Source organism: Aquarana catesbeiana, linkage group LG03 (genome assembly GCF_042186555.1).
Source record: "Aquarana catesbeiana isolate 2022-GZ linkage group LG03, ASM4218655v1, whole genome shotgun sequence".
Lineage (NCBI taxonomy): Eukaryota > Metazoa > Chordata > Amphibia > Anura > Ranidae > Aquarana > Aquarana catesbeiana.
Window position 1 is genome coordinate 497,189,113 of NC_133326.1, and position 273,200 is coordinate 497,462,312.

General features: G+C 42.0%; 2 protein-coding genes and 1 pseudogene across 3 annotated transcripts; 2 read left to right on the plus strand and 1 right to left on the minus strand.

The window, feature by feature from the left end:
- The first annotated feature begins 20,487 nt into the window (after positions 1 to 20,487).
- HMGXB3 (HMG-box containing 3) lies at positions 20,488 to 127,412 on the plus strand. Of its 2 annotated transcripts, XM_073621077.1 has the most exons (21): positions 20,517 to 20,582; positions 37,864 to 37,924; positions 40,473 to 40,614; positions 43,491 to 43,665; positions 55,177 to 55,647; positions 55,812 to 55,910; positions 61,479 to 61,610; positions 63,033 to 63,379; positions 75,133 to 75,302; positions 85,373 to 85,470; positions 87,367 to 87,462; positions 88,278 to 88,424; positions 88,909 to 89,210; positions 91,703 to 91,830; positions 93,152 to 93,283; positions 96,933 to 97,117; positions 98,022 to 98,241; positions 109,327 to 109,460; positions 110,045 to 110,161; positions 110,445 to 110,654; positions 122,616 to 127,412. In XM_073621077.1, exons 3-21 carry the CDS (start codon positions 40,475 to 40,477, stop codon positions 123,090 to 123,092), a joined length of 3,780 nt encoding a protein of 1,259 aa, XP_073477178.1. In that variant the 5' UTR covers positions 20,517 to 20,582; positions 37,864 to 37,924; positions 40,473 to 40,474; the 3' UTR covers positions 123,093 to 127,412. The 2 variants fall into 2 exon arrangements, with proteins under 2 accessions (XP_073477177.1, XP_073477178.1); XM_073621076.1 differs by lacking the exon at positions 37,864 to 37,924 and having other exon boundaries at positions 20,488 to 20,582.
- A 29,162-nt stretch (positions 127,413 to 156,574) lies between these two features.
- Positions 156,575 to 156,693, plus strand: LOC141135915 (5S ribosomal RNA; annotated as a pseudogene).
- A 13,794-nt stretch (positions 156,694 to 170,487) lies between these two features.
- CSF1R (colony stimulating factor 1 receptor) lies at positions 170,488 to 272,010 on the minus strand. Its single transcript, XM_073621078.1, has 21 exons — positions 271,833 to 272,010; positions 230,326 to 230,577; positions 227,507 to 227,776; positions 224,000 to 224,136; positions 223,760 to 223,919; positions 219,305 to 219,494; positions 217,473 to 217,588; positions 215,864 to 215,978; positions 214,066 to 214,247; positions 202,094 to 202,200; positions 199,658 to 199,784; positions 197,461 to 197,565; positions 194,661 to 194,771; positions 189,934 to 190,090; positions 185,274 to 185,353; positions 183,215 to 183,336; positions 179,487 to 179,609; positions 174,754 to 174,865; positions 173,884 to 173,983; positions 173,314 to 173,419; positions 170,488 to 171,683 (listed from the first exon to the last, which is right to left on the minus strand). The coding sequence occupies exons 1-21, from the start codon at positions 271,879 to 271,881 to the stop codon at positions 171,576 to 171,578; spliced, it is 2,829 nt and encodes a 942-aa protein (XP_073477179.1). The 5' UTR covers positions 271,882 to 272,010; the 3' UTR covers positions 170,488 to 171,575.
- Between the last annotated feature and the right edge of the window lie 1,190 nt (positions 272,011 to 273,200).

A 273,200-nucleotide genomic window follows, 5' to 3' on the forward strand; every position in this document is an offset into this window, starting at 1 on the left:
TGACTGAGACATTATGGCGGACAGATCAGACACTTTTGGCTCTATTTTGGGACCATTCACATTTATACAGCGATCAGTGCGATTAAAAATGCATTGATTACTGTGTAAATGTGACTGGCAGTGAAGTGGTTAACCACTAGGGGGCGCTGTAGGGTTTAAGTGTGTCCTAGGGAGTAATTCTAACTGTGGGAGGGTGGGGCTATGTGTGACACGACACTGATCACCTCTCCCGATTACAGGGAGCTGTGATCAGTGTTAGTTTTACTAGGCAGTTCTTCCTCTCCGTGAGACAATCGCAGGTATCCCCGCGGACATCGAGTCTGCGGGATCCGCGATCACACTCACGGAGTACGCGGTGGGTGCGCACGCCCACAAACCGCTTCTTAAAGGATATTTAAAGATATTTTTTTTTTTTTAAATAACAAACATGTTATACTTACCTCCACTGTGCAGCTCGTTTTGCACAGAGTGGCCCCGAACCTGGTCTTCTGGGGTCCCTCGGTGGCTGTCTCGGCTCCCCCCCGCAAGGACTCAACACCTTCATGCGAGCTCCTTCGCATGGTGTTGTGTGCTTGCGGGCGCGCTCCCGTGATACAGCCGGCGGCCACAGCTGCTCACTGTATCACTCGGCCCCGCCCCCCGGTGCGCCACGTCATTGGATGTGACTGACAGCAGCGCGAGCCAATGGCTGCGCTGCTTTCAGTCCATCCACTGTAACCAATCAACGGCCAGGCTGAGCGGCGAAGAGGATGTCGGGGGCGAGCGTGGGACTTTCGAGGGGTCAGGTAAGTAAAACGGGGGGGCGGTATTGTCAGATGTTTCTGGATGATGTGACTCTATCACGAAACGCCGCGTAGGGCAGAGCGACGTGTTCTCGTCACCTCCCATTGCTGCTGTTGTTTCCAGTAGGACGGGCTGTCTGTGAGCTTCAGGCCGGTGCTCCAGACTACACTACATGCCTACTATTGTCTACTAACATGTGAGTTTAACTTTTTACTTATCCAATAAAGTCAATGATTTTACACTATATGGAGCCTTTTTTTCCTTCTATGACCATATCTGCAATGCTGTGGGCTGATGTCTGAGCACCTGTCAGTGTGAACATCTTTAGCCTGACCCTGCAGTCTTTGATGTCCCATCTCGGTATAAGGTCTCTGATGCATTGGTCGTGGTTCGAAGCAGTATTAACAAACAGCTTTCTCTGATCCTCTGTAACGGGGGATCATGAGTTTCTGGTAAGCGGCCAGTCTGATTTCACGGTGGTGGAGCAAGCACGCTTTTTTCTTCTCACAGCAAGAATTTATGTTTTTTGGAACTTTTTTAAGATACTTTCATATCACTTGGGTGATTTATTTTTTATACATGGACTTTTTATTATCACTTTGAACATTTTATTTTTGGATTGATTATTCATTTGACATGTGTTTTGTATATTATGTATACACTAAAGGGGAACTCTTCACTTAGTTCTAAATATTTGGTTTGGTGATGATGTGTATGATCACCAATCTGTTTTAACGTGATTCAACCCCCCTTTTTTTCTTAAGTGGTAAACTCAATACACTTGCCTAAATTGTCCCCCTCCCACCTTTCTTCCCTAAATACTGAAATCACTTCTGAAGAACTAGCAGAGGTTGTTAAAAATCTCCCTACTCACAAGTCCCCAGACCCAGATGGGCTGCCGTACTCCTACTATAAAACCTTCCTCACAATTTTAAGCCCACACTTATTATCCCTTTTTACCTCGTTACTGCAGGGAACTGTCCCGCACCCTCAGTTCCTTCATGCCCAAATCATGGTGATCCCGAAAACCAGGGAAGGATTCTTCTAACCCTGATAATTATTGACCTATCGCACTACTCAACTCTGATTACAAAATTTTCACTAAAATCCTAGCCAATAGACTTTCCCATATCCTCCCTAGACTTATTCATGAAGACCAAGTCGGATTGGTACCAACAAGACACATAGGTGACACCACACGACGCATCATCAACCTCATAGACTTGCTTAGCAGAACTACCCGCTCGGCCCTCGTTCTAAGCCTAGACGCCCAGAAAGCTTTTGACAGGCTTAGATGGCCCTTCATGTTTGCTGCCCTTTCTAGATATGGCTTTTCTGGTCCGTTTATAGCAGCACTCAAAGCCCTGTACTCATAACCGACATCCCAAGTTCAGCTGTCTTCCTATCTGTCGCCATCATTCCCCCTGAGCAATGACACGAGACAGGGGTGTCCTCTGTCTCCTTTACTCTTTATTTTATGCATAGAACCCCTGGCTGCAGCCATTCGCTTCCACCCCGATATTCGTGGGGTTTTATGGAGACAGAGGGGATACAAACTGTTTTTGTTCACTGATAATATTCTCCTGACATTGACTAATCTCCTTACCTCTCTCCCGAATCTTCATGATCTGTTGACAACTTTTGGCTCAATTTCTAGCTACAAGATCAACGCTAGCAAAACAGAGGCTTTACCAAAACATATCCCCCCTCCTGCCCTCGCAACACTGGAACAAAATTTCTTGTACCATTTGCGCTCCCATTCTCTCAAATACCTAGGGATCCATTTGACTTCCACATATCACACCCTTTATCAGGCTAACTATCCCCCCCTCTTTAGGGATATTGAACGTCTCTTGTGCCAGTGGGATCCATATCCCCTTTCTCTCCTGGGGCGGATCAATGTACTCAAGATGTCTATTTTACGAGACTCCTATACCTAATCGAAACATTGTCAATTCCTATCCCAATGAAACAACTTAAGGCCACGCAGCGGCTATTCCTCAATTTTATCTGGAATAGCAAGGCCCACAGCATTGCTAGCTCAGTAGTATTTGCTCCCCGTTCTAGATGAGGCCTGGGTGCCCCAGACCTCCTTAAATACTATTATGCAACTCACCTCAGGGCGGCCATGTCTTGATCACACAGGTTGTCAGCTAGCAGATGGTCGGAAATTGAGATGAACATCACCCGCCCGGTACTCCCATGTGCCATGTTATGGTCAGCTCTGGACATGTCTATCACCCAACTAAGAAGCTTATGTTTACATCCTATGCTGTTTACCCTTAGTATATGGAAAAAATGCTCCCAACAGTTCTCCCTCACTTCTCCGTGCCCACCTCTGTTAAATGTACTATTTAACCCAGACATTCACGATAGCCTATCCTATAGTCAAATGCACCCTTGGTCACAAGCTGGCATTTTCCAACTCCGTAATATGGTTGATCCACTTACCCGTAGACTTCTCTCTTTCGCGAAGATTCAACACAAATTCCAGATCCCAGAACAATTCTTTTACTCCTACTTACAGTTTAAACATTACTTCTCTCCTAAGTCGCCGCCCCTAACATTAGACAAACCCACCCCATTTGAACTCCTCTGTGCCCAAGGCCCTTACCAACCTCATCTTATATCATCTATTTATAAATTTCTACATAATGCTTCTTCACTAACTGACTCACACCATCTCTATATGCAAAAATGGTCCCAACTCACCCAACAGATTACTCTCCCACAATGGCAGAATATCTGAGACTCGATATCTAAGGTTTTGAGATGTGTGGAGCAGAAAGAGATGGCCTATAAAATAATGCTTTTCTGGTATAGAACCCCAAAGGCCCTTCACAGGTATGACTGTGAGACCCCTCGGGTTTGCTAGAAATGCCATGGTGCCGTAGGCTCCCACTACCACATGTTCTGGGAATGCCCCATTATCTAACCATTTTGGTCCTCAGTCCAAACCTTCCTACAAAACCTCTTTGATATAACTGTTCCCATGGACCCAATTCACTACCTCCTAGGCCTGCCTATCCCTGGCGTCTCCAAGCCTTCCCGAAAACTGCTTGCATTTGTCCTTTCAGCAGCGAAACGGGTAATCCCCCTGGGTTGGTTGTCCACTTCCCCACCCACATTAAGCCAACTATTACAAGCCCTAGCTCACATATGCAGAAGGGAGCATCTCACCACCGTAGTGCGGTTAACCCTGATTCAATACCCCTAATGTCTGAAAATTTTTTGTCTCCTCCCCATCTCTTTACATGTCTTACTGAAATGTTTCTGGTTCTTCCATTTTCATCCCCATGGTGTGCCTCTCTTCCACCTTTTATTTCAGGTTACATGCCCCCTCCAAGGTAATTCCCCTTTGTTAAATAAATTGCGCTGGAAATGAACAATTATTAAGTGACACAAACTGGGGATAGCAAATATTGCAATGATGATCATTCAAATAAATGTCTATATGCACAGTTGAAATCAAACAGTGAAAAGTGCATAACTTAATAGGTGTGTGGAGAGATGAATATGAATGAAGAGCAAAGTCATTCAGGGTTGTGTATTCCAATGTCCATCACCATTCACTGAGGATAAGATTTTAAATGGAGAGAGGAAGACGGGACTCACTCTGACAGAATAAACTCCTATAAGTGGGAACCCTTACCAGAGCTGGTGGAACCCCTTAAGAGCAGAGTCAGACACGCAAGCAGATTGAGCCCTCTGCGGGGACAGGGATGTCTTCGGATGCCTCCGAACCCTCGGCGTCTTCAATGATGAACAACGAACGCTTCAGCAAAATGCGGGAGGGAGCCCGGCAAGTGGACACTCTGCAAAGAGGCACACTCGGGCCCGAAGCCACGAGTGCAAAAAACGAAGGGACTCCAATCGTGTAGTAATATTAAGAAAGGTAAGCCTTTAATACTAAAAAAACGAACGGTGACATCCGAGAAGTTACATGTACAAAGATATACAAATAAAAAGCCGGCTAATTAAAAACAAACAAACGAACGCCCGTGTTCCAGGGTCACATTTGGCATGGTGGCGTCAGCACAAAGCACCGCCCTACATGTTTCGTAATACCTTACATCTTCCTGGGGCACGGGCGATGTGCTGATCCATCACTTAAATAACAAACAACTACACCCAAGCCTCGATTTCGTCTTGGGCGCCATGTTGTGACTCTCAGATCCGATGCAACGCAAAACAGGAGCCAGACCTCGACCCGAAGCTCATAATGAACGCATACTAACAAACGAGGAGTCATACAGGTAGATATTACAATAAAAATGATGATGATAAATACACAGAACTGGTTAAGGCTAAATACCGTTCAAACCAATATGGTCCACCTAGAAAACCATATGGAGAGGACTAATATTTTGATTATACTATAGCCACTCAAAATAGATTTCAACTCCTTAGAGATGCAGATCAGAATTATGAGAATGGCGAGCAAGCATACAGGGAGGAACAATACACTGAATACCGCACTCCGTATAGGGGTGGGAGGACCGATAAACCCCAATGGTACCAACCACCTCACTCGCAGAGGAACGAGTATGAGTGGGTTCCTCTCAGTATTCACAATGGGAAGAACACCATTAACCACAACACTGGGGTTTTCCCAGGGAGGAACAAAACACACAAAGGCCTATAGAAAACAGAGAGGGGTCAGAGGGGGGCGGAGATCCAAAAGCAAAAAGGAAAAGGGAATAAAAGGACAGGGAATTTTCAACCTAAGTAAGGTCACCCTCACTGACGCTGAGACTTCTATTCTGGACAAAGGCCTTAAATTTGCACCCCCAAAGCCCTAAACAAATTTGAAACGTATATGGGAATACACAAGTATATGCAGAAACTTAACATCAAACAATATATGCTGTCAAATCCCATAAGTTCTAAAGGGATAAATTCCACAAAAATTAGACATACAGGTCTTACTAATGCTTCCCTGTTCAACCCCCCAAGCGGTTTGTCTCCATCAATTAAGGTATTCAGGAATGTACTTCTAATGCAGCGTACACCCGGTCGGACTTTTCAACCGGACTGGTCAGACGGACCGAGTCCGGCGGACAATCCGATCGTGTGTGGGCTTCATCGGACCTGCAGCGGACTTTTCCGAAAATCTGACGGACTTTAGATTTGGAAAGTGCTTCAAATCTTTACGTCATAACTCTGCCAGACCCAGAAATCCGCTCGCCTGTATACTAGTCCGACGGACATAAACCGACGCTATGGCAGCTATTGGCTACTGGTTATCAATTTCCTTATTTTAGTCCGGTCGTACGTCATCACGTACGAATCCGTCGGACTTTGGTGTGATCTTGTGTAGGCAAGTCCGGTCGTTAGAAAGTCCGTCGAAAGTCCGTCGAAAGTCCGTCGGACAGGCTGTCAGACTTTTGTTGCTGAAAAGTCCGAGCGTGTGTACACGGCATAAGGGATCTAAAGCTCTTGAGAGTAAAACAGGCTAAAATGGCTAAAAACCTACAATTAGGTTTGGACCAGCTATGTAAACAGAAGGAGTTGGTGATCAGGCCCGCAGACAAAGGGGGGATCGTTATCCTTGATAAATCTGATTACCTTGTAGAATTGAATAGAATCGTCGGTGATAGGGAGACCTATATGCCACTTCCCTCTGATCTGCGGTTTAGATTTAAAAAGGAACTTGAGCAAATTGTGAATTATGGGTTTGATTCCGGTATTGTTAATAAGAAAGAAAAATCATTCCTTGTACCGGTTTCTTCTAGGATTCCCATCATATATTACCTGCCCAAAATCCACAAGGATTCGGCCCACCCCCCTGGCTGGCCCATTATCAGTGGGATTGATTCCCTCAATTTGCGGGCAGGTAAATATATTGATGGGTTCCTCCAACCATTGGTAAGATCATTACCAGCTTACATCAAGGATACCAGACATACTATTAATCTGCTCAAAGACTGTGCGGACAGGGAGAGTGTCTGGTCACAGTGGACGTGACGTCCCTGTACCCCATAATCCCACATGATTGGGGGATATCTTCGGTGTAATATTTTCTAAATAAAAATACCACTCTGCCTTGGAGGCAAAAAAGGTTCATCATGAAACTCCTTGAGTATGCCACTACGAGCAACTTTTTCTGGCATGCTAATAAATATTACCGCCAAAGAAAGGGTGTGGCCATGGGGGCAGTGTTTGCCCCCAGTTTGGCCAACCTTTTCATGGAAAAATGGCAGGAGGACGTCATCTATACCAATAGAAGACCAGAATTAATTTTCTGGGCTAGGTATATCGATGACGTCCTCCTCCTATGGGATGGCACCCTTGAATCCCTACAAATGTTTATGGCCGGTCTAAACAATAATGATAGAGGCATAGAATTGAAATATGTAGCTAGTCAAAGTATAATCGATTTTTTAGATTTCACTATTAGGAGTGAGGGTAATACATTGGTGACATCTACGTACTTCAAAACCACCGATCAAAGCTCCTATATACCGCGGGACAGCTGTCACCACAGCTCATGGCTAGATTCGGTTCCTAAGAGCCAATTTATACGCATGAGACGGAATTGTACCCAAATTGAGGACTTTGATGTGCAGTCCAAAGTCCTCACAGATAGACTGTGGATAAGGGTTATGACATTTCTACACTTAATACTAAACTTACAGAAGTACGGATGATGGACCGTAATCTTTTTCTGGCAGATAAACCCACAGTATCGACACAGAATTCAAATAATTTTTCATGTCCTTTCATTACTGGTTATTCCCAACAGCATTTTTCTATTAAGAAATTCATACGTAAACACCGGCACATAGTCAAAAAAGACTATGTGTTAGGTTCCACTCTCCCTGAGAAGCCACAGGTGGTGTTTAAGGGGGCTCCCTCAATAAAACAGCTCGTAGCACCCAGTGTCTGCGATCCGCCTACCAATAAGCCAATGTTTTTTCAAAATCTAGTAGGCTTTTATAAATATAATAAATGTGCAGTCTGCTTGAATAATGCTATTAGATACAAGAAAACTTTACAATTTACCTCTGCAAGTACTAATCATACTTTTGCCATCAAGTAATTTATAACATGTTCTACCACCTGTGCTGTTTATCTGCTGACCTGCCCATGTGGGCTTCAGTATGTGGGCCGCACTGTACGCCCACTACAGGTCAGGTTGAACGAACGCATAGGGAACATTAGGAGAGGCTTTAAAGGCCACCCTGTGTCTAGACACTATCTAGAGGTGCATCAACAAAATCCTAAGGGAACTTCGATGGTAGGGATTGAAAAGCTGAGACTACCCTGGAGAGGCGGGCCAAAGAGGCGTGCAATTTCTAAGCTCGAAATGAGCTGGATCTATAAAGTTAGATGTCTTAGACCCCTAGGCTTTAATGTAGATATAGAGATCAATGCTTTTATTGACAACTCCTGAGAAATAGTGTTCTTCGAGATTATTTATTCTGTAAAATGTTAGTGTTTTTATGTTTGTAATTGTGATACCGGATGTTTTTTACTATTGTATGCACCCAAGATATAGCTCGACCTCGATGTGATGCTCATTGATTTTTTGATTTTTTTAATTTTTTTCTATATTCTATTTTTTTATTCTTTCTGGTCTTTTTTGTCCTTTTTTTTATTCCACATTAATAATTTACATTCAAATAGTGCCATATATGTGCATATGCGATTAACTCGCATTCTAATGCCCCGTACACACGGTCGGACTTTGTTCGGACATTCCGACAACAAAATCCTCTGATTTTTTCCGACGGATGTTGGCTCAAACTTGTTTTGCCTACACACGGTCGCACAAAGTTGTCGGAATTTCCGATCGACAACCACGCGGTCACGTACACCACGTACGACGAGACTAGAAAAGGCCGGTTCAGAACCAAGCGCGGCACCCTTTGGGCTCCTTTTGCTAATCTCGTGTTAGTAAAAGTTTGTTGAGAGACGATTCGCGCTTTTTCAGACTCGTGGCTTTCAGATCGTTTTCTGCCGTTCAGTTTGTGCTTGTGGGTTTGTATCTGCTCTTCAGTGCGTGCAAGCAAGTTCCGCGTGACTTTAGTCACTGTATTCTTGTTCGTTCGTTACTGGTTTTCAGGTCGCTCTTCACAGGCCTTGCTGTTCCTCAGTGCGTTCTGTTACTTCATTCTGAGCAGCCGACCGTTTTCTAGCCATGTTTCGTATGCGTACTCCTCGTAGAGTTTGTGCTGTGCGGGGGCTTGGTGTTGGGGTCCTGACCTTGACACAAGTCCAGTCCATGAACAGGGTGGGGAGGAGTTCATGGACCAAGAATTGGTTGCTTCAGCTTCACCAGTTCTGTCATATGCCTTTGCTCCGTGAGATCCGTGAGAATAATCCTGATGATTTCAGGAACTTTCTCCGGATGACGGACCCCGTGTTTCACCGTCTGTTGGCTTCGCTGACCCCCTATATCAGCAGGCAGGATACCTGCATGAGGTAAGCCATCACTCCGGAGCAGAGGTTGGTCGCTACCTTGCGGTATTTGGCCACAGGGAGAAGCCTGCAGGACCTCAAGTTCTCGACAGGCATCTCCCCCCAGGCTCTGGGGATCATTATCCCAGAGACCTGTTCTGCCATCATCCAGGTCCTACAGAAGGAGTATATGAAGGTAAGATTTTTATCCTTTTATATCACATTTTATGGTATTGAATGTTTGCTAATATATTGTATTTCTTTCCTCATTCCCTAATTACCATGATTGTAATATGCTGTGAATGTCCCCTTTGTTCTCATGCATGCTGGATTTTTATATAATTATTATTTTAGGTCCTTCATACATATTTGCCCTTCAATAACCTCCCCAGCATGGTGTCTCCTGGCCCTATATTCACCTCATGTAGTCACTTAACAATGTATTTTTTCAGCTCCATAGTAGTGCTTTACCCCAAACACCCCCTAAAATGTTTGGAAATGTTATTTTTGATTTAAATTCAGGCAGAGGGCCAGAGGCTTTTTTTTGTGGTGTCCCCAAATTTTTTGTAACCCTCCCTCCCCCAACTGCTAAGTCAGCTGATCCCAATTCTCTATCTATCCTCAATCATCTATCTGCTGACTTTGCCAAACCCATACACACTATACCCATCTCTTTAGTGCTCAGATTTATGGATGAATTGCCCAAAGCATGTAGTGCAAGGGCCTGCCTGTATACTTTCCAATGGTACTGTTTAAAGTTCTTGTATCCTATTATGATCTTGATAGGTAATAGCAGAATGTCCAAATGTGCTCAAATGTGTACAGTGTGTATTTATATCTTTGTATTATGACACTTCTTACCTGTCCAGTGGGCTGCCAATAGTGTAACTAAGGAGGGGCTGTTCCAAGTAATACCCATTATTTAGGCATTCATCTCTAAATGAAGTGAAGAGGGTTACCTGTCCAAGAGTTCCCCCCCTATAATGTTAGAAATGGCCCATGAGAGGGGGGGGGGGGGGATATGATAGGTGTACCTTATACTTTGTTGTTGTTAAATTCCCCTTAATAAATGCTATCTGGAGGTTGCCCCATAATGTTTGTGTCTAATCTGCTTGCCATGTTTCTGTGAAAAAATAGTAATGTTTATTGTTTTTTCCTCAACAGTTTCCTTCCACGCCACAGGAATGGCAGACTGTGGCCTCCCACTTTGCCCAGCGGTGGGACTTTCCTAACTGCGGAGGGGCAATTGATGGGAAACACGTCCACATCGTCCCACCACCCAACTCGGGGTCGTACTATTATAATTACAAGGGGTTTAATAGTATAGTGATGTTGGCGGTGGTGTCGGCTAATTACGAGTTCTTGTATGTGGACGTGGGGAAGAATGGCCGGATGTCTGATGGTGGAGTGATCGCCCAGACGGAGTTCTACAGGCGTCTCCAGAATGGCAGCTTGGACTTGCCACCTCCAGAGGACAATGTTGAAGGTCTCCCATTTGTGTTCGTTGCTGATGAAGCGTTTGCGCTGGGGGACCACCTGATGCGGCCATTCCCGATGAGGACCCTCACCCCGGAACAGAGGGTTTTTAATTACCAGCTGGCCAGAGCCCGAAGAGTGGTGGAGAACACATTTGGAATCCTGGCCAGCCGGTTCCGATTATTTCTGACACCCATCCATATGGCGGAGTATAAACTGAATCATATAATACTTGCCTACTCCATAATTTTCTACGGAAACATTCAGCCAACTATGCTGGCTCAGTTGGGCCTGAGGCCGGAATCCCAAATCCATCAACACTGACGGCGCTTGAAAGCGGCCGTCCTGGCTTGCCCTCCCTGAATGCCCGTGATGTCCGGTTACGATACCTGGAGTTCTTTGCGGGTAGGGGGGCTATCAATATGCCAGAGAATCTGTGACACCTTTTTCAAATAAAAAACAACCAAAAGAAATTCTTTGTGGCCATTTACTGCTTGTGTTTGTTTTAGCTGACCCTGACAGAAATGTGTGGAGTGCAGAAAATGATCGGGTAACCTTATAAAAAACACTGTTGGCTGGTACTTCCTAAATGCAAAAACACATTTCACTACAAGTGCACTTGCAACTGCACTGAACCTGCACTTGTAGTGCAAAGTGTATTTTCCCTTAGGAAATAACCCCCATTTTTGCATAAAACAGCAATTACATCACCCCAAAAGTGTTGTAGTGTTGAGACAATAATCCACACATTCTTGAGTAAGGCACTTTTTTATACCTGCACAATCACATGTGCATTTACGAAAGGTTTTTAAAACAAACCAACATGTTTGTTGTATAACAATTTTTGCAGTAGCATTATCAAAACTCGAAATAACCATTTCAGATAAAACAGGCCTGTGTAAAACCAACAAGAAAGCCAAAAAACTTGAACTTACAAAGTTCACATTAGGTAAAACCTGAAGGCTATATCAGACATCAGTATTTAGGAACTGGGTTTGATATAGCGTTCAGATGGGGGGAAATCACCCCTGGAAAAGCCAAATTTGGAAGATGCACACCAATTTACGAATGTCAACATGTGCTATCTGCCATCACGGGGGATCAAGGGACGTGTTTTGGGGGAGAAAGCTCTTCCTCACCGCTACTTTATAATTGAGGAAGGTGTTGCACCCCCAAAAAACGTCCATTGATCTCCCGTGATGACAGATAGCACATGTTGGCACACTGTGTGCATCCTCCAAATTTGGCTTTTCTAAACATTTAAAAAATTTTTGGAAGATTGGACCACAATAAAACATGTGATTTTGTGGGGTTTAAATTCACCCCAAAACATCAATGATGTTATTATTTTTTTTAATAACATCACTGATTTGTTTCTGGATGTTTTGCAATTGGAGATTACACCCCATGATCTCCCCGATCAGGATCTGGGCACTTTCTGAAGTAAAGCGTTCAGGATCCCTCACATCACGATCACCTAAAAAGAGATAAAGAACAAAAAAAAGGTCTCAAAAATCTGCCACCATCCATCTCGTTTACTTAAGTCTGTGGTCGCAGACACTCACCTGTTGTGGTGCCAATCTCCACCACGTCTTCTTCTTCCTCCTGCTCTTCTTCTTCGTTTGGGGGTATTTCACCTTCTTCCATAGGTGGGGGGTCTGTGGTCTCCTCAGATGAGGGCTGTCCTCCGAGTCTTTTCTCCCCTATGTAAAACAAAAATTGTATAATTAGCACACAGATATTTGATGGCAGAACTAGAAATAGGAAACATTGCTTGGAAGTGGGGTACAATTGTCTATTTTAGCCGAGTTCCAAGATGTATATTTTTTTTATTGCCCTTTGTCAAGCTGCAATACTTTACCTGTTTGGTACAAGCTTCACAGATGGAGACCCCCCTATAGTATACACTGGAGCACCTGTGTGCCCCCCCTAATAAAAATGGTGTTCTGGGGTCCCACACTAGTGCTCCAGTGTCCAGATGTGAAAACAGCTGCTCTGTGTCCTCTCCTTACACAGAGTCTAGTTGTCATTTCATTCTAGTAACAAACCCATCTACACAAACAAATATTTGGCATCCAAGTAGGCCCCAAAAAATGTGTGAAAATGCATATGGCCTAAACAATGGTGTTCTAGAGGCCGAAATAAAAATGTTTGATACGAACGACTAATGGGCCCATGAACATTAAAGTTGCCCTTTTTAACGTTACAATTAATAAAAGCATATGGAGCAGAACGAACGTAATAAAGACAGAAAGAATAGGAACACAGCACAACTACTTACTTTTTTGCAGCACTCTCCGGATCTTTCGGTACTGCTCTGGCTCTCTCAACTTCAGGTCCGACCACCGCTTCCTGAGCTGATCTTTAGATCTTCGTACCCCGAAATTCCTCTCCAGACTCCGGACCACTTTACCAATGATTTTGGCCTTTTGGATGTTGGGGTGGGGGTAAGGCCCATATTTTCCGTCATAGTCAGACTTCCTCATGATGTCTACCATCTCCAACATCTCCCCAAACGACATATTTGTGACCTTAAAACGTCTCCTTCTGGATCGGGACGTGCCTGGATCCGGCCTTTCCTCCTCCTCCTCGTTGCTAGAATTAGCATGCACCTGCTGTAACTCTGCCATCATGCTCTTCACCCACTGCGCCGAACGAAAAGGGGCGGGGAATACACTAGAAAGAACGTCAGGGGCGGGCGGAGTTACACGCATGCGCAGTGTGTATAAAGCGTAACACGCGTGCGTATTACGTACGATCTGTGAGCGGAGGAAGGAGCATTGGACGCGCCGATCGTAAGAACGAAGGTAAGAGACAAACTTGTGCCTATACTGCTTCTAGATTGAGGCCTATATTGTAACAAGATTAGGAGAGTTTTGTCTGACATTAGGCTTTGTCTTGTGTTGTGTCTTGCAGTGAACATGGATATCTTAATGAGAGATACTGACTTCATGTCACTATTCATTGATATGCTAAGTGAGCTGCCCTGTCTGTGGGAGATTACCCACCCCCATTTCAAGAACCAAGCAAAGAGGAAGGCAGCACTGGAGCAATTGTGTGAAATTGTGAAGCAGGTGATCCCCACGGCAGACATCACTTATTTAAAGATATTAATTGGTTGCCTGAGGAGCACATATCTGAGGGAGCACAAGAAAGTCCTGGATTCACAGAGATCCGGAGCACCAGATGACATCTATGTCCCCAGGATGTTGTACTACGACAGGCTGCACTTTCTGGCAGGCCAGACTGAACCCAGGTCATCCCTCTCCAGTCTTCCTTCCACGCTTCCTTCCCCCCCGGCTGAGGCTTCTGACGCCCAACCTGGGCCTTCCAGGCCGTATGTGGAGGAGCCCAGATTGAGCCAGGTATAGCATTCCTCTAAATATTTCTGCTTGTCCAATCAATGATGTTAACTAGATGTTAGTTGGGAGTACTAATTTAGGATTGTGATTGATGATGCAAAACATTACAACTATGTCCCTTTTTCACACACAGGGAAGTCTCAGCCAGGAGGTGGCCGGGCCGAGCCGGCTGGCTGATCTGCAGGTCCCTCCACCCCCCCTGAAAAGAGAAAGTGGCAGTAGGACGAGTGCCCTAGAGGAGGCGGCTATCAGATTCTTTTGGAGGGCTACAGAGGTCCTGGGAGCACCACACACCATGCAGGAGAACATTGCTGCATTCATAGCATATAAAATGCAGAGGATGGAGGAGGGCCAAAAAGCCATGTGTCAGGCCCTCATATCAGAGGCTCTGGAGAAAGGTATGAGGGGCCAAATTACACCTCACACACAGCTTTGGGATGGTCCTCCTCCTCCTCCTCCCTCTCCTCCAGGTCCTCCCAGTCCTCCTCCAGGTCCTCCCAGTCCTCCTCCAGGTCCCCCCAGTCCTCCTCCTCCTCCAGGTCCTACTCCTCCTCCTGCCACATCTCCAACTGCACAGCCACAGCCCAGAAGGAAGCGTGGAAGGAAGACTAGACAGTGATTGCCCTGGGTCCAGTCTGGTCGGCCAAAAAATGCAGCCTCTTGTGGTACCACAGCCTGGGGACGCAGATGTCATCTGCTGCTATCCGAGTCTCTGTGAATCCCGGACCAGACTGCCCTCCCTTAGATATGGACTCCTCAGGCCACCAATTTTGATGTTGAAGAATTGATGTCTGCCGTGGGAGTCCCAGGCTTCACTAATTTCTGCTGTTGATCCAGTGTTGCCTTCCTCTTTGTTTGGTTCTGATCCCTTAATAAAGGATTTTTGTTTTGAATTATACTCTCCTATGTGTTTTCCTTCAAAAATGACAGTTTGTTTGTGAGGATTCAGGTACATTTCAAATATACAATGTGAAATGAACAAGGGACACCAACAACAAAAAATCTCCTGGAGATTAAATAATAAAAGATATCAATGGTGTTGGGGTAACTTGACACACAAAACACACACAAAAATATTCTGGAGTAAAAATAAAAATAACATTGAACAAAGATCAGCCTTGGAAAAAATCCAAACATTAAAGAAAAAAAAAGGCTTAAAATCCAAAAAAAAACCCATAAAAAACATAAAACTGTCAGATGTGACAACTAATAACAATATATTGAGGGAATCCCACTAAAAAAACACAAAGAAAAGTTTGTGAGAAGTGTGTGTGAATATGAGCATCAAAACTACTTAATTCTTGTCACATTCTAAAGAAGAAGAGAGTGCGCTGTATTAAACCATTTTGAACATTGCAGCGTGACGAAAGTGCTGTATCCATTGCGAACGCTAAGTTTACCAGAACGAGCTGTCCCGTGTCGGAATTTCTTCTGAGCATGCGTGGCACTTTGTGCGTCGGAACAGGCCACACACGGTCGGAATTGACGCGATCGGATTTTGTTGTCGGAAAATTTTATCTCCTGCTGTCCAACTTTGTGTGTCGGAAAATCCGATGGAAAATGTCTGATGGCGCCCACACACGGTCGGAATTTCCGACAACACGCTCCGATCGGACATTGTCCATCGGAAAATCCGACCGTGTGTATGGGGCATTAGCCTTAACCAGTTCTGTGTATTTATCATCATCATTTTTATTGTAATATCTACCTGTATGACTCTTCGTTTGTTAGTATGCGTTCATTATGAGCTTCGGGTCAAGGTCTGGCTCCTGTTTTGCGTTGCATCGGATCTGAGAGTCACAACATGGCGCCCAAGACGAAATCGAGGCTTGGGTGTAGTTGTTTGTTATTTAAGTGATGGATCAGCACATCGCCCGTGCCCCAGGAAGACGTAAGGTATTACGAAACACATAGGGCGGTGCTTTGTGCTGACGCCACCACGCCACATGTGACCCTGGAACATGGGCGGTCGTTTGTTTGTTTTTAATTAGCTGGCTTTTTATTTGTATATCTTTGTACATGTAACTTCTCGGACGTCACTGTTCGTTTACTGTTCGCTTACCTTTCTTAATATTACTACACGATTGGAGTCCCTTCGTTTTTTGCACTCGTGGCTTCAGTCCCGAGTGTGTCTCTTTACAGAGTGTCCACTTGCCGGGCTCCCTCCCGCATTTTGCTGAAGCGTTCGTTGTTCATCATTGAAGACGCTGAGGGTTCGGAGGCATCCGAAGACATCCCTGTCCCCGCAGAGGGCTCAATCTGCTTGTGTGTCTGACTCTGCTCTTAAGGGGGTCCACCAGCTCTGGTAAGGGTTCCCACTTATAGAGTTTATTCTGTCAGATTGAGTCCCGTCTTCCTCTCTCCATTTAAAATCTTATCCTCAGTGAATGGTGATGGACATTGGAATACACAACCCTGAAGGACTTTGCTCTTCATTCATATTCATCTCTCCACACACCAATTAAGTTATGCCCTTTTCACTGTTTGATTTCAACTGTGCATATAGACATTTATTTGAATGATCATCATTGCAATATTTGTTATCCTCAGTTTGTGTCACTTTATGATTGTTCATTTCCAGCGCAACTTATTTTTATATTATTTACTTTCACCATAGGGATATTTGATGATTTTTGTTGCAGCTTTTTTTTTGTTTTTTTTGTTTTCCTGGTGCGTTATTTTTTTAATCTTTTTTATTTTTAATTCGCCTTTGTTGTTTCAAGCCTTCCCACTGGGAAGCTTTACTAGCTGTCAATTCATGGAGCTACCATTATCATCCTTGCGGCGAGGAGAGGCAGAACGGGGAGATGCCTATGTAAGCAAGGCATTTTCCTGTTCTGCCTAGCAAAATGATAGGGATCTACTGCTCCCTGTCATCGGGAGCAGTGATCTCTGTCATGTTGTAGTGAGCCCCCCCCCAGTTAGAACACATCCAGGGAACACACTTAACTTCTTCCTTACCAGTGTCATTTATACAGTAATCAGTGGCTATTTGTAGCTCTGATTACTGTATAAATGTCAATGGCCCCATAATAGTGTCAAAAGTATCCGATCTATCCGCCATAATGTTGCATAAAAATTGCAGATCGCCGCCATTACTAGTAAAAAAATAAAAATAAATAAAAAATGCCGTAAATCTATCCCCTATTTTGTAGACGCTATAACTTTTGTGCAAACCAATCAATATACACTTATTGCGATTTTTTTTTTACCAAAAATATGTAGAAGAATACATATCGGCCTAAACTGTGGAAGAAATGTGTTTTTTTATATATTTTTTTGGGATATTTATTATAGCAAAAAGTAAAAAATAGTTCTTTTTTTTTTTTCAAAATTGTCGGTCCTTTTTTGTTTATAGCGCAAAAAATAAAAAACGCAGAGGTGATCAAATACCACCAAAAGAAAGCTCTGTTTGTGGGGGAAAAAAAAGGACATAATTTTGTTTGGGTACAACGTTGCACGACTGCGCAACTGTCAGCTAAAGCGACGCAGTGCCGAATCGCAACGAATGCTCTGATCAGGAAGGGGGTAAATCCTTCCGGGGCTGATGTGGTTAAAGATTTTAACTACCAGCAAGAATAAGTCCTTACATTTAAAGAGCACCTGTCATTTCAGATCCATCATGGAAGCACCTGTTAGTGGGCATCCACTCACCTGCTGCCGCCACGTCCCTCACCTTGTTGTGTCAATGCCGCATCACCAGCCGTCCCATTAAAGTGAATGGGACTGTCTGTGAGTCAATAGCGGATCGGAAGAGCCGCCGCTGCGGGACAGAGGTGACAGTTGCTCTTTAAAAATTATGATTTAAATCAAGCCTTTTTACTAGTGATTTAAATCGACTTGATTTAAATCAAATCCACCCTGTCTACAGATGCCCCTTATCTGCATAGGTAGGTTTTTGGTAAAGGTGATCTAATTAGGATACTGCAAGTGAAAATGTAGATGCAATTCATTACTACAATCGTAGATTTCAGTAATTGATCAAATCCCCCCTCACTATTAGCAAACAAATGGGTTAACAAGTATAGATAGATTGTTCTTATCATGAAACCTGATGCACGTGAGGCCAGTATTACTGCTAAAGTTTTGACAGGGGGATGCCCCCCCCCCCCCCAGAATACTCTGATCAGTGCTCTCTGCCATTGGGAGTCTGGTTTTCCAGCATACATGTTCGACAGAAGCCGGCTAAACAGCCAGCTTCTGTCAGACAGACCGACATACACACGGGGAAGAATGTCGGCCGGTATTTTTTATACTGGCAAATGTCTCCCGACATTCTGTCCGTGTGTACGGGGTTTAAGTCATAAGGAATTGGGAAACTTTGCTAAGCTAATAATTATCCAAAAGAATGGGCAGAAAACATCATAGGTCTACAAAGTCATCAAGCTTAACAAAGCTCTGAATCTCCTTTAACCACTTCCTGCCGGCAGGTCCTCCGGTTTCAGTGGTTATACTGGGATGATGCCTGCACCTATAGGAATCGACCCGGTATAGTTTTTTTCAGCCAGCGATTCTGAACAAGGCAGAAGTGATCTGAGTGGCTAATTAACCAATCGATCACTTCTGCGGGTGGCGAAAGAGGGTCCCAGCTGCCTCTCCCGTGCTCTCCGGTCCCATTGTGGAGGCCGGGAGCGATGCGGACAACGGCAATGGCTGCCCTGTACAGAGAGCGAGGAATTGATGTCGTTCCCCTCTCTTTGTAACCTTGGAAACCGGGAGCGAGGAGTAGTTCGTCCCTTCCGGTTCCGCTCCTTTGTTTACCTGGCCACCAGCGGCCAGGTAAGTAGCCGATCAGACTGATCTGTGTCTGATCGGCTATGTGGGAGGCCAGAGGAGAGATATGGGGTCTAATAGACCCCAAATCTCTCCATAAAGAGGACAGGTCACGGCCCATGCTATCACAAAGGATGTTGTTCATCCCTTGTGATAGCAATAATTATAATAATAAAAAAAGTGTATCCGCCGGAATCCCCGCATCCAATTCGCAATAGCAGGAAATTTTGACCAGCTCTCTATGGAGCCGGATCATATATGTCTGCAGGAGGTCCAGTGCGTTTTGCAGAAAAACGCTGTGCATCTTTTGGTCCATTTCAGGTCTGAATTCAGCCCAAAATTCGGGCTGAAATCTGACCTGAAACTGTGAACCATCACGCACCGGACCACTGCTGTGAGCCGCATGTGCTCATATGTGAACCGATCCTGAAGCATCACCTATGGAGAATTTTAAGCACCATCGTTTGCCACCATTCCACAGGCAGACGCAATTTTAAAGCGTGACATTTTAGGTATTTATTTACTCGGCGTAACATCATCTTTCACATTATGCAAAAAAATTGGCTAATGCCGTGTACACAGGGGCGGACTTTGCGACTGGACTGGTCCGACGGACCGAATCCGGCAGACAATCCGACCGTGTGTGCGCTCCATCGGACCTGCAGTGGACTTTTTCGGTCGAAAATCTGATGGACTTTAGATTTGGAACATGCTTGAAATCTTTCCGCCGGAACTCTGCCGGACCCAGTTTCTATCGAGAAATCCGCTTGTCTGTATGCAAGTCCGACTGACAAAAAATGACGCTAGGGCAGCTATTGGCTACTGGCTATCAACTTCCTTATTTTAGTCCGTCGGACTTTGGTGTGATCGTGTGTAGGCAAGTCCGTTCGTTCAAAAGTCCCTCAAAAGTCCGTTGGAAAGACCGTCGGACCAGTCCGGTCGAAAAGTCCGCCCGTGTGTACACGCCATAACTTTAATATTTTGTTTTTTTTAATTCATAAATGTTTTTTTCCCAAAAAAATTGTGTTTGAAAAACAGCTGTGCAAATACCGTGTGACATAAAAAATTGCAACACCCACCATTTTCGTCTATTGGGTCTCTGCTAAAAAAAAATATATAATTTTTGGGGTTTTTTTTTTTTTAAAAAGTAGATTTTTACATGTAAGAGTGAAGTGTCAGAAATGACCCAGGTGGCAAGTGCTTTACCGCTGTTTAAGCGGAGCTTTTGGGATGATAGCGGGGCGCTTTTAACCCCCCCCCCCCCAAATAAAGGGTTGTCAGGTGCTTCCCATTCATTGCAATGGGCAGGCCGTTTTGGGAGCGCTGAATACAACTCTCCCAAACCGCCCCAAAGGTGTTGCTTGCAGGACTTTTCCTAATGTCCAGCAAGCGCACCGCCCGGGTGTGAAAGCACCCATTGCAATAAATGGGAGGCGGTTTTCAGGCTCTATTTCTAGCACTAAAACTGCCTCAGTGTGAAAGGGGTCTTAAGTTCCCCTATGATTTGTTGAGCTGGTACAGTTTCTTTTTTTTTTTTACCCCCTCCCCTTTGGCCCCAGCGCTCTTTCGTACAATCCTAATGAACTATAATGTAATGATCACTTTATCCGCCTTGCCATCCTCTACCTCAGGACACACGTGGCTAAAAGGCAGCTGCTGATTGGCCCTCGGCCTTTCATTCCCCGCTCCCATTGGTCGCTCCGCCCTAGTAGCGAGGCCGCCATCTTGGAGAGGGCATGGAGGAGAGAGGGTGACTTTCTCACCGGCGCTCGGCCTGGACTGCAGGTAAGGAGCTCAGACAGGGGTGCCGGGGCTCCGCTCTCCGCGGCGGGTGTGAATGGGGCTTGTAGGACAGCTATAGGGAGCTGCGGAGGGCAGCGAAAGGTGAAGTCCGGGAGGGAGTTAATAAGACGGCCGCTCATTGGACGTTGGGGAGTGCCCGAGTTAGTATGAAGGCACATGAATAGGCGGAGGGGGAGGGGAGAGTGAAGAGCAGACACAACATATACAGTTGTGCTGTGCCCTCAGACAGGGTTCTTGTGTATTGTGGGGGACAGAGAGAGGAGAGACTCCTGAGACACCAAAAGGGGCGGGAGGGATGTCATAGAACTGGTGGAGAGGATTGATATGTGATCAGTGTAGGTATAGACAGCAAACACTGACATCATTGTACACAAGCAGACAGTCATGTGTGCAGCAGCCAGGTCACGTGTCCATGGGACATCAGCAGGCTGAGATGTCATTTCTGCTTCGACCATTTCCAGTCATTTCTATTGTAGATTATAAAATATTTATATGGCTCTTTTCACAGGGGCCTTGTCTGTTTGTTGTTATCAGGAGATCTGTGGACACATCCTCTGTTCAATCAGAGCAGGATGGAAAGGATGGCTCCTGTGCCTGTTCACTTTCCTCCTTTACAAGATGTGCTCTCAGTTTAACCATTTAAAGACGAAATCTTTTCTGACATTTGTTGCTTACAAGTAAAAATCCTGTATTTTCTGCTAGAAAATCACTTAGAACCCCCAAACATTATATATATATTTTTTTTTTAGCAGAGACCCTAAGGAATAAAATAGCGGTTGTTGCAATATTTTATGTCACACGGTATTTGCGCAGCGGTCTTTCAAACGCAATTTAAAAAAAAAAAAATACACTAAAAAAAAACTAAGCAGTAAAGTTAGCCCATTTTTTTTTTCATCCAAAAGTTTTGATTACCTGTTTTTGTGTATTTATTTTTAAGATATAGTTTTTTTTTATATATTTTTCTAAATTCTACATACAAGTGAACTGATTGGAGGTTTGTTTTGTTTAATAAATGTTTAAATGTAAAAAATTTTCTGTATCACTTTAGGTTGTTTTCACACTGCAGTGGGCATGCGTTGACAGTAAAACGCTGCTAGTTTTAGCGGCGCTTTACCGTCATTTTAGCGGTGCTATTCGGCTGCTAGCGGGGAGCTTATAACCCAGCTAGCAGCCGAGGAAGGGGTTAAATGCGCCCCTGAAGCGCCGCTGCTGAAACGCTTTGCAGGCGCTTTGGCAGCGGTGCGCATTCATTTCAATGGGCAGGAGTGGTGGAGGAGTGGTATACACCGCTCCAAAGGTGCTGCTTGCAGGACTTTTTTTTAACATCCTGCCAGCGCATCGCCTCAGTGTGACAGCACTTGGGATATCACACTGACACTGCAGGGGAGCCGTTTTACAGGCGCTATTTTTAGCCCAAAAGTGCCTGAAAAACGCCCCAGTGTGAAAGGGGTCTAACTGTTAAATTTGATGAAAATAGATGAAGGGAAAAAAAGAAAAAAAAAAAAAAATCGGCCTAATATATCAGCCCAAAAAAATTGGCATCGCATATTGGCCATCGGCCACCGAGATTTCTAAATATCTGCATCGGCCAGAGAAAAACCCATATCGGTCGACCTCTACAAATCAGTGAATATTATTTGGTCTGTGTGAAAGTTTTAAGCCTCGTACACACAGTACAATTGTTGGCCAACCGAGCGTCTGATTTTTGTCAAAATGGCACGTGTGTCAGGATCTTGTCTTGCATACCAATGGTACACAATTGTTGTGCCACAAATGTGAACGTAGTGACGTACTACGAGGAATTTCAGCTCTTAAACGCCACCCTTTGGGCCCCTTCTGCTAATTTCGTGTTTGGTGAGCATTGATTCCGAGCATGGGTGTTTGTACTTTCGACTTTTGTGTGACAGACTTGTGTACTGACTATATGAAAATCTAACGTCAAACTGTTGTCCGCCGAAAATGTATTAGCCTGTCATCCAAGATTTGTTGGCCGAAAGTTGGACAACAATTGTCAAAAGGAGAGTACCAGCGGTAAGATTTTAGGACAATGGTCTGTCAACAGGCAATCCCCTGCCAACAAAGGTACCGTGTGTGCGAGGCTTTAGAGTCGGTTCACACTGAGGCAGCACGACTTGCAGCGCGACTGCCTCAGACGACTTGCAAAACGACTTCTATATAGAAGTCAATGCAAGTCGCCTCAAGTCGCCCCCAAATTAGTACAGGAACCTTTTTCTAAGTCGGAGCGACTTGCGTCGCTCCGATTAGAACAGTTCCATTGTACAGAACGGGACGCTACTTGTCAGGCGGTGTCAGGAGAGACTCCTGAGACACCAAAAGGGGCGGGAGGGATGTCATAGAACTGGTGGAGAGGATTGATATGTGATCAGTGTAGGTATAGACAGCAAACACTGACATCATTGTACACAAGCAGACAGTCATGTGTGCAGCAGCCAGGTCACGTGTCCATGGGACATCAGCAGGCTGAGATGTCATTTCTGCTTCGACCATTTCCAGTCATTTCTATTGTAGATTATAAAATATTTATATGGCTCTTTTCACAGGGGCCTTGTCTGTTGTGATCAGATCTGTGGACACATCCTCTGTTCAATCAGAGCAGGATGGAAAGGATGGCTCCTGTGCCTGTTCACTTTCCTCCTTTACAAGATGTGAAGCCTAATGGACCCATGTTAGGTCTAGGGGTGGGTGGATTTAAATGGACATCCTTTTACCTACAATCTGTCATGCTTTGTTTTTAAAAAAAAAACGTTGAAAGTGTGAAAACTTCCTTTCCTTTTCTTTTTTTTTTTTTTCCTACCTAGAAGGACTCAAAGGCAATTGGATGTAAACAGATGCAGTGGTTATCAGATCAGGTCAGCCTGACAGTTTTTCTGGTGGACCTGATTGGCAATCCCCTGCCAACAAAGGTACCGTGTGTGCGAGGCTTTAGAGTCGGTTCACACTGAGGCAGCACGACTTGCAGCGCGACTGCCTCAGACGACTTGCAAAACGACTTCTATATAGAAGTCAATGCAAGTTGCCTCAAGTCGCCCCCAAATTAGTACAGGAACCTTTTTCTAAGTCGGAGCGACTTGCGTCGCTCCGATTAGAACAGTTCCATTGTACAGAACGGGACGCTGCTTGTCAGGCTAAGTCGCCTGACAAGTCGTCCTAGTGTGAACCGGCTCTTAGAGTCTACAAGCTATGGTAGCAATCATTGAAAATTGATCACAGCTGATGTACTGACAGGCTATCATTTTTTTTAGGAATTAACAACACTTTAAGAAAGAGACAAACACAATGGTTCAACTCCAGCTAAAACATTTTAATAATATAAAGCAACAGGGCTTTCCTTTCTTTTGGGAAAAAATGTTTGTGTTGTAAAAGTGAGTGTTGTAATCACCCCTGGAAGTGTTATGTGATTTGTCCAAATTGCTGCAACTGTCAGTTTTGCTGTGATTATTGCAGAATGAAACTCTACTTTTTTCCCCCCTTGCATTAGCCCTCAGGAGGTGTTAGCAGAAAGAATTATTGACAGAAGAGACCAATAGGGCACTTGTGCTGCAGTGCTCATGTGTGACACAGGGCGCTATTTAGTTGTATAGGAGAAGCACTTTTTTTTTTTTTTTTTTTTCCTTTATCAAGTGATAGCTTCACATACATTCTTGAAGCAGACCTTCGGTCATTTTTTTTCAACTTTCCATCTATTAAATCTTCTGCTCTTGTTGTTTTAACTTTGGATAGTAAAAAAAAAATTCTGCCAGTAAATACTTTATACAGCCCACTTCCTATTTCTTGTCTGGTAAAAAGCCTAGGCTTATGACATCATGCACAGCTCTCTCTCTCTCATTCTCGTGAGAGTTTGCCAGGATAGGAGGGGAATGAGTCATAAGAGGGCCAATGAAAGCTGCAGGTGTGCCTCTGTATAAATCCAGGAAGTGAACAGGCAGCAGCTTCAGCTGCCCACAGTTAAAATTATTGCAGTCAAACTCTGGAGGGAGATTTCTGCAGCACATTTGGAAAAGTACAGAATTGCAGTATATTTACAAATTATTTGAGCAGACCGCAATTCCTCTTTAACCACTTGACATCCCGCCTATAGTAATATGACGTCTGCAGGAGGGATCTCCCATCCTGGGCGGGCGTCATATGACGTCCTGGGCTTCCCAGCGTCGCTTGGGAGCCAGTGCGCGTGCCCAGTGGTTGCGATGTCTCGCCGGGCACCCGCGATTACCCGGTAACAGTGCAGGACCGTGGATCTCACACAGATCCATGTCCTGTCAGGTGAGAGGAGACCGATCGTGTGTTCCCAGTACAGAGGAACACTGATTGGTCTCCTCCCCTTGTGAGTCCCCCCCCCCCCCCTACAGTTAGAATCACTCCCTAGGTAACACATTTAACCCCTTGATCGCCCCCTAGTGTTAACCCCTTCCCTGCCAGTGACATTTATACAGTAATAAGTGCATTTTTATAGCACTGATCGCTGTATAAATGTGAATGGTGTCAAAAGTGTCCGCCAAAATGCCGCAGTCACGATAAAAATCGCAGATTGCCGCCATTACTAGTAAAAAAAAGATAATAAAAATGCCATAAAACTATCCCCTATTTTGTAGACTCTATAACTTTTGCGCAAACCAATCAATATACGCTTATTGCAATTTTTTTTCTTTTTTTTTTTTTTTTAACCAAAAATGTACAAGAATATATATCGGCCTAAACTGAGGAAAAAATTAGTTAAAAAAAAAATTGGGATATTTTATTATAGTAAAAAATATATTTTTTAATTTTTTTCAAACTTTTCACTCTTCTTTTGTTTATAGCGCAAAAAATAAAAACCGCAGAGGCAATCAAATACTACCAAAATAAAGCTCTATTTGTGGGGGGGGGGATTAATTTGGGTGCAGTGTTGCATGACCGCCCGATTGTCATTTAAAATGCAACAGCGCTGAATATTGGCGATACCTCACATGTGTGATTTGAACACCGTTTACATATGCAGGCGCAACTTCTGTATGTGTTTTCTTTGCTGCGCGAACTCGCGGGGGCGCTTTAAAAAAAAATTTTTTTCTTATTTTTAAAAATTGTTTAAAAAAAAAAAAAAATTTGATCACTTTTATTGCTGTCACAAGGAATGTAAACATCCCTTGTGACAGTAATAGGTGGTGACAGGTACTCTTTATGGAGGGATCGGGGGTCTAAAAGATCCCTCCTTTGCACTTCGCAGTATTCAGATCGCCGAAAACGGCGATTCTAAAGACTGTATTTTTTTTTTTTTTTTTTAAACCGGCGCCATTGGCAGCCGAGTAAACGGGAAGTGACGTCATGACGTCGCTTCCGCGTTTACAATTAGGAGGCTGGAACGAAGCCGTACACGGCTTTGTTCCAGACTGCTGTCAGCAGCCGCCGGAGGCCCGGTAAGAGCGGCGGGAGGGGGGGGGACGTCCCCTCCCGCTCCTCCGGTATAACAGCCGAGCGGCTTTTAGCTGCATCGGTTGTTATACATGGATAGCTGATCGCCCGCTCTACAACATGGTAGCGGGATGATGCCTGCAGCTGCGGGCATCATCCCGGTATAACCCCGGAAAGCCGAGTACGCACATCTGCGTACGCTCGGCAGGAAGGGGTTAAGGTGGTTTCCCGATGATAACAGTGGATCATGTCTCTGTAATATGTTGGAATATCTTCCCGTAGTCTCCATCAGGAGGCTATGTATGAGAGTGACAAGACAAGAGCACAGTTATGCCCCGTACACACGATCGGACATTCCGACAACAAAATCCTGGATTTATTTCCGACGGATGTTGGCTCAGACTTGTCTTGCATACACACGGCCACACAAAGTTGGTCGGAAATTCCAAACGTCAAGAACACGGTGACGTACAACACGTACGACGAGCCGAGAAAAATTAAGTTCAATAGCCAGTGCGGCTCTTCTGCTTGATTCCGAGCATGCGTGGAACTTTGTGCGTCGGAATTGTGTACACACGATCGGAATTTCCGACAACGGATTTTGTTTTCGGAAAATTTTAGATCCTGATCTCAAATTTTGTGTGATGGACATTCCTATGGAATGGATGGAGCCTATACACGGTCGGACAAGGTCCCATCGAACATTTTTCTGTAGGAAAACCCTATCATGTGTACAGGGCATTAAAAGGCCTGAACAGAGCAAGGGCAGAGACTTTCAAGGCTGAATTACCAGGTGTTTTGGATTCAGTGGGGGAAGTTCTAGTACCCATCATGTTCTTACTGCCATCTGTTAGAGCTGCACAATTCTGGATAAAATGAGAATCACAATTTTTTATTTTTTTTGCTTAGAATAAAGATCACAATTCTTGGCATAACATCATCCTTTCACATTATAGAAAAAAATTGGGCTAACTTTACTGTTTAGTGTTTTTAAATTACTTGACGTATATTTTTTTTCCCAAAAAATTGCTTTTGAAAGACCACTGCGCAAATACAGTTTGAAATAAAATATTGCAACAATCTTCATTTTATTCTCTAGGGCCTCTGTTAGAACCCTCCAAACATATACACACACAATACTGATTTTAACTTGTAAGCGACCAGTGTCGGAAAAAGGTTTAGTCTTTAAGTGGTTAAACTGACCTCATTTACAGATGGAAGTTCACTCTTTTGATCTGATAGAACCGAGAGATACATTGGGGTTTATTTACTAAAGCCAAATCCACTCTGCACTACAAGTGCACTTGGAAGTGTAGTTGCTGTAGATCTGAGGGGAAGATATGATTTTTTTTTATTTTTTTTATTTTCCTTGCATGTCCTCAGATCTACAGCAAGTGCACTTTCAGGTGCACTTGTGATAAAAAGTGGATTTGCCTTTAGTAAATAACCCCCGTTGTTTCTCTGTATCTCGTTGTTGATAACCATTTGTGGCTGAGTTTTTTTTTTTTTTGTTTTTTTTTTTTTGTTTTCTTTTGACCGCTGTTTTTCTCTGCACTTTTCGGATCGTTCCTCGGATCAGGAGTCATGGTTCGGATTATTTTCGGATCAACAAAAAAAAAAAATCTCCCCCACTGTAATAATATCCACGTCATCTCCCCCACTGTAATAATATCCACGTCATCTCCCCCACTGTAATAATATCCACGTCATCTCCCCCACTGTAATAATATCCACGTCATCTCCCCCACTGTAATAATATCCACGTCATCTCCCCCACTGTAATAATATCCACGTCATCTCCCCCACTGTAATAATATCCACGTCATCTCCCCCACTGTAATAATATCCACGTCATCTCCCCCACTGTAATAATATCCACGTCATCTCCCCCACTGTAATAATATCCACGTCATCTCCCCCACTGTAATAATATCCACGTCATCTCCCCCACTGTAATAATATATTTGCCGGGTATTGCAGGGTATTGGCAGAGTATGGCAGAGTTTTGGCACTGCTGCCATCTGATCTCTCCCCTCCACTGTACAGATCAGTACACAGAGGGGAGAGAGGAACCGGCGTCATGACATGACGCCGGTTTGTTTACAAGTGATCGCTCCGTCAGAGCGATCACGTGAATCCATGAGATCAGCAGATCATGAGACCATCTGATCAGCGAATCCATGAGACTCGGCTGATCACAGATCAGAGTAAGGGGCCGATCCCAGCCCTTTACTACGTGATCTGCTGTCAGCCAATGACAGCGGATCACGTGATATACACGGAAGCCAGTAATCTGCTTTTTTTCTCAAATCGTCTTCCAGGGCAGCATCCGAGAGATAGGCTCCTCCTCCCTAAAACAGGAAACGCATTAGTCCGCCATTATAAATTTCACAGCCTTACCTGCGTGCCTCAGTTGTTTGTGTTTCCTCCGGACCCACAGGAGCTGCAAGAAACGTTTGTTACTTTTACTCTGTCTCTGTGCTTGTTGCAGGAGACCCCTTGCCAGCATCCCATACAGCCCAACGGGCCTTGGGAGGGCGAGCAGGGGCAGCAAAACTTGAGCAGTATTGCTCTGCCTGAGATAGAGACTGGAGCACCTTGCAACCAAATGCTTGGTCTTGGTCGGACAGCTGGCTTATACGGTAGTGCTTTGCGAAGGTACTGAAGCTCAACCATGTCGCTGCCCTGCAGATCTTCTCCGGAGTTGCCCCTGCTTTCTCTGTGACCGAGGTTGCCCAGGCTCTGGTTGTGTGTATCCTCTGATTCCACTTGGTGGAGTGAGATCCTGTGCCTCATAGGTCGTCTGTATGGCCATCCGTATCCATCTGCTGATGGTATTCTTGGAAGCTTGTTTCCCTTTGTTGACTCCTGCATAAAGGACGAAAAGGGAGGTCGTTCTACGCCACTCCTTCGTTCTTTCGAGATACGTTATGAGCGTGTTTCTTACATCTAGTTTGTTGTAAGTGTCTCTTTTCCTACTATCCATAGTTTTTGGAAGTGAAGGTATGACGATATTCTGGGTTCTATGGAACGTTGAAGAGACCTTGGGTAGACAGGCCGGATCTGGAGAGAGAATGATTTTGTCTAAATGTATTAGGCAGTATGGTTCTATTATAGATAGAGCTTGGATTTTGCTCACTCTTCTGGCAGATACCAGGGCCAGAAGCAATGCAGTCTTTAAAGTGAGGTTTATGTCTGAGCTTTTTTCCATTGGTTCAAATAGAGGGGAAAGAAAGCCCTTAAGTACTGTGGCCATGTCCCAAGTTGGAGTTCTATAAATTCTTGTTTGGTCTAGCTCTTTTAAGTGCTATTAGGAATCGCTTTATCAGCGGATCCTCTGCTAGTCTAGTATCCATGACCGAGGAGAGCGCTGCAACTTGTACCTTCAATTTTCCTGGAGAGATGTTTTTGTCTGCACCATCTTATAGGAAATCCAAAATTGTTGGGATTATCCCTCTGCTGGAGATCGGTTTGTTTCTGTTCCAGGAGACAAACTTTTTCCTTACTTTCTCATAGATAGCAGGCTTCCTGCTGTTTAAGATGGTATTGATCACTTTTTCTGACAGCCCTTTGTTCTGAAGTCTTACCCTTTCAGTAACCAAGCCGAAAGCTTCAGGATCTTGTGATTTGGGTGGTTGACTGGGCCCTGTGACAGCAGATCCGGCCAGTCCGTCAGTGTTAGCTGAGGTTGTATGCTGAGGTTTTTCAAGTGGCTGAACCATGCTCTCTGGGGCCAGTGCGGTGCTATTAGTATCACCATTGTTTTCTCTGCCTTGATTTTTTGAATCACCTTTGGGATTATGGCAGTTGGAGGGAATGCATAGCACAGTTGCTATCTCCAGCTTTGATTGAAAGCATCTACCCCGCTGTTGCCATCTGTGGGGTTCAGGGAAAAAAATATCGGTGATTTTGCATTTGCCTTGGAAGCGAATAGATCTACCTCGGGTACTCCCCATTTTTGAGTGATTTGAGCGAAGGTTGTTTGGTTCAGTGACCTTTCTGTTTGTCTTATGGTTTTCCGGCTCAGGAAGTCTGCCAGCGTATTGTCTGTTCCTTTCAGATGGATACCTGATATTGACCTTATGTTCGCTTCTGCCCATAGTAGGATTGACTCTGTCAGCCTCATCAAGTTTCGGGACTTTGTACCACCTTGTGTTTAGATATGCCACAGTCGTGGCGTTGTCTGATTGCACCTTTACGTCTCTCCCCTGTAACTCTGGCTTGAAAGCTTTTAGTGCTTCCTCCACAGCTTTTAGCTCTCTCAAGTTTAAGGAGGCTTGGGACCATTTGGATGTCCATTTCCCTTGTGAGCAGAACCCTTCCATGTGGGCCCCCCAGCCTAGGGCGCTGGCATCGGTGGTGATCCTGATTGGATCGGATTGAGCCCATCTGCGCCCTTCGATGTATCGAAGTGGATTGAGCCACCATTGGAGTGTTTGTTTGACTGTGGTTGGGACAGGAATGGACTTGTCTAGGGATGCTTGCCTGCCATCCCACTGAGACAGAATGTAGTTCTGTAGAGGTCTCATGTGAATCTGTGCCCAGGTGATGGCTGGAAAGGAAGACGTCATCAGTCCTAGTATGGTCATTCCTTGTCTGATTGTTATGTTATTGGTCCCTAAAAGGGAGGTTATTGCCTGTGTAATTTTTTTCGTTCTTTTCTTCTGTTAGAAAAATTCTTGACAGTCTGGAATCCAGCATATATCCCAAATATACCACTCTCTGGCTTGGGGTCATTTGAGATTTTTCTGCATTCGCTATCCATCCCAGGTTTTGCAGATAGGACATACTTGTGCGCAGATTGTTTTCTAGAATTTCTGCCGAGTCTGCAAAGAACAGTAGGTCATCTAAGTACGGTATTATTCCAATACCCTGCTGTCTTAGACCCTTTAATGCTTCCGCCATGATCTTTGAGAATATTCCTGGTGCCGAAGAGATTCCGAAAGGGAGAGCTGCGTACTGTAGGTGTAGAGTAGCTGCTGGCCCTTGTATTGCGAACCTTAGGAACTTTTGATGATCCTCCCTTATGGGGACATGTAGGTAGGCATCCTGTAGGTCTAGTGTCACCATGAATGTCTCCCGTGGCAGGATGTTCCTGATCGAGTGAATAGATTCCATTCTGAATCTCTTGTATTTTATCCCTCGGTTGAGTGGTTTGAGATTCAGTATAAGTCTTAGCTTGCCTGACGTTTCCCTTTTTGCAAAGATATGGGAGTAGAAGCCCCTTTGTTCCTCTTCTTGAGGTACATGGCGAATCGCCTTCTGATCCAGTAGGTTCTGCAGGGATTCCAGAAAGGCCCTTGCTCGATCGTTGTCCCTTGGCAGCATGGTTGCTAGGTATTTGGTTGGGGGGCGGGTGGAGAATTCTATTGCGTAGCCGTCCGCTATGGTGTGCATGATGAACTTGTTCTCTGTTGCCTTCTCCCATTGGCGGGAAAAGGCCGCAAGTCTGCCCCCCACCTGGTGACAGTCATTGTTTTTTGTTCTTTTGGTTAGGAGGCTTGAGGATGAATTCACCCTTGCCTTTTTTGTTTTGCTGACTCCAGTGCTTTTTTGCCCCCGGCTTGTTAAATTTCTTAAATTGCCGAAAGGGCGCCTTCCCTTGCTTCTTTTTGGTTTGGGGAAAACCTTTATTCTTTGCTGCGGTCCTGTCCAGGACTGTTTCTAGTTCAGGCCCGAAAAGTAGGTCTCCAGTGAATGGAATCCCGCATAATCTGTTCTTGGAAGAAATGTCCCCCCCACCAAGACTTCAACCACAGGGCTCTTCGGGCTGAGTTTAGTAGTGCTGTGGCCCTAGAGGATATTCTGACAGTTTCAGCTGAGGCATCAGCTAAGAAAGCTGCAGCTCTGGTTAACGTAGGGATGGTTTTTATTAGTTCTTCCCTGGGTGTGTCATTCTCCAGCAGTTCTTGAAGCTGGGTTAACCAGATTAGCAAAGTCCGGGCTGTGCAGGTGGACGCTATAGCCGGATTCAGGTTTGCGGCCCCTGCTTCCCACGCCCTTTTTAGGAGGGCTTCTATTTTCTTATCCATGGGGGTCGCTTGGGGTACCTGCGTCGTCAAAGGCCAAGTCAGATTTGTTTGTGACTTTTGCCAGAGAGGCATCCACTTTGGGGCATTTAGCCCAGGTTTTGGTGTCTGTCTCTGCAAACGGGTATCTGCGTTTGACTGTGGCTGGTATAAAGAGTTTTTTTTCTCTGGGTCTTCCCATTCTTTTTTGACTATGTCTTTGAGGGTTTGGTGTACATGGAATGTTCTTGGTTTTCTAGGCTGTAGCCCTTTGTACATTCTGTCATGTATTGTGAGCTCTGCGTTTTTCTGCCCTTTAATGCCTAGCGTGTTAGCTATGGCTTTAAGAAGACTATCCGTGTCCTCTGAGGGAAATAGGCTGCCCTCTGCAGTGTCATCTTCCTCATCAGAGTCTGAGCAAATTCCATCCTCCGATTCAGGTCATTCAGATTCATCTGAATCCTCTTCTTGTTCTGCCTGTTCCCTATTACCTGCAGGAACGCATGTTCCACTGGTAGATGGGGTACTGGCCTGACCGATACTTGATGGCGCTTCCAATATTTCAATAACTGAGCATAGTGGCGCCATGGTGCTCTGAATTTCTTTCTTGAAAGAGTTGAGCAGATCTTTCAAGTACCCCTGCGATTCTTTAGCCACCATTTTGTCTATACATTTCTGACATAGGGGTTTTTTCCATTTGGGGGGAAAGCGTGAAGCACATGTTTTGCCTTTCGCTTTACTTTCCTCAGGGGTCTTTGCCTAAAATCAAGCATAGTAAAAAAAGGTCACGAGGTAGGTGGTCAAAAACTGCCTGTAAGTAGGCAGTTTTATGGAAAGGTAAAGACAGAGATAACTCTTGAGTATTCTGGCTTACTTTGGAGCTGTCCTGGCTCGCAGGATCTGCAGGGCAGGGTGGAGAAGCGTCAGACATGGTCAGCCACCAGGATCCTCTGCTTAGAGGGGCCTTTTTAACTGCTTCCTGCATAAACTCCAGCCACGCCCCCAGCTGACCCCGTGCAGGTTGGTGGATATACCTGCACATGCCGCTGCCGTTGGTATTCTCCTCCCAGGTGTACAAAGCTAATCAGAGTATCTCCCTTCTGATTAGCTTTGTACACCTGGGAGGAGAATACCAACGGCAGCGGCATGTGCAGGTATATCCACCAACCTGCACGGGGTCAGCTGGGGGCAGGGCTGGAGTTTATGCAGGAAGCAGTTAAAAAGGCCCCTCTAAGCAGAGGATCCTGGTGGCTGACCATGTCTGACGCTTCTCCACCCTGCCCTGCAGATCCTGCGAGCCAGGACAGCTCCAAAGTAAGCCAGAATACTCAAGAGTTATCTCTGTCTTTACCTTTCCATAAAACTGCCTACTTACAGGCAGTTTTTGACCACCTACCTCGTGACCTTTTTTTACTATGCTTGATTTTAGGCAAAGCCCCCTGAGGAAAGTAAAGCGAAAGGCAAAACATGTGCTTCATGCTTTCCCCCCAAATGGAAAAAAACCCTATGTCAGAAATGTATAGACAAAATGGTGGCTAAAGAATCGCAGGGGTACTTGAAAGATCTGCTCAACTCTTTCAAGAAAGAAATTCAGAGCACCATGGCGCCACTATGCTCAGTTATTGAAATATTGGAAGCGCCATCAAGTATCGGTCAGGCCAGTACCCCATCTACCAGTGCAACATGCGTTCCTGCAGGTAATAGGGAACAGGCAGAACAAGAAGAGGATTCAGATGAATCTGAATGACCTGAATCGGAGGATGGAATTTGCTCAGACTCTGATGAGGAAGATGACACTGCAGAGGGCAGCCTATTTCCCTCAGAGGACACGGATAGTCTTCTTAAAGCCATAGCTAACACGCTAGGCATTAAAGGGCAGAAAAACGCAGAGCTCACAATACATGACAGAATGTACAAAGGGCTACAGCCTAGAAAACCCAGAACATTCCCTGTACACCAAACCCTCAAAGACATAGTCAAAAAAGAATGGGAAGACCCAGAGAAAAAACTCTTTATACCAGCCACAGTCAAACGCAGATACCCGTTTGCAGAGACAGACACCAAAACCTGGGCTAAATGCCCCAAAGTGGATGCCTCTCTGGCAAAAGTCACAGACAAATCTGACTTGGCCTTTGACGACGCAGGTACCCTAAGCGACCCCATGGATAAGAAAATAGAAGCCCTCCTAAAAAGGGCATGGGAAGCAGGGGCCGCAAACCTGAATTCGACTATAGCGTCCACCTGCACAGCCTGGACTTTGCTAATCTGGTTAACCCAGCTTCAAGAACTGCTGGAGAATGACACACCCAGGGAAGAACTAATAAAAACCATCCCTACGTTAACCAGAGCTGCAGCTTTCTTAGCTGATGCCTCAGCTGAAACTGTCAGAATATCCTCTAGGGCCACAGCACTACTAAACTCAGCCCGAAGAGCCCTGTGGTTGAAGTCTTGGTGGGGGGGACATTTCTTCCAAGAACAGATTATGCGGGATTCCATTCACTGGAGACCTACTTTTCGGGCCTGAACTAGAAACAGTCCTGGACAGGACCGCAGCAAAGAATAAAGGTTTTCCCCAAACCAAAAAGAAGCAAGGGAAGGCGCCCTTTCGGCAATTTAAGAAATTTAACAAGCCGGGGGCAAAAAAGCACTGGGGTCAGCAAAACAAAAAAGGCAAGGGTGAATTCATCCTCAAGCCTCCTAACCAAAAGAACAAAAAACAATGACTGTCACCAGGTGGGGGGCAGACTTGCGGCCTTTTCCCGCCAATGGGAGAAGGCAACAGAGAACAAGTTCATCTTGCACACCATAGCGGACGGCTACGCAATAGAATTCTCCACCCGCCTAGCAACCATGCTGCCAAGGGACAACGATCGAGCAAGGGCCTTTCTGGAATCCCTGCAGAACCTACTGGATCAGAAGGTGATTCGCCATGTACCTCAAGAAGAGGAACAAAGGGGCTTCTACTCCCATATCTTTGCAAAAAGGGAAACGTCAGGCAAGCTAAGACTTATACTGAATCTCAAACCACTCAACCGAGGGATAAAATACAAAAGATTCAGAATGGAATCTATTCACTCGATCAGGAACATCCTGCCACGGGAGACATTCATGGTGACACTAGACCTACAGGATGCCTACCTACATGTCCCCATAAGGGAGGATCATCAAAAGTTCCTAAGGTTCGCAATACAAGGGCCAGCAGCTACTCTACACCTACAGTACGCAGCTCTCCCTTTCGGAATCTCTTCGGCACCAGGAATATTCTCAAAGATCATGGCGGAAGCATTAAAGGGTCTAAGACAGCAGGGTATTGGAATAATACCGTACTTAGATGACCTACTGTTCTTTGCAGACTCGGCAGAAATTCTAGAAAACAATCTGCGCACAAGTATGTCCTATCTGCAAAACCTGGGATGGATAGTGAATGCAGAAAAATCTCAAATGACCCCAAGCCAGAGAGTGGTATATTTGGGATATATGCTGGATTCCAGACTGTCAAGAATTTTTCTAACAGAAGCAAAGAACGAAAAAAATTACACAGGCAATAACCTCCCTTTTAGGGACCAATAACATAACAATCAGACAAGGAATGACCATACTAGGACTGATGACGTCTTCCTTTCCAGCCATCACCTGGGCACAGATTCACATGAGACCTCTACAGAACTACATTCTGTCTCAGTGGGATGGCAGGCAAGCATCCCTAGACAAGTCCATTCCTGTTCCAACCACAGTCAAACAAACACTCCAATGGTGGCTCAATCCACTTCGATACATCGAAGGGCGCAGATGGGCTCAATCCGATCCAATCAGGATCACCACCGATGCCAGCGCCCTAGGCTGGGGGGCCCACATGGAAGGGCTCTGCTCACAAGGGAAATGGACATCCAAATGGTCCCAAGCCTCCTCAAACTTGAGAGAGCTAAAAGCTGTGGAGGAAGCACTAAAAGCTTTCAAGCCAGCGTTACAGGGGAGAGACGTAAAGGTGCAATCAGACAACGCCACGACTGTGGCATATCTAAACAGACAAGGTGGTACAAAGTCCCGAAACTTGATAAGGCTGACAGTCAATCCTACTATGGGCAGAAGCGAACATAAGGTCAATATCAGGTATCCATCTGAAAGGAACAGACAATACGGTGGCAGACTTCCTGAGCCAGAATACCATAAGACAAACAGAATGGTCACTGAACCAAACAACCTTTGCTCAAATCACTCAAAAATGGGGAGTACCCGAGGTAGATCTATTCGCTTCCAAGGCAAATGCAAAATCGCCGATATTTTTTTTCCCTGAACCCCACAGATGGCAACAGCGGGGTAGATGCTTTCAACCAAAGCTGGAGATGGCAACTGTGCTATGCATTCCCTCCAACTGCCATAATTCCAAAGGTGATTCAAAAAAATCAAGGCAGAGAAAACAATGGTGATACTAATAGCACCGCACTGGCCCCAGAAAGCATGGTTCAGCCACTTGAAAAACCTCAGCATACAACCTCAGCTGACACTGATGGACCGGCCGGATCTGCTGTCACAGGGCCCAGTCAACCACCCGAATCACAAGATCCTGAAGCTTTCGGCTTGGTTACTGAAAGGGTAAGACTTCAGAACAAAGGGCTGTCAGACAAAGTGATCAATACCATCTTAAACAGCAGGAAGCCTGTAACTAGGGCTATCTATGAGAAAGTAAGGAAAAAGTTTGTCTCCTGGAACAGAAACAAACCGATCTCCAGCAGAGGGATAATCCCAACAATTTTGGATTTCCTACAAGATGGTGCAGACAAAAACATCTCTCCAGGAACATTGAAGGTACAAGTTGCAGCGCTCTCCTCGGTCATGGATACCAGACTAGCAGAGAATCCGCTGATAAAGCGATTCCTAATAGCACTTAAAAGAGCTAGACCAGCCAAAATGTATAGAACTCCAACTTGGGACATGGCCACAGTACTTAAGGGCTTTCTTTCCCCTCCATTTGAACCAATGGAAAAAAGCTCAGACAAAAACCTCACTTTAAAGACTGCACTCCTTCTGGCCCTGGTATCTGCCAGAAGAGTGAGCGAAATCCAAGCTCTATCTATAAAAGAACCATACTGCCTAATACATTTAGACAAAATCATTCTCTCTCCAGATCCGGCCTTTCTACCCAAGGTCTCTTCAACGGTCCATAGAACCCAGAATATCGTCATACCTTCACTTCCAGAAACTATGGATAGTAGGAAAAGAGACACTTACAACAAACTAGATGTAAGAAACACGCTCATAACGTATCTCGAAAGAACGAAGGAATGGCGTAGAACGACCTCCCTTTTCGTCCTTTATGCAGGAGTCAACAAAGGGAAACAAGCTTCCAAGAATAACATCAGCAGATGGATATGGATGGCCATACAGACGACCTATGAGGCACAGGATCTCGCTCCACCAAGTGGAATCAGAGCACACACAACCAGAGCCTGGGCAACCTCGGTCACAGAGAAAGCAGGGGCAACTCCGGAGCAGATCTGCAGGGCAGCGACATGGTCGAGCTTCAGTACCTTCGCAAAGCACTACCGTATAAGCCAGCTGTCCGACCAAGACCAAGCATTTGGTCGCAAGGTGCGCCAGTCTCTATCCCCACCCTAGTAAGTATTGCTTGATACACCCTCTCGGATGCTGCCATGGAAGACGATTTGAGAAAACAGAGTTAGGAAGTCTTCCAGGGCAGCACTAGTTCCCACCCTTGAAATGACAAATACCAGGTACAGCGGGGGAGCTTTTGAGCTTACTGGGAATTCCTTTGGTGCTTTAATACAACTGAGGCACGCAGATAAGGCTGTGAAATTTATAAATGTGGACTAATGTGTTTCCTGTTTTAGGGAGGAGGAGCCTATCTCTCGGATGCTACCCTGGAAGACTTCCTAGAAAAAGAGTTACCAGGTACCTAACGCTGTTTTTTTTTTTTTTTTTTTTTTTCCCCCTCATGCTGACAGTGTGAGGAGAAAAAAATTAAGCTGATTACCAGCTTGTGTAAACGGGACATCGGTCCCATACACAGAGAGTCAATGTTTGTTTAGCAAAAAATAAAACCCACAGTAGTGATTAAATACCACCAAAAGGAAGCTCTATTTGTGTGAAAAAAATAATAAAAATTTCATATGGGTACGGTGTTGCATGACTGCGCAATTGTCATTCAAAGAGTGACAGTGCTGAAAATTGGCCTTGGGCAGGAAGCGGGTTTAAGTGCCCAGTCAGCAAGTGGTTTAAAGTAAGTTTACAATTTTGTGTTGGACCACATTCATAGACATTTTGGGCTGCAGGTTGGACACCCCTTGTCTACACTTACCCACAGAGTTGCCTTCTTCTTTGGCAGCCTCTCTGCGAGGTGAATTCTTGTGTTGATGGCCCTGTCATATTTAGTTTTTTCCAATTCTATCCAGAGACAGGTTGTGCTGAGGCCATTCCTTTTTCCATGTGGCCTCAGAATCTTCCAGGTGCGTTTTGGCAAAGCTCAGTTGTGACTGCATTTGGCCTATCTTAAGGAGTGGCTTATTCTTGCAACCCTCCCATACAAGCCACATTTGTGGAGCATTTGGGTTATTGTTGTCAAATGTACACAATGACCACTCTTTGTCATAAATTCCTGCAACTGCTTCAGAGTTGCTGGTGGCCTCTAGGTAGCCTCTCTAACCAGTTTCCTCCTGGCTGTTTTATCCAGTTTGGAGTGACGTCCTGATCCAAAGAGGGTCTGTGGTGTACCAAATACCTTCTTCTACTTCATAATAGACTTCACTGTGCTTCTAGGCATTGATAAAGCCTTTGGATTTCTTTGTATCCATCTCTTGACTTGTGCCTGTCCACAACTTTATCCTGGAGATTTTTTGACTTGCCACCCATAGTTGATTGTTTGCTTCAGTTGCACTATCAGGGACTGAAATACTCCTGGAAAGCTCTTTTCATGCTGAGGTAATCAAAATGACCACAGCTGATCTCAGTTGAAATGATGGCTTTGTGTGCTACTGAGAAAGTGATTGGCCGTACCTGATTGAGTTTACAAGTCCTTCTTAGGAGGGGTGATCCTTTTCCCAACTTGGTGATTGTTTTGATTTTTTTTTTTTTTTTTCTGGCATATTGGTGTTCTATCTTTCATGACAGTGTTATAAGTTGCATTGAGTAAATACAGCTGGATAAAGCAAAAACTGTGTCTGTCTTCATTTCAGGCTGCAAAGCAACAACATGTGATTATTTTAAAGGGGGTGATTCTTTTCCTCTTTAAAGTGGTTTCTTCCTTCTTAACAAAGAGGTTCTTTAATCTCTCCAATTCCTATACATTCCAAGGAGATCTCCCTCCATTGTTGGATTTACTGGCATTAGAGTGGATCTCTCGGCCATGTATGCTTCAGGTTTAAGGACTGCCTTTGTGTCTTTTCTAAAGTTCCCTTAATGCACAGTTTGCCTCCCTTCTGCAGTTATCCTATAGCAGTGATGGCAAACCTTGGCACCCCAGATGTTTTGGAACTACATTTCCCATGATGCTCATGCACTCTGCAGTGTAGTTGAGCATCATGGAAAATGTAGTTCCAAAACATCTGGGGTTCCAAGGTTCGCCATCACTGCCTTTAGACATTAGGAAAAGAGGGTACTTTTATTCTTTAGAGGGTACTAGATACCTTATGAGCTATTTAAACACTTCTGGAGGTTTCAGGGTTACCCCTTCCTTTTTTTTTTTTTTTTTTCTTGTCTTGTTTGGTGTTCCAAGAAGAGCTTTCAGTACCCCCAAGGCCACAAGTAATTTTAACACACTATATCCCGTTTTGTTTATTAAAGAGAAGCGCATGTTAAAGGTGCTTCTTACCAGATACTACATTATGGGCAAGAGAGCAATGGGTCAAATCTGTGAAAAAAAAAACATTTAGGCCTGGTCAGGGTACCTTTTTTATCTTGCTTTCAGTAGAGGTTCTCTTTAAAGCGATATTAAAGTTCCCCCCCCCCCCCCCCAAATTAACAATTATGTTATACTTACCTGCTCTGTGCAATGGTTTTGCACAGAGCAGCCCGGATCCTCCTCTTCTCGGGTCCCATGCTGGCGCTCCTGGCCCATCCCTCCTGCAGGCTTGCTTGCCCTGGGGGCACCCAAACAGCTGCGCTCCTGAACCACGTCTGTGTGTCCATTCACACATGGAACTGCAGGTCGGCCTGCCCCTCTGTCTCCTCATTGGCTCACTGGCTGTGATTGACAGAAGCGGTAGCTTATGGCTCTCCCGCTGTTGTCAAAAGCCAATCAGGAGTGCGAGTCCCCGAAGAGGCAAGGCTGTCGTGGACATCGCTGGATTGAGAGGGGGCTCAGGTAAGTATTAGACGGCACACAGGTTTTTTTTTTACCTTCATGCATAGGGAAGAACCAATAATCTCTCAGGTTGCAGTCCTGAATTTCCCTGGAAATATCATTACTGGACTGATCGGGAATATATAACTGTGTTTTCTTTAGACATGGATGACCCCTTCGATGGCACTGAGGTAACCGTGGAGTCTGAGGAAATGGAAGGAAACTATGTGCCTGTCAAGCCACCTGTTAAAAAAAAGAAATACAGAGGATGTACTGAGCAGAGAGATTCCATGAAGAAACCCAGGTTAGGGCTTTATACCACATGAGATGAGGAAAGTGTCTTGTATCTTGTTGCCACAGGCATTGGAGATTTTGGCAAATTATGCATCTTACACAGACCCAGTAATACCTGGAGATGGAGTGAGAGCAAGACAGGTGTGGGAATTGTAGATAAAGGGTGGGCCAGAGTCTGGGCAGGTGTATGTGGCTCATAAATGCTGAACTGGCTGAGGATGTGGTAGGTGGATCACATTCCTATTCAAAGAAATAAGCCAAGATTGAGACAGTTGAATACAGATTTAGACCCTCTAGAGCAGCGGTCACTAAATGGCAGTCTGGTAGCGGACCGACTGACAGCCTGTGCGGACTGCGGCCGTGCCACTGCTATAGCTGGGTGTCTTCTCCCGGGCTTCCTGCCCGGCCACCAATGTCATCCTCACGGCGGGCGGTGGTGTGAGAAGCTGGAGATCGGGACGGGGGTGGGAGCTGCCCAAGTTATGTTAACAAGCAAGTGATTACCTGGCTTGTTAATATGAAAAGCCTCCCACCCCTCAGTCCCACTCTGAAGCTCCCTGTCCGCTGTGAGGATGACATCGGTGGCCAGTCTGGAGGCTCAGGTGAGGACACTCCAGGATGATTAATGCCTCTGCCCTGCTAAAGGTACCATAGGACTGTGCATGGGAGGGCTGCATTAAAAGGGGCTCTGGGTTGTGTTAAGGGAGTATAAAGGGGTGCTGCGTGTTGTGTAAAGGGGCGCTGTGTTGTGAAGGGGAACTGAGGACACTGTGGGACTGCTTTAAAGTGGGGACTGTGATGTAAAGGGGACTATGATGTATAAGGTACGCTGAAGATGATGGTTTACGGGGGATGATGTGTTATATTGCTAACAAAATTCAGACCTTTGCTCGAAGGAAATTTTTCTGACCAGACCGCCATAAATTTTAATTCAAGACCTCTGGTCTAGAGGAATAAGGCCAGGGTCAGAAGCCAGAGGTCAGCTAAAGGGAGAGACAAAAAAGGTGTGTGACAACAGTGGGTCAGAGATTTTGAAGGTATTACTGAAGGCTGTCCAGCACTTAGCATGTCTATGAACATTCATAAGCCTAGAGATGTGTGTGTGTGTTAGAGCTAATGCATTGAGTGTTGTCCTTGTGTAGCAGCCAATCCCCTGTTAAGGAATTCTTTAGCCTTTATTTCTGATAGCAACATGGGTATGTTGTAATGAAAACTGTAGCAAAGAAATGTAACGGCATAGCCTATAACAGTACTGTTCTGAATTGCATCCTAGCAGCAATTATTTAAAGCCCTCCCACTCAGACTATCTTGTCCAAACTGCCACGATGTGCTTTATGTAATGTGTGAAAAAGGCACATTGTGCTGATCAAAAAAGGAAACTGCAATATGCAGTAGCTCACCCCCATCTAGTAGCGAGTAAAGTGTTTTTTTGTTTGGGGTCTGTGGGTCCTGTGTAAGTTCATCTTCATCTTACAGATTTTTCTGTAAAGGTGAACTTGCACTTTAAGGATAAGTTCACCTTTGTAAAAAAAATAAAAAAAACTTAATAAATGCACATCTTTATGCAGGTATAAAAAATATGCACTTATTATTTTTTTTTTTTTTTCTAGGGGTCCGCAAAGCATTGCAGCCCGTGATCAGCAGTTCACTGGTGCAATGCAGGGCTCTTGCAGACTGCCAGTGTAAGTTGTCTGCTTGTACCTGTACAGTGACAGGAAGCACCAATGAACTACCTAGATTGCTACAAGCTGACAGCCAAAAAGTTATTTGCAGTGCACCCCCCCCCACACACTCGCTGTCACAACGGTGTAGGGGCTGCTGCAACAGTAACATGTTACACCCTGAATATTGTTTACAAAATGTGAACTTAGCCTTTAAAGTGGAAGGCAAGTCTAAACCTAACTAAGCTATCTACCCTGTAAATGGAAAGATGCCTATACTTACCTATTCTGAAGTCACTCCGGACCGGTCACATGACCTCTCCAGAGGCTGGCATTGGTAAAGAGGAGAGATTGCTGACAACCGCTGCTGCTGAGTCTGTGCGATTGTGTCAGTCGGACTTAATATAGGTTATCCGTTGTCGGCTGTCCTTCCTCTACACTGAAGTCGTTACTAGGACCTGATCGTGTGACCAGAACAAGAATAGGGAAGTATAGGCATTTTTCCTTTTACAGGGAAAATGAAATAGGCTTAGAATGGGGGTGGGAGTAGTTTTAAGCTTAATTAGGTATTGATTTGCCTTAAACATTAACAAAAGTTGGGACCTCAATGCAATAATGTCTCTCACACTCCAAGATCCTCAGTTTACCTTCATGATCTCTGTTATATTAATTCATGAGATGTAACTTTAACAAAATGACCAAACAGGCTTAAAGTTTTATTAGTTTTATTGTCCTTTTGCTTTAAAGCATACCTGTCATCACCCAAAAGATACTGAACAGGCTTCAACGTTAAAATGCAGCCACCTTGCAGTGCAATGCACATGTATTTTGGATACTTTCCCATGGTTCAGGTGACCCAAATTCCAGTAAACTATAACATGCAAAATCCAACACTTCTCGATAATGTGAAGTGCTTACTTTCCTTCTACTTGGCCAATAAGACTGCCTATAATAATGATGGACCAGTAAGCGTTTGAGAGGAGGCAAGCAAGCTCTTGACACTCTCGGGAAGTGTCAAAATTTCCATGTTACAGCTCCCTGGGATTTGTACCACCATGCATCTCTTCCACCTGTGTCTATATATAATATGCTGTAAAGCATGCTATTCCTGCATTGTAGTACTGTAACCTGGTTAGATTTGGGTAATGACAAGTTTACGTTGAATGTTTGTAAAACAAAAAACACCTTTTATTAATTAAATTTTAAGCATCTTCTCATGTTCCAGGTCAGCCTATTTGCTTTACTACTATGATATCTACCTCAAAGTCCAGCAAGAGGTACCTCATCTTCCCCAGTCCGAAATCAACAAGAAGATCAGTGAGAGCTGGAAACTACTGAGTGTGGCAGAGAAGAGCTATTACCTGGAGCGAGCCAAGTTAGAGAAGGAGGGTCTGGACCCTGTACGTGTACTGCCGCTTACAGGAGCTTTATCAGAACTATGACTTGAAATAGATTTTAGAATTATTCTTTCAGTTAATTTATATATAGGAAATATTGCAGTCTTTGTGTTGTATTTTGGATATTGTATAATTCTGTATATCGGAAGCTTTTTTTTTGAGCAGAACATAAAATATCAACTATTTCTTCAACGACGGATGCAGGAAGTCTTTAACCTTTGGGTTTTACTGCTATCTACAGGAGTATTGGATGCTGGCAAACAAATCTGTAGGCCAGCACAAAATGACCCTCTCATACTACTAGCATGCCTTGGTTTTTTGCTAGTGGCCTAGAAGGATGGACCTCTTTTATTCACCTATTTTCTGCTGTGTTAGACTAACCTAATTTTTGCTAGAACCTTTTTTTAGTCATGTTTTTAAACTCCTCGCTACATTGCTGCTGGAGTTTTATCCCCTGTTGCAGCTATCCAATGAGATCATCCTCACCCTGGCTTTTGAAGTATCGCACCTGAAGCCTGCTGGACTGGACATTAGTTGGTAGCCTTGAAGTAACTTTTGTACACTGGGTAGTAGTGCGCTTTCCAGACTTGGTGCTGGTAAAAGTTGGCTGTGGTTTACTTTCTAGGTCCAATGCCACATGGATTGCCTCAGTTCTTGTCTTGTCTCACTTAAGGAGAAGCAGGTCATGCCAAGCATCGGGAGCTTATCTAATTTGCATAAGTTCCTGGGCATTATTTCCCACTTCCTGTCTGAGTTAACGCTGTGGAACTGAGCACTGTCATCATCTGCTGGGAGAAGTTTTACGCCCATGCTCTCCTTCACACCATACAAAATTTATAAAGCTTCTCCTCACACTGTTCCTGCTTACAAAAAGCCCCATGGAAATTTGATTTTCATTCTGTTCCTGTTGTCTGTCTACAGTGAATTTGGTCATTTCTGACCATCTAATCCTCACCTGCTACGAGCTGTCTGGATTTCATAAGTAGTTGAGGCCTTGCCTCTTTCCCTGAGCCTATGAGTTGCCTTACCACCATGCAGTCATAGCACGTCTGGTTCTGGACACAGAGAGGACAATCCCACTGTATCGACTGCAACCAGCTCACTCTCTACTAACTGCTTTGGGGGCGGCTTGCAGCGTACCTACTGACGGTTCCAACATCTGCAGTCTGGAGTCATGTTGCCCTCTGCTGGCAGCCTGCATCCCATCTTTGGCGTTTCCCTTGGCTCCCATAAGGTGTGGCTAGATCCTCTGCTGTTTTGACTAAGGCGTTTACCACAGTCTTGCAAGACTGATCGAAACCACCCAGTTATCTGCTGACTCATATTGTAGAGGTCACAAGCAAGCTCTTGTATCTTCTCCATCATGTTCTATGCGATTTATTCACGACCCTAATGACGTCTGGGTCATGTCTGATTCTGCGTTTCTGAAATTCTTGACTCATAGGCTTGTCCCTAAAGAGTCAAGTTCTAGTGCCATTACCCACAAATTCTAGGCAACCTTTTCAGCTTTTATTGATGCAGTGTGCTTCTCTCTGAAACCAACCAGTACCAGCCTGTTTCTTTGACCATTGCTCTTTTTAGTCTTGGGTGATTTAAAAATCCCAAGACAGTAAAAATACTCTTTGCATTCTTTTTTCCAACTATTTTTCTATGGAAATTGGAAGCATCTTGTGTTTTTATTAGCATCTGTTTTGTAAGGATTTAAAAAAAAGTATTTTCTTGCTGTGATTCTGGCTGTGTCCCATTTTAACAAGGCACTTACCATGCTGATAAGTTGTTAGAAGCCCTTCCTTGATGTTTTCCCTGGCGGATCCTGCCCTTCAACTGATTCTGACAGAAACAGGTTTTTTTTTATACCATGTTTGACTGGCCAAAAACCCTTAAGAAAACTTCTGTTTTCTGGGAGCCTCATATCTTATCTTTTGCATGTGTCTGATGTTGGTACATATGCATAGGGCATGAATTGTGGAACCCTTGTGCAAGAAGCTTTTGATTTGCATAGCCTTTAAGGAACAATGAGTTCAGACCTGCTTTTAGATAACATCATCAAGAATGCTACTGGTGGTAGAAGCGCCCATTATCCACACAGGCCGAATGTCAGAAAACAACGGCCGGTCTAAAAAAAAGTTTGTCCCGTGTGTATGTCAGTCTGTCTGACAGGAGCCGTTCGGCCAGCTTCTGTCGGACGTGCATGCTGGAAAACCAGCAGCTGACCGACTGCCAATTAACGCTCTCAGCCAATGATAGAGAGCGCAGATCGGAGTGTTTTGGTGGGGGTGGGCAGTCCCCTATGGTTAGTACAGCGGCTCCGACCGGAGCTGTCAGGTTTTTTTTTTTTTTTTTTTTTTTTGTTTTTTTTTTTCAGGCAACCCAGCAGGTTGCAAAGAAAAAGACTGTTGGTGTGTTCCCAGCTTTAGGAACATACTATGATGTAATCTCTCTGAATGTAAAGAAACATCCCTTTCATTTCTCGACTCCCTCAACTTCCTTCTCAAGACCCTCCATACTTGGCTCCCCATCCATCTGCTAGGTCTGCTAAATTTTTAGACTAGCCATCTGCTGGAAAGGGGAGGGAGAAGGGGGGACAGACCATTTACATCCCAGACACTATTGATATCCCTGGGATACGAACTGGAGTTTCACTTCCTGCAGCCCTGCTCTGTTTGATACCTGCAACCTTTTTCTGTCGCCCTACAGACTAGTAGATTTTCATTAAGCCCTCGGGGGTCTTCTGGATCAAGGTGCCATTGCCCACATTCCAGTAGAACAGCAGTTACATGGGTTTTACTCAAACCTGTTCACTGTTTGCAGAACCGAAAGAGGACATTCCCCAAACTTGGAATGTGAGGCTCTGAATGACTTCATGTTCCTATCTTTTGAACGCATCAGTTATTCCTATGTTTTGTTGTAGAGTCCCTGACTTACCAGTTCATTGCCCTGCCCTTAGGCCTCTCATCTGTACCTTGGGTATTCACTAAGGTTCTGGCCCCAGTATTAAAGTTGCACTTTCATGATATCCCCATTGTGGGATACTTGGACAACACTCTGTTTAAGGAACAGTCTACAAGGGCTCTTGAATAACATATCTCTCTGATTGCCCAGATAATACAGTGTCTTTAGTGGATCCTGGACCTTCAAATATACTCATTCAAACCAACTCATCGCTTGGAATATCTGGGTCTAGTTCTGGACACATCTCAGACATAAGTGTCTCCCCCACAGGAGAAACTTTAGACCCTCAGCTCTGTTATGAACTCTCCAGCCCAGAAACCATCTGACTATCCACGCTTGCATGAATCCTAGACCTGATGGTAGCCTTCTTTGAGCCATCAAGGCAGTTCGCTTTGCCCAGTTTCATCTTCAATGCAACATCATGTCTTCCTGGGACAAGTGGGTCCGGTCTATGGACTTTTTTTCTTTTTTTAGGTGGGAATACCTTTTTTGGGGAGCAGCCCAAGCTTCTGCCTTTCTCACTTAGGCAAGACTGACATCCCCAGCTGCCCACAGTCTACTGGGATCCCACATGAGTATCTCAGTGATTATGTGTTTTGAGGATAACCCAGGAAACTAGGTAAGAGGGGAAAGAAGATTAAAAAAAGGGGGCGAGGTTCCTATTTAAAGACTTCTTCTTCAGTGTCCTCCAATGGACTTCCAAGGAAAGATATTACAATAAGTATAGAAATTCCCCCTTTTCTTTTTTTTTTTTTTTTTCTTTTTCTTTATGCTTTTTAAATGAATACAGAAGCCAACAAGTAGAAACATAAATACACTGTATTACCGGCATTTATATGGCTAAACATATAGGTAGTAGTGTGATGACGCTTCCTGAGTACAGCTCTGAGGATAGACGGTGATCCTAGTAGTTGTTAAAACGTGCACCAGACACCCAGGTCGGCACCCCGTGAGTCATTCTCCCCGAGGGCATTCCACTCACCAGAAAACAGTATGTCACAAGCCTCAAAATAATCCTCGAGCTACTTGAAGGAAAGTCATCCACAATATAGGCCAGGTTAGGGTTGCGAATCACTCCAATAATACAGGATCATAGAAAAGAGAGATTCCACATAGCGTGATCCTGTATAACAATTTTATTGTAGCCAACCCAACCCCCTTACAGATTATACGTATAAGCTGTTTATAGCAATGAGCATGTAACCAGAGCGTAGTCACCAGTCCGCTGAATAGGAGAGCGCCAGTGCAGGTTACGCGGCTGCGCTGTTTCCTCCTGGTTGTCTCTCGCTGACTGCGACATGCATGCATCACTTCTGGTCGCCATAGAGGTCACGCCTTGACACGTTTTCGTCATTACGACTTCGTCTGAGGGCGACGTAATGACAAAACACATAACCCTCACTGGCGCTCTCCTATTCAGCGGACTGGTGACTATGCTCTTGTTACATGCTCATTGTCATAAACCACTTGTATGTATAATCTGTAAGGGGGTCGGTTGGCTACAATAAAATTGTTATACACGATCACGCTATGTGGAATCTCTCTTTTCTATGATCCTGTATTATTTGAGTGATTTGCAACCCTAACCTGGCCTATATTGTGGATGACTTTCCTTCAAGTAGCTCAAGGATTATTTTGAGGCTTGTGACATACTGTTTTTTGGTGAGTGGAATCCCCTCGGGGAGTGTGACTCACGAGGTGCGGACCTGGGTGTATGGTGCATGTTTTAACAACTACTAGGATCACCGTCGACACTTAGTGAATACAGCTCTAAGAATAGTCAGACTCCTCCTTGTATATTTAACCATATAAATGCCAGTCATAGTCTGATGGACTGATAGGAGCACTGCTATAGCATTGTATTTGCACAGTGTTTTAGAACTGGAATCTTTTGCTATTTTATTTGTATACATTTTTTTTTTTTTTTATAGCAGCTGCTAATGTTTGTAATTCATGTATAGTGGTTGATGTGGAGTGCACAACTTCTTTTATATGAATGTTAAGCGTTTGATTGTTTGTTTATAATTTAAAGGTAACTTGGCTCTGAGTGGTGGTGTTAGGCCATTTCATTACACTCAGTTTAACATAAATATATTACCAACGGCTAGTACAAAGAAGAGGCAAAATAAGTAGAAAAAGGACAGGGTACTGATATATAATGTATGTCAAAAGACAAATGGGTGTTAGGATTGTTGTAAAATAACAAACCGCGTATTGCTAATAAAAAATTATCAGTCAGGTAATGGTTCGATCAAGGATACAAAAATGGCAAGCTACCTTCATTATTTTAGCCTAAAAGTAACTTTAGGCCTCTGTCGTACTTAGAGATGTAAAATTTCCGTAAATTTTGAAGCTTGGGAAAAAAATTTTGTTTTTTTTTCAGTTTTTTTTGGGGGCAAAACGGAAATTTTCGGAAAAATTGAAAAAAATGCTACTGTTACTTTAGGAACATAAAATATGACTATGGACAATTTGACTTGGCATAAAATTTTCACAACTAGCATATTAAAAATATAGTGTAGCCAAACAATTATCACAAACAGAATTTACTTTTTTATAATATTTATTTGTAACAAAGGGAGCAACAATTTCCTGAACTACTTACTAGTTTATGTGGAACAGCCAAAAAGCCTCCACAAAACAATTTTCAAAACCAAAAGTAACAATTTTTCATATTTCCTCTCCACAATCTTAAATAAAAATAAAAACCCCATTCTCATAAAAAGAATTGAAGCTGGGGGAAGTGTTAAGAAGAGGGTGGGACGAATGTACATTTAATCAGAATCATTTTCTGAGCTGAAATTGTCAGTATCCGTCTCTGCTTCTGCAGCTACTCTTCTTCTTTTTTTTTTTTTTTTTTGTCCGTCATCACAATTAGGAACTTCTAAAAACGTAAGGTTTGACCGGACCGGTTCTTGTTACAATAGCAGCACAGCACCTCCTAAGAAATGCATACTGTTCTTGCATTGGAGGGTTCAGTTTGTTACCTAGGACTTGCTTGTCCTCACTCAGTGCACAGAAATTAGAATAATCTTATATCATACATTTTAAAAATGTCTTAAAATATTTTATTCATCATGGTAAAATAAAATATTCCACAATTATTTTATTTTTTTTTTTTTTTTTTCCATTTTTTGGAAAAAAACAAAAAAGCCTTCAGGAGAAAAACGGGGAAAAAAATGTTTTTTTTTTCGAATGTTTCCGTTTTTTTTCCCAGGCCTTCACATCTCTAGTCATACTGTACTGAAGTATGAGCATCAGACATTCCTGGCAGAAAAAAAAACGGAGGATGTGCTGTATATCACTTGCTAGTATATGCACACACAAGCAGGAAGCATGGCTTTTATGCATATTTGTGCGTATTTGCAAGTATACAGGTAAAAATGCTGAGCGTTTTCAGGGAGCAGTGCGCAAGAGGCCTTACAATTAAAAAAATATAAATAGTACCAAAAATACCTGAGTAATGTCAGAGTAAGACAATCAATTGACTAATGAAGAAAGGGGTATAGTATCAAAGGTGGTATGTCTTCTGAATGTTCTCCCATTTGGAGATGCACTTGGAGAGATTCAACGGATTGTTTAATTGCACCATTGCTTGTAGAAGAGTGAGCGTTGCAAAAGTCCTTCCCAGAAAACCATCAAAGGGGTTTTGGTTTGAGGGCTTGGATTAAGCAATGGGTTATAGAAACGTTAGATTTCCTTACAGAGTGGTAGGGGAAGACCAAGAAATTTTACCAAGTCCGATTAATAAAGTGTGATCAGTCCATGATTGTTTAAGAGTGTGAGACTGGAGTAAAATTTTTTTAGAGTATAGGTCCTGAAAGGAATCAAGTTCCAATTCTGTGTTTTAGATTTCCAACATGTGTGATCCCTGCAGACATCAAGTCCCACAGAGGCAAATCAGAGTAAAGAAATTCTAAAGACTTGAGTGGAATAATATTTACGAGTCATTTAGGTATGCCATTGCCTAGCTGTTGAAGGGAGAACCAGACTTTTAGGGTCGCTGTGACGGGACCTAGAAACGGTCATAGTGTTCCAGGAGCTAAAAAGCACTTTAGAGTTTAGTGAGCTCAATTTGAATCCAGGAGTGTGCAGGGGCTGATAATGACTCAAATTGTTCCAATATGACCGCTTTATAATACACAGAGATGTTGAGAGCACCCATTCCACCTTTTGACATGGGTGTACAAAGAAATGAGCTGCAGATAGATACATGGGTGTTTCTTTACCCAGATGAAGGAGTTCAGCAGGGATTATAGTTTAACTGCTTCAGATCCGGGCCATTGCCAAATGACAGCAACAGCGCGGATCTAAATTGCCGGGACTACGTCTATTGACGTCGTCCCGTGCACGAGCGGCCTGGGCGCCCTCTGCAGGGCGCGCTCGGTGATCAGCGAGTCTGAGACTCGCCTGATCACAGATCAGAGTAAGGGGTCGGTCCCGACCCCTTACCACATGATCAGCTGTCAGCCAATGACAGCTGATCATGTGATTTAAACAGAGCTGCTAATCGGCTACTTTTCCTCCTCGTGCTGACAGCGTGACCACCAGTGCCACCCATCAGCACCCACATCAGTGCCACCCATCAGCACCCACATCAGTTCAACCTATCAGTGCCCATCAGTGTCACCTACCAGTGCCCATCAGTGCCCCCCATAAGTGGTACCTATTAGTGCCCATCCGTGCCACCCATCAGCGCCCATCAGTGGCCATCAGTACCGCCTTACCTGTCCCCATCAGTGCGGCCTTAACTGTGCCTATCCGTGCCCATCAGTGCAGCCTATCCGTGCCCACCAGTGCCGCCTCATCAGCGCATATCAATGAAGGAGAAAAATTACCTGTTTGCCAAATTTTATAACAAACTATTAAACATGATTTTTTTTTTTTTTTTTTTTTTTTTTTTTTTTTTTCAAAAATTTCCATCTTTTTTTGTTTGTTTAGCAAAAAATAAAAACCCCAGCTGTGATTAAATACCACCAAAAGAAAGCTCTATTTGTGGGAAAAAAATGATAAAAATTAAATTTGGGTACAGTGTTGTATGACCGCGCAATTGTCATTCAAAGTGCGACAGCGCTGAAAGCTCAAAATTGGTCTGGGCAGGAGGGGGGTTTAAGTGCCCAGTAAGCAAGTGGTTAAGAAGGTATAAATGTAGGATTAGAATAGGGAGGGTGCTGAACATATGCAAGAGATGAAGCAATAAAAAACATTTTAGTGAGCATAATGCACAGAGCCCAGTACGTTTTTGTGTATCTGAGATCTTGGCAAATGGATTGAAGTTTTCCCACCAGCTCTTTGAGGTTCAGGCAAAAAAGATTAACTGGCCAGGAAACTAGCTGAATTCCTAGGTATTTTAATAAGGACGCAGGGGCCTGGGAGAATGTTCATGCTTTTTCTGTTCTGCTGTGATACCTGTAATTTGTGCTTTGGAGCATAGGGATTCTGCTAGTGGCTTCATAACAAGAGCAAAGATAAGAGGACAGGGGGCAACCCTGTCAAGTCCCATTAGACATATTAAAAGGTTCAGAAAGGAAGTCAAAACCCTTGCCCTAAATGTTGAATATAGGCCTAATATAGCAGAAAGGATGTTGCCTAAAAGGCCAAATTTAAGAAGGTCCTCCCTTAAGTATGTCCAATGAACTCTATCAAATATCTTCTCTGCATCCAAAGATAAGTGCAGAGAAGGCATTTCATTATGCTTGGCCCATTGGCTAAGGTTCACTAATCTTGTTCAATCAGAGGCCACTCTACCAGTCACAAACCCCATCTGGTCCATAACCTGGGGTTAATACATTTTATACCTTGAGAGTCAAAGAGATAAGGTATTCCGGTCTTGGCTAGTCTGCGCTTGTGTTGTTTAGCCAGGACAGCTCCGGGTCTATTACCCTGGAAGTACCAAGTGGCACAGAGCCTTTGTAAAGGCTGGGTTCACACTTATGTGAATTGTATCCCCGCATCCAATTCACATGACGGGGCAACCACGGAGCGCACAGCAGAAGGGTCCTGTGCTTCTTTGGCTCTGTTTCAGGTCAGAATTCAGGCAAAAATTTGGACCTAATTTACCCTTGAAATGGAGAACAGGGATGCACCAGACCCAATGCTGTGAGCTGCTCCGCACATAGTGTGAACCCGGCCTAATATAGTAATCAAAAATTTTGTGAAGATGAGCACTGAAATGGGTCGTAAGATTACATAATTCTGCTGCAACAAGAGGACTGGGTTGGTTTGTTGCATTGAGAATATGGGAAGTAATAGCCCTGGGTCTTCTGTTCTCCTGGGCACTTCTTTTAAAAAGCACACCTGTAAGGAACGATCTGTGAGCATTTCATAAGATAGTGTTATCTAGGAACAAGCTTGTGTTGATATTGAAAAAGGAGTCGATCTTGGATTTGATCTGTTCCTGATAGACTGGGTGGGTGAGCAACGATTTGTTAAGTCTTCATAGAAAGCGTCTATGAGGGGGAAGGAGTGGTAAAAAGTTTAATGATGACCGATGCGGGTCCCACCAAGTGATAAGCCCAATCTGGGCAGAAGAAACATTCTGTAGCGTGTGTTTATCCGTCAGGAAGAGAACAATTCATGAGTATGAATGTTGGGTATGCGAGTAGAAGGTATAGTCCCTCTAGTTGTCAGTGGCAGGGGTCATAAAAGTTTTATGCACTCAAAAAAGAGGAGAGCGCTGTGGATCTTCTTCTAAGCTTGTTGGTGGAATCTTAAACAGAGATGGCTACGTCATTAAAATTGCTTCAAATAAATAGCTCAGAACTCTGACCTTGCAAGGTCCTGTAGGCTCACTCTTTTTGTGGGACATGGCCGACAGTGTGCCCAGGGATGTGAGCTGTGTTGCGGGTGTCATGTGAGGTAGGAGAGATCGCTGCTCCTTTGCTGTATGCTGCCTGGCAGAACGGAGCTGCAGAATCATATGGCTATCTTGCTCCGCTGCTGATTCATGTCCCCAATAAAAATCCTAATATGCATTAAATGCAATTTCACATTTAACTAATATTTTATATCTTTGTAAAATCACAAGGTCACAATAAATGAGGAGAAAGCCTGCAAAAAAGAAAATTAATGCAGCCACACTATCTAAGGACTGAAAAGCTGCGATTTATATGTAACATTTGTTTAGGGTTTAGATGTACTTTAACCACTTACCGCAAACTTCCATAGCTGTAAGTCGGTATTTTGACGTAGAATACCGAGGTCATGGAAGCAGATAGCTGCCTTAACCCTGGTATTTTCAGAAACGGTGGGTGGTTCTCTTTATGATAAAAGTGGTCTATGTGGCGGATTCGCCGTAAGATAATCCCTCCTCCCACCGCTCTGGTCGTCTCCGCCGCTTACCGGTGCCGAGTGAGGGAAAGATGGCCCCCACTCGCCTCCATAACATTGGATGACGGAAGCAACGTCAAACGTCACTTCCGCCCAATGGTCTTAAAGGGGAAATTTTATTTTGCATTTAAGTGTAAATGTGGGATCTGAGGTCTTTTTGACCCCAGATCTCACATTAAAGAGGTCCTGTCATGCATTTATTTTTATTACAAGGGATGTTTACATTCTTTGTAATAGGAATAAAAGTGACCAAAATTATTTTTTTCTGAAAAGGACAGTGTAAAAATAAAAAGTAAAATAATAAAAAAGCACCCTGTCCCACCGAGCTCGCTCGCAGAAGCAATCCCATATGCAAGTCGCGCCCGCATATGAAAACTATGTTTAAACCACATGTGAGGTATCGCCATGATTGTTAGAGCGAGAGCAATAATTATAGCACTAGACCTCCTCTGTATCTCAAAACTGGTAACCTGTAAAAAAAATGTAAATGTTGCCAATGGAGATTTTTAAGTGCCAAAGTTTGTCACCATTCCACGAGCAGGTGCAGTTTTGAAGCATGGCATGTTGGGTATCAATTTACTCAGCATAATATTATCTAAATTGGGCTGTCTTTACTGTCTTATTTTTTAATTCAAAAAAGGTGTATTTTTTATTTTTTAATTGCGCTTGTAAGTCTGCTGCGTAAATACGGTGTGACATAAAGTACTGCAACAACTGCCATTTTATTTTCTAGGGTGTCTGGAAAAAATATATATAATGTTTGGGGGTTCTAAGTAATTTTCTATCAAAAAAACCTGATTTTTACGTAAACAGTTGTCAAAAAAAGGCTTGGTCCTTAAGTGATTAAATTGGTTAACTCTTTTAGCCTACTTTATGACATAAGCCAGACACAGGACTATAATCTGCTAAATATACAGTATATACATATGATTTTAAAATTTTCATATGAGGTTCCAACACCTAGCTGTTGTAGATGGATGGTAAATGGACTCAGCATTCATTTAGGCAGGACATTCAGGTAGAAGAGTTGGAGCATGGAGCTATAATTGCCTCTCTCAGCTTCACTGTTTATTAGAACAGCTAGCTTTTAACAAACCCTAATTTCTAAACTTTTGTTTCAATAACATTTGACTGTTATAATGGAAAGTGAAACGTAATGCATCTTTTTGCCAGCTACATGGTTCAGTTACTATCTCATTTAACATTCAATAATGTCTATTTCAATTTGGGCAGAACATGAAATGCAGCCCCTCCACCATGATTTCTGATGTTCCTGGATTTAGAAAGATCCTTCCCCGTTCAGAGTACATCCTGGTGCCTAAACCTCCTCCTGAAGAAGATGTAGGTCTGACTCATCTCAAGGAAAGTGCAATCTTGGCTCCATCGGCTGCTTTGTCCCACAATGGAGGGCAGAATGTCTATACTTTGGGGTCAGGGCTTTCTGAACAGCTCATCGATCTAGAGGGACTCACAGATGAAGGCGCAAATGCAGTGCGCGAAGTCTTACCTGGTGGAGTCTATTCCCATTGTGCTGGGACTGATAAAGTAGCAGGGGAGATCATCCTGGATGATGCTACTTTGGAGATTGGAGAAACAAGCACTTATCCAGCCACCAGCATGGTCGTTGAGGAAGATGGAGGCCTTGCTATTTCAAGGTCAGACGTACCTAGAGGAATGTCTGTTGTCACAGTTATGGCCATCCAGGTAAGGGGACCAAATGGTTGTTTTTACCAACAGTAAATATGAAGTCTGGTTATAAAAAAATAAAATAAAAATTCAGATAAAATTGTGCAGAACAAACCTGAAGTAGTTGCTCATGATGACCACTCATTCTTATATAATTTTCTCTGTCACAATTTCTCCCGCAGGACACAGAGGAGAACTCTACTCCATCTACCCCCTCCCAGTTTATTATGTTGCCCATGACCAATCGCTCCATTACTGAAACCTCTCGCTCTATAAAACTGGTGAGTACTAGCATATGCCATACTCGGTTAATACATTGAGAAGATTTCAGGTTGTTATAACACTTTCCCATTTGTTTGTTATTTGTATATTGTATTTTGCCAATAGTCCCATGTTTAACCACTTCAATACCAGGCACTTAGACACCTTCCCGCCCAGACCAATTTTCAGCTTTCAGCGCTGTCGCAATTTGAATGACATAAAAAACCTATAAACCATGCGCTTACTCCAAAAAAATCATAGATGTAAGCAGCTAACACAACAAATAGAAAATTTGTAATAAATCATATATAACCAAGTGTAGCGCTAAAAAATGAGAAAGAAAATATTGCTATACCACATATAATAGCAAAATGAATTGTGAAAAGATAGTGTTTTGTATACTTTGTGAACATTCATACATATAGAACACTTATGTTATAAAGCCTTAGGGTCACCAAAAGTGATAACAGGATGTAAAAATGGCAATAAAGTCCAAAACTGAATGTGCAGATACGGTGAACATAAATTTTGCAATGGTGATAAATTCCAAAACATATACTCGTGAGAGATTGCTGTATGTAATCCAACATGTGCTGACAGACCCTTGTGCGAAACCGCCACCTAGGATGACTGGAGGCTTACCAGAAAGTTGGGACCCACCTAGCATACGCTATATGGGTCAAACAGGCTTGGATTGCTCACTGGCAATGAAGGTAGGGAACCAAGGGCTGGTGAATGGTAAAGTTGTAACGTTGCTATCCCAAAGAGGTCTTCTTCATATGGAAGCTCGGACACCAACGGACATTACCCACATGTAATGAAGAAGGGGCTCATAGCATAATTCCGTAAACCATAAAAAATTTATTAAAAGGAAAAACACTTACATTTCAGAATAAAAAGCGCTTGCAAGTAAAATGGTGGCAGTGGAGTCCTCCCGACGCGTTTCGTCATACAAGACTTCGTCTGGGGTACTTGCCCACTGCAGCCAGACTCCTTTATATAGGGACAAAGACCCCTCTGATGAGAATCCAGCTCCCAGGCTTGTTTGCATTGGCACTTCCGGGGTCATCCAAAATGGCGGCCCACCATACCCCAGACGAAGTCTTGTATGACGAAACGCGTCGTGCACCGATGAGGTGGCACTGACGGGCACTGATAATGGGCACTGATAGGCGGCACTGATAGGTGGCACTGATGGGCACTGATAGGTGGCACTGGTATGCGGCACTGATGGGCACTCATAGGCGGCACGGATGGGCACTTATAGGCGGCACTGATGGGCACTCATAGGTGGCATTGATGGGCACTTGTAGGTGGCATTGATGGTTACTTATGGGTGGCACTGATAGTTGGCACAGATGGGCACTGATAGATGGGCACGGATGGGCACTGACAGGTGGCATGAATGGACACTGATGGGTGGCACTGATGGCATTACTTGTTTGCAGTGATGCCCCTAAGGGTGGCATTGTTGGGCATCACTGCAACATAATTGTGCCAATCAGTGCCCATTTGTGGGCACTGATTGGCACAGATTTGGCACACTGGGCACATGTGGATGGCCATGGGGTACATACCTGGCCATCCACATGTTGCCCCTTCCCTGGTGGTCCAGTGTGGTGATCTGCAGGGGGGCTGCGCTGATAAACAATCAGCGCAGACCCCCCCTGCCAGGAGAGCCGCCGATCGGCTCTCCTCTACTTGCGTCTGTCAGACGCGAGTGAGGAAGAGCCGATCAACGGCTCTTCCTATTGACAGCGTGATCAGCCGTGATTGGACACGGCTGATCACGTGGTAAAGAGCCTCCGCCGGAGGCTTTTTACCAAGATCAGTGTAGCGGTGTGTCAGACTGACACACCGCTCCACCGATCGCCGCGATGCGTGCCCCCGAGGGCGCGCTGCGGCATGTTATCCTGCTGGACGTCATATGACGTCCAGTCAGGATAACAGAACCACTTCCCGGACGTCAATCCGCTATAGGGCGGGCGGGAAGTGGTTAAGGCACAAAGGGGTAAATTCACTAATGCTTACTGCATGAGATATTTGTGTTTTTATACAAAATATCTCATGCAATATGTAAACTGTTGCAAATGTGGCAATTACCTGAGGTAAAGCCGTAAACAAAATAGTACAGCTCCACCCTGACTCTAAACAATTCAATTGTAAATAATATACCAAAAACTCAAAATCACTTCTCTTGTATAAAAAAAAAAGTGAAAAGATGTTCTCACAGTGCATAGAAACAAATGAATTCCCAAATCATTTTAAACAAATACTGTATATGTAAAGAATCATATAACATAGTGAAATTCAATATAAAAACTAAATTAAATCCCATTCGGAAATCCATGCATGAAAGTGTCAGTCTTCTAGAGTAGTGAATCCCCTCCACAGAAAACGTAACACACTTCATTCAATGTGACGTGAGTCTACTCACCTCCGTATATGACCTCCAAAGTTTAGTAAGAGGTCATAACCGCTTTTCCCACATGAGTACGTAATTCCGATCTGTCTTCTGCCTTTACTCCTTTGACACACATCGTATGCAAACCATAAACGCATAAGTAACATAGAACAGAAAAGAAAACGTATAGGGGTTAATTTACTGGAATTGAAGAGTGCATGATATCCAATCAGCTCAATCAGCTTCTAACTTTAGCTTGTTCAAATAAACTTTGACAAAAAACCTGGAAAAATGGTTTCTATGCAGAGCTGCATCAGATTTTGCACTCTCCAGTTTTAGTAAATCGTCCCCATAGTGTTCACTGCATGTATTTAAAAAAAAAAAAAAAAAAAGATAAAATTGCATTTGCATAAAACCATAGGAGAAATTTGCATATAACATAATCTTCCAGCTTACAACCAGCTTTTAGATGCATAACATGATGGCATCATTGACAATTAACCACTCCTATACGCGTTAAGTCCTACACAAGACTTGTTCAGTACTACTGTGATGCCATTTTTTTTTTTTTTGTAGTGGAGTCCTCCTTAACATTCATACCAGACCCAAAGTGCCTTGTATAGATTGTGGAGTATCCCCCGTGCCGGGATGGGAGTGCTAGTTGTTAGGATGCCGGCGAATGCCAGCTGCCTGACAACCAGCATCTTTGAACTGGAACTGTCACTTTTAGCAGTGTTAGGAATACCGCTGCTAAATGTTTCACTTCCCTCTGCAGCTGAAGGTCTGGTCTGTGGTAAAATTACCATAGGTGTTAAAAAAAAAACGCTAAATTTAAAAAAAAAAATTACCACATGCGGTATTTAACGTATGTTCTTTAGTAAATTGCTTGCCCCTGAGATAAATGCCACAAATTATTTTAACCTAAAAATTGTGGTATGTATCTCTTATTTAATTGACCCAAAGAGATCAGGCTCATAAAATTATCAACATAGATAGGGCATAGGAGGATTATTTGTTTAAGATTTAAATCTGAACTCTAACAGATATAAGGCACAATGTATTGCTGTGTGTGTGTATATGTGTGTGTGTGTGTGTGTGTGTGTGTGTGTGTGTGTGTGTATATATATATATATATATATATATATATATATATATATATATATATATATATACTCACACACACACACACACTCTTGCCCTTTTAAGTTTACATACCCTGGCAGAATTTATGATTTCTTGGCCATTTTTCAGAGACTATGAATGATAACACAAAAACATTTCTTTCACTTATGGTTAGTGACCCTGATCAAAAGTTTACATACCCCAGTTCTTAATACCGTGTATTACCCCCTTTAACATCAATGACAGCTTGAAGTCTTTTGTGGTATTTGTGGATGAGGCTCTTTAAGTTCTCCGATGGTAAAGCTGCCCATTCCTCTTGGCAAAAGAGCCTCCAGTTCCTGTAAATTCTATCTCCTATAAGCGGGATACTTTGTGGCATTTTTGTAGTAGTGACTTTCTTGAAACTGTCACACCACATGTTTTCAGAGAGTTCTGTATTTCACCTGAAGTTATTTGTGGGTTTTTCTTTGCATCCCGAACAATTTTCCTGGCAGTTGTGGCTGAAATTTTAGTTGTTCTACCTGACCATGGATTGATTTCAACAAAACCCCTAATTTTCCACTTCTTGATTAGAGTTTGAACACTGCTGATTGGCATTGTCAATTCCTTGGATATCTTTTTATATCCCTTTCTTGTTTTATACAGTTCAACTACCTTTTCCCGCAGATCCTTTGACAATTCTCTTGCTTTCTCCATGACTCAGAAGCCAGAAACGTCAGTGCAGCACTGGATGAAAAATGCAAGGGTCTGTCAGGAGTGCAGAAACTCATTGACCTTTTATACACACAGACTAATTACAAGCAAACAGTTCACAGGTGAGGATGGTTACCTTTAATAGCCATTCAAACCCCTTTGTGTCAACTTGTGTGCATGTTATCAGGCCAAAATCACCAGGGTATGTAAACTTTTTTGATAAGGGTCATTTGGGTAATTTTTTGATTTAAAAAGAGTAAACACAGTTGATTTGATAACAAATGGCTTCAGCCAAATGCTAACCATGAGTGAAAGAAATGTTTTTGTGTTGTTATTCATATTCTCTGAAAAATGGCCAAGAAATGATAAACTGTGATTGAGGTGCTTATTCTATTCACAAAAAAGGAACATGCTAAAAGACAGAGTCATGATCTCAACCGTATTCTGCAGTTTTTCTCCAGTATCCAGTTACAGGTGAGGGTAGAGATGAAACCAGCCTGTATTGTGTACTGTAACTACCGTAATAGAGAGTTCAGGTCACCAGCCTGATTGTGCTGTGCAACACTATATAAATCTCAGGACTGGCTGGTCAGAAATAAAAATAATTTCATTGATAAAACAGTGCTTCCATGCAAGGTTTTGTGGCCATTGTTTGTTTGACCCATTGGCGTCAAACACTGGCGTGAGTGACTGAAAGACGAAGGTGCAACATCCAGCTCTGCTGCCAGCAGTCTGTCAAAATCTAAGTGAAACTGCAGCAGTAAAGGATAAGGTCTCTCCTACCAGGCAGGGCTGTGCTGTTCAGCAGAACTGTGTACAAAGTACAATGGCTCCCCTTTGTGTATTTATCTGCTTGCCTTCAATTTAGCTCTAAAAATAACCAAATTTGCAGAGTGGGGTCATGTGAGGTATGCTCCAGGACCAGCTATACTGGCTTTTCTATTAAAACTGGACCAAACCCGCGTAATGTGTGTCAGCACAGCTGCTTGAATTTCTATCAGGAGAACATATAACAGGGTCACTTTGGAAATGGCTACCATTCCTTAGTAGGAACTGCCTTAACACGAGTTTTGTGGCAGGATAACCAGGTATTAATGAAAGCTGCAGATATCAAAAGATTGAAAACAACATTTGAAATTACATTATCGTGTTAAAACTTCATTATGCATATAATTACAAGGCTTGGGATCCAAAGGAGCTCTACAAGGACAGTGACATTGATTGTAAATTTACAACAGTTACCTGCAAGCGCCATAGGGTGTCTGCACTGTAGCACTATTAGCTTGGGTACTTTTAAGGTCATGCCAGTCTGTTAGGCCTCCAGTGTAATAATGTATGAGAAGATTAACAGTTCCCTTCTGTCCTGTAGGCTACCACGTACACCAGAAGAGGACGAGGCAGCTGCACAAACCCCACCTGCACTTTTAGTTATGTAACTAGGCATAAACCTCCCATGTGTCCCCTGTGCAATCAGTTCCTCGGGGGAAAGTGGATTCCCAAGGTAAGCATAAAGTTCTTCAACTTGATTGTAAAGCCTAGATTTTTTTTTTTTTTTTTGTTCTTTATTAAAGTGGAACTATAAGCAAATGTTTTTTTTTTGTTTTTTTGTTTTTTTTTACACTTGATAAAGCAAGAAAGGATTATAACCCTTGTCAGATTTTTTTTTTTTTTTTTTTTTTGCCAAATGTGTCCCTTCACTTCCCGTCCCATAGCCAAACAGGAAATGAGAGGAAATCCCTGCAATTAAGGGAATTCACTTGGGATCCCCAGGTCACCAGAACTAGTGTCAGCATTGGAATGTTTCCCCTCCTATTATTTTTTCTGGGGACAGCCCAAAATTTGGGGTTTTCTTTTACTTTTACTTTCAATGATAATGGTTAACCTGACAAATAAAGAGGGTAATTCTCCTTAACGAGGACACAGACAGCAATACAAACTGACAAGCGTTCTAATCCCTCTCCACTCTATCCAAATCTAAAAAAAAAAAGTTTTGCCTTTAGTTATACTTTAATGCAAGCCTGTTATGTTATTGATTTTGGCTGCTGTTTAAAAAGACCCTATTTCTGACTTAGAAATAGAACTTAAAGCGGAACTTTACACATGACAACTTCTTAAAAAAAGAATGTTCTTTAGCAAGGAACATACATTTCGCTACTAAAATTAGTGTGTGCTGTAAATTACCTTCAGCATTGCTCCTGTTTTTTCTTGCTGGAGGCTGCCATTTTGCTGAAGCCCAGAACCACTGAACAGCAGTAAATCATTAAACAAATGGCTGGGATCATAGCCGATCAGATTTGCAGTATCATGACAGTTGCAGATCAAACAGAAGCAGCTTCCTTGGCTGTAAAGGATAGGAGGGTTTGATTTCTCTTTAAGGGTGTCAGATTGGCCTCTACAATCTTGGCAGTGCCTAAAAATTGGAGAGCAACTGAGCATGTGCAGAGCAGGGTGAGACTGTGTATTACTGGATTTTATACAGTTAAGACACTTGTTTTTAATGTTTTACATATCTATACCTGCAAAACCGGCCAGCCTGAAGGGATCTAGCAGGACTTAATTTTCTGACTAAAGTTCCTTTAGGGCCCCTTGTAAAAAAAAAATATATATATATATATATATATATATATATATATATATATATATATATATATAGTTTGTACTTATATACTGCTGCTTGTCAGATACTGTTACCCACCGCCTGATTATGTTCTGTAGTGATGTAGGGGCCTAGAGAAAGGGAACGGCCAGTTGTGGCCATAGATCTGCAAGAGAGCATAGATTGAAGTTGCTACCCACTGGATAGCTAAGTATGAGTACTCTGCTTTTGCAAGCTGCTTCTGTTTGACGATAAAACTCCCTTAGTGATGGGGGTCAGGGTTTTCTTCTTTTGTCTTTTTTAACACTTCAATGCAAATCTACACAGGGAAAACAGTCTAAAGATAAGCCAAACACCACCGTTCGAACAACAGACACTACGGACAGTCAGGATCAATCCACCACTGTTAGAGAGTCCAAGGCGTCTGAGAAGGAAAATTCCGAAGCGGTTAGTCAGCTCTTGCAATCTACCTTGCCTGACCAAAACGAGGACTGGGAGGAGGTGATCATTTCTGATGCCCACTTTAAGCCTGGAAAACCTCAGGCAAATGAATCAGCACTGACAGAGAAACGGCAGGAGAAGTCGATAAATCCGGCCGAGAATAATGACACCAAAACTGACAAACCACCTACAACTGGGAGCACCAAAGCTGTGCCACAAGTCTCTGTTTCCAAGTGAGTATATCACTGTAATACAGACACAGAATCTTTGTTGCTGCATGTTGTCAGCTTTACATACCCTATTCGTCAAAGATCATGACTTTCAGACCTTGCCTGGTCCTGGTATGTTCAACAAGATTCCAGAAAAATGAAACCACTTCATTCCTTTGTCTTCTTCGATTGTAAGATTTAATGTGAAGATGTAAAAGATAAGGATCCTTGCATTTTACGTAGTTTATGTGAAATGCATCAAGGTTTGTTCTTTGATGTGTGTTTATCTGTGCATACCTGTACATTGTCACAATAAACTTTAGTCGATTAAAGCGGTAGTAAACCGCTGCAGAATATATCTAAAAAAAAAAAAAACACCTGTAAGACAATGGCATACTAGCACATTCGAGGTCACTGCTGAGAGGGCTGACATCTTCCACTGGCCTTTTTTCTGGGTTTGTGGGCTCTGGCGCCGCGATGACGTCACTTCCGTGCATGCGCGAAGAAGCCCTCAGTTCCTGCAAGAAGCTCTGAAGGTCCGGCACGGTATGCTGGACCTTCAAAGCGCGTGCGCTGGTGACGTCAGCGGCTGCATGCAGGGTAAATATCTCCTAAACAGTATATTTCCTAATTACTTGTTTTTGTGGGGTTTTGTTTTTTTTTTTTTTCCTAGCTTAGCAATGCTGCTTAGTAACTGTCAGTAACTTGCAGTCAGCAATTGGCATGCACTTCTATTACCAGAACAAAAAGACAAAACAAAATGCATTTCCTAGCACATTTTGCAGCTAAGGATGAATGTTCTGCCTCCAAGCATACCTATCCTTAATTTATCTATTGTTATGTATGCTCCAGCATCATACGTCAAAATTAGGACTGCTCCATACAGCAGGTGAAGCAGCGCAACTAAAATGCTTGTTTTAACGCAACTTGTTTTTTTGCTGGCCAGCTGGTAAGTGTGCTAGGAAATACAGTGAGGAGAAAAAATATTTGATCCCCTGCTGATTTTGTACATTAGGCCAAGAAATGATCAGTCTATAATTTTAATGGCAGGTTTATTTTAACAGTGAGAGACAGAATAACAAAAAACGTTATAAATTTCATTTGCATTCTAATGAGTAAAATAAGTATTTGACCCCTTTGCAAAACATGACTTAGTACTTGGTGGCAAAACCCTTGTTGGCAATCAGACATTTCTTGTAGTTGGCCACCAGGTTTGCACAGATCTCAGGAGGGATTTTGCCCCACACCTCTTTGCAGAACCCCCCATTAGTACACTCCCCCTATGCATAATTTTAATGGTAGGTTTATTTTAACAGTGAGAGACAGAATAATAACAAAAATATTCATAAAAACGCATTTCAAAAAAGTTATAAATTGATTTGTATTTTAATTAGTAAAATAGGTATTGATCCCCTATCAATCAGCAAGATTTATGGCTCCCAGGTGTCGTCTGTATGGGTAACAAGCTGAGATTAGGAGCACTCTCTTAAAGGGAGTGCTCCTAATATCAGCTTGTTGCCTGTATAAAAGACACCTGTCCACAGAAGCAATCAATCAGATTCCAATCTCTCCACCATGGCCAAGACCAAAGAGCTGTCCAAGGATGTCAGGGACAATATTGTAGACCTACACAAGGCTGGAATGGGCTACAAGACCATCACCAAGCAGCTTGGTGAGAGGGTGACAACAGTTGGAAAAACCACAAAATAACTGTCAATCTCCCTCAGTCTGGGGCTCCATGCAAGATCTCACCTCGTGGAGTTTCAATCATGAGAACAGTGAGGAATCAGCCCAGAACTACACATTGAATCAATGATCTCAAGGCAGCTGGGACCATAGTCCCCAAGAAAACAATTGGTAACACACCAAGTTGTAAAGGACTGATATCCAGCGCCCGCAAGGTCCCCTTTTTCAAGAAAGCACATGTACGTCTGAAGTTTGCTTATGAACATCTGAATGATTCAGAGGAGAACTGGGTGAAAGTGTTGTGGTCAGATGAGACCAAAATTTAGTTTTTTGGCATCAACTCACCTTGCCGTGTTTGGAGGAGGAGGAATGCTGCATATGACCCCAAGAACACCATCCCCACCATCAAACTTGGAGGTGGAAACATTATTCTTTGGGGGTGTTTTCTGCTAAGGGGACAGGACAACTTCACCGCATCAAAGGGACGATGGACAGGGCCATGTACCGTCAAATCTTGAGTGAGAACCTCTTTCCCTCTGTCAGGGCATTGAAAATGGGTTGTGGACGAGTATTCCAGCATGACGATGACCCAAAACAGACGGCCAAGGCAACAAAGGAGTGGCTCAAGAAGAAGCACATTAAAGTCCTGGAGTGGCCTAGCCAGTCTCCAGACCTTGAATCCTATAAAAAATATGTGGAGGGAGCTGAAGGGTTGAGTTACCAAACATCAGCCTCGAAACCTCAACGCAGAACTCCGGGAATTTTTCTTTTTTTTCCATGTCCTTGTTGCTGATCTCCTACCTTCACTGATTATGCCACCCATGTTCTTCTGAGCTCTGTAGTTCCTCTGCAATAGCCTGCTGATCTTGCTGAAAAACCGTTACTGCCTGGTGATATCCGGTTTCTAAGACCTCTGGCTGCTAGTCCTCCTCTACTCCCAGCCAGCGGTCTTGTCAATGTCCACTTGTAGCTCTCCACAGCGAGCAGGGATTTCTACTTTCGTGTAGTGGCCGGAGGGGTCTCACAGCCCCCTGATCTGTACCGCCCATGATGGTGGTTTCCTCTCTTCCTCTTCTGCTCCCTGCCAGCACCGCCCCCCGCCACCGCCTGTCCTCTCACTGCAGTTACAAAACATCAGCCGGGTGACAGAGCGGGGGATCTCTGGCTGTGACAGATCGCCATATAGCCCGCCCGCTGGTTCCGCATTGGACCAGTGTACCGTCAATCGCAATGCCGGCCCGGGAGGCAGGGCTATACGGTGATCAGTGCTTAATAAACAAGATCTGATCAGATGAGACCGCACTTATGGGCTCCGGTGAGACCGCACTTATGGGCTCCGGTGAGACCGCACTTATGGGCTCCGGTGAGACCGCACTTATGGGCTCCGGTGAGACCGCACTTATGGGCTCCGGTGAGACCGCACTTATGGGCTCCGGTGAGACCGCACTTATGGGCTCCGGTGAGACCGCACTTATGGGCTCCGGTGAGACCGCACTTATGGGCTCCGGTGAGACCGCACTTATATTGAAGGTTATTGAGATTTCCTTACATTAGAGGGTTCCACCATTATTGTGGTACTGGTTAGTAAGTTAGCGCTGCACTTTTTTGTTTTCTTTCTCATGCCGACATTTACTTGTGCCACATGCTAATGTTAAAGCATCATGGCCCGACTCACACTCTCTGTATTGCGGCTGGGGATGTTCTCACATATACCATACAAGCGCTGAATACTGTTAGAAAGATCTCAAAGCTACAGCATGAGGAGGAATATTTCTAATACTGATTTACAGCAGAGTACAGTGTGTGTATAATATCCTAATGGGATGAGTGGAGTTCAGTAATGATTACATATGTAATGTTCAGTAATGATTACATAAAGCAAGTAAGCGAAATATGTTTATTTCCTGTAGTGGGTGGAGGGGAGAGAACACAGACATGCTTTGTATTTATAAGACTGTAACCTATCTGTTCTGTGTGTTACTGAGCAGTGTGGCTGCAGAATGAGGGGTGTGATTTATGTTGAAGTGGGCGAGTTAACATTTACATGTACAGGCCTAGTGTACCTCTCACATTCTCTCCAATCCCAAGTATTCGTAGGAAATGTAGTTGGAGAGAGAGGGGAGGATATGATGTAATTGCTGGTGTAACAGATCCTCCCTGGCAGAATACACGCTGCATTTTTTTTGAACTACAGAGCTGACTTCCTGAAAATTCAATTAGACTTTTCTCTTCAATAGTAAGGAATTTCACAAATGTAATAACTGTTTTAGTGTTTTGTGTAGGGGGGTGTACTAATAGGGTATTTTTTGCTGATCCCGGAGTTCTGCTTTAACAACTTGGAGAGGATCTGCAAAGAGGAGTGGGACAAAATCCCTCCTGAGATGTGTGCACACCTGGTGGGCAACTACTAGAAACGTCTGACCTCTGTGATTGCCAGCAAGGGTTTTGCCACCAAGTAACTAAGTCATGTTTTGCGAAGGGGTCAAATACTTATTTCACTCATTAAATTGCAAATCAATTTATAGCTTTTTTTGAAATGCGTTTTTCTGGATTTTTTTGTTATTCTGTCTCCTCACTGTTAAAATCAACCATTAAAATTATAGACTGATCATTTCTTTGTCAGTGAGCAAATGTACAGAATCAAGCAGGGGATCAAATACTTTTTTCCCTCGCTGTACACGTTTTTGTTTTCTCTGTGCAAAGATCTTCCCTGTGCACCTTACTCTAAAGGTTAGTTCTAAATTGGCTAATATACAGTAGTTACTAGTCTATGGAAGAGCCCTGGGGCCATCATAAAAAAAAACTGAATTCTGACTTTGAAACTCAGAATTCTGAGATTGAAATTCAGAATTGTAAGTTTAAAAAAAAAATACAGAATTCTGAGATTCAAAGTCAGAATTCTGAGATTCAAAGTCAGAATTCTGAGTTTCAAAGTCAGAATTCTGAGTTTCAAAGTCAGAATTCTGAGATTCAAAGTCAGAATTCTGAGTTTCAAAGTCAGAATTCTGAGTTTCAAAGTCAGAATTCTGAGTTTCAAAGTCAGAATTCTGAGTTTCAAAGTCAGAATTCTGAGATTCAAAGTCAGAATTCTGAGATTCAAAGTCAGAATTCTGAGTTTCAAAGTCAGAATTCTGAGTTTCAAAGTCAGAATTCTGAGTTTCAAAGTCAGAATTCTGAGATTCAAAGTCAGAATTCTGAGATTCAAAGTCAGAATTCTGAGTTTCAAAGTCAGAATTCTGAGTTTCAAAGTCAGAATTCTGAGTTTCAAAGTCAGAATTCTGAGTTCATAAATATAGTAGTCTTTATTAGGAAGATTTTAGGACCAATGAGCAATAAGGTAGTAACACCCACAGATCATCATTCTGCAGACATACACGTCTTCTGCTCTGTATATGAATATGTAAATCTATCTTAGTTACAGCACACAGTATAGGGAAGCAGGCAGTGCTGGGTTCTCTGGTTCCTCTACTGTATTAATTAGTTCCTTGGTTTGCTGTCTTATCCTTCTTCTCTGTCATCTGCTCCAACATAAAGAGCCATGCTGAAAACGTGTGTATTGTGTGTGAGTGGGGGGACGCAGCTCCCATAGATAACAGAACACAAGGGCCAGCACAGTTCTGCACCCCAACTTGTAGGACACATTGCACTATTGCCCCTACATGAGGGAATTGTGAATGGCTAGAAGGCAGCAGGAAAATGTGTGTCTATGGTCATAACAGATTATTAAATAGCAATTAATTGTATGGGCTGATAAGGTGTTTCACACACCATTTATCTCATATTCAACATAAAAAGCATTGATAAACTGTCCTTAAGTTATAGCCTAGTGGCTAGAGTAATAGGCTTATAGTGTTGAAAGTTATGGGTTCTAAACCAGTTCAGGGTATAATCTTTAGTAATATATTGATTTTATATTAAACATATTTTAAAATATATTATATATATGTATTTTATTTATATATCCAAATTGATTTCAAGGCATATTAACAAAGACATATTGATAAAACTGTTGTATATGCTGACTACTGTAAATTAGAGAGTAGGGATTTTTTTTACAAATCTGTGTATATATTGGGATGATTTTGGTGACATGGGGCCAGTTCTCAATTTCAGGAGATTGTCCCTGGAAGCTGCATGATAACCATCATATCTCATAACTCAGCCCTGAGCTCTGCACTATAATCTGTGTGTACTACAATGTACACGCCCATATCTCCCCTTCACTGATTGGCTGCACTTTATCCCCACTGACACCGATGCAGCGCCATTTTCCTCTTAGCTACACCATTGACACAGAAATTTTTTCCATCCAATGACACCACCGATGCAGGGTCATTTTTCCCATCCAGTGACACCACCGATGCAGGGTCATTTTTCCCATCTAAAGACACCACCGATGCAGGGTCATTTTTCCCATCTAAAGACACCACCGATGCAGGGTCATTTTTCCCATCCAGTGACACCACCGATGCAGGGTCATTTTGTTTCCATCTAGTGACACCACCGATGCAGGGTCATTTTTTTCCATCCAGTGACACCACCGATGCAGGGTCATTTTTTTCCATCCAGTGACACCACCGATGCAGGGTCATTTTGTTTCCATCTAGTGACACCACCGATGCAGGGTCATTTTTTTCCATCCAGTGACACCACCGATGCAGGGTCATTTTTTTCCATCCAGTGACACCACCGATGCAGGGTCATTTTTTTCCATCCAGTGACACCACCGATGCAGGGTCATTTTTTTCCATCCAGTGACACCACCGATGCAGGGTCATTTTTTTCCATCCAGTGACACCACCGATGCAGGGTGATTTTGTTTCCATCTAGTGACACCACCGATGCAGGGTCATTTTTTCCATCCAGTGACACCACCGATGCAGGGTCATTTTTTTCCATCCAGTGACACCACCGATGCAGGGTCATTTTGTTTCCATCTAGTGACACCACCGATGCAGGGTCATTTTTTTCCATCCAGTGACACCACCGATGCAGGGTCATTTTTTTCCATCCAGTGACACCACCGATGCAGGGTCATTTTTTTCCATCCAGTGACACCACCGATGCAGGGTCATTTTTTTCCATCCAGTGACACCACCGATGCAGGGTCATTTTTCTTCTTCACTACTGTTAGCCCCTTATGTGTGCTCCAGTTTTAAACTCAAGACCCCTTTCACACCGAGCTGCCTATAGCGTCCGCTTTAAAACGCAGCTATTTTTATAGGCGTTTTACCGTCGGATTAGCGGCGCATTTTGGCCGCTAGCGGGGCACTTTTACCCCCCGCTAGCGGCAGAGAAAGGGTTAAAACCGCCCGCAATGCACTGCAATAGCGGCGTTTTGCCGGCGGTATCCCAGCACTGCCCCATTGATTTCAATGTGGAGCAGCGGTGGAGGAGCGGTAAACACATCGCTCCAAAGAAGCTGCTGACAGGACTTTTTTCCTGTCCTGCCAGCGCAGCGCTCCGGTGTGAAAGTCCTCGGGTAGAGTAATGTGAAGTCCTCGGTGGTGTCACTGGATGGAAAAAATGATCCTGCATCGGTGGTGTCACTAGATGGAAACAAAATGACCCTGCATCGGTAGTGTCACTGGATGGAAAAAATGACCCTGCATCGGTGGTGTCACTGGATGGAAAAAATGACCCTGCATCGGTGGTGTCACTGGATGGAAAAAATGACCCTGCATCGGTGGTGTCACTGGATGGAAAAAATGACCCTGCATCGGTGGTGTCACTGGATGGAAAAAATGACCCTGCATCGGTGGTGTCACTGGATGGAAAAAATGACCCTGCATCGGTGGTGTCACTGGATGGAAAAAATGACCCTGCATCGGTGGTGTCACTAGATGGAAACAAAATGACCCTGCATCGGTGGTGTCACTGGATGGAAAAAATGACCCTGCATCGGTGGTGTCACTGGATGGAAAAAATGACCCTGCATCGGTGGTGTCACTGGATGGAAAAAATGACCCTGCATCGGTGGTGTCACTGGAAGGAAAAAAATTACCCTGCATCAGTAGTATCACTAGATGGAAACAAAATGACCCTGCATCGGTGGTGTCACTGGATGGAAACAAAATGACCCTGCATCGGTGGTGTCACTGGATGGAAAAAATGACCCTGCATCGGTGGTGTCACTGCATGGAAAAATGCCCCTGCATCGGTGGTTGAGTTATGAGATATGATGGTTATCATGCAGCTTCCAGGGACAATCTCCTGACATTGAGAACTGGCCCCATGTCACCAAAATCATCCCAATATATACACAGATTTGTAAAAAAAATCCCTACTCTCTAATTTATAGTAGTCAGCTTATACAACAGTTTTATCAATATGTCTTTGTTAATATGCCTTGAAATCAATTTGGATAAATCAATAAAATACAATTTAAGTTCTCAGTAACTTATAGTTTAAAATAAGTTTAATATAAAATCAATATATTGAAAAAATATATATAATTAAAAAATGTGGTCTGAATTGGTTAAGAACCAGAACTTTCAACACTATAAGCCTGGCACTCTACCCACTATACTATCACTTAAGGGTTCTTAATTGTTGCTTTCTATGTTTAATAAGAGGTTAATTCTCTGTGAAACAACTGTATTAATCCAGACGAGTGAATTATGATTGATTTGTTATGACCAGTCTCCTGAAATTGTGAACTGCCCCCCAGGGGAAACTGAAGATGACACCCTAATGATCCCATCTGATCACCCTAATAATATATACACAGTTTTTTCTTTGAAATCTCTACTCTCTAATTTATAGTAGGCAGCATATACTACAACTTTGTGTGCTCAATATATCAGTATGTCTTTGTTAATATACCTTGAAATCAATTTTGGATATATTGATAAAATACAATTTAAGCCCTCACTATCTCATATTTTAAAATATATATGTATATAAAAATGCCGTCACCTGGACTAGAACCCACAACTTCACCAATATAAGTCTGCTGCTCTAACCACTATGCTATCTCCCAGTAGTGGTTGTATTAGCTTTTATGTTTAAAATGAGGTTAATTGTAAGTAAAACATCTCTATTAGTCTAGACAAGTAATTGCTATGATCAATCCATTATGAACATAGACACACATTGTCCTGCTGCTTTCTAGCAATTCACAATTCCCTCATGTAGGGGCAAAAGTGCAATGTTTCCTACAAGTTGGGGTGCAGAGCTGTGCTGGCCATTATGTTCTGTTATCTATGGAAGCTGTGCCCCCCCCCACTCACACACAATACACATGTTTTCAGCATGGCTCTTTATGTTGGAGCAGATGACAGAGAAGGATAAGACAGCAGAGGAACCAGAGAATCCAACACTGCCTGCTTCCCTATACTGTGTGCTGTAACTAAGGCCCCATTCACACTAGCGCGTTTTTTGATGCATTTTGCAGAAATGCACGGGAATTTTTTAACATGGGTTCCTATGGAACATGTTCACATCAATGCTTTTTTGTATCTCTGCGTTTTTGGAAAGGGTCGGGGACTTTTTTTCATGCAAAAAGCAGCGTTTTGCATGTAATGGTTTTCAATGGACAAGCATCAAAAACGCAAGTGCACCGTTTTTGCAGCGTTTTTGATGAGTTTTTGGTGCGTTTTTGGTGCGTTTTTGCCGTTTTTTTTTTTTTTTATTTTTTTTTTATTTTTTTCAAGACTGTAAAAAAAAATGAAAAAAAAAAAAAAACGCAAAACGCAAATCGCGGCAAAAACGCCGCTAAAACGCGGCAAAAACGCGGCTCAAAAACGTGGCAAGCATGAAAAAAAAACCTCCAAAAACGCTCAAAAGCAACATGCATAGGTGTGAATCGAGCCTAAGATAGATTTACATATTCATATACAGAGCAGAAGACATGTATGTCTGCAGAATGATGGTCTGTGGGTGTTACTACATTATTGCTCATTGGTCCTAAAATCTTCCTATAGACTACTATATTTATAAACTCAGAATTCTGACTTTGAAACTCAGAATTCTGACTTTGAAACTCAGAATTCTGACTTTGAAACTCAGAATTCTGACTTTGAAACTCAGAATTCTGACTTTGAATCTCAGAATTCTGACTTTGAATCTCAGAATTCTGACTTTAAATCTCAGAATTCTGACTTTGAATCTCAGAATTCTGACTTTGAATCTTAGAATTTTGACTTTGAAACTCAGAATTCTGACTTTTAATCTCAGAATTCTGTATTTTTTTTTTTTTAAACTTACAATTCTGAATTTCAATCTCAGAATTCTGAGTTTCAAAGTCAGAATTCAGTTTTTTTTTTATGATGGCCCCAGGGCTCTTCCATACTAGTCCACTGGGGGAACTTTCATCTTAAATTTAAAATATATTAACAAGCCAAATATCATCATATGAGAATTTAGTGTTATAATTTAAATCCTGATTCCAGGCATATACATTTTTAAAATTGTCACCCCTGACTTGTCCCCTGAAGCTGGACTTTTTGGTGGGCTCAGACAAGTATTGTCCACTGCCACTCTCTCTGACATCATCACACATGCAGAATCCGTGGACATTTGTTTCAGGATGTGATGTAGCCTCTGAATAAAAGGACTTAGTGGCATGGGGGGCAATTTTAAAACTGAACCCTGGGCTGGAACAAAATAATTAATTTAATTTCATAAATTATTATTCTGGCAATTGAAATAGATTAACTAAAGTGCTAAATGTGCCTAGCATTAACATGTTTTTAGACACATTTAGGCATGTCAAGCATTTTTTCTGCCAAAATGCTGTTGCTCCTGGACACGCTGGCAGTGGGTTTTTCTCTGCCTCCAAACGCCCCTGCCTCTAAACTCTTCTAAACACCTATGTTTGCATAAACACATAGGCTAACATGCAGGGGCGTTTAGAGGCAGAAAAAAAAAAAAATGCCAGACGCCCCTAACAGAGTTAACCACTTCAGCCCCGGAAGCATTTACTCCCTTCCTGACCAGGCCAATTTTTGTGATACAGCACTGCGTCGCTTTAACTGACAACTGCGCAGTCATGTGACGTTGTACCCAAACAAAATTGATGTCCTTTTTTATTTTTTGCTCTATAAAGAAAAAAAGAGCGACCATTTTGAAAAAACACAATATTTTGTACTTTTTGCTATAACAAATATCCCAATTTTTTTTGAAAAAACAAGAACACATTTTTTCCTCAGTTTAAGCCAATATATATTCCTCTACATATTTTTGGTAAAAAAAAAAAAATCACAGTAAGCGTATATTTATTGGTTTGTTACCAAATAGGTTATAGATTTATGGCATTTTTATTATTTTTTGTTTTACTAGTAATGGCGGTGATCAGAGATTTTTTTTTTGTTTTTGTTTTTTATCATGACTGCGACATTGAGTGGACAGATCGAACACTTTTGACACTTTTTTGGCACCAGTGACATTTATACAGCGATCGGCGAGAAAAATAGCCACTGATTACTGTATAAATGGCATTGGTAGGTAAGGGGAGGTAAGGGGTTAACACTAGGGGGCGATCAAGGGGTTAAGTGTGTTCCCTAGGTGTGTTCTAACTGTGGGGAGGATGGAACTGACTAGGGAAGGAGACCGATCGGTGTTCCTACTTAGTAGGAGCACACGATCTGTCTCCTCTCCCCTGAGAGAACCGGGCTTTGTGTGTTTACACAAACAGATCCCGGTTCTCGCTCTGTAACGAGTGATTGCGGGTGCGTGGTGGTCATCGCTCCCGCAGGGCACATGCATCCGCTCAGGGGACACGTGGGCGCGCACGCCTGCTAAAGCGTCTTAAAGAGCCGACGTACAGCTACAATGGCTCGCGCAGCAGTGCCATCATGCCGCAGTATAACTGCGGCGGCTGGTCCAGAAGTGGTTAAGTATGTCCACTGTGCATGAAGCCTTACAGTGAAGGCTGCAGTGAACCAATCCCACAAATAGAGGGAGCCTGCTAGAACATGGCATAAGGTAAGGAAGCCTCAGTGTTCTGGCACCCCTAGACATAATGAACATTTCAGGGTTCTGACCTTTTAAGTTATACAAGCTACTTTTCTGAAATAGCTTGTGTATTTTATCTATTTATTTTTTTCTAGTTTAGTCTAGTAATAAAGTACTTTTTTTTCTACTTTTAGGACAAGTTCATCTTCTGCTTCAGCTTCAAACAAAGCATCAGAAGCCAAGTGTTTCTCGAAACCCCTTGCGATTGCTAGGCCAACAAGAGCCATACTCCCAGCTCCTACCAATTCTAATAGAAGCATCACTGTGGATTGCACTGGCAGCACCCTGGCCTTCTTAAAACCTGGTAAACCAAGTGTTTTACACCCTAATTTAGCACTGCTAGGTTTCTTTCCTCTGCCACTTTCCCTGGTATGTGTTTCCTGTCAGTTCATAGGTCATGCCTTATGTTATAGGCCCCTATAATGGGCGCAGCAGATGCTAAGAGGGATGTCAGCATGCAGAAAGATAAACAGTAGCTTAGAAAACATAATGTTAGTGCACACAAACACAATATATTCCCAGAATATGTGGAAGGGATCAAGCTGCTTTTTTCAGTTGTATCACTTCCACTAAAAAGCCAACAATTGGCTAAATTGATGTAAATGGCTGTAGCAACCAGGAGTCAGATTACACGGCTGTGCAGCCATGAATGTAGTACTCCATCTGTGACAGTGAAAGGGTTAAAGTGTGTATTTTTAGCAAAAACTTTATTTTTTGGGATAGGATGTGGAAGGGTCATAACTTCTGTCTGAATTTTATTGCGGTCTGTGTCCCCACTGGGAAGATTAACCCTAGTCCTGGTGACCATAGTACAAAGCGTCATGTGAAATCCAACATTTTTCCCAATAAGATTTTTATTAGGAGTTTTTTCAAATAACAAACATAAACTGGTAAAGTCTTATAAGTATTATTTGAATGTAGTAAACAAGTCCACACTTTAGGCATAGTCAGTAAACAGATTGAGACACGTTGGGATTGGAGTAATGCAATTGAGAATACCAGATGGTGAGCCATGGTTTCCATTTGTTTTCTGAGTTCTGTAGACCCCTTTCACTACATGCTAGCAGCCTCTCATAGGAACAATGAGTGTGAGAAACCCAAATTTTTAAAACCCCAGTATAGTAGGTGAAAGAAAGTCTTCCAAAGGGAACGTCTGTTGTGGTAACAGCTTTTTTACGGGAGCTATCCCCCTTCCTTCTGCTACTTTGTGTACTATTTCTGGGGCGGGAAGTGAAGAAAAGTCCCTGACAGCAAATTACAGTAAAAACAAAATCTGAAAAGAGTCTTTCTGTCCACCCACAGTACTTTTGCTGTGGACATGCAGCACAGCCAGGCTCAACAACGTAAATATATGTTGCTGAGCACATGTCATTCATAACAGCTGTGACTCCTATAGTGATGTTGTGATTGGCCCACAGCTATCACATGGTACCTGGGCCAATCACCACACCCTATACTTTGTGGTAGCTGTGGGCCAATCACAAAACCACTAGCAACTGTTATGAATTAAATCCATTCATGACAGCTTAAATGATTGCTGTTAGTGTTCATCACTGTAACAGCAATTGCAGTGTTAAAAATTCTTGATCAACCCCCCTCCCCCCCCCCCAGAGAAGTACAGTGTCACTATGGTGACATTAAACTACGCTGATGAAAGTATGTAAAACAAATATAGACATTTTTATAAAATGGATTTATTTTTTACATACTGTCACCGGTCAGTATCCCTGATCACCGCCACACCAGTCATATGTGATGACGCTGTACTGCACTGGTAAAAAAATAAAATTTAAAGTATTTTTCATTTATTTTTCAAAAAAATTGTGACAAATGACAACTTAAAAAAAACTCACCATGCCTCTTACTAAATACATTGGACTATCTGCTTTCCAAGGGGGTATTTGTACTATCCTGGCTTTTTAGGGCCTCAAGAAATGAGATAGACCATCAGTACATGAACTTTTATGGCATCCCAGTCTTAGTCCGTAGGGTTCAATATTGAGTTGGCCCACCCTTTGCAACTATAACAGCTTCAACCCTTCTGGGAAGGCTGTCCACAAGGTTTAGGAGTGTGTCTATAGGAATGTTTGACCGTTCTTCCAGAAGCGCATTTGTGAGGTCAGGCACTGATGTGGACGAGAAGGCCTGGCTTGCAGTCTCTGCTCCAATTCATCCCAAAGGTGTTCTATCAGGTTGAGGTCTGGACTCTGTGCAGGCCAGTCAAGTTCCTCCACCCCAAACTCACGCATCCATGTCTTTATGGATCTACAGAAACTTTGGATCCAATAAAGTATATCCGCTATAAGAACCGTCTCTTTATTTTTGAGCCTTTGATGGAAGCCTTTCCTCCACCTCAATTTGCTGTTCTTTTCCAGTTTTTGGGAGAAATCCTCACCGCACACCTCCAAATGGACGCTCGGAGCTCACTAAAAGGAAAATTATACACAATAGTGTGATACTGTAAAACTTTTTCACTAAAATATAAGCCAAAACCTACTCGCAAATAGCGAGTCTAAAACATGCGTGTCTCTTTAGCCACTTCAGCCCCGGAAGATTTGGCTGCTCAATGACCGGAGCACTTTTTACAATTTGGCACTGCGCTGCTTTAACTGGTAATTGCACGGTCATGCAATGTTGTACCCAAATGAAATTTGCGTTCTTTTTTTTCCCACAAATAGAGCTTTCTTTTGATGGTATTTGATTGCCTCTGCAATTTTTTTTTTTTTTTTTTTTTTTGCGATATAAATGGAAAAAGACTGAAAATTTTGAAAAAAAAAATTATATTTTTTACTTTGTTATAAAAAAATTCCAATAAACTCATTTTTAGTCATACATTTAGGCCAAAATGTATTCAGCCACATGTCTTTGGTAAAAAAATGTCAATAAGCGTATATTTATTGTTGGTTTGCACAAGTGTTATGGCGTCTACAAACTAGGGTACATTTCCTAGAATTTACGCAACTTTTTAGTTTGACTGCCTATCTCATTTCTTGAGGTGCTAAAATGGCAGGGCAGTACAACCCCCCCCCCCCCCCCCCAATCCCCCCATTTTGGAAAGTACACACCCCAAGGAAATTGCTGAGAGGCATGTTGAGCGCATTGAATATTGTATTTTTTTTTGTCACAAGTGATTACAAAAAATTACAACAAAAAAAAATTACACAAAGTTGTCACTAAATGATATATTGCTCAAACATACCATGGGCATATGTGGAATTGCACCCCAAAATACATTCTGCTGCTTCTCCTGAGTACGGGGATACCACATGTGTGAGACTTTTTGGGAGCCTAGCCACGTATAGGACCCCGAAAATCAATTATTGCCTTCAGGCTTTTTAAGGGTGTAAAATGGTGATTTCACTTCCTCACTACCTATCACAGTTTTGGTGGCCATGAAATGTCAAGATAGCACAAACGCCCCCCCCCCCCCCCCAAATGACCCCATTTTGGAAAGAAGACACTTCAAGCTATTTTCTGCAGCTGAATGGCGTATTTGCTGTTCAAATGATGGTTAACAATAAAACAAAGTAACATTAGATTATAACAGTGAGGCATACCATACCTGCAAAGGAAATACATTAAAACATTGTAAAATTTTTTTTTTTAAATTTTACGCAATCTGTGCCTAAAAAATATATGCCGAAGCATGGAGGCAATCCGCCCCTAATGTTAGGAGCAAATAGCTGCTCCTCCCCTGCTTCGGCATATATGCTCTTCTTTTTTTTTTAATTGTGGTGGTGAAATCACCTCCTACAGAGCTGGAGTCATGGCTTTATGTATCGTGAGAGCAAATGCTGTTGCTGTCACAATAAATAAACCCGTGCTGCAGCTGAATGGCGTACCTGCTAAGCAAATGATGGTTAACAATAAAACAAAGTAACATTACAGTATAACAGTAATGCCCTGTACACACAGTCGGATTTTCCAACGGAAAATGTGTGATAGGACCTTGTTGTCGGAAATTCCAACCGCGTGTGGGCTCCATCGCATTTTCCATCTGAATTTCCGGCACACAAAGTTTGAGATCTTGCTATAAAATTCTCTGACAGCAAAACCCGTTGTCGGAAATTCCGATCGTGTGTACACAAATACGACGCACAAAGTGCCATGCATGCTCTGAAAAAATTGAGACGAAAGCTATTGGCTACTGTCCCGTTTACAGTCCCGGCGTACGTGTTTTACGTCACTGTGTTCAGAACGATCGGATTTTCCGACAACTTTGTGTGACCGTGTGTATGTAAGACAAGTTTGAGCCAACATCCGTCGGAAAAAGTCCATGGATTTTGTTGTCGGAATGTCCGATCAATGTCCGACCGTGTGTACAGGGCATAAGACATATCATACCTGCAAAGCAAATACAATAAAACATAGTAAAAATAAAACATTACAGTTCTGAAATACAGGAACAATAGAGAGAACAATAAACATAGAACAAGAGAGCGAACATGAGAGAGAACAATAAAGAGAGAAGAAAAATAAAACCACAACTATTTTTGGCTTTTTTTTTTTTTTTTTTGCACGCTTATATAAACTGTAAACGTTCCAGATTAGGATCTCTCAAAATGTGATGGCCATTTCATTTCGAGACCCTGTGTAAGTGTGCCCTAGGACTGTGTAGTGTTGTACCTTACGCTAATACTTCACTAGTGTGTGGTAGCGTTTGAAACAGTCTCCGATGCAGAGACCAGGTTGGTCAGGACAGGAGGGACAATAAATGCGAGTGTCATGCCTAAATCCGTGTTTTCTGCAGACACGACCTCTTCTTTGGGGTATTCTTTGGGTAGGGGGTACCAGGGAGGACATACTGAAAATGGCTCTCATGCAGCCAGCTCACTGCATTTGCGTTGGGAAGGTGAGGCATAGCACCATCTAGAAATAGAAGGGCTGTGACGATCTCTTCCTGGAATTTTAGGAAGGATCCAGTTCGTCCTGAAGCTTTGCATAGCACAAAAGCATTCAGCAGAGCCAACTGGAATAATATACAGACACTTTTTTTTTTTTTTTTTTATACCACCGTCTGGCCTTACAGGCAATTAGGTATGGCGCCAACAACTGGTTGTTGAGGTCCACCCCTCCCATGTTAAGGTTGTATTAGTGGACACAGAGGGGTTTCTCCACAACACCAGTCGAGGTAGGAATTTGGACTGTCGTATCTGTGTGAAGGGAGGACAGAACAAAAACATTCCGTGAATCCCTCCAGTTCACTGCTAACAAATGATAACATTTCAAGCAGGCTCTCTTCCCCCCGTCTAAGTCGGGACTCTACAAGCCGTTGGCTGAAGCTCCGGCGATTAGATCGCATGGTGCCACATGCGCTAATTCCACAATCAAAAAGGTGATTAAAAAGTGGCACACTTGTGTAATAATGGTCCACGTACAAGTGGCACCCCTTTCCGAATAAGGGTGACACTAAGTCCCACACAATCTTGCCAGCGCTCCCTATGTAGTCTGGGCAGTTCTCTGGCTCTACGTGACTATCTCTTCCCTTGTAAACCATAAAACTATGTATGTATAGCCTGTTGCCCTGTCACAGAGCTTATACATCTTTGAGCCCATATCTGGCACGCTTGCTGGGAAGATACTGTTTGATAGACAAGCAGCCAGAAAACGTAATCAGGGACTCATCAACGCAGACAACTTGATCAGGAGTAAAGGCTGCAAACTGCTGGTTGAAGTGGTTTACGAGGGGCCGAATTTTGTGGTGCTGATCGTATCCAGGGTCACCCCAAGGACAACAGAGTTCATTGTCATTTGAAATGCATGAACCTCAAGATCTGCTCGTATCGTCTCCTGGTCATGGAGGCAGAGAACAGGGGCATATGGTGAATTGGGTCAGTGGACCAATATGACCGCAACTCGCTCTTTTTAGTAATGTCCACGAGGAGGGATAGGCCCAGGAAGGTCTTAAATTCGGAGACCGTAATAGGTCTCCAGTCTCTGGCAAGCATCAACTGGGGATTAGCGGCGATGAAATGACCAGTATACAAATTGCTTTGGTCCACAATAGATCTATAGAGATCTTCCGTGAAAAACAGCGAATAAAAATCAAGTGACGTAAAATCGACTGTTTCCACCTGAATTCTGGGTTGGCGCCAGTGAATGGGGAAAAGTACGGGTGCTGCAGAAGTGGTGGGTTCCCAATTAGGATTGGCGAATGCAGCAGGAAGGGCACTATGGGCACGACAGTCCTGTCTGTCTTCTTGGTGGCTGCGGGACACTAGTTGTGCTAGCCACCTCACCAGCTTGAACTGCACTTTTGGGACTTGCCACGTCACCACGTGATACTGCAGTGCTGGTTTAACTACAACTGGGATGTACTAGGCCACTGGTGCTTGCCAGTTCACCAGAAGGATGAGCGGAACTAGTACTGGCTCTCTACTCCATACGAGAACCCTGTGGTTCTTGCACCTCAACCACAGCAGAAGAACAGGGTCGGGTACGCCTGACCTTGGCAGGGACCACTACTCCATTGTCAGAGCTATCTGACTGACTGGTTCGTATTCTGAATTGGACAGATGGGTGACTTCCTCTTCACTCTCATCTGTCAGGCTCAGAAACGTGTAGGCCTCTTCACTAGTGTACCTTCGATTGAACAGATTGGACAATTTACTGGTACACTAGTGAGACTCAAAGGGGAAAAAAAAGCACCTGACTGTCAGCGACTGCTTCAGACGCTACCAAAAAAACTGTTAACGTTCGCAGGGATCAGGCCTGACTGTGAATGCTGCAGTTACGTGTTTTGTAAGTGACAGTGATTGATTGATACTGCACTTGGGTGGGGGGTCGGGCTGAACGCAGGTGCTAGCAGGTATCTGGGCTGATCCCACTAACGCTGTTTTTGGAAACCTTAAACTACTTGGGATGCTAGTATAGATCTGATCCGTTCAGACACTATACTACTAAGGGAGGTGTATGGTGCATGCATGGGTGTTGGTGCTACTGGGACGACGCAGACCCTAACTGATGCTAAAACCTAACTGATATCACCCATCGTTTGATCAGGGGGGGTTAAACTCTTATTTAGGTAATATACGTCGGGTGCCCTGACGCTATAAAAAAATAATAGCTAACGTGATCTCTGGTGACAGGGGGTGATCAAGGGGTTAAAGCTTTATTAGGGATGTTTTGGGGGGTCCCTAGACCTATCTGGGTCTACCACTACGTACCCTAACTCTGATTTTTGTCACAAATGACACACTGATCAAAAAAGAAATATGAACACTGCACTGGGTGACACAGTGACAGGCAGTGAAGGGGTTAACTTGGGGGGGAGGGGACACGATCGGGGGGTGACAAGTGTGCCTATGTGTACTATGTCAGTGTAGTGTTGGTGCAACTTACTGAGTTGTCTTCTCTCCTCTCTCTGGAACAGAAAAGAGTTCCACAAGGGGAGATGACATCACTTCCCCTGCCTGTGTTTACACTTAGGCAGGGGAGGATTTCATTCCTCAGGACCGATCAGCAGGTCCAGGCCAGAAATCATTGACGTGGGCCTGGGCACTGATTGGTTCTGAAGCAAATCCGATCGTCGCGGCTGCGCGCCTGACATACAGCTACGATGCTTCGCCCAGCCGAGCCAACCTGCCGCAGTATAACTGCAGCGGCTGGTCTGGAACTGGTTAAGGGCCAGTTCACATCACATGCAGTCCAGTGAATTTTTTCTTTTTTTTCTGCATCAAAAATGCATGGAAAGTAGGTTATATGGTTTTTAATGGCATAGTTCACACCAGTGCTTGCAGTTCCAGTGCGTTCCAGGGAAAAAAAGTAGAACATGCTGCATTTTTCCTGCACTGGACTGTACTGGAACACTTTAAAACTCATGGAAAAACACACAACTAATGCACTGGAACACACACATGTCCTTATTTAAGGTTAAGAAAAAAAAGGGGGGGAATGCACTGGACTGCATCTGGATGGCATCAAAAACGCGCATGCAGAAAAGGATCTGGAACGCATCCGGACTTCGTTTTCTATGGTGTGAACTGGCCCTCAATCCCAATCTCGGATCTGCCACATGTGCTGTGTTACACCGCTCACTCCATGCACCTTACCTAAGATATTTAGATGTGTATAAACTCCAAGTACTGTACAATGCTCATCTTGCTTAATTCCAAGATTTGTGCGTGCAAAGATCCTCAGAGAAAACAAAATATAAATATCTAGTGTAATACCACTTTAAGAATGAATCCAATTCCTGTGTTCTACCCACTCACTTTCAACATGCACAACCATACGCTTCTTATTAGTAACCATGAATTGTCACCAATCCCACTATTCCATGCACCTGGAGTGATCATCTGGTGAATAGTGGAATTGGTGACACAATTCGCAGTTACTAAAAAGAATGTTACACATGTCAGTGCTCCTTATACGATATTTTTTCGTATATGATTCCCCCATGCAGAGATAGAAAAAAAGATCCATAGTGCAGCAATTCTTATATAATTATACCATTTTTTTTTTTTAATTGGGAAAACCAACTTTTATTGATTTATAAATGCACAGGTTTACAATACACACATGACAATTGTACTTTTCAGGAATTAACATAACACAATGCACAAATAGGCTTCATCCTTCTAATACATACTAACAGTTGTAAACTTTGTTAGTAAACCTTCTGGTGGAGTTTCCAGATAAATCTTGGTCCACTATAGTTTATATCTGCAGATCCCCTTTATTTCACAGTCTTACCATGACGGTTATAGTAAATTAAGAAGATCTATCGTCCTCTATGTACATGTCTCTCCATCTTCTAGCCATCTGTCCCATACCTTTGAAAATTTTTGTGGGCATCCTCTATGTAAGTATATCAGTTTTTTGTACAGTAGGGTATTGTTTACGTCCCTTTTCCAGCTCGATAATGTTGGAGTTATGGTTTGGATCCAGGTTCGAGCTACCACTTTCCTGGCCAAAAATAAAGTTTCATGTAAGAAAGAGGCGTGGAGTATCTATGTCTGTGTCTGGTAAGAGGCTCAAAATACATAGTTTAGGGTCCAGTACAACTGGAGAGCCCATTGTATCATGCAGGAATTTAATCACTTGTTCCCAATACACTTGCAAAGTGGGACAGTTCCATATCAGATGATAAAATGTTCCTAGCCCTCCACTACATAAAGGACAGGATGGACTTTGTGAGGGTTGGAATCTGGCCAGTCTTTTGGGTGTCATGTAGGCCTGGTGGATAATATATAGCTGTGTTAATCTGTCCGAGAGTCTAGGCGATGTTAGTTTGACATTTTCTAATATTTCGTCCCAATCTGTATCACTAATATCACCCACGTCTTTTTCCCATTTTATTTTAGCCCTCTGAATAACATTCATTATCCTAGGGATACGTATAGTGTAATACAAATTTGAGATCAATTTTTGAGGTTCAGGCCCCAGAATTATATCTAGAACCTGAGGGCGGTCTAGAGCACTGGTATTGTTCCTAAATTGAGATCGCAAGGCATGGCGGAGCTGCAAGTATCCAAACATCATGTGCTGCGGAACAGAGTATTCGTCTCTGAGGGATTGAAATGATTTGGGCCACGCGTCAGTCATAACCTGGGGAAGATATAAAATTCCATATCTGACCCAGATTTCCGAGTCTGGCACATTTTGAAGTTCTGGCAGGTGGTCGTTAAACCACAAGGGGGTGTGGGAATGTATGTGTCCCATCTGGAGCTTTTTTAGAGTTATGTCCCATGGTGAGTTAGCAAACCTACATTGAATCTGGGAAGTCTTTTTACGCGTCTGTCCGCCTCTAAAAATAGCTGGTAAGGGAGACACCATCGTATTCCTTGTGTCTTCGCATACCAGTACTCTGTATCGCTGCATTTCAGTGTTGTTGAAATAATACATATGAGACAATTGTGCTGCTATGTAATAATCTTGTAAATCTGGAAGAGCAGTACCCCCCATAGATGTCGGATTTTTGAGAATATTCCAGGCCAGTTTATGTCTTCCGTGTCCCCAAACAAATGAATTAAGGGGGATATATAGGGGTGCATGCCAAACCATATACAGGATCTTGGGAATTATACCATTTATTACAGTGCCAATTCACTTACAAATAGGATAAAAAGGCCTTTACACCTCACTCAAAATGGCCACCACGGTACTTCCAGTGTGCGTGATGACGTCACTTCCGGTGCCTAATGTCACTTTCGACATGTTTTGTCCAATAGACTTCTTTCTAGGATGTTGTTCATGATGTTGCTGTAATGTCTCTTCCTCACTACTATTGTACAACATAACCTGTATCACTATAACTTCTGGAACCTATGCACTGTACTGTTCCCTGATGACGTTCTATTCTTTTCTAGAAAAATAAAGAATTCATAAAAAATGTATGTAAAGCCAAACTCTTGGTTATTATTTTTCACTTAGAGACCTACAACCCTATCACATCAGTCGGCCTAAAAGCCAATACATTGAAACAACTCGGTCAAGCAGTTTTGCAACAGCCAATGACACAGGAGATCACGGTAAAAAATAAAAGGCAAATGTTATCTATGCATTTTATGTTTTCTGCCAAATACAATATTTATATTCATAGAAAGTGTATGATAGCCCTTGTGTTTCAATATGTCAGGAAGATATTCTTTTTATGTCCAGCACAATTGGGGCACGTTCACACTTTTGCCGCTTACTAAAATGGTTGCTTTTAGTGTGCAGGCTGGTGCCCGTTTTTTCTGTTCCAAGAGTGTACAAAGCTACGCTTCATTCAAGTCTCGAACTGCAGCTGTGCTGAGGTGCGGTGATTGTGGTGTGGTCTGATGCTCATGTCTGCATTCTTCCACACCATACATCATTGCAGCATTTTAGTGAGAATGGAGCACATTGATGATATGTACCCTTGTGGTGACCCAGGTCATCCCGTGCAGAAAAAAGCAGGCCACTGCTTATAGTGTCAGGGAGCCCTAAAGTCTGGACTGTTCTGAGTTCCAGAAATATTTTATTTAGATTCCAAATGTAAAGTGATTTGAATTCCAAATTAAAGTGACATTAAAGGCAAATTTTTTTTTTTTTTTTTAAATAACAAACGTGTTATACTTACCTGCTCTGTGCAGTGGTTTTGTACAGAGCAGCCCTAATCCTCCTCTTCAGTCCCCCGCCAGCACTCCTGGCCCCTCTCTTCTGTTGAGTGCCCCCACAGCAAGCAGCTTGCAATGGGGGCACCCAAGCAGGCGCATTCCCCAAGCTGCTGACCTGCGTGTCCATTATGACATGGAGCCGCGCCTCTGCCCCGTCCCTTCTCTCTCATTTGGATTTCTGGCTGATTGACAGTGGCTCCTGCTGCTGTCTCAACCAATGAAGAGGGAGAATCCTCGAAGAGCCGATGCTCTTGTGCACATTGCTGGATTGAAAGCTCAGGTGAGTATTGGGGGGGCTGCTGCACACAGAAGGTTTTTTACTTTCATGCATCGATTGCATGAAGGTAAAAAAAAAAAAAAAAAAAACCTTCTGCCTTTACAACCACTTTTAGTGATTTGTAAAGTCTTGTTTAAAAAAAAAAAAAAAAAATAGCAAACATGTTATACTTGCTTCCTATGTGCATTGGTTTTGCACAGAGCAGCCTGAATCCTCTTCTTGGGTCCTTCTTCGCTTCTCCTAGCCCCTCCCTCCTGTCGATTGCCCCCACAGCAAGCAGGTTGCTATGGGGGCACCTGAGCCGAGCTGCAGCTCCATGTGGCCATTCAGACATGGAGCTGCAATTCGGCCCCATACCCTCTCTCTCCTGATTGGGTAACTGACTTTGACAGCCATGGGAGCCGCTGCTGTGTCTCAGCCAATCAGGAGGGAGAGTCCCAGACAGCCGAGGGGCTGCTGGGGAGGCTGCTACACACAGAAGGCTTTTTATCCTAATGCATAGAATGCATTAAGATAAAACACCTGCCTTTATAACTCCTTGAAGTATAGTCAGCCTGGGTTTCTAAAAATGCAGAAGTGAAACTGATACTTTTGCTGCAATAGACAAAATTAATAGGTTTGCTTGATGGATAAGAAAGGTGTACCTTTTACTGCTCCCCTGCCCCCTAATTCACTGCTACGTCATAAAAACTCCTAAGCAATTTTCCACTTAACATTTCTTGAATGCAATCGTCTGCAGATAATGATTATTACACAATAAATTCAACTAATATGTCCCATGTGTTCTATGGTCGGTGATCATCGTTGCATCTAGAATATTGTGTTTTTTTTTATATTAGATATTTTTGGGAAAATTCTGCATAATTTCTTTGGATATTACCAATAAGTACCCCATTTATTACTAATCGTTGTAATGTACGGCATCTTTAAAAAGACAACATGTATCATATGATTACAACTGCTACAGGAGATGATATATATATATATTCTCTCTTTTTACTACAATTTAGGTAAGGGCTGACCTCCCAGCACCCTTGTCACAGCCAGAGCTTAAAGTTGTGACTGATAGCTTCCCGTCCTACAAGTACAGTTGTCCAGTGGCACTGGTGAGTGAGCTGTGGAACACTGGTGGCAGTAAAGACTAAATTATTTCCCTAGCCTGCGTATTTTATTTAAAAGTCGGCTTAACTTTATTTTTTTTTATTTAGTTGCCTTAATTGCCTCCATTCCCAATCTAACAATTTTCAGTGTGCGGCCCCGCTCAGAGCCACGCAGCCTTTACCTTGAAAGTAGCAGCTTCGTGCCATGTATGCATGAATTGGCCTCATTCATTCTAGTGGATAGCCAGACTCCAAGCGACTTCCTGAGGCACCATGAATATGGCTTTCCTATAGGAATGAATAAGCTGCATAAATAAAATAAGTGAAAATTGAAAGTACACCTGTACTCTGGAAAACATTGAAGTTGTAAACTAACATCTGCAGTAGATTGTTGACTGTTGACTGTGCTGTTTATCACCCCATATGGTAGCCCTAAACAGCCTAGTCCTTGACCTTTTTAGGCCTGTTTAAATTATTCTGGATTCAATTGTGCTTGACAGCCCTAAGCTGTTTATTCACTTATCTGTTTTTAGTTGTCACTACAACTTGTTGGTAAGATTACATGGCATTCCTACTACCTACAATTTACCTACAAGAGAAGGGTATTGTGCAGTCTCCAAATTGGGTTGAAAATTGTATGTTCGCACCAGAGGCAAAACAAAAATCATTTTACACCTCACACATATCACATAGAAGAAACTGCATTTGATTAGACAATGTGTAATTTGTGTGTGGCTTGGGTGCTCACAGTATTTGTATTTATGGTTTTACCTTAAAATCCTTACTTTTAGCCTGACTTGCTTTCATGGCCATTCTAACAGGACCTAGGCCTGGCAACACAGAGAGGGAGAGGGAAGTGTAAAAATCCCTTCTGCAACTTCATGTACACCAACAGGCATAAGCCAAAAGTCTGTCCAAACTGTGGCATCAATCTCAAAGACAAAGTAGAAAAAGGACCAAAACCTTTGGTAAGGACTGTACAGTATTGTGTATTTGACATATAATTTGGGGGGTACCAGTGTACCCCTTGTGTCACCATGTATTAATTCATGGCATGATGGATGGCAGTATGTGCAGGAGAGTAAAGCAGAGGATATAACAATAGGCACTATATGCAGAAAAGAAGAGGGTATGAGGACGGGCAGTGTGTGCAGGAGAAAATAGGCAGAGAATATAACGATGTGCAATATATGCAGAAACAGAACACAGGGGTATGACATGGGGCAGGTATGTACAGGATGTGAATGCACTGAGTATAATAGTGGGTATTATGTAGAAGAGGAGTGCGGAAGGCAAGATGGTGGCCATAATACACTGGAGAGGAAAGTAAAGGGTATGACAACTGGTAAAATGTGCACAAGACCTTTAAAAACTTTGCATTCCCTTTTAAAATAATACACTCTGGTATTTGTTATTTAATTGTTGAATGCTATTTTTTCTATCCCTTTTTAGGAAGCAGCCATCACTATTACCTCTTGTGTGAGTATACAAGAGCCTCTTACACAATCACAGAAGGAGATCCAACGACACTCCACTCTCCAGCTAATTCGTAAAACTGTACAGATACCTGAGAATGAGTGTGAACTGTCAGACACCTTCACCCTCATCCAAGAACTTAATAGTTCTCCATTGGTTCTGTCTGATGTCAGTGATGGCACTGTGACCATAGAACAAACCTCCTGGGCTAGTATCTACGAGTCGCCAGCCGACCAGTGCCTACTCTGTGGCACCCAGCTATATAAAGGAGACAAACAGTAAGAGTTCATTTGTGTTCCTGCCGCCAAACAAATTTAATTCTCTTGCACTTCTCAATAGGGTGAGCTCAGGCATGTTTGGATACTAGTCTACTAGTATGAGTTATCCTGCCAGGGAGCTGGCACTGCACACTACCAATCATAAGCCACCAAGGTATTCCCAAGGGGTGTGTATACGTGTGGCTGCAGAGCAGAGAATACTTCAGCCGCTTGTGATTGGTGGTCCGCAGTGACCATTTCCTGGTGGGATAGTTCAGACTGGTTTGGACTGTTATCCAAGCACACCTGAGCTCATCCTAGCTGTTCATGATAATTTATACTAATATAAAGCTTCTTAGAGTTTCAAAACTACATTATAGAATTTGACTAATAACCTCATAAGTTGTAGCAGTTTACGTTTACCACTCTTCTTAACCTCTTGCTTAGTGAGCACTTAAACCCCCCTCCTGCCCAGACCAATTTTTTGCTTTCAGCGCTGTCACACTTTGAACAATTGCACGATCATGCTACACTGTACTCAAATTCAATTTTTATCATTTTTTTTCACACAGATGGAGCTTTCTTTTGGTGGTATTTAATCACCACCTGGGTTTTTATTTTTTGCTAAACAACCAAAAAAAGACAAATTTTTGAAAAAAAAAAAAAGTTTCATAGTTTGTTATGAAATTTTGCAAACGGTAATTTTTCTCCCTCATTGATATTCGCTAATGAGGCTGCACTGATTAGCACATATAAGGCAACACTGATGGGCCCTGATGGTTGGCACTGATGGGCACTGGTAGGTGGCACTGATGGGCACTGGTAGGTGGTATTGAAAAAAATATGTGTAGATGCGGCGCTAGAAATACTGTGAAAAAAGAGGACACAAATTTTTAGGTGGTATTGATAGGCAGCACTGGTGATGAGGCACTGGTGACATTTATAGGTGGCACTGTGGGCACTGATGGCTGAGACTGTGGGCACTGATGGCTGAGACTGTGGGCACTGATGGGTTGCGTTGGTGGGTGGCACTGAAGCCTCTGCAGAGGCTCTCCACGATCGGGACTGATGTACCTCTCACAGCCGCCTGTGATCGGCTTTTTTTTTTTTTTTTGCGCGAGGAGAAAAAATAGCCGATTACCGGGTCTGTTTACATCACATGATCAGCTGTCGTTGGCTGACAGCAGATCACGTGGTAAGGGGTCGGGATCGACCCCTTACTCCGATCTGTGATCAGCCGAGTCTCATAGACTCGCTGATTACAAAGCGGCCGCTCGAGCACGGGAGGACATCTTTGGACGGGAGGTGGTCAAACACATCGCAGTATTGAAGTGGTTAAAGAATAGTAGATTCTACCAGAGGATTTTCAGACAGGTATTAGGTATTTTTTTTTTTTTTTTTTTTTTTACAATAGATTTTATTTTCAACACAACATACAGTACACACACAAAAAAAAAACACCTGGCTGGGAAGCGAGTCCTCCAATAGAGTTTATATCATGATGTTTAAAACATAAGCATTATAATTAATAAAAGAAAATGAGGAGGAGGCTATGCAGTCTAGATAGGTATGCATTAAATGCTCTCAATTCTCTCAGTTAAGTAGACATCACCTGCTCGCTAGCTCCCTCATAACCCCTTCCCATATTCACCTACCGAACGTCTCCCGAGCCTCTCCCATCCTCTGGAATACCCTACCCCAATCTGTCATACTATCTCCAAATCTATCTACTTTTAGGCGATCCCTGAAAACTTTTCTCTTTGGAGAAGCCTACCCAGCCTCCACCTAACAACTGCACTTTTATTTTCTTCATTAGCTCATCCCCCACAGTTATTACCCTTTCATATCATTTGACCCTCCCTCTTAGATTGTAAGCTCTAACGAGCAGGGTGTTCTGATTTCCCCCTGTATTGAATTGTATTGAAATTGTACTGTCTGCCCTAATGTTGTAAAGCGCTGCGCAAACTGTTGGCGCCATATAAATTCTGTATAATATAATCACTCACCTGCCACGCTTCAAAAAAAGAACAAGAAGGATCAGACAAGAAAGTGGGAAAAGGGGTGGAATCCCGTCAGGCCATCAGTTTGTAATAAGCCTCCCCGACATAGTGAGTTAGGTCAAAGCAAGGCTGCAAGGTAGTCTGAAAATTCTATCTATGCACTCCATGTTGTAGTGACTAGTGATCCTGTAGCCAAGCAGTACTTCCATTAGCAGTGGTTGACCTCCAGTATCTAAGGATCCAATGCCTTACTGGTACAGGTATTTTATTCTTTCACAGATTATCCCCCCTGCCTGTCCTTTGTTTATGACCCGGTAAATTATAATTGTTTTTAGCCTGTGAGCACTGTATTTGCTCTTACAGTTATTGTTACCTTTTGTCTTTATACGCCACTGTTCTCTGAATAAGAGCCTAATCCAATCTTGCATTGGTGCAGGTTTTCTTTCAACTCTTCTGTTTTTCTGGCTTCTAACATGTTGGGTAATATGTGTCTGCCTTTCTCATGTGTTGCAGTTCAGTGGCCTGCGCTCAGGATTGCTGGCTTTTAACAGCTAATCGCCTGCAGCTGGTGACTGCCCAGGTCAAGGTGTGTCTAAATGCCCAGTGTCTGGCAATACATGGCTTTAACGACATCTATACAGGTAAGTTATGTTTTGGTTTCAGAAGTGCACATCACTGCATAGTATTGATAAGTATAATGGTTAGGAAAGGGATGCATCGCCCTCTCTCCCCTACAGGCAGAAAGCAAGACTCCTGTGGAAGCAACGTTTTTTAAGCCAGTGTGCATAGAGCCTTAAAGCGATTGTTAACCAAAAAAAAAAAAATGGATCCTGTTCCTTTAAAGCATGAATAACAGTGCTTGTGCTGTGTAATTTGCCCCCCTGAAATACTTGGTTGATCCTGCCAGTTTCTGCCCCCCCCCCCCCCCCCCCGTAAACTGACCACAGTTAATCATGGCTGCTGGGCCCTGACACCATGGCTCTGTCATCTGCAGCCCTGCTTTCCGGTCTCCTCTGTCCTCCTCCCCCTCCCCTCCCTACCTGCCAGCTAGTCTGTGTGAGCCTCCCCTCCCCTTGTAGCACCGCTCCAAGCAGTGCACAGATTGCTGAACACAAGCACTGCCACTGCTAGTATAATCTGTAGTATATACTGTATGCCTTTTTGTTAAATTCTTCTTAATACTTTATTCCTTCTCCCTGATCAGCGGTCACGTGACCGCTCTTCGCTCTTGTCCTCCAATGTATATACTAGGGAGGGAGGTCATATGACCGTCCAGCAGACATGAGAGGGAGATCCCGGCCCCTCCCTCCCTGGTACATACATCAGAGGAAGAGATCGACCGTTGGTCACGTGACCACTGATCAGGGTGAAGGAATAAAGTATTTAGAAGAAGAATTTTACAAAGAGACATACAGTATATAGTACAGGTTATACTAGCAGTGGGGCTGGCAGTGCTTGCGTGCACTGCCTTAACACAACCCCTTTTAATATATGGTGACGCTTCCAAAAAAAAATAACTCGGACCAGTCCCAGGGGCCCTGGTAATCTGGAAGGGTGATGGAACCCCTGGGGATAAGTAGATAAGCTATTTAGAGTCTTTCTGGGTCCCTTCAGTTTCACACGTATTTGGGTCTTTTAATTGCTCACATCACCAGTGTTTGTTTGCTTTTTTTGTTTATTTCTTATAATATACATAAATGTTGCATCAGCCTTCTCTCTGATCTTGCATACAAATTAAAATAAATTAAAAAAAATTTAATTAAATAAAAAAATAGGGAAAATTTGCTTAAACTTGCGGGGGGGTGGGAGTAGCTTTCTCTTAGCATTTCAAATCCCAGTAAGTTAACAAAAGAAAAAAAAAAAAAAAATGTACCCAGTATTTAAAAAATAAATAAAAATCATACATACAGAAGAATGGATATTTGGTTTTTAATGCCTTTTAATATTTTTCATATGCCTAAGGACTTTTCAATGTGGGGAACAAACTGCTTGTGAGCTTAGATCTCCTTTTCTCTATTCGCAACCAAATTAAGGTGGGAGAAGACCCAAAAGTCTCTATATGCAACATTGTGGAATCAGTGCAGGGACAGACAGGTAAGAATTTGTGGATGAGGGCACTACATACACTTAATTAACTTAATATGGTTTTTTTCTGTTTTTGCCTGGTTACTGGTTGAATTACATGTAGAACTTGTTCACACATACAGCTAGGGAAGGGAGGTGCATGCTAAAAACAGGCAGTTAATCCACATTTTGCCTGCCCACCTAAATTGTGCAATGGAAGCTGGAAGGGGCAGTAAATATTGCAGCATGTCCCTAATTGGCAGGCATAACCGTCACCAAAGGCGACCGGAACAAGTAAGTAGGGCGGTGTGACAACAACAAGCCAAACGTTTGCCCTCATGGTTCTGGCATGGTATTTTAATATAAAATCCCCTTATGGTTGGAAAAAAACTGGCATTCAGAAGGCAACACCAAAGGCCACTGCTTTACCGCCCCCTGAAAAACTTCAATGGGAGCACATGAAAAGCGCAGGTAAAATGCATGTACATGATTTTTAGTGCGTTTTTGTAAGTTTTGTGTATAAAATCCAAAAACGGGAAAGGAAAAAGGGGAGCCAAAAAGCCATATAGTGTAGTATGTGTTTATAAGCAGGGTAAAAAAAGCGAAAAATACACTCACAAGAAATCGATGAGAAATGGCATGTCTTCACTATACAAAGCAGGAATTTGTCAAGGAGTAGTGAAGTAGAGGATCCAGCACACAGAAAGGACTACTACAGCCACCAGCAGTCACTCTAATGCCGCGTACACACAAGTGGAATGTCCGACAGAAAAAGCCAGACGGAAGCTTTTCATCGTGTATTCCGATCGTGTTTGTGCCTCATCAGACTTTTTTTTTTAGAAAATTTTGACGGACCTAGAAATAGAACATGTTCAAAATATTTCCGACGGAACCAATTCCTATTGGGAAAACCGCTTGTCTGTATGCTGTTCCGACGGACCAAAAACAATGCATGCTCTGAAGCAAGTACGAGACGGAAGCTATTGGCTATTGAACTTCCTTATTCTAGTCCCGTCGTACGTGTTGTACGTCACCGCGTTCATGACGGTCGGACTTTGGTTTGACCGTGTGTAGGCAAGACCGCTTGAATGGAGTTCCGTCGGAGAAACCTTCAGAGTTTATTCCGACGGCAAAACTGGTCCTGTGTACAGGGCATTAGAAGCTGAAAGCCTCTGAAGTCCTTCATCAGAAACTGATGAAGGAGGCGTGGCCTGTCCCCAAAACCTGTTTCCACAGTCCACAGCAGGGCTTTTGACAGTTCTTTCAGCAGGTCTGCCAAGGAATTTCAGCGGTGGTTCCTGTGATCTTCAGATTGGCTTCTATGCGTGACTCCCTGCACCTGCAGCAGTCTTCTATGTGTATGATGCCAAAAAAGTGCAGCACAACATGTGTATCACTGTAATAAATACAAGAAAAAAAAATCATAAGTGAAAAGTTCATCAATATATATAGTAAAGTCTGTACAATAACTGGAATCAAAAGTGGTTCATAATGTTCATTTCTTGATATCATTTAAATCATCCACAAGTGATTCTTTTAACATGGAAACGATAATTGCTCCATCGCAGTGCCCACCACCTATCACTACAGCCACTTGCCTCCCAAAAATCACCTACACTAAGGTAAGGTCTAACACGCTTTCCCAGACACTGAGTAATGACTGAGTAGTATACTTCAAAACCGCTTCTGGCAGATCATCTATCCATCCTAAGGCTCAGGATTCAGCCCATATAGTAAGTGTGAAAGAACAAAAGAACTCTCATGGGGTAGTACATAAACACCCAATATCTTAATAAAATCTGAAAACAAAGGACTACTCACAAAGCAGGTGCACTAAACTCCAGCGCACAAGATAAAAAGCCAATTCGAGTAAAATCAAGTTGCCCCCTCAAGGATAAACTTCCATGGAAAAAAAACATATAAAATGGCCGCTACCGGACTTTAGGGCGTGATGATGTCATAAGCTCTACCTTCTGATGCTTTCGTCATGTGACCTCATGACTTCCTCTCTGTGTGGTGGATTCTCCGCTCCCCTACCTTTTGAGGAATCCCGGTATTTGCATACTGTGACATGCTATTTCTCATCGAGCGCTGTATTTGCTTTTCTTTTTACCCTGCTAAAAAAAATACATACTACTCCTATATGGCTTTTTGGGGCCCCTCTTTCTCTTCCCTGTTTTTTTTTATTACAGCCATCAGGTTCCCAGCCCACGAGAGGAGGCAGCCTAGTCAGTTTATATTTAACTATTTAGATTCTGACCACACCTCCCAGGCTCTCGTGATTTTACATTGGAATATGTGTCAATCCTTGTAAAACTATTTAACATATATATTTTATTTGCCAAGGTCAGCTCACCTATTTTAAATAAACACCTGGTTCGCCATCTTTATATTGAGCAGCTGCCCAACGTCTCATTTACATTTTTCATTTTCTCCTGGCCTGCCTCAGAGCAGGTCGAGCACCAAGCGCATATTCTTTTGCTGTGTATAAAATCTAGTCTCCTCCTCCTGCAAAAAAATGCATGAAACTGCATCAAAGACGCATACAAAAATGCACTGAAAAACGTGATTATTCAGCAGCACTAGTGTGAACATAGGCGTAGTTGTCTTGCAGTAAATATGGGCATACTTACTCCAATTTTGTTTTTTTATATAGTATCAATTTTTGTATTTTTATTTTTTTATTCAAGGAAACCTCTACTGACTTACAGTAAATGCTTCAGTTCTCATTCACTGACCTGAAATAAATATGCAGATAATGAGTTCTGACTTACCTCTGACTTCACTAGCTACATTCTTATTTTGGGTCCATGACTGTACAGAACCTCCAGTATTTCTAGCCAGCTGGCATTTTCAATAGAGGGTCAGCAATGGTAGCCTCTATATTTCTCTTGCTATTTTGGTTCCCTTTTCAAGTGAATCTAAGGCTAGGTTCACATCTAATACCGATGCGGCTTACAGAAGGGGTCTGGTGCGTCCCTGTTCTCTATTTCAGGGATGAGTCGGGCCCAAATTTTTGCCTGAATTCGGACCTGAAACTGAGCCAAAGATGCACAGGACCCCTGTGCAATTCGCTCCGCAGCCGCCAGGGATGTGCAGACCGGCTCCATAGAGAGCTGGTCACAATCTCCTGTCATTCGAATTGGATGCAGGGAAACCCGCATGCAATTCGCACTAGTGTGAACCCATCCTAAAGGTTGTATTAAAACAAAATAACAAACATGTTAATGTTGTTATACTTGCCTGCTCTGTGGAATGGTTTTGTACAATGCAGCTCTCTTCCTCTTCTGTTTTGGTCCCCCACCAGCTGTCCTGTCCCTTCTCCCCTGCTGAGTCCCCCCGTTGCAAGGCTCACTCCTGAGCCACGATCCTGGCTCGGCCTCTCCCCCCACTCTGTCCTCATTGGCTCTCTGGCTGTGCTTGGCAGCACCAGCAGGACACAATGACTCCTGTTGCTGTGAGAGCCAATGAGGAAAGAGAGACATGGGAGAGCAACTGCTTTCATGCACATCGCCAGATTGAGATGGGGCTCAGGTAGGTATAATAGGGGGCTGGGAGAGCTGCACCCAGAATGCATTAAGGTAAAAAACCTTCTGCCTTTAGAACAACTTTGTGTCCTTGCTTATTGTGCTTTCGTAATTGTCCTCCTTAAACTTCTGCTGTGCATTTCTTCTGTCAGAGAAGATGCTGAGCCCAGAGGAGCTACTTTCAGTCCAGGATTTGCTGAGCAGTGGATACTGGGCATTTGAATGTCTTACCATCCGGGACTATAATGATATGATCTGTGGAGTGTGCGGAGTAGCCCCAAAAGTGGAGATCGCACAAAGGAATGTGGAAAACACCTTAACACTGACGAACATTGAGGTAAATTGCAGTGGCATCAAGTGGATTTTTATTATGTACTGAATTCAGTTTACATGATCTTTTTATCAATATTATTTATTATAGATTCAAACTCAGCTGTGAAAAAATTAAAACCAAGTGTTATTGATGCAAAAAAAGGCATAACCTCTAAATATTTTCAGGCCAGAGAAACTTTACCGTGAAATGTATGCAAACCAGCCTTCCTAAAATTTAAGGCTTAGTGAAGTAAATATTATTTTATTGAAGACTACCTAAAATAGAGTTTGCAGCTGTAAGTTTGGAATGGTATGGGGGCTTAAAGTGGTTGTAAACCCCATTTATGAAATTTGACTTAAGCACATATATCTATAGTGTTTACTTATTTTTCTCCAAAGCTCTAAATGCCATGTCTTTCTGCTGCTCTGTTCATCTGTTATCAGCAGAGTCACTTCTGACAAGGTCTCCGACAAACGATATAACAGCAGCTGAAAATTTGTGGCGGGGAGGGAAACTAGAGCTAGATTAGCAGAGAGTTTGTCTATTCACAGTACAGCTCTGCATGTTCCTTTGTTCCTCTGCCTATGTGGAGCGGAGGGGAGTGTGTTTCCTCCAATCAGCTCTCACACAGTGTATGCTAATACTTCACACCCACTGCTGAAACAGAAACAAAGATTTCTAACCCGATCGGACATTCCGAAGAATGTAGAGAAAGACAGCAGATATACATGTAAAACGTATGTAGGGAGATTTGTTTCTTCTCTGTGTATCATTTAAAGGAAAGGGTTTACAGCCACTTTAGGTGTTAGTCTAGCCTTACTGTATAACCTGATAAGACTACATAATGTGAGGGTGTAGTTTTGTGGTTCCTCTATACACTTAATGTTGGTGATCATCACAGGAAGGAAATATTTTCATTTCTCAACAGTTTACCTGGCCTGAGTTTCTCACCACCAATGAGGTTAGCATGGAGGATTTCTGGTCCACACTGGAAACCGAGGTGCTGGAACAAGCTGCTTTTCCCTCGAGCATCCCCATCACCAAGTTTGATGCCTCCATCATCTCTCTATTTTTCCCACCTCTCATGCGTGGTCCTGTAGTAGTGAACAGTGAGAGCTACAAGAACCTGGAAATACAGAAGGTTGCAGGTGAGCATATCCAAATAATTTTCTGCTAAAAAGCAAATTTGTATGTCAGGGTGGTTGTAGCGTTTTTTGTTTTTTTTTTTTTGTTTTTGTTTTTTTTGTAATATTCTGGATAGCGAGAAATATTTTTACCTTTAATCAAGATGAAAACTTTGTTTAGTGTTGCAAGGATGAACATTATGGGGAAAAATGGGCAATTGGGTGGAGTGGGGGAAATGTGACTTTACTACTAGTACTCGCACATATGTAAAATAGTGGCAGTCTATTTTATTCACCAGTGTATTTCATGTTTAATATATTTACAAGTATATATATAGTGTAGCGCTATGTGTATGAGTAGATAGGAATGAAATGTTAGAATCGAGCCATCTTGCAATGGCCAGAAAACAAACAAAAAATTTGTTTAGAAAAAGTGACTTAATGAAAAAATTAATTGCACTAATACAAAATCATATAAAGCATAATAGAAATACACCAGTGAAAAAGTGAAAACAGGATCAAAATATAAATCAACCATAAATAAAGTCCATATGAATAAGATGTGTCCTTGATGAAAATCAAAAACCACCACCAACAGTCTCTGAGGATTAGCTGATGAGGACAACAACAGGGTGTCACTGGTGGGTGAGACGGAGAAACACCAAATCCAATGTGACGTCTATGTGTGTGTCAAAACCACCACCATAACATCTGAGGAGGCTTACCAGACGCAAAGGACTTGAAAAGACATACGTCTTACAAGTCACAAAAAGCTTGTTTAACCACGAGGCTAGCAGGATGAAAACATCGGGTATCCAAAACTTCAATTAGAGGGGAGGGAGGGTCTGTCGACAGCTTCAACCATCCAGACGTATCAGCAGACCAACCGGATGTGTGATTGGAACCATGAGAGAAAGAAGACTCACATGGCGTGATATCGTTTTAAAAGGCATGCATTTATTAAAACAGTAAAAAAGAAACACTCACATGGTATACGATCGTAAACAGCTTAAATGGTATCAAACGCGGTGATCATAGGAGGTCCACCCAACATGTTTCGGCTGATCAGCCTTCATCTGGGGTGTGGACCCCCCTATTTCACCGCTATTTAAAGTAGAAATGACCCCCACTGGGAGTGTCACAACCCCGGAAGTGACCAAATGATGTCACTTCCGGTTCTCAAATATGTATATATAAACTTTATGTAATGTGTTTTTTTAAAACAATAATCGCGGTATATATATCACTAATCTACACCATCGGGGTCACAAGTGAGTATAAACTTAAAACTTAAAAGAATGCTGATATTGTAGCCGGACAATCCGGAAGTATTTAGAGTGGAAATCCAAGCCTCCTTCTCAGCATGGCCAGATTCCATAGGACGGAGCGTCATCTCGCTCCGCCCCCTCTAATCGGCCGGGTATTGAGGACGTGCGCAGTAGCGGAAATCATAAAGAGGAAGTCCGCCGCCGCACCAAGCCTCGTTTTGAACAGTGAATCCTACGGGTTGGGGCACTATACTCCGCCCCCTGGTGTCGCCTTGATAGCTCTTGTCGAGAGTGTGGCCGCACCCAGAGTCCGCCCACATCTCTGCTCAAATAAAACAAAGCCAAGCCTCTCATTTACAACGTCGTATGAACTTCCTGTATAGAGAGCCGTGATTGGACGGAGAAAACCGGAAATAAATCCCAGCGCTCTGGCAATAAATGACAGTGTCAGCAAAGGTGGTAAAAAAGGGAAATGATAAAAACCTATGCCATGAGTCAAAAAATATGTTTAGCAGAAGTCCAAAAATGCTAATAAAGTGTCGAGTGAAGGCAAACCTTAACAGGGGCTGATTAATAAGATAGTGACACTACCAATGAAGGACATCCCACATAACTTATACAATGCATATGGAGAAACCAACAATAAAAACCTGTATAAAAGGTAACATTTGCCATATGGGAACTAAATCCACAAATAAGTGAGGGGTTGATGTTAAAGTCACAGTAACGAGTAACTATAAATAATATTAAGGGTATTAATTCCCAATGATACAAGGTTTAATATAAAATGAATGAAGACGACTGAAAATAAAGACGACTGAAAATAAAAAATTTTGAAAGAAGAGTCACAAATATGATAACTATGCCTGATTGATAAATGAATTGATGTCCCACTCCACGTTAATACCTTGCGGGAAGTGGGAACCCAATTCATAAATCCAGTAAGTCTCCAACCTGGAGAGCCCCCTAAGTGTTGACCCCCCCCGCCAGGGGGCCACATATTTATCAATGATAAGGAACTGTGTGCCCTTGGGGTTTCGATCATGGAACTCCCTATAAGCCCGAATGAACTGTACCAGACGTTGCCGCTCTGGCCATATTCCTGGAGGGATTAGAAATAATATATCTCTGGACATGAATCTTCCTGATGAACTTTTGAACGTCGATAAAGGTATCGAACTTGTTCAATTTACGTGGGGGGGCGAACTTAAGACCTTTGTTTAGGATAATCTTTTCTTCATTGGTAAGGATCGTGTCACTGAGGTTAAAAACCCCTTGACATATTAGGTCCTTTGCCTTTTTTCGTTTCTGAACCCTCCTCCCTCCTCTGGACCCTCTCTTGTTTCTGGACCCCTTTTTTTGTTTAGGTGGTCCTCGTAAAAACCCCGAGAGGTCCGTGGTCCAGAGTAGGGTTGTTTATAGGGAGATGAACCATATCCGACATTCGGAAATGGATAGATGTTTTCATTATGATGTTCCTGCAAAGGGGAATACCTGTTGTATGTAGATACAGGGGGGTGCCTATACTCCTAAGCTAGTCTTTAGAGGAGCTCCATCCCTCCGTAACAAGTTGGCACCCAATGTGGTCAACCCTCCAACTAAACCTTCCTTTTTTCATAATCTGATTGGGTTCCACCCTTGTAAAAAATGCTTAGTTTGCCAGTTTAATATCAGCGGGAGACGCACTAGTTACACTTTTTCTTCTAGGGTAAACGGTCGTACCCACAAAATAAAACAGTTTTGCACATGTGCCATGATGGGGGTAGTCTATCTTTTGACTTGCCCCTGTGGCAAGCAGTATGTGGGACGGACGATTAGGTCCTTTACCACGCGAGTTTCTGAGCATATTAATTTAATTAAGGCAGGTAGTACGAAACACGCTGTGCCCCGTCACTATAGGGAGTTCCATGATCGAAACCCCAAGGGCACACAGTTCCTTATCATTGATAAATATGTGGCCCCCTGGCGGGGGGGGTCAACACTTAGGGGGCTCTCCAGGTTGGAGACTTACTGGATTTATGAATTGGGTTCCCACTTCCCGCAAGGTATTAACGTGGAGTGGGACATCAATTCATTTATCAATCAGGCATAGTTATCATATTTGTGACTCTTCTTTCAAAATTTTTTATTTTCAGTCGTCTTTATTTTCAGTCGTCTTCATTCATTTTATATTAAACCTTGTATCATTGGGAATTAATACCCTTAATATTATTTATAGTTACTCGTTACTGTGACTTTAACATCAACCCCTCACTTATTTGTGGATTTAGTTCCCATATGGCAAATGTTACCTTTTATACAGGTTTTTATTGTTGGTTTCTCCATATGCATTGTATAAGTTATGTGGGATGTCCTTCATTGGTAGTGTCACTATCTTATTAATCAGCCCCTGTTAAGGTTTGCCTTCACTCGACACTTTATTAGCATTTTTGGACTTCTGCTAAACATATTTTTTGACTCATGGCATAGGTTTTTATCATTTCCCTTTTTTACCACCTTTGCTGACACTGTCATTTATTGCCAGAGCGCTGGGATTTATTTCCGGTTTTCTCCGTCCAATCACGGCTCTCTATACAGGAAGTTCATACGACGTTGTAAATGAGAGGCTTGGCTTTGTTTTATTTGAGCAGAGATGTGGGCGGACTCTGGGTGCGGCCACACTCTCGACAAGAGCTATCAAGGCGACACCAGGGGGCGGAGTATAGTGCCCCAACCCGTAGGATTCACTGTTCAAAACGAGGCTTGGTGCGGCGGCGGACTTCCTCTTTATGATTTCCGCTACTGCGCACGTCCTCAATACCCGGCCGATTAGAGGGGGCGGAGCGAGATGACGCTCCGTCCTATGGAATCTGGCCATGCTGAGAAGGAGGCTTGGATTTCCACTCTAAATACTTCCGGATTGTCCGGCTACAATATCAGCATTCTTTTAAGTTTTAAGTTTATACTCACTTGTGACCCCGATGGTGTAGATTAGTGATATATATACCGCGATTATTGTTTTTAAAAAAACACATTACATAAAGTTTATATATACATATTTGAGAACCGGAAGTGACATCATTTGGTCACTTCCGGGGTTGTGACACTCCCAGTGGGGGTCATTTCTACTTTAAATAGCGGTGAAATAGGGGGGTCCACACCCCAGATGAAGGCTGATCAGCCGAAACATGTTGGGTGGACCTCCTATGATCACCGCGTTTGATACCATTTAAGCTGTTTACGATCGTATACCATGTGAGTGTTTCTTTTTTACTGTTTTAATAAATGCATGCCTTTTAAAACGATATCACGCCATGTGAGTCTTCTTTCTCTCATGGTTCCAATCACACATCCGGTTGGTCTGCTGATACGTCTGGATGGTTGAAGCTGTCGACAGACCCTCCCTCCCCTCTAATTGAAGTTTTGGATACCCGATGTTTTCATCCTGCTAGCCTCGTGGTTAAACAAGCTTTTTGTGACTTGTAAGACGTATGTCTTTTCAAGTCCTTTGCGTCTGGTAAGCCTCCTCAGATGTTATGGTGGTGGTTTTGACACACACATAGACGTCACATTGGATTTGGTGTTTCTCCGTCTCACCCACCAGTGACACCCTGTTGTTGTCCTCATCAGCTAATCCTCAGAGACTGTTGGTGGTGGTTTTTGATTTTCATCAAGGACACATCTTATTCATATGGACTTTATTTATGGTTGATTTATATTTTGATCCTGTTTTCACTTTTTCACTGGTGTATTTCTATTATGCTTTATATGATTTTGTATTAGTGCAATTAATTTTTTCATTAAGTCACTTTTTCTAAACAAATTTTTTGTTTGTTTTCTGGCCATTGCAAGATGGCTCGATTCTAACATTTCATTCCTATCTACTCATACACATAGCGCTACACTATATATATACTTGTTGATTTTTTACTTCTTTGTCTTAGAGGTGTGTTAGCTGCTTATTGTGTAAATATTATTTTTCAACATCTTTGTAGCAGCGCTGTACTCATCCCCTATATGTTTAATATATTTCAAATAGATTTTGTAACCTGCTTATGGCCCCCAAAGCCCCAGAGAGTCCAAGTAAAAAGGTGGTTGTTTTTTTCGGAATCAGTAATTTTTCTCTGATGCATATCCACAGTATCTGTGAACTACTTTGAGCACCTAACCGACCAGGGTGGCTGCCATCACTATAGCCCTAATCGCAACCTCCACGGCCACCATCCTTTACCCCAACCCCCCCTTTCTTTTTTTTTTCCCCTCTCTCATTTCCCACGTCTCCTTCCTTCTGTGTTCTCCATGCACCCCTTTTTAAACCCCCTTACAAACAGAAAAATGTTGATGCACTACGCCAAGGCTTATTACCTGTTGTTGAATTGTGTTATTGAGTATTGTAACACCCGGGCTCTTTCAGACCTCTTAACTGGGGTTCTATATTGCAACTATTCTGTCAATGTTTATTAGTTAAGCAGTAGTTTTTTCAGTGACTCCCTTGTCAGGCTCTTCAGGCTTTCATCGGACCCGAATTCTGCATCATCAGACCCCAATTCTCTGTGATAATTTGTTTCTGCTCTGTTTGTTCTGCTGTTAACTGATGTGTAAGCTGATCGATATTCATTTTCCGTTGTTATCCTTTGTGCATCATTAAATAAAGAATACAAAATAAAAGGTTAAAAAGTCTTCTTTGGAGAGTAAATTGGACGTATTCGGGTGCCTAGCCCAGTGGAGATGACGATTGGGTGATTAGTGAAGATTACAGAGAATTTGTGGCTTGTATGCAGTACAGGAATCAAGATGCCCTGTTTAGAGTGTAGTTTACAGTGCCTTGCAAAAGTATTCACCCCCCTTGGCTTTTTACGTGTTTTGTTGCCTCACAACCTGGAATTAACATGGATTGTTTGAGGATTTCCATCATTTAATTTACAGAACATGCCCACAACTTTGAAGATTTTTTTTTTTTTATTGTGAAGCAAACAACAAATAGGACAAAATAACAGAAAAATTCAATGTGCATAACTATTCAACCCCCTAAAGTCAATTCTTTGTAGAGCCACCTTTTGCGGCTATCACAGCTCCCAGTCGCTTTGGATAAGTCTCTATGAGCTTGCCACATCTTACCACTGTGATTTTTGCCCATTCCTCCTTGCAAAACTGCTCCAGCCCCTTCAGGTTGGATGGTTTGCGCTTGTGAACAGCAATCTTTAAGTCTGACCACAGATTTTCTATTGGATTGAGGTTTGAGCTTTGACTAGGCCATTCCAACACATTTACATGTTCCCCCTTAAACCACTCAAGTGTTGCTTTAGCAGTGTGTTTTGGAGTCATTGTCCTGCTTAGAAGGTGAACCTCCGTCCTAGCCTCAAATCACACACAGAGTGCTACAGGTTTTGCTCAAGAAAATCCCTGTATTTAGCACCATCCATCTTTCCCTCGACTCTGACCAGTTTCCCAGTCCTGACTGCTGAAAAACATCCCCACAGCATGATGTTGCCACCATCATGTTTCACTGTGGGGATGGTGTTCTCTGGGTGATGTGATGTGTTGGGTTTGCGCCAGACATAGCATTTTCTTTGATGGCCAACAAGTTACATTTTAGTCTCATCAGACCAGAGCACCTTCCTCCTTACATTTTGGGAGTCTCCCACATGCCTTTTCGCAATCTCAAAACGTGCCATTTTGTTTTTTACTGAAAGTAATGGCTTTCTTCTGGCCACTCTGCCATAAAGCCCAACTCTATGGAGCGTACGGCTTATTGTTGTCCTATGTACAGATACTCCAGTCTCTGCTGTGGAATTCTGTAGCTCCTACAGGGTTACCTTAGGTCTCTGTGCTGCCTCTCTGATTTAATGCCCTCCTTTTGGTTATTATAGACTTGATGGTGCTCCTAGGGATCATCGAAGATTTGGATATTTTTTTTATAACCTAACCCAGACTTGTACTTCTCAACAACATTCTCCCTTACTTGTTTGGAGAGTTCCTTGGTCTTCATGGCAGTGTTTGGTTAGTGGTGCCTCTTTCTTAGGTATATATAATGATAGATCATGTGACACTTAGATTGCACACGGGTGGACATCATTTCACTAATTATGTGACTTCTGAAGGTAATTGGTTTGTACCAGAGCTTTTTATGGGCTTCATAACTAAGGGGGTGAATACATGCGCATATGCCAATTACCACTTTTTTATTTCTGAAAAATAGTTTTTTGTATATAGTTTTCTAATGTTACTTCACCAACTTAGACTATTGTGTTCTGATCCATCACATATAATTCAGATTAAAAAAACATTGAACTAAAGGCTGTAATGTAACAAAATGGGTAAAAGGCCAAGGGGGTGAATACTTTTGCAAGGCACTGTATTATGGTGTGGTAAGGCACTATTTCCACTGTACATTAGACACAATACCTGGTGTAAAGAGTATTTGGAGATTCATTTTTTTTTTCCCCAAAAACGAGGGGCCATAGGAGCTTGGGGTGAGGTAAGGTTAGGGTAAAGTTGCGGCCCCTGCACAATTGCCTTTCCTCCCTGCTCTCTAAGGAAGGGGTTGTGCCCAGCTGTCTTAACTAGTGGATTTGCTAGGTTTCAGCATCAGGGGATATATCCCTTTATTTTCTCTTTATTTTATAGATGGTTACATAGTCAGGTTGAAAAAAGACCCAAGTCCATCTAGTTCAACCAAAAAAAAATAAAATTCAATACAATCCCATATACACATGTATTTGTACATGTTGATCATATCCCCCCTTAATCTTCTCTTCTCAAGAGGGAATAGATTCAGTTCCTCTAATCTTTCCTCATAGCTCAGCTCCTCCATTGCTCTTATCAGTTTGATTGCTCTTCTCTGCACTTTCTCCAGTTCCCCAATATCCTTTTTGAGAACTGGTGCCCAAAACTGAACTGCATATTCCAGATGAGGTCTTACTAATGATTTGTACAGGGGCAAAATGATATCTCTCTGGAGTCCATACCTCTCTGAATACAAGAAAGGACTTTGCTCGCTTTGAAAACCGCAGCTTGGCATTGCATGCTATTACAGGTACTCCTCACTTAATGACCAGGTTGTTAAACGAGGAGCCACAAGTAATCCATATTTTAAGCATTCTTAACTACTGTACTGTATTGTGAATAAAAAAAGGTCTAAACACAAAACTCCAGCTCAATAGCTTTTTAATTTGCATAAGTACAGAACACAAACATACTGTACTGTACAATACAATTATTTATAATGCGTTGTTTCAGTGGGCAGAGCTGGTTTTGTAAATCCGAGTGGTCATTAAACAGGTAAGTCGTTAAACGAGGAGTATCTGTATTGAGCTTATGATCTACCAAAAACCCCACAGATCCTTCTCCACCATTTGTTTCCCCCAGTTGTACTTCCCCTAGTATGTATGATACATGCATATTCTTAGCCCCCAAGTGCATAACTTTACATTTATCAACAGTAAACCTCATTTGGCATTTAGTTGCCCAATTAAACAGTGCATTGATGTCGGCTTGTAAGTTGGAGACTGTAAGGACGTTATTCCACTGTATAGCTTAGTGTCATCTGCAAAGACAGAAATGTTGCTTTTAATCCCAGACCCTATATCATTTATAAAGATTTAAAAAAGTAAGGGTCCCAGCACTGAACCTTGGGGTACACCACTGATAACCTTAGACCATTCAGAGTAAGAGTCATTAACCACTAATCTTTGAATTCCGACTTTTAGCCAGTTTTCTTTTAATTTACAAATTGATCTTTCCAAGCATGTAGACCAGGGGTCTCAAACTGGCGGCCCTCCAGCTGTTGCGAAACTACAAGTCCCATGAGGCATTGCAAGGCTGACAGTTACAAGCATGACACCCACAGGCAGAGGCATGATGGGACTTGTAGGTTAGCAACAGCTGGAATGCAGCCAGTTTGAGACCCCTGCTGTAGACTTTACCTTACACATGAGCCGTGTGTGGGGAACTGTGTCAAACGCTTTTGCAAAATCCAGGTATACCACGTCCACAGCCACCCCAAGAAATCAGGTTTGCTTGACAACTTCTGTCTTTCATGAATCCATGCTGTCTGTTGCTTTAAAACATTTTTTTACAGCAAGAACTCATCTATGTGGTCTTTTATTAAATTCTCCAGTATCTTCCCGACTATAGAAGTTAAACTAACAGGTCTATAGTCACTTGGCAAAGACTTTGATCCCTTTTTAAATATAGGCACCACATTGGCCCTGCACCAATCCAGTGGTACCATTCCAGTTAATTACGAGTCCCTTAACATTAGAAACGATGGCTTTAAAATGACAGAGCTCAATTCTTTTCAGATCCGTGGGTGGATGCCATCTGGTCCTGGTGCTTTATTTCTGGACCATATCACTTTTGAGCCATTGTAGCCAAAGTATTTAATAAATTTGCCTTCTCTGTCCTCAGTCACCCACTCTAGATTATTTTGTAAAGGGCCTACATGCTCAGGTCTGACATTTTTACTATTAATATATTTGAAGCATTTTTTGGGGTTTGTCCTACTATATTTTGCAATCTGTTGTTCATTTTGAATTTTTGCGTCCTTGATTTCCTTTTTACATATTCTAACATTTTAAACGATGGTAACGTTCTTTCCTTCATTTTTATATTTTTTTAAAAGCTCTTTTTTTTTTTATTATTTATAGTTTTTTTTAACTTTGGCCATGAAGCACAGGTTTTATTTTTTAGCCTGTTAAACTTATTGCCCATGGGAATATACTTTCCAGTGAGTTTACATACATTCTCTTTGAAGAATTCCTATTTCTGTTCTGTGTCCATTGATGCCAAAATTCCTTGTAAAATTTGCTCTCTTAAAGTTAAGTGTTTTTATCTTACCCATATGTATTTGTTGCTTACAGCTAACATTAAATAAAATCATGTTATGGTCACTCCTACCTAGGTTTTTTTTATATGAATATTGGTAATAAGCTCTGCATGTTTTGAGATTACCAGGTCCAGCAGAGCGTCATTCCTAGTCGTGACCTCAATAAACTGGATCATAAAATTGTCTTGTAATACATTTATAGATTTTTGCCCTTTAACTGTCCCCACAGTGCCATTACTCCAGTCAATTTCCGGGTAGTTAAAATCCCTCATTTTTATCACTGTCCCAGCCCTTGCAGCCCTTTCCATCTGTGCAAGGAGCTGAGTCTCTACCTCCTCACTAACACTGGGAGGTCTATAGCAAACTCCAATGATAACCTTTGTAGTGCGCCCACCCATGTACAGTTCCACCCATAATGCTTCTGACTCATCTCACTCTCCATCAACTAGGTCTATTGCTAGCTGATTTCTTAAAGCATTATTTTATCACTGTCACAAGAGGCTCTTTTCTGCTCTCCTCAATGGACATCGCACTGGAATTCAAAGTTAAAACCAAGTAGTAGTAGTATTTTCCAGAGTGATGACAATGCATTTAAATACTGCAAAAGTCATCAAAATAACATGAGCAGTAATGGCAGCTGATCCAGCAATCCAACACAATGATGTAAATTAATGTATGCATCATGCTTTTGTGACATTAACCTCAGATTTTTAGGCACGCCATCACAATCAATCTTTTTAGAAAGGCTAAAATATTTCTCTGACCATTTTACCTATTCTGATTTCTCCCATCCCTACATTTTGGTCTGCAATGTGACCATCGCTAATTGCATGTACCATTTCGGTCTACGCCTTTTGGTCAGGTATCTCATTCTTTTTATGTTTGTTGTACTGTTCTGTATGTTTTCTCTTTGTGCAGCACTACAGCATATGTAGGGCTATGTAAATGAGTAATGATGCGTAGTTGGATTCAGAAGTAAAAAATATTAATTGTTTGGTTTGGTATAATCCGTAACTGTTTTGTGTGGTGTTTCAGGTAATGGCAGTGCTTTGGCCAGACTTCTCCATGATGGCACCCTGAAACTGGATGACCTAAACACGCTTGGCACTGAACAGCTGCAGAAAATACTGACACTTTGTGGCATTCCCTGGAATGTTACAGACACAAAGGTAAATCCTGGCTTTGTAATTTCTGGCTGATCATAAGAAGACCGTTTTACTCACATCTTACCATTTATCCACTAATGCAAACACATGAGTAAAGTGTCTTATAACGCTTCGTTCCATAAGGGCTACTCTACTGGCTGCCATTGTAGACAAATCAATTGTGTTTATTTGCCATTAACCCCCTCCCCAGTCAGCCCTGGCTTCCCTTTTAACTGGGGGTGGGACAGACATTCCCGATCACATGATCACTGCGATTGGTTGTCCCATTGGTCACATGATCAGGAGCCCCTCCTGTCAGCTCCTGAACATGACTAGTCCGTCACAGCCTGGTCACACTCTCAGCACAGAAACCTCAGCCGTTTATGGATGCATGTGTGCAGCATGCAATATTTAAAGTTCACCCTCTTTGCTGGCGCACATATGCATTACATAGGTGGCAAGAGGTTAAATCTCACTCTTTTGACATGTGTGCATTGTTCCCTTCAACTCCCATAGTTACACACATGGATGTTGTTAATGGTATAGCAACTGTGTGATATATAATACTGTGTAATTTGGGTCTTTTATGTATTTCTTTCTGTGTGTAGGATAGCATGTGTTACTCAATCCTGGCCCTTTCAGAGTTTGTACAGAATGGGACACAGATCAAGCAGCCTCCATCTCATTTAACTGGAGGGAAGGTTTACAAAATTTGCCCACATCAGGTACTTGAATCGAAAATCTTAGCCTTGCTATGTACTTGTAAATTGTATTATTTGCACTGAAAAAAGTGTTCTTTAAAGTATGTAAGATCTCATTCTTATTTGTGATATTATTTTACTGGGAGCTTTACACTTCCTACCTGAGTAATGCTATTAGTGTCTGGTGAATTAATATGTTGCTTTCTTGGCAGCTTTGGTCCAAGCCTCAGAATGGTGTCCACAAATGGTACTATGTAAAGTTTCTGTGTCCAGCTTCTTGACCACCTGCTGTTCTGTGTTACTGTAGGTGGTGTGCGGCTCAAAGTACATTGTGCGTGGGGAGAGTCCTCGGGATCATGTTGACCTTTTGGTGTCTTCACGTCATTGGCCCCCTGTGTACGTAGTGGACATGGCCACACAGGTGGCTCTGTGTACCGATCTTTGCTGCCGAAACCTGGCGAAGCAGATGTGGGGAAAAAATCAAGGATGCTTCTCTGATCCTTCAGAGTCTCCAAAGGTAAGTGTGATTTGTAACTGAATAAAGAGCCAACAAGAAGATGAGAGAAATTTTTGAAAGTTCCATCTGTCATATTTTGAAAACCATACTAAACTAACATAGAATTAAGGGCATTTTTTTTTTTCATTTTGAGAGAGTAAGGTGTCAGTAACCCCTGTCAGTTTTTTTTTTTTTCTGTATTCTATTGTGGAGATTTTCTTTCACTTTCAGTGATAACAGTAAATACGACAAATGGAAGGTAATACTGCCAAACGGGTCACAAACCTCCATAAAAACGTGCAGCATGTGCTAATCCCTCTCCACTCTGAAAAAGTTTTGCATTTGGTTATACTTTAAAAGTAGAAGTAAACCCAATCACTAAAACCCCATATATGCTTTAACATGTTCATGTAATTTTAAGAATTTTTTTTCAATATCTTAAAACTGACTGACTATGGTTTAAAAAAAAAAAAAATTTACAGCGGCCCATCCTTCCCTACATTCCACAAATGTTCGTTCTCACATGAGTTAGCAGAATTTTCAGCCACCTTTTGGACAATTATTACAAATGTATGTAACATGTAAAATAGTGCAAATTAATCTTTAACATTTGGGTTGACAGGGAAACCCAAACTCATGGGTTTCAGTAACATTTTGACTGCTGAAGCCAGATTGGAAAGTAGATAATATAATGCATAGTATTGGATTCAGAAGAGAGCTCTAACTAGCTGGGAAATCGAATACAATTTATATGCCCTAAGATGGGTGGGTCCTAGCTATCTGACGTTCTTTGAAGTTCCATCCGTGTCTCTAGTGGAATTTATTGAGATGGTGATGGACATTCATGCAGCCATGTTACTTCAGGTAGTTTCTTGAGAGAACAATTCTACACAATAAGACTTCTAATTATAAAATTTACATCCAATAGATCTGCTTAATCGGAAGTAATTGTTTGATAAATAAAATGGCTGTTCCACGTTCCCTCTCTGGGTTATACTGCCACCTACAGGAAGAGTGGACACTGACAAACAATATATGCAGCAACCCCCCATCTTGGCCCTTTCAGAGTTTGTACAGAATGGGGAACAGATCAAGCAGTTTCCATATTATTTAACTGGAGGGAAGGTGTACTATCAGCATGCCTCAATTTTTTGCCAGTGACCTAGGAGGATGGACGTTCCTTTTTTTTTTTTTTTTTTTTTTTTTTTTAGCTCTGTTGGGGAAAGTCTAAGCCAAATTTTGCTAGCTTTTCTTTTCATTCTTTCTTTGTTTTTAATTTATTTTCTGTAATCATGATAATCATGACTCTGTACCCCACTGGCCTGCACATTGCAGTGCTTGGTTGGAAGTAACCCTCAGGCACCGGGTTCCATGAAAGGCACTTGCCAGAACCACTCTAATAACCAGTTAATCGCTGAGTGCTTTCCAGAGCGTTTTTGCCTCAGTACTTGCCCTGTCTCTGATCACTCATTCTGTGAGTGGGGTGGACTGGCTGAGCACTGGAAGCTGCCTCTTTAGTAGGATTGCTGGGCGCCTATACAATTTTTCATCTCTGAAAGATCCCACCGTGGGATTGAGTGTTAATGTCATGTGCTAGGTGGACAGTTTTTACTACAGTGATTCAGGACTTTATGGCCCAGATAAGTTGTGTGCTTACTCTGAATGCAAAGGTCATAAGTGTGTGAATCTGTGAAGGAAGGAGTGGGAAAACGCACTCATGGCCATCAGCCACTAAGACTCTGGGGCAGATTTACGACCCCATACACACTATTAGATTTACTGCAGATTTTTGTCTTCAGATTGACAAAAACCATATAATATGAGGTCAAACCTTAAGAGTTTCAATTTGTATGCAATAAGGCAGGCCCTTGCACTACATGGTTTTGGTAAATCTGAAGACAAAAATCTGCAGAAAATCTAATAGTGTATATGGTGCTTAAGACTGGGGCAAACAGAATCTGGAACACCTCTGCATGGCAACCCATCAACTTGTATCTTTTTTTTTCAAAGCTTAACTGAACAAGGTGAAGATAGAAGCTGTTACTATGAACAGAAAGATACAATTTTGGCTCTTAGTGACACACTGCACACCAGCTGCTTAGGCTCCATCGGGTTCAGAGTCACTCCAGCCCCTACTGGATGAACTTGTGTCTAAGGGGTAATAGTTGTCTGCCGTTAGGCCCAAACTGATATGCCCCGTACACACGATCGGACATTCCGACAACAAAATCCATGGATTTTTTTCGACGGATGTTGGCTCAAACTTGTTTTGCGTACAAATGGTCGCACAAAGTTGTCGGAATTTCCGATCGCCAAGAACGCGGTGACATACACCACGTACGACGAGACTAGAAAAGGCCAGTTCAGAACCAAGTGTGGCACCCTTTGGGCTCCTTTTGCTAATCTCGTGTTAGTAAAAGTTTGGTGAGAAACGATTCGCGCTTTTTCAGACTCATGGTTTTCAGATCGTTTTCTGCTGTTCAGTTTGTGCTTGTGGGTTTGTATCTGCTCTTCAGTGCGTGCAGCGGGTACCATTGACTTGTCATTGTATTCTTGTTAGTTCGTTACTGTTTTTCAGGTCGCTCTTTACAGGCCTTGCTGTTCTTCAGTGCGTTCTGTTACTTCCTTCTGAGCAGTCAACCATTTTCTAGCCATGTTGCGTATACATACTCCTCGTAGAGTTCGTGCTGTGCGGGGGCTTGGTGTTGGGGTCCTGACCTTGACACAAGTCCAGTCCATGAACAGGGTGGGGACGAGTTCATGGACCAAGAATTGGTTGCTTCAGCGTGACCAGTTATGTCATATGCCTTTGCTCCGTGAGAATAATCCTGAAGATTTCAGGAACTTTTTCTGGATGACGGACCCCGTATTTCACCGTTTGTTGGCTTTGCTGACCCCTTATATTAGGCAGGATACCTGCATGAGGCAAGCCATCACTCCGGAGTAGAGGCTCGTCGCCACCCTGCGGTACTTGGCGACGGGGAGAAGTCTGCAGGACTTGAAATTCTCGACCGGCATCTCCCCCCAGGCTCTGGGATCATTATCCCAGAGACCTGTTCTGCCATCATACAGGTCCTGCAGAAGGAGTATATTAAGGTAAGATTTTTATCCTTTAATATCACATTTTATTGTATATAATGTTTGATAATATATTGTATTTCTTTCCTCATTCCCTAATTACCATGATTGTAATATGCTGTGAATGTCCCCTTTGTCCTCATGCATGCTGGATTTTTATGTAATTTATTTTGCTCCTTCATACATATTTGCCTTCACTTACCTCCCCAGCATGCTCTCCTGGCCCTATATTCACCTCATGTAGTCACTTAACAATGTATTTTGTCAGCTCCATAGTAGTGCTTTACCCCAAACACCCCCTAAAATTTATGGAAATGTGATTGTTGCTTAAAATTCATGCTGAGTTTCAGGGGCTTTTTTTGGGGGGTCCCCAAATTATTTGTAACCCTCCCTCCCCCCAACTGCTAAGTCAGCTGATGCCAATTCCCTGTCTATCCTCAATCATCTATCTGCTGACTTTGCCAAACCCATACACACTATACCCATCTTTTTTGTGGTCAGATGTATGGATGAATTCCCCAAAGCATGTAGTGCAAGGGCCTGCCTGTATACTTTCATGTGGTACTGGTTAAAATTTTTGTATCCTATTATTATCTTGATAGGTAATAGCAGAATGTCCAAATGTGTACAGTGTGTATTTATATCTTTGTATTATGACACTTCTTACCTGTCCAGTGAGCTGCCAATAGTGTAACTAAGGAGGGGCTGTTCAAAGTAATACCCATTATTTAGGCATTCATCTCTCAATGAAATGGAGAGGGTTACCTGTCCAAGAGTCCCCCCCCCCCCCCCCCCCCACTATAATGTTAGAAATGGCCCATGAGAGGGGGGAGGGGAGGGGGAATCTGATAGGTGTACCTTATACTTTGTTGTTTAAAAATTCTCATAAATGTTCTCTTGATGTTGGCCAAGAATGTTTGTGTCTAATCTGCTTTCCCTGTTTATGTGCAAAAAGACTAATTTTTTTTTTGTTTTACTCCACAGTTTCCTTCCACACCACAGGAATGGCAGACTGTGGCCGCCCACTTTGCCCAGCGGTGGGACTTTCCTAACTGCGGAGGGGCAATTGATGGGAAACACGTCCACATCATCCCACCACCCAACTCGGGGTCGTACTATTTTAATTATAAGGGGTTCAATAGTATTGTGATGTTGGCGGTGGCGTCGGCTACTTACAAGTTCCTGTATGTGGATGTGGGGAAGAATGGCCGGATGTCCGATGGTGGAGTCATCTCCCAGACGGAGTTCTACAGGTGTCTCCAGAATGGCAGCTTGGACTTGCCACCTCCAGAAAACAATGTGGAAGGACTCCCATTCGTCTTCGTTGCTGATGAAGCTTTTGCGCTGGGGGACCATCTTATGCGGCCATTCCCGATGAGGACCCTCACCCCGGACCAGAGGGTTTTTAATTACCGGCTGGTCAGAGCCAGAACAGTGGTGGAGAACACGTTTGGAATCATGGCCAGCCGGTTCTGCCTATTTCTTACACCCATACATATGGCGGAGTACAAACTGAATCACATTATCCTGGCGTGCTGTGTTCTACACAACTTTTTATGGCAACATTCTGCCAACTATGCTGGCTCAGTTGGGCCTGAGGCCGGAATTCAAAATGAACCAACCCTGACGGCGCTTGAAAGTGGCCGTCCTGGCTTGCCCCCCCTGAGTGCCCGTGATGTCCGGCTAAGATACCTTGAATTCTTTGCGGGTAGGGGGGCTATCAATATGCCCGTCAATGTTTAAAACCTTTTTCAAATAAAAAATAAAACAAAATAAGCAAATCTTTGGTGAAATTTGCTGCTTGTGTTTGTTTTAGCTGACCCTGACAGAAATGTGGTGAGTCCTGAAAATGGCGTGATTGTGTAACCTTACAAAGCACTGTTGGGTGTTATTTACTAAAGGCAAAGACACTTTGCACTACAAGTGCACTTGAAACTGCACTTGTAGAGCAAAGTGGATTTGCCCTTAGGAAATAACACCCATTGTCACAGAAAGCAGCAATTAGAGCACCCCAAAAGTGTTGTAGCATTGAGACAATAATCCACACATTCTTGATTAACAATCTTTTTAATACCTGCACAATCACATGTGCATTTAGAAAAGGTTTTTAAAACAAACCAACATGTTTGTTGTATAACAATTTTTGGGGTCACATTAGAAAAAGTAGAAATGTCCATTTAAGATAAAACAGGCATGTTTAAAACCCACAAGAAAAACACAAATCTTGAACTTACAAAGTTCACATTTGGTAGAACTTGAAGGCAATATCAGACATGAGTATTTAGAAACTGTGTTTGATATTGCGTTCAGATGGGGTGAAGTCACCCCCGGAAAAGCCAAATTTTGAAGATGCACACAAATAGCCGAATGTCAACATGTGCTAGCTGCCATCATGGGGGATCAAGGGACGTGTTTTGGGGGAGCAACCCCTTCCTCTCAGCTACTTTATTATTGAGGAAGGGGTTGCACCCCCAAAATGTGTCCATTGATCTCCCGTGATGGCAGATAGCACATGTTGACACACTGTGTGCATCCTCAAAATTTGGCTTTTCTCCACACCATAAAACAAAGGGATTTGGAGGGGTTTTAAACTCTCCCCAAAACATCAATGATGTTTTTATTTTTTTGAAGAACATCATTGATGTTTTTCTTGATGTTTTCCAAGTCCCTATTACACCCCATGATCTCCCCAATCAGGATCTTTGCACTTTCCGAGGTGAAAGGATCTGGATCCACAACATCACGATCACCTAAAAAGAGAGAAACCAAAAAAAACATGTATTATAAATATGCCGGCATCCATCTCTTACCTGAGCCTGTGGTCGCAGACACTCACCTGTTGTGGTGCCAATTTCCACCCCGTCTTCCTCCTCCTGCTCTTCTTGTCTTGGTTGGATTTCCCCTTCTTCCAGAGGTGGGGGGTCTCTGGTCTCCTCGGATGAGGGGTGTCCTCCGAGTCTTTTCTCCCTTATGTCAAAAAATGGTATACTTAGCACACAGATATTTGAGGGAAGATCTATAAATATGAAACATTGCTTGAAAGTGGGGTGCAATTGTCTGTTTTGGCAGAGTTCCAAGATGTTGAATTTTTAGTGTCCTTTTTGTCAAGCTTCAATACTTTACCTGTTTTGTCCAAGCTTCACAGATGAAGACACCCCTATAGTATCCACTGGAGCACCTGTGTGGGCCCCCTAATAAAAAGGGTGGTCTTGTGTCCCACACTAGTGCTCCAGCGTCCAGATGTGAAAACTGCTGCTGAGTGTCCTCTCCTTACACAGAATCGAGTTTGCATTTCATTCTAGTAACAAACCCATCTACACAACCAAATTATTTTCAGACAAGTAGGCCCTAAAAAATGTGGTCAAATGCATATGGCCAAAACAATGGTGTTTTATAGCCGAAAGAAAAATGTTTGATACGAACAAATAATGTGCCCATGAACGTGAAAGTTGACATTTTAAACTGGAGAACAGTTAAGAAAAGCACATGGAGCAGCACGAACGTAATAAACACAAAAAGAATAGGAACACAGCACAACTACTTACTTTTTTGCAGCACTCTCCGGATCTTTCTGTACTGCTCGTGCTCTCTTAATTTTAGGTCTGACCACCGCTTCCTGAGCTGATCTTTCGATCGACGTACCCCGAAATTCCGGCGCAGACTTTTGACCACTTTCGCCATAATCTTGGCCTTTCTGACATTGGGGTTGAGGTAAGGTCCATACTTCCCGTCATAGTCGGCCCTCTTCAGGATGTCGACCATCTCCAACATCGTCTCCTTCTGGATCCAAACGTTTCTGGCTCCGGGCTTTCCTCCCCCTCCTCCTCGTTGCTATAATTGGCATGCACCTGCTGTGTCTCCGGCATGTGCTCTTCCCCCACTGCACCGAACGAAAAGGGGCGGGGAATAGACGAGAAAGAACGTCGGGCGGAGTTACACGCAGTGTGTATAAAGCGTAACACACGTGCGTGGTACGTACGATCTGTGAGCGGAGGAAGGAGTATCGGAGGCGCCGATCGTGATAACGAAGGTAAGATCTAAACTTGGGCCTATACTGCTTCTAGATTGAGGCCTATATTGTAACAAGATTAGGAGAGTTTTGCCTGACATTAGGGTTTGTCTCATGTTGTGTTTTGCAGATAAAATGGATGGCTTCAATGACCACAACTTCCTCCCCCTGTTCATAGACAAGTACAGGGAGCTGCCCTGTCTGTGGCAGGTCAAACATCCACATTACAATTATAAACAAAAGAGGCAGGTAGCGCTGGAGAAACTGCTGGAGTTGGTGAAGCCAGTGGTCCCCAAGGCAACCATCCCCTATTTAAAAGCCAAAATTGGTGACCTGAGGAGCACTTATCTTGGGGAGCGCAAGAAGGTCACAGATTCCCAGAGATCCGGAGCTGCAGCAGATGACATTTATGTCCCCAGACTGTGCTACTATGACAGACTGTGATTTCTGTCAGACCAGACTGGATACAGGGAATCCCTCTCAACCCTTCCTTCCACCCCAGCTGAGACTTCCGATGTCCAACCTGGGACTTCCAGCCAGGAAGAAGTGGAGGAGCCCAGCTTGAGCCAGGTATAGCATTGTTCTACAGATTTCTGCTCAATAAAAAAATGATGTTTACTAGATGTTATTATTGATCAGTAATTGCTGATTTAAGAAAGTGTTTTACATATCAATAGACAGTAGTGGGTAAAAATAATTGGGACAAAAATGAAAAATGCTGGGCTCAGAATGATAGTCTGTAATATTTGTTAACATTCAATTTGCAACAATCATGAGCTGAAAATTGTGTGTGATTGATGAATCAAAAACTAAAACTATGTCCCTTTTTATACACAGGAAGACCTTAGCCAGGACGAGGCTGTGGAATGTGCCACACAGGAGGAGGCTGTGGAATGTGGCAGCCAGGAGGAGGCGGGGCTAAGTGGCAGCCAGGAGAAGCCTGGGACCAGTAGGAGCCTGACCGAATCGCAGGTTCCTCCCCTCCGCCTTCCATACAAAAGACCCAGGAAGGGGAGTCATGTTCAGGATTCAGTGCTCAGGCTCATTCAGGAGGCTTCTGCGTCCCTCAGAGCCTTACCCACTCCTGAAGAGGCCTTTGCCTGCATGGCTGCCACCAAACTGAAGGGCACGCAGGAGGGTCAACGCCTCATGTGTGAGAAACTTATTTATAAAGTCCTAACTAAGGGGGTGAGTGGCGAAATCACACCCAAGACCGACGTGATTGAGTTGGACCATCCCCCTCCTCCTCCTGCCTCAACTCCACCACCAGAGCCACAGCGTGGAAGGAAGACCAGAGAGTGATGCCCTGGGTTAAGTCTGGTCTGACAAAAGATGCAGCCTCTTGTAGTACCACAGCCTGGGGACACAGATGTCATCTGCTGCTTTCAGGATCTCTGGGACTTCTGGACCAGACTGCACTCCCTTAGATATGGAATCCTCAGGCCACCAATTTTGCAGTAAAAAAAATTGATGTGTGCCCTGGGGGTCAAAGGCTTCTCCAATTTCTGCTGTTTCTCCAGCGTTGCCTCCCTCTTTGTTTGGTTGTGAGCCCTTAATAAAGGAATTTTTGGTTCAATTATACTCGCCTATGTGTGTTTTCCTTAAAAAAAAAAAACAGTTTGTTGGTGAGGAGGCAGGTACATTTCAAATATACAATGTGAAATTAACAAGGGACACCAACACCAATCTCATTGAGATTAAATAATACAAGATAATAATGGTGTTGTGGTAACTTGACACACAAAACACACATAAAAATATTCTGGAGTAAAAAAAAAAAAAAAAAAAACACAGCCTTGAAAAAAATACAAACCCCCCCAAAAAAATAAACAGCCTTGAAAACAATTTTTAACAATTAAAAAAAACCAACAAAAAAAATTGGTCAGATGTGACAAATATATTGAGGGAATCCCGATAAATAATAAAGACATACGTTTGTGAAAAGTCTGTGTGAATATGAGCAGCAAAACTACTTCATTCTTCTCACATTATAAAGAACAAGAGAGTGCGCTGTATTAAACCATTTTTTACATTGCAGCGTGACGTGCTGTATCCATTGCGAACGCTAATTTTACCAGACCGAGCTGTTCCGTCTCGGAATTTCTTCTGAGCATGCGTGCCACTTTGTGCGTCGGAACTGGCCACACACGGTCGGAATTGACGCAATCGGATTTTGTTGTCGGAAAATTTTATAGCCTGCTCTCAAACTTTGTGTGTCGGAAAATCCGATGGAAAATGTCCGATGGAACCCACACACGGTCGGAATTTCCGACAACACGCTCCGATCGCACATTTTCCGTCGGAAAATCCGACCGTGTGTACGGGGCATAAGAGACTGTCGTCTCAGCTTTTATTGCTGCATTGGGCACCACTTTAAAGAAGTATAATCAAAGCTTTTTTGGCTGTACTTCTCCTATGGATCACAGGAGTGCAGTTCATCCTGCACTCCTGTGACCCTTTTTCAACAAAGGGCTAAAGTTTTCTGTCGGCTGATCTCACTGAGCGAATCCAGGCTCTGAAAACATCCACCCAGCAGCCTGGACCAGCACCTGGCTCAATCTCTGTAATCCGCTGAGAGCCTGAACCAGCCCCCTCCCCAGCCCAGCGCTTCAGTGAGCGCTGAAGGGGCGGAGCAGAGAGCCAGTGACTGACAGTCCCAACTCTCTGCACAGAACAGAGGGGGTGAACTGAACGACCAGCTGTATTTAAATGCAGCATCTGATAAAAAAAAAAACTGGCAGCTCAGATCGGAGCCGCTGTACTAACAATCCGATCTGATCTCCTGCTGTGCTATTGTGCTCCGACAGGGGGTCGAATGTTGGCCGATGCCTGCCAGCCAACATTGGGCCCACGTGTACTAGGCTTAATGCCAGTGTATCAATGCATGCCTGCAGTTTAACAAAAGATCGGCTAGGTACCCGCTCCCCCCCACAAAAACTAAATTTGTGTCCATGGGTGTTAGAGTGGGGGAGCCAGAAAAGTGATATTTCCCCTTTTTGGGTGAAGTTTCACTTTAACAAGCATTGATCTGAAACAACTTCTCTGTTTTTGCTGATCAGGACCAACTTGTTGCTGACCACAGATTTGCTACACAGATTGGACTAGATCTAGAGTCCTAGATGAAGTCTCTATTTACAGAGCTTGTGTTGACTTTTGGGGCTCCTGGGGAGCTTTACAAGATAAGTTATTGATGAGATCTTCGTTTCCTCCACCGTAACAGTATATAGTGTGAAAGTTTCTACAACAGGGACATGGACAGAAGTTCTAAACCTTTCCAATTTATCAAAAAAATAAATCGAATTTAAAGTGGCCGTAAAAAGTATGTGAACCCCCTGGAATGAACTGGTTTTCTGCAGAAATTTGCCATAAGTCACAACGATAGACAAACATAATGTGCTTAAGCTGATAACACACAAACAATTCTAATTTAATTCGTCTTTATTGAACACACCAATTAATACCCCCCTTGATGAGGATCAGATCACATTTTATAGCAAATTACTGCAGAAAACCAGTTTATTCCAAGGGGTTCACAGAGTGTGGAAGGGGTTATTTCCCCATTGGGGACACAAACAACAATAAAGACCTGACAGTGGTTCTAATCTTTCCCCACTTTATCTACAAATGTTTTCTACTTAGGTTGGCCTTTAAAGGGGTAACTTCACAAAAGGGTTTATTTATAAAGCAGCAAGTGTGACTTTCTCTAAACATTTTCTGGTGGTGCATTAATCACTGTTATTTAAAACCCACATTCACTGCTTTTTAAGTTAAAGCGGATCTTCACCCTAAAAGGGAAGTTCCACTCTTCCTCTTCCTCCTGGTTTGGACAGATACCCGCTTCCACTTTAAGTTGGAATGCTGCAGTGATTTGAGCAGAAGTTCAGCCCCCCTCCTTCCCTCACAGGACTTATCACAGATCCCAGAAAGTTGTGTAGCCATTCAGATGGCACAACAAGCAGCCAGCTGTTAAAGGGTTTGTAACCCTACATTGTGATTCACTGCTAGCCCCTCTCTGTTAAGCAGCCATAATGCACTGTGTAATTGTTAAAAACAAAGCCTTCAAATACTACTTTTTTTTTCCATGCATCTTCAGGCCGGTCACGTGACCTCTGGCCACCCTAATACTCTGATCCAGGGCTACAGCGGAGTATTAGAGAGAGATCTCCCTCTGAGTTCAGCCAGGGAGGTCATGTGACCACCGTATTGGCCACTTGGCCCCTCCTGCTATAGCCCTTAGATAGGGGAGGAGAGCGGCCGGGAATCATGTGACTGGCCGGGAGATACATAAACAAAATGTATTTACAAACTTCGTTTTTAACAAACACACAGTGCATTATGGCTGCAGAGAGGGGCTGGCAGTGAATTTTTTAGAAGTTTAGTTTACTACGAACAGCAGCAGGGGGGGAGAGACCGCTCACACAGACACAGAAGCTGACAGGCAGGGAGGGTGGAGAGGAGGACAGAGGAGAGCTGTGGATGACTGAGGCACATAAACTGATCACTGTGTCAGGGCTCAGCAGCCATGATAAACCGTGGTCCGTTTACAGAGGGGAGGACAGAACCAGGCAGAATCAGCCAGGTTTTTTACAGCTTCCAGAGGGACAGGTTAGACAGCACAAATACTGTGTTGTTTAACCTGCTGTAAGGGAACACGATTTCGAGGTTGTTTTTTGGAATTAACATTGACATTCTCAACAGTGGATAAGAAGAAATGTAAAACTTTTGTCAACCGAAAACACGGTTTCATTTTTTTTTTTTTTTTGACACATGACTGGATGATATGTCACACTATAACCTTTGCCCTTTCCTTGTTTTTTTTTTTTTTTGTTTGTTTATAAAAATCATTTATATATTTTTAAAATTAAGAATGTATTTGTTTTTTTTTTTTGTCTTAGTATGTTTCTTGTCCGGAGCTCCTCGACAGACATTATAACATGGATATGATGGGCAACGAGCCCTCTATTCAGCATCCTGTGACCAAATCAGCATCCCGAAGAATTGTCCATGCTGTGGCAGAACAGAACGGAACGTTTGACCCCACTTCTCGTCACCACTCTCTGTCACTTTGTCGTGAGCTGGAGCCATACAGCGCCATCATCACAGCCATTGGAGACAGTAAGACAAGCAACATTCGCCACCACTCCATAAACTTTGAGAATGCCACGCACTATTACCTCTATAACAGGTTGATTGACTTTCTCACAAGTCGTGAAATTGTGAACAGGCAGATACATGACATTGTGCAGACGTGTCAGCCCGGGGAAGTGGTGATCAGAGACACTCTGTACCGGCTTGGGGTGGCACAGATCAAGACCGAGCTTGGGGATGAGTTGGAGGAGGACATTACAGTAGAGCAAACAAGCTCTGTTTAAACCTACCTATCATTGGTATCTTGCACTACAGGGATTCCAAACGTTTCCTGATGAACAAATGGAGACAATCAGCTCTCCCAATGAGCATGCCTCTGTTCCACTGCACGTTCATTAAGGAACATGTGAACCAATGTCTTAATGAGTTGGTTGCCAAAGTTATGATGTGAAAGCTGCCTTTATGGTGAGGAATCAAGGCAAAATGCACTTTTTTCTTGTGCTCTGTATCAGACAGCATTTTAGATTTCTTTTGTGTATATTGTTTTTGGATTCTAGGATGTGTCTGCCTAGTATAGCCCAGGACATACGGTGCCTTCTATGTCTGTAGGGAGACTATACCGAGATTTAGATCAGGGTGGGATACATTTACTTCAGCTCACTGCTTTTATTTGTGAATTTACCTTTAGTGTTCAGAAGTGGTACTTCCATCCTCTTAGAATTTACCCCTGGCCTTGTCTGTACACAAAGACTTCTAGTCACTCCAGTAGCAGTCAGACCACTGAGCATTTTTTACCACATCCAGTGAAATTGCACATCAAACAAGTGGAACGTGCTGCTTTGGGTTGTTTCTGCTCATTTAGCACAAAAGAATAGTAAAGAATTATGGCCTTAACGTCATTTTGTGTACATAATGGTGAGAGTATTGCATGATTGTATCAAGGTCATTTAGATTGTGCAGCAGTTACCACCTCTGTATTTTAAAATGTGTGTCTGAAGGTAAAAACAAATGCGAAGTCAATTATGAATATATAATTGATGTTGCAAACGATAATACAGGGATGCTGACATGAGGATCTCGGAATCGAAAAATTGCACTGCTAGGTACTTGTCTCTATAAATGTGTTTTTTTTGTTTTGTTTTGTTTTTTTTTGTTTTTTTTTGTTTTTTTTGTTTTTTTGTGTTTTGTTTTTTTATTTCATTGTTATATATGTCATTTTCTAAAAAGCAATAGCCCATTAAGTCCGTCATTAAATATCTCTTTTCCTACTGTGATCGGATCAAGCAGGATATTGCCAGATGCATGAGCCAGGTAGCTGCAGAAATCAAATCTGACACCATATTGGTTACGCTCCTCTTCTCTTCTAGTAGTTCTAGATTGGACTAAGTTGAAATCAAATTGAGTGTTGGCTTCAGCAGATGAAAAATATTATATATACACTATATGGAGATATATATATTAATTATTGATATTGTACTGAAGGTTTCAGATCATCTGCATAAACCCATTGTTCGGGCTTCATTTCTATGGCCTGTGGGGTAAAGCTCATTCATAAGGCAGTGACCAGGTGGATTACGTACGGTGCAAGGATTTACTCTAGAAATGTATGAATACACTCTACATGTTTTAATTTGGTCCCTGCTCGTTGCATGTATTGCACACAGCTTAAATGGGCTGTGAAGGCAAAATATGAAAACCATTAATTACTAACATATTAATATTGTATACTGTGTATTCTATGTAGCACTTTTCACAGTTTACATTGCTTTTCCATACAAGTGCTCACTTGCTGTTAGCCTTAAAGTGCATCTCTAGTGAAAACTTGTATTTCTTTTAGTTTGTGACAGATAGTGGAAGTGTCAGAACCTCTGTCAGATTTTTTTCATGTGTATGTCCTCTGGAGAGACTTGTCCTCTATATTTGTCCTAGTGACCATTTGTCACTGGAACCCAAAGTTATGGAAATTCAAAATATTATGTTCGTCATTGGAGTTGATGAGAAATCTTTCAATACGGATACATGTTCCAGTGACAACTGGAGGAGGCTAAAACCAATAGAAGGTACTTTTTTTGCGTTCAAAATAGCTACTTTAATATAATTTTTTTTTCTTTTAAACCGGAGTGTAGTGTCACTTCAAATACACAGATCAAATACAAATAAGCTGTTTTGCCTGCAAACGGATTTGTATTTCTGTTTATCTGGTCCTGGGATTTACAGAGCTCTGCCAAAGTAGTGCAGCCATGTCTGGCAAGGCAGGACACCTGATTTTCCGATGCCGCAGTTCAGTAACACTCACAGGCCTTTTCCAGTCATGAGCCAATGACTGGACAGTGAAAGTAGAAGAAGCACCCTGATAAGCATAGCAATCTGTTACTGCTCTCTCCTCCTATTAGCATGCTCCTTCCTAGCACATAAGCTCTGTAGCACACGTATTGGCTCCTTATGCTGCTTTTCCCAAACTTAGCTCTGCTATACAGGGATTGCAAGAGCCTAATACTAAGTCAAAATGTATTAAAAATACTTTTAACCACTTCAGCCCCAGAAGTATTCTTCTACATATTTTTGGTAAAAAAATCGCAATAAGCATTTCATTGGTTTGCGCAAAAGTTATAGCGTTTACAAAATAGGGGATAGTTTTATGGCATCTTTATTATTCATTTTTTTTTTTTTTTTTTTTTTTTTACTAGTAATGGTGGCGATCAGTGATTTTTATCGTGACTGCGACATTACGGCGGACACATCGGACATTTTTGACACATTTTTGGGACCATTGTCATTTATACAGCAATCAGTGCTATACAAATGCACTGATTCCTGTGTAAATGACACTGGCAGTAAAGGGGTTAACCACTAGGGGGCAGTGTAAGGGTTAAGCATGTCCTGGGGAGTGTTTCTAACTGTGGGGGGGGCGTGGCTACATGTGACACGTCACCGATCTTTGCTCCTGATCACAGGGAGCAGAGATCAGTGACACTGTCACTAGGCAGAACGGGGAGATGCTTGTTTACATTAGCATCTCCCCATTAGTCCTCTCTCCGTGAGGCGATCGCGGGTATCCCCACGGCGATCGAGTCCACGTGACCCGACTCGTGGAGCTCCCGGCCGTCGGCGCGCACGCAATGGCACGGCGGCAATTTTAAAAGGATGTACAGGTACTCCCATTCGCCCAGTTGTGCCATTCTTCCAACGTACTTTTGCGTGCGCCGGTCGGGAACCAGTTAATAATGTATTAATACAGAGCTGCAATAATGTTTGTTTTTTATATTTGCCTGGAGTCCAGCTTTAACCACTTTGAGTACCAGCATGTAACACCCCTTCATTACCAGGCGATTTTTCACTTTTCAGCGCTGTGATAGTTTTACCGACAATTGCTCCGTCATGCAACACTGTACCCAAATTAGTTTTATATCTTTTTTTTTTAGATAGGTAGAGCTTTCTTTTGGCGGTATGTTTCCCCTCACTTTGTTAAAATAAAAATGCCAAAATAATACAAAACCCCCCAAAATGACCCATATGTGGAAAGTAGAACACATAAGATGATCTAATTTTTTTGCCACAATTTTTTGGAAATTCAGAAACATGTCGATACTGAGGGAGTTGAGAATGGTGCCCTGGAAGCATTAAATCAGAAGTAAACATATCGATTTGATAGTTTTTAGGCATGCCGGAAATGCTAGCTGTCACATTTGCTTGTGCTCTCAACCAAACTGTCAAACCAGCCAATGGCTGGTTTCATAATGGATCACGTGTGTAGCATCATGGCAGTTGCAGATTAAACAGAGGCCAAGATGGCAGCTTCCTTGGCTGAAAATGATAGGAGGGTTTACTTCCACTTTAAATGTGCAGACCCTTTACAGAAGAAAGAGGAAAGGAAGAGGTTATTGTACTGGTAACAGAAAGTGGCATCATGGAGTTGAAGGGGTTAATGTTCAGATAGGCAGGATAAGGAAGGTGAGGGGCTAATATATAGGTCACTAGAAACAGCGTTGGAGATAGTATGTGTAGGAGAGGAAGAGGGCATGAAAGGGTTTAAAAAAAAGATCCCCTTGTCACTGCAACAGTATGAATGAATTGACAGCTGCAGTCATTCCATCCCTATTGATAAGTGCTTAATATCTCTCCTTCCTCTGTTCCTTCCTAAAGTTCAGTTTTAGTGAATTGATCCACGTTTGGGATATTAAGTTTAGCCTTCTATTTTATTGACAATAAAACAAGAGACCTTGATGCTGAAAATGACATATATCTAACATTTGTCAAAATCCAAAACTAGTATGGAGGTACTCCAGAGGAGGTAGATGAAAATGGAAGGCAACACTGCTGTTTTGATCTTCCTCCTCTGCAAGACCCATGATTGCCCTCCATACTAGTTTACAATTTTTGTATGGATTTCTCTGTGCATTTACCTCAAACATAGTCCCATGGCCTTGGGAATATCTAACATTTGTCTTTTTATATGATGAACTTCGTGTGGTACATGCCATTGAACCAACAGTACTCCGAATGTTGAAAACATTTTATTTTTCCTGAAGCTAAAATCCAGGCACAAAAACTTTCATATACATATATCCCTTACTAGCCACAAAAGATACACAAAAGGATATACAGCGGGGACGGAAAGTATTCAGACCCCCTTAAATTTTTCACTCTGTGTTATATTGCAGCCATTTGCTAAAATCATTTAAGTTCATTTTTTTTTCCTCATTAATGTACACACAGCACCCCATATTGACAGAAAAACACAGAATTGTTGACATTTTTGCAGATTTATTAAAAAAGAAAAACTGAAATATCACATGGTCCTAAGTATTCAGACCCTTTGCTGTGACACTCATATATTTAACTCAGGTGCTGTCCATTTCTTCTGATCATCCTTGAGGCTGGGTTCACACTAGTGCGACAAACGCTCTGACATTGGGAGCTCATGTCACATGACGTGTGAAAATCAATTTTGCCCTATGGGAACCATCCTAACTGGTCCGACACAAGTCGGTCCGACTTTGAAAATGCTCCCTGTACTACTTTGGTCCAACTTTGATCCCACTTCAGCCCATTGATTATCATTGAAGTCGGATCATATTTTCCCTCTTCTCTTCTTCCAATGTTGACACAACGCTCTCTCCCACTGTAATGCCGTGTGTGCGGTGCGCAACCACTTAGATAGGGATGGGGCGTGGTCGCCAGGTGAGAGCGTCGTGTCAACATCGGAAGAAGAGAAGAGGGAAGAAGACAGCGGAGAAGACCGGGCCACTGCTAGCAAAAGAGCAGAAGATAGTGGAGGAGGCCGGCAGAAGATATCGGAGAGCGGGAAAAGAACCGGAGAGTGCGGAGAAGAAGAAAGAGACCGCGGAGAAGAAGGAAGAGACCCCCGAAGTCAGAAGAAGACCTCCGGAGCTGCCTAATAAATTACTTTAAAAACCTGTCTAGTTTGTTTTTTTATTGACACTTTTTTTTCCTAGGTGAATGGGTAGGGGTACGATGTACCCCATACTCATTCACATAGGGTGGGGGGGCGGGATCTGGGGGCCCCCTTATTAAAGCGGGCTCCCGGATTCCGATAAGCCCCCCGCCCACAGACCCTGACAACCATTGGCCAGGGTTGTCGGGAAGAGGCCCGTGTCCTCATTAACATGGGAACAAGGTGCTTTGGGGTGGGTGTGCCGCAGTTGCCCCCCTGTCCCAAAGCACCCACCCCCCATGTTGAGGGCATGCGGCCTGATACGGTTCAGGAGGGGGGGTGCTCGCTTGTCCCCACCCCCTTTCCTGACCGGCCAGGCTGCATGCTCGGATAAGGGTCTGGTATGGATTTTGGGGGGACCCCCACGCCGTTTTTTTCAGCGTAGGGGGTGCCCCTTAAAATCCATACCAGACCGAAGGGCCTGGTATGCTCTTGGAGGGGGAACCCATGCCAGTATTTTATTTAAAATTTGGCGTGGAGTTCCCCCTCAAGATTCATACCAAACACAGTGCCTGGTGTTGGCGGGGATCCAAATCAGATCCCCGTTCATTGAAAGTAGGACATATGTCGGCTTCAAGTCGTAGGGCAAAGTCGGATCCAAAGTAGGACGGCTGTCGTGTCGCACCAGTGTGAACCTGGCCTGAGATGGTTTAACACTTTCATTTGAGTCCAGCTGTGTTTGATTATACTGATTGGACTTGATTTGAAAAGCCACACACCTGTTTATATAAGACCTTACAGCTCACAGTGCATGTCAATATGGGGTGCTGTGTGTACATTAATGAGGAAAAAACTGAACTTAAATGATTTTAGCAAATGGCTGCAATATAACAGTGAAAAATTTAAGGGGGTCTGAATACTTTCTGTCCCCACTGTACATGCTCTTTGTGTGTACCAAATGCATTTGTAAAACCAGATATAAATGTAAAAGTATCCGTACCATCAGTAGCAGGGGTCTCAAACTGGTGGCCCTCCAGCTGTTGCAAAACTCCAAGTCCCATCATCCCTCTGCCTGTGGGAGTCATGCTTGTAACTGTCAGCCTTACAATGCCTCATGGGACTTGTAGTTTTGCAAAAGCTGGAGGGCTGCCAGTTTGAGACCCCTTTGAGTAGAGAGTAGAGCTGTGGGAGGGACCCAACAGGCCCACCTACTACAGGCTACCTACAATAAACTACATGTGGGGATGGAAACAAGATCGGTCACCCTGAACAAGTAGAGTAGCAATGACTGGCCTTCATTACATGAAACTCCTGCACAGAGGCAATATTTCATAGTAGATTACTAAGATTCAAGTAAGAATACACATGCTTCTGGTATTTTAACAATATTTGCTTATCCTGGGGTTAAGCTTTAACTTGTAAGACAGTACAGATAAATAAGTATTTTGCAGTGTCATTGATGAATTGTATTGATTCCCAAAGGTTGTAGGTGACCGCATTTCTGCCAGTAGAGTGTCTAAATCATTGAGACCTCAATTAATTTCCTTCAAAACCTGACTAATCCGCAGCTGAAGAGCAAGAGTTTACAATCTGGCAGGGCACAGCTCCAGCTCTTTGAAGCTTGAGTTGTGGTGCCTTTTTATAATGGAGCTGCTTTTGGTACCTGCTGATTGGTGGGATGTCTCCTGGAAGAGGAGGAATGGGGAAAAATAATTGGTTGTGGTCTGAAGCTTATACTAATTGCTACTGTGACCAAAGTGCCGACAGCTTTAAATAGCATTGGTCAGCTCCAAAACCAAGCCTCTCTATATTGTAATATAATTTATTCTGTAAATTTCAGGAATTCCACATGGCTGCTTATGGTTTCTAAGCAGCAGGTAAAAATGGAGGGATTGGGAAAAGGTTCCAACATCATGCACAAAACAGAATATTCTAAATAGAGAGCCGTGTGTTTGTGGATGCTATGTAGGGTGGGTGGCAATGTGCATCCTATTCTTAATATCAGTTTAAAAGCCTTATGCCCTGTACACACAACCAGTTTTGCCGTCGGAATCAACTCTGAAGGTTTTTCTGACGGAATTCTGCTCAAGCTGTCTTGCATACACATGGTCCAGAACGAGGTGATGTACATCGCGTACGTCGGGGCTAGAAAAAATAAGTTCAATAGCCAGTAGGCAATAGCTTCTGTCTCGTACTTGCTTCAGAGCATGCGTTTTGTTACGTTGGAACAGCATACAGACGAGCGGGTTTCCCGATAGTAATTACTTCCGTCGGAAAAATTTAGAACATGTTCTCTATCTAAGTCCGTCTGAATTTTCAACAGAAAAAGTCCGATGGGGCATACACATGGTCGGAATATACGATGAAAAGCTCCCATCGGACTTTTTCTGACGGACATTCCACTCGTGTGTACACGGCACTAAACTAGCAAGAGAATCGGCTTGTGATTTTCTGGTATTCTCCCCTCTTCATTTCCATCTCAGCAGTGAATTTAATCACAATCATCCTGATCTGAAGTATTAGCTGGTGTGCAGAGGATAATAATGAATCAATAAAAAGTCAAATTACTGATAAAATGTACCACAATTCTTAAACAAAAAAATGACATGGGCGATGCTTAAAACCATATATAAATAATGTTAACAACGTTTGAAAAAGTGTTTAAGTTTGTTATATTTTTACAGAGTTCACTAACTCATTCTTAACAGCTATTTTTTTTTACCAGTTTCCAGTAGCTATATTAAAGGAAATCTTTGTATATACCATGAAGATGCAGTAAGGTGTAGGTAGGTACAGACAGGCAGTTGCAGAGTGTCAAAGGCCCATTTGGCACTGCTCTTCACTTGGCAGTCTGAAAAGTGGCCTTTCTTCTAGCTGCCTTTAGCTGTTAAAGCAGAACTCCGAGATTGGCAAAAAATCCCCCATTAGAATCCCCCCCCCCTGCACAAAACACTAAACAGTTAATACATTTGTGAAATTCCTTACCATTGAAGAGAAAAGTCTAATTGAATTTTCAGGAAGTCTGCTCTCAATTCTAAAAATGCAGCATCTGTTCTGCCAAGGAGGAGTTGTTACACCAGAGATTGCATTATATCCTCTCCTCTCTCTCTACAGTACACTATAATGGAACTACACTTCCCATCATGCTTTGGGAATTGCAGTGAATATTGGAGGGTACACTAGGCCTTAACATATTGAATGTGAACATCATGCCAAGTGAATGTCACTAGTAAGATCTGTACCCCCTGCCTGCCTGTGTGATTGCCCGGCATGTATGGGGTTAAATGGTTTGTGATGGGAGGAGGGGAGCACTGCCTCTGTGGAAGGGTTCAGACTGGGTATCTCAGACTTGCTGGTCGACCCACTGCTGTGAGCAGAAAGTGCTGGCTGAACTAAACTACAGAAGGGATGTGACAAGACCGGTGGAATAAGAGGCATAGCATCCTGTGGTCTTGCAAACAGGAAACTACTGATCATCAACTCCATTATTTACAAAATGCACAGGTGGTGTACTTACCATTCCCAGTGTCGATGGCACTGATTGCTGCTCTGAGGAGGAACCCTGCAAAAGTAAAGAGTGCAGCAAGTCCTAAAGCGGACCTTTTGCCCCAAACCAAAAGTTAACGGGTGCGTGTACTGATCTATAAACACTTTGCAATCATACGTAAATTAAAATCAATTTTTGGGAACTCACATATTTCTCATTCCCTGGCTTACCAAGGCATTGGTGACATAGCGAGGGTCTCCCGATTGCCTTTTGGAAAGGCTATATCAACTTCCGATTAAATCTTTTGTGGGATTTTGGGGGGGAAAAGGCTTTTTTTGTTATCGTTGTTTTTATATTGCCATAGCTTCAGCAACCTAGCCAGATCTCAAACAAAGCCTGTTTACCATGCAAAGTCCGATGGGAGCTTTTCATCATATATTCCAACCGTGTGTATGCCCCATCTGATTTTTTCCGTCGAAAATTCAAACGGACTTCGATAGAGAACATGTGCTAAAGTCTGGAAGAGAGAAGCTGCGCTATATGTAAATGCAGATCAGCAATGCGTTGTGTGTTCCAAAACACTGAAGTGCAGTTCAAACGTATGACACCCGGGTGAACTATTCCTTAAAGTGGAGTTCCACCCACTTTTACAACTCTTCAGCATCCCTCACTAAACTGTGCACTGTAAACAAATTGGATATTTTTTTATTTTTTTTCTCAGCACCTACTGTATATCTGCTGTGTTCATTTTTCACTTCCTCCTCCCTGGCCGCGGCCCGTCGCATCATTTCCTGTTTGCAATGCCTTCTGGGAAGGAGCAGCAACTTCCTCTGAAACTGCCGTTGCTATGGAAACCTGACCTGAAACCTATTACACTGCTTGTGCTGCACTGAGCATGCGCGAGATCTGCAAAGATGAGATCCAGGAAGAAATACAGTCTGGCTTCAGATGCCCAGACTTAAGATGGCCACGGCCTGTTGTAAGTTTATAAAATAACAAACTACTGCTATAAACTAACAAAACAGACCTTAGTTTACAGACTAACTTTAATAGAATACATTAAGCTTGTGTATTATAGGGGTATTTTTATTTAAAAAGTATAATTTTGGCCGGAACACCACTTTAACAGTTTAATCTATCAATGGATCCGCGCTTCAGACAATTAAACCACTGCTTAATTGTCTGAAGTGATACCCCAAAGAAGGTTAAAATCAAAGTATAGGGAATGGAGCTGTGTTAAAACAGAAAATATGTGTAAATTATTTCTAATTTCTAAAGTGACAAGTGCTCTAGTGCGTGATGCAATCCTTCATAAATAAAAATAAAAATTGTAAATTAACCAAAAATTATAAGGTGATAAATCCTTAGTTGAATTGTCAACTGTATATACAAGCAATTATAATCCCATCCAATAAACAAACCCAAACCTTATATTATCAACATTATAGAGCATGTGTTGGCAATACCTTATATAAATCCACTGATTAAAAAATGCAAAGTGATAAGTGCCAAATATAAAAAAAACCGTGGTTATCAAACCATAGTGCAATAATGTGCAAAAACATTATAAATTATTATGAATAATCAAAACATTTTTTTACTGTGTATCAAAAATTATAGTCCCATATACTATTTAGTGTAAAAAGTTCATAATGGTGATGCAATGTGCAGTGCAACAAATTCCCATGCAAATCATATAACGTATTTCCCAGGAGATTCTTCTTTGATAGTGGGAGCCGTGCAGTAGCTTTTCGCAAACTCCCCCCGATATGATTGCACTCACCGGAGCGCTCTGCCCCTGCAGGGGTATGAGCGGTGATGTTAATCCTCAACTGTTAATCGCTCCGATTCCACAGGTGACGGTATCCTTCCACGTAACCCAATCCAGGTAAACCACTCGTTGAGAGGGAAGAGGGGGGACTCACTGTCCCTTGTTGTAATACAGATCCCAGCCGGACATCCACTCTAAATGCCTGTTGCACTCTTCAGATGAACACAGAATCTGGGCAGTGAGCATCTTAAAGTGGTCGGATCCAGGCTAACCTAAGACACCTACTCGGCATCAGTGCTGAGGTTTATGGGCTATCCACGCCGTAGAGGAATTGGAGCACGCATTAAGCCAGTGCCTACCCCTGCTTGGACGTCTCCGCTGGTTTAACAAAGGCCCTGGCTGGGTTTTAGCCATCTGCTCCTTTCTGCTTACTATCTGGTAAGCGAGTCTTTTATTAGGTGGTGGCACTGTTAAGGAATAGTTCACCCAGGTGTCATACGTTTGAACTGCACATCAGTGTTTTGGAATACACAATGCATTGCTGATCTTACATATAGCGCAGCTTCTCTCTTCCAATTATTACGTGCAACTTTTGCTATATGCTGCTGCTTTATTTGGGACTTTTTATATTTATGATCAATATCAATAATCTGTAATACTTTAATAAGATTGCTTTATGTATTTTAGCGCGTTTTTTTTCTCTTTTATATGTGTTAAAGTCTGTTCAGAGACTGATACTTCCAGAAGTGTCTTTCTACTGTGACCCTTGCAGCGCTCAGTGTTTCCTCCTGCCAAAGTTCACATCACTACAGGACACAGAAATGACATGTATGTCAGGTCAGTAGGAACAAACACTAAGGGCTGTAGTAGCACAGGAGACTTCGAATCCCAAAAGTGTTTATACCTCAGCAGACTTTTTCCTTCTTTTAGCCCAGGTTCATACTGATGGTATGTGATTTTATATGCGACTTGGAGTGCCAGTGCAGTGTGATATTTGAGGTGCAATATGTGCTTTTCAGATGCGATTCTCACAGGCTATAGAGCTTAAAACCAGACTGCTCCACACTAAACTAAACAGGACCCTTTTTTTTTTAACCGCACCAGAATCGTACCGCATCTATGTGAACAGCCTTCATAGGAAGCAATGTTTCAGATTCTCATAAATGTGAACTAACAGATTAGTATTCAGCAGCACAAGCAGGGGTAAAGAGAAATATTCCCTCTTTTCTTTTGCATGGTAAGCAGGCTTTGTTTGAGATCTGGCTAGGTTGCTGAAGCTATGGCAATATAAAAACGATAACAATAAAAAGCCTTTTCCCCCCCAAAATCCCACAAAAGATTTCATGAGATCTCATCGGAAGTTGATATAGCCTTTCCAAAAGGCAATCGGGAGACCCTCGCTATGTCACCAATGCCTTGGTAAGCCAGGGAATGAGAAATATGTGAGTTCCCAAAAATGTATTTTAATTTACGTATGATTGCAAAGTGTTTATAGATCAGTACATGCACCTATGAACTTTTGGTTTGGGGGCAAAAGGTCCGCTTTAGGACTTGTTGAACTCTTTACTTTTGCTGGTTACTTTTGAAAACAGAAATCTGTCCCATAAGAGGCAAAAGTTTCACTATGCTTGCTGATTAGAGGGCTCAATAAACTCTGTGGATGGGAGAAATGCATTTGTTTCCATATAAATTATGCTGAGAGCAGCCAAAGGAAAATGAGAGTTGGCACTTTTGCAAATTTACATATAGAATTTTTCTAAGGGGTAAAATTCTGCTGCTTGCTCTTTAATAGTAATTAAAAAAGAATTGGTAGTTATAGAATTGTGTGTGCTCAAAAGACATACATATTAACTAAGCTCCTAGTAGATCATTTTAAAATTAAATTTCAGTATACTGCGCTTGTGTAAGTGGGCAGAATCCCATAAGGCACAATTCAAAAAGTGAACAATAGGAGAAGGTTCCTTATTTTAAAAATAAATGACAGTAATTTTTGGCTTAGTCCATTTGAGATTTGGTATTTTACAGGATTTATATAACACAGACAATTTGTGCAGTGCTTTACAAAATAAAGGGAGGCAGTAGAAGACAAGGTTAGCAGGGCCCAACTCATTAGTGCTTACATTCTAAATTAGTCACATGGCTGAAAATAAAATTCTTTATCCTTGCACTAAAACATTGTGGCTTGAGCCAATAGTAACCAATCAGAAGTATGAATAATTAGACTAACACCTTGAAGCTACCAGTTTGGTTGCTATACACTGTTTTGGTTGGCCTTATACACTCACCGGCCACTTTTTTAGGTACACCTTGCTAGTACTGGGTTGGACCTCCTTTTGCCTTCAGAACTGCCTTAATTCTTCGTGGCATAGATTCAACAAGGTCTTGGAAACATTCCTCAGAGATTTTGGTCCATATTGACATGATTAAACCACGCAGTTGTAGATTTGTCGGCTCCACATCCATGATGTGAATCCCCCGTTCCACCACATCTCAAAGATGCTCTATTGGATTGAGATCTAATGACTGTGGAGACCATTGGAGTACAGTGACCTCATTGTCATGTTCAAGAAACCATTTGGAGATGATTTGAGCTTTGTAATATGGTGCATTATCCTGCTGGAAGTAGCCATCAGAAGATGGGTACACTGTAGTTATAAAGGGATGGGCATGGTCAGCAACAATACTCAGGTTGGCTGTGGCATTTAAACAGTGTTCAATTGGTACTAAGGGGCTCAAATTGTGCCAAGAAAATATCCGTTACAACACCAGCCTAAACCATTAATACAAGGCAGGATGGATCCATGCTTATATGTTTATGCCAAATTCTGACCCTACCATCTGAATGTCACAGCTGAAATCGAGACTAGTCTAGGCAGCGTTTTTCCAATCTTCTTTGTCCAATTTTGGTGAGCCTGTTCGAATTGTAGCCTCAGTTTGCTGTTCTTAGCTGACAGAAGTGGCACCCGGTGTGGTCTTCTACTGCTGTGGCCCATCTGCTTCAAGGTGCAATGCATTCAGAGATGGTATTCTACATACCTTGGTTGTAACGAGAGGTTATTTGAGTTACTTTTGCCTTTCTATCACCTCAAACCAATCTTCCCATTCTCCTCTGACAACAAGGCATTTTAATCCACACAACTGCCACTCACTTGATATTTTCTCTTTTTCAGACCATTCTCTGTATACACTAGAGATGGTTGTGCATGAAAATCTCAGTAGATCAGCCTTTCTGGCACCAACAACCATGCTCAAAGTCACTTAAATCCCCTATCTTCCCCATTCTGATGCTCGGTTTGAACTTAAACAAGTTGTCTTCACCACGTCTAGATGCCTAAATGCATTAAGTTGCTGCCATGTGATTGGATGATTAGCAATTTGTGTTACCAAGCAATTAAACAGGTTTACCTAATAAAGTGGCCAGTTAGTGTTTATGTGCAGGGGGTGGGGACTATTATTACAGGTACTTATATACCGCCGTAAATTTATGCAGTGCTTGACATATATATTATACATTCACATAAGTCCCTGCCCCCAAATATCTTAGTCTAAAGTTCCTAACTCACATTCATACATACACATACTAGGGCCAACTAACCTACCAGCATTTCTTTGGAGTGTGGGAAGAAACCGGAGCACTTAAAGGAAACCCACACAGGGAGAACATGCAGACTCCAGGCAGGTAGTGCTGCGGTTGGCATTTGAACCTGATGACCCTAGTGCTGCTAGGTGGAAGTGCTAACCACTTAGCCACTGGGATTGCTATGTTGTATATGAGAGTCATGTTGGGGTGAGTTAAAACATCTTTCAGGTTTTTTGCTGCTTTGTCCCCAATGGGGAGATTTTATCTTGCTTCTTGTCCTGGTAGCACTGTGTGTGTAAGAGTGGGACAGGTGTTGCTAGGACAGGAGGTAGGGGGAAATTTCCACAATGGGTAAACGGCCCTCAAACACCTGAACGAGAATCCAACCCTTTCCCACTTTATAGAAAAGTTAATAAAAAAATTTAATAAAATTAGGCTTATAGCAGAACTAAAGTCCGCAATACATTTCCTTTAACAGTCCGCTGTCCCTGGAATATTCTACCCAGCTTCATCCATCACTCCTGCGTCTGCATAAGAGATCAGTTGTCCCGGTGTCTTGCCGAGAAAGTTCCCTCAGCGGATAAGTTCCCCCCTGTACTGCGCAAGCGCTGCGCTTGCGCAGTACGAATGACCAGGAGCCGCCGAAAACAGCCGAAGATGAAAATCTTCAATCAGCTGTACACGGCACCTGCGTCCTAGGTCCAGGCTGAAGCCCCACCATCCAAGTGGACCTAGAGGGGGAATAAAAAAGAGCCGAGCGAAGCGAGGCCGTGCCCGAAGCGTGGCGAGCGAAGCGAGCCCGCAAGGGGCCCTCTTACAGGCGCCGTGTACAGCTGATTTCTTCTGTATTTCGCTTCGGCTATTTCCGCTGTCTCCTACTGCGCAGGCGCTGCGCCTGCGCAGTAGATGGGGGTCCTTATCCGCCGAGAGGAACTTTCTCGGCAGAACACCGGCACACAGAATCTGTGCCAGAATGTAAACTGAGCTGTCCTTGCGCTACTCCGTATATATTCTTAACAGGACTTCAAGCAGGCAGGTAGGTTTACTTTATAGAAGAGATACTACATGTCTCTTCTGCAGTAAAGAGCCTGCCTACTGCAAGTCTTTTAAAATTGAGACTTAAGTTCCACTTCCACCTCAAGGAATGTAAGATTGGTTAATAAAGGAGAACTCCAGTCAGATGAAAAAAAACTGCAAAACTGACCCAAATTTTTATGAATCAGTATTTTATTCCTTCTAAATGGTCCCCAAAATGGCATTCTCAGTTTGCCTCTTCATTGCTATTTTTTGTTTTTATTTCATAGAAGTTCTACTTCAAGAGCTTTAATTGTTAAACGTTCACATATTTGAAAGATAGCAGTCATTCACCTTGAATGAACTTTGGCAGTAACGCAGAGTTGTGATCAGTGCTTTTTTCTGTGCTTGTATCCAATTATTTATATCTATGTGTTGTTTTTTTTTTTGTTTTTTTGTTTTTAAGTGGTAATAAATTTTATTTATTTCACAAAATGCCATTAATGTGTGTTTTGTTTTTTTACAGCTGCTGATGGCTCCACCCATCAATAATAAGAGTAAAAGGGAGCCAAAACCTCTCTTCCAGTTGGTTATTTGCTAAGATCTATACCAGGTTTTTGCCAAGGTGGACAGCGTTTGTTGTCCATAAACAGAGGCCAACAAGATATGTCTATTTCAGTACCAGTGTGTCACAGTCTATATTGGTCAGTGCCGATTTGGTCTCTAAGGCTCCATTCACACTTGTGCGACTTGTCATGCAACTTTGGACATCAAAGTTGCATGGCAAGTCGTTCCATGTTTTCCAATGATATCCATTCATATATGCACGACTTAAAGTTGCAGCAACTTCCAAGTAGTTCATGCACTACTTTGGTCCAACTTTCATGCAACTTGAGAGCCATAGACTTCAACGTTTAACCCTCAGAAGTTTCATGAAAGTCGTACCTGAATGTTATACTTGTGTGCAACAGTTGTCCATTATCGTTGGTCAAAGTCGAATCCAAGTTGCACCCATCCAAAGTTGTGTCAAAGTTGCACTCCAAAGTCGGGGCAGCTTTGGAGTCGTACAAGTGTGAATGGAGCCTAAGCCCCCTTTCACACTTATACCACGATTTTGGACTGCAAAATCGCATGACAAGTCATTCTCCATGATTTTGAATGACTACCATTCATATTGGCACGACTTTAAGTCGTGCCGACTTCAAAGTAGTTCCTGCACCACTTTTTTTCTGATGTCGGATTCCGTATTAACTGATCCGACTTTGGCATGCGACTTAAAGGGGAACTCCACTCCAATTTAACAAAAAAAAAATATGGCATGGGTTCCCCCTTCAAGAGCATACCGGGCCCGGTCTGGTATGGATTTTAAGGGGAACCCCCACGCTGAAAAACCGGCGTGGGGCCCCTCCAAATTCCATACCAGACCCTTATCCGAGCACCAGCCTGGACGGTCAGGAAAGGGGGTGGGGTCGAGCGAGACCCTCCTGAGCCGTGCCAGGCCGCATGCCCTCAACATGGGGGGGTGGTGGGTGCTTTGGGGCAGGGAGGCCCTGCCCCCCCACCCCAAAGCACCTTGCCCCCATGTTGATGAGGACAAGGGCCCCTTCCCGACAACCTTGGCCGTTGGTTGTCGGGGTCTGTGGGCGGAGGGCTTATCGGAATCTGGGAGCCCCCCTTTAATAATGGGGCCCCCAGGTCCCGGCCCCCCACCCTATGTGAAAATATGGGGTACATCGTACCCCTACCCATTCACCTGGGGGGGGGAAAGTGTCAATAAAAAAACACACTAGACAGGTTTTTAAAGTAATTTATTAGGCAGCTCTGGGGGTCTTCTTCTGACTTCGGGGGTCTCTTCCTACTTCTCCGCTCTCTTCTCCCACTCTCCGGTATCTTCTCCCACTCTCTGATTTTTCTCCCGCTCTCCGGTGCCTTCTGCCGGGCTCCTCCGCTATCTTCTTCCAGCCCTTTTACTAGCGTTGGCTCGGTCTTCCTTGTCGTTTTCTTCCCTCTTCTCTTCTTCCGATGTTGACATGACGCTCTCTGCCGCTGTAATGCCATGTGAGCGGTGCGCAACGATTTATATAGGCATGGGTCATATTCACCGGGTGATGTCACCCGGTGACACCGCCCCCTTATGACGCCAGACTCCCATCATGCCCCGGACTGTGACGTCATAAGGGGGCGGTACCTACCAGGACCCCCAGACCCGCTGATTTGCTCCCGCTGTGACCCGGAAGTGCAGGATTACATACACGTACAGTACAGGATTCTGCACAGGAGAGCCGTCTTGTCCCCATATATATGCAGTATACGGTCAGCAAGTGGTTAAGGAGGGATGGACTCCCTGCAGGCTTACTTGCCTTCTATTGATCCATTATTATGCATGTGCTTCTACTATGGAGGCTTTTACAAATGTATAGAGTTGGGACTGCAAGTACAGGGGTGTTGTGAAGTGGCTGTGCAGCTTATACATGTTTTTGCAAATTGTGCAAACTTAACCCTGTTTCTACCTGTTAGGATAATTTGGTTGGTTGCAGGCTGGTTAATAAGTTAAAGCGGAGTTCCAATAAAAAAAAAAATTTAAAAGTCAGCAGCTACAAATACTGCAGCTGCCGCCTTTTAATAATCCGACACTTCACCTGTCCCAGGGTACAGCAATGCCGGGGAACGAAGCCCCGCTCATCTCCCCCACCTCTCTGCAGCGCTGGAATTGTCACTGTGGACGCCCGGCTGTGGCTTCACAGCCAGGCATGCACTAGCGCACTGCGACTGGCCAGGCAATCATCTGGGACCTATGACGTGTCCCAGATGATTGCCGAGAGGGAGGGGGGAGAGATCTCTCTTCCAGCGCCACGGGTGTGCCAGGAGGAAGTGGGAGCTGGAACCCTCTAAAAAGAGGGTTTCTGCTCCCCCCTCCCCCCCCCCCCCCCCCAAAAAAAAAAAAAAAAAAATGATATGCCAAATGTGGCATGTCAGGGGGTCACCTTCCCTTAAAGCGGAAGTTCCATTTTTGGGTGGAACTCTGCTTTAAGCTGGGAATTTTCTTTTATTTTGTTTGGCATGCTTTGCCCTTCCTTGTGCTTCTTGCTGTGAAGGCCAGTTATACGGACCACTATGGTTCCTAGACCCTGAAGTTTCCTCAGAGAGCATTACAGACTGTGACAGGTGAAGCCTGGACCCTGATAAGGGACCAGCCACAGGAACAGGTAGGAATGGTGTACCCTGTACTGGACCAATTACTGTAGCTTGAATTATTAAAGGTCTCCAAAATCATATTCGTTCTACATCAAAACAAAGAAAGCTGAGAATTGTGTTTGAAGTTTATTCACTTGTGTAGTGGTAAACTTTTCAAACTTGGCAGTAAAATTCCAATATTCAGAGTGTAGGTGCCGGTAGATGACTAAGGCGTTACATTACACCATAGGTTGCACTGTTACCACCATTTCCGCCTAGAGTCTAATAGATTGTACTCAGGCACTTTCTACTGCCCTTTTTCCACTAGGTCTTTGCTATAGCGCGCTCTACACCCAGGTTGCTGTGTACTCCTTCATGGATATGCTTGTCTCATTTCTGCCCCATAGGGGCATACCCTCACCAATAAAGTGGTGGAAACCAGGTTCAAGGAAATGGTGGTTTATGTTTATGCAAATATTTGTTCTGCTGAAACTACACAGGGTGATGACACTTTTCTTGCATCAGAACAGGACCCAATTTTAACAGAGGTCTCTTCTAGTTCTAGTTCTATCTCAAGCACGCAAGTGTCTTACCTGATCAAGGCATATTTTTCTGCAACCATGGCAGAATGTCTCAGACAACTTATAATAAAAACACAAAAGCGCCTTCTCAACCCCTGTCTCACCTGGAGTCTTAAAGTGAAATCCCTCCGCTTGATGGCCTGCAGACACTGAGGAGAATGAAGAGGCCACAGAGGCAGGGTTAGAGGAGGCTTCGTAAAACTTCTCACCCCTAGCCTCTTCTATGCCTGATGTTTTGGCTTCCGGCAACATGCTTGTCAATCTTGACATATTCACTTCCGCTATGCACAAAAGTCTCGGTATTGTCGCACTCGATTCGCCATGGGTTAACCCTGAAAGGATGAAAATCTTTAACTCCTCTGAGAATCATTGTCAAACTCCATCCAGTGGAAAGAGTTCATTAATAGTGGTCAGTGCCAGTAGAAGGCCCTGCCATCTCAGTCTTACACAAACATCTTACTGTGCCTATAGATGATGTTCCTTAATTTCAAGATTCTGCTGACAGAAATTTTTAAAAGGTTTCTCTACCCTTGCAGAACTAGTCCTGCTACCAGTTATTGCTACAGTTTTCGTTTGCTAGCTAATTCGGCCTAGGGCAATGAACAACCAGCAGGATCCTGTCTCCCAGCATTAAACCTTAGCAGAGCACTTGCAGACATTGCTCTCTGCCTTACTTTTTTGTATTGATACCCTAGAATAAGTCATGACACAGATCTCCAGAATGGCTCTCATGAACAGATGAGACATCACCTCACACGCATGGCCTTTGATGAATTTACCCAGTGTGTCACCAAATATAGGTCCTCCTTTAAAGATGTCACAAGAGGAAAAGTAATTCTTTCACAATGTAAGGTTCCTCCAGAACAAAAGTGCCCTATTGCTCTCATCCGGTTTCATCTTCAAGGCCAAAACTCAGTCCTTCCGTTTGGTGCAAGACTTGGACCATAAAACCTACCAAGTGCACCCCAATACTAAATCTTATCCTGGACCTAAAATTCCTAAATAAGTACCTTCGGGTTCCAAAGTTGGGGTCTATTCAGATCTTCAATTGGGTAATCAGCTAATCAAAAGAGATGGGCGAATGGTTTGGCTGTTCTCCGAACAGCCAAATTATTGGGTAGTTCGACCGTTTGTTCGGTCTGCCGAATGACCACAATGCACTGCGCCACTGCACAGTGCATTGACAGCCCTGATTGGCTGAAGCAATGTAAGCTTTGCCCAGTCAGGGCACAGAGCACTGTCAGAACCATGATTGGCCGCTGTCATGATGAATGTATCCGATCATGGCTCATTGCTCTTAATCCTGCCTCACACTATAAAAGTATTCTTTCCATACCAGGCCATTTGTAGTGTGAAATTAATTAGATATATACACTGCGCTAAAATAAAAATAAAAATAAAAAGCAGCTACATACGAAGTGACAAAAACCAAACCAAAACTGTGAAGAAAAAATGTAGCGCATAAACTGTGAAAAAAGTCCCCTATCAGGGAAACAGCTAGAAAAAAATATGTAATTAATAAATAGTGTCCATAACAACAAAATGACTCATAGGTCTAGCAACATGGATATATAAAGTCCAATGAGTGAATCAAGAATATGTGTAAAGTGTCCCACTGAGAATGATAAGTAAATGTGTACAACAGCAAATGTTCAAACACAGATGGATCTTTGAATCTTCCAGGGGAACTGTATCCAACAACTGCATAAATCTTGATAGAAATGATGTGTAAGAAACTCTTACCAGATGCGTTGGATTCCCATGTCAGCGACAGGGAATCGCTCGAGCGGCCGCTTCCAGGCCCTGAGAGGCAATCCGCTCGAGCGATTCCCTGACGCTGACATGGGAATCCAATGCATCTGGTAAGAGTTTCTTACACATCATTTCTATCAAGATTTATGCAGTTGTTCACTCATTGGACTTTATATATCCATGTTGCTAGACCTATGAGTCATTTTGTTGTTATGGACACTATTTATTAATTATATATTTTTTTTCTAGCTGTTTCCCTGATTGGGGACTTTTTTCACAGTTTATGCGCTACATTTTTTCTTCACATTTGTAGTGTGATAGCGGTGTGGAAAGAGATAGAACAGGGCTCTGTTCAGTGCTATTAGACAGTGTGCTATTCTGATTCTATTGTCAGTGTAGAACAGTGTTTCTCAACTCCAGTCCTCAAGGCGCACCAACAGGTCATGTTTTCAGGATTTCCTTCAGATGAAAAGGCTGTGGTAATTACTAAGGCAGTGAAACTGATCAAATCACCTGTGCAAAATAGTGGAAATCCTGAAAACATGACCTGTTGGTGCGCCTTGAGGACTGGAGTTGAGAAACACTGGTGTAGAATATCAGTTTAGTGCGAATGTAGGAATAGTTCAGTGTGAGTGTAGAATGACCATTCATCTTTACATTAGTGCAGGGGCGGACTGACAACTCATGGGGCCCCCGGGCAATAGGAGATCCTATCTCCTGATTGTAAAGGCTCTTTTTTTTTTTTTTAAATAACAAACATATCATACTTGCCTCCACTGTGCAGCTCGTTTGGAACAGAATGGCCCCGACCTCAACATCTGGGGGTGGCTCTCGCGGCTCCTCCCCACGTCAGATAACTCCCTAGGAGAAGCACTCTCCCGGGGGGGGGGGGGGGGGTTACCTTGCAGGTGGGCTCCCGTGTCCAGCATTTGCGTCTATAGACACGTTTACATACATGTGCTCATCCTACATAAAGCTTTTCATATAGAGCATGTGTGGGGATCATGGGGGTGCTTTACTTTTTTTTTTATTATTATTTTTATTAACTTTATATCATTTTCACTGATCACCAATGTAAGGAACATTCTTCCCACTGATCACCAATGTAAGGAACATTCTTCTCACTGATCACCAATATAAGGAGCATTCTTCCCACTGACCACCAATGTAAGGAGCATTCTTCCCACTGATCACCAATGTATAGAAACATTCTCACTGACCACCAATGTAAGGAGCATTCTTCCCACTGATCACCAATGTATAGAAACATTCTTCTCACTGACCACCAATGTAAGGAGCATTCTTCCCACTGATCACCAATGTATAGAAACATTCTTCTCACTGACCACCAATGTAAGGAGCATTCTTCCCACTGATCACCAATGTATAGAAACATTCTTCTCACTCACCACCAATGTAAGGAACATTCTTCTCACTGATCACCAATATAAGGAGCATTCTTCCCACTGATCACCAATGTAAGGAACATTCTTCCCACTGATCACCAATGTAAGGAACATTCTTCCCACTGATCACCAATGTAAGGAACATTCTTCTCACTGATCACCAATATAAGGAGCATTCTTCCCACTGACATCCAATGTATAGAAACATTCTTCCCACTGACCACCAATGTAAGGAGCATTCTTCCCACTGATCACCAATGTATAGAAACATTCTTCCCACTGACCACCAATGTAAGGAGCATTCTTCCCACTGATCACCAATGTATAGAAACATTCTTCTCACTGACCACCAATGTAAGGAACATTCTTCCCACTGACCACCAATGTAAGGAACATTCTTCCCACTGACCACCAATGTAAGGAACATTCTTCCCACTGACCACCAATGTAAGGAACATTCTTCTCACTGACCACCAATGTATAGAAACATTCTTCCCACTGACCACCAATGTAAGGAGCATTCTTCCCACTGATCACCAATGTAAGGAACATTCTTCTCACTGATCACCAATGTATAGAAACATTCTTCTCACTGACCACCAATGTAAGGAACATTCTTCCCACTGACCACCAATGTATAGAAACATTCTTCCCACTGACCACCAATGTATAGAAACATTCTTCTCACTGACATCCAATGTAAGGAACATTCTTCCCACTGATTACCAATGGAAGGAACAATCTTCCCAATATTTATTTAATCCATATTGAGCACTATATTTGATTGGCTGCTTCTGCTTGGCACACACGCACAATCACAATCACGCACATGATGATGAAGTCATCATCATGTGCGATTGTGCGTGTTTGCCAGGCCTAAGCAGAAGCAAACAGCCAATCAAATATAGTGCTCAATATGGATTCAATAAATATGCATAGCCATAGATATCATAAATGACTACAGGAGATAACCAGAGACTGCGAATGCGACAACAGGAGATAACCAGAGACTGCGAATGCAACTACAGGAAATAACCAGACTACGAATGCGACTACAGGAGATAACCAGAGACTAGGGATGCGACTACAGGAAATAACCAGACTACGAATGCGACTACAGGAGATAACCAGAGACTAGGGATGCGACTACAGGAGATAACCAGACTGCGAATGCAACTACAGAAAATAACCAGACTGCGAATGCAACTACAGAAAATAACCAGACTGCGAATGCAACTACAGAAAATAACCAGACTGCGAATGCGACTACAGGAAATAACCAAACTGCGAATGCGACTACAGGAGATAACCAGAGACTAGGGATGCGACTACAGGAGATAACCAGACTGGGGATGCGACTACAGGAGATAACCAGACTGGGGATGCGACTACAGGAGATAGCCAGACTGGGGATGCGACTACAGGAGATAGCCAGACTGGGGATGCGACTACAGGAGATAGCCAGACTGGGGATGCGACTACAGGAGATAGCCAGACTGGGGATGCGACTACAGGAGATAGCCAGACTGGGGATGCGACTACAGGAGATAGCCAGACTGGGGATGCGACTACAGGAGATAGCCAGACTGGGGATGCGACTACAGGAGATAGCCAGACTGGGGATGCGACTACAGGAGATAGCCAGACTGGGGATGCGACTACAGGAGATAGCCAGACTGGGGATGCGACTACAGGAGATAGCCAGACTGGGGATGCGACTACAGGAGATAACCAGACTGGGGATGCGACTACAGGAGATAACCAGACTGCGAATGCAACTACAGAAAATAACCAGACTGCGAATGCAACTACAGAAAATAACCAGACTGCGAATGCGACTACAGGAGATAACCAGAGACTAGGGATGCGACTACAGGAGATAACCAGACTGGGGATGCGACTACAGGAGATAACCAGACTGGGGATGCGACTACAGGAGATAACCAGACTGGGGATGCGACTACAGGAGATAACCAGACTGGGGATGCGACTACAGGAGATAACCAGACTGCGAATGCGACTACAGAAAATAACCAGACTGCAAATTCGACTACAGGAAATAACCAGAGGCTGCGAATGCGACTACAGGAGATGACCAGAGACTGGGGATGCGACTACAGGAAATAATTAGAGACTGCGAATGCGACTACAGGAGATGACCAGAGACTGCGAATGCAACTACAGGAAATAACCAGACTACGAATGCGACTACAGGAGATAACCAGACTGGGGATGCGACTACAGGAAATAACCAGACTGCGAATGCGACTACAGGAGATAACCAGACTGCGAATGCGACTACAGGAGATAACCAGACTGCGAATGCGACTACAGGAGATAACCAGAGACTAGGGATGCGACTACAGGAGATAACCAGACTGGGAATGCAACTACAGGAAATAACCAGACTGCGAATGCGACTACAGGAAATAACCAGAGACTGGGGATGCGACTACAGGAAATAACCAGAGACTGGGGATGCGACTACAGGAAATAACCAGAGACTGCGAATGCGACTACAGGAGATGACCAGAGACTGGGGATGTGACTACAGGAAATAACCAGAGACTGCGAATGCGACTACAGGAGATGACCAGAGACTGGGGATGGGACTACAGGAGATAACCAGACTACGAATGCGACTACAGGAAATAACCAGAGACTGCGAATGCGACTACAGGAAATAACCAGACTGCGAATGCGACTACAGGAAGTAACCAGACTGCGAATGCGACTACAGGAAATAACCAGATTGCGAATGCAACTACAGGAAGTAACCAGAGACTGCGAATGCGACTACATTAAATAACCAGAGACTGCGAATGCAACTACAGGAAATAACCAGAGACTGCGAATGCGACTACAGGAGATAACCATAAACTGCGAATGCGACTACAGAAAATGACCAGACTGCGAATGCGACTACAGGAAATGACCAGACTGCGAATGCGACTACAGGAAATGACCAGACTGCGAATGCGACTACAGGAGATAACCAGAGACTGGGAATGCGACTACAGGAGATAACCAGAGACTGCGAATGCGACAACAGGAGATAACCAGACTGCGAATGCGACTACAGGAAGTAACCAGACTGCGAATGCGACTATAGGAGATGACCAGACTGGGGATGCGACTACAGGAGATGACCAGGTAGCCAGTTTTAAAATTCAAACTTTCAGCAATGCACAGCTATACAGGGGGATAAACAACATTTCCAGGGATGCTTTAGCAAAAAAAAAGGGGTCTACAGGCCGGGTATCTACGGTAGGCAGAAGGACCTACCTGACCAGTCGGGCTCACCTCCCGCTCTCAGAGGTCCGGGGGCGGGGCTTTCGTCGGTAGGGGGTGGGGCTTTCGTCGGTAGGGGGCGGGGCTTTCGTCGGTAGGGGCGGGGATTTTTGTGGTCCAGAGCGGAGCTCTCAGAAGTGCAGGAGAGACGCTCTATACAGACTCAGACTACATGAGGAGGGGCAGGGCAGGGTCAGAGCGTCAGTGGAGCTCCCTGCCCCGCCCCTCCCTGCTGACAGAGCGTCTCTCATCCTAAGCCGAGGTCTGCTCTGGCAGTGGGCTGGCCGCGGCGACCGGGAGGACGGGGTTTTCGTGCGGTGCGGCGGGCGGCTTTTTTCCGCTGCTGACTGAGCAGCTCATGGGGCCCCTCCTGACGTCGGGCCCTCGGTCGGCGACCGAGTGACCGAATGGTCAGTCCGCCCCTGCATTAGTGTGAATGTAGGGATAGTTCAGTCAGTGCGAGTGTAGTGACCATTTAACACAGAATATATTTTTTGCATTAACTGCAAGTTAAACGCCATATAGTTCTGTGCGATACTGCATGTTTATTCAGTATCGGTGGAGTGTGTCTGTGTAGTCAATACTCATATTAAAGTGCACCAAACACCACTTTCCATTGATTAAAGTGCATCCACGTACACATTTACACATCTTTATTACATTTTGTTATTAAGCATCCCCCATCATGTCTGGGAGGACAGCAAGGAGAGGCAGATGCTCCCATGGCACTGTAAGGGGGCCAGCAGCGTATGTGTCAACAGGCAAAGGTGGATGTGGTCAGTCCTCAGGCAGGGCATCGCTTCCTCTGTTTAGTGATGTTGCTCATGCTATCCAACCACAGCATGCAGAGGAGGTGGTAGACTGGCTTCCTAAACTGTCCTCATCCTCCGTCACCCAAGCAGAGACTAGGCTGCCAGAATGGCTAAACCTGCCTCCTTGTCCACAGCTATTCCTGCCATAGCCCCATCATCACGCATGGAGGAGTCAGTGGAGTTATTTGAACACAGCGTCAGCCACTTGCTCCTTGATGATGCACAGCCATTACTTGATTCAGATGTTGGTTCTGAGGTTGAGGAAGGCAGGAACATGAGCCTACAGAGTGGGGAGAACACTGGTACACAAATTGGCATATATGTTCCCCCCAGCCTCAGCGTATTGCCAATTTGTCTCCAGTGGTAATGAGGATGGAGGAGATGATGATGAGGTCACTGACTCGACTTGGGTGCCAGATAGAGCAGAAGAGGAAAGTGAGGGTGAGGCACAACCCTAACAAGACAGTCATCATGGAAGAGTAGAGAGCAACCACCCTATTCCATCACATTGTGGAGCTGTTATCTCCCGGCCCACTTCTCACGGCTCAGCTGTCTGGGCCTTTTTTAGTACATGTGCAGCCGATCGCCATGTTGCTGTTTGCAAACTTTGTCTCAAGCACATCAAGTGTGGCAAAAACACCAACCATTTGGATACCACATACTTTACAAGGCATTTGACTTCTCACCACTCAGTCCATTGGCAAGAGCACCTAAAAGCCACACAAATGGAGCACAAATCTGTCCCTCCTCCTTACTCACCTGTCTGTCCCTGCTATACCTCATGACCTCTCAGCAGCCACCCACTAACAGGGATGATGGTATAGCGCAGGGTGTCCCAGGTCCAGTGGCGTCACTAGGGTTGGTGTCGCCTGGTGCAGTAATACATGGTGTCACCCCCCACCCCCGGCACTAAGCAGGCTAGTGCGTCGGTGCGGCTCTCCCCCCTTAACCTACCAAAATGTATGGAGCTGGGATGGGATTTGGGGGGTGGATGGAGCCAGGATGGGATCAGGGGATGGATGGAGACAGGATGGGATCGGGGGGATGGATGGAGCTGGGATAGGATCAGGGGAAATGGATGGAGCGGGTATGGGATCAGGGGGGTAAATGGATGGAGCGGGTATGGGATCAGGGGGGTAAATGGAGCGGGTATGGGATCAGGGGGGATGGATGGACCCGGGATGGGTTCAGGGGGGATGGATGGAGCCGGGATGGGATCAGGGGGATGGATGGAGCCGGGATGGGATCAGGATCGGGGGGTGGATGAAGCGGGTATGGGATCAGGGGAATGGATGGAACAAGTATGGGATCAGGGGGGATGGATGGAGCTGGGATGGGAATGGATGGAGCTGGGTTGAGATCAGAGGGAATGGATGGAGCGGGGATAGGATCAGGGGGATGGATGGAGCTGGGATAGGATCAGGGGGGATGGATGGAGGGGTATGGATGGATCGGGGATGGGATCAGGGGGGTGGATGGAGCGCGTATGGGTTCAGGGGGGATGGATGGAGCGCGTATGGGTTCAGGGGGGATGGATAGAGCCGGGATGGGATCGGGGGGTTGGATGGAGCCGGGATGGGATCGGGGGGTTGGATGGAGCCGGGATGGCTCAAATGCCATCTGTGGCTACTGCAAAGGCCAAAGTAAAAAGTGTTATCAGAAGTAGTTTGTAAGTACAGAGTGCCAGAATCTACAGACAGTAACAGAGGAAATCATTTTTATAGGAGAGTCCTTACTAGAAGTTGTGAGGTTTTATTTTTACACTCCCTATTGTCTACAATGTAGCGGAAAAAGTAGAGTTATGCCGTGTACACACGAGTGGGCTTTCCGGCATACTTGGTCGCCGGACAATCCGATCGTGTGTAGGCTTCAGCTGACTTTTTTTCCCCAAAAGTCCGCCGGACCTAGATTTGAAATGTTTGTTTTAAATCTTTCCGACGGAAAGTCCGTTCGTCTGTATGCTGGTCCGACGGAAAGCCCGCTCGTCTGTATGCTGGTCTGACGGAAAGCCCGCTCGTCTGTATGCTGGTCCGACGGAAAGCCTACTCGTCTGTATGCTGGTTCGACGGAAAGCCAGCTCGTCTGTATGCTGGTCCGACGGACCAGATGCGACGCAACTGCAGGGTATTGCATCTCGCGCTCGCTGCAATAGGAAAAATTAATTTTCCTATTGCGGTGAGCTCGGGGCATACCAGGTCCTTAGGTCTGGTATGGATTTTAAAGGGAACCCCCTACGCTGAAAAAACGGCATGGGGGCACGCAGCCCGGCCGGTCAGGAAAGGGGGTGGGGACGAGCGAACACCCCCCCTCCTGAACCGTACCAGGCCACATGCCCTCAACATGGGGGGTGGGTGCTTTGGGGGCTGTGACTTATATAGGCGGAGACCCCACCACCTTATGCCGTCACAGTCCCTGGGCATGCTGGGACTGTGATGTTTTAGGGGGTGTAGTCAACATCACCCGGTGACCACGCCCCCTAAAACGTCACAGTCCCAGCATTCCCAGGGACTGTGACGGCATAATGGGGCGGGGTCTCCGCCTATATAAGTCACAGCGGAGCGCTCAGAGAGCAGTCCAACCGGAGAGACCGTTGTGTCAACATCTGGAGAAGAGAAGAGGGAAGAAGCCAAGAAGCCAGAAGTCCGGGCCTCCGCTGGCAAAAGAGCGGCATGAAGACAGCGGAGGAGCCGGCAGAAGAACTGGAACACCGGGAGAAGAGGCCAGAGAGAGCGGAGAAGAACCAACCGGACGCCGGGAGAAGAGGAACCGGAGGGACCCCCAAAGCCGGAGGAAGACCCCCCCCGGAGCTGTCTAATAAATTATTTTAAAAACCTGTGTAGTGTGTTTTATTATTGACACTTTTTCCCTAGGTAAATGGATAGGGGTACCATGTACCCCATACTCATTCATATAGGGTGGGGGGCCGGGATCTGGGGGCCCTCTTATAGGGGGCTCCCGGATTCCGATAAGCCCCCCGCCTGCAGACCCCAACAACCAACGGCCAGGGTTGTCGGCCCTTGTCCTCATCAACATGGGGACAAGGTGCTTTGGGTGGAGGGGCCCCGCAGGGCGCCCCCCCTCCCCCAAAGCACCCACCCCCCATGTTGAGGGCATGCGGCCTGGTACGGTTCAGGAGGGGGGGGGCGCTCGCTCATCCCCACCCCCTTTCCTGACCGGCCGGGCTGCATGCTCGGATCGGGGTCTGGTATGAATTTTAGGGGGGACCCCACGCCGTTTTTTCGGCGTAGGGGGTTCCCTTTAAAATCCATACCAGACTTAAGGGCCTGGTATGCCCCGCGACAGGGCTCGCAAGGTGTTAATATTGCCGATAAAAGCGGCGAGATTGACTTCCTTTTCTAGTCCCGTCGTACCGGAGTCATGTTCAAAATGAACGGACTTGTCCGTGTGTGGGCAAGTCCGTTCATTCTGAAAGTCCGCCGTAAGTCCGTCGGAAAGACGGGCGGACCTAGCCTGCCGGAAAGTCCGGTCGTGTGTAGGCAAGTCCGTCCGTTCAGGTAGTCCGCCGGAAAGACCGTTGGACCAAGTCTGCTGGAAAGTCCGCTCGTGTGTACGAGGCATAAGAAACTAGAAAAATTTTGCCTGAATGTTTTTTCTTATATTTTATCAAGCCCCTAAGGGGATGTTGGACTCTCTCCCTATGGGATTTGGTTTGGGAGTGTGTTACTCACTTGCTTATATTTTGTCTCAGCAGCTGAAGTCCTCCATTCGGATTTCACAGAGAATGTTGCTGATCTTTTAAGGTTTTTGACAAACTCATTTATGTGTTTTCTCCCCAATTCCAGATCCTAAAAGTTTGGAAGGATCCAAAACTAAAGCGAGGTGACTTGTGGATTGTTAAGAGACATTTATATATAAGGAAATGTTTGGAGACTCATGAGATTCATTTCATGTACAGTTGTGCAAAACTTGAAAGAAAAGTTATCTAGATCCACACCAGACACTGCAAAAATGACTAAATTAAAGAAATATCTGTGTTTGATTTGTTTCCCCCTTTGAATCACAGTCTAGGGTACTATTTATTCAAATACTAATTGTAAGGGATATATATATATAATGTTTTCAGTACCTGTTTGCATTCTTTCGAGTCCTGATTAGAATTAGCCTGCCTATGTTACGCCCCTTGTTACCATAAATGTACAATTATAATATTAATGTGATACCTACGTAATCATGTGTATAAAAACCTTCAATTGCGTCATAATAAGGCAGAACAGTTATTTGGAAAGATGCGGAGTGTATCTTTTGTGTCTCTTCCCTACTGCAGTAATTATTATTAATTTGGAATCACTAATCAATATGAGGATAGGATTTGCCTATCAATAAAATGTCCAGATCAGGTGGAGGAGGGTACCCTCCCCTCAGTTTCTGTGTTACACTGCATTGCTTGCTACAGAACTGATAAGTCATGGAATCGGGTAGGGTTATAGGAGTACAACCTATAAATCTGGTTTTCATTAAACCAGTTTATAGGTTCCCCCTGAACGTCCACCCTGAACAGATGGAGAGAGAATGCCTTTTCTTAATTGTACATCACAGGACACAGAGCCATAGTAATTACTATATGGGTTTTAGGCCACCTTCAGGTGATGGACACTGGCAAACCCTAAGACAGGAAGTCCACTCCCTATATAACCCCTCCCACTACTAGTAGTACCTCAGTTTTTTCACCAGTGTCTTGGGTGTTGGTCATGAGTAAAGATGTGCTGTGCTGAGCTTCACTGGTGCAATCCTTGCTGGGGCTATCTATGCAGCCGGATCCATTCAAAGTGTCTTTTTAGGCCGAATTGAATGGTACCCAGGCCTCATGCCAGAAGAAACAAGGTTTAGCCCGTAACGCTTTTCTTTCTAGAGAGCTAGACCCCGGGATCCAGTGATTTTGTTTTTTTCAGCCTTAAGTTTTTTCTGGCGGGGTGTTTTACGGGTCCAGGAGTGTGCCCCAGTTTCTGAAGGTTTTTTAAACGGAGCCCACCATGAGAGGTGAAGACTGGGTCTGTTGTTTTACCAAAGGAAACCCTGCGGCGGGAAAGGTAAGTGGAGACTTCTAAAGTATTTTAAAGTTTCTTGTGAATTGTCTCCTTTAACCAGTTGCCGCCCGCCCACCGTCATATGACAGAGGGGCGGTGCAGGACTTGTTCTGGGCCGCCGTCATATGATGGCCGCTGTCGCGCACCAGCAGCGATCGCGGCCACACCGTGTTGCTAGGACACGGGGCGACACCAATCTGTGTAAAGAGCCGCATCCGCAGCTCTTTAACCATGTGATCAGCTGTGTCCATTCACTGCCGGTCACATGTAAACATGGAGATGCCGGAAATCGGCTCTCCTCGCCTCACACTGACAGAGTACGAGGAGAGGAGAGCCGATCAGCGGCATCTCCTCACAGGGGGCCAACTAGGGAAGTAATCAGGGCACTGATCATCAGTGCCCTGATTACAAGATATAAATAAAGTGCAACAAATCAATAAAATGCCATGCCCACCAATGCCAGCATACAGTGCCCACCAATGCCAGTGATCAGAGCCCACCAGTGGCAGCAATCATTGCCCACACTGCCCACAAGTGCCACAAATCAGTGCCCATTAGCCATGCCAGTCAATGCTGGCAATTAGTGCCATCTATCAGTGCTGCCCATCACTGCTGTCCATCAATGCCCATCTGTACCGCCTATCCATGCCGCCTCTCAGTGCCCACCAGTGCCACCTATCAGTGCCCATCAGTGCCGCCTATCAGTGCTCATCAATGCCACATATCAGTGCCACCTATCAGTGCCCATAAGTGTGGCATATTAGTGCCTTCTTATCAGTGCCACCTCATCAGTACCCATAAGTGCCGCCTCATCAGTGCCCATAAGTGCCACCTCATCAATGCCCACCAGTTAAGCCTATCAGTTCCCATTAGTGCCGCCTCATCAGCGCACATCAGTGAAGGCGAAAAATTACTTTGTTACAAAATTTACTGACAGAAAAAAGTAAAAAAATATTTTTTTCAAAATTTTTGATCTTTTTTTTTTTTTGTGATAAAATAAAAAACCCAGCAGTGATTACATACCAGCAAAAGAAAGCTCTGTGAAGAAAATGATAAAAAATTTGTTTGGGTACAGTGTAGTATGACCGCGCAATTGTCATTCAAAGTGCGACAGCGATGAAAGCTGAAAAATGGCTTGGGCAGGAAGGGGGTGTTTGTGCCTGGTAGGCAAGTGGTTAAAAAGTAAATGTTGTCATGCCTAAAAGTCACTACTGGGGGCTGTATAGAGCACGTACCTTATCATGATTTCTCAGATCATGATGACAGATCTCTCTCCGGCTAGCAGTCACAGGACTCTGGTAAGATGTTGGGGGAGGGGATTTCTCTAAAAAATACCCGCCACCCGGACAAAAGCTCTCCCCCTCTTTCTGAGTAGAGGGAGAAGCAGAACGATCGGCAGATACCGCTCCGTTCTCCACCTCCTCTGTACGGCGGTTTGTCACAGGGGACCGTGAAGGCTTATGACTCCTCTTCTGAGGAGTCAAATACGGAAGGATCAGCTTCACAATCTGAAAGATTGCTGGTGAAATTCTTACTGAATTTGTCCACTCCACTTTTTTTGCTACTCTTCATTGAGTCGGTTGATATGCCCACTTTCTTGTTTGGGTTCACTAAAGCCTCCTCAAGCTGCGCATGCCTTTCCTGTCCATTCATTGCTGAAAAGGCTTATGTATTCTGAGTGGGATCACCCACATAAACATTTTTTTCCTCCTATAAAGTTATAACACTTTTCCCTATGGAGGAAAAATTCACTATGATGTGGGATACCAGCATTTGTCATTGCTATATCCTCTGTGAATGAAAATTTGACTTGTCCGATAGACAATGCTCAAATGCTTAGGGATCCAACGGATAAAAAGTTGGAAATTCCTCTTAAAAAAAAAAAAAAAAAAAAAAAAAACACTTTTTTTTCTGATGTCTCAACCTGTGCTAGCAGCAAATGGTGTATGTCAATCCTTGAGAGACCAGTCTGAACAGGTGCTCAAGGTTATTCCTGATCAGCAGGCCCAGGATTTAGCCGAGTTACCAGCGGCATTATGTTTGGCAATAGACGCCATGAGAGGTTCTATTCTTCAAGCCTCGCGCCTTATGCTTGGCTGGTGCATTAGCATAGAATCTTATGGTTGAAAAATTTCTCAGCCGAAGCGTCATGCAAAGCTCCTGGCTAGTTTTCCTTTTCACGGTGAATGGCTGTTGAGAGATGATTTGGATAAATACATCCAAAACATTTTTAGTAGAAAAAGTATCCTTTTGCTACTTTGGAAGAGGAGTAAACGTATTTCATTTAAACAAGCTCCTTCTCCAGTGCCAGGAGCATCTGCTTCCAGGCAGTCACAACAGCCTCCGCCATCAAGTTCAAGAAGGAAACTGAAGCCCCCTTATGAGGGGGCACCCCAGCTCGCTCAAGTGGAGGGAAGATTTCCGCAGTTCTCAAGGGTCTGGAAGGAAGAGTGTCGGAGCCTACAGCCACATTACCCTGAAAGCGCCCAATCTCGCCTGATCTCAGAGGCTAAGCAGGGTCAGGCCTGGTCAGTACCTGGATGGGAGACCGCCTAGGAATGCCAGGTGCCGTAGGCTGCAGATGTGTGACTTCCTCAATAACTCTAGGGTACAAACCTGAGTTCCGAAGGTCCCTGTCTCCTCGTTTTCTCAGACTCCAGAGGAAAAGAAGTCTCTCTTTCGAGTATTGGACCATCTTTTTGTCTCAAAAGATTGATCTTAGTGGTTCCCATGCAAGAGCAGGGATTGGGGTTTTATTTAAACCTTTTCACGGTACCAAAACCAAATGAGTATGTCAGACCCATTCTAAATCTCAAATATCTAAACCGGTTCTGAATATCCGCTCTTTCCGCATGGAGTCAATCCGATCAGTGGTCACCGTCCTACAAGGTGGAGAACTTCTGGCGTCAATAGACATCAGGGATGCATACCTCCATGTACCTATATTTCCCACTCACCAGAAATATCTACGTTTCGAGGTAGAAAATCTTCTTTTTCAGTTTGTAGCTCTGCCTTTCGGTTTAGCTACTGCACCTCAAGTATTTACAAAGGTCTGGTCCCTCCTGTAGCCGGATTAAGGCCCCAAGGTATAAAGATGTTAGCTTACCTAGACGATCAGCTCTTGATAGACCAGTCGGTAGCCCACTTAGACCAAAGTATGATCTACAGTCAGCTACCTGGAATACCAAGGGCGGATTCTCAACCTAGAGAAATCCTGCTTAAAAAACTATTAAGGAGATTGGAATACTTGGGTCTGATTATTAATACAGCCCAGAAAAAGGTATTCTTGCCCCAGGTGAAGATCAGCGCCATAAAGGAACTGATTCAGATGGTAATAGCAAAGAAGAATCCTTCCATTCAACTTTGCATGAGGTTGTTTGGAAAGGTGGTGGCTTCATTTGAGGCCGTTACTTATGCTTAGTTTCATTTGAGGCTGCTGCAAAACAGTATTTTGTCGGCTTGGACCAAGTAGGTCCAAGCTCTAGATTTCCCAGTGTATCTGTCTCCAGGGTGCACTGGAGCCTCAGTTGGTGGTTGATAACCAAGAATCTGCAGAAGGGAAAATCTTTCCTCCCAGCTACCTGGAAGATGGTAACAGCAGATGCCAGCCTTTTGAGTTGGGGAGCAGTCTGGGAAGAAGCGGCTGTCCAAAGGAAATAGTCCAGATCAAAAATGACTTTGCCCATCAACATTCTAGAGATCCAGACAGCACGCTTGGCCCTGAGGGCCTGGATGTTCAGGTTATGGAATTGTCCTGTCAGGATCCAATCCGACAATACTACAGCAGTGGCCTATATCAATCACCAAGGGGACACGACAAGTCGTGCGGCCTAGAGAAAGGTGAATTATATCTTAACAAACAATGTTCCTTGCCTATCGGCAGTCTTCATTCCGGGAATAGAAAATTGCCAGGCGGACTACTTGAGTCACCAGCAGTTGTTCCCAGGAGAATGTTCCCTTCTCCCCGATATCTTCCTTGCAATATACCGAAGATGGGGGATCCCAGACATAGATCTGTTGCATCCAGATTCAACAAGAGAATCAACAACTTTGTGTCAAGAACAAGTGATCCGCTAGCATGCGAAACAGATGCCTTGGTGTTCCCGGGGAATCAGTTCTCACTGATTTATGCATTTCCTCCTATTCTGCTTCCACGACTGCTTTGCAGGAAGGGAAATCGGTGATTCTTTTGGCCCGGCGTGGCCAAGAAGATCTTGGTATGCAGAGATCATAAGGTTGGCGATAGGGGACCTATGGACCCTACCACCACGTCCAGACCTTCTTTCGCAAGGTCCGGTATTCCATCCTACCTTAAAAACGCTAAATTTAATGATTTGGGTGTTGAATACCACATTCTGAAGAAGCATGGGCTGTTAGGTCCAGTGGTATTTACCTTGATTAATGCAGGGAAGCTGGCTTCCAAAATCATAGTTTAGAGTCTAGAAAGCATATGTCTCCTGGTGTGAATCCAGGGGTTGGCACCCCAGGAAGTGTGTCATAGGTAGAATCCTTGACTTTCTGTACATGGGGTTAGAAATGAAGCTGGCCTTGTGTATCTATCAAAGGCCAGGTTTCGGTCTTATCAGGATTATTTCAACAACCACTTGCTTCACATTCTTTGGTTCGTAGCATAATTCAGGGGGTAATGTGGTTTAATCCTCTGGTTAAGTCACCCCTGAACCCTTGGGACTTGGATTTAGTTCTGTCGGCATTGCTGAAACAGCCTTTTTAAGCCAATACAGCCTATTCCCTTGGTCCTTTTTACAAGGAGACTAATTTTCTGGTAGCCATATCTTCTGAAAGAAGGGTATCAGAGTTGGCGGCTCTTTCTTGTAAGAGCCATATTTGATTATTCACAAGGATAAGGTAGTATTGCGTCCTCATCCTAACTTTCTACCGAAGGCAGTGTCTAGTTTTATGCGAACTAGAATATTGTTCTACCTTCATTTTTTCCAGACCTGTTCTACGAAAGGAAAATTACTAAATTCTCTTGATGTGGTGAGAGCACTCAAGGTCTACTTGAAGGCAACTGCTCAAGTTTGAAAAATTTGTTTTGTTGTGTTGCCTGAAGGTCCTATAAAAAGGACAGGCAGCATTGAAATCTACTATTTCTGAATGGATTCAGCAAGTAACTGTTCAGGCTTATGGTTTAACCACTTGCTGCCCGCCCACCGTTATATGACGGCGGGATGGTGCAGCTGTTATCCTGGGCCGCCGTCATATGACGGCGCAGCCTTCCAGGCAGCCCAGGGGGCGCGCGAGCGCGCCGCATCGCTCGGGTCTCGGTGCACGTGCCTGGTAACCCAGCAGGACTGTGGATCTGTGTGTGTAAGGACACAGATCCACGTCCTGTCAGATGGGAGGAGACCGATGGTATGTTCCTTGTACAGAGGAACACCGATCGGTCTCCTCCCCTTGTGAATCCCCTCCCACCACAGTTAGAATCACTCCCTAGCAACACATTAACCCCTACAGCGCCCCCTCCTGGTTAACCCCTTCATTGACAGTCACATTTATACAGTAATCAATGCATTTTTCTAGCACGGATCGCTGTATAAATGTGAATGGTCCCAAAAATGTGTCAAAATTGTCCGATGTGTCCGCCGCAATATCGCAGTCACGTTAAAAATCGCAGATCGCCACCATTACTAGTAAAAAAAAATAAAATAATAAAAATGCTATAAATCTATCCCCTTATTTTGTAGACGCTATAACTTTTGCGCAAACCAGTAAATATACGCTTATTGCGATATTTTTTACCAAAAATAAGTAGAAGAATACGTATCGGCCTAAACTGAGGGAAAAAATTGGTTTAAAAAAAAAAAATTTGGATACTTATTATAGCAAAAAGTAAAAAATATTGTGTTTTTTTCAAACTTGTCATTTTTGTTTTGTTTATAGCACAAGAAATAAAAGACGCAGGGGTGATCAAATACCACCAAAAGAGAGCTCTATTAGTGGGAAAAAAATGATAAAAATTTCATTTGGGTACAGTGTAGTATGACCGCGCAATTGTTATTCAAAGTGCGACAGCGCTGAAAGCGGAAAATTGGCCTGGGCAGGAAGGGGGTGAAAATGCCCTGTATGGAAGTGGTTAAAGAGAAGGATTCCACCCTCTGAAATCAAAAGCGCACTCCACTAGGACTGTTAGTGCTTCGTGGAAGTGCATTGCCAAGCTTCCATGGTTCAAATCTGCAACTTGGTCTTCAGTCCGTACATTTACCAGATTTTATCAGGTGAATGCAAAAAGGCATGAGGATATCGCCTTTGGGCATAGTGTGCTGCAGGCAGCAGTATAACTTCTCTAGTCTCATATTGCCCTAATTCTGTTGTGTCTCCCTCTCCTCAGTTGGCATTGCTCTGGGACATCCCACATAGTAATTACTATGGCTCTGTGTCCCGTGACGTACGATTAAGAAAATAGGACTTTTATAACAGCCTACCTGTAAAATCCTTTTCTTTGATGTACATCACGGGACACAAAGGTCCCTCCCCTCTTTCTGGCATACACGTGTATTGCTTTGCTACAAAACTGAGGTACTCCCAGTAGTGGGAGCGGTTATATAGGGAGTGGACTTGCTGTCTTAGGGTGTGCTAGTGTCCATCACCTGAAGGTGGCCTGTAACCCACATAGTAATTACTATGGCTCTGTGTCCCATGATGTACTTCAAAGAAAAGGATTTTACAGGTAAGCTGTTATAAAAATCCTATTTTCTCTGGCAATGGCTGATAAGCAGTCTATGATGTGAAGTCTCACCATTAAGTAGGGATAAGGGGTCAGAGATCGATTTGACTTTTACAGTAAAAGCTGAAATTTGTGTATGCATCTACTGATTGTTGGGACATGCAGTTTTCAATAGGAGCTTATTCATGCTTTGCCATACTTGTGTATTATGGTAAGTCAGCCCATTACATTTCACAAGAACGGACAAAAAGCCTACATGCATCATATACCTCAAAGGTGCATTCAAAATGAATGGCACTGTAATGGGCTACCACATGTAACATTACCGCATATACATACTGTGACAGTGCTAGGCTCTGCCACTTGATAAATGAAGATGGAAATGACACAAGATTCCCAAAGTTATAGTTTTAGAAGTTCCCAAGTATTTGTTATTAATGGAGAAAAATGTTTGTACAGCTTGCTCTGGTATTTGTAATGCTGGATTGGGGCCTGGAGCAAGAAGGTTTCAAAATGTTTTGAGTGGGACAAAGCCTTCAGTCCTGTGTGCAGATCTTGCTGGAGGCCTGCAGGCTGTGTGAGCACACAGGTGTACAGAATAGTTATAAGCCAGGCCTGATCATAGCTGAAGGCTCCCATTTGGAGACAGAGCCCTGTCAGAGAGCAATGTGCTCCAGCTAGGAGGGACATTTGTTGCTGCCAAGAAACTGCACCTTTTGTTTGGGGGATTCCTTGCCCACAGGACTGGGAGAGTTGAGATCGCTGTGTAAGTCTTGGGAGACTGAGAAAGCTAAGGGGACTAGTGAGGACAGGGGACTGAAGGGAATCCATAAGTCTCAGGAGAGTGAGAAAGCTTGGAGTGTCAGGAGAACCCCTAACGAGAGGCCAGGATTGGGTTTGTACAGCTGGAGGCTATAACTAAAGGCTAAACGAGCCACAAAAAAAAAACAGAAGACGAGCAGTGGTGCTGTAAGAAAGAGAGCCAAGTGGCTCGGCATTTAGTTTACACTTTTCTGTGTGAAATTGAAATCCCCAGCGAAGGCACCTTTGTTGGAACTTTTACTTTTGTTTGCCTTATCACAATACACACACAAACATTCTGGCTGATCCAGTGATGTCATGGATCTTTTCTCTTCTCTAGGGAAGGCAGTAGATGGTCCTTACTGTTGCACTGAAAGATAAGCATGTTAAGGATCTGTGAGCATCATTTAGTGAAGTGGTGCTCTGAGCCCAAGCCAGCGCAATGACATACCCCAGTGAGCAGGTCCGTGACACATACAGCAGCTTTAAATGAAAGAGATCTTTTGTAATAAAAATTCAGAAAAGTATAGTTAATCTCACTTTATTTGAATCCAATCAAACTGATTGTTTTACAGGTGTCCCAAAAAGTTTGACATAGCTGCCCTCTAATTTATTAAAACCCATATAATTACTTCACAATACAGTACATGAACATCTTTATACTTATGTGATACTGTAAAAATATAACTTTCTTACTCAGTAATGTATTTTGCATGCTTAATAACAAAAATATCAATGACAGTAAAGTAAATGATATAGTCCTTGTAACATAAAAGTATAGCTTTATAAGTTGCATAAAGCTGTGGTCAATATAGAATAATCAAAATGTTAATATACAATCGCTGCCTAATGCAATTAACATAAGTATGTTATGTTGTAAATATTTAGATTTCTGGCTGTTTTAGTAAAAGCTTAGTAAAGTATGTAAAGTGCCCTTTTAGTGACATGTATGTACTAATCATTCAATACTGTCTATGGCATAAGCTTATCTAACTTTTTTATAGGACTACATAAAGTCTGTGTTAGTATTCTAATCCAGGTATGCCTGAAAATGTATATATATGAAGCTGCTGTATATAGAAATGTACTAAAATAACACTGAAAATTGCATTGCCAATCACACGAAGCATGCAATAGGAAATACTTTTATTAAAGCTACCTCCTAGAATACAGACATAATATGTATAAATGGTCCTTTAAAAAAAGGCCATGAATGCTTGAGTGCAAACTTTTTTATAAGTTTGGATATATTCAAATGATTTGTTTCAGTTTTAAAGAGTACCTTAAACATTAAAGCTCCACTAACTTACAGTTTATATGAACCAAACACATTCCACGTGCATCAAAACAAAAAGGTGTGCAAAGTATTTAAGTTAATTTTCCTGAGAAAGCAGCCAAAGCCTGGCCCTGCCACCATGCTTCAGAGCAGGGCCCCTTCTCTTTGTGTGGAAGCAGTGGTCTGCCTGCAGAGATCCCATACATCCCTTGTGGAATCAGACCTATAGGTCTCAAATCAGCAGAAAGCATGAAGTTTATTGCAGAAGCATAGGGGTGTGTTGAATCTCTGCAGAAAGACTACTGCTTCCACACATAGAGAAACGATCCTGCTCTGCAACATGTTAGCAGGGAGAAGGTTTACTACTCTGGCTGTATCTTTCCAAAGAAAATGAACTGTAATATGTTGCAAACCTTTTGCTTTGATGTACCTAAAATGTATTTAGCCTGTTTAAACTGAAAGCTTAATTGGGCTTTAAATAAATCAAGCATTTAAAAGTGAGCTTTAATCCCTATCCCAGCCAAAGGTTTTTTTCATGTTTGGGTAAGCATGGGTAAGTATCAGACCATCTCAAGTTTTATAGCTGTCTGTGCTCTTGTTGGGGCGATTTCCCCCTCACTCTCTGCCCCACCGACGCAAGACAAAAAATGAGAGGGTACAAGTGTTACTGGGACAGGAAAACACAGACATCATTGAAAACCTTGCATTTTAAAAAACAGACCCTTACCTTGCTAAATATTCAATAGGGAATAATTAAGAATTGCCATAATGGGTCTCCAGAGAAAATTATTGAAATAACTATAAAATACAGTATAACCAAATATTATTTTAATTTAATTTAAAGCTTAAGTTTGGTCATGGACCTATTGCTTCAACAAATACTGGGGCCTGACACAAGATGAAGATATTCACTCACACATGTAAATAATCAAGTCTTCATTATAGCAGGCACCATTCCAATAAAAACAGTTTTTCCAAAAGTCTGACTTCTCTACTTCAAATTTTCGACAAACTACAGATAACACCACCGTTTTGGAAAGCATCAATACTGGTAATTATTGATATTATTGATATATGATATTCCCGCAATCAAGCATGAATCCTGTTTTGTAATCCAAAGAAAGCTCTTACTGCTTTTACCAGGACATGGTGTTCAATAATCATAAACGTGGATAATCAGAGTATCTCACTCAACTCAAGTAAATTCTCGGTTGCTCTTAAATGTGGAAATTCGCTGTATATAACCGTAACATAAAAAACATCCAAGACTAAATAAGTAATGTCCTAGAGCTGCAAACATGTAAACGTGGCACCTGCCAAAGTGCAAAGTTTGACTGGTGCAGAAAAGCAGCGACCCCCAGTCCAAACTCATTTCACTGTGCAGGCTTTATCAGAGGGTTTGTGCTTTCATTGGATTCATGCAAGATTGCAGGAAAATCAAACACAGTATGTGGGCATCTTAGGTGACATTTCCTACATCATTTTTATAAGAACTGATGATTTTTAGAACGGTGGTACATGTGTGAATGCTATGGTTGAGACTTGATTATTTTCATGTGTGATAGAATAGATTTATCTTGTGTCTGGGCCCAAACATTTGTTAAAACAATAGATCTATGACCAATTTTAAGTTTTCTTTGGGAAATTAATGAACTATGGTTATATATTTTATAGATATTTGAGTAATTTATCTGTGCAGATTTATTATCATGCTAATCTCTGTTTGTGTTCTATTGAATCAAAAGAACTTGACATATATTCTAACCCAACTCCACTAAATAAACATTCTCAGTATTGCTGTCTCTGCCCCATTAAAGAGATAATCCATCACTTTCTGGCTTTGTGACACCATGCCACAAGGACAGGATGTGAGGATGAATCTACCTATTGGAACATTAATACAAAAAAACTTAGGTTTTAGCCCTTCCTTCCTTTGCTTAAGTTGTGCTTGAAGAGGAACTCAAAAACAGACATAAATATAGGTATCTCATGTGTTTGAATTTTGCTTTTGATGGTTCCATAATATTAGGCCGTATATGTACTATAATCTGGTAATTTTGGCTGTACGTTTGTTCACAGGGGTAACAAGGAATGATTTGCACGTCTCTGTTTCCTAAAATGAGGAACAAACCCCTTATTTTTTGGAACTGTGTTGGATGTGAGACATGCAAGTACCTTCCCTGTCATAAAGACCTTGCTGATTTTCAGAAAGGTGCAACTTGCTGTGTTTGCATTCTCCAGCACTTCCGGTACTAACACTAGGGAAGGACAGTGTTCTCCAAAAAGAAGAAGATGCGAGAGCGGGGTCTGCGTCAGGCTAGCCTTTAGGTACTGTACCCATCCTGATACTCACCCCGCCCCTGTCCCACTGTTCCCCAGTTTTGCAGCATGTTCAATCTGTTTCTTAGACCTGCATTTGTGAATGAAAGCATAGCTCCCAACTGTACCTGATTTCAAGGGACTGTCCCTGATTTGGAACAAAGTCCCTCTGTCCCTCATTCCTCCTCATTTGTCCCTCATTTTGGTCTGATCTATATAGTTATATATAAAATGCACTTTTTATCTTTCAAAAGGTGTTTCCCAGTGCTTAACCTTTCATCCAGTTTCCAAATTGTTGCATTTGTAAATTCCAAAAGCCAATATAAAGGAATAGTAGTGGTAAAAAAGGTACTTGTGGGTTTAACCAATCATTTTTTTGTTCAATTCTCCTTTAAGGGGGGCGTAGCAAAGGGTATGTTCTATGCCTAGATACTTTTTCCAATAGGTGTCCCTCATTCCCATCTTGGAAAGTTGGGAGGTACGATGAAAGTAATTATCCTGTAAAAGCTCAGGAGTTCACAGGCATTATTTTATGCTCAAGGAAAAGGACAAGGGAAAAAATTGCGCTCGGTGTTCTATTAAAAGGTGAAAAAATGTAAAAAACGTGAAGTGAGTCCTGCAGCTGAAACACAATAACCCCAATACAAGGGCACATGAACTAAACAATAGATAAAACAGTGTAGCGCTGGACTATTGAGGATACGCATATAATAATATATGCGAAAGAGCCGAGACCCATATGTTTGTGATTAAATGTGAAAAAACTTATACCACCTAATCTGATACAATAACGTATCTATATATGTGTATTGTGACACTAAAAATTAAATCAAGTGCACCTATATATATCTAAAACAAAAATTAATAAACAAATACAAATATTTTGAACTAAAATAAATCATGTAAATCAAACGTGACAATAAAAATTGAAATTACATCAACTTGTGGTAAGAGACTTTGTTCACTTATATATTATTAGTTGGTCCTTTGTGCTTGGTGATCACAATAGAAGTGAAAAAATTAAAGTGAATAATTAAAATAAAAGTCCCAATAAATAATGAACCAAAAGTCCCAAATCGTGATAATACTCCAACACAAATTCCAGTTCAATATTCCACCGCAGCTGTTGCCCACCACCAAAGGAAGAGTTGGAGGCTTACCAGACAGCCTGCGACCACCCTTGTTCAGGGGGGTCAAAACAGGCTCTGTAGGGATGTAGAAATCCAGATGGTGTCCTCGCCCATGCTTTTCAGATGTTCTCCAGGTGTTCCTATGGTCAGCCAAGGGGGGCTTCCAAACAGGGTGTAGCAAAAATTTGCCCACCGGATGCGATAGGGATGGGGAAACCAACGTAAAAATGATGAGGCATGTGAACAATATGGGGTTAACGTTGGGAATAGATTTTCTCCTTTATATGATGGTATGAATGATAAGGCATTTGATTCCAATAGGGACTACAATCCCTTAGATTCTTCCCACAACCGACACACTGGGGATAACCGTCCTCATCGGGATTTTCAGTGGGCCGGGAGGGGAAGGAACAAAAGAAACGGAGATGCAAGAGAGGGTGCAGAGGGGGGAGGAAGCTTCACCCCAAAAAGGAGGAGGATATAAGTGGTATCATTAATCTAAGCACCAAGGAAATCTCCAAGGAAGAACTTTCGACCCTTGGTAAGGGTCTGAAGTTCGTACCACCACGGAATCTTAATAAATTCCAAACATTCATTGATGTGCAGAAATATACACGGAAACTAAACATAAAAAGGTATGTTTTAAGTAACCCTGCTAGACAGCTAAGTAGAGAAGCCTCTGTGGTTACACACTCAGGACTAAGAAATGCATCACTTTTTAACCCTCCCAGCACTGGAGCACCGAATGTTACCGTTTTTCGGGATTTGGTGCTTAAGGATCTGGCTAACTTAAATGTTAGATCAGCACAAACGCAGCATAATATCAAAGTTGGTTTGGAGGCCTTGATGAATAGAAAGGATATTGTAATACGCCCCGCCGATAAAGGCGGAGCAATAGTCATCATGGATCATGACTCTTATAACAACGAAATTTTGAGAATCCTTTCGGACACGAATACGTATTCTTCTCTACCTTCCGATCCAACCTCTGATTTTAAGCGGGAACTCAGGGTTTTGATTGAGAAAGGTTATGACTTAGGGATCCTTGATAAAAAGGAGAGGGAATATTTGGTCCCTTTAGCCCCTCGGCTACCGGTAATGTACATATTACCGAAAATTCATAAGACCTTGACCAACCCACCAGGGAGGCCCATCATCAGTGGTATTGATTCGGTAACTTCGCGTGTCGGAAAGTACATTGATTTCTTTCTACAACCACTGGTGGTGGGCACTCCCTCATACCTTAAGGATACTAAACATGTCCTCAATATATTGAGAGAAGTGGAGTGGAAAGCTACATATATGCTAGTAACAGCTGATGTCGCATCACTTTACACCTCTATATCCCACAGTCTAGGACACGAGGCTGTGCGCCATTTCCTCTATCGAGACTCCAGTATCTCCATCACGCAATGTAATTTCGTGATGGAGCTACTGGACTTCTCGATGGAACATAACCATTTCTGGTATGGTGGCGCACACTATTTACAAACAAAGGGAGTGGCCATGGGAGCTAAATTTGCTCCCAGTATGGCCAACCTCTTCATGGCCAAGTGGGAGGAGGATGTGGTATTAAAGGACAGTCCTCCCCAGTTGGTCATGTGGAGGAGATTCATTGATGATGTCCTGTTCATTTGGGATGGTGACATCAATTCTGTAACCACCTTTCTGTCTGTACTCAACAACAATGACAGGGGCATATCACTCACCCATGAGGCCAGTGCTACCCAAATCCACTTTTTGGATTTAACCATCACTGTGGTTAATGGTGTCATCACCACCTCAACTCACTTCAAAACAACCGACAGGAATAGTTTTATACCACTTGATTCCTGTCATCACAAGTCTTGGCTATCCGCTGTGCCTAAGGGCCAATTTCTGCGTTTGAGACGTAATTGTTCTGATGCCAATGAGTTCCATAGGGAGGCTTTGGATTTGAAATCGAGGTTTGTTATCAAAGGTTATGATGCTGCTATGTTGGATTCTCTAATTGTGGAGATAGGGAACAGGGAGCGTGATGATTTACTGCGTGACAAGCCTCCCCAAGTACAAGATAGGGAGGATTTTGGGCTAGCCTTCATCACAACCTATTCAAGCCAACATTGGTCCATTAAAAGAATCATTAGAAAACATTGGTCCGTTATTAAAAACGACCGAATCTTGGGACCTCTTTTGTCTGAAAAACCACGAATTTTATTTAGGGGGGCCACCAGCTTTAGACATCTGTTGGCACCAAATATCCCTGTCCCACCCAAACGCCCTACTTTTTTTGGGGACTTAAAAGGATTCTCCCCCTGCAGGAGATGTAATGTTTGTAGCATCAACACATTACGAGATAGGAGAATAACAGAATTCACCTCCAGTGGTACTGGTGCCACACACTCCATCAAATCGCTTATCACTTGTACAACTAAATGCGTAGTATATCTACTGAGGTGTCCATGTGGGTTGGAGTATGTTGGCCGTACCATTAGGAAACTGAATGTGAGGTTGGCGGAACATATCACCAACATCAAACAGGGCTTCGATAAACACAGTGTCTCTAGGCACTATGATGCAGTACATGATAGGAACCCTAAGGGAACTGTGTTCATCGGTATTGAGAAGTATGTTCCCCATTGGCGGGGTAGCAATGGAAAAAGAACAATCTCTAGATCCGAAACTAATTGGATCTACAGATTGAACTCCCATGCCCCGAATGGGTTGAACATAGAGTGGGATATCAACTGTTATATCAATAATAGTTAAAAGAAATTTCTTTGCTGATGATTTTCCCCCCTTTAGATTAACGGTAATTAAAACTTTATATAGATGATCCCCTCCTTCTTCCTCTTTTTTACTGACATGCATTTTTATTTGTATTTTTATCAATATACATTTACCCATCTTGCGATTTTAGACATATTTGGACTATTAAGTGTCCATTTTTTGATACACACATTATGATGTTTATAGTATATTGGAATATGTCTATATATCTTTTATTGGACATATGGCTGATGGGGAGCTTAAGTCCACCCATATATATTTTTTGGTTTCTTTGCACCCTAATTGTATATATTTCACTATGTGCTTTTCATTGGTGAATTATCTCCATTCCGCCACCAGATGGCAGTGTGCAATACACACTTGCTGTGGAAGCTGGTTTATGTTTCTACACACTATAAGTAATCTGGAGTGTGTCGTGCACTTTTCTTTTTTAGCCACTAGATGGCGGTATACGGTGCATGATTTTGTTCTATATACACATTCTCCTATGTTTATATCAAGGAAGGGTGTATGGGTGGTTCTCATTGGGTTGGAATGACTAACAATAAAGTATTACTATCCGCCCCCGTTCCCCCTCAGCCAATGAAAGAGCTATGGCGCTACGGCGCTTGTGTATATAAAGCGCATGCGCGAGCGTGGCCACGTACCCCTGATGACGTCAGTTGTGACGAAACGGCCGTAGGGTCACAACGCGAGCACGCATCGCGCATGCGCGATTGGATTTTAAACGGCGGTGGAGTTTTTTGTTTCATTTCTCCCTGTCAGAAGTTTTATTTGTTTCTATGCTTTTTTAAATAAATTAGTCAGATTGTCCTACACTATCGGAGTTCTCTCTTTTTCCTTTTTTGGGGCATTTTTGATTCAATCCCTATCGCATCCGGTGGGCAAATTTTTGCTACACCCTGTTTGGAAGCCCCCCTTGGCTGACCATAGGAACACCTGGAGAACATCTGAAAAGCATGGGCGAGGACACCATCTGGATTTCTACATCCCTACAGAGCCTGTTTTGACCCCCCTGAACAAGGGTGGTCGCAGGCTGTCTGGTAAGCCTCCAACTCTTCCTTTGGTGGTGGGCAACAGCTGCGGTGGAATATTGAACTGGAATTTGTGTTGGAGTATTATCACGATTTGGGACTTTTGGTTCATTATTTATTGGGACTTTTATTTTAATTATTCACTTTAATTTTTTCACTTCTATTGTGATCACCAAGCACAAAGGACCAACTAATAATATATAAGTGAACAAAGTCTCTTACCACAAGTTGATGTAATTTCAATTTTTATTGTCACGTTTGATTTACATGATTTATTTTAGTTCAAAATATTTGTATTTGTTTATTAATTTTTGTTTTAGATATATATAGGTGCACTTGATTTAATTTTTAGTGTCACAATACACATATATAGATACGTTATTGTATCAGATTAGGTGGTATAAGTTTTTTCACATTTAATCACAAACATATGGGTCTCGGCTCTTTCGCATATATTATTATATGCGTATCCTCAATAGTCCAGCGCTACACTGTTTTATCTATTATTTTATGCTCCTTCCAAACAAAAACAAAAACCCATAAAACAGATTAAGAACTTTAACCTTGTTGGTTCACGTTTGAATTTTGATTTACTTGCTGCTCCCCTTTAGGAAAAAAGAAATATGTCCAGGCAACTATAATAACTGTTTGCCTGTAAAATTGTTTCATTTTTTGTATAGACAATTCTTCATACTTTCAAGGTTCTGCATTCTATATGTTGCTTTACTGCAAAAAAGTAAACCTCAGTTTTCCAAGATTACAATCACTTCCCCATGTCTTCTCCAAGACAAACTTTTGAATGCTTTTGAAATGTGCTTAAACTCTGGCTTAACTCTGTATTCTGGCTATATCACCATTCACACCCAGTGCCTGAAGCTTGAAAATGTCAAAACTTCGGTTACAAAAAATTGTTTGCATTAATCACACATATTCTGGTCCTTTTTTTTCTGATTTCAACAGCCAGTGCAAGCATTTCCTTTGACAGCTTGACTTGACATTTCAGCTGGTGTAAATTGCACAATGACATGAAATATAAATAAGAACTGCAAGCATTTTACTTTGGGTTAGTTTAAAACAAATTCAATATGTTTAGAAGATATGCTGTGTGCATGCCTTTCATTCACCTGGAGCAATTTATTGGTCTGTATATCTAATCACATTGAAGCATTGCTACAGAATAGGTCAGTAGGATTGTCAGTGTCTCTTGCCATGTTAATTGGTTCATTAGTAATTGCAGAGAGTTTTCAGTGCTGTGACATTAATGCTACATTTGTCCACACCCCTCTGAGCTTCTTGCAGAGAGCATGGGTGTCATTAGCTTAATACAATATAAAATGCCCTTTTATTAAGTCCACCTAATATATGGAATGTGGAAGTTGTGTCACATCACACCCTCCTGTAGACTTGCCGATTGCTCCCTTCAGTCCACTGTGGCTGTATCAGGATCAGCAGAACTGGTAATTGTTCCCATTAATGAGAGGCTGCTGGGTATCTGTGCACTTTGCATCCGCACAGTCTTCATCTTGTTGACCCTGAATGATGTTTGCATATTCCTTAAATAATGAAAAAATACAACATTATGCTTGTGAAGTACAAATGAAAAATGTCTAATGTCCTCTAATTCCCGTTCTAATTCAGAAGGGGATAATGGACAGAATTCAGTAGAATCTGCAACATTTGTTCCACCGTCTGACTGTGTTTTTGGGACACAAATGCTGAAAAGAAATTGGTATCTCCTCATCAGTTGAGCAGTTGGGTTGGATGCTTTTATACAGTCATGCATGTATCTCCAAAAATGATGTTAACCGCTTCAGCCCTGGAAGATTTTATCCCCTTCCTGACCAGAGCACTTTTTACAATTTGGCACTGCGTCGCTTTAACTGACAATTGCGCGGTCATTCAAATGAAATTTGCGTCCCTTTTTTCCCACAAATGAGATTTCTTTTGGTGGTATTTGATCACCTCTGCGGTTTTTATTTTTTTGTGCTATAAACAAAAAAAAGCGTAAATTTTGAAAAAAAAAAACTATATTTCTAACTTTTTGCTATAATAAATATCCCCCAAATTTTTTTAAAAAACAAATTTCTTCATCAGTTTAGGCCAATATATATTCTACATATTTTTGGTTAAAACAATCGCAATAAGCGGATATTGATTGGTTTGCGCAAAAGTTATAGCGTCAGCAAACTATGGGAAAGATTTGTGGCATTTTTATAGCATTTTTATTTATTTTTTTTTTTTACTAGTAATGGCGGTGATCTGCGATTTTTAGCGGTATTGCGACATTGTGGCGGACAGATCAGAGACTTTTGACACTTTTTTGGGACCATTGGCATTTATACAGCGATCAGTGCTATAAAAGTGCACTGATTACTATGTAAATGTCACTGGCAGGGAAGGGGTTAACACTAGGGTACGATCAAGGGGTTGTGTGTTCCCTCAGTGTGTTCTAACTGTATAAGGATAGGATTGACTAGGAGAGGAGACATATAGTTTTTCCTCGCGCACGTGATCGCGCCAGCCCATGGGCATCAGGTCCCCCACAGTGCAGTGGGTGCACATGACCTCTGGTGGCCAAAAAAGGGTAGGACGTACCCTATGGGATTTCGCCCAGGAGAGCCATTGTGCCACAGTATATCTGCATGACATGGTCGGGAACCGGTAAAGATGGCTATAGATGTATCTTACAAGAAACAAGTGGATCAAAAAGTGGTTAAATAGGCTAAAATGTGTCACCACCTCCCTTGGCAGAGCATTCCAATCTGCCTGTTCTTACTGTTTCATAGTAGAATGTCCACATTGGTTTAAAGTGTCATTCACCCATCTTCCATCCCTAATACAATGCAGTGGTAACTGTACCCTGAGAAACAACAAGGACTTATAGCCATCCTCAAGCACCTGATAATGGATGGTTCATAAATCCAAATGGCTACACGATAGCCACGTTCTAGATCTATTTTCCCCAGTCTAATGGACTGGCTTCCACCTTTTTTTTTTTTAACAGAAATGGCTTCCACCTTTAAAAGGTTTTAACATTACCTCAAAAAACATTTCTCCAATGTGTCTTCCTTTCTACCCTAGTGATTATTACCCAGCAACAAAATCCTATCACCCCTACTCACTAACATCTAATATATGTGTTGTCCTACTTATAATACCATTAACTATGGACAAAAATCATACCTGATCTTTGACGAGATTCATTTGCTTGTTGATGAGATCAGTTATCTGGCTAAAAGTTGGCCGCTTAGTAGGTTCCAGGTCCCAGCATGCTTTCATGAGACGATATCTATGATAGAAGTATTCAATTTTAAAACCAATCATAACATTAGGATGCATTAAAGTGTATCTGTAACTCTGCCATTAAAAGTCCTGCTTATCTACCAAGATGGCTGTCTCCAAACACACACAGACACAGTGTGGAACCAGGCATGGTAAGTCAGTAATGGGGAAACTATTAGATGCAGGAAGACAACAGCAATACTTGTGAACAGTCCTTTTCTCTCTGCTTGCCTATTTTGGGCACAGCTTCCAATGAACGGGTACTTTTTAAAGACTGGTAAACTTAGTAATATTTCACCAGTATATATTGCTCAAGTTTGCATGCTAACTAGTGTTTGATTCAATAAAAAATCTATTTTATATAATAGTAGGGCAGATCTGAGTGTGTTGGAAGTGTGTCAGTTACACAGGTGAAAACTACTATAAGGCACTGTGCAAAATACCAATTTTCAGATCTTCTGCCTTACTTACAATTCCAAAGGAGAATAATCTGGGCAATCCATTTTGTAGCCTTCTTTTATCATCTTGTAAAACTTCCTGTTTACAATAATTCCAGGATAAGGGCTTCTGCCTGTAAAAGAGGACACATTTTACATGAAAAAAAGTCTAGTCCACTGGCGTTTTTGTTGCTCAGCAGTGTTCACTTTTCCACCAAAAAACATTTTTCTCTGACCAATGTCCACATCTCAACCACATATTGGGATTTATTTGCAAACACTGGAGAGTGCAAACTCTGGTGCAACTCTGCATAGAAACCAATCAGCTTCCAGGTTTTTTTTGTTCAAGCTTAATTAAATAAGCTGAAGTTAGAAGCTTAATGGCTACCGTGCACCAGCTGCACCAGATTTTTGTTTTAAAAACCATTGTTTATTCACCAATGTCTATATTACTGTGACTCTTAGCATTCTTCCTGTGTCTTGTTCCTGTTTTTTGTTTCTGCTCCTGTTAACATTGCTTTCCACTCCAGTTTATTTATGCAACACTCTGCATTCCACGCTACACACTGGTCCCTTTATGCTGTGTACAGTGCCTGATCTCTCACTCTTTTACACACCCAACCCTTGCGGTCATTGATCAGCTTCCATTCCGACTCTGCTCTATTTTGATTGGGTACACATTTGCTAATAATCCCATACAATGTAATTATATCACTAAATGTTGACATTATTCCTTTACCAGTGGAGTGCCAGTAATTGATCAGCTCTCCAATATCACTAGCTAAGGTTAAAACCTGAGCCTCAGAAATCTAAAACAATATAATATTCTATATAGCATGCAATATTATATTAGGTATTGATTTTATTGATGTAATTGACATCATCTTGATTTCTTAGTGCTTACCAAGAGAGAAGATCTCCCACAGAAGGATTCCATAGGACCAGACATCACTTTGCACTGTATAGATGCAATCAAAAATGCTCTCTGGAGCCATCCACTTTACTGGCAGACGAGCCTAAAAATGAAAAAATTAAACAAATCTGTGGTTAGCTTTCTTGCCTTATATCATTTAGAGCTATTCAGGTCTTACCTGGAAAACTGTATGCCTGGAGTTTGTATGCTCTCCCCATGTCTGTGCAAATTCCCTGTGGCCCTAGACATTGGCCTTTAATTGCTGTTATGGCAATTACAACCATTGTGATATCACTGCTGCTGCATTCATTCCATACCCCAGAATTGCCAATGATATTTAATGCAGTTTCTTCAAAAAGTGCAAGGATGTATATCTGTCATGTAAACAGGGGTACTGAATGCAAACGTGTATCCATGTCTTTATTCCATGCAGTTTAGTTATCTGTCAGAAGCGTTGAAGTGGGGGTCTGACTGGGGAAGCAATTCATATAAACTGTACCACTGTTTAAGGGCAGGTGCCACCCATTCTCATCACAAGCTTTGGCTGCTGTCAGGTTGGCACTGATATCTTTTATCCCATAGTTAACAGCACAAGTGTGAGGCTTCCAGGGCAGGATACAGAGATTATTGCTAGGTTCCTTAAAACAAAAAAAACAGGGGCACCCATAGCAAAAAGATGTTAAGGCAATCCTCTCCTACATTAGGTAAAAAGTGAGTGAAGGGAGAGTCCAACTGAAGAAGCAGCAGTTGGCTGCGAAACAGGGCACCTCTGCCATTTAATGGGCTTTTCTAGCTACACCATACTAAAGACATGCAAAAGGTCTCACCATAATATTGTGCACCTTAAATAAGCCTCATAGAAGTAAAACAAATCAATTTCATTTCCTTCGTTTGTATTTAATAAATTCTCTGTAGATCTGGGTCTAATATAATCTATTTTACTAAAAAAATGAATTGTTCTCAAACAGTCGTAACTGTAATTTTATAAATATAAAAATGAAAACGTATCATTTTTGCTGAAAAATGAGAATGTATATACCCCAGTTGAAGACTTTGTAGTCGAAATGCGTCGGACCAGCACCTCCTGCTTCCCACATTGCTTTTTATCTCTTTGGTGATCACTTTTTACTTTTTATCCTGCAGTTCGCTGTAAGGTTATTTTCATGTTAATAAACCATTTTTTGGTTGACCTGCACCATAAGGAGCTCCCTTTTTCTTCCTTTTTTATATTGGGGTACTGATGGTTACTTGTCCACCCATACCGTTCCTTAGATTGATCCAGCTGTCGAATGTTCTGGAGCCATAAATCAATCAGAGAGTGGCCTGGAGTTGCAGATCTACCGGCACAACCCAGCTTGGCATTTGCACACCATCGGGTATCCAGTACTACGAGCCTGCTTGACGCACTGCCGTATGGTATGTGCGTCCATCTTATCTGGTAAGTGTACCCAACCTCTCATCTGGGAATATCTTTGAAGTATCCATTAGTATATCCAACGGTCTATTTGGATTGTATGTTTCAACTCAAGTTGTAGACTGAGCAGAAAGAACTTTTTTCACCTATATATATATATATATATATATATATATATATATATATATATATATATATATATTCATGTGGACATTGAAACTTTGTATGTTTTTTTTTGTTGTTTGTTTTTTGTGTTTTTTATGTTATTTTATTCATCTCACATATATTTGTGTGTATGATCTTATTTATTAACCTTTTGCTCACAGGTTGCTTTGAGTCACTTACATTAATCTTAGGTAACTGAGGTTGTTTCCCTACATGTTTCCTTTCACTAGGTCAAAGTTTGTTAGCACTACACTATTTTTTGATATTCTGATTTGGACTTTGTTTGTGTGTTAGCTGCTATTTTATTTTTATTTTGATTTGGTTTAGAGCAGTATTTTCCCCTTCACCTACACGAGAATGTATATACCAATGGTCAGCAAAGATACCAAAAATGACTGCAATGCAGACCCAGTGCACTCAGTAGAAGAACCTGACCATGTGCCCCAGGTGCCAGGGCCTTGCAATACCTCTGGCAGGATAGGAGAATACAGGATTAGGGGTTAGTGTAAGGTTGGTGATTTAGGTTAGATTAGTGTTTGGCTTATGGATAAGGAGGTTTTGGTGTGGTGTCAAGGTTAGATTTGGGTAAAAATGTTAAGGCTCATGTTAGAGGTAAGGTCAAATGTTAAGAGTATAGATGGACTATGGCGCTGCTCAACTCTAGAAGGTCACTGTGCAAGCCACTGCTATTCTACCAAGATAAGAAAGTTGGGTGAATGGGGAGTGAGGGGTTAGCATAGACTAGTTTTGCTAGGGTGGCTGGGTTTTTGTATTGTTTATGAGTAGTATAGTTGTCTTTTAACAACGATATGAGAATTCTATAATACAGAAAAAGTAGGATTTTTTGAAAGGAATATTATTTCCAGATGTATATATTTGGGTCTGTCTCTGGAATTGAGTTATGGATGTAGACTTGTCAGTTATTTATTGACCACTGATTGAGCAAATTCAGCTTGTCAATTCACCAATAGCTAGTAGTGTCACTGTGCCATAAGGCAGTAGTTATGCTCAGATGGCTTTTTCTTCCTGTAAGAGCTTACATATGGAACAAATGTTGCAGTAGACACAATTGTGGTGTCCACACTTTTTAAAGACTATACCACAGAAAGGGTGACAGTATTACAAACCGTAAGAACAGATCCATCTTTATGCTGATTGCTGTAACTATAGATCATTTCCTACTCGGTCAGCACTATATCAGCGAAATACAAACAGGAGTTTCTGTTTCTATATTAGAATGCTGCTATTAAAGTTGAACTATCACCCACAAGGTCAGAGGTGGATATATTGTATTTTCATTTAGCATCTATATTCATAGGAATATTGTGATATCTTCAGTGACCAGAATCATTTAGGCTCAGCTTGTGCAGAATTGCCTGTGCTTCCACGGGTTGCTAAAAGTTTGTTTTGGACACCTGAACAATGCCCACAAATGCTGCTTTCAGCTGTGTTCACTATCAAGATGTGTAGCACTTCATCATTCATCATGCTCCATGTCCCTTTATCTATTAGGCCACACTGATCAAGCCTCCTACCTAGCCTTCCTATCTTCTGTCAACCTTAAGCAGACCATCTTCCTTCACTACTGCAAACCCTCCTCCCTTACTGAAAGGATCTCATCAACCTTCAAAACAGCAAGGAATTCTTCCCCTTGTGCAGTAGCACTCAAAAAAGTCTTTATTAAGAAATAAAATAATATACAAGATAAAGTATATGAAAAATATGAAAAGGATAAAATCACTACTGGTAACACCTGTTTTGGCACTGGCACCCGATCGACAGACTTCCAAACGGGTAAAGGTCCCTTCCCTCAATTAATATTATCTCTGACCATAATCCTCCAACTTGTTTCAAAGGTTAAACAATCTTCTTCATCAAAGGGATCCCTGTCATTTTACCTTTGACATGTTTGGGCATTAATGGTGGGAGCTAATTTCCCATTGGGGGAAGCAACCTTTACCAGGTTTGAAGTCCATCATTCTGGTTCCAGACCCAAAACAGATGTTACCAGTGCTGATTTTATCCCTTTCAACATGTTATTATATTCTACATTTGTGAGTATGCTATATTATTTATTAACAAAGCCTTTTGGAGTGTTAGTGATACACTGCAAAAAGGGTGAGGGAGAAGCTTGATCAGTGAGTCCACAAGAAGCAGAAAGCGGGTTCCAGAATGAGGCATCGGACACATGAGTGGCGGGACTGCAGAGGATACAGGTGAAGCATGGTGGAGACGTTTCCTGTAACTTACATAATGAAACTAGTATGTGTCATGCCTTATCACACAGGGAATGAATGTGTTTGTCTATTGATCGCAAAAAGGAATACGGTACAAAGACTCGGCTTGGAAGAAAGGAATTGTTTTGATATAATTAAAACAGAGTTTTGAGAGTGTGTAATTGAACACCAACACTGTGAGTGTGTTTGGAGGGAAGAGGAGAACTGTCATCTTTATGATTTAAGATGATAAAATGGATTTTCAACAAGTGTAATGCAATCACACACACATTTTTTTTTCTTTTGCAGTTTTTTACCTCTCAAAAAATGTTTGAAACAGAAAATTCTTGTATTTCAAATTTGTGAAATGTTTTGTGAAATTTTAATTGTTATTGTATTTGTTATACGGTTACATGAGCTACAAAGTAGCATGTAAGCGGCTAAATTATACTGATTTCTTGGGTAACACATTATTGTCCCTAGCTGAGGCAAGTGGCTAAAGATGGAGATGATGACCTTGCTGCTGACTTTTGAAAAACGTTGATATTTCCTTATGTGTAAGAGTGCAATTTAGTCTTGTTAGACTATACAGTTTTGGGGAATGAGAGCATTTGAAATGCTCATGGATGTTCCGTTCCAAAAGTTTCACTTTGTTTATGTTCTTGGGTTTTAGAAGGGTTTACTTACATTACATACATTTTTTAATTACATAGAACAGGAACAATAACGTCAAGCAACCAATGGCAATTCATTTTATGATTTTCTGTACCATGGTACACAAGTTAGGTTTCACTGTAGACTAGACACTGATGTCATAAAGGGTGCAAGAACTTGACCACTGGAGAACTTGGGAAGAGTGCTTGGAAAATACAGCTAAAAAGCTGTTATCTCAACAGAAACTTTTTACTCAAGAAAAAATAATTGCTTACATTTCCTTTTACAACATAGTTGCTGTCGTTCTCGATGTCTCTGGCCAGTCCAAAGTCACAGATCTTGGCAGTACGTCCCTGAGTTATCAACACATTTCTGGCAGCAACATCTCTGTGAATACACTGTAATGGAAGGCATCGAAACATGAGATCTCCACTCACTACAATGTCTACTCTTTACTATGTCACCTGTTGCCTGTATGTAAATGTATTAAAATATTTCTTAAGAAATTGAACGCGGATCCTACCACATGGTCCACATATAATTTATCTTGGATGGGTATAGTTAATACAGTTAAAAATGCCACTCCTCCTAAAATTATTGTACTGCATTACTGTCCCTCCCAATTCTAATACCAATGGCAACTTTCACAGGGTTGTAGACTCTCCTGGTTTTAGACTCCAGGAGGCAACTGGGAGGACTTGGAGTCTCTCACATAATACATTATTATTGTGCATCAAAAATAGAGCTACTTTCCATCCTGTATTCTACCACATACTCTCCTGACTGGGTTACAATGGAGGCAGGGTCTTGTGAGGCATATCTAATACATCCAATGTAAATAACTTTGAAACAAAGACCACCTTTCACCTTTCATGTGCCTGACTCTGTCTCACTCTCTGCAATTGTGCGAAGTTACTTGTAAATGTTTTTTTGCCTCCAGTTTTCCCACTCTCCATTGTATCCTGTTTTAAAAATGTTTTGCACATGTTATAATCTGCATTTTTGATAGAATTCCCAAACAATTATATATTTTCTGAAAGCAGAAAAAACCCTGAGAATGAAATACTTGCAGTATTTTATGTTGCAAAATATTTGCACAGCTGTTTATTAACCAGTTGCTTACTGGGCACTTAAACCCCCTCCTATCCAGACCAATTCTCAGCTTTCAGCGCTGACGCAGTTTGAATGACAATTGCGCGGACATACAACATTGTACCCAAATGAAATTTTTATCATTTTTTCCCACAAATAGAGCTTTCTTTTGGTAATATTTTATCATCTTTGCGGTTTTTATTTTTTGTTAAAAAAATGTAGAAAGACCAAATTAAAAAAAAAAAAAAATGTTATATTTTGTTATAAAATTTTAAAAAGGGTAATTTTTCTCCTTCATTGATGTACACTGATAGGCACCAATAGGTGGCATTGATGGGCACTGATGGGTGGCAGTGATGAGCACTGATGGGTGGCAATAATGGGCACTGATCGGTTACACTGATAGGCAGCACTGCTAGGTGGCACTGATTGGCACCACTGGTGGGCACTGATAGGTGGCACTTGTGGGCATTGATAGGTGGCACTTGTAGGCATTTATAGGTGGCACTCATGGGCATTGATAGGTGGCACTGGTGGGCACTGTGGGCACTGTCAGGTGGCAATGGCAGGTGGCACTGGCAGGAGAGGGGGTACTGGTGGCACATATGAGGCAGAATTGCCTTTTCCTCTTCGGGACCGATGTCCCTTGCTGATAAGCCGGTGATCGGCTTTTTTTTCTCCTCGCGCTGTCAGCGTGAGGAGAGAAAAAAAACGATCACAGAGCTTTTGTTTTGATCATGTGATCAGCTGTCATTGGCTGACAGTTGATCACATGGTAAGGGGCCGGGACCGAGTCTCAGTGACTCGGTGATCACAGCGTCACAGGTCTTTACAATTTATCACTTTAGAGTTAACAATGAATTATGGCTATTATTCTGATGTTCATGGGAAGTGATGTATGTTTACATACACATGTAAGCTCTAGGCAATGCATTTGCATTGAGTTGTGTATGGGGGCGATGGGTATGCTTTTAATTTTTTTTTTTTTTTATCATTTTCATTTTTTTAAGACTTTCCTATGGTTTCCCTCATTTAACTCTATTGCTGTCACAAGGGTGCTACAAACCCTCCATGTAATAGCGTGGGCAGGTGACAGGTCCTATTTATGAAGATTATTAGTCAACCAACTATCACATTACTTACATAGTATGGGACAGAAAGTTACAGATGTAACTGGGGTACAAGGGAATCATCTCTTTTACACAAAGTTAGTTAAATCAGTTAACTCCCCTAATAAGATGCTTCACCTTCTGGCGTAGGAGAGGTATTTAAGTACTGACATGGAAACAGAAAACTGGTTCAACTAGATTGACAAAATATATAAAGGTATTCTAAATCTAAATTTTGACAGTGCGGTTAAACACGGGACATGTCTCATGTGTGGTGGCACTGTCTGAAGGTGAAATTCTATTGGACCTGAACTTTCACTCTTATATGTACAATGATAGAACTAAGTGTCCTGAAAACAGTTACGACAGCCTTATTGAACAAACCCATTCCAGGAATTCCTGAGTCCTCCTAGAAACTCATCTTTTTATTCAAAGCTTTTAAAATAGCCATTGCTAAGCGGTAGACAACCTCTGTGGCAAGCTTGGCGTTTATGAAAAACAAATTATTGATGATCATGATCCATGAAAAACTAGCTAGAATAAAATAATGGTAAACCAAAACATTTTGAGAAAGCATGGGAACCCTGGACAAAATACATACAACTGGCAGACTGAAACCTTATGAGGGATGGTATGATTTTTTTTCTTATGCTTTCTAGTTTTGGAGAAGGTGGGGTCCTGGGTACTGGGTTGCAAGGGGAGGGATGTGGACTGATGAGTGGCATCTTTACTATGTGCCCATTTTTCTGATTCCATGAGTTTCGATGGGAACCAGAGCTAGGGCACTTCTCCCGCTAGCCCAGAGCTGCTTCCATCAGACCTTTTGACTTTTCCTTTTGTTCTCTTCTTTTTAATTCCTTCAGTTTATCCAATGCTACACCAACCTACACTAGAATATTGAACATTATCCTGGGCCATACACTGTGAGTTGTAGTGACAGGTGCTGAATATTAGTCGTATGTGAAACCTTATTATTGACCTTGTTTTATCAATGATAGGTACAGGATCTCATTTATAGATATCATGCTTATGTATCCAGTTATTGCTGTTGGTCAAATGTTACTATATCTTGCACTGTTTCATTGACAATATTTCAGTTTTTTCTGGTGTATTGGCTTGATTTATTAGGCATACTGGTATGTAATGTAAATAAAGTATTCTTTACATAAACAGGTCACAAACCTAACACGTTTAAGCTGAGAGTAAAAAAATGCATGAAAAGACTAGCTTCAGGGAGTCTGGATATCAACACGATCAATAAATTCAGAGAGTTAGGTAAATTAAGTAAAAACCAAACCTTAACTCAATGTGAGCTTGAGTATACACATCCCAACATGTAAACCTACCTATTGGTCTCTAAGAAAGCAGCAAAGTGCAGAGTCAAGGATAACCCAAGACCTGCAAATTCAGCTGACTATACCTTTTGATTTGCTGATCGCATTGACATGCAACGTTTACTATATTGTATTTCACCATCATATGCTCAGCTTCAATTTTCCAGGCTTATGATTGGTTTAGATATACATTTAGTTTCTCATTACCCTGCGTAAAAGCTGTATCACAGTGCATTAGAAAATTCAAATCGTTTAGTGCAGACAATTTTGTTGTGTAATGGTATTACTGAACAGGAAGGCTGTCTTGTATAACAGCATAAAACTTCCCCATCCTGTAATGCTACCTTCAGTTGCTTAGTTATGTTGAACCTTTAAAATGTTTACCAATAAAAGTTTTTAATTCCTCTACTGCATTATCCATTGTATGTTTTATCAGAAGTTTTTTAAGTGTTCGATATGGTGACTTACATTCTTAGAGGCCAAAAATGACATTCCCTGAGCAATTTGATTAGAAAAGTTCAGAAGATCATGTAGATCCAAAGGCAAATGGTCGTCAGTGTCGTCCTCAACTTCATTCACTGAAGAATTTCCTGAAATATAAAGTTATTTTATAGCCAGAGTGTATGAAGGATCTAACATGTACAGGAGCTTCTTTAACAGCTGTAAAGCATTAGCATTTATATGATGAATTCCACAGTGACCCAGTATATTTTATTTAAGCTGATTACTAATTGTTTGCTACAGCATGTTATTGATTCTTTTAGCATAATTACATAAAGCTGGCTTCTTAAAAGACTGCAGTAATAAAATGTATTCTGTAATTAGCAGGTAAAGTGGACCTGCACTATGCTATATGAAAGGGACCATTTAGAAACTGTAATTGTGCCTAAAAAGTACCTTGAATGTGTATGTTTTGCTTTAAATTCATGAAAAATATCAGTGAACTCCTTTGGCCTTGAGCCTCTTAGCTGTATAAGTGCAGTGTGAGATCTCAAGCTCTGCTGGCTCTGACTGCTAGTCCCATGAGATTTTGAGTTACGTTTGGTAATGCCACTATTGTGACCCTTTCATAGACCATAAGCTGTACCTCAGGGCGTGCAGTACAGGGATCTTCCTACTTCTACTTCATTCATTCTGTGGATCTCTGCTTCCTAAACCTTTACCTCTACTACAGCTCTCACATAGGAAGATTTGCACTGCTCTTCTACCAAGATGGCTGCAGCCACACAGAACCACAAGGAGAACAAGGCATGATAAATCAACAATGGTAAATAGATTAGCTGCCAGGGAATCACAGACAATATTGGAGTCAAGGTGCTTTAACCACTTCTGCCCCAGAAGAATTTACCCCCTTCCAGACCAGGCAATTTTTTGCGATATGGCACCGCGTCCCTTTAACTGACAATTGCGCAGTCGTGCGACGTTGTACCCAAACAAAATTGACGTCCTTTTTTTCCCACAAATAGAGATTTATTTTGGTGGTATTTGATCACCTGTGCGGTTTTTATTTTTTGCGCATAAACAAAAAAAGACCGACAATTTTGAAAAAAAAGCTATATTTTTTACTTTTTGCTATAATAAATATCCCCAAAAAATAATTTCTTCCTCAGTTTAGGCCGATGTATTCTTCTACATATTTTTGGTAACAAAAATCGCAATAAGCGTATATTGATTGGTTTGCTCAAAAGTTATAGCGTCTACAAAATAGGGGATAGATTTATGGCATTTTTATTACAAATTTTTTACTAGTAATGGCGGCGATCTGCGATTTTTATCGGGACTGTGACATTGCAGCGGACAGAGTGGACACTTTTGACACTTTTTTGGGATCACTGGCAGGAAAGGGGTTAACACTAGGGGGCGATCAAGGGGTTAAGTGTGTTCCCTCAGAGTGTTTATAACTGTGGGGGAATGAGACTGACTGGGGGAGGAGACCAATCGCTGTTCCTAAGTACTAGGAACAGACGTAGGTTTACATTCACAGATCTCCGTTCTGTCCTTCTCAGGAGCAATCACGGGTAGCTGGCGGCCATCATGGCCGCCTGCCACATGCATTGGCTCCTACGTTACACGTAGAGCGTCTGCCGCACAGCTACAGTGATTCGCACAGGGGTGCCATACTGCCAACGCCAAACGACATTTGACGGCGGGCGGTCGGCAAGTGGTAAAGGGTCTATATTGATAAAAAGCTCAGGACCCCCCCCCCCATTCCTCTCCCTATCCAAATGCAACATTAGAAAAATAACTCCGCATGAAATGCCAGGCCCAGGATGTTGCCATCTTGAGCTATAGAAAAGGCTGGGGAAGGGTAGTTTGCAGTACTTAGAGGGAACTTCCCTGATCGTGACATGCTTCCAAATGCTCCATTTGGAGTTGGCATAATACCTGCCAGGGAGTGCTAGTAATATTTTTATCCCTGTGGGAGTTCAACAGACACATGTATTGATCAGCCTCTGCTTTAGGTGATATATTTCCTTACAGGGTACCTTTACCATCTAAGCTTTATGTATTATGCCTTATAACATACCTTTTGTTGACTTGTTGTTGGAGGTCGCTGGTCTCATATCAACATAAGTGGACATGCCCTCATTCCCAAATCCACTGTCACTATAAATATACATAAATAAAAATAAAAGAGCTAAAAAACAACAAAAAATGTATATAGACAACAATTGAAACTGTTGCTTTGCACCAATATATTAAATAAATATTTACAATATAATACACATAAAGAATTCAAACATGGGACTTTCAAGGTACTCTCAAAGATCACGCTTAATGTCGTTTCATTTAGTTTCTGCTAGAGCCAGATTAATAAAATTCAAAATACTGCATAGGATTTATCTACTTCCGCAAATGGTATGCAAGATATACTCTTCCACCCCTCCACACTGTTGGAAGTTTCTCCAAGCGACACAGAGTTATTTTCTTATGTTTTGGGAATGCCCTGACATGCAATAATTCTGATTTGATATAATATATTTTATTTTAGCATTGACTACCATCTCAGTCACTTGCTTATTGGGTCTGGTGAAACCACTGGCCCCCACTCATACAGCCAGGACATTTTTACGTCTTCTTTTATTTTATGCTAGGAAAGTTATTGTATTAAAATGCAAATCTTCTACGGTTCCCACATTGGACTTTAGAAAGCTACGTATGAGTCTAGAGGCTGGAATGCCTAACATTTTTGACCACAAACATCTTAAGTCCATAACAAGATTATAGATAAAATCTTTATTTGAGGTGGAAAGATAAACTGTCTTTTTACAAACAGCTGGTAGGTGTACGGGATACGAAGAGACCAACTGCATCCATCTATGCCAGCTATCAATTTCAATGATCCTTTTCTATGAGTTGAACAGGTCATGGTGGAACTGAGTGTGACTGACTTTGCTGTGCTCACTATTGTTTTGTAGTGTTTTATTTCTTTTTCTATTCTTGTAAGTTCTTTTTTTTTTGTACTTCTAGGCCAGGAATATGCCCACATGGCTAGGTTTTGGATCTCAAGAAATTGGTTAAAAAAGAATTTATAAGAAAAACATAATTCAACTGGTCATTCCATTATTTCAGGAATAAATGCTCTAACACGTATTTTTTCACATTGTATAGACTTGCAACTTCAGAGGTTTGTTATATAATAACCATCTTATATAAAGGACAACCTTGACCCATTAAGAAAAGTGGAAGCTGTATGGACCTCTGGTTATTGATGGTTAACAATGGATGTACAGTAGCTACACTTGTTAGAATATTCTTCACCAGAAAAGTGATTAAATATCTTCAGCAAGACCATTTTATGCCAATGGGCCAACAGAATTTCATTTTAGTCTGTAGAATGCATTCTAATCAAAAACTTTTTAACTTTTTACAAAGGTTTTATCTTCATATTAAGGGGACAAAATGGGAACGAGGTTTACATTGAGTTTTACAAATCTTTATTTGGGGTTGTTTTTAAATCTGTGTACAATTATCTGGATCTCGGTGCAAGCTTTGAGCTCTATCATTGCTTTATAGATGATATTACCAGCATTTCGATTGATGATTCTTTCTCTATTGAGATTTGTTTCATAGAAACATAGAATAATACCAATTGAGGCCTCAAGTTTACAGCTATGAGTGGTATAACAAAGATTAACTTTTTAGATATCCTCCTTGCAGGAAAACCAGGTGAATTGATATCGATTAACACCCACTTCCTTTGGGGAATAAATGTCCCCTTTGGATAATTTAAAATACTAAGGCCCAAGAGCACTTATTTAGGCCTCCCTCTCTAAATCAATGTTGTTAATTTCGAGAGGGAAGCCTTTATCATACATGAAAGATTCATCAATAGAAAATATGCAGCGAGTCTCCCTAATGGGGCTTTGAATAAAACAAAAAATTATACACAAGATCAATGTTTATTTCTAAAGAATTGAGGGAATGGTAATGATAAAATACCGTTCCTTACAGCCTACAATTTCCATCATCAAGATATTAAAGCAAGCTTTTTGTATATACAAAATAAATACATTAATACCAAATGGTTTAAATGAGACTTTGGAGAGATTTCATTGAACTCTGTGTTATAGGGAGTTTAATAGAATGTATTTAATTTAAATACTCAGTTATTTAATGTATGGTTATTTTAGACATTACATTTAATTTGATTCTATGTTTATCCCTTTCACACTTCAGGGTCACATATATTGGGGAGAAAACCACGCTAATGCATCAGTTAAAAATTAATTGGTTAATCAATTAATAGTATTATAATCCAATAAGCAGCTGTTTAATGTGAGATATTTATATAAAATAAACATAGAAAGGAAAAGCCGCACTAGTATAGTCCAATTAATGAAAAATATTTGATTGTAGAAATAAACATCATGTTTCTAATGGCCAAAATGATGAAATAATAAACTAGATTCTTCTAGTATTGACACCACAGTGAGTTCATTAAATGAAGTGTGCCACCACCTTTAGAAAAACTCGCTTACCAGATAGCAAGCATAACCAGGCATGTAGTTTTAGCCCAGCCAAGGCCTTTGCTTGCACAGAAGATCGTGGAAATAAGCTCTGGATGGATGGCTGCATAAGTATATTCAAACACCGATAGCACCGCTCAATCCAGGACCATTAGTTTAGCAGCAAACTCAGCAGTAAACCAGATCTCGGAAGCAGGCAGGTTTCATTTTGGCTGTGGGCATCTGAAGTCCTTCATTTCCTGGACTTCTGTGCATGCGCAGTAATGCCTCAGTGAGACCGTCCTTCTTACTGACCGGGCTAAAGCCACATGCCTGGTTTTGTTGGCCATCTAGTAAGCGAGTTTATCTAAAGGTGGTGGCACACTTCATTGTATGAACTCACTGTGGTATCAATACTAGAATAATCTGGTTTATTATTTCATCATTTTGGCCATTAGAAACATGATGTTTATTTCTACAATCAAATATTTTACATTAATTGGACTATACTAGCGTGGCTTCTTCTCACATATACTGTATATTTGTAGTAATTTTAGCTGTGGCACAATGGAATGCTTTTTCAATGTATTGTACTTTTATACGTTTTGTCAGGTTTTATGACCCATTTCAGTTTTTTTACTTTTCCTCTAAATAAGTGTTTTTACTATGGCAATTCGGATGCCTATCTGATAATGTTTAAAAAAGAAAAAGAATTGCACTTGGTGCGTAAGTACGTGGAAAAATTATTAATGAAAATAAAAAACTTTGAAGAATATCCTGCAGCTGAACACTATAACCCCGATATGAGGGCACATAAATAGCAGTATAAAAATATGAGTGCAGCACTAGATAAGTACCACAAATAATAAAATTGTGTATAATAACAATTATAAAATTGTACAATTATATATAATAACAACAACAAGTGCAATTTGTGCCAATTAAAAGTCAATAAAAATGAGAATCAAGTGCAATTAAAACTGATAATCTAAAAGTCAATAAAAAATGAATCAAATAGACAGTGCACAGCCAGGACCTTCCTATGCTTCATATTGACCACATATAAGGAACGGCATACATGCGTTCCCCCATATTTTGTGGCCGATCCTTTCAATCCTTGATGCGTTGCTTGACAACAGGGACACTACCTGCCTCAGCTTCCTAATAAACTGTGTATGCTCTGATATAAGGATTCTACTATCACCAAGGAGGTGTGGCAGACACTTTTCTAGCCCCACTCCTGTACAATTCCATAATTTTATAATTGTTATTATACACAATTTTATTATTTGTGGTACTTATCTAGCGCTGCACTCATATTTTTATACTATCTGATAATGTTATTTGAGCTAACTAGATTAATTGTGATCCTCCTCATATGGCTGATTGTGGCTAAGTGGGGTGTGGAAAGTCAACGGTGTGGTTGTGTGGACCTTGCAATGTTTCTCTCTCTCTTAATCCCCAACCAGCTACTTACTAGGTAATGAGAACTATTCAATTTTTTCTGCTGGCCTGCAGAGTGGTGCTTTTGGGAATTAATTCTATGGAAAATATTTAATTTACTGTAATTCTATTAGTGCAGTGATTTCTTCTTCTTTTTTTTATTTGTCTTTATAAATGTAGTTTTTGTATTTTGTGAATGATTATGCAATTTGATATGGGATGTGCATTTTACTATATAGTTCTTACCATATATAAAAACAAAAGAAAATTATGAATTAATGACCAGGGGTTTTAGAATTCCTCATGTGAAAGGAGGATTTCCTGTGAACTTTAATTGTGCATTCGCAATATGTTGTTACTTCGAACGAGAGAGCGTGGATAGTGTTAAAATGTGTCAAATGGTTTTATTAAAGTTGGAGTATTATCTGCCCCTTTCTTCTGGAAATTGCATATTTGCTTCATTTCTTACATGAAATATCAACAAGTTTTCATTATATCACAGTTCAATCGTTTTAACCATTTGTATGCTGCTGTGATTGTGGGATACACTGATTGCTGATTGAGCTTGTATGGTTGCTTTGAAAAATGTAGGATTATCTTAATGGTAGTGCTCTCAGCTGTGTTGTGATTAAGAGCTTTCTAGCATTATACGCATCCACATATGTATCTCCTGGGTTGTAGTGCTGTGATGTTTTTATCTGGAATCATTTATTAAATAAAGCATTTGAGTTCTTGCTACAGTGTGTGCTCACCCACTATCCATATAAACCACTGAGACGCATTTTTAAAGATTACCTGGCTACATATTTTTGCTCCACTGACATATTTTTATAGTTGCCGGTGGAATCAGTCAGATAGGCTGTAAAAATATCATTCATTCCCTCTGCTTTTCGCCTCAAGAAGTTCAACAGGTCACCATGTGGGCAGTATTCTGTGATCACCAGAATCGGGCCTGGGACAAAGAAACAAACATAAAATGATAGCATTGCTTCAAATGTTATGCCAATGCGTGTTTGCAGATACAACAGATTAGTGTCAAATAAAAAAAGTAAGCAACCATCTAATCTAAAGATGTACAATGCTGCTGCATATAAAAAGTGTAAAACTGCAACATATATAGCAATATTCAAAATTGGCCATCTGCAAATTGGGGATTGTTGGCCCTTTAGGTTACATTAACACACACATTTTATACAGTCCGGAAAGCTCCACTAAGGAAACCCAGTCATTTTATTAGGCTACCAGGCATCCTCAGTGCATACAAAAATGTACCTGCAACATTATTTTATCAATGCAGCACAACTCAATGCAAATGATTCATATAAGTGCATTATGGTACACTAATAGCACAGGTGCTGTCCAGTATATGTGAGTTGGAGTGTCATTCCTTCTCAACACACATACTGTATATCAATGGGCTAGCTCCCAACTGTCCCTCATGTCCCTCAGAAGCAATGGACACTGGCAACAGGAACCATTCGCCAGCCCAGCATAATCCACAACCATCATATCTCAGTTTTGCAGCAAAGTAGTACAGAGAGCATGAAAAAACAAAGGGAACTTCAAGAAAAGGATTTTACTGTGAGTACAAAAATCCTATTTTCTTTCTCAAAAGCAGTCCAGCTGAGGGGTGGGCAACATATCAATGAAGGCTAACAGACCCAAAAAAAAACAAAAGAAAACTGGAGACTCCTTCAGATCAAAGAGCTGCCTGAAAGACCCAGCTCCCAAAGCTGGCATCAAATGAGGCCTGAATATCCACCTGGTAGAAGTTAGAAAAAAAGAACACAGAACCTAGTAGAATTCATCTTGACAGGAAGGGGTGCCACCCGATCTTTAAGTCTATACGTTTGGATGATGGTCTTCCTGATGCACCAAGAGATAGTGAAATGAGAAGCTGGGGTACTCTAATGGGGTCCATCTGAAATTACATAAGGAATCAGCCTTCCTGAAGAAAGCAGTGGCTGTTGGATAGATTTATACAGCTTGAAACACATCAACAATGCAGGAAATTTTCCTTTTGGTGAACTGGAGCCAGATAGAGGGACAAAAGAACAATGCCCTGGTTGAGGCGAAAGAAGAACTACCTTAAACAAGAAGGTGGCAGTATAACTGAAAGTAATGTTAACCATTCATTTTCTGTGTATTAAATCTTCAGGATCTGTGTAACAGGTAGCATAGCAGGGGTGTGCCCTTTGTCTAAGTACTTGTGCTAAACAGTGTCTCCTTTTCTTACCTTAAAAAGGTAAGATTTGTTTACTTTCCTACCTAGCTCCCTTATCTAAGCATCTTCCTACATGCTTAAAAGGGGTTGTAAAGGTTCATGTTTTTTCACCTTAATGCATCCTATGCATTAAGGTGAAAAAACACCTGTCCATGACCGCCCCCCAGCCCCCCTGTTTTACTTACCTGAACCCTCGAACTTGTCCCACGGGGATGCGCCGTCTCTCTGCTAGGGGGTTCTCGGCTGTTAATTGGATAGATTGATAGCAGTGCAGCCATTGGCTCCCGCTGCTGTCAATCAAATCCAATGACACGGCCGCCGGGGGGCGGGGCCGAGTCCAGCATTCTGCGTCTATGGATGCCGAATGCTGGACTTGGGAGCGCGCCCGCTATAGCTGGCAGCACTGATCAGTGTATTCTGATGCCAGGAAAAGCTGTCACAAAACAACTAATCTTTCGATGTTAATGGAGGAATTAGCTCTTAATTAATGTATTGCCAGCCTTATATAACAAAATCTGATAGCTCCGGCCTTTGGAAGTGTATATAGCCTGTGGTCAAAATTTTCCTTAATGCCGACTGCAGGTACTTGGTAGACAGCATCATAAAATATCAGCATACACTGCTTATGCTACAGGCTGTAAACATTGTAGAGGGACAAAACTGTCTAATCTGGCAAGTATGCATGCAGGAAGGGTGAGGATCAGCTATTTTATGGCAGAGCTGCTAGGCAGGCTGGGTAGGCGAACATTATATAAATGTGCACTTATCCTTTATTAGACAGCCCATGGTTTATATAGTGTATCTACTGCATTTGTAAACATAATCTAAGAGCCCAGTAGGAATGTGATTAATACTACCTCAGTAAATAGTCAAGTGCAGAATGTGTATAGCCTGTCAGTTTATTTTTCAGTTTATTTTGATTTACTGGGTTTGGCATCCCTGAACCTTTTTCACAATGTGAAAGGGCCATATATAAGCTGTGTCTTAGCACCAGGGGTTTATTATGAAAACAGAGTGTTGCCTCAGAGCCCGTAAGTCTGAGAGAACTCCAGCTCCGACTTCCTCTTTTTTTTGCATTCTGTCAAAATTGCCTGTCTGCAGCTCCAAGTGAAGAAAGAGCTCCCATTAATAATCAAGGACATTTTAATAATAAAAACCTCAAGCACCACAGTAATAAAAAAATGAGACTAAGACAGTGCTGGGCTACAAGTAAATATGAAACCTGAATCAGAAAAATAAAATTATAAGTGTAGAAGAGATAGCATGTCAGTGTACCATTAGTTAGCAAATCACAGCATTTTCAATCAGTCGGGTAATGTTGCAATCAGTCCATGCATTACAATTCTCATCACCCCTTGCACCAGTCCAGAGAGTTTGGACAACTAGCAATGTTGTTGTTAATCAGAAGGGTTGATGGACAGGGCAGGCCAGGACAGCAGTGATGGTGGCATGTCCAGCCTCTTCCTTCACATGAACTGCTAACACGAGGGGCTGCATCACTTTGCTCCACTAATGTTTAGCAGCAGTAGCTAAGCAGAAAGGGTCAGAACACTGAGGATAAGTCTTGTCATTCACAGAAAAAAAATGACTCTAGGATCTATAGTACTAAAAAGGAAAATGGAAGAATAATGCCACTCCGCAACTTAAAGTAGCAATAAACCCTAAATGTTTTTTTCTTTAGTTTAACGCATTAAGCATGATAAAATAAACATTCCCCATTAAACTATTAGTTAAAATGCTTACTCCAGCATTTTCATTTTCAGTGCTGCTGACTCCTGCTCTATCAGTGCTGCTTTCCTGAACTTCTGGTGTTCACAGGAAAGAGTTTACAGCGGACAGTGTAGTCTTCAGCCAGCCTGTTAGCTTGAAGGAAGGAGGAGCAGGGAAGTGCCTTGCTATGCTAGGCTATGGGGCTTTTGATGCACTCAGTGTAGGGAGAAACAATGCTAGTCCCTGCATATAAGGTTGGCTCCATAGGATGCTTAAGGAGAAAAGGAGCAACCCTGAAACAGGAAACCTGGGACAGCAGTCATGGCACCGGCTTAAACTGGAACATAGGCAAGAATGCTGAACGTGCTTAAAAACCATAGGTTTAATATAATTTTAAAGATGCACTATCTTTGAAAAAGCCAAGTCAGAAGTGACCACAGCCTGTACTGCAGCCCGGAGTGCAGCGATTCGGTTTTTTCTAACTGACTTGCCAGGGTGCAACAAAACAGACCTGCACCCCAGAATTTTGCAGTGAAGCACTCACTTTGAATGGTTTTACATATAGTGTTTGCATCTCTACAGGGCTATTTTTGGATCTTATAGAAAATGGTATAATTACTGTGCCAACCTGAAGAGTGAGCAGCCAACACAACAATAAGACTAATTGTAAAGGAATATATAAAATAAATGTGTAGCGCTAAAAGTGTATTGATCGTGGCCACCTGGAACTAATACTAGACAGGTGGTTACGCAATCTAAAAACACAGTAATATATCACTGGTGTTCAATAGTATAAATATATGCAACAAAAAATTGTGAACATATAAATATAAGTGGTAACCAAGTAAACGATCCAAAATCACAAACTAGCGTATCATAAGTGTTGTGCACAACAAAGGAAAAAGAATTGTAAATAGACAAGTGATCAGATGTAAATCGCACACTGACATATCATTAGTGTCTTCACTAGATAGAACGTGTGGTTCAATATTACAACATAAGTGAATAATGTACAGGTGAGTATATCATGTACACAAACAGATATACTATGCAAACATACATTGAAGTATGGTATTAGTAGTAAAAAACAGTGATATCTATAAATAAGTAATGAAGGTAAAAAGAAAAGAACAAAGGCAGTCCACCACAAGAGAACGGAAACAAAATAAGTCCATGTAATTTATAACACTACGATGAGCACTCAAAGTAGTCTCCAATGCGATGGCTATGCTTCATTCAGGTGTCTGATAATCACAGATTAATCAAAACCATCCAGCCGTAATAACAACACCCAGGGTTGTGCCTCCACCCTCTGGGGATGGGGGGATTCGGTACTCTTACCCCGAGTAGTGTATCCACACGCCAGCGGCGGTGAATCAAGTAAGCATGGATGTAGGTGCAGTAGGCATGAACTCCAGGGGAGAAGCACTCCAACTCCTTCTCTGGTGACCAGTAGGAATCAAGGGTACGTCTAATCACCAACCACACTTCTCCAGACAATGATCCAGGTATTTTTGGATCTTGCCTGGACATACATTTTAAAACAAAACACCAGCAACATTTATATATTTAAACCCAAAAATCTTACCTCCACATGTACAAGCACCCAGAAGATTAACAATGTTATGGTGGTTTCCCAAGTGACTGAGAATTTTCAGTTCTGACATCAAAGCCTCCTTTTCATCTGTATGTGCACTGGCTAAACAATATCAGACATGGGATCTTTTACTCACGACATATTCAACAAAATTGTTAACAAAACAAGATAAAAAAAAATCAAAAACAAGATAATAAAAAAGAAAAAAAATTCTGAACAAAACAGGATAAGCAACTCACTTTCTGAAGACTGAATTAGTAACACAATTGAGGTTGCAAGTTTTTTGCAAATTAATCTAAATAAGGCTTTATCTTATGATTTATTTTTTATTGCTGGATTTTTTTTTTCAATTTTGCATATTGTAGGGAAGAGATATAATTTATATAAGTTCTATTATTGCCTGTGTTCATGCTGGAAAGGTTGACCTCTACTTCCTATTTTAATTACCTATCTTAAACTATCATGTTAAGTTAGAAGATCTCCCTAAAGTGAGGGCTGCCATTGCTGATCTCTCCTTTTGGAATGCTCGTTCTATACCTGTTATGCTGTCTGAATCACTGATCCAGAACAAGTACAGAGAGGGATTCTGAAGATTTCTGGTACTTACAGTATGCTTGTTCCTGGGATGCATGTTGACTGAAAAGCAATGATGACAGAATGTGATGATTACACACTGAGGGGGTTATTTACGAAAGACAAATCCACTTTGCACTACAAGTGCAAACTACAAGTGCAAAGTGCACTTGAAATTGCACTTAAAGTGCACTTTGAAGTGCAGTCACTGTAGATCTGAGGGGAAGATCTGAAATGAGGGGAAGCTCTGCTGATTATATCATCCAATCATGTGCAAGCTAAAATGCTGTTTTTTATTTCCCTTGCATGTCCCCCTCGGATCTACAGTGACTGCACTTCCAAGTGCACTTTCAGTGCATTTTCAAGTGCAGTTTGCACTTGAAGTTTGCACTTGTAGTGCAAAGTGGATTTGCCTTTCGTAAATAACCCCCTGAGTCTCACCCTGTGCATAGATTTTCTAGCTTGCGACACAACAATTTAAGTACCAACAGACTGAGGACGATTGTCACTGGGGAAGATCATACCTTTAAGTACACATAGTAGCCATCACCACATGTTTTATTGGAAATATACACCATTTGCAGCATCTGCTCTTGCAATTTTGACATTTAAAGCAAATGGCTGTATCACTGATTGGCATGGCCAAACAGGAATGTATCGTAGTTTACAATATGGTAGCTTGTTACAAAGAGAATGTTCTTTAAACTCTAGTTAAAGCATTTAGAGGTTCAAGTAGAACTAAAGTAGAGTCCTGCCTGGTTTCTGGTTCAGTGAAGAGTTCAGATTCCTGCAGAGTAAGTCTAATCTAGCAGAGTCACTGGCCCTTATAAATAACTTTTAATATTCTTAGTAGTTTCAATGGTAAGATGAGAGCTTCAGAGCTGCCAACCCAGATAGCAAGTAATTGTGCTGCAAGTTTGAAAATGACTAAGCTATTACTAGACTTGCCAGGCTTCACAAGTTTGTTGCACAATTGCAGCAAGTTCGCATTGCATGACTCCAGATCAACTTTCTTTGCAAACGATCTGCAAGTCTACTGCAAGTTCTGGTTCAGTTATGTTGTGCAATAGTCATCCCGCCACAGGGGTCACTGTGGCTGCATTTTCATGCTTCAGACTTGCAGAGCTCTGGCTGTAGACTCACCACTGCAACTTTGCTCTTGCTGGAGACTTGCCATGCAAATTTTCTACAAATTGGAAAAGTGTCAACTAGAACTTGTGCTTCAAGTGCTCTGCAAGTGTACAACATGCCAGTGAAAATGTGCAGCAAGGTAACAGACTTACAGTTCAACACTGCCACAAATTTGTGGCAAGTTATCCTTGCTATCTGGGAAGGCAGGCCTTCCAACATCAATACCTGACCTCACAAATGCGCTTTTAGAAGAATAGTCAAACATTCCCATAGACACACTCCTAAACCTTGTGGACAGCCGTCCCAGAAGAGTTGAATCTGTTATAGCTGAAAAGGGTGGGGCAAATCAATATTGAACCCTAAGGACTAAGACTGGGATGCAATTAAAGTTCAAGTGCGTGTAAAGGCAGGCCTCCCAATACTTTTGGTAATATAGTGTAGATGTGTTTAATGTCTAACTCATTTTTTTTTACATTAGTGTAACTACTTTTTATAAACGTAACTCCATTACAGTAGGAGATATGCAATATGAATTAGAATTTAGAGTTTGGTTGTATGAAAGTTCAGCTTCAGGTAAAATAAAAAAACTGACTCACAGATGTGTATTTACTTAAGCTGTTCTGCAGACTGTTTATGACTTGACCAATGTTAGCCATTAAAATTCTCCTAAGCATGATTTTTATTTTGCATTTACAACCCCTTAACAAGTCTGATTCTCTTCTTCATCATAGAGGCATGTGTCCAGTATGTTATATGTCTGATGTAGAATTATCTCTGGGAAAGGTAAGAATTTTCAGCTTCTTTCCTTATATAAGCAAAACTTTTCATTTTCTGATTTCTCTACTTCTTGGTGAGGTTTGGGGGGAAAGAACACTTATGGGAGTTAGGTTCATTGATTTATCCTACATAAGGAGAAGTGTACTGTATACAATTACATTTTACATCAAACACAAAGTTTGTTCTATGGAGTTACCCATACCAAGTTGCTGTTGCAGTACTTCAAAATTATTAATATAAATTATTTATACATTAATCTATCAGCTACTGTTACAGCACAGCTTTACCACACCAAGTATTGTATACTTACGTTTTAACATTTTCACAGCCACTGTGAGGGCAGAGTCATCTTTCCCCATTCCAAAGGCTGTCGCTTCCACAACTTTGCCAAATGCACCGGCTCCAAGGGTCTTTCCTATGCACGATTTACATATATTAAATTCCATCAACTTTGCAAGCTACACACTTCTCTTTTTTTTTTTACACAAACCACAAGAAAAGAGCAAGCAGAGCAAGATTTTGTGGAAGTACAACATTTTGCTGCTAAGTTAAAAAGAAAAGTGCAGGTGTGCCGATTTAGACAGTGCTGAAAATAGGTACACACAGTAGTAGAACTTCCTTCACAACAACGCCTACGATACTTAAGGAAATGGTGCCTATGAAATACAAGGCACACACAGAAAATATTGTTATTGTATTCCCTACAGTGCTCCTCTTGTGTGGAGACTGCCTTATTGGTTAAACTAGTATGAGCAAGTTGGAAAATGTTTATCCTGGAAACGATGTTGATATGCACCATTATGTCCTTCTGCTTGTGAGTGCATTTTGAGTAATTTTTCTATCCCATATATATTTATTGTAAACACACAAGGTTGCTGCTCCCCTGTTTTTTTGTTTTTCTCTGTTATATTCTGAACCTGATTCCAGCAGTGTTTTGCTCTGAAAGTCTTACAGGATTTTGCAGTCCGTCTACCCTAATAACACTTTGTTCAGTGTTATATTTTGCAATTCTGATAAAAAATAATCATTCCATATTTTTTGCCCTGTATGATTAAGACTCCTTTCACACTAGCCGACTCCAAAGTTGGCGAGATTTTCAGTGCAATTTTGGAGTCCAACTTTGATACGACTTTGAAGTGACTTTGATAAGACATTTATACTCTCTGGCATTGAAGTTGTGTCAAAGTCAGATCAAAGTAGCGCAGGAACCTTTTCTGAAGTTGCAGCGACTTTAGTAGTGTCAATTGGAACGGCTCTCAAAGAGATACATGACATTTCACATGTCCTGCGACTTGGGGGGTCTCACAAGTCGGATCCTAAGTCACACAAGTGTGAAAGGAGCCTTAAAGCGGAGTTCCACCCAAAAGTGGATACCTTGTTTTGAGAGGAACTTCCTGTCCCACTTCCTGCTTCCTCTTCTTGTCCGCCTAGGCGACTCCTAGTCTCGCCCTAGACGGCCCCTCCTTGCCAGTGATCTTCTGGGACACGTCACAGGACCCAGCTGTGAAGCCGTAAGCTGTCACGGCCAGTTGCCCACAGTTGCTATGACGGAGCCAAGGAGAGGAGAGGGAGAGGAGCGAGGCTCCGGGCGGCAGCATCGCTGGACCGTGGGACAGGTAAGTGCCTGTTTATTGAAAGTCAGCAGCTATGCTTTTGTAGCTGCTGACTTTTAATAAATGAAAAAAATGGGTGGAACTCCGCTTTAAGCATGTATGTACAGTAAACAAATGTATCATTTTCAGCTGAACTATTTCCTGTTCATACATATACCAGCAAAGGCAGCCATTGCCATTGCTTTGGAACCCTGGTGTTTAAGGAGCCTATTAGAGTTTGGCTGTAAATACTTTTATTTATGTTACCTATATATCACTTTATGCAACTTTTTTTCCAATGTTTTGTTTTTTTTGTGATTTCTTTCACTCGTATGCACTTTTAGAGTAGTACTGAACTTATGCTTTCATAATATGCGACTTTTTTCACTTTCAATTTTACATTTTTTTGTTTTTTGTGAGTTTTTTTCATCTTTATGCACTTTTAGAGTATTATTGGACTTATGCACTCTTATTGGATTCTTTTATCACATTGATTTTGTTAGTGTATTGATGTCACACCGAAGAATTGTCATTATTTTTATGTTTAATCACATTATTTATGATCTTTTCATGCGCTTTAGTTAGCGCCACATATCTTTTATAATCACATTGTTTTTTCTGTGTGGGAACACTTTTTTTCTGTTTGGTGGCTTCTTTGATCTCTTTATTTATAATTGCTTCAGCTCACTTTGGTTTTGTGCATTAGTTCCCTCCTGTTGGCCATGTATATTGCTTTGAGCATAAGATTCATAATAAAATGGTAAATATATGTATAACATATTATTGATGTTGCCTATAGGTATATAGATATAAACGGACCCCCCCCCCCCATGTTACTAAAATAGAAAAACACACACAGTTTAATTACTTTTCTTCTATTCCTATGCTAACAAGTATCTTTTATTTCATAATTACCAAATTGTAGATTTGCCCTTGGGAACTCCCACTTGTCATTGTATGGTAACTGTGTTGGGTCAATAAAAGTATATTGGTTGCCTTCAGACTCTTGAACAATCTGCCAGCGAACTTCGAATTTTGGTTTCTGTTGTGTGATGAAACATAAGAGAGTGATAGTAAAAACTGTACTGATGTTCAGTCTAAACAGACCAAAAAGTAAAATAATGATATACAAATTTCTAATTATTGTCAAAGGTCCGCAGCTAGGCTTTCATTTCTATCTCTAATAAATCCCCAAGACATGATCCTAGAGACAATCAAGCTTGTTTTTTACAGAATTCATATATCATATATTTATTATATATATCATATATTTATTTTTCACTAATTTTCCAGAACACAAAATAAGAAAATTTTCTTGTATAGTAAATAAAAACCTATTATTAAAATTCATACTCTATTTACACTCAAGTAAGACACCTCTATGTTGCCATTAATAAAAAAATAAATAGTTCCATTGCTCAGTCTCTCCGATTAAGCATATAAAATTATTCTATTTTATATTGTATCTTCTATGCGCTGAAAAAATAAAGCATGGAGTCTTATTAGTTACTGTGTGCAGGTTTGTAAGGTTTTTAACAAATATGCTCAACAGCAATATATATATATATATATTTTTTAACATTTTGTTTGTAAACCATGTGAATTGCTCTTCATAACATATAGGTACCGTAATTAATATAGGTAATCAATAAATTAAAGATGTGAGTCAATACAAGTGATCTATTCTACAATACAATAATGTCTTAAAGCGTTTGTTAACCCCCCCAATTTTTTTTTGATTCTGGTCCCTTAAAGCAGATTACAGCACAGCTCTTGTGCTATGTAATCTGCCCTCCTCTAAACTGTTAAAAAAAAAAAAACCCTAAACCTACCACTTCCTGTATGCCCTCTCTAATCAGACCACGATAATCAGGGTAGCTCCACCCTGATGGACCTGTTTATTTGACAATAACGTTGTCATTACTTAAAGTAGAACTATTTTCCGCATCCAATTCGCATGACAGGACATTGTGACCGTTTCTCAAAGGAGCCGGTTCACACATTTCCGGAGCGGCTGAGAGCAAATTGCACAGGAGTCCTGTGCATCTTTGGCTCTATTTCAAGTCCAAATTCAGACAACAAATAAGGCCTGATTCATCCCTGAAATGGAGAACAGGGTATTACTGGACCCCTGCTGTGAGCCTCATCTGTTTTTAGTGTTAACTTAGCCTAATGCCGCGTACACACGACCGGACTTTCCGTCAGAATAGACTCTGACGATTTTTTCAACGGTGTTCAAACGGAGTTCCGCTGAAACGGACTTGCCTACACACGATCCCACCAAAGTCCGATAGTTTAGAATGCGATGACGTACGACGGGACTAGAAAAAGGAAGTTCAATAGCCAGTAGCCAATAGCTGCCCTTGCGCCGTTTTTGGTCCGTCAGAACAGCATACAGACGAGCGGTTTTCCCGAAAGGAACTGATTCCGTCAGAAAGATTTGAAACATGTTCTATTTCTAGGTCCGTCAGAATTTTTGAAATAAAAAGTCTGATGAAGCCCACACGATCGGAATGTCCGACGGAATGATAACGTCGGACCTTTTCTGCTGGAAAGTCGGTCATGTGCACGCGGCATTAGAGTGAATTGACAGGTACATTTGACCTGACTTGCATCTGACCCATTTCTAAGCACTATCAAACTGGTTCAAACTGCTTTTACATTGCCATAGATTTGTGTGGGTTGAGAAGCAGTTTTGATGTGATTAAAAATTCATCAACATTGGCATTTAAGAACACAGACAGTGCAGAAGTTTGAATTTAATTATTTTTCATATGTCTGTAGTTGCTCATATACCAAGCAGGAAAGACAGCGCTCATTTGAAAACGCTGCCTGTGTGGTTCATAGGCGTTTCACATTTTTAGTTTCTCTTCCTATTTTGCTAACCATTATTTAGATTTTTTATTCCCAAACTGTACTCCACAGAAAAGAGGTCTAGCTGAGATTTCTCAAGAGTTAGAACACTGTTTCCTGGCTGGTTTGTGAGCATGCATCGTTTGTCTTCACACTCTCCGCAACATGCTTTCTTTTGGACTTAGAAAATCAAAATTAGGGCTTCAGTGTTTTTTCAAAATTAAGCTTACTGTTTGCACCTCCTTCATATGCCAATGCTACTTTTTATTCTCAGTTTAGACCTGTGTTTGAGTAAAAAGTGGAAGCAGATTCTATTTCCCGCTGGCATTGCAAAAGTTGAACATTACCCAAGCAATTCAATGCTGAATCTAGCAATTCATGTTATTGTTTTAGAGAATAATTTTGAGTCAACGCTTCTGAAAATCTCCAGAGACATGCGTCTGAATGCTAAGTTTCACAATTTATCCCAGAAATGGCAGTATGGACATTACAACATACCTGCTGATACTTATAGAACAAAAAGACTGACAGCAGCAGAAGAGAAACTGCAACTGCGATCATTGCAATCAATAAGGGGTCGAAGAGCTGGTGCTTTGGACTTATCACTAAGGAAAACAGAAGAATTGGTATAACAGAAGCAAGTAAATCAATATATATAATACATACACAAAACATTAACTTGATTAGTATCAACACAGTCCTATAGAGCAAAAACAGAAGACTGCTTTCTATCAGTGGAGCACTGTTCTGCAGTAACAGGTTGTCCTAAAAACCTAGATCAAGGTCATTCAATGGGTTACAAGTGAGTTTCAATGCACTGGGTGCAGCACATTATAAAGAAGCCTATTTCCCCAGACCAAATACTGGATGGTCTTCAATTGTGTTTATGGGTTGCACTGCCTTGCTGCTGTTGCTGCCTTCCTGCTTGACCCAGCTTGTTTCTGACTCTGTTTTCTGTCTGCTTTCTCAGCTTCACTTCTTGGCTACCAATGACACAAAAAGAGAAACACTGAGCGGACTTTTTAGGAACCCAAAAATTACAACTATATTCATATAACAGTACAAAGGTTCATTAATATACAGTTGTGCTCATAAAGCTTACATACCCTGGCAGAATTTATGATTTTGTGGCCATTTTTCAGAGAATATGAATGATAACACAAAAAGTTTTCTTTCACTCATGGTTAGTGTTTAGCTGAAACCATTTATTATCAATCATCCGTGTTTACTATTTTTAAATCATAATGACTACAGAAACTAGCCAAACGATCCTGATCAAAAGTTTACATACCCCAGTTCTTAATACCATGTATTGCCCCCTTTAACATCAATGAAAGCTTGAAGACTTTTGTGGTATTTGTGGATGGGGCTCTTTATCTTCTCAGATGGTAAAGCTGCCCATTGCTCTTGGCAAAAAACCTCCAGTTCCTGTAAATTCTTGGGCTGTCTTGCATGAACTGCACGTTTGAGATCTCCCCAGAGTGGCTCAATGATATTGAGGTCTGGAGACTGAGTTGGCCACGCCAGAACCTTCACTTTATTCTGCTGGCCTTGGCCTTGTGCTTTGGATCATTGACCTGTTGAAATGTCCAAGTACGTCCCATGCACAGCTTCCTGGCTGATGAATGCAAATGTTTCTCCAGTATTTTTTGATAACATACTGTATTCATCTTGCCATCAATTTTGACCAAATTTCCTGTGCCTTTGTAGCTCACACATCCCCAAAACATCAGTGATCCACCTCTGTGTGTTCACAGTAGGAATGGAGTACCTTTCATCATAGGCCTTGTTGACTCCTTTTCAAATGTAGTGTTTATGGTTGTGGCCAAAAAGCTAAATTTTTGTCTCATGACTCCAAATGACTTTGTGCCAGAAGGTTTGAGTCTTGTCTCTGTGCTGTTTGGCGTATTGTAAGCGGGATACTTTGTGGCACTTGCATAGTAATGGCTTTCTTCTGGCGACTTGACCATGCAGCCCATCTTTCTTCAAGTGCCTCCTTATTGTACACCTTGAAACAGCCACGCCACATGTTTTCAGAGAGTCTTGTATTTCACCTGAAGTTATTTGTGGGTTTTTCTTTGCATTCTGAACAATTTTCCTGGCAGTTGTGGCTGAAATTTTAGTTGGTCTACCTGACTGTGGTTTGGTTTCAACCGAACCCTTCATTTTCCACTTCTTGATTAGAGCACACTGCTGATTGGCATTCTTAATTCCTTGGATATCTTTTTATATCCCTTTCCTGTTTTATACAGTTCAACTACCTTTTCTCGCAGATCTTTTGACAATTCTTTTGCTTTCCTGATGATTCAGAATCCAGAAACGTCAGTGCAGCACTGGATGAAAGATGCAAGGGTCTGTCAGGAGTCCAGAAACTTATTGACCACACTAATTACAAGCAAACAGATAACAGATGAGGATGGTTACCTTTAATAGCCATTCAAACCCCTTTGTGTCAACTTGTGTGCATGTTATCAGGCCAAAATCACCAGGGTATGTAAACTTTTGATAAGGGTCATTTTGGTAGTTTCTGTTGTCATTATGATTTAGAAAGAGTAAACACGACCCACTGTTTCCCGAATCATATAGGCCTATATCCCTACTCTACTCTAATTAGACGTTAAAATACTGGCCAAAATTCTTGCCCTCCGCCTAAATAAAGTTATCCTTAGTCTAATACACCCTGACCAGACGAGGATTTATGCCCAATAAAAATACGGCCTTTAACCTTAGGCGACTCCACATGAACCTTCAATCCCAACACACAGAAATTGGCTCCAGAGTAGTAGTCAGCCTAGATGCCGCTAAGGCGTTCGACTCCGTGGAATGGAGTTACCTCTGGGAATGCCTGCATAGATTTGGCTTCGGCCCGAAATTTATAAAGTGGCTTCAACTTTTGTACCAGGCCCCCACAGCTCGCATACAGGTCAATGGTAGAATCTCCCGCCCCTTTCAACTCTCCCGTGGTACGCGCCAGGGATGCCCCATATCACCCCTATTGTACGCTCTGGCCGTGAACCCCTGGCCATAGCCCTTAGAAACCACCCCGGCATTAAGGGCCTCAGACGCGGCCAATTGTCGGAGGTTATCAGCCTCTACGCAGATGACATGCTCCTCTACCTCGCTGATGCCGGTCCTTCACTCCAAGCAGCCCTTCAAACTATCACAGCCTTTGGAGTATTCTCCGGGCTCCAAATCAACTAGACCAAGTCCCACATCCTCCCATTAGATCTGGGCTCCCCAACGGCTGATCAAGACGCACTCCCACTAGTTAGAACTAATAACATCAAATATCTAGGGGTGGTTGTTTCCAGATCCCTTCGGGATTACATCACCCTTAACGTTGAACCCTTATTCCTTGTCCTAAAGTCTAAAACACAAACATGGTCCCGTCTACCCCTAGGTGTAATGGGTCGCATAAATTTAGTTAAAATGATCCTCCTCCCTAAACTCCTATACATTTTCTGGCAGGCCCCATTATACCTCCCCCCGCGTATATTCAAATCCATGGAATCCATTATCAACATGTTTATTTGGGGATCGTCCCGCCACAAATTGCCCTGGCGAGTTCTGAAATGCCCGACCGAACTGGGTGGTACCGCACTCCCCGATCTCTTTCTCTATTACGTAGCATCCCAAATCTCCCACTTTTTTCACTTTAACCACTCTGACAAAGAAAGATACTCCACATTAGTTTGCTCCCAAGCCCCAAACCCTTTGTTTCACCCCTTCCAGATTTTATTTTGCAGCCCTCGCAATTCAATTCGAAATGATGACAAGACACAAATGCTATATCACCACTGCAAGATCTGGCAACTCGCAATGCGCATTGGAGAGGCACCCTCCCCCCATTCTCACACGCCCCTTTGGCTCAACCCACATATGCCCGAACTACAATCTGTCCCTGACCACGGACTATGGGTTGATAATGGTATCATATACTTGTCGCAGGTGGTGTCGGATGGGTTGGTAAAACCATTTCAGGTCCTCAAGGATAATTTTGCCCTACCTAATCACATGCTATTTCGTTTTCTTCAACTTAGACACGCACTCTGTACACAGTTCAGGGGCTCTGTCCCGAGCCTCGAGGTCCCACTGTTGGTGGACATTGCTCTGGGTGAAGACCATCAAAAACTAATATCCCTCTTATACACATACCTTATGACGCCTGCAGCGATCTTCACCGCTCAGCAGTTGAGATCCCGTTGGGAACCTGACCTGGGCGCCATATCAGATGAAGACTGGAAGGAGGCTCTCGCCAACTGTAAAACTGTGTCTCCCAAGTTGTCCGATCGCTTTACCAACCTCTATATCCTCCACAGATCCTACTTGACGCCTTATCGAATCTCCAAGTACAGACCTGGTCACAATCCCAACTGCCCCAGCTGTAATCACCCCAATGCATCATTCTTTCATCTAATCTGGGCCTGCCCGTCTGTACAGGGGTTCTGGACCCAGGTGGTCCAGTTTCTTCATGACCGAATGGGTTCTCCGCTATCCCTCTGCCCCCGGCAGTGTGTGCTGGGACTCTTCTCACTCCCTGAAAGCGTGAAATATTTGAACATCCTCCTGCAGGAAACTTTATTCCTTGCTAGACTGCAAATTGCCAGAACGTGGATGAGGGGAACCCCACCTACACTACAACAGTGGATCAGGGCTGTTAACACCACCCTCCCTTACAAAAAACTACTCTACACTCACAGGGGATGCCCTGACAAATACCACAAAATTTGGGACAGATGGCTAGCGGATGCTTCCACTTGTGATGTGGATACCTAATTGTACACTTATGGGTTAACTATATGTGTCTTACCTGTAACTCTCTCCCACTCCCTGTAAAAGCCCCTAGCTCTCATATGCTTTTCTTGACCTGTAGAGTACCTACATGCTTATGACATGCTTTCATAAATTTGTCAATTGGATTGATTCGACATTGTGGTGCCAGTTGCACCAATCACCCGTATTTTTGTATATCCTTATTTTTTATGCTCAATAAACGTTGTTTTTGATTTAAAAGAAAGAATAAACACAGTTGATTGATAATAAATGGCTTCACCATGAGTGAAAGAAATGTTTTTGTGTTATCATTCATATTCTCTGAAAAATGGCCAAGAAATCATAAATTCTGCCAGGGTATGTAAACTTATGAGCACAACTGTATAAGAAAATAATTGTATAAAAAAGAGAATTACAGATATATTCTGTACATTATTCTCATAAAGTCAATCCACACCAGTCAAGTTGGCAAGCATAATGACTTTTTTGGATTGAAGATGCAGTTGATCATTTACGTGTTTCTTGGATGTGCTCAGGTTCCTCAGAAGGATGAGACCGGCGAATACTGTGTTAAACATAGAAAACAGTTACAAGTGAAGCCTCTGCCGCTTGCCCCAGGGACCCCAATTTTGACCATGTGTCCTGGGAACCTGCAGTCATTCAGCATGTGGTAGATATTAACATTTTTTAATTACTGTAAAGATGTATATATATTGAGACATATTGCTGTATAAATTGTAATGCAATTGTTTCTATGTTTAATACAGTATTAGCCTGACGAACCAAACCATATGAGAAGTGTATAGAGAAACAAGGATCCCGTTGTCCACATCAAAAAATGTATTATACTTTATAAAAAAAAAGACTTTATAATTTCAATGTATGGGACAGGGATACATATATATATATATATATATATATATATATATATATATATATATATATATATATATACAGTATATGAGGAAAGCATTTTATTTATGTAATTCATTTTAAAGATATATATATATATATATATATATATACATACTGTATGTGTGTGTGTGTGTGTGTGTGTGTGTGTGTGTGTATATATATGTGTGTATATATATATATATATATATATATATATACATATATATAAACATTTGTATTTTTATATGAATATAGTTGCAATTCTTGGGTACCTCAAATGTCCTCTCTGTGTTTCTCTTATTTGTATCTGTTTTTAACCTTGGGATGTGGTACGTTATAATTGCCCATGGTTACAGTAAGTTGATGGCTTAATCTTGGTTACCAACCTAAAATGCACTTCTAACTTATTGCATGTGTGTAATCAGAGCACTGGTGTCACATGCTTTAACATAGTCTATGGCAGTGATGGCGAAGCTTGGCACCCCAGATGTTTTGGAACTACATTTCCCATGATGCCCATGCACTCTATAGTGTAGTGGAGCATCATGGGAAATGTAGTTTCAAAACATCTGGGGTGCCAAGGTTCGCCATCACTGGTCTATGGCTTCTGGCTTTGCACCTGTGCCAAGACCTCACCCAGCCTGTACTTTACTCCATGAACTAAGGTTCCCAGTTACGGGGGTGGAACTTACTTTCATCTATCAGGTCCATCTTTACAGTACTTTGGAAAAATGTGAAATATAAAAAAATCAGTAGTTACGATGATTTAAATGATATCTACAGCTGCACTGGTATATGTGTAAAATTTGTAAAAATGAGCACGTAACATTGACTGATCGGTTGTAGAGGTCTTATTTACAGTGATAGTCTAGTACTGTATCAGCAAAATGCACCTTGAAAGTACAGCTTGTCATTCTCTTAGTGTAAACTTTACGCTATCAATATGAAGGTGCCCCATGGGCCAGTTTTCCCCTTTCCCATTTGATTAGTTATCTCCTGCCTTACTTACATTCCTGGCAAAACGTTCAGGATTCAAACAAGTCTTGGAGAGAAAATGTAATAAAAACAGGGACACACAGTAAAGCTAGTCATACATGGCTCAATTTTTTTGTTCAGCCAGCCAATTTCACCTTTCGCACACTCTCTGTGGATGTGGGAATCCACCCAGCTGTGTCATTGTATTCTGACAGTGGGGAGATTCCCCCTCCTCCCCACCATCAGAATATTCAGATCAGTGCTGCAGCCCAAACTAGCAAGAAATTAAAGAGTCTCCATGGTAATTTTCCTGGATTAACTGAGAACTAAGATGGGAAAGTTCCTTTTACTACCCCAATCATGGAAGCAACAGAAGTACTTTTCTTCAGTTTGCTTTTTACATGAACCCAACAGACCAAAGTCTGATAAAGATATAATTTTACTCACAAAGGAATAGTAATTTATAATATAGTAATAGTTTACTTGCATGCGGTTGTGTCCACTTCCAATGAATCAAGAGGGGTCCAGGCAAATTAGGATTTTCCCATGTAAGTTTTCAGAAGTAGGTTTTACCATTTATTATGGCTAGGCTTAAAGTGTACTTTCAATTTTATTCAATCCCTTCTTGAACCTCTGTGTAATTCAAAGATAAAAGGTATTCTGCAAGATATAACTTATATACCCATGAGTAGGTGCAGTGCAACCTTTTTTTACTAAAAATAAAATCACCACAATGATTCAGAACCTTTAAGACCCCCTTTAATGTCCATAAATTAAATTACATTTCATAAATCAATAAATGTCAATATATCACTATGTATCAGTGTCTTCAAATGTGACAATACAGTACAGGGGGTCCCCAGGTTACAAACAAGTTAGGGACTGTAGGTTTGTTCTTAAGTTGAATCTGTTTGTAAGTCGGAACAGGTACATTTTTTAAGTGTAGCTCCAGCCAAAAAAAATATTTTTAAGCTTTTTGGATAGCATAGGGAAGGGTTATCACCCCTGTAACATTTGTTTTGCTGTGTGTGCCCCTGTTCAGAAGATTTCACCTCACTTTCTGTCTCAATGACAATTGGATTTTGAAAATTTTGGGTTGTTGTGGAAACAAGCCTTGGTGATAAAGCATCAGTGGAGGTACCTTTTTCCCATAATAGCTCTTACAGGAGTGAATTTCCCTTCCTAGGAGTAGATTTCCTCTCACTTCCTGTTGTCTCCCTCCGTTTGTAAGTCGAATGTTTGTAACTAGGGGACCCCCTGTATATGATACCACAGTCCTCCTCCTCCGCGTTTATTGTCACATTTGAGGCCACTGATATGTGGTGATATATGGACATTTTATTGATTTAGGATATTTAAACATGGACATTTAAGGTCTTGAAAGTTCTGAATAGACACATGGAGATACATGTTAAAACTGTATTTTGGTGATTTATTTTTTAAAAGGTTACGCTTTTTTCACAGTTTTTTTTTCTTATATACTGTCACCAGTGTAGTACAGTGGCATCATATTACTGGTGTGGCAGTGATCAGAGGTAATGACTGCTGACAGTATGTAGAAAAAAAAAATATGATTTTTAAATTCAATTTTCTAAACATCTTTTTTTCTTTTTTTTACTTTTTCTTTTTCATACTTTCACCGTAGTGATACTGTACTACTCTGGGATGGAAGGATGGAGGGGGGGGGGGGTTAGGGGGGTTAATCAGGAGATTTTTTTTCTCACACTGTGATTGCTTCTACAGTGATTATCACTGTGACAGCAATCATTTGAATGAATGGGTTACATTCATAACAGCTAGACTTATTGTTACACTAAGTAAAAGTACTGTGGGCAGGTGGCAAGTGGTAAATACTGCTTTAAAAGCAAGTACTGGAAAGTACTGGCTGTCATTTTAAATAAAGCTGCCCTTAGATAGAAAATCATTAAAAAGTTTGTTCAAAACGCTCAATTGTTTGACTTTCTAATTGTTTGTGGGCTCATATCAATTCTAGAAATGCAAAGATTTATTGCAAAGAAAACAACAGCCATGTTGGAATTTTTTTCTATGAACAAATGATTTTTGAAGCATGAGTAGTGGAATCAATTCAGAATAACACAGATTTTGTACTTAGTATGAGCATGTAAAAACGTAACCCTGGAAGCACAGCAAAGATCTTTCCCCTGAACAATTGTCCATAAAAGAAAGGGCAATAGACATCGTAAAAAGGAATGCATGAACGAGCAGTGGAATTGTTTGATAGAGTAGATACCACTTGGCATCCACTATACTTATATTTTAAATATTTATGAGACAAAAATATGAACAAGGCACCTGAATAGAAAGTGTTACGGCATTGAGAGACAAGGTATCAAAAAGACTTTAAAATCACCTTTAATGTCACAAAACAGTAATTGTGTGAAACACAAGGTATCTTGTAGTCTAGAAATTATATTGTGGGAGAAGACACAGGGCCAGAGAGTCTGTAAAAGTTGTCACTTGTGATGGTTTTACCAATAGGGCTGTACACAGTTTCGCACATAAGGTGCCAGGATGCAAATTGGGTTTCAGACACCTTTAATGGATGGGAAACAAGTAATTGGAACGTTAATGGGTTTTGAGACAAAAAGATGTGCAGAACAAATCAATACACATCCAAAGCAGCAAAAAAGTAGGTATTTGGACCGGAGTGAAAAAGTTAATTTTCCGAATTGGGCCCAATTAGCCATTTTCCCTCCCCGGTGTTAAGTGACTCGTTAGTGTTAGAAGGTCTCAGGTGTGAATGGGGAGCAGGTGTGTTAAATATGGTGTTATCGCTCTCACTCTCTCATACTAGTCACTGGAAGTTAAACATGGTACCACACGGCAAAGAACTCTCTGAGGATCTGAAAAAAAGAATTGTTGCTCTACATAAAGATGGCCTAGGCTATAAGAAGATTGCCATGTCCCTGGAACTGAGCTGCAGCACGGTGGCCAAGATCATACAGCGGTTTAACAGGACAGGTTCCACTCAGAACAGGCCTCGCCATTTTCGACCAAAGAAGTTGAGTGCACATGCTCAGCATCTTATCCAGAGGTTGTCTTTGGGAAATAGATGTATGAGTGCTGCCAGCATTGCTGCAGAGGTTGAAGGGGTGGGGAGTCAGCCTGTCAGTGCTCAGACCATACGCCGCACACTGCATCAAATTGGTCTGCATGGCTGTCATCCCAGAAGGAAGCCTTTTGTAAAGATGATGCACAAGAAAGCCTGCAAACAGTTTGCTGAAGACAAGCAGACTAAGGACATGGATTACTGGAACCATGTCCTGTGGTCTGATGAGACCAAGATAAACGTTTTTGGTTCAGATGGTGTCAAGCGTGTGTGACAGCATCCAGGTGAGGAGTACAAAGACAAGTATGTCTTGCCTACAGTCATGCATGGTGGTGGGAGCATCATGGTCTGGGGCTGCATGAGTGCTGCAGGCACTGGGGAGCTACAGTTCATCGAGTGAACCATGAATGCCAACATGTACTATGACATACTGAAGCAGAGCACAAATCCTCCTCCCTTCGGAGACTGGGCCCCAGGGCAGTATTCCAACATAACGACACCAAACATACCTCCAAGACGACCACTGCCTTGCTAAAGAAGTTGAGGATAAAGGTGGTGGACTGGCCAAGCATGTCTCCAGACCTAAACCCTATTGAGCATCTGTGGGGCTTCCTCAAACGGAAGGTGGAGGAGCGCAAGGTCTCTAACATCCACCAGCTCCGTGATGTCGTCATGAAGGGGTGGAAGAGGACTCCATTGGCAACCTGTGAAGCTCTGGTGAACTCCATGCCCAAGAGGGTTAAGGCAGTGCTGGAAAATAATGGTGGCCACACAAAATATTGACAATTGGGCCCAATTTGGACATTTTCACTTAAGCCGTGTACACACGACCGGACTTTTTGACCGGACAGGTCCGACGGAACGTATCCGACGGACAATCCGACCGTGTGTGAGCTTCATCGGACCTTCAGCGGACTTTTTCTGTCAAAAATCAGACGGACTTTAGATTTGGAACATGTTTCAAATCTTTCCGAGGGACTCGAGTCCGGTCGAAAAATCCATTCATCTGTATGCTAGTCCGACGGACAAAAAAGGACGCAAGGGCAGCTATTGGCTACTGGCTATGAACTTCCTTATTCTAGTCCCTTCGTACATCATCACGTTCAAACCAATGGACTTTCGAACCGACTTTAGTCTGTTCGTGTGTGGGCAAGTGCGGTCGTTCGAAAGTCCGTCATAACTCCGTCGAAAATCAGTCGGAAAGACCGTCGGACCTTTGATGCTGAAAAGTCTGCTCGTGTGTACGCAGCATTAGGGGTGTACTCACTTTTGCTGCCTGCGGTTTAGACACTAATGACTGTGGGTTGAGTTATTTTGAGGGGACAGCAAATTTACACTGTTATACAAGCTGTACACTCACTACTTTACATTGTAGCAAAGTGTAATTTCTTCAGTGTTGTCACATGAAAAGATAAAATAAAATATTTACAAAAATGTGAGGGGTGTACTCACTTTTGATAGTGTATATAGGTGAAGTAAATAAATACATGCAAAGTACTATATTAAAGTGGTTTTAGGTCCAGGATCACATCGGTGTGACTTGTCATGCAATTTAACTGTTTCAAATCGATGGACAAGTCTATTTTCGGCAATGGAACCATTCATATCGCTGCGATTCACGTTACAGTGATTATGAAAAAGGTTCCTGCACTACTTTTTAAAGATTTAATTTTGACTTGCATAGACTTCTGTTAAAAGAAGTTGCAAGCCTCAATGAAATCATTAGTGCAAATCGCACTGATGTGCGGCTTTGAAATCGCTCTGAAGTAAAGCGATTTCAAAGCTGCACTGGTGTGAACCAGAACTAAAGGTTGAAGGGTTTTTTTTTGCAGTATGCAGCTCCCCCTGCAGCCCCCCATAATGCTTACCTGAGCTTGATCGTGATCCAGCGATGTGCACGAAAGCGGCTGCTCTCCGAGGCCTCTGTTTCCTCATTGGCTGATAGCAGCGGGAGTCATTGGCTCCAGCTGCTTTCAATCACAGCCAGTGCGGAGGGAGCAGTTGGTGGGGCTGAGCCCTGTTCTGTGTGTCTTGTGGACAAACAGATAGGGGCTTGGGAGCAAGCATGCACTTGCTATGGGGGCACTAAGAGAAAAGAAGGAGCCAGGATGCCAGCGGGGGGACCTGAGAAAAGGAGGAGATTTTAAACTTGCAATCCCTTTTAAAGAGTAAGATGCAGAATAATATATATGATGCTATAGGAGAACGTTATAAGAATTTACAATCATTAGATACCCTTAAAACTAAGATATCGAAACTAAAAAAAACCTTAAATTTACCATATTGCAGCTTACTATTCCTTAGTCGTTTTCTTTTTCATGCTGTTCCTCTCCTAAGATGACAACACTCTTACTGCATTGTATATATGAAGAAGCAACATTGTCACCCTAGGCTGCTCTCCTGATTTGGACTGCAAACACTCCCATTTTTCCTTATCGCCATTACATAATGAAAGGTTTTTTGTAGTTCAGAGAAGATAGTTGGAAATGCTTATAACATTAATTAGGATTTTAGATCAGTCCACAAGGTTTTACTAGGACACAATATTTCTAGATGGATCAACAGGTATTGTTTTATAGGTGCAGAAAATGTACTCATCTTAAGTAAAGAAAGCTAAAGCCGCCACCACATTGAGGGACAAATAAGCTTCAATGCAATACATTTTTTGTTCTTGGGTTAAGATATTCTTTAACTGACAGATGGACAAAATAACTGTTGAAATAAAATGTAGCCTATGGCTGCTGTGGTGCATACTTACAAGATGCAGTGCTTTGGGGTAATGGAACCGGTGTAGAACTGTTTCCTGCGAGGTTGGAAGCTATACAGAATAAGGTCATGCTGCTGACACTCTCATTGAACTTCAGAGTACTTGTCACTTCGTTGTCATCTATGACTTCGGTCACTTCGCCTTTTAAGGGGCCTTTTATGTCATCTATACAACTGCAAAATGAGTCATTTCATTGTAGGAGATAATACATTTTATGCATGTTTTTATTTAAACTGAACTTGTGTGTATCCAAGTTTTTAAATATCCTTTAGGCTGGGTTCACACCATTGTGAATCCCCGCATCCAATTCGCAATAGCAGGAGATTTTGACCGGCTCTCTATGGAGCAGGTTTGCATATATCCCCGCAGCAGGTCCGTAGCGTTTTGCAGAAAAACGGTGTGTGTCTTTTGGTCAGTTTCAGGTCCGAATTCAGCCCAAAATTCAGTCTAAATCGGACCTGAAACTGTGAACCATCATGCACTGGACCTCTACTGTGAGCCGCATTTGACTCATGTGAACCGAGCCTTACAAGTAGAAATTTAGCCTTAAGGTGCAATGTTCCCAGACTATAGACAATAAACTATACTACAATAAACTGGCCCGTTTTCAGCAGAGAGCGGACTGAAGTCCTCTCACTGCTGACGTCACGGATATCAGTCCAGGCACCGCATCATCCCGACAATGGGAGTCTGGATCCGCCAGGTTCCTGGACTGACACCACGCTCAGCCTCTCAGCGAGCCACTGAGAGACTGAGCTGGCCACCCCCTCCACATCTCAGCACTCCAGTGAGCGAGGAGGGAGCAGAGAGCTGTGACAGTCTACAGCTCTCTGCTTGGGGAACTGTCAGAACCAAGCGATTGGCGGTAAACTGTGAACCAGCCATTGGTTCTCAGTGCAGAGGTACCGGGGAGCAGATGCAGCATCGGACTGATGCTCCATTCACCGTGGTAAGTATGATTCTAAAAAAAAAAAAAAACCCATACTTCTCTTTTAAAGCCCAAACTCAAGATTTAAATAAAATAGTAAACAAAAAAGCAAAGCAGCCGAGTAATAACAAAAACAAAAAAATAGGCTATCACTGCCATACTCTTCTCCTATATAGTGCTGTCCCCCACAGACTCACCAGTGCAGTTTTCCACCAGTGGTCCTCTGGGTTAAATGACACCTAGCATAATTCATACCCTTCCTTTGAGAAGGCCATTAATTAAGTTGCACCACTCTGTATAGCATTCAAACCCACCCACTGCTGTAGGAGGAAGAGGGCTCATAAAGCCACATAACTGCACCCATGGAAACAAGGTATACAATTTTTTAAAGAGATAAAGGTGGTAAGGGGAGACCTTTTAGAATGGGCCTAAACAAACCATCACTGAACGCTGCAGCTACAATCACTATTGGGCAGTTGACGCTAAAAGTTCATAACTTATTAGCACTCTGGTCCAATTATAGTACAGGTCTTAGCAGTTCTATCCACTTTCTCCCAGCACTGACCTGACAGTCATCTAGCCTTCTAATGTGAACACATAGCTCTAAGTCTTGGTGAGAAACTAATGTTTCATTTATATACCAGGTACTAACAAAGAGATATTGTCCTGTTAAGACTGTTAATAGTTTATGAACCCTTTGCTGAATTAGATTATTTTATTAAATAATACTGCATATCTGAAACTAAATTTACCCTTAAGTGGTTTTTACTGATCTCTCATCTAAATCACTTATTTAGGCATGCACAGTGCGTATGTATATGACTTACATAAATTTCAAGAGGCTAATTTCAGTTTTCTTACCTTGTACCCGGGCATAGAAACCACTTAATGTCTGGCAGTGGAAACCCCTTTGCATTGCAAGTCACCCTGCGGGTCCCATTATAATCTATTGAAGATATTTCAACTTTAGGAGGCTCTGCAACATATACGTAAAATACAGTTAGTAGGGGATTTCATGGATGGAAAACACTCCAGCCTATTTTCACAAGGCTCTGCAAAAAGTAATAGAGACTGGGAGAGTCTAGTAGCTCAGCCCAACCAATTAAAGTTCACATTACTGGAGTTAGATATATCATATGGCCAAAGGTTTATGGACTCCTGGTCATCACTCCCACATGAGCTTGTTGGACATCCCATTCCAAAATGTAGCCCATCTCTATGTAGTTTAACTCTAACCCCTACTCTCATTTGCTGCGATAACAGCCTTCATGCTTTACTACTACTAGTTTTTTTTGTTCAAGCCGCTGGGAAACAAAATGGACAGCTCTGGTCAGTGCCACTGTACTAACATCTAACTAGTATCTAATGTTAGTACAGCGATCTCCCCCACTGTGCTATTATTTTCTGACAGGGGGATGCCCCTCCTCCCCCTTCCATAACACTCTGGCCAGCGCTCTCAGCCATTGGCTGAGAGAGCCGATCGGGAGCTGGTCGGCAGACCTCTTTCGGTCATGACCCAGCTGGCTTCTGTCGGACCGGCTCCCATACACACAGGTTGAATGTCGTGTGTTTTTCTTTTTTTTAACCGGCCAATGCCGCCCAACATTTTGGCCCATGTGTACTAGGCTTTAGGAGGGCTTTCTACAAGATTTTGGAGTTTCTGTTGGAATTTATGCTAAAACTGTTTTTACAGACTTGGCTTTGTGGACAGGGCACAGTCATTCTGGAACAGAAAAGGGACTTCCTTTTAATTGTTATCACAAGGTTAAAAATGCACAATTATTTAAAATTATTTTGTATGCTGTAGCATTAACTGTACCCTTTACTGGAAACATCAGAACTCAATCATTTGAAGTGTTGTCCATATAGCGTATGAGGGAAGATATACGGTACATGAAAAGATTAGGGGCAGAATTACTGAATAGGCAAGTGACTTAGTCTCTTTACACCTTGCTTTAGGTCAGGGATATGCAATTAGCGGACCTGCAGTTGTTGCAAAACTACAAGTCCCATCATGCTCTGCCTCTGGGTGTCATACTTGTGGCTGTCAGAGTCTTGCTATGCCTCATGGGACTTGTAGTTCTGCAACAGCTGGAGGTCAGCTAATTGCATATCCCTGCTTTAGGTGATAGTAGCCATATTAGTGCATTTGTGACAGAAACAATTGAGTACTATCTGTAATACTTTTTTTTATTTCCACTAACATACAATTTTTTCGGACAAGCTTTCGGGGCGGACTCCCTTCTTCATGGTCCAATTAAATATTTTCATTTCTATAGAAGTCCATGTACTGTATGGTTTCCATTTACACGTATATCTGTAAATGTTATTAGTTGCATTTAATACGTTTAATTCACTGGTCTTTTTAAGATTTACTCTCAGCAGGACTAAAGGTTAAGTTATGCCAACCTTTATCAAGTCATCAGTTACAGTTCAGATCTTATTTCACAATGCTTGATGGACTACTTACTGTAAAGTGTTATTTTGAAGGATAGGGAAGCTTTGGCCTGTGAATTGGCTGCATAAAAGGTATAGGTCCCTTCTTCATTTTCCTTCATTCGGTTTAGAGTCAAAGTGCTTGTGCTCCTTCAAGAGAAAAAAATTTTTATAATGTTATAAATATATATATATAGGATATATATATATATAGGATATGAAATGAAGGGAATTGGGGTTACCGGCAAAAAGAACACTGCTAGAAATTCCAACATTCCCCAGTGTGCAAAAAAATGTGTCTTTAGCCCCGTTCACACTAGTGGACTGATCCATCTGGGCCCTCCAGTCACCTCTATGGAGTGGCAACTGTCAATGGACAAGTGTCTGTTAACACCCCCTGTCATCCGATTCGGCCTGTCTGCTAAAAACAGGTGGATGGGGATCTGTTCCCCATCCATCCAGTGATTCGGATGGTGGTTGGGTGTAAATGGACAGGCGGAGCCCATAGAGGACAGCTTGCTGTGTCTGTGTCCGCTCTGCATAAGCGAATATATCATTGGATAAATTCCTTGCTGAGCAGGCAGACTCCAACGGAGCCACCCCATGTGGAAGGGGCCTTAGCCTCTTTTTCTTTTGGAAGGATGTCTTATCACTTTTCTCTGTGACATCCTAATAGGAACTGAACGATGATAATATTGACTATGAATACACACACAGCAGTACAAGCCTGACACAGGTTCTAAACATTCTCCAGTCCATCCAAAATATCTAAGGAAGGGTTCAATGCTCTACCACTTTTTTTAACTCCTAGAGGGTTCACTTAAAGAGGAGGTCCAGCCTGGGTGAAAAAAAATAAAAGTCAGCAGCTACAAATACTGTAGCTGCTGCCTTTTAATATTAGGGCACTTACCTGTCCAGGGAGCCCGCGATGTCGGCACCCCAGCCGATCTTCATATCGACTCCCGAGTGCTGCCTCTGACATTCCTGGTAAGGGAACCAGGCAGTGAAGACTTTCAGTTTCACTCCTGGTTCCCTACTGCGCATGCATGAAGCGCGCTGCGCTTTCTAATTGGCCCGGCGGGCGGGGAAAGGAGGAGGGGGGGCTAACTTCTGGGAGATCGGGCCGCAGGCCGTCTCTGGAAGTGGGGAAGGGGACCTGTCAAAAACAGGTCCCCCGTTCCCCCTCCCCCTGAAAGGTCTCAAATTTGGCACTGGAGTGAGAATTCCACTTTTGGGTGGAACTCTGCTTTAAGAAGAAATGTCCCTAATGGGGACACAGACAGCAAAAAAAGCCGGTGGTTCCAACCTCCCCAGACTCTGCTAAGGAAAAACATGTTTAGTGTTGTCTGTGAGTCCTTTGGGAAGTGCCCTGATAATAGTGATGGACACAGATTGCTATGAAAACTTGGCAGAGGTTCTAACCCTTCTGCACTAAAAAACCCCCACCTTTTTTTTTTTTTTGAACTCGCCAGGCTTTAGGTTGCTTATTTGAGTTGGTGTGTTCCACTGTGTACCTTTGTGTTTAATAATATTATATTTCAGTCCTTTACCTATTCGACTTCGGCTATACTGTGCTAGCCTGATTAGGATCACCCTGCCACAGATACACAGGCTAGGACACAGAGCAGCTTATGACCTTCTGGAAACCAGAAAGACAACCTTTGTAAGAACACTAGGTTCACAGTACACTACATATTACTTATGTATTCTTGGTGAGTTCAACTGTCTGTGGGTCTTGATAAGGCGCTGTGCAACTATACTATCATGGCAGACTAGGTTTTATGGAGTATGTCAGGTATATAAACTGACATTTGGAGTAAATAATAATAAATATCAGGCTACGAAAAAATCTCTCTAAAGTCAAACCTGTAAGTTCCATTGGGCAGCAGATCTCTTTGAGTAGAAACAATCAGTGCATTGTCAGAAGTGTAATGTACCCATTTCCAGGATAGAACATTGGGGTATGCTTCAATCATGACTGTCAGTGCCACAGATTGGCCAATGTGCAATGAAATATTTTTTTCTTCTGGAGTTGCAATATTAATGAAACCTTTTTCTGAAATAAAAGAGACACAAAAGCACATTTTTTACTGTTAGACACATAAACACAACCTAGAGAATATTTGCTCTATTAGTGTATAGCTACAGAACATTTGATTGCAGGGAATGTGGCTACTAAGTGACTACTCTCAAGGTTAGATTGTAACATCACATATTAGCCACGATGTGATATCCTGATGTAGTACTAAGGCCAAAAAGTATCCATTAAACACCTCTTTTTCCATAGAGCTAGTGAAACAAATGCATTTTCTCCTTCCCTATTCTTTGAGTGGTTTGTTTGTTTTTCATGTTTTAGGGAGTTTATTTAGGTTGTCATGGCCAGCGAAGTGGAAGATGTTGACTTCTTCTGTCTGAACTGTGCTAATCTACCTTCTCACTATTTTATGTATTACAGCTACTTAAATAGTGCTGTCAATTTCCGCAGCACTTTACCTGTCTATTGTACATTCCTATCAGTCCCTGCCCTCAAGGAGCTTACAATCTAAGGCCCCTAACTCACATTTTATACATACACATACTAATGCCAATTTTCCTACCAGCATGTCTTTGGAGTGTAGGAGGAAACTCGCGCAGGCACAGGGAGAGCATGTAGACTCCAGGCAGGTAGTGCCGTGGTTGGGAATTGAACTTATGACCCTGGTGCTGCCAGGTGGAGGTGCTAACCACTTGCATTGCCCTTACATTTACCACTCTCTAGTGTCCTTTTGCTTAACTTTATTAATTTGGTCTACAAAATTTTTTTTTTTTTAAGTAGTTACAGTTCGTATGCTTACATACTTTTCAAGTCCTATTTAACAACAGGAATCACACTGAGAAGTGAGAACTAAATTTCATACTGCCAACTCTTTCTGACCAGATAGACCAAGCCTGCCCATTACCCACGTAAAGATTAAAAAATAACATTGCTGTTTGATCTCCCCAGGTGTACAATAGGCAATAAGCGTCTTCTACCATCTGTGGTAGAGGTAAAAACCACCAATTTACATACAGTTAGTGCCCTACATACGAACTTTCAAGTTGCAAACTTTCAAAGATACAAACATGGGTTTCTTTGTCCAATTGTTTGTGCTTCTGTGTACTTTACTGTATAAAGTATTTTATCTTTATTTCAACCTTTTTTTCCATGTATTTTTTTGTGTGAAATGTGTTATATATCTATTACAGTCATTTATTGGGTCGGTTGTGTTGGTTGGGTACAAATTGGACTTACGAATGTGCTCTCGAAACAGAATGTAGGGGACTTACTGTATAAGAAATGTTACCTTTGGAAATCAACTGATAGATTATGGTTATGCTTATCTTCTTCCTTTGTAATATAGTCAGTTGACATTATAAGCAATATGTGTAGTCTCCAGCCATATTTATTTGGTCATACAATGTAGACATTGGCCTTATGATATGGGTGATGTGCCAGATCTGCCAGATATAGTTATAAATCTAGGTGGCCTTATATGTTGCAGATTAGGCTACCCACAGCTAATAAAGAGTAATCTCAGATGACCTTACCTACTTGTGCATATATAGCTTCAAGTGTACCTGTCACTTTGCTCATTCAGTGAAAATGAATAGGTTCTCTTGATAGCCTGCCTTTCGTGTTGCTGATACTTTCTCTACATTGACCCACCTTCCCCATTTGCCTGCAAGAGCAACAGCATTTAGACCCCATACACACTATTAGATTTTCTGCAGAAAATCTAATAGTGTGTATGGGGTCTTTAATGCATAGATCTTGCATGACTAAAGAAAATATAAAAAAAATATAGTGTGACTAGTCAAGCCTGAATGAAAAAATATATTTTTTTGGATACAAATGGAAGTGATAGTCTTTGGATTTTTTTCAATATACATGTGAAAGCAATTACCTTTATGTTAGTGATCTTAATAATCTGTGTTAATCTTTTGAAATGTTATTTCTGTGTGTAGGCTCTGTATAGGTTCTACTGACTCTTCTTACTTGAACTCTACCATGCACAGTCCACCCGATTGAAAGGAATACACTCTCTACAGTCTCTAGTAATGTAAAACACCCACAATGCCCCTGGTATGCAGTGATCTTGTGATCTTTTGCCCAGGCTTTAGTTTATATATAGGAGTTTAGGAGAAGTGTTTGTATTCATGGCAAGGAAAAAGTTTTCTTTGAAAAAAAAAATAAACTAACATACACAAATACGTAAATACAAATACACAAATAGAATAATACAGGGGTTAAGCCGGTCATACAAAGATCAAAATCCCTGCTGAACCGGCTGAGATGCGTTCCATGTATGGATTGGCTCATTTTACCCAAGTCAATCCATCTATCGACTTGGGTACAACCAGTCTGTTGGATTTTTTACATATGATTACTGCCAGCAGCTAGCATAAACCATTGTGTTTTGCCGGGAAGGCTACCTGCGCCCCCCCTGCCAGCAGAACACAATAGTGTTGCGGGAGGCATTCCCTCATCAACACGGACTGTGTTGATGGGGGTATCGTGAGATTCCCATTTTTTCATCCCAGTTTTCAAATGGGATGTCCAACAAGCTTATATATATGGGGTGGCAGCTAATTAGATTGTGTCTATGGGGTTGATTTACTAAAGGAAAATAGAATGTTCATTTTTAAAGGAAATGTTCACTTTGCAACAACTTTACCCAGAGCTTAGTAAATGAGGTGAAGCTTTGCTGATTTTCATCATCCATTGCTGCTTCTTTAAAAATTTCCTTCCTTATGATTGTGTATCCTTTGCAAAGTGAATTTTAACCACATCCATTAATCTAGGGCAGGGGCCCATGTTGCCCACTGATGTGGCCCGCCACCTCCTGCTCTGAGATGGCGGGTTGGCAAGCCCAAACGTGGGTTCCTGACCCGCCATCCCCGAGCATCATGATCAGTGTGAAGAACAGAGACGGTGTTCTGCTTAAAGCTCTGCACCATATAATGAGTGGATATTGTTAGTGCGCCCGATACTAACCAACAACATGGCGACAACTTTTTCCTCTTGTTGCTCTGTCAAAACAGCCAACTCGTTGTGTACTCTACTGTATATGCTGCTGCTGTTCTTTGAAAACAGGCAACTCATCGAAATCTCCAATTATAAATCTCCAATTATTGCTGCTGTAGAGTCACCGGAAGTGAAATGGGTGGAGACTAGAGGAAGCAAAGCCGATGCTTCCTGTATAGCGCCGGCTCATGTCACAGGCTGAGTGATACCAAATGCACTCCGCCTGTGACAGGAGTGATACAGGAAGCATCGGCTCTGCTCTCTACTGCAGCCGCATGCTTCCTCCAGTGCCGGCTCCTGTCACACTGATGCTCAGGGATGGCAACAGTACCCAGCAGCAGTATCTGCCAGCAGTACCCACCAGCAGTACCCAACAGTACCCACCAGCAGTACCTACCAAGAGTACCCACCAGCAGTACCCGCCAGCAGTACCCGCTAGCAGTACCAGCCAGTGAAAGCAGCCTTAGGCCCCTTTTGCATGATCATTCCGATCGGGTTCACCTGTCTGTTTTTCAGGTGGACCAAATTGGACCCTACATTCACCTCTATAGAGAGGCAGCTATAAACAGACTTGTGTTCTTTTATACCTGCCTATCTCTAATCCAATCCAGTTAAAAAAACAGAAGGAATCCGTACTCTTCTGTCTAGGCGGATTGGATCGGAGGGCCCATAAAGTAGAGCGGGCTTTGTCCGTTTCTGCTCTGCACATGCAGAGTGGACATGGACCTGTCATCTGCTCGCTCCCCTCATTGTGGCCCGCGACCAGTTACCAAGTTACTAAAGTGGCCCTCACTCCTCTAAAAGTTGGGCACCCCTGATCTAGGGGAAATATTTCCTTGCAAAGTGAACAACATGTTGCCTTTAGTAAATCAAACCCTATGTGTCTGATTGTACTTTGATGTCTATGTATATAGCCAAACAACACAAAGTGGTTGATATACTAAAACTGGCGAGTGCAAAATCTGGTGCAGCTGTGCATCATAGCCAATCTGCTTCAAACTTCAGTATGTTCAATTAAGCTTTGACAAAAAAAATAAAAAAATAGAAGCTGACTTGTTTCTATGCAGAGCTGCACCAGATTTTGCACTCTCCAGTTTTAGTAAACCAACCCCAAAGTATTACTGTAGAAAGACGATGGAACTGGGATCTTGTTGGGATTGCAAAATGTTATAAAAGATCTGCCAGTCACAGCATTCTCCAGTGAAATCTCAGTTTTGGGAGGACTAGTTTTAAGCATGTGCTGTAGTTTGACAATGGCAGCTTTAATGTTGCAGTACCTATAACTCGAAGGTTGGCTGAAGCTCTATTGGATTTCCCTTTGACCTCTCCAATACATGTGTAGTCTCCACTGTCACTGAAGTCGATGTTCGGAATTCGTAAGGTGGAAGCACTAATCCAAGTATTTTCGTCTACATCATATGTTACGTTTGCTGTTAACTTTTAGAAGATAAACAGTTAATTACCATTTCTTTTTTTCTACTTATTCTGATCATATTACAAAACATTTTTTTCATTACATTTTTGATTGCGTGTTCCCATTTGATTTGAGACACCCTGATAGTGCTAGTTGATGTGCATGTGATCTCGAAGACTTCTCCTTGAATTCTGATATTCTCCAATGATGACAGAGCGACAGATGGGGGCTTCTTCGGCACTAAGAAATAAATCAACAATTTTCATTTTTCGTTGCAGAGGCCATTATAATCAAAATTTGAATACAAAGCTCATTTCAAACATGGTAATTATTAATAATTAAATTAATATTTAATTTAAAAATGAATTAATAATTAAACATGGCATTAGTAGGACTGCCAAGCCAGTAAAATGTATTGTGTGGGTGTGTGTGTATGTGTGTATATAGATAGATATATATATATATATATATATATATATATATATATATATATATATATATATATATATTGCTTGGCAAAGGACATAAGCTACTTTCACGCATTATTGTCTGCTTTAAATTCATGTACTTGACCCCCTCCTTGTTAAAGCGGTTGTAAACCGCGGCTGTTGTAGAAAAAAAAAAAACACCTGCAAGGCAATGGCATAATGTGCTAGTATGCATCGCATACCAACACATTATGAAATACTCACTTTGGAACGAAGCCCTACAGTGCTGTACTGTCACCGCTGAGAGGGCTGACATCTTCCTCCGGTCTTTCTTCCGGGTTTGCGCGCTCCAGCTATGTAATTTGGCGGATCTGCAATGACGTCATTCCCGCACATGCACATGGGAGCCCTCCATTCTGGCACAAAGATTTGAAGGTCCAGCAAGGTATGGCTGTATCCAGGATGAATATCTCCTAAACGGTGCACATTTAGGAGATATTAATTTTACCTACAGTTAAACCTTATTATAGGCTTACCTGTAGGTAAAAATGACCAAGCGGGGTTTACTACTGCTTTAACATTTGTGACTTTTTGCCCCCTCAGTGAAAATGCTACCCCATCCACTATGCTGACATGCTGAGTACCATCTACATCCCCTTTTCTTAATTGTCCAAACACACACTACAGAGAAAGAGAGGGGTGCATCAGACCAGGTGTGTTACTTAGTACTGAATATTGAGCACATATGGGGTTTATTTAGGCCCCTTTCACACGGGACGGATCCGTGTTGATCCGCCCCGTGTTTATCCGCTGCTCAGCGGGGATCGCTCCGCTTTCCCCAGCTGAGCAGGCAGATGACAGGGCGGGACCCGCACACTGTGCAGGGACCGCCCTGTCAGATCTCCGCTCTCCCCTATGGGGGATCGGAGGAACACGGACCGTCTGTCCGTGTTCCTCCGATCCGCTCTGCAGACGGATAGAAAAATAGGATTTTCTTCCGTCCGCAGAATCGGACGAGAGCGGAGGCGGACGACATCGGGTGTTAGCGGATGTACATCCGCTGACACCCGCTATCCCATAGGGATGCATGTATGTCCGTATTTCATCCGAAAACGGATGGATGAAATACGGACATACGGTCCGCATGTGTGAAAGGGGCCTTACTAAAACTAGAGAGTGCAAAATCTGATGCAGCTGTGTATGGTAGCCAATCAGCTTCTAACTTCAGCTTGTTCAATTAAGCTATGACAAAAAACAAACAAACTGGAAACTGGTTTCTATGCAAAGCTGCCCCAGATTTTGCACCGTCCAGCTTTAGTAAATTAACCCCATTGTGCCTGACGTTGGTGCTTATTAGAGATATTTCACAACTGTTGTAACAGGTAGTAAGATTATAACAAAGAGTCTGTGGAGCTGGAGTCTATGAGTGTGCACACCTCTCTAAACGAAGACTGGATAGTGGAATGAGAATGCTTTGAGAGCCAGTTCACACCACTTGCAGTTCAGTGTGGGTTTTTCAAAAACGTAGAAAGTAGGTTAGATGGTTTTCAATGGCATAGTTCACACCAGTGCTTGCAGTTCCAGTTCCTAAAAAAAAAAAAAAGTAGAACATGCTGCATTTTTCCTGCAGTGGACTGTACTAGAAAGCTGTAAAACTCATAGAAAACACACTGGAATGCACCTAAACGCATGAAAAACGCACTGGAACACACATGCCCTTATTTAAGGTTAAGAAAAAAAGAAGGGGGGAAAAAAAGCACTGGACTGCATCAAAAACGTACTGGAAACGCACTGGAATGCATAAAAAATGAGTCAAGCATCTGGAACGCATCCAAACTGCATTTCTATGGTGTGAACTGGCCCTGAGTAGATGTGAGGATGTGAAAGTGTTGTGTCTCAAGAAAAGCTTGCTGGTTCAGAGTCTAAAGCCACGTACACACGATCTGATTTTCTGATGGGAAATGTGTGATGACGAGCTGTTGGCGGAAAATCCGACCGTTTGTATGCTCCATCGGACAATTGTTGTCGGATTTTCCGTGGACAAATGTTGGATGGCAGGCCTTAAAATTTTCTGCAGACAAATGTCTGTTTTTCGAGCGTGTGTACACAAGTCCGTCGGACAAAAGTCCAAAGTACAAACTCGCATGCTCAGAAGCAAGGACGAGCTAGAAGTGGTCGGTCTTGTAAACTAGCATTCCTTATGGAGAATTAACATTTGTGACGTGGCAAATTATGAAATCTCGAAATGACATTCTCTTCTTCTTTAATGGGATAATAATGAAGAAAATAGAAAATATAGAAATAATGAAGAAAATAGAAAATATAACAAATCAAATCATTATTATTCAACCAAAAAATTAAATAAAAGCCTCATGCATGTGTCCTGCTTCTTAATATATGGGTTCAACAATGCCAAGAGTTGGTGAAAGCAGGGGTCCGTCATCCGGAGATAATCCCAAAAAACATCCTGATTATTCTCATGGAGCTCCCGTAGCAAAGGCATATGACATAATTGGTCACGATTAATAAAGCAACCAATTTTTGGTCCAAGAACCCCTCCTCCTCCTGTTCCTGGACTGGACTTGGGTCAAAGTAATAACTTCAAGGCCAATAATAAATAACACGTTATCTCCTCCGATTCCGCAACATGGCTGGTTGACGAACGGCCGTTCAGAAACGAACTAAAAAGCACGAAATAAAAAGCGTGAACTGAAAAGCGCTAAATGAAAAGCACGAATTAACACTCACCAAACTTCTACTAACACGAGATTAGCAGAAGGAGCCCAAAGGGTGGCGCTAAAGAGCTGAAAAACCACGTAGTATGCCACTACGTTCGTGTTTGTTGGCCCACAATTCCTTGCCATTTGTATGCAATACAAAATCCAGGCACAGCCCTTCGGACAAAAGTCTGAGGTTTTGTCTGCGGAAAATCCGATTGTGCGTACGAAGCTTAACACTGTATTGTTGCTAACGGATATCATGAAGTGGAATTTCCATTTGTTCCATTGGCTTAGTTCCTTACTAGTAGCCAGATATATGCTATACATTCATATATGCTGTAAAGTAAATAAGCCAATTGGAATCTACCTAAAAAAAGGAAGAATTTTTCCTGTTTTACGTTTTATCTCCCATACTATTCCTTAGATCTCCCTAAATAACTCAAAATGGAATATCCAACTTACCTGCATTGACTTTTAGCTTAATTTTTGAGTCTTTGTTCACCCCATTCACAACAGCCCGACAATAATATTCTCCTGTATCAGTCAACTGACTGTTGTGGATAGTAAATCCTTTCTTAGGGTCAAATAGTGTTTTTTCATTCCTTTGACCATTAAAAGGTATTAAAGATATTTCATGTATAGATGGATCTGTTATCAGACATGGAAGAAGAGCATCTTCATCTTCATCAACACGTACTGTGTTTGCCAATGTGTTCCACACATTTGAGGCATCTAAAGAACAGATAAAGGTAACTTTGTGTCAATGCCATGACTTTGAGACTTCATTTACACCTATGCCTTTTTAAGCAGGTTAATGAATATGTAAACCCAACTTTTCATATTCCTGATATGTGTCTGCTGTACCATGTACTTGTATGAAAAATGATCCTGTTCTCTTTATTTTGGCTCCTCTCTGTGAAATCCCTGGTGTTCCTGACAATCCCTCTGCTTTCCTATTAAAAACTGACTACACTAGGCATGAGAGCTCACCGTGGTCAGTTTTCTTGCTCTGCTGGAAGCTAATGTAAGGATCAGGCTTGTGCTGAAACATCCTCCCTGCACAGCCATTCACTGGGAATACCAGTGTGCTGCTGTTTCTCCTCCTCCAGCTCTCTGAATTCCTTATGCAGCTGAGAACAGAGGGTATGTGCTCACTTATAAAAAGGGGAAAAAAGGCGCGTGTAATGTTTTTATATGGATAAATAAATGTTTTGCCTTTCATTTCTATTTTAAACTCAATGGCTTGTTTTAGAGGGTTCATATATACTTTAACACATGTGCACTGGTTTGTCATTGTTTATAATGAAGGCATTTTACCTCTGTGCTATGCTTGGACATGCTATGGCCAAAAAAAGAAAAATTGTGTCCATGTTTTGATCCACTAAATTGTGTTACAGGGACTTTTGATTGGTATGTCAGCACATAATAATGCACTTGCACAAAGCCTTAAAAAATGCACATGGCAAAGGAATGTGTGTATTTTATTTAGGTCAGCCTTTATTTAGGTCACAAAGTGAAGTAACTTGTGATCTATTAGTTTATTGTAAAAAAAAAAATCCTTATTTAACTGCTTCAGCCCCGGAAGATATTACCCCCTTTCTGACCAGTGCACGTTTTGCGATTCGGCACTGCGTCGCTTTAACTGACAATTGGGCGGTCGTTCGACGTTGCACCCAAACATAATTGACATCGTTTTTTACCCACAAATAGAGCAATATTTTTTACTTTTTGCTATAATAAATATCCCCCAAAAATATATAAAAACTATTTTTTTTCCTCAGTTTAGACCGATATATATTCTTCTACATATTTTTGGTTAAAAAATCGTAAGCGTATATTGATTAGTTATAGCGTCTACAAAATAGGAGATAGTTTTATGGCATTTTTATTTTTAATTTTTTTTGTTATTAGTAATGGCGGCGATCTGTGATTTTTATCGGGACTGCGACATTATGGCGGACACATCGGACAATTTTTACACTATTTTGGGACCAGTCATATTTATACAGCGATCAGTGCTATAAAAATGCACTGATTACTGTGTAAATGACACTGGCAGGGAAGGGGTTAACCACTAGGGGGCGATGAAGGGGTTAAGTGTGTCCTAGGGAGTGATTCTAACTGTGAGGGGGATGGGCTTTAAGTCACATGACAGCGATCACTGCTCCCGACGACAGGGAGCGGTGATCTCTGTCATGACACAAGGCAGATCCGTGATACAATCGATGGGAGACCGGCGGACACGTTCAGGTTGTACGCGGCGGACACGCGCGCCTGCTATCCCCGGCTCTTAAAGGGGACGTACAGGTACGCTTATTTGCCCACCGCTGCCATTGTGCCGGCGTATATTGGCATGCAGTGGTCGGTAAGTGGTTAAGAAGACTGCGTCTCTAGAAAAATCTGGCAGCAGCTTCAAAAAGGCTCAAAGCAGTATTAAACCCCAAAGCAAACATTTATTATCATGCCCCTTACCAATGCTTAGATGGGGTGGCTGCATTAGTTTTCTTTTTAGGCTTTCTTTCCTTTATTCTCACCTGGTGATCCTGCCAGTAAGTCTGTTGTTTTTCAACAGAACAAGCTGTCCTGGGGTTGTAGCATTATTATTAGAGGTATTAGAGGGTTGAGACAAATCATTTACCACTGACAGAGGTGCTTACAATGACTAGCGTTTATTTATTTATGTAAAACCTTTATCCAAAAAAGGAACAAAATTGTTTGCTGTAACTGCTTAATGATTTAGTTAGATCTAAATGTGCTTGTGCGTCTAACACTCCCTTCTGATTGATAATGCTGCTGTCCTAAGATGTCTCTGTCGCTCCTTCATCCAGATTGGGGGGGCACTTTAATACAGCAGGCGTGTTACTGGTCAGATCGCCAGGTGGAAACAGAGGGAAAAAATCCTAAAAAAGAAAACAAATGCAGCCATCATATCTAAGGATTGGTAAACTGCAGAATATTACACTTTTGGTTTTAATACCGCTTTAAGATATGCATGAATGCTAGGCCATTCTGGTAGGAAAAGCTTTAGCACTTCTAAAGCTTTCCCATCCCTTTCTGTATCCTTTACAGGAATAGGAATGTGAGGAAGCGGCAAACTTCAACACTTCTACCTGAAGGCTTTTAGAAGCTGCTGTCGATTTGTATTGTACTGTAGAGTCTATTTATAAAAGTATTTTTTTCAATGGACTTTGCTATCAATGAGCTGCATAGTAAATGCTTGAGCTGTATTTGCAGTATTTGCTATATACCTCTGTACAATTGTTTTTCAAAGTATTTGTTACCTTTTACAAAGACATGCACTGATGCTTGTTCTGTGGAATTGGGGGAGGTGTAGCTGCATTTGTACGTTCCGGTGTTTTTGTACGATGCTTGTGGTATTTGCAATGTGTTATTTGCTGATTTAATGTCTCTCTGTTGACTTCTTGTGAGATTCCATTTCACATTTCCATTTCCAAAGCATGATAAAATTAGAGGATCCCCATTCTGTAGCACAATTTCGCTCGCAGAAGGCTTGATTACCAAGGAGGCTAGGCCTAAAAAAGCAAGAAAGAAAACAAAGTGATGTTAATACAATGTAGAATAAAATATATGTGTAGCTAAATTTGCAAAACGATAGATGGACATGTTCTGGTTAAACCCCAACTCCAGCCGAAATGTTTTACTTTGTTTTGGGAGGGAATGGTTAATCTCTGTTGACTTTTCATTGCTGTCTAGGTCCTGAATGTGGAGATCTCTACTCACTTCCTAAAAGGTCAGTGCATGATGAAAAATCTCTCCTAAAGGATCACAGACATAAACAAACTCATATTTTCAGTAGACTAGAGCAGAGTTAGAACTTTTAACAATGTTGTTTTTATTGCTATATGCACCTTCCTGTCCTGGTAATTACTGCACCCCTTATTTTTGTACAGGCATCACAAAGACAGGATTTAAGGAAAAGAACTCCCCAATGGTGTCACACAAATTAATAAAACCTTTCAGAGATCTTAAATATTCCTCACTGTACAAAAAATGGCTGATTTAGGCTTTTAGGAACCTGTTAAGATATACAGTGCATCTGGAAAGTATTCACAACGCTTCACTTTTTTCCACATTTTGTTATGTTACAGCCTTATTTTAAAATGAATTAAATTCATTATTTTCCTCACAATTCTCTCAACAATGCCCCATAATGACACACTGAAAGAAGTTTGTTTGAAATCTTTGCAACTTTATTAAAAATAAGAAAGGAAAAAAATCACATGTACATAAGTATTCACAGCCTTTACCATGACACTCAAAATTGAGCTCAGGTGCGTCCTGTTTCCACTGATCATCTGTGAGATGTTTCTACAACGGGATTGGAGTCCACCTGTGGTAAATTCAGTTGATTGGACTTGATTTGGAAAGGCACACACCTGTCTATATGAGGTCCCATATTTAACAGTGCATGTCAGAACACAAACCAAGCCATGAAGTCCAGGGAATTGTCCGTAGACCTCTGAGACAGGATTGTATCAAGGCACAGATCTGGGGAAGTGTACAGAAAAATGTCTGCAGCATTGAAGGTCCCAGTGAGCACATTAGTCTCCATCATCCTTAAATGGAAGAAGTTGGGAACCCCCAGGACTCTTCCTAGAGTGGGCGTCCCGGCCAAACTGAGCGATCATCCAAAAGAGCCTTAGTCAGGGAGGTGACCAAGAATCAGGTGGTCACTCTGACAGAGCTCTAGCGTTCCTCTGTGAAGAGAGGTTAAACTTCCAGAAGAACAACCGTCTCTGCAGCACTCCACCAATCAGGCCTATATGGTAGAATGGCCAGACAGAAGCCACTCCTCAGTAAAAGTCACATAACAGCCCACCTGAAGTTTGCCAAAAGGCACCTGAAGGACTCTCAGGCCATGAAAAACAAAATTCCCTGGTCTGATGAATCAAAGATTGAACTCTTTGGCCTGAATGGCAAGTGTCATGTCTGGAGGAACCCAGGCACTGCTCATCACCTGGCCAATACCACCCTACAGTGAAGCATGGTGGTGGCATCATCATGCTGTGGGGATGTTTTTCAGTGGAAGGAACTGGGAGACTAGTCAGGATGGAGGGAAAGATGAATGCAGCAATGTACAGAGACATCCTTGATGAAAACCTGCTCTAGAGTGCTCTGGACCTCAGACTGGGGCGAAGGTTCATCTTCCAACGGACAACGACCCTAAGCAGCCAAGATAACAGTGGCTATGGGGCAACTCTGTGAATGTCCTTGAGTGGCCCAGCCAGAGCCCAGACTTGAACCCGATTGAACATCTCTAGAGAGATCTAAAAATGGCTGTGCACCGAGGCTCTCCATCCAACCTGATGGAGCTGGAGATGTCCTGCAAAGAAGAATGGGAGAAACTGCCCAAAAATAGGTGTGCCAAACTTGTAACATCATACTCAAAAAGACTTGAGGCTGTAATTGGTGCCAAAGATGCTTCAACAAATTATTGAGCAAAGGCTGTGAATACTTATGTACATGTGATTTTTTTCGTTTTTTTATTATTAATAAATTGGCATAGATTTCAAACAAACTTCTTTCATATTGTCATTATGGGGTATCGTTTGTAGAATTTTGAGGAAAATAGTGAATGTAATCAATTTTGGAATAAGGCTGTAACATAACAAAATGTGGAAAAAGTGAAGCGCTGTGAATACTTTCCGGATGCACTGTACATATGGTAGCTGCCTTTACTGACTTATTCTTGAAGGAGCACGTTTTGGTGCTGTCATTATCCTTCCTTCACTACTTGTTGGGTCACTGGGCTGGAACATATCAGGTGCTGTGACTTATTCTTGAAGGAGCAAGTTTTGGTGCTATCATCTTCATCCTTCCTTCACTACTTGGTGGGTCACTGGCCTGGAACATATCAGATGCTGTGACTCCTGTAATGCATGTACTTACCTTGGCTTGGCAGTTTACGTAGTAGTAGTCAAGCAAGATTAAAGATGACTACATTTTCAAAATACAGAAAGCAATACTTACCAGAAATCACTTACTTCTGTCCTGACAGATTCTCTTTAGAGGCCAATTTATGGTTTATAATCAGTGTGTTTATGGAAAGTATAATGCTGCCTTGCCCTGTTGTTATATGCACCAATATCGGTGGAAAATTTGGTGGAATAATCAGAGCCGGCCATTATATATGGCCACAGTGTGACCTTTCTTTGTTCCCGTGGGATCCCAACAGTAAAGTAAAATAAGGGAATCAAATTTTGCCATATGCAGTCGTGCACAGGTCAAACTGGATGACCTGATACCTTAGGCCTGGACTTCTACATTTAAAATCTGGTTATAGAGATGGAGATAGCACAGTGGCTTAGGGGCTAGCACTTCTGCTCTTTCGCATTGTTGTCCTCAAATTGAATCCCAGCCAAGACCCTACTTACATGAAGTTTTAGTGTTCTCCCTGTGCTTGCGTGTTTTTCCTCTGGATATTCCAGTTATTTCCCACATGCCAAAAGAAATGCTGATATGTTGATTGAGTAATCTCTAAATTGGCCCTAGTATGTGCATGTATGTATCTGATATAGGGATCCTAGTTTGCAAACCCATTAAGGACGGGGACTGATGTGCATGTACAGTATGTAAAGTGCTACATAACCTGCCAGCACTATATAAATACCTGCAATAATACCCATCCACGGTGTTCAACATTGAACATCCTTGGCCCTGTGGCATTCCAGTGTTCACCTGTAGTCACTTTGAGGCCATTCAGATTGATACAATTTACATTTTTTATAAATTGTTTGCTTGCAAATGATTGTATTATTATGCTTAGTGTGCACTTACCCATAGTACACATGGCACTTACCCATAGTATACAGGGCTTCACAAGGTCAGCATTAATATTCAGGTTTTACTGTGGCAATCGGAAGGTGCTCAACTAATATTAGGGGCCTAATGTATGAAAAGAAAGTATTCCTTACACCATTATACAAAATGAGCCTGGAGCATTGACACAAGATGGAAAGAGTCCATGGATTTATGTGAATGCTAGGCCATTATGATAGATAAAACTTCAGCACTTCCAAAGCGCTTTCTGCATCCTTCACATTCCCATTGACCAGAGAGGCAGTCCATCAATGTGATATGTAAATAGGAATGTTAGAAAGCTGGATTTAGCAGAAACCTCAACACTACCTACCTGAAGGCTTTCATAAACTGCAGTAGATTAGCAAGCACCTTCAGGGCATGACACATGAAAGCAAGACACTAAAAAGCAAGGCCTACTTATAAATACTAGCCCCCCCCACTCTCTAAATAACTGCATTATGTCTGTAACTCAAAAAACATCAAAATCATGAAAAAAGAGAAAGACCATACGAATACTTTAATAATGTTTATATTTTATTTGTATTTAACTTAATCAGTAGCTGTTTATTAACAGACATATTAAATGTACAATGTAAAAGTAAAATGACAGCATGGTAATGTGTCACCATGTCCTCATTTTACATTCTCAGAGACTATTTAATGAGTTGTGTTTACTTTACAGCTCGCTGACACCATTGACACAAGATGGTATGAATCCATGTATTCATGCTGTATATTCCAAATTCTGACTCTACCATCTGCATGTCATTGCAGCAATTAAGATTTGTCAAACCATGCAATGTTTTTCTATCCCTCAGAAGTCAAGTGTCACCTATTCAATGACCCACTAATAATTTTCCTGTTTTGTAGATAACAGCAGTAGTATCCAGCATGATATTCTGCTTTTGCCACACATGCTCTTTTTTTTGTTCAATGTGTTGTACATTGACAGACGCAAACCACTGTTGTAAAGAGTGGGTATTGGAGCAGTTGTTGACTTCTCTCACCTTGAACAAGTCTGGCCCTTCTACTACAAGCTCTCTCATTAACAATGTTGTGTTGTGGCCCACAGTGTTCTTGCTGTTCTCTAAAATTTAGAGACTGTAGCACTTGCAAAATCCAAAAGATTGTCTGTTTCCAAAATGCTGCAACCACCATGTATGGCACCAACAATAATTCCAAGGCCAAGGCTGCTTAGGTCACATGCAGGGTGGTGCAACAAGTACACCTCAACAAAGACCCTGCGTACAAGCTCTCTCATTAACAAAGTGTTGTGGCCCACAGTGTTCTTGCTTACTGGATTTTTTTTTTCACCACTTCCTCTAAAATTTAGAGACTGTAGCACTTGCAAATTCCAAAAGATTATTTGTTTCCAAAATGCTGCAACCACCAAGTATGACACCAACAATACTTCCAAGGCCAAGGCTGCTTAGGTCACATGCAGGGTGGTGCAACAAGTACACCTCAGTAAAGACCCTGCCAGCTGCTTCGACTTGCCTTCCCTTTGCTCCATTGCCACTTCATCCAGAACCTCTGTGTAAATGGCAAGTAAAGCTAATCAAAGCATAGACAAGACTTAGAAGCCTCCTTAGGAATTTCTGTCCACCCCCATGTGACAGTGCTGGTGCCCACAGATTGGCTGTTCAAGTACCCGGCACTGCATTATGGGAGGAAGAGAAGCAAGTCACATGTTCCCCCATACTTAGAAGTACTGAGTGTTAGATTCCCCTGGCAGCTAAACTAAACAGTGGGGGGAGGTAGGTATATGCAGAGAAGGAAATGCCTAAATACTCTCTTCCCATGTGACAGCACTGGAGTTTTGCTTTAACCAACTAAGGCATTACATATTTTACTTAAATAAGATCCTCATTTCAGTTAAATATTTGTTAACCTAATTAAAATGAGAAATGCTCAGACATATTACCGTTAATCTGTTTCCAGTTCAGCTTTTGCATTAACAAAAGTTGTATTTTCCAATGAGTGTGCAATTTTAATATATACTAGTTGGTTAATGCTTCACTTTAACCAACTATAGCATTACATATTTTTCTTAAATAAGATCCTTGTTTCAATTAAACATTAATTAAAAGTGGAAATGGCCTGACATTTGAATCTGTTTTCAGCTTTCAAAAAAGCAGCACTTTCCAATGAGTGTGCAATTTTAATATATCCTTTAATATATTCTGGTTTTCCAAGATATATAGTTCTCTAAACTAACTCTAATGCAATAAAAAAAAAATAAGTAATGTTGACACTTCGCAAAGCTAGTTTAAAAATATAGCCTTTTCTTGGTGAATCTCACAGTACTTCCTTTATTCATTTCTGAGAGCTAAAATAAGTGAAGGGGGAGAAAAACAAACGGGAGTCTAAGGTGCTATTGGAGTTGTGGTTGAAGTGGACCTCTTGCTTTGTTTTGCATAGAGAAGACATAGATTTAATCTAGGTATCTGTGGATGGATGGTGATTTTCTTCACTGAACTTTATTTCAGTATAACATATTCCGATTGTGCTTCATAACTTAATCTAAAGCCTCAAGGTTTTTTTATCTAAATGCATTCTCTGCATTCTTCTGCGCCTAGGATCGCCCCCCCCAATCTCCCTTATACTTACCTGAACCTGATCTTTGTGTTTAACCCCTTCCCTGCCAGTGTCATTTACACAGTAAATCGCTGATCCCTGTATAAATGACAATGGTCCCAAAATAGTGTCAAAAGTGTCCGATGTGTCCACCATAATGTTGCAGTCACTATAAAAATTGCAGATCGCCGCCATTACTAATAAAAAAAAATAATAATAATAAAATTGCCATAAAACTATCCCCTTTTTTGTAGACGCTATATCTTTTGCACAAACCAATCAATATACGCTTATTGCAATTTTTTTTTTTAACAAAAATATGTAGAAGAATACATATCGGCCTAAACTGAGAAAAAATTTGTTTTTTATATATTTTGGGGGGATATTTATTATAGCAAAAAGTAAAAAATATAGCTTTTTTTTCAAAATTGTCGCTTTTTTTTTTTTCTTTTTTATTTGTGCAAGTTACCACAACACCATTATCCCCTAGTTTATAAGATCAAAGATACAACTATGTTGGTGTCCCTTGTCAATTTTACATTGTATTCTTTATAATGTAACTGCCTACTCCCAAACTGTCATTTGAAGTAATACACATAGCCAAGTATTATTCTACACAATTTTTTTATTGTGCATTAAAAAAAAATATTAGACATGCTATCTGCCAATAGAACTTAACCGAAAAGTGCATTCTATGCATCCAAAAATATAGAAAATATACCAAATCAAATCATTATTCAACCAAAAAAAAATAATGTCAAAGCAATAACTCCAAAGCCAATAATAAAAAACACGTTATCTCTTCAGATTCCGCAACATGTCTGGTTGACAAACGGCCGTTCAGAAACGAACCGAAAAAAAACACAAAATGAAAAGCGCGAACCAAAAAGTGCTAAATAAAAAAAGCGAAAAGAAAAGCGTGAATCAACACTCACCAAACTTCTACTAACACGAAATTAGAGAAGGAGCCCAAAGAGTGGCGCTAAAGAGCTAAAAAACCACGTACTACATCTAGTACGTCACTACGTTCATAATTGTTGGCCATCATTTGTGTGACCGTGTGTATGCAAGACAAGTTTGGGCCAACGCCCTTCTGACAAAATTCCCGGTTTTGTTGGCGGAAAGTCCGATCTTGTGTACGAGGCATTAGTTAGTTTTAGGCTGATGTTCTACTTTAAATTTAACTAATATTATATATGTTAAACATTGCTGCACTATAGTGTGATCATTGTCTGTTTGTTTTACTTGTTTCTATGTATTTTGGAAATAGAGTAAATGTAAAATACTAGGGTGAACATGAGATGGTATTATAGGAGTACGTATGTAAAATTTTGATGTTTGGAATTGTTGGTTAGGGGTGAAGTTAGACCCATATTAGCCACTTGACGTCCTGGAGGGTTTTACCCCCTTCATGACCAAAGCATTTTTTGGTATTCAGCACTGTACTTTAACCGGCAATTATGCGGTCTAGCAACACTGTACGCCAATGAAATTTTTTGCATTCCCCCTCACAAATAGAGCTTTCTTTTGGTGGTATTTAATCACCACTGGGTTTTTTTTTAATTATATAAAATAATTTAAAAAAAAGATATTTTCTACTTTCTGTTATAAAACATATCCAATAAAAAAAATAAAATTAAAATCCCAGTAAAGTGTATATTAATTGGTTTGTGAGACATTTATAGAGGGAGATTTACTAGAACTGGTGCACACAGAATCTGGTGTAGCTGTGTATAGAAACCAATCAGCTTCCAGGTTTTAGAAAAACGAGCTGCAAAGCTAGTACCGACGCCAGGAAAAAAGTGGCGTCAATACCCGTTTAGCCACGCTAGCTTTTAGCCGCGCTTCTCTGTCTCTATTCAAAATCAATGATTCCCTATGGGAGCCCATTGGTTTGAAAAAAAGTCTCACCAGAAGTCGGTTCAAGATGATCCGACTTGGAAAAAATGATGATCTGACTTGCGGTGCGACTTGTGTGCTGAGAATCTTGAAGGGGAGCCCCAACAAAATTTTGCGTGAGGTTCCCCCCAAGATCCATACCAGACCCTTATCCGAGCACGCAGCCCGGCAGGTCAGGAAAGGGGGGGGCGAACGAGCGCTCCCCCCCTCCTGGACCATACCAGGCCACATGCCCTCAACATGGGGGGTGGGTACTTTGGGGCAGAGGGGGCCCCTGCGCCCCCCTCCTCCACCCCAAAGCACCTTTTCCCCATGTTGATGAGGACAAGAGTCTCTTCCCGACAACCCTTGCCCGGTGGTTGTCAGGGTCTGCGGGTGGGGACTTATAGTGATATAGTGACATGTCAAAAGAGCAGAAGATAGCGGAGAAGACCCGGAGAGGGGAGAAGACCCGGCAAAAGAGCAGAAGATAGCAGAGAGAGAGGAGATGAGCAGGAGCTGCTTTAATAAAATACTTTAAAAACCTGTGTAGTGTGTTTATTTTTGACACTTGTTTAAAAAACACTTGTTGCCCCCTGCCAACCTGTACTTATTGGATACAGCATAAGTTTAGTAGCTGATTTCAGCTAATGATTTTGTCTGAAGTCAGCTGAATGGTTGTGGCCAATCACACACAAAAATACAGAACTCTGTGTACTGTTAACAAGCGATCTGGCTGTTTCTTCTCCCTGCTGGGAGCTGCATCGGTTATAGGTGTGAACCCAGCTGAAATGTTAGTCCCTTCCAAGCCAGTGTCATTATTAGAGTGTCAGGGAACAGTATTATCACTGATCATTGTATTAGTGTCACTATTGATGTCAGTGTCAGTTACTTGGTTAATGTACTTCCCAGCGAGGCTCTGCTATTGCCAGATTGTCTGCCACACTATCACAGGCACACCATGAGTCACTGATCACTGCTATTACAGTATAGCATCTATAGCTGCGTAAATTCCTGTATTTATAAGGTCAATTGCCTTAAGGTCAATCAAGGGGTTAACTGTGTGCCTAACAATGTGTAATGAGTACTGCTTTTAGTTTACTATCTGTTCTGTATTTTTGTGTGTGATTGGCCACAACTATTCAGCTGACTTCAGACAAAATCATTCGCTGAAATCAGCTACTAAACTTATGGTGTATCCAATCACAGCACGAGTTGGCAGGGGGCACACACATGTACGCCCTGGACTTGGAAGAAAGGCTGTGTTGTACAGGTAGTAGGTAAAGTATATCTGAAGCAAAGCCTTTTTTTTTAATTTGCAAAGAGTAGAGGGGGATCCCCTATTTGTCTGGGTGGCCATTGTCATTTGTCACCAAAAGAAAAAAAGTACAGGGGGGTAATTGTTCCATGGGGGGCACCAAAATCAAATATTTTTTGTTTGAATTTAATCCAACTCTTGCATTGTGCAGACAATAACTGTATTTTGCAATGTTTACAAGAAGTATAACCACAACTTCTAGAGAGAAAACATTTCAAGTTTTAATACCTCAGCAAAATTCTCTCTGAACTGGTAAAGATGAGGAAGTGAGAATTCAGGGCTAGTGGGAGAGCTGAGGGAACTTGTTTCTGTACCCCATAGATGCTTGCTTGCTTTGTGACACAGGAAACATGTTGCTTAAAGAAATTGCATTATTATCCACATCATCTTGGCCTGACTTCTCCTTTCACACCCTCTTACCTTACTTTTTTTTTTTTGGAAAGTGCTTTGTTAAATGTCAAATACGTTAAATGGTAAAAATACATATTATTAAAAAAACAGTTTTTAAAAAATGTAACTTTCAAAAATTGGATCAAAAATTATTTTTTTCTTTGAACATTTTTCCTTTTGGTATATTATGTGATTAATCTAAATAGCCTAATATGAATTCATTATTTCTATAATGGAAAAAACAAATGAACTATTATCTTGACATTTAGGGTGAGCTTTACTAAAACTGGTGCAACTAAATCTGGTGCAACTGTGCATAGTAACTAATCAGTTTCTAACTTTAGCGTGTTCAATTAAGCTTTGTCAATAAAACCTAGAAGCTGATTGGTTACTATGCACAGCTGCACCAGATTTTGGGTGCACCAGTTTTAGTAAATCTCCCCCCATAGTGTTATAGCTTATTAGAATCAAGTTAAGGGCCGATTTATCTTTCCCAATATTCTTAAGTAAAACCTGTGCATTGTTGTTGTACATACATTTTACGCAAAAATCCCATCCATGCCTATTTGGTTAGTTCATATGCGTGTGCTGACGATTAGTGTGTTTTTTACCAGTTAATGACCTTGGATGTATAGTATATGTACTAAAAAAATAGATTAACTCTTTGCCAACCAGCGAGGTACCTGTACATCGCTGGACTTCAAGTGGTTTTACCGGGATAATGCCTGAAGCTGTAGGCATCATCCCAGTATCGTTTACCTCCCTGGCGGTGGCTCGGGGTTAAATTTCAGTACCATTAGCGGTAACCCCAAGCCACACTCGGGATTGCATTGCAGGATCCTGGTGCAGTATACTTACCTTGTCCCCAGGATCCTGCGATGTCCCCCCGCTGTGTCTGCGGGCTCTGTCCTCTGCCCGATGTCCTGTGTACCGGGCTCCGTTCCCTGCGAGCGTCGAAACGCACGGGGGCAGAGCCCAGTGGCAAAATAAAAAATAGAAAATTTATAACACATGCAGTACACTGTAAACTTACAGATTACAGTACTGTATGAAATCTTTTCACATCCCTTTTGTCCCCAGTGCTTTGTCCCGTGCCCTGCATGCACTTTTATATTATATATACTGTTCTTTCTGCCTGGAAAATTGAGATTGTCCATAGCAACCAAAAAGTGTCCCTTTACGTCAAAAGTGGTTTTAGACCAGCTAGAAAACAGCTAGAGTAAATTAGAACAATTGTAGAATTGAGCGATAGTGAATCGTGGGCAAATTAATTTTATTATTATTATATTATTATTTTTTATAATTATTTATAGTTATTTATTATATTATAATTAATGATTTTGTATTTTAAACTTTATTATACCCAAGAATTCTACTAGACTCTTGTTTGGAAGTGTTATTGCTAAGAATTACAGGCCTACAATATAAAACGCCAAATTTCTATGCAAGACAATTGTACCGATTTGAGACGCAAAAATCTGAACATAATCATACCGCCAGGGTGGTTAAGAGCTGGTGGTTGGCTCTCTTGTAAAAGCAATCCCAGCAGCTAACTAGCCACTGGATTGCTTTTACAAGCAGTGGGAGGGGACTCCAAACCCCCCCCCCCCCGCGGCTTTATTGGGATCTCCCGTCCCACCAGGAATACCGATCGACCAGCCAGTGGAAAGACCGGATCGTCTTTGCTCAGCTGTCGGCTATAGTAACCTGTAAGCAATGACCTGACATCCCGTCTGATTTACCAGAATGTCAACAGCTCTGTTTTTAAAAATCAAAAGCATTTGAACACACCGTTCTTGGTATGATCGAATGCTTTTAAGTGCAGAGGAGGGATTTGGGGTCTTCCAGACCTCAGATCTCTCCATAAAGAATACCTGTCACATGCGTATTGCTGTTACAAGGGATGTTTACATTTCTTGTGACAGCAATAAAAGTGATAAAAAAAGCAATGAAAAGTGACAGTGTCAAAATAAAAAAAAAAATAAAAAAATTGAATGTGCCCCCAGCCCCCCATGTTCGCAGAGGCAAATGCACTAGTCGATCCCGCACACACGCAAACCGCGATCGTTCTACACGTGAATTATTACTGCAAATGTCAGATCATAGGCAGTAATTCCAGCACCAGACATCCTGTGTACATCTAAAGTGGTAACCTGTAAAGGCTTTTAAATTGTCACCAATGGATAGTAAAATGTATGCCGTTTGTCGCTGTTGCACGGGCGTGCGCAATTTTAAAGTGTTACATGTTTGGTATCTATTTACTCGCCGCAACAATGATCTTTTATATATTACCATAAAATTGGGTTTTGTATTGTGTTTTTTGCATAAAATTTTATTCTCTAGGGCCTCTTTTTTAAAAAAAATCTGTAATGTTTGGTGGTTCTAACTAATTTTCCTTAAAAAAATACAGATTTTTATAGCTACACAAAAGTGTAAGAAAAAGGCCTGGAGGTCAAGTGGTTAAATACCTCAAGTGTGTTTATTAGTCCATAGTCCTCCCCATTGCAGTTGTTCTGCAATACCTGGCTATCATTTTGACAGCTGGTTACTGCACTGTGTAGACTCTAGTTGTTCCTGTGTAAATTATGCCTGCAGTGCATTCTATGTAAACTAAGCCTGGAAATACTGCAGACATACCAGACATATAACAATATTATTTTTACTGTATATTTAAACTAATGATGATGAAAAAAATGATCTACACATAGCAAAATAAATGAATATATTTTATAATAAAATGGTTTTTATTTAACCCTTTATTGACCCTAATCAGCCCTAATTATTACTTCCCTTCCCCCCTGAAGATTAATGGTAGATAATTTGTAATATGTTTAATTTTTACCATTCATATGGAAGCTTTTTTCGGTATTGTTGCTACTGTTTATTAATTTTTCTAGTGCCACTTCAAAAAAGAAAAAAAATTCACAAGATTTTTTAAAAAAGTCTTGATGTATTTATTAGTACACAGTGTTGCCCTGCTTTAAACCAAACCTTGAAACAAATTTAATTGTAAACTGACTAAATTATAAAATGTGTACATTTTACCTACAGTATTTGACAATAGTTGTTTTAAAAGTATTATTTGGCCAAAGTAAAAAAAAAAAAAACATTGTTTTTTAAATTGTGTTGCATATATGTACCTGTAGATTGCATACAAAACAAAATTCAACACATTATTGACACAAGAAAGCCATGTTTTACCATTAAAATAAATAAATAAATATACATACCCCACTTTTAAGTACACAATGGGGTTTGCTAAAGCTAGAAAGTGCAAAATCAGGGTCACTTCTGCATAGAAACCAATGAGCTTCTAACCCCAGCTTGTTCAATTAAGCTTTGGTAATAAAACCTGGAAGCTCATTGGTTTCTATGCAGAAGTGAGCCTGATTTTGCACTTTCCAGTTTTAATAAATAAACCCCATTGCGTACTTAAAAGTGGGGTATGCCTGTGTGTGTATGTATATATATATATATATATATATATATATATATATATATATATATATATATAGCGCACTACCCCCAGAAACATGTGACCTTCGCTTTTATAGTAGTCCTGCCTCTGCCCAAGCAAAACAATGATTGGTTCAGAGGGGTCTCCAAAACTACCTGCCACTCTTCTCCTTCAGTCCACCCCCACTTTCCAGAACACTTCAGGAAAGTGATGGAGATCTTACAGAATAGAATTTAGGTTGCTACACCTTCCTCTACTCTAACAAACCTCCCAACACATTAACTCACCAGCTTACACCAACAGGGTAAAACACTGGCAATTTAGCCTAGCATTAATCCTAACTGCCTACTCTAGCACACACCTAAGTAGGTGGGCGCTACATATATATATATATATATATATATATATATATTTCAGTATAATAAGTAATTACTAATTACGTTATATTTCTGATTCTGAATGAATAGCCCCTTGGCAGAAATGTAAAAATCGCTCAGGTCTATAAGAGGTATACAGGTGTGAGAGCTAAAGTGGTTAAAAAAATAAGTCATGCTGCAATTTTGAGCATTTACATGCATCAGACAAACCCACTGAAGTGAATGATAAATGTATGAAAGCAATCATGTATTTTTGTGCATTTTTTAACTTGTGTGCACCATGGAAAAATCCCTATTCTGAATGCTTCATCCTGACTTTGCATAATAAATGAGAAATAAACATAACACATAAATAGATATTTTTATCCTACAAGAAAAAGTTATTAATGTATGCAAAAACTGTGTTACTTTATGAAAAAAATAACTAAATGTTACTTTAGCGTGAAAGGGCCCTAAATTGCAAGCGCGCTTTGAAATAAAGTGCAATTACCCTTTTCCCCACAACTAAAGTACCCCATCTTCTTCCTTCCTAAAAACATACTTACCTTGATGCTGCAGCCTTCTTTATTGTTTACAACTTTTGTAGAAAATTTTCTCTGCACAGAAGATCCCTATAGACTACTATGAAACTGTCTTCCCAGCATCCTTGGCCATGCAGGATGGAGGAAAACATACATCTAACGGGACTGAAGGATGAGGTTTTTTTAGGTCGGATGAGGTCCGTAGGAAGGAAGGTGGAGCAAAAAAGCAAAGGTTCACTTCATTTTTGAAAATATAATGTACCTAGTGGTGAGGTCCACTACCTTGGTTGCCCAGTAGTCCCACTTGCCCAAAGAAAGAAGTAGCACAAGAATTTGCTCTTAAAAACATCTGTGAGCAATCACAAGCATATCTTACATGTAATAATATTTGTAGCAGCCAAGCCCATAGGGCTGATTTGTCTCTTATTTGCACCCTTTTGGTCTACTTAATTTACCACTGAAAGTGTTATCATCCCTGCCTAGTTTTCCTCTCTCTAGTACAGAATAGACACGTGCACAGCCAAAAAATTTGTTCATTTTCGTTTTCGTTTCATTAGTTTATTATTTTTTTCGTTTTTCGGGTCATCGTTATGATCGCGACTCGTAAATTCGTTCATTCGTAAATTCGTAAATGCGTTCATTCGTAAATTCGAACATTCGTTCATTCGTACATTCGTTCATTCGTACATTTTTACATTTGTACATTCGTAAATTCATACATTCGTACATTCGTAAATTCGTAAAACATTTGTAAATTACAAAATTCGGAAATTTGTAAATTTGAAGTTTGAAAATCCAAAAACCCGAAAATTCAAAAATCTGAAATAGTAACTAACTATTAAATTATAGGTATTGTAATTTCCTTTCAAATTTGACTGTCAGTGAACGTAACACATACGAATTTATCCGAAGTTACGAATTATCCAAAACAAATGCTGCATCTAAACAAATGGAACGGAATAAATTAATAATAAATAATAATAATAATAATAAAACGTTGTTATTATTATTATTGTTATTTATTATTATTAATTCATTACGTTCCATTCCGTTTTTTCGGATCATTCATAACTTTGGATAAATTTGTATGTGTTACGTTCACTAACAGCCAAATTTGAAAGGAAATTACAATACCTATAATTTAAAAGTTACTAGTAATTATTAATAGTTAAGTTATTATTAGTTAACTATTATTTCAGATTTCCGAATTTTCGAATTTACAAATTTACGAATTCACTAATTTACTAATGTACGAATGTACGAATGTACATTCGTAAATTGCGAATATATGAATGCCCGAATTTATGAATGTCCAATTTTATCGAATTTACGAATATTCGGAAAAAAATCATTAAACGGGTTTTCGTTAATTCGGATATTCCCGAATTAACTAATTTGTCGAAATTCGTTAAAAAACGAATTCGTAACGAAACGAATTGCACATGCCTAGTACAGAACTCATCCCTATGTTTTAGAGATGAGGAGAGGGGAAGGTGTCATGTATCCCTACGGACTCGTTCAGACGGGTGAGTAAGCCTTACAAAATATTTTACAGCGCACACATACAAGAATGACATTTCCTGCAGGGCTAGTTAAAAACACCTGAACATATTCAAAAAATACGGGGGTTTGGTCACACTATATGGTCATATAGTGCTAAGCCCACTTACTGCGACAAAGTACCCCGAATTAGTGGGTCCTACACTAGTAATAGAATGGAAGATCCTCTGTCTCAACCATGGGAGCTGAACTCCTCTATGTGGGAGAACTGAAAGGGATACATCCTAATCACTGGTGGCCACTAAATAACCAGTGATTAGGATGTATCCCTTTCAGTTCTCCCACATAGAGGAGTTCAGCTCCCATGGTTGAGACAGAGGATCTTCCATTCTATTACTAGTGTAGGACCCACTAATTCGGGGTACTTTGTCGCAGTAAGTGGGCTTAGCACTATATGACCATATAGTGTGACCAAACCCCCGTATTTTTTGAATATGTTCAGGTGTTCAGGTGTTTTTAACTAGCCCTGCAGGAAATGTCATTCTTGTATGTGTGCGCTGTAAAATATTTTGTACTGTTTATAGGTCTTACAGCAGCACCATCTTGAATTTAAATGCATTGTATGGTGTGCCCCCCAAATATGTACTTGGGTGAGTAAGCCTGTCCTCCATGCAGAGCCACTAACAGATGTGTGTGCATCCAGCTTGCAGCTGTGTGCAGACAGCCCATAGAAGTGGGTGCACACGCAGTGGCTGCACAGACACAATTGCATGTCAAAGTTCATAGGAAGGAGCCAGTGTACAGTAGATTGCAGAGCCTCTGCATTCAGATCCGTGCATCCTCTCCAGTCCTCATTTCAAGCTTTGACATGCAATTGTGTCCATGCAGCCCCTGCATGTGCACCCACTTCTGTAGGCTGCCTATGTTCTGTTCACAAAACCATTTTTTTTTCTCAGAGAATAGGTGCAGGAACTCCCCCTTTCACAGTCACCCCTTGTATCCGCCCCCTACCCACCTTCTTGCACCATCACTTGGTTCCAACCCCCTACCCTCCTCCCAGTACCACCCCTTTTAGAGAATACAGAACCAAGTAACATTTGTGGTGCTATAAAATTTGTATAGAATTTGTCAATAACAAGAAAAGCAGTGAAATAGATCCTCTGCAGCTAGCAACAATTGACCCCCCCTATCAACAACAATTCCCTTAAGCAACAATGGACCACTTCCAAAAATATACCCCCCCCCCCAGCAACAATAGACCAATAGTACATAGAACAATAGTAGCTCTGAAGAAAATCGGTCAAACAATTGAAACGCGTCAGCTTGACGCCCCCATTCGCTGACAGTCACCACCTGGACTGTACTCATCATCCCCGTTTGTGCTCATGGTGCTCCCCCCAGCAAGTACCACTTGAAGAAACGCTCTTGGGATGTATGCTTATATTGGTAATGCAAGCCTTCCTGCTTTTCCACGCCCTTCCCAGCTGCGATCCCATCTGAGACTCTATTACCTTACACTGATACACCTAGCTGAGTCAATCTGTGGAACGTCCCATCTTAGCTGCGAGCAGCTAGTGTTGTATACTGTTTTAACGCCGTACGGCTGTGGTGCCTGGCGATACCGACAATACACTAGGAGACCAGCTACTGGGACCCTGCAGTCATCTTTCCTTCAAATGCCGATCATCACGGACCCTGTGCTCAGGTCGGGACGGCCTCTACTCTGAAGGAGATTGTCTGCATGCTACAGCCAGCTACTACGTGTATCCTCAGATCAGCTGTTTTTCCTCCTCCTTCTCCACACCGCTTTGCAGAGAGAGCAGAGGACGGAAGGTAGGTGACAGGCTGCACTTCATTTGTTTATTACAAGCCGCTGTTTCAACTTCCCCCCATCATTTGACTTTTACAAATGTAATGATGGTACGGCAACTGACAGAACTGCTCTCATATATATCATCTACAGGAATCATTTTATAAACTTCATTGTTTTGGTTCCCAGTGATTTTTCATCCCAGCCTCCTGGATCGGAAGGTTCTACAGTGGCTTACCATACAGGGACTTCAATTCTATCTTTCAGCATTGCTAATTTGTCCATTTACGATATATACCTTTATCTCCCAAGGTTATTCCATTATTCCCAGGTGTGGGTCCAGCTGGATTTAGATTAATCAGTGTGCTGTATGGGGATATTGTACATGTATGCAGGGTTTTCCAGGTGGTGTATCTGTCCTTTTGCACTGTCACTTTCTCAGTGGTGGAGGTTGGTTTTTATTTTTTATTATGTGGGTGGAAGCTTCTTTTTGATACATTTTGCAATAAATTGTTTCTATTTATAATTATAGCCAGTGTGTTCCTCATTGATTGACCCTGTCCTGTGACCCCCTGGTTCTTCCCTCGTTTTTTTCATGTATGCTATGGTCTAGAGGAAAGCCCCTGCTCACATATATAATATACGCAGGTATTTGGCTCAGTTTCCAGCCATGGGTATGTGATTTGACGTATTATATGCTTCTACACACATTACCCAATCTGGAAATCTTACTTATAGGCATTATCCCTTTCCCTACTTTTTTGTTTTTTCCAACAATAGACCCCCAGCAGCAACAGCAAATCTCCCTGCAGCCAGCATCAATTGACCCTCCAGCAGCCAGCAATAATAGACTCCTCCCTCAACAGTAGATCCCAAATTTTGATAAAGATTCACTTAACCCTTGTTGGATTAAACCTGGGCAGATTCTGGTCACCAATACACTTTTAAAGAAATTTAGCAAACTTCAGATTGGCTGAAAGTGAGGGCTTAGTGGGGAGAAACATATAACTTTTCTGTCATTACATATTCAAGTCCAGTGTTGTAATACCAAACATCACAAATCTGGCAAACCCATAGGTGTGTAGTACCCTTGGCAAATATCTCACCAAACATGGATACCTCACTCCTGCCATAGGGCAATAATCTACAGTAAGGAAACCACAAGAACAGGATGATGAGAATTCTCGAGGTCCTGTTTGCAAAATGAATGCTACTATCATAGTTTCACAGATGAAAGTGTTATTGGCAGTTTTAGAACAATCCTAGCTCCAGAATTACATGCAAAAGTAATTTTATTAACAAATTGGCTTATTTTGCATTGTATTTGCTATATTAGATGTTTAGCACAACTAAGGTTTTCCTAAGAAAAACCCAAAAAAACTTTTTTCACTGTAATGATTGTGCCATCTTGTTCCATTGACTCATTTTAACCAAGCAAACATGGCCAGTCAATGGACAGGATGTCTGGCAAGTCAATAGGGGAAGCTCAATCAAAAAAGGAACACCTATTTATAGAACGTGCTAAGTTCTCTAACCTAAACATTGCAGCAACTACAGTCATGTAACATTGAATGTACTGCTCTTTAATACTGCAGAGCTACCTTTGGAGTCTCAGCCAATCCAAAGTCCTCAACAAAAAAGAGGTATCTGAGATACAGAGAGTGCCTGCATGCAAATTCCTCTCTTTTAAGCCTAGTACAAACAGGCCAGATGTCGGGCGGCATCCGCCGGTTCAATAGAAACCAGACGACATCTGGCCGTGTGTACTGGAGTCGGGCCACAGGAGCCGGCCATTCCACCGGCTTCTGTGGAAGGGGTATGACCACAAAAGGTCTGCCGACCAGCTCCTGGTCAGCACTCTCAGCCAATGATGAGCAGTCCCTTAGGGGGTCATGCTACATTTATTATTGTTTTTTTTTTTTTTACATACTGTCACCAGTCAGTATCCCTGATTACCTCTGCACCATCATCATGTGATGATTTTGTATGGCACTAGTGACACTTATGTATAAAAAAAATAGTTAAAAAATAAAAAACTTTACTTAATTTCCTAATTTTCAAAAAAATTGTTACAAAGTACCGTATACCGTATATACCGTATACCGTATTTTCCGCTCCATAAGACGCACTTTTTCCCCAAAAAAATATGGGGGAAAATGTCTCTGCATCTTATGGAGCGAATATTGACCAGGCACCCCCCCCCCCCCCGGCCGCCGCTGCCATGTTAGTACCGGCAGAAGAGAGGCAGGAAAGCGGAGGACAGACATCCCAAGCCCCCACGAGCGCCTGTCGATCTCCCAGCTGGACCTGTCACTCAGACAGAAGACAGAGCAGCCGAATGAAGTACCACCGCAGAGGCCACTCAGGCTGCTCTGTCTTCTGTCAGGCAGATGTGATGACGTCAGGTCAGGCTGCATTTATGGGATTGGTAAGGCTGCATTTCTTTGGCACAGGTCAGGCTGCATTTATGGGACTGGTAAGGCTGCATTTCATTGGCACAGGTCAGGCTGCATTTCATGGGCACTGGTAAATATTTGTGTACACTATTTGGTTCAGAATATTTTTTTTTCTTGTTTCCTTCCTCTAAAACCTAGGTGCGTCTTATGGTCAGGTGCGTCTTATGGAGCGAAAAATATGGTTCCTCAGACTTTCTATTTTCCGAAAAGGGGTCAATTTGGGGGTATTTGTACTGTCCTGGCATTTTAGGGCCTCAAGAAATGAGATAGGCAGTCAGTACATCAGGATTGATCAATTTTCAAGTATATATATAGCATAGTTTTGTAGACTTTATAACTTTCACATGGACTAAATAGTATATATTGATTTTGGTTATTTTTACAGAAGAAATGTAGAAGACATTTTTGCCTAAATTCATGAAGAAGGAATGTTTGTTTGCAAAATTGTGTAATAGAAACTAATGCCTCATACACACGATCAGAAATTCTACCAGCAAAAGTCGGATGTGAGCTTTTGGTCAGAAATTCCAACCGCGTGTATGCTCCATCGGACTTTTGATGGCAGAATTCCAGCCAGCAAAAGATTGAGAGCAGATCCTCTATTTTTCGGTCGGAAAAAGTTCCTATCCGAAAATGCGTTTGTATGCAATTCGGACGCACAAAAAATCACACATGCTCGGAAACAATTCGACACATGCTCGGAAGCATTGGATTGCATTTTTTCGACTCGTCGTAGTGTTGTACGTCACCGCGTTCTTGACGGTCGAAAGTTCAGAGAACTTTTGTGTGACCGTGTGTATGCAAGGCAAGCTTGAGCGGAATTCCGTCAGAAAAACCATCCAAGTTTTTTTCTGACGGAATTTCTGATCGTGTGTATGGGGCATTAGAAAAACATGTTTTTTTTTCAAATTCTGGCACCCCCTCCAGCTGAACTAACAAAGGCGGCTGCCACTTCTGCCTATCCCATGGCTTGGACCTGGGTCCTAAAGCACAAACCAAAACAACCAAAAAACCTTGACCTTGAGATGGCTATACACTAGTAGATTTATGAACAAACTTTCATACCAAAATTCTTTGTATATTCTATGACTGGACGAATTACGTTCAAAAGTACTTCAAAATTTTGTTTGTTTTTAACATTCTGGAAATAATGGTAATTTCCTGAACAAAAACACATACCCTGTTAGAAATTGGTTTTCACTTGAGAAAGTTCTTCCATCCTGCTCCTTTGACTTTTCACTACACTGCAGTCAAAAATGAACATCAGTTTGACTCCACTAATGATTAGATGATTAGAAAATAATTTTCTATAATGAAAATTTTGAATTACATTCTACTATTGTATAGCCAGCTTTAGATATACTTTAAAGGTAGATTTTGCTAATGTGCTCAAGCATGAGCACACTTTAAAGTGTACTTATAGCCATAGATTTTTTTTTCTCAGAGGATAGGTGCAGGAACTCCCCCTTCGTTTCTGCCCCCTACCTACCTCTGAGCAACGTCCTTTGGTTCCACCTCCTACCCACCTCCCAGTACCGCCCCTTTTAGAGAATACAGAACCAAGTATCATTTTGTGTGATTTGAACTCAATTTCTTAATGATAACAAGAAAAACAGTAAAATTGTTCCCTTGCAGTGAGCAACAATAAACCCCTCCCCAGCAACAATAGACCCCCCAGCAACAATAGATCCCCCCCACGCAACATTAGACTTCCCCCTAGCAACAATGGACCCCCCACAACAAAATACCACCCCAGCAACAATAAACCCCAGCAGGAACAATAGATCTCCCAGCAGCTAGTATCAATAGACCCTCCAGCAGCCAGAAACAATATACCCCTCCCTCAACAGTAGATCCCTCCCAGAACAATTGACCCCCTCCAGCAAATAAGACCCTCCATCAGGAACAATGACCTACCCAGCAACAATAGACCTTGCAAAAATAGATCCCCGCCGGTGACAATAGATCCCCCAGCAGCCAGCATTAAAAGACCCTCCAGCACATTCTAGCACTCTGTGCCATTATTATTATTATTATTATTATAATACAGTATTTATATAGCGCCAACAGTTTACATAGCGCTTTACAACTTGAGGGTAAACAGTACAAATACAATACAATTTGATACAGTAGGAATCAGAGGGCCCTGCTCCTTAGAGCTTACAATCTAAGAGGGAAGGTCAACAGATACAAAAGGTAATAACTATGGGTGATGTGCTGATTGAGAAGATAAATGTACAGTTGTTAGGTGGGGGCCAGATAGGCTTCTCTGAAGAGATGAGTTTTCAGGGATCGTCTGAAAGTGGATAAAGTAGGAGAAAATCGGACGGATTGGGGTAGGGCATTCCAGAGGATGGGGGAGGCTTTGGAGAAGTCCTGAAGGCGAGCATGGGATGAGGTGACAAGGGAGTTTGAGAGCAGGAGGTCTTGGGAGGAGCGAAGAGAACGATTAGGTTGGTATTTTGAGACTAGGTTTGAGATGTAGCTGGGGACCAGGTTGTGGATGGCTTTGTAAGTTATAGTTAGTATCTTGAATTCGGTGACTGAGTGGCAGCCAATGGAGAGATTGGCAGAGGGGTGTGGCAGACGCTGAGCGGTTTGTGTGGTGGATGAGCCTGGCAGCAGCGTTCATGATGGACTGAAGTGGGGATAGCCATTATGTACATTCATTGCTGGAGGTGCCGGAACTGCGTTCCCACCGAAAAAAAAAGTCCTGCTTACAGCCAAAAAAGTGTTTAGGCTTGGGTGGAGCAGGGAAGAGTGTAAAATTTGCCAACTTGTACATGCTGGAAAGTGTTCACTATGCTACAAGCAAAGAGAGAAACATCACCAATAGCTACCACCAGTATCACAGTGGATATGAAAATTTCATGCTGAGAATGGCTTACATGTTTCTGGAGACCTGCCACCTTTCCTCAGAGCATTTCTGTCGCTTTTTGGGATATTTCCATTCATTTCCTGTCCTGAAGACATGACAATATTTCCAAAGTGAGGACAATTGTCTTTATGTTCACCCAATTACTTTTCTTGCTGCCACGTGCTTCACACAAAGTCCCACCCTCCTTGTAAATAAACTCCTTTCTCTAAAGTGAGGACAAAGTTCCTTTTGGACAGTTGTCACCAGAACTGCTGTCCCAATTGTGACATATTCCCACACCTCCTGTGCTGGTGACTGTAAAATGCTGGATTTCCCATCACCTTTTGTAACGCTGACAATGGCCCCAGAAAAAGAGAAAGGGGGAATCGCATAATAACGGGGATACAGACAGCAATGAAAACCTTGCAAGGCTTCCAATCCTCCCCCAACCTATCAAAATCCAGAAAAAAGGTTTTGGGCATACATACACTTTAAGAAGTAAACAGACAAGCAACATTCAAACAAAATAATCAACAATAAAGTATATTTTTTGTTGCCCCTACTGTAATGTATAATGGGAAAAAAAGAAATGACCTAACTAGTCAGTACAAAAAAGTTTATTCACTTTGTACCTTTAAAATGTGCACAATTTGAGGCCATATAGAGGAAAGATTCACACATGCTGAATCAATGCAACAACAGCACTGTCAGCAGACACAAAGGTTAAAGCTTTGATCACACTGATTGCAACATTACATGACTGTTGGATAACATATGTTGTACACTTATATTAATACCCTTCTTACCTTTCTACTCCCAATAAATCAAACCACACCAAACTTGGAGTAAAAAAGGCCGTAGCAGCCTACTTTATTAAAACAATATATATTTTATAACTTTCTTATAAAAAACTCTTTCATCAAAAAACAATCGACAATAAACATCTGTTATTCCCTGAAAAACTTTTTAAACTAAAGAGCGTTGGTCTGCGCTATCACTTAAAATCATTCTGATGTTCATCACCCACTTAGCACTGCGGTACTTATCAAACTATCTCAACTATGCCTCAAGCCGACAAGCTGGCTCAGAGACTAACAATTCCCGCAGTGCCCCATTATCACTTCCCGGTTAACCTCCGTTAACCGGGAACCAAAAGACCTCCGGATCTATAACACCGTTAGATCCACCCACTTACTTTTTCCATCTTCCTTCCTTTTTACAGACCAACGCCCGCCACTGCCACAATGATTCATCCTTCACCACCTGTTGAAAAACAACAGCAACTTCCCTCATGCCTACCATGATCCTAATACAAAAAAGGGGGCGGGTGGGCGGGAACTTTCCTCCAGAATTCTGTTAACCCCTCCCAGGTTAACCTTCTTAAATACTACCCCACCCTTCCTGTCCCTCCCCCTCGGCTCCATTTTAACCATTCCTTCCCCCCACTGTTCCCACTGTCATGCATGCCCTCCATTTTATGCATTCCATGCTGCATTTCGGGCCTTTCTTGACTGTTGGATAACATATGTTGTACACTTATATTAATACCCTTCTTACCTTTCTACTCCCAATAAATCAAACCACACCAAACTTGGAGTAAAAAAGGCCGTAGCAGCCTACTTTATTAAAACAATATATATTTTATAACTTTCTTATAAAAAACTCTTTCATCAAAAAACAATCGACAATAAACATCTGTTATTCCCTGAAAAACTTTTTAAACTAAACAGCGTTGGTCTGCGCTATCACTTAAAATCATTCTGATGTTCATCACCCACTTAGCACTGCGGTACTTATCAAACTATCTCAACTATGCCTCAAGCCGACAAGCTGGCTCAGAGACTAACAATTCCCGCAGTGCCCCATTATCACTTCCCGGTTAACCTCCGTTAACCGGGAACCAAAAGACCTCCGGATCTATAACACCGTTAGATCCACCCACTTACTTTTTCCATCTTCCTTCCTTTTTACAGACCAACGCCCGCCACCGCATACAACGAGTAATACCTTACTCTTGGATGCCCCTCCACACCCTTATGGCTCGCTGTATTCCATCCTGCAAACCTAACGTCCACAAATCTATCCCCACATCATTAAGATGTACCCCATCAGCTCTCAGATACCTCCACGTTTCGAATTCCAGTTCGGGATGTCTGATTGCTAAACAACCATTGCGTACCATAAATTTGCTCACCTCCCTATTTATCTTTTTTCTGGCCCGATTTACACCTTCCACTGACCTGGCCATTCTCCAAGATGTCCTAGCCACCATATCCGACCATATGAATATAGTCTTGGGGAATAATTCCATCAATCGCCACACGTCTCCTTTTATATCGCGCGTGATGTCCACCATGGATCTGATACTTAAATCATTACCTCCAACGTGTAAAATTAACACATCCGGTGGTCCTTCCCGCAGGGCATGTTTCTTAACCTCAGGAAGCAATCTGCTCCACAGCATCCCAGGTACCCCCAACCACTTAATAAAAACCTCCCTTTTATCAAAACCTAACTGCCTACCATCCCTACGAGCATCCCCTCTTCTTGCCCCCCAACACACATAAGAATGGCCCATAATCCAGACCATTCCTGGCGCCGTACCTGTAATTAGAAGAAGACAAGAAAACTATACTAAAACACTATCCTACAATAAAAACTTCCATTACTAAACTTAATTACAGTCCTATACCCCTAGCTTCCTTCCAATTCTACCACCAAATGAGGCCTAACGTAAGACCGGAACCTCTGCGATTCCCACCTTCCAATGCGTTTCACCGCTTCCACATCCAACCCAATTTTGGCTGCTTCAGTAGCCGCTCCAATCCTAAACGAGTGGGATGAAAATTCTTTGTCCTGTAATCCCACCCCCCTCAGGCATCTTCTAAAAACTGTTATGAACTGAAACTTAGACAAAAAACTACCGTCCAGGTGAATTAATAAAGGACCTTGTACATATGGACGGACTTGTAAGTACTGCACTACCGTGCTTACCGGGCACAGGCAAGATCCCTGAATCGGGTAAACCCTCACTACCCTGCCTTTTCCTATTTGATCAGTTTTTGACCTTTTTACCACTAACGTCAAACCTCCACGCTCCACCTGAACTTCCTGCCATCCCAAACCACCTTGAACTTTTTTTGCCGGACTAACCAGCTCGCTTATCCTGAACGCCCCAAAAAAAGCCATTACAAATGCCGCCTTAAACAATGCTACTTCATACTCTGAAGAGCATACCTCCCCCAACTTTGTCACAATTCTCCCCAGAATCTCAAACGTCACTGGTCTTCTCGCATCCTTCATGATTCTCTTTTTCCTATACCCCTTAAGCGCTTGACGCACCCAAAAATCCTTCGTGACATCCAGCTGACCCTGTAACTTAAATAGGAACGCTAACCCCGCTAACTGAGTATTTAACACCGCCACTGATGCCCCTTCCTCCATTTTCCTTGCCACGTAATATAGCAATAACAAACGCAAATTTGTACCTGACGGCTCCTCACCGATGGCCTGAATAAATCCCATCCACTCTTTCCACACTTTTGAGTACGCCGCCCAAGTGGCCCCACTTACCGACTGCTTGATCCATCCCGCGATGAAGCCAACGGTATCTCCCACAGCCACTCGGGACAAGGTACCCCTTGTTGCTCCGCTTCCGGCGCCAACTCGCGGAACCTGTCCCACTGGAAGCGAGATAACGCATCAGCTACCACATTCTCCACCCCCGGCAAGTGTACGGCATGAATGTACACATTCAATTGCAAACATCTTAACACTAAATGCTGTAACAATTTGATTACTGGCGGAGACGATGCTGTCACCCTATTTATAACTTGCACCACCCCCAAATTGTCCCCGTGGAAACGCACTTTCAGATCCCTGAAAGATGTGCCCCATAGCTCCACTGCCAGTACTACTGGAAGCAATTCCAATAAAACCAAATTTTTGATAAAACCCTCCTCTATCCATGACTGAGGCCAAGGACCTGCACTCCACCGGCCCTGAAAAAACGCCCCAAAACCCGTGGACCCTGCCGCATCCGTGAATAATTCCATATCGAAATTAATTACCGGTCCTGCCATCCACATCGCCCTTCCGTTGAAGGATTCCAAGAAAGTATGCCATGCCCTTAAATCTTCTCTGTGCGATTTTACCAATCGCACAAAATGTCTTGGCGATTTTACCCCACTTGTGCTAGCCGCCAGCCGGCGGCTGAACACTCTCCCCATTGGCAGTATGCGGCAGGCAAAATTTAGCTTACCAAGAACCGATTGCAGTGCTCTCAGCTGCACTTTCTTTAAACCAATTAACCCAGCAATCTCTTTCTTTAAGTCTTCCAATTTGTCTTCCGGCAACCTACATTCCATTGCCTCAGAATCCAGTACAATGCCTAGGAACGTGATGACCGTGCAAGGTCCCTCCGTCTTTTCATTGGCCAATGGAATGCCGAATCTGTCAGCGATATGTTGCAGTGTCGCCAATAAAACCGTACAGATTCTAGATGATGCCGGCCCTATGCATAAAAAATCATCCAGGTAGTGAATTATTGAATTCACACCCGATACGTCCCGCACCACCCATTCCAAGAAAGAGCTGAATTGTTCAAATATCGCACACGATATTGAACAACCCATTGGCAAGCATTTGTCCACATAAAAATCCCCTTTCCAATGGCACCCCAGCAATCTAAAACTATCCGGATGTACCGGCAATAACCGAAAAGCCGATTCGACATCTGCCTTGGCCATCAACGCTCCTTTGCCATAACGGCGCACCCAACCCACAGCGGCATCGAATGATGTATAAGTCACCGAGCATGCCTCCTGATCAATGGCATCATTCACCGATCCCCCTTTCGGGAAAGACAGGTGGTGAATGAGCCTGAATTTGTTGTTTTCCTTCTTGGGCACCACACCTAGCGGTGATACTACCAAGTCAACTATTGGTGCCCTCCGAAAAGGACCTCCCATTCTCCCCATTGCAACCTCCTTTGCCAGCTTCTCAGAAACCACTTCCGGATGTTGCAATGCGGACCGTAAATTATTTGGCACTTGGGGAACTACCGTCATCCTGCATGGTATCCTAAAAACCCCCCGTGAAACCCTCGTCCAACAACCTCGCAGCTTGTCTGTCCGGATACTTACCGAGAAACGGTCGCATCCTTTCCACTTTCACCGGAGTCCTCCCTTTTGTTCCCAACGTCCCCAGTTCTGCCTTTTCCTTGCTTATAGCATCTAGATGCTGGATGCGTTCCCCCGCAGCCTGAGCACTCGTGCTTATACTTACATGTCGCACCAAATTTACAGGCTCCGGAATTGTATTGCCAACAAACCCCCTTTTTGTTTCCAGCCGAGTGTCCCAGGGCTGATGGGCCACCGGCTCCCCCCTGAAAAAACTGGTTCGGAGCCCGCGTCGTCGTCATCAAACGCATCCACAAGCTAATGTCCTTGTGGTCCCAACGCAGCTCTGGCCGTATCGCTCTCCGCTGCCTGAACTGCTCGTCGTATCTCAGCCAGCCCGTGCCGCCATACACTCTGTAGGCCTCCCCTATGGCATCCTGATAGCAGAATAATGCTGAACAGTGCTCCGGATGCTTCTCCCCAATTACACTCGCCATGATTGCAAACGCTTGCAACCAGTTGGCAAATGTCCTCGGTATCAGCCGATACCTCCTCTTCTCCTCATCGTCCTTCTTAGAACTGTCTGGCTTGACCCTATCCAAGTTAAATTTTTCCAAAGGTAATAGTGAAAATATTTCCACATACTCACCTTTCCATAATTTTTCCCGTACCTCCTGTTTTAAGTGCGCTCCCAAAGGCCCTTCGTAACACACATACACCTCGCAGCGCGCTGCATCCGCCAGCCTGGTTATATCCTGCCTCTCTGCTGTCTCCGCAGCTTTATCCTTCCCCTGCGCAACTTCACTCCCCGTGGACTCTAGGGCGGTAACCGCAACTGTTGCTGCGGGCGTCCCCACTCCTGCCGCATTACCGCTGCCTCCCACTGGCGGGACCCACGCTGCTGCCGGGCCTCCTGCCATACGCTCTCCAGCCTCAAACCTTTGCACTAAATCTTTAATGCCCTCCAAAAATCCCAATAAGCCTGCGCCCCCAGCCGTTGGGACCACCCCCCTTGTGTTGCCCTCAGGCCTAGTTGTGTCCTGTCCTACCCTGCTTCTCCCTTCTAACCCCAGATGCGGTGACTTACCGGGCTGCACAGGTGTTGCCCCATCAGCCGACCGTCTGCTCTCCTCCTCGTCAGTGCTCCTGGAAGGGGGGGCCGCCTCCTCTTCCGATTCCGACACTTCTTCCTGTTCTCCTGGATCTCTCTCTTCTCCTTCCAATTCCGAAAGCCCGCCAGTCCTGGTAACCGTGCCTGCCGCCGTCATCTCCATCCTTTCTCTCTTTTTAGCTTCATATCCTCTCGGTGCCTTGTGGACAGCCTTTGCAGGGCCGGTGCAGGATACCGCAGCCCTGTAGGCCTCCGCTCTTCCTTCTCTTTGCCCTCCTCTGCCTCTGTCTTTTTCCTTATTCATGCTGTCCCCTGCCGGATTAGACAGCCCAGGGACAGCAGCATCTCTCATAGTGCCATTAGAGCCCTCCGCCGTCATCCGGGGGGCGGGGCTCGCGCTCCCCGCTCGTCTCCTTCTACCAGTCCCGCCATGCGCTCTCTCCCCGCAATGTGACGCCGGGGATGAGACAGCTCCTCCGCTCCCTCTGCCTGGCTTCCTCTTCGCAGGAGGGCATCCCTGCTCCCCGTCACCGCTCCTACCCGCCCTTCTGCTCCCCGCCCGCTCAGGAGAGAAACGCTCGGGCGGACGGGACCTCCTAGCTCTGACGCCGCTCCCCTCTCCTACGTTAGGCTGCGGTCCTGCTCTCTCCATGGCTGCCCCGATCGCTGCCTGCAGCCATGCCGTGCCCCTCACCTCAGCCTCCGCCCGCAGTTGTGCCATTATGCGCTCTACCTCTGCCATGCTGCTGTCCACCAACTTTCCTCCAGAATTCTGTTAACCCCTCCCAGGTTAACCTTCTTAAATACTACCCCACCCTTCCTGTCCCTCCCCCTCGGCTCCATTTTAACCATTCCTTCCCCCCACTGTTCCCACTGTCATGCATGCCCTCCATTTTATGCATTCCATGCTGCATTTCGAGGCCTTTCTTTTCCAGCTGCTTTAGTTATTCTGAAATATCATTCAACACTTAAAGCATATATATGGTCAAATTTTAAAATCATGCTGTATATTATTTCCGTATTGTATTTCAATAATTTCTAGCCTACTCTTGTTACTCTGAATGATCATGAAGCTTGTCAACTTAGCTTCTGAAAATCCCCACACATTTTCTTCCTTGGGTTCTATGACATGTATTCAGTATGTTTGTAAGTAGGCACTGCAGTGTCACACATTTCACAGCCTGCCTTCTGAACTACAGAGGTGATGAGAGGAGGAGTTTCAGGAGTAGCAGTCAGTAAAGGATTCACTGCTTGCAGGCAGCAAGGTACTATGGGATATGTAGTCCTTATAAATTGAAATAAACAGCAGAGGAGAAGCTGCAAAGCATGAAGGGAATCCAAGCAGCTGTGGAAATAGATGGCAGGCAGAACCCACAACATAAAAGGTGATTTTTCAAGGAAGCTTATACTGGATTTGTAAAAAATATATATCTTGTATTGTTATTACAATGCTGGTGATATAAAATTCTAATGTATTTTTATTATTTAATTCATTCTTTGACCATAGATTCTGTTTAAGAGTATAATTCCTTATTTTAGGACAGTGGGCAAGTTTTTCCTTTATGCCCCAACAGCCTAATGCCGGTGGAGGGCTTTTAGTCCCTTGTCATCATCATAACCTGTATGGTCATAATGTCTCACTGGGTCCCACTTCCTACTCAATGGAAGCTATTGTTCCATACACTGCACGGATGATGGCCAAAAATCCTGAAACAGCTGTATGCACTTTAAAATACATTGCTGCAAAATATTAGGCTATATTTGTGTAGCATAGGCCTGACACTGGGCTGGCTATATTATCCCAGGTTATTTTCCCTATTGGATGCACAGCAGCCAGGCACACAACAGCTTCTCAATCTCTTTACCAAATAACCAGGCAGATAGTGTCTTCTAGAGCTGTATTGCTCAGGAAAACTTAGATAGGGAATAGTGTAAGCCTTGGGATACTCCAGGACTAGTGTAACTTTAACAAAGGACTCTTAGTAGCAGTTAACCTTTTCCAGATAGACCTCTAGAGCAGAAAATTTGGACATACAGGTTCAGAGAGATCCCACACTGGAACCAACACTGTGCCAGCAATCTGGAACAGTCTCTCAAAGAAGAGGTACAGCAGCATCAGTCTCTCTAGAATCTCTCACTCTATGGCCTCTACTCACTGTGTCCCTGTATACACGGATGCCTCATTCTAGTGTCAGCTAGACCCTGCTCCATGCATCTCCAGGTCAGATCCTCGACAGACTTTCTCTTGACTGTTCACCACATTTTAGGAGTAGTCCTCCACCAGCTCTCCTTGAGCTAGGACCTCAAACAACCTCCTGCAGGCCTCAGCAGTTACCCCAGGAGGGCAGACAGCCCCTCCATGGTGGGTCTCACCACCAAGGCAAATGACCCTGCTGCTCTGAGCTCCAGACTATTTATGCACACCTCAGCCCCTTGCTGGTCACTCTCTCGACCAGGGATTGGATGCGGCTGCATGAATATACAGCCCAGAGTCTGCCTGTCCCAATCGACTATATTCCAGAATTTACTGGAATGCAGGGGGATGTAGGCAAACCTGTAACCAGTAGAACCCAGAACAGCCAGTAACAATCAAATCCTGCTCCAATGGCTACTGTGGAGCCAAAAATTAAATTTACTGAACCTTGGTAGCAGCTTAACTAAGTGCATACTACATTTGCACTATAGATCAGCGGATCTGAATGTGTGTTTGGGCGTTGGGGCATAAAGGAATAATTTGCATGGATCCGCCCGATGTCCTGAAATTAGGAGTAATTTTTATTTTTGGGATATTTGATAGAATGAGACATGTGAATACCTTTTTTTATAAGTAGACTTTACTGTGCTATGTGCTGATTAGGTTGGAGGACTTTCTTATTCCTTTAATCTCGTCTTACTATAAACTGTATGGTTATACATACTTACTACCTCATTTAACACAGAAATTCTGCTCTTGACAAATAAATGTAAATCCAGTACATCTGGCATCATATGAGGCAGTAGATTCCCTCCAATTTTTTATCTGGTTTAATTTAGCATACCATTAGACACCAGAGGGCAGGCACATAAGCAAGCAACCACCCACAAAACAAAGAGATATCATAACCCCTTCCAACCCCCTCCCATCGGCCCTTTAAGTGGGACTCCAGGAGGTGAGACAGACTTCCAGACATCATTGTGATCATTGTCATTGGCTGTCAAAGTGGCCTTGTAATCGTGAGCCAATCCTGCCAGCTCCCGATCAAAAACGAGACCAGGAGCCATGCTCTTGCGTTAGATTTAAAGGGAGGGGGTGGTCGTCTATAGTCCTGACCCACTTGATGTCCTAGAGTGACAACACTGCTTCCGTGGATACAGGGGGGTGAGTGAGCATTGTCATCCTCAGGCATGAAGTGTCTTACAGGCAAGGGTTACCAGATAAAAAATAAAAGAAAAAAGAAAGAAAAAATTTCAGCCACCACATGTAATAACTGGCAAGGTGCATTTTTGTTATTAGGTTTAGATATACTTTAAGATTGTTCTGGATTTCCTGATTTAGGGTCTGTGTCGATGGGCTTTGGGCTTATGTCATTGACATCAATTTGAGACACTCATGAAATCATTCATATTTCATTGAGAGGTGTAGTTGACCTCCTTCTCACCTGAATTTAAAGCTGAAGTTGAGATCTAGCACTTTTTATATAGTAACATTGCCTTAACTTGGACCAATGTATCCATATGCCATATCTGGCTGGTTCCAGTGGAAGCTGGAAATCCTTGTAGCATTCCCTGCTACTACAGTGATTGGTGCTAGCTGCCAGGTCCCTCACCGAGCAACTGCCCTTCTGCTTACGCAACATAGGAGGTCGTTTTTTATGCATGGGCGCCTTTCAGAGAACACTTTGCATTTTCTCAATAAATGCAAAGTGTTTTCTGATTGGACAATGTGAAGATTGTGTCATCGCCGCCCTGCCTCTCCAACTTGTTGAATTAGATAATACTTTTCATCCACTGAGAAAGCAAGTGAGGGATCCCCCTGTGTTCACAATGAGGCCAGGACAAGGAAGCTAGTGGAGATAACTGCAGTAGTGGTATCTACTACAGTGATTTCCAGCGACCAGGGGCATCCTACAGATCTGGCACATCCATCCTTGCATTGGTCCAAGCTGGATATCAAACTATGTTTGATATACCTAACTTCCGCTTTGACCTGCTTCAAGTTCACATTCCAAATTGTATGGAAGTGTAAAACCTTTATGAAGAGAACTAAAGCTCATTGACTCTACTAGTTTTACTGAGGTCTGGCCAAGCCTTGGCCAACAGCCATATCACTAACCAATTAGAGTGACCTTACTGGCCACTAAGGCAGGGAAATAGCAGCGGACAGGGCTTAGCCATGAAATCAGAGAAAGCTACAGTAACAAAGTGAAACGAAATCAGAAAGGGCTCATTAGCTTTTTCCAGCTAATATACTATATGTAACACCAAGCATGTTGTGGTGTCTGCTCTATGGCTCCACTTTTGCTTTCAAAAGTTTAAAATACACAGGTTCACCTTATGGAAGTAATCTTATTTCGCTGTATGACAACTTTGGCAAGATTATTCCTGCTAAAACCTTCAGAATCCAAAAGGTAATTTAGAGATTATGAAAGCCATTACTTAAAGCTGCCTTATTTTGTGTATCTTTCAGCTGCTGAATCTGCTAGCTGTTATCTGAAGTATGCAAGGACATCCATCTATAATTTGACTGCTGGACGCCATTCTTGCTCCCTACAGTGAAACATGCCAAAAAATGAGTCAGGTCAGTCTTTTTCAGGTAGCAGTATTGATCTACAGTGCCATCATTAATAGTTCAGCTGTCACGATTGCCATATTTAAAAAAAAAATATGAAAAAATGTAAAGAATACCTTTTTTACACGTTTGCGCATTTGTCAGCCTATTATAAAAACAAAGCAGTGTTTTTAAATCAAAGCACTATAACATTGTCAGTGACAGCTGGGTCCCCACTGTCAATCAGGAACCAATCAGAATGTTTCCTGATCATGTGATCACAGCAATCAAAGCAGGCTGAAGGCTCTATTGAAAAAAATGAAAGCTTTCAGCCTGCAAATGAACACTGCCACCTTCAGCTGCCTTGTTCTGCTGCAGTATCATTCATTTTATAGTTCAGCTGTCACAGCTGTACTATTAAAATATTATAAAGTAGAAAAAAAATTAGAACAAGATGTTTTTGCACATCCGTCTGCCTATAACAAACACAGAAAGTTGTTTTTAATTAAAACAGTGCATCAAATAAAATCCTTATCTCTAAAATTATGCATAAAAGGGATTTGTGTAAATTAGTCATTTTTATTAAGTTTACTGGCACATAGCACTGCATCAAAGGGCATCAAAGGGCATCGGGTCACAAAAGGGTTAAAAATATACTTGCAACCACTGCAACATACCTGTACTTAAACTGTATCATTATTAATATTATGAAAATGTCTTACTGAACAAACTGACTAGTCTAATTTAATACATTCCTTTTTGGATCACATTATGTAAAATAAAATGATTCAATCTATCTAACCGAAAAAAAAAAATTACCCAAACTTACTCTTGTGGTGTCATCCTGATTTGCATGGTATACATTAGTCCACAAAGCATTACTGTGTCATTAAAAATATTTAATCATTATTGCCAGAACACATTTCAGCATTGAATAACTATTCTTTTCTACTGTATATAAAAAACAAGCAAGCCTGCTACCACTTTACAACACTACAATAAAATCATTGTGCTCTGTTTAAATAATAAAGCTTTGTTCTATCTAACATATTTAGGCTCAGACAAAGCCTTCTGTTGGCATTTCTCTGTATTAAAGCAGAACTAAAGGCAAAACTTTTATTTTTCATTTTGTATAGAGTAAGGGAGGGTTATAACCCCTGTCAGTGGTTTTTCTTTGCCATCTGTGTCCCAATGAGGAGATTTCCATTCACTTCCTGTCCCATAGTCAACACAGGAAGTGGGAGGAAATCCCTCCAAAGCGGGGGAATTCCTAGTTGTGACCAGGGTCACCAGAATGAGTGTCCCCATTGGAATATTTCCCTTCTAATACTGTTCTGGTGACAACCCACAATGTTCGTTTTATTTATATTTTCACTTTTGTTGATAACAGGAAAACAGGACAAATAGAGAGGCTGAGTTGTTCAATTAAAGCAATGTCAGCCAGGCAATTTTAGACCTCATTCACAGAGGCCTCCTGTGTCTTTTAATTAAACAGGGTTTCTATTGCATTTACTTTTCTTTCCCAACTTATGCATTTATATGTGTTCAGAATATCTCATATGCCCCTGGATGCACACATTACTATTTTTTTTCTAAATTAAATTAAATGAAATGCACTTGAATGAAAGTAAATTCACAGTGTGCATGATACCATTTAAAATAACTACATGCATTTATATGCATTTAGAAAGGTCCTATAAAAGCATATAGATGCAAATAAACACATGTATGCCATTGCCACTGTGAATTAGGCTTTTTGTTGTATCGTTTGTAGTGTGAATATGGTGCTTCTCAAAGAGTGATTCCCACTAAAGCACAACTCCAACCAAAACACTTTTGTTGCGTTGTACAGAGTGTACAGAGTCTGTGACCTCACTGGTTGTATTAACTTTATTTTTTTGGTTGAACTAACCTAACTTAAACCCAACTATGCAATTTCCTGTCTATCTGATGGGTGTTAGACAGCAATAATAACTATTTTTAGTAGAGCAGGGTATGGTTACAACAACTGTCCCCTTTTTATTTGTGTCTTTGTCCACACTGGGGATGTGTCCCCTCACTTCATAGCCAGGTGATGGGTGTCATAAAAAAAAAAAAAAAAAAAATACTGAGTATATTAGGTGGGTTGGGGATGAGATTTCAAAGAATGCCTAGAGGTCTAAACCTGACGAATTGTGGTAGGGAGGGCCAAAGGAGAGCAGAGTCTGGAGAAATCCTGGAGATGAGCATTGGATTAAATGACTAAATGCATATAAATGCATGTAATAACTTTAAATGGTGTAATGTACACCTCACATTTACCTTCATGAGGGATTTAGAAGATAGAAGGTCTTCGGAGAAGCAAAGAGAAATGTTTTGTTTGACATTTTGAGATGAGGCTGGTTAGGTAGCTTGGGGGAGAGTTGTAGATCACTTTTTACCTTATTAAATAAACCCAATACAACATTTCAATTTCCAACTAATGGATCCCAAAGACTGGGGACACATAATGGCCAGTAGAGATGAGCCAGTACGGTTTGGACTACAATGGTATGGAAGAGCAGATCGAAGTTCACTTCACCAGCCAGATATTATCATATTATGAATCAGTAAAGGGGTCCCTTGAACTCCACAAATAGTTCACTTGTGTGGCTTCAGAGTATGCAGCCCCCACACCTCCCCCATACAAGCATACAGTAGGGATAAATAGTCAGAGGAAGGAGTGGTGGGAAGCACTGGAAATGTGAGTATCAATGGGTTGGAAGGGATGTCTTTTATACTGTGGATTTTCCCACTTTATGAAGGAGATCTTATTGTTCAGAAGAGACATAGTTTGCTTACTTGATTGTCAAAGCCCTGCTTACACCCTGCATTGAACTTTACCGTCGGACACAGCGCATCATCGATCACAGTAGAGTCGATGAAGCAGGCTATTTACCATGTGATCGGCTCTGTCCAATCACAGCTAATCCGATGTAAGCAAATGCTGGTTATTGGTATTTAATTTCCACAGCGCTGTCAGTGTCTGAGGAAAGGAAAGCCGATAACCAGCTTTCCAGTGATGACAGCGGCATTTACACTGATAATCAGGACACTAATTTTCAGTGCAGCCCCATCAGTGTCCACCAGTGCTGCATATCATTGTGTCCATCAGTGCAGTATATCAGTGCCCATCAGTGCAGACTCGTCAGTGCCCATCAGTGCAGCCTCAGAAAAATTGAAGAAAGAAGAAAAATTACTTATTTGCAAAATTTTACAACAGAAACAAAGAAAAAATAAAATAAAAACCCCAGTGGTGATTAAATACCACCAAAAGAAAGCTCTATCTGTCTCAAAAAAAATGATAAAAATTTCATTAGTTTGCAGTCTTGCATGACCGCGCAATTGTTATTCGATAAATATTAAAGTTTATTATACCTGTCAATCATCATACTGTATATAGTTCATTTTATAAAATGTCCCTACGTTTATTATATGTGGGGGAAACTACACACAAGGTAAAAGACTGTATTGCTTATCACAAATACTCCATTGGAGTCAAACTAGAACAACTATGTTTAGTGCAACACTTTGTTGAAAGAGGGCATACAGTCTCCCAGCTTAAATACATGGTAATTGATGGGGTGGCCCGCAATAGACGTGGAGGCAATAGGGAATTGGCTTTAAGGAAAAAAAGAAGTAGAATGGATTCACCGATTTTGCACTCTCTAATTTTAGTAAATAAACCCCATTGTGTCCAAAGGGTTAAATTCAGATTTTGATTTATAGTTATTTCTTTGATTGGTAAATTCTATAATGTTTGTTATTCCAATAAAAGGTTCTAATTGATTATTTATTTTATTCCTTCTGATATTAGGTGCCATATCGGGATTTCATTCAGTTAATATGGGAAGTGATTACTCATTGTTGACCCTTCTCTTTAAAAAAAATAATATATTGAATCATATGTTGTTATGTTTTTAAGAAAAAGATTACAATTAAATGGTTAAACTAATTAAGTATTTAAGAAATTGATTACAGGCTTTGAATAGATATATATGTGCACAGTGTATGGTTACTTGTATTGTGGCATGTGTTCTCATCTGAGGCAGGGCGCTAACAAACTAGCCCAAAACACATTATGCATTGTTTGTAACTTTTTGACTTTTTAAATAAATTTTAAGTGCAGCAATCCTTTGTTTTTCTTATCTATATATTGTCTATGGGAAAGCTTGATTGCTATGCACTGGGAACAATTACCGGATCACATTTCACCCCATCCATTGGAATATATATATATATATATATATATATGTGTGTGTATATATATATATATATATATATATATATATATATATATAAACAGTATCTCACAAAAGTGAGTACACCCCTCACCTTTTTGTAAATATTTTATTATACCTTTTCATGTGACAACACTGAAGAAATAACACTTTGCTACAATGTAAAGTAGTGACTGTACAGCTTGTATAACAGTGTAAATTTGCTGTATATATTGGAATTCTGCCCTGCGTCCCAGTCTCTGAAGGGAGGGGTTCATGCCCTGCTTCAGTATGTCACAGTACATGTTGGCATTCATGGTTCCCTCAATGAACTGTAGCTCCCCAGTGCCGGCAGCACTCATGCAGCCCCAGACCATGACACTCCCACCACCATGCTTGACTATAGGCAAGACACACTTGTCTTTGTACTCCTCACCTGGTTGCCGCTACACAGGTTTGACACCATCTGAACCAAATAAGTTTATCTTGGTCTCATCAGACCACAGGGCATGGTTCAAGTAATCCATGTCCTTAGTCTGCTTGTCTTCAGCAAACTGTTTGCAGGCTTTCTTGTGCATCATCTTTAGAAGAAGCTTCCTTCAGGGACGACAGCCATCCAGACCAATTTGATGCAGTGTGCAGCGTATGGTCTGAGCACTGACCGGCTGACCCCCCACCCCTTCAACCTCTGCAGCAATGCTGGAAGCACTCATATGTATATTTCCCAAAGACAACCTCTGGATATGACGCTGAGCACATGCACTCAACTTCTTTGGTTGACCATGGCTAGGCCTGTTCTGAGTGGAACCTGTCCTGTTAAACCGCTGTATGGTCTTGGCCACCGTGCTGCAGCTCAGTTTCAGGGTCTTGGCAATCTTCTTATAGCCTAGGCCATCTTTATGTAGAGCAAAAATTATTGTTTTCATGTCCTCAGAGAGTTCTTTGCCATGAGGTACCATGTTGAACTTCCAGTGACCAGTATGAGAGAGAGAGAGAGTGATAACACCAAATTTAACACACCTGCTCCCCATTCACACCTGAGACCTTGTAACACTAACGAGTCACATGACACCGGGGAGGGAAAATGGCTAAATGGGCCCAATTCGAACATTTTCACTTGGGGTGGTACTCACTTTTGTTGCCAGTGGTTTAGACATTAATGGCTGTGTGTTGAGTTATTTTTAGGGGACAGCAAATTTACACTGTTATACCAGCTGTACACTCACTACTTTTACATTATAGCAAAGTGTAATTTTTTTACAAAAATGTGAGGGGTGTACTCACTTTTGTGAGATATTGTGTGTGTATGTATATATATGTGTGTGTATGTATATATATATATATATATATATATATATATATATACATATACAGATATACACGACTCCAAGAAACCACGCCCAGCCACTTATATGTAATGACTGAACGTGAGACAGTTAAGGAATAATTCCAGGTATGGGTATTTTATACAGAATTACATTGTTGTTCCTGCTTAGACCAATGTAACTATGTATACCATGTCTGGCCAATGCCCCTGGAAGCTGGAAATCAATGAAGTAAACAAAGTTACTTTGGGGATCTCCACTTGCTCCCAGGTTAATCGCTGAGCCACTGCATCTCTGCTTACTGAGCACAGGAGGATGGCCACTCAGTACTGGCACCTTTCAGAGAATGCTTTGCATTTTCTGAATTAATTCGAAATGTTCTCTGATTGAACTAGGTAAAAAGCATGACATCACATCCGTGCATCTCCACCTCGTCCAATGTAACTATGTATAAATTCATCTTTAAACATTCTGATCCCTGAGATCCCTCTGTGTACATTAGAAGTAGCCAAGTTGCAGTGGTGCATTTGACAACAAAAATTTTAATTATTTGAATACAGTCTAGAAAAGCGTGTAAAAAAATACTCTTAACTTTGAAAGGAATACATTGTTGCCCGAAAGTGTTTTGACAAAATAATGTTTAGAATTCTTATGTTGGGCAAAAGATCTGGCAATATTGATAGCTGAGAACTATAGTGGATATTTGTATGTCTTTCGTTGTATTGCTGGTACAGCTCAAGATTCTTACCCAAACAGTAAAACCCTCACATGAACAAAGAAAACAGAGGGATTGAACCCACTCCCAGATCTCCATAGGCACTGGTCACCCTCTAAGGTTAGGAGTGGATCCATTATGACAATCAATGCACCACATCTGCCACATTGTCTTTAGCAAATCTGATAAGTAGAAGATTCAAATCACATATGCTCCAAAATAAGGTTTTAATTCATTAACCAAAGAATAATTATGAAGGAGAATATTTGGAGCTTGGATTACAATATGCTGCCATCATCAGTGCCAGCACTCATCTATTATTAGAAAGGGAAAATGTTCATGTAAGTCCATCATTATGGGACTTGTAGATGGCAAATGATTGTGGTTTAATACATGCCATTTTGGTAATATCAGACAATAATTGTGATATTTGAGGGTAGGATTATAGCTATGTGTGCAGTGGCCCCAAAGCAAAACCATTAAGGGGCCACTCTATTTCACTCATTTCCACCTCTAACGCTTTTTTTTATAGTAAAACAGAAAATAAATTGTGTTCATAACAATTATATACAATAGAGTTTCCTAAACTTTATGTATACTGATATCTTAAAACTTTATTTGCCAAATTATATTGCTATTTGCAGTAAGTCACTATGCATCATGCACAGCTCTGGACCCCATAGAAGTCATATTGTCTGCTATGACTATAGATAAGTAGGGCATTGCAGACGTTGGGCTATTTATTACAGTCAAAAAAAAAGATATATACCAGGGAAACATCAAGCCAAGTGTTTCAGGAGCCAATGCCTAGGAATCTGTACATTTGTCTGTAGAAACTTATAGAGAGAATCCAAGAAGTGGCTGGAGAAAGGTCTAATTTCTTTTAGACTTAAGTGTGAATTCTGTAGCATGAGGGATCCCTGAAGAAGGTCATGAGATTATTATTGGTGCTGATTGACTTTTTTTTGCTAGAGGAAACGCCTTCAATTATTCTGGCAGTACCCATCTGTGATGAAGGTAGCTGAGAGGACATGGTGAACATTACACATACACATATGTGGAATACCACAGTGTGTATAGATGTGACTGTCATAAAAAATCCAGTACCAGAAGAAAGCTAAATATTAAACAACATGCAATAGTAAGACACTTACATAGCACTTATAGTTATATCATGCAACAGATAAGCAATTTTATCTCCAAATTTTTATCCCACAATAAACCATAAAATTGCTAACATTCTGGGAGTATACAACACAACTCCAGGACAGAGTGCAATACATTATTATTATTATTATTATTTATATTATTACTATTTCAGCGTCTAAAATTATACAGATTGGATTCTTTATTCTTCTCTATGGTATGCAGTTTGCATAACAGTACATTTCAAACCAGTTAAGGCCTTTATCATTGTCAGTCAGAAAATAATCATTCAATGGTCAGTTAGTAAAAGTCCAAACATTAACCCAAGTTTGCTGGTATTTTTAACCTAAAAAATATAGAATACTACATTTTAACCTGGTAATAAATAAGGGTTGTTTAGCATCTCTGAAGTCGAGAACTTACCATGTCTGAGGCTTGCTAAGATGATCAGGGCCAGGAACCCTGTGCCCATTGTGCCTCCTACTCCTACAAGTCAGCTGTGCTTATCCAGTGCAGTACGGTAAGAGATGAATTCATTTAAGCAGCTCCTGCCTGCCAGAGAGACCTTGGTGTTCTGAGAGTTGTATTTCTGGTACATCCTTTTATCTGGCAACTTCTGTTTTCTTACTTACCACAGATGTGGAAACTGAGTCTTCTAACCCAAAATGAATGACATCTTCTTTAAGCTGAACTCCAGGGAGATATAATGGACACACATTAATGCAGCTCATTGTTTATTATTACATCATGAACCTATTTTTTAAATGCAGGCGGTGCAAGTACCTTAATTTGGCGATGAAATCTCTATTCAGCAAATATTAGATTGGGGAAGAAATAATAAGCACAGGGAGATAATCAGTTGTGCTGCATTGCTCATGTGCTAACCAGGAACATGATGATTGTAGGAAAGAGCAGGGTGACAGGGAGATAAGCTCATCAGTCTGATGCTTCTCCTTTCACTCTCCAGTCACAGTACCCAGACTATGGACATTGAACTATTTATATATTCTTAACAAATAGTAAAACAGTTTTAAAACAATTATTTACTGACCTAACTAGCTTATTCCTATATTGTAAGTTATTTATTCTCAAAAATCCTCAAAGATCACAGCAAAGACTCTACAGGCCCACTAACAGCAGGCATGTGTTATGCTATGTATGGTGACTGTGGAGGCTACTGGAGTACATTGAACTCATTGTTATATTCAAGAAACTAGTTTGAGATAATTTAAGCTTGTGACATGGTGCATTATCCTACTGGAAGTAGCTATCAGAAGATGGGTAGGTACACTGTAGTCATAAAGGGATGGACATGGTCAGCATCAATACTCAGGTAGGCCATGGCATTTAAACGATGCTCAATTGGTACTAAGGGGCCCACAGTGTGCCAAGAAAATGTCCTCCACACTATTACACCACCACCACCACCACCATCCTGAACTGTTGATACAAGACAGGATGGATCCATGCTTTCATGTTGTTTACACCAAATTCTGACCCTACTATCTGAATGTTGCAGCTGAAATTGGGACTCATCAGATCAGGCAACATTTCTCCAATTTTCTATTGTCCAATTTTGGTAACCCTTTGCAAATTGTAGCCTCAGTTTCCTGTTCTTGGCTAACGGGGATTGGTACCCAGAGTGGTCTTCTGCTGCTGTGTTGTGCATTCAGAGATGGTATTCTGCAGGGGTCCTCAAACTACGGCCCGCGGGCCGAATCTGGCCCTCCAGCGTTTTTTATCCAGCCCGCGGACTGCCCCTTTAACATCGCTGCACTCCCCCTGCCCTCT

Coding starts and splice junctions, on each gene's coding strand:
- HMGXB3 (XM_073621076.1), top strand. CDS start 40,475: ATGGATGACCCCTTCGATGGCACTGAGGTAACCGTGGAGTCTGAGGAA. Junction 109,461..110,044: donor GGAATGTTACAGACACAAAG/GTAAATCCTGGC, acceptor TTCTGTGTGTAG/GATAGCATGTGTTACTCAAT. Junction 110,162..110,444: donor ACAAAATTTGCCCACATCAG/GTACTTGAATCG, acceptor GTGTTACTGTAG/GTGGTGTGCGGCTCAAAGTA.
- CSF1R (XM_073621078.1), bottom strand. CDS start 271,881: ATGGGCACAGGGTTCCTGGCCCTGATCATCTTAGCAAGCCTCAGACAT. Junction 227,777..230,325: donor AGTGCATGTCTTTGTAAAAG/GTAACAAATACT, acceptor TCTGTTCTTTAG/ATGCCTCAAATGTGTGGAAC. Junction 174,866..179,486: donor ACTATGTTGTAAAAGGAAAT/GTAAGCAATTAT, acceptor TTTCATTTTTAG/GCTCGTCTGCCAGTAAAGTG.